The 247,085-nt window shown below is 39.9% G+C and overlaps 3 protein-coding genes and 1 long non-coding RNA gene across 9 annotated transcripts; 1 reads left to right on the top strand and 3 right to left on the bottom strand.

Annotated features, from left to right (window-relative positions):
• Window positions 1-3,736: 3,736 nt before the first annotated feature.
• Window positions 3,737-23,978, bottom strand: LMO4 (LIM domain only 4). Its single transcript, XM_068141209.1, has 5 exons — window positions 23,896-23,978; window positions 21,379-21,617; window positions 14,405-14,501; window positions 13,890-14,045; window positions 3,737-9,820 (listed from the first exon to the last, which is right to left on the bottom strand). Exons 2-5 carry the CDS (start codon window positions 21,612-21,614, stop codon window positions 9,812-9,814), a joined length of 498 nt encoding a protein of 165 aa, XP_067997310.1. The 5' UTR covers window positions 21,615-21,617; window positions 23,896-23,978; the 3' UTR covers window positions 3,737-9,811.
• Window positions 23,979-45,936: 21,958 nt separating this feature from the next.
• Window positions 45,937-120,354, bottom strand: LOC137442438 (uncharacterized). 6 transcript variants are annotated; one of them, XR_010987680.1, is made up of 10 exons: window positions 118,867-120,353; window positions 116,461-116,583; window positions 109,841-109,942; window positions 93,989-94,119; window positions 74,157-74,171; window positions 70,882-71,082; window positions 53,208-53,326; window positions 52,839-52,969; window positions 51,982-52,098; window positions 45,937-47,918 (listed from the first exon to the last, which is right to left on the bottom strand). It is a non-coding gene; the product is annotated as an uncharacterized lncRNA (long non-coding RNA). The 6 variants fall into 6 exon arrangements; XR_010987682.1 differs by lacking the exon at window positions 74,157-74,171 and having other exon boundaries at window positions 45,937-46,644; window positions 47,505-47,918; window positions 118,867-120,352; XR_010987681.1 differs by lacking the exon at window positions 74,157-74,171 and having other exon boundaries at window positions 45,937-47,628; window positions 47,808-47,918; window positions 118,867-120,352.
• A 7,823-nt stretch (window positions 120,355-128,177) lies between these two features.
• On the bottom strand, window positions 128,178-201,765 carry HS2ST1 (heparan sulfate 2-O-sulfotransferase 1). The gene is made up of 7 exons (XM_068141202.1): window positions 201,408-201,765; window positions 147,628-147,866; window positions 139,129-139,214; window positions 135,506-135,644; window positions 132,128-132,225; window positions 130,888-131,045; window positions 128,178-129,006 (listed from the first exon to the last, which is right to left on the bottom strand). Exons 1-7 carry the CDS (start codon window positions 201,529-201,531, stop codon window positions 128,780-128,782), a joined length of 1,071 nt encoding a protein of 356 aa, XP_067997303.1. The 5' UTR covers window positions 201,532-201,765; the 3' UTR covers window positions 128,178-128,779.
• A 483-nt stretch (window positions 201,766-202,248) lies between these two features.
• SELENOF (selenoprotein F) lies at window positions 202,249-229,803 on the top strand. Its single transcript, XM_068141201.1, has 5 exons — window positions 202,249-202,533; window positions 205,461-205,628; window positions 217,322-217,385; window positions 226,473-226,522; window positions 228,849-229,803. The coding sequence occupies exons 1-5, from the start codon at window positions 202,465-202,467 to the stop codon at window positions 228,978-228,980; spliced, it is 483 nt and encodes a 160-aa protein (XP_067997302.1). The 5' UTR covers window positions 202,249-202,464; the 3' UTR covers window positions 228,981-229,803.
• The last annotated feature ends 17,282 nt before the right edge of the window (window positions 229,804-247,085 follow it).

The raw sequence follows: 247,085 nt of genomic DNA, 5'->3' as shown, positions 1-247,085 counted from the left end.
GCTGATGAAGATTTGGACTTGCACTCCAGAAAAGATGTCCATGAAAGAACACTCTTCCATCTAAAGAGCTCTCAGGTCTGACAACCTTGCCTTCTAACATGGATGTTTTTCAGCCTGTGTCAGTCATAGAATCATAGAATCAGTCAGGGTTGGAAAGGACCACAAGGATCATCTAGTTCCAACCCCCCTGCCATTGGCAGGGACACCCCACACTAGATCAGGCTGGGTCATCCATATGACATGGATTCACATGTTGTTTTCTCAACAAAGGGGTGAGGTTCATATAGAAATACTGACTGTCAGTGTTCCTACCTGTGCCTGTGATGGGTAGTCTTTCTCATGTGAACTGATTACATGCACTCCCATACTGCTGGTGAGCCATCACAGTGCACCAGTTTGGACAGCCCTGTGTTCTCACTGAGTTCTGTTGTATTGTGCAGTAATTAAAAAGTCATGAGTCCTATTTAAATATAGGGCATTCTGTCCTAAACCTCTGAGTGCCTGTGGGTGTGAGTAAGCTCACTCTCTGAGGATGTTCCCTGGTCTGTGCATGTGCACCAGCTTCATCAAAAGGATGTAGGAAATGCCAGATCCAGATATATGAATTTCACTTGTTTGGTTAGTTGTTTGCTTTTTGTTTGTTTGTTTGTTTTTTAATACATCACTGATCAGTCCAGGGATGGCAAAAATTAATAGTAATGAGCTAATTACTATACCAGCTGCCTACAAAGACAGGTCCTGTAGGCAGTCTCCTTCTGCCCATTTGCCTGCTGGTTAAGCCACCACTGTAGGAATTATAAAACAAAACTTTTTCCCCATTATAAACATCTATCAGCATCACCTTTATATGGCCCATAGCACCAACACTGACTAGCTTTTAAGTTCTCAAAATCCAGCCAGAATCTCCCCTAGCACATTCTAACACATTTTACTAGCTTCAGCAGGGTAAAACACATCCCTCTCCTCAAATGGATGGCTGCTGAGCTCCAGCAGCCTCTGCGTGAGGACGAGCACACCATCTGCGTGCCTCCCAACGTCCGAAGCCTGTTCACAACTGCCAGCCCTTTGAAAAGCCAGCCTGCTTCTCTGATTGATTCACTTTTTAATGAACTGGGAAAGCCTGTGAACTTAAACCCCGAGACCTCCATCTCCCTCCCTTCATAGCCATCCCCGCAGCAATGTACTGATTATATTTCAAGTTATTATGGGATTAATACAGCTGCCCCCAGTGCCTCTTTCCCCTGAACTTCATCAATAAAAGTTGTGTACTACACTTATTCCAGCTAGTTCAGTTTCTCCCTGAATCTCTCCTTGTAACCTGTGACGTGTCAGCAAGGCTGTATCGTATCAGCCCTTCAAAGCTGCCAGCACTGCCAGCGTTTAAAGCCTACTTGTGTCATGGCCTTGCATAAGCTTTGTGCTTTAAGAGGACATCTTGAGCTTTTCTATGCATTGCATCAGCTCTCTAAGTGGGTAGCACATACTTAGCACTATTGAAAAAAATTAAATAAGATAATCCACACAAAAAAAATTTAAATAGATTGTGCCAGTGTCATCTGTCTTTGTATTCACAGTAGAGCTAAAAAAAACCCAACAATACTGTACGTAAGGAAGTTCAGCAGAAGGGAAAAAAAATGGAGATGGGAGCAAAAGACCTGGGCCCAGCACAATATGGCATTTCTTTATACCATCAAAGCTTTAGGTTTACTCTTTTTTTGTTGCTGTTATAGGGGGTTTTCCCCCCCAAGAATCCTATTTTCTAAAAACATCATTAAAAATGTAATTAACTGGATTATTCTTTGGAAAGTCTGCAACTGTTTACAAAAGACTTGCACACAAGCTGCCACCTTCAACTGTGGTGAAGCAGGAAGTTATGCTCTTGTTTACAACTGTGCATCAATCCCACAATATATTTAGTTTTGGTACCAGTTACATATAAAATTCTTACTGAGCTTAATGTTGCAGCAAATATCACATATAGTAAGCTAGTAGGATTTATCACTGGCTGTAATGTCGTAGCACATAGTCTAAACATACAGGGTGAATGATATATACACATGCACATGCAAACAAAATGGGAATTTATTTAGCTTAAGAAGTGATGAATTGTGTTTGCTTTCATTATTCTCATTGTGCATGTAGGAGAATGGAGATCAAATATATCCATGAGAAAGGCAGCTGGTCGGGATCACGTCCGTGAAGCAATGCGTTCACCGATGAGCAGGTTAGAGAAGAAACAGCACTTTGCCTACCCACAGCAGGAGATGGGGCTTCTCTCAGGAGTGAGGTTGGTAGGATACAAACAAATCCCATGGCATCCCAGGATGCTCCCAGAAAGCATAAAATATCTATCCAGCTAAAACATTTCCCTCGAGATGTTTTATTCAAACTTCTATCTTAAAGAAGAAAGTGACAAATTTCCCCTTTAAATTACTTTTTCTTTTCATTTTCCCCTTTTGGTCTGTCTCATAAACACAGAGGCCAGAAGGCTATGCTTAAATAATTCATCTACAAATTTGCAATATCTTTTTGAACTATAGCAATTAAATGGAAAATAGAAAAATCAGCTCAGCATCCTGTTTGGATGTAATTAAAGGTATAATCTGTTCCATTTGAATACTTCAGTGCTTACCCTTCTTAAAACAACGAGTAAGAATAGTAGCTCATTTGCAATGTGGGGTTTTTTTCAAGCCAGCTAAAAAGACTAACTGATGAAGCAAGAATAATAATTTTTAAATGTGGCATAAGCACAAAAATACCAACTACAGCTTTTGAATGATTGCTGCAGATCCCAAGTCTGATGAGAGCTCACTAACATGGGGTATAAGCTTCACAGCAAAACACTGCAGTCTTCCACTATTTGGTATCAGCATCTGGATGTGGCTGATATAATTACCTATCAAGTACATCAGCGGAACGAATATCAGAGGATACCCAAAAATATGTAAGAGGGATGCCTATCAGCTTAGTCTTCTAGGGAGTATTTGATCTTAAGGTTTTTTCCTAAGAATAAAAGACAAATACTGCATTCATTGCCCCTTTGTTTTCTGTAAGCAGCTGAAGATTTTACAGCACAATAAAATTAGCCTATTAATGGCTGGCTTATGAGTTTTAGCTGGATTTTTTTCCTCCTGCTGGACATTTCTCCAGTGCACAAAGAAATTGAAGTCAGGTGTAAAGTTAATATCCGCCTTGTTTATTTATTCTCTGTAAGCAATCAAGATTCCCCAAATCACAGGGCAATCTCTTGCCTTTCAAGAATTAACATAGGCCCTGTTCTCTCAATTTAGTTTAACAGAACTGGCATAAGTTCAATGGAACCGATGATTATTCTGAGAGGTTACGGCAAACCACAGAAATTGTTAGCAAAAAGCTTGCTTCTAAGATCTCCTAAGAGGAAAAGTATATGGAAATTTCAAAATATAATTAACAGTATTCCAGCAGTGTGAGAAAGAACCATAAGCTGGTTTAGCTGCACACAGAGAACTTTAGCTCACCCAATCGCTACCACTTCCTTAAGGGTGAAGGACACAATGAGCATTTCTCAACACTGCCAAGGAAGGGTCTGCAAGAGCTCCTTTCATGCCACCAAGCTCACTGTGCCTGACAGCAAGGCTCCTGCCCTCATGGCAATGTTCACTAGGCCTGGGACCCAGTTATTTTCTCCCCATTACAGCTCTCTCTCTCAAAACAAACAAACAAACAAACAAAAACAACTCTTTGGTACAACAATATCTCAAGCTTAGTTTGGTGTTTAATGTTATGGTTTATCAGACTGTTTCATCAAAATTGTTAAAGTAGTAGTGAATACAAAAATCCTAACAAGCAAAACTAAAAAGAAACCCAACAATTTTCATCATTAAAAAAACCAACATGCATTTCTTCAAGCTCAGCCTCTTTAAGCTGAGATGATGCAGCAGTGACCAGATTTAAACAGATGAAATGATGACACAAATAAAAGAGTGCTATTACACATGGGAACAAAATGGCACAATGGTCTTTAGAACAGGGAATACGAGAGAGGTTTAAGCTCAAATTTTTCAAAACTTGCTCAGCACCTGTTAAGCTTCCCAGCCTTCCTGGGGGTGTGTGCTTTGCTGTTTGAAAGCCCAGGACCTTTTCAGGACCAGTCCACCAAGGGCTTGAGGCCCACATAATACTCTTCAAGCATCACCCCATTACAGGGACAGCTCTTAAGTCACTGGACCTTTCTTCCTTCTTTTTTTTGTCTGACCTGGCTGAACACATGGTGTGCTCTGCCCACGGCTTTCCAGTCACTGTAATTCTCCAATTTCTTGCTTTTAATACAGAAGCGCTGAGAGCTCATTACAAAAAAAGGCACAACAGAAACTCCAGCCCTTGTGTGCCAAGCCCTTTTTTGTCCTGCAACAGACAAGCTACAGGTGGGCAGGCACAAAAAAGCAACGTAAGCCACCAGGCAGGACTAAGGCTTACATCTCCAGCTACCATCTTAGGGCCTCCTACCTCCCCCTTGAACTGTGCAGCCTCCTGCATGTGAAAAACATTTCTGTGAACTAAATGATAGAACTACTCTTTAAAAAAGCCAAACTTGTTAAAAGATACCCACAGAGGAGGGAGGGGGAAACAAATAAAATCCTCAATCCAGCCACATCTGTCTCCAGTAAACAGGATTTTTTTTCAGGCCTTGGGCTCAGACACATGACCAATCTACTGCAGGTGTATGAATTACTGACCGTCAGCTGAGTCATTTTCACTGAGGTTTAAGCGCAGGCATTTTACCTGCCATTTGCCAGGGGCTAAGAGCCTGCACAGCTGGGAGCATCCTGCTGCTCAGCTCAGCCAGCACGCAGGTGCTGGTGTTACCCATTTACCACCTGATGATGCAGTTTGTTCAGTGGCACTCATCTGCGCCAATGGGTTACACTTCAAGACTAGGACCCAAGCTGTTTCCCGCACCAAGGACCATCTCTGAGAAACACAAACCTGTTTCTAAATGAAGTATCACTTATCTCATGCATGCCACAGGTGTGATGTCATCCCCTCTGGCAAAGGAACGAGGATGTCTACAGCCTCCACTGTGCAAAAATGCAGGAACTAAAGTTAACATGTCTCAGACTTTGTTAAAATATGGTGATAATTAAGAAGTATAATTACCACTACAAAGTTAATTCCTCTTGGAGTTCTTACAAACAAGTTTTTAATTTGCACCAAAAATTTACATTTCAGATTTCCAGTCAACCACGGATGGCTACGAACTTGGCAGGGGCCTCAAGGTGGTGGCTGGCAGGTTCTGCCAGGCTTGGGGGCAGGAGCACTGTGGCTTCCCAGGAATGTCACAAGCTAACAGTCACCAGCAAACCCCAGATGCGCACAGGTAAGCTGATCGGATCACTTTAAACTGTTTCATCTGTTGTACAAGTGTGAAAATCATACTCGTGTCAGATAAACTGCTTTTTATTAAAAAAAAAAACCCAACAACCCACAACTTATAAGGTAATTGATTGCTTTCTTCTAGCCTTTTATTAGTTGTGATTAAGGAGATATAGTAGCTCTGTTTACACAGCTCTAACAAGTCAGGACCTGCAGTACGTTATTGGCTTGCGGCCCACAACTTGCAGTCCATTCTCAACAGAATCAATCTGAAGTTGAAAACATCCCCTGTAGGAAGCATACACATCCCTGCTTATACAGGAACAGAAAACAGTAATAACTTCAGGTCCTGTAAGTTGCAAGTTCAACTTACAGAGATCAGCCCTGACTTGTCATTGCTCTCAGCATGTTCATGATGAGATCAGAGTGCTTCATAGAGGACTCATACTTTCAACTTGACAAGGGACATAGGTGAGCATGTTACACTTCACTGTTACTCGCAGCTTTGACTGCAGAAATAAACTGAGAGCTCCTCTCTGTTTAACATGCAGCCAAAGCACTGCCAATCTAAAATGGCTGATCAGTAATACTTTAATTGCAGTTTCATAGAAACAAATTGCTATTTAATTGCAATAAGCTCTTCTGTGGCTTAGCTGGACTGACAATAGGTGTACACCTGGTACTAAAAGTAAAAAGCAGCGACAATGGTTTTCTGGTACTTCATGTTCAGGAGACTCAGGCAATGAAATCAGACCTGGAACCCAATTTCACAATGAAGAAACATAACATTAAAAAAAAAAAAAGAAAAAGAAGAAAAATCATATACACACAAATGTTCCAATCTCATTTGTATTTGTTGTTTTAACAGAGCTGTTCAGAACGTAGATCCTTGCAAAGAGCCTCACCCTTGACATACAACTACCTGACAAAGAATTTAATAAAAAAATTAAATTGAGCTTCTGCAATGCCTGATGGTAGTTGATAGCGAGTCACACTATGCCAGTATCTCATTTTATTTTAACAGTATTTAACCTAAAATTAGACGATGCAAATTTTATCAGTGTTAACTAACAGGAAGAAAGGGAGAGAAACTCAGTATGGTTAATATTCTAAAGATGCGACTTAATTGCATAGGCTTCATTTTGGTGAGACATTCTCATTTGCTAGAAGATACTGCATAACCTGTTAAAATATTTAAAGATAAATCATATAGGACTGAAAAGACAGTATCTTGTTGCAAACAGAATTTGGTTTGGAAAGGCTTAATGTCCCACTGCCTGCCAGGATGAGTAAATCTCATAACTAGACAGCTGGATAGGTAAAAACATTAAACCCATTTAGAGGGCAATCTTTTTACAAAATTGTTTCATTAATAAGAGTGACAATTTATATGATTGAGACGTTTAGATGCAGCATAGACAAGACCATTTTATCCAGGTTCATGATGATTTCAGATTAGTAATATTTCCTTTTTTTTTTCCATCAGCGTTTATTTTTGAAAGTCAGGGAAGCTCTTACCAAATGATTATTTGTATGACTTTTCAGCAGCAGCACTAAACGCAGAGGGTGTATTTCAGGCTCTGTGTAGCAAACGTGCATGATAAAAGGTGAACAAGTATGTGGGTTTTCCTATGGATCTCCTAAAAAAGTGATGCTTCGTGTAGGGACAAAGCTAAGTCTTTCCAGTAGCCTTGTATCCACACCTAGCGTCCCCGTTGGAGCCTGTTTTATTGTCTGAAATGCCTCTGGTTTCAAGAAACTGTTTTACCTAAAGCAAGAATACTACTTAAATATGTTCTATTGTATATTCATAGCTCCATTAGTCCTCCTCCAATTTAGCACATCAAAGCAAAGGCTTCATCACTTGCCTGTGGATTATGCTAACATGAGTGACATTTGTAATCTTATAGGTCTGCAACTTAAGAAATGCTTTTAAAGTACGCTATTAAAAAGGTAGCTGTGCTTTACAAACGAGTCATATAATAGTTTATTTAAAGCCGTTAATGAACTTCAACCTCTACATCACTAAATGCTATACTACATTACTTACTAGAAGTTATTAGCTATCTTCTTAGCACTTCTGGGTTATATTGGACAACCAAAAATCTGTACATGTTAGATTTAGACGCTGTACCTTGAGTGCTTATGCTGAAAGAGTATGAAAAGATGCCTACAGTCTCACTAATACTTGAATTCTATATTCATACGACTTCAAGGGTCTTTTCAAAGATATTGAAGCAGCACAAGTTGCAGGACTCTGCTGAAAGACACTAATGCTAGATCAAAAAGCTTAGGAACTTATTTAAAAACTATCTGAGTGCATTTAATTAAATGCACACATAGCTTTATTTCATACATTAGCTTCTGTCATTTTATTGCTTGGTAAGTTATGCAAGTATTCTTTTGTCTTTACAGTTTGATACTGTACATTATAACATCTTTTCTCTGAGACAGTCTTATTTTTCCTCAAGCACTCAAGTATTGAAAGAAGAAATTCAGCAGACTTCCAATACACCAGAGGTCAAGAAGTAGTATCTAAAAAAATTAATTTGCTGGTGGTTGTTTAGACAGCCAAATCTATAAATCATCATTTTGTGTATCGGCATCACAGTAAGACAAGCTCATTCCGTAACCATGCACGCTGGGCAGCGAACACCACCTCAAAAAGAGAATTAAAAAAGAAAACATAATCCTGATGCATTTCAAATCTACTGGTATCCTATAAAAGCCAAGTAGCTGTTAATACTGTTGTGTTACTAATTGCAGCAGAGGTTGCAGTTTCTGTGCCTGCAGTTTCCTGACTGAAGGCATACAATGCACAGCCATAGATCCACGTTACCGTTCTTCCTACCAACATGAAAAGTCAGAGTTTTCACAAGATTATTCTGCACAGCTCTACCACCAGCAGCTGATGGGGAAAAGAGGAAAAAAAAAAAAAACAACAAAACACTAAACGAAGTTGCTCCTTCTCTAAGCTTAGGAAAGGCTTTGTTGCTTTAGGGGAAGGGGGAAAGAGGGCTTGTATTTGTTTCCTTCAGAGAACAGAGCATAGTTGAGATCAGTTAGTGCACAGAAATTGCCCAGGAAATGTATTTTTCTTAAGATTATCAGTATTGAAAAGTTCGTCTTTCACCACAGCAAATGCAACTTTATGTAGTTCACATCAGAATAGCTATTGTATTCCTTTTTATGAATACTCAATTCTAGTGCTCAGCATGAGGTACAGACCTTTTGTGGGTTTTGTATTTTATTATTTTTTGACCTCTTATGGTATATACACACACTCCCCTGCTTGCACGCTCAAGAGACACATGCACATCCTTACTACAGATGATTCTGCGGAAAGGAACTGCATAGAAAGAGCCCACAATACCTATATGTGTACCATAATCCACTGCAATACGAATTGTAACATACTTGCTGTTAGGAGAATTAAGAATCTCAATAGAAATAAAGATCATTTTGAAGTAGTGCTCTGTATCATTGCCAGAAGTAACACGGGTAAGTAGTTGAACAGATTCATTGCTGGCATATAACAAAAAAAAAAACCAACAACCAACCAACCCATCCAAACAAAAAAAGCAACTTATAAATTATAATTGACCAGTAAGGTAATGACTACCTAAGATACATTCTCAGAATACTGAATTGAATGATGTATTAAAAAAGACCCAAACAAAACAAAGCTTCTAAAACCCATACTCAATTCAGTTTTGTTTTACTTTTTTATTATTTAAATACACCATACTAGAGCAAATGTCTCTGAAAATATCACAAATAAAAGATTTTTCTTCATTCAGCAAATTAGAAGTAGGTGAAAATTTCTACACAGTAGCTGCTATGAGCCTGACTTTTTTTTCTTTTTTTTTCTTTCTTTTTTTTTTTTTTTTGCCATGGGAAGTAGCAACATCAGGACAAAAACACTTACATGCATACATACATTGTATTTTACAGAGATACAATAAAAGTGTTTGTGATAGAATATCACAAAAGCCACATCTTTACCTCATGTTCGGTTTGATTGAAACACATTTCCTTACAACACTTAAATATACAAAGAGCAAATAGAATGTTGTTAAGGTAAAACACAGGGTACAAACTGGCCAGTGCCCTGCTAATTGTTAATGAGGGTAGAAAGCAGATTTCAATGCTTCTTTTAATTAGCTTCATTAGTCATCTTCCCCACCCACCCGCCCCAAGATGTCCTCCGGTGGATCTTTTTTCATTTTCTCTACAGTCTCCCATTAGCCCAGGTTCATGGAGTCCTTAATGTTCATATTCAGTCATTTTAATACACCAATAAATGTGGGAAGGGCAATCAAGAATAAAGAAGGTGCAATGGCATGGAGCTGGCATTGATGCTAGCTACAAAGGTGACTTGTCTACTTGGAGACATGGGATCCATCTGTGATGAACAAAATTTGAGATGAAGGCACGCATTCTGCATTACTCTGACCTTTTAGCAGACCTGCAAGAAATAAAAATGGGTATCTTAGCTAGAATACTAAATTTGAGATAGGAAACTACAACATGACTGCTTTTGTCTTTTCCTTATTCACTAATCTCTTTTTTATTACATTACTTTCCAACTGTGACTTGATTAAGGCTTTCTACGCTATCCATTCATACTGCTAATGTTTCAACTTCAGCTAGCAAAAAGCAAACATTTCCTGCAGTTTCACTACTGAAAAGAGCAGAGAGGGAGGGGGGGGATAAAAAAAAAAAAAAAAAAGACAACAAATAAGTGTACTTTCTGGAAACACATTGTACAGACAATCAGGTGGCTTTTCTGGGCCCCTTTTACAAGGGAAGAAACATTATGCCATGCCTTTGAAGAAGGTAGCAATATGATCTTATAATTGGAAGAAATAGTGTGTAACACAAATAAGAAGTACAGCCAATATCTTCCCAAGGCAACTTCAGTCAATGTGCTGCATTGCACAAAAGCTAAATATAGATATTTCAGGATTTCCTCCCCCCGTTTAAAATTCCTCATCTGGTGTGTTAGTTAATGTTACATAAACATTTTAGTATATGAAGTCAAACATGTGCTTTCACACTGGTGTTAATGAATTGTGATAATTAAAAGTGTCTAACTCAATAAAAATCTAAACTTTTGTGGATAAAATAGAAATTATCATCCATACTCTTCAAATACAATCTGTTTGCAATTACCAAAATGAAATAATATATATTAGATTTTTATGGGTTTTAAATGACATTTTGCACTTCCCAGGAAGTTCTTTTTTCACCCTTTCTCTAAGTTACTAAAAGCCTGAGGTCTATTAGTAACTGCAACCCCCCACTTTCAAGCTAATTAAAGTAGTAGAGGCTTGGAGGTTTAATTCCCCAGAGCTGAAGCTCAGTATGAGAAAGGTAATTTGTCTGTCCAGAACAAAGATTAGGGAGCAGCCAGCAAGCATATTTAATAAATGAGCATCAAATATCTTCTACTATGGACACAGACAACACCAATTATGTAACTACAAGGGAATTGTTGAGTGATATGTAAACCAGAAGATTTCTAAGATCTTCTCCAAGAGACATAATCTAACTCATACTTTATTTAAAAGTATAGAAGCTGAAGACAAGCATTTGCTACAAACTGCCAACTGGTGGAGAATTTACACTTTTTGGTGGTAATATTTTTGCAAACCAGAAATAGTACAGGAATACTACCATTACCAAAAAAGCATAGAGGATTCTTGACAACAGAGTCCCCTCAAATGAAGCGGCACACAGGACATCACCAACTCAGAGCCTGTGTTCTGCAGGCAAGCAGCACTGAGTTCAGAGAAAACGTGGTGTTCTCAAACCAGACAGCAAGTGATGGAAGTTAAAACTCACATGTGCACATCACCTCAGGGAGGCAAAAGGCCAGAACAGCCAACATCACTGCATCTGCCTCCTCAAAAGGAAAAGCAAGTTTTGAAACATAGCCCATGCAACTCTTCCTGCCTGCACCAATCACCAATAGGTATATTAACCTGTAAACTATGCTAAGACAACAGCAAGTTCACATATGGAACAAAAAGGTAGGTTAGTGCTGGGAGCATGCCTCAGACTCTTCAGCTTAGTAAAAAAAGCTGTGAATATTCTGCTACATCAGTAATTTCTAGTAGTAGAATAACCTGGAAACTGATTGATCTTTAACATTTAGTAAAAACTATCTGTTAAAACCAACTCTGTCACAGCAGCAGAACATGTTCAATTAGTGGCCCTAAGAAACACACTTTTTAGAAAATACAGCACAGAAAACATGACTTTTTTGGCACCTGCTCTTGTATCTTCCAAAACTCTAGAAACTTGACAAATCAATGAATTAGCAGCTTGTCTCCTCAACTATATTTCAATTTCCTGGAGTTCGGGTGCTTCACAATTCCCTTCTGAAAACTGGTAGGAGAACTTACACTATTTTCTAGAGAGATTATAATATAAACAACAACACACCCCCCCCCCCAATATTCTCCCCAATCTGCCTCATCATTGACTCTTGCAATGCAGTTAATAGTCAGTGACAGGAACTAATAAAAACCTGTTCTCACTATTTTCTCTGCATTTAGCATCTACCAGGTGTCTCGAGTCAGTTCTGCAAGCTCAGACCAATTTTACATCTCTTTTCCATGTTCCACGTTCTTCATCGTGTCTACTGCTTTGATTGCAACTAAATCATTTTTATGTTTTGCTAAGGCATAGTAAGAAACTGGTAAAACTAAATGACAATTTAGACACCTATTTGAAGTTACATTAAACTTTACATTCATAGAAGACAGGTGGATAAAGCACTCTCTCAGAATGGCAAGCCTTTTACTGCAGTGTATAAAGATGAATGGTTTTACCTATATTTTGAAATGGGACACTTACAAATATTAATTTAACAGCGTCACTGCTAGATAGTCTGTATAACAGATTTGTTTCATTAAAATTCACAACAGTATAAATCTATGAATCTTTAACTGTATTTGTACTTCCTTGAGAAGAGGCTGCACATTCCCCTCCAATCCTAATTATCTTTGTTCTGCCTAACTATACAGGACTTCTGCATTCAACTCTCTCCTCACCTCAACTGACAAATTAAGTAAATAAAAAAAGTTCATGTTTTATTTTGATGTAATTACATTCACTGTATAAGACTTGAAAGAATACTTAGAGTTAATCAGTAAATTTATGCACAGAAAAAAAAAGGCAAACATATTGAAATGTACTAACAACAAAAATATCATGGAAATTAAAAACCAGTTTGTGTTTTCTTGGACATATCTCTCAGCTAACTGAAGAACTAAAAGTATTCTGCACTTTAGAGAATAAATCAGTCTAACATTTGTCCCAGGTTTTTTTAATCTTCCAAATTCCTATTTGCAGATAAATGTTATTTTTTGTGATCCTTACGACATTAATGAAGTTCCTATTGTAAATCTATAAAGAATTACCAACTGAAGTGTGCACTTTTTGTTTCATTGCAATAACTCAGTGCTGTGTGATTGCCTGGGTTAATGATGAAAAAGTCAAATATACTATCAGAGCTGATGGAAAAATCTATCACCAATCTGAAATTAAAATTCATCTGTGGTCAATAAGATTTAATATCCATGCAAGTGGCGCTGTAAAGAGTAAATGAATCAATGTCATCAATACATAATCAGTATGAAATATGATGTGAATAAAATTATGTGCAAGAGTCATACATTCACTCTTTTCTGGACCAGGGTGGAATGAACAGTCTTTTAACTCAAGGTTGACAGTAATTGTTACAAATTAGCCACAGCAGTTATCAAAATGCACTCACTTGCATAGCTTTAGGACTTATTAAGGAGATTAAAATAGATCTAAAACTATCTAGTTTCAGAGTTACGGGATAACTGTTGATCAGATTTTTTACTACAACTTCTCTATATAATTTGTACAGTCATTATTCACTCATTTAGCTACAAACCAAGAGCTATCCACCACAGAGATAAACAATCTCTCTACTTGAGCTATTAGTGTTATGGAGTGATAAGAAAATAGCACTTTGTTTTTTTTAAATCTGAGTTATGACATACAAAACAGACAAGAAAATACTTCTGAAGCAGTACCCCAGAATGCTTTCTCAGCTAAAACCTTAATATTAAAGTGAAATACATTCGTTTAGTTCAGGAACCTTCCCTTCACAAGACATTTATTTCCACATTAAAGGATCTCATTTTCCTCCCGCAGAAACTTCCTCTCTTGCAGCCCTTAATTTCCAGAATATAAAATAAAATACTTCTCTTTGTTAAGAGTTTATATTAATGTAAGCTCTCCGTTTTGCCTTGTACACAAGGACTTCAATAGCTGTACAGATGAACATGCCCAAATCAAAATAAACTGACTTACTCTATATGTCATATTTCAAAGATCAGTGTTTTCCCCCCATACCCCATGCCTAAGTTTTTTAAGATAAGTTCAGTTACTTAAAGGTCTCCTTGCAGGGGTGGGGAATGTCCACTACTAGAATGAAAAGAAATTGATCTTCATTTAGCTCTAATAAAGCTTATTAGTAATTGTTGAGTATTCACCTTCTGGTCTGGCAGTAGTGGATTACTCTGAAGTGAATTCAAATGGCCATTGATGAGAGCTGTAGGTCTATCATGTTCACAAAATAAACTGCCATTGATGTAGTGAAACCGATCTCCAGGGACCAGGCGATTCCGGCAGGTAGAGCATGTAAAACACTGCCAAAGGAAAAGAGACAGCAAGTGAAACTACAGCACAAATTAAGTATGCTGCAGGTTTGAAAATTACACTTCAGAGACTGCAAGTACAGCTGAGATATGGAGCTGCTTGGTTCCTAGTTTCTCCAAATATGGCATTAGTCTTACCTGTTGGGACTATGCAGTACATAACTCAAGTTTAGTTTTACCGATTATGAGGGAACAAAGCTACACACTAAGGGAAGCTCTATAATGCATACTCACATTTCCAGTTATTATATTGCTTTTCATTCATAAGGAGATGCAGATTTTATACTAAAGAAATATAGCAGTACTAATTAGCTACTAAAAATAAAGATATATAGAAAGAAACCCCTCACCTTAAGATGATAGACATTGCCCTGTGCCCTCATGACCAGCTCACTAGCAGGAATGGACTGTCCACAGGCACTACAAGCACCACTATTTCCAAATAACCTGAAACAGAGGTGATGATCATGAATAATTTAATACACAAGAGGCTCTAAGCGTTTTTGCGCATCGCTGCAATGGTTTATTACACAACTGTTTTAGACTTCTGACCCCTGTCTTCCAACTTGCTTACGTGTCATAATATGAAAAAGTATATGTTTGTGTAACAACTGGTAGCTTCACCCTACCCTCGATGTGGTTACACAGGATTTAATCAGAAATATTGACTTACACCTCTAGAAACACAAACAATTCTGTACTACACACATTTTATCAGATTACTGGGTTCATCATAAAAAAAAAAGATACAATTCATGACTGGAGTTTAAATGCATTGTGTCCTTGAAATTATATGAAGAACTCTTTTGTACTTTAATCATATCTTGAGATATGAGTCATCAAAAGGGTTAAGAGGATTTGATTGTATATCTAAGAAGACATCATGCTCAGTGTATTGAAACTCCAGTAAACCTCCATCAGTGCAGAGTTTCCATTAGAAACTCTCTGCTATCCAGGTTGATATATAATGTGTATGGGTTAACCTTTTCAATCATGGTGTCAACACTTTAGATTTGCCTCTGCTCATCTCTTTCATCCTAACCTTCTCTCTCTCTTGATAATGAAATGCTTGCTCCAACTTCCCTCTATCTGCTCCTGAGTCCACAATTTAGATTACTTCATCTCTGCTAGCAACAAACTGAATGAAATTTCGATTTGAGCAGAAAGTAATTTACCGGGATCTGGACCCATTTGTCATCATATCTCTCTGGGTGTTTGCTGTATCACTGCAGTTTTCCTATGCAATCAAATGAGACCACAACATCTGCCATTGGGGGGGGGCACACAGAGTAGGGGGAGGGGGGAAAATAGGCAGAAGAGTGGTGAAGAAAAATATATACATAATTCTTCAAATCCATTTAAAGGCACAATGCATCAATTCAAAATATAATACAATAATGATTATTGAGTTCTACTTCCACAGCCTGCGTTAGCTAGAATTAGGAAAGCCTTATTTGCTTTTGCATGCGTCCCTAATATACACAAATATTTATTAGAACTACCACAATCATTTTGCAGTGGAAAGAAGGGAAACTGAACTAGCTGGCAGGGTCAGCAGACCCGCTTTCCTGCACGATGTAAAACATAGTAATAGGATTTACAAATTAGCGTATTGGTGTCATAATAAATATTAATATTTGCATCTCCTTCCTGTCCAAATAAAGTCATAAAATTCTGTTTGTGTCAACCTAGGAGACGCATTACAACAGAATACCCGTAATCTGAATGATTGCAGTGTGCCTCTGTATAAAAATAATTGCTTTGAATTTTCAGAATCCGAGCTTGCAGAGGAGGCTTGTCATGTTCAAACTACTAATTTGCTGTCGCCACTTTATTGAAAATAGCCTGTAAGTTGTTATTAAATGTATCGACTGAACGACAGAGAGAGTAGTAAAACTGCCCCTTAAGATGGCTTTTAATAGGAAGCTGAGAAACAAATTTTGCAGCAGCATCGATTTGAAGAGTTCAATCAAAACTCCATTTCAAAACTAATTAGTCTGAGATCCACGACACATTGACACGTTCTTGCAGAATCACAGTGGTTACAAAGGGAAAGCTGAACTAATACATTGTCAGGACCTCCAGCCAAAGGGACTAAACTGTCTGGAAACTAAGGGTCCATTATTAGGGCATTTTCTAAATCAGGGCCAGTTCCGAGTAGATGATGAATTGGGGTTGCTTCCAAAGCGTTACGATACACATTTTTCTTCCTCCATTGTTACTAGTCATGAAGATGGCACGGAGAAAGGGTGCACAGGAAGCACTGCAAAAGGAGGCGGCAAGGCACTACTGTTACACTTGTAGAGCAAAGTTCCGAAAATCTAGGGTAAGGGGGTGGTGACAAGGGCATTGCTGGGTAGGGCAGAGGAAGAAAGGCAAAGATGTACTGACAAGGTTAATTGTCTGGGAGAATCTGAACCTGGTGAGTGGTCTCTCACAACCCCTAGTACAACTACACCACCCAACTCAAAACACAGCTTTTGGAATGCTGATCTCATTGCACTAGTCTTCGTTAAGCATTCATTTGTTATACAGTTCTCTCTGAATAGAAGTGGTTGTACACCTTGAATATCTGTGAATTCTAATAAATGGAGTCATCCTAATCCAGAGGCTTTCCACACACCTTAGGTTTTCCCTAGGCATATTCCCAGACCATTTCTGATTTGGAAAGTCACTTCAGCTGAATCTTCTGCTAAAATTCCTAAAAATTACTTGCAAAGTCAGAACAGCTTTCTGCTCCTTTGCATTATTTACCAGGAAAATTAAGCTACTGTTATGAATGGTTTTGTAATATCATTAACAGGAGGGGGGAAAAAAAAAAACAAGTTGTTCCTCCTTACCAGTAAAGGAAGTCTTCCACAGTAACTACTTTTACTGAAAAAGTTGTTTCACATGGTTTCTGAGGCTGGAGAGCTAATTATCTAACCAGGGGGACTGTCCAGGACAGTATTTGATTTAAAAGGCTTGAGGCTTTAGGTGCTCAATTAAGTAGCTATCGGTCTCAGACTGGACTTTAATGGGCTCTTTTCTCTTTAACTGCAGCAATGGGTAGAGATACCCCAGGTCAGGCTAATTAAAGCCAGGGGACTCTTTAATTGTGATGACAGAATTGGTTTCAGTTTCCTCTTTGGGTCCTCAGTCCAAGAAGGTCATTAATATTTCAACATTTGGGCAATGCAATCAATCACAAACATCAAGAGGTTCCCTATGCAGACAATGCAGCTCTTCTACACTTAGCAGCATTTTACTGAGCCACCTTAAATTAACTACTGTATGGTTCCAACACAGCATTTCCCACACCCCCAAACACAGAAACACTCCCAGGGTTGTTTTTTTCTGGTTGTTATTTTGTATGGCTTTTTCCTTTTTCTTGTTTTTTTTTTTCCTCAGAACTTTCACAAGAGTGTGAATGAAGGGAGCAAGAAATCTTTTCAGCCTGGTTTCCTTTCCTGCTGCTCAAAATTCACTATCAGCAGAAACACATCTCTAGCAACTTACACTACTAGGGTTCCATTTTTTCCCAAAATTGTGGAGACAGATTCAAGTGTTCCGATTCTTGCACAACACGGCACACTTTCGTGCCCACAAATACATATCCAAGCCCCAGCAAAGTGAAATGCACATCCAGACCTACTGATCCAGAAGCGATTGGCGCTTCTCTGCATTCCCTATATTTAATCTAAATTCTGCACCAGCTATATTAAATGTAACAAAGAAAGGCAACACAGAAATTATGCCTGGAGCCAAGTCCATTAAAGGTACTTCACAATAACTAGAGACCATGCACCTTAAAAGCACCAGAAGCTATTGATACTTAAAAGGGGGGCTGTGCATAATGGCAAGCACTGCATTAGAGAAGGGGAAGGGAAAGGAAAAAAAAAAAAAAGGAAGAAAAAAACCAGCCAAATTACGCTTGGTTAATTCAGAGTAACAGATCTGCCCCCAAGTGAATTGGAGGCCTTGAATTAATTCTGTTATGACAAATCAAGATAAACGTTCCCCCTAAATTGCATGCGATTTAATTAATTTTTGAGATCCTGGGCTTTTTTTTTTTTCCTAGCTAATAGTTCACATGCTCCTGCGCTGTCATTGTGCTTGAGTGGGCAGACTTCAAAGTGATATTAAATAACCAACTATTAGATTTACCTAGCACGTCCTATTGGAAAAGTGCCATTTAATTACCTAGCCTGTTCAATTAAAGGGACAGCATTCCCTGAATATAGCAGCTTGCCGCTGATTACCAGGGAAATGAACTCGCTGTCTGTCGGCCCCCTCCCCTCCACAGTGCACACTGCGGCTGCGGGCGGCCGGCCGGCCGAGGGCCCCGGACCCGGCGGGGTCCGGCCAGCCCCGCACACTCCCCGCCGGAGAGGCCAGTGGGGCTGTGCCCGCACCGTGCCGCCCGGGAGGGGAGGGGCCGCGGGCTCTGCCCCTTTAAGCCGCGCCCGGGCAGCCCCCCTTCTCCCCCCTTCCCCTTCCCCACCACTCCCTGCTCGCTCTTAGCGGCCAATTTCGTTAATTAAATGTTTTGTTTGCGACGCGGCTCTCATTCATTTCGGACACGTCATTCCGAGCAGATCTAAGCCAGGGACCAGATCTCATTAGATAAAACCTATCAGAACTAAGAGAAAATGGAGGAGACACTAATTAAAGCTTTTAATTGTGCGGATTCGCTGCCACGCTGCTGCTTTATCTGGCATCTTAAGGTTGGGAGGGCTGCGCTCCTCTCTCCTCCCTGCAAACACGCTGCTCGCAGTGGGGAGGGAGGGGAAGGGACAGGGATTTTAGCCTCCCTCTCCCTTCTCAGGAACCTTGGCTTTCAATGAAAGCTGCCGCTGTAGCTCTACGGCTAATTTGTTGTCGGGTTTTGGGAGGGGAGGAAGGGAAAGGGGAGTGCTGTGTTGTTTAAACAACAACAACAAAAAACCCACATAAAACCTCAGACGGTTAAAAAGCTCATTAATAAATGGCCCCGTGGTCTTGGCCCAGAGAAGTCAAGTCCCCTTCACCTGGCGCCTTCTGGGCCAATCAATCCTCTTTCCCGTTTTTTTCAGTCGTGCCTAGCATGTCCCACGTCTCCAGCCAAGAACTATGCCTGTGGCTCTTCACTGGGTAAGGGAATGTACCACCACAAACACCCTACATAAAATTTAGAGGTGAGGATGGCAGAGGAACTAGAGGGACCCCGCTGCCAAATGAGTGGCATTGCCTCCACAACCAAATGAGGCCATTCGAAACAAGAGGGTGAGGGCCTTGCCCATGCCCATAGGACCCACACGGAAGCCTGTAAGATCCACTTCCAGCAGGAAAGCTCCAAGTTAACTCAGCCCTAGAAAGACCAGGCCATCCCACCCCACCTCAAGTGTACAGTGTCCAGTTCAAGTTTCAGCAAGCATCTGTCAGAGTTATTTTTACAAGTCAAATTACACAGATCTAAAGACAAGTCAGGCAACAGAACAAGGAGATCAATTCAAAATCCTCATCTGATAAAGCATCCTATCCATAATCGCCTACATTAAAATAAATGAGTATTAATTTTTGGCAACACAGAACCAGAGGACTGTGATAAGCTTGCCTGAACTTGCCTCTGGGATGCAGTGGACGCATCCTCTCTTTTTAATTAGTAGTAATCAGACATGAGGGTTTGTTTGATGGTGTTGGTCGAGTGATGAATCTGTACTATTCAGTGCATCTTAACAGTAGGGTCAAATTTTCCACTTCAAACAAGACTCTTTTCCTAACACTGTTCTGCTCTATTTAATTACAATTCTGCCAGGCTTAGGCTTGTTGCTTAGGATGAGGACCAAAATGCTCCATGTGCTGATTTCCCAGCATTTCTCTCTAAAAATACTCCACCAAAACTAGCAGAGTTAAGGCTCTGACTCCCCCAAATACCCAAGAGCTACTTTTAATCACTGAAATGACCAAAGATGCAGAGGCTGCACTCCCAAGTCTTAACTCCATCCTTTTAGAGTAAGGAAGTCTCCATGCACACGCACACATTCAGCACAGACCTAATCTGCTCAAACAGAAGTCAAGGTTTACACCATAAGCAAACTTGTAACATTGGGTGGCTCTTTCTTTTTTTTCCTTAACTTTTCTTGTTTTTTTTTCAGAAAGGAAGAAAGTAGAACCCTCTGGTCATCGGAGAGAAGGAAAAAACCTGGGTTAACTCCTGATATTTACTGTCAATGTGGCGCCAGCAGCATTTAAACAAAACACAGTTTAAGTAAGCAGTTCCATTATGGTGCTTTTTTGTTGTTTTTTTAATTACTGAATGTTGAAATAGAACACCTCCTTGAAGCATTCATGTGCATCAGTCTATCAAACCATTTACTCAAATTAAATGTGTAATCCTTCAAAATGCCTCCTTTTAAATTAATGAGTTTAAGTAGCTTGAGTTCACCTGAAAAGATCGTATGGACACCTGACCTCATGAATTTTTTCTATTAATTATATTGGAACTCGTTGGGATACTCCACATAATCTTACTGTACCCCAACAGATGCAAGATTAGTAAGGCTTAGTTCCCCCTACCCAAATCTGTGGCACTTAAAGAGAACAGCTTCCAAAAAAAGAAAGCAAGAGATAAGAAATAAAGGGCAAGAGCATACCCCTCCACTCCTATTCCCTGCATTTTCTATCCTGGGAGTTAAGAAAAACGTCGGCTCAAAGCTTCTTTACAACAATGCAAAGACAAACATCATACCACTGGTTTGGGCTGTAAGTAGAATCGGTGGCCCTCCAACTGACGGTTAATCAGCTCTTTCACAAGGAGAACAGAGAATGAGTCATTCTGTTTCCACTCAAAGGAGTTTAAAGGTGCTTATGTAAATATCATAATTAATCAGATACTAAAGGCAGGCATTTCATTATTTAGCACCTCTGCCACAGCCTTATTTAAGCCCTACGATTTTAACATTTACCGTTCAGATATGCACACTTCTCCTTCAACACTACAACAAAGCAGATTAATTTAGCCTCTCTGATTGCTGTTTATTTTTAGTTAGGACTTGTTTTGTGCTGACAAACCACTTTAAAGTCGTCGTTCCACCCCCCCAACTCTTCCCTCCATTTGGCAGTAGCAACTGCGCCCTGGGCTAGGCGCTAACATCCGCACCCGCACGTCTCTCCGCGTCTGAGGAAGAAGCGATCCCGAGCCAACCCATCCCTCCGCCCCGCGGGCACCCACTCCACCGCGGAAAATAAAAGGGCAAAACAGGGCGGAGGGGGAGGGGGTAAAAAAGGCAGGAAAAGGGAAAGCTGTCCCAGCCAGCCCGACCGTGGCCGTCGAGGCCGGCCGCTGCGTGCCGCCACGCCTCACCTGATATAGTCGTTCCTGCAGAGGATCATGCCACTCTTGGTGTAGCAGGAGGTGCCGATGTCCCCCAGCTGGGCCTGGCAGCAGGAGCACTTGAGGCAGCGGCTGTGCCAGTAGCTGTCCATGGCGTAGAGCAGGAAGCGGTCGGCGATCTTCCCCCCGCAGCCGGCGCACCTCTTCCACGAGAGGGAGCCCGCCGTCACCGGGGGCGGCTGCGAGCTGCCGCCGGGGTTCACCATGGCCTGTGCAGAAAGAGAGCCAGGGACGGGTTAGTGGCGGCTCGGCAACGCCGTGCACCCCTCCCGCCTCTGAGCCAGAGCCGCTGCCGGGCCCCGCCGGACCGGTGCGGGGTGGGGTGGGGGAAGGGGCACCGGGCGGGCCCGCGGCCGCGCAGCTGGCGGGGGAGACTCAGAGCGAGTGCGCCCCGCCGCCCCCCGGCCCCAGGCTTGTGCAGCTGCAGCTCACAAGTCAGGAACAGTCCCGGGGCTTGTTTTGCTTATGAAGGGGGAAAAAAAAAGAAAGTGTGTGAAGAGTGGAAAAAAAAAAAAAAGTTGTGAAACTGGTTTTTCAGTCTAGGAGAGGCTGTGCGGGCTCGAGGCGGTACAGGGGGCTCGGGACCCACCGTCCAGACCTCTGCATTTGGGATTTTTTTTTTTATTTTGGAGACATAAAAACACCCAGAGAAAACACTCCAGACTGAGGACATTGGCCCGAATAATAGATCATTGAACTTTAGGACGCCTGTTAACTTCCTACACAAACATACTCAACTTTTGTCTCGTTAATCTGCCCTTGATCAGCAGTTTAAATGCTAAAGCTTTGTTACTCAAAAAAAAAAAAAAGTTCACTGACCATAGGAAAACATCAGAATAGTGAAGAGAACCACTCTGGCTGGGGTTACTCTGGTTGCCCCCAAAACCGCTACTAAGGGCATTTTTCACTTTCTAATAAATGCTTTCTGCAAGCAGGACAACCGAGAGATAATATAGGAATCGATTCATAAAGCTTACTCTAAACCGATTAATTTTTTGCCTTCCAATCCAGAGCCCAATAAACTCCTGGTGTTCCTCTAGTCACTTATACTATAAAAAGATCAAGTTATTTACTGCCAATTAAGCAGCATGTTTTGTCTTTGTCCTTTGTAAGCCGTATGTGCTCATGCCGAGGCATCTGGCTATCAGCTAAGGACCTTCGGACTGATACCTCCAGAGCAGCGAGGACGAACTTTTCCTGCCACTGGCCCAACTCAGCTGCAGGAGGAGAATCGAGGCCGATTTTTAAACACATGCTTCCTCAGAAAGAGTACCTGGAGGTATGTCCAGTGACCGCACAATAAACCAGAAGAACTGCACCAATTAAGCTGTAACAAAAACCCCGAGACTTTGGAGAGAAAACCACTCTAAAAGCCATTAGCATTGCATTTATCCGAACGCATCATATACCTTTATGTAAATTGATTTCTGATGCATTTGTTCAAGGAATTGCCTTTTGTTACAGTTTCCAGCTACAGCCTAAATGAATCTGCATTTCCTGCTCCGTGTCTTTAAACTGTTTCCCTATGCTCTAAATCACTTCAGATTTCTTAAAAGAAAGAAAAAGACTCCATGCCACCACCTTAGCCCGTCTTTGTCGAAGGCAAATATATATAAATTCAAAATGGGAAACGTTACACGGAGAAAACCATCCAGTAACCCCATTAAGCTAAAGCTCTTAAGGACAAGCAATACCTTAATGCTGATTAAATCTAAAAAGATGAATCAAGAGGACTGACCAGAAAGTGACTCCCTTGATAACTAAGGACGGGCCCTCATCAAGTTTCATTTAGAGTTGGGGGGGAGGGAAGCTTTTAACTTAAATAGGCTTACTCTAGTAATTACACAGCCAAGCAATTTAGGTCCTGGGATAGGAGTCAGTGAAATAGAAAGCAGAGCTGTAAGCTAGAGGTAAAATAACAGGCACACACCCCCCACCTCTGTCTCTGGTGTTTTTTTTAATGGAGACCAAGGGAGGGACAAGCGGAGAGCTGGCAATTTGTAGTACAAAAATGGATGCTTAATTCATGTCTTGGTTTTAATTAGGTGATTCACCGGATTTCTCCTGGATTGAAACAAAAGACTGTGTAGGGGGGCAGGAAGGGAACTGGAGAGGAGAGAAATAGCGAGCTCACTTTGATCCTTTCTGCCACTGTTTCAGAACACTGTTTACTACGGAGGAAGCGGGTGCCCCAGCCGCGGTCCCCCACCCTCGTCCCCTCCATTCACCGCCGAGGCAGGCAGTGCCCTTTCCTGGCGGCAGCTGGAAGGGGGGAAAGGAAAGGCGCTGGAGCAGCGGCCGCCGTCAGGCTTTGTACGCGGGGGCCGCCACAATGCCCGGGCCCGCGGCTCCCCCCGTGTCCGGGCGACCCGCTCCGCGCTCCTCCACCGCGGCGGGCAGCGCGGGACGGCAGCGGGGCAGGGGGCGCGGGCATGCAACCACAACACGTACGCTGGAATATAAGGGGTAATTACTGGCACTTCTTACCTGCTTGCCCTCTATATTGCAAAAGGCCGGGGAGCAACGTCGGTCGGGGTGCCTGAGGAGGTCTCCTTTCAAAGAAACAAACAGAGCGCTCGCCCGCTCTCTGGCTTTCGGTAGCGCTGGAGGGAGCCCCCCGCCCAGGTAAGGGGCAGCCCAGGCTGGAAAAATACAGATATTTCTATGAGAGGCGTCTGCCTGGGTCCTTCCTCCAGCTCTCGCTTCCCGGGAGGGGAGCTGCAGAGCTCAGTCCCTGCCGCTGAGCTGCACACGCAGGGCGCCGCCGCCGCTCGCTGCTGCAATCGCCGGGTAAGTTTGGCAATGTGGCTTCACTTTGTACCGCTTCCCCTCCCGCCCCCCCACCTCCGCCCCCTTCTCTGTGCTGTGGCGGCTCCCGAGCCTCCCGCGGCGCGGAGCTGGCCGGCCGCGGCCCGCCGAAGCGCCTCAGAGGAGAGGGCGAGCGCCGGGGAGTTTGAGAGGGGCCGAGCACGGAGCTGCTGCCGGGAATCCTGCGGCGGTGGCTGCGGTGGCAGGACGCGGGAGGAGGCCCCTCTGCTGTGTGAGCGTGTGAGTGAGTGCGTGTGCCCCTGCGTGTCCGTGTGCGTGTGCTCCCCGCTCCCCCTCACACATGTGTTACTGACAGAGCAGAATCCCAACTACACTCCGGCTCGGCTCCGCCGTCAGCCCGCCGCAGCCAATCCGCCCCCGGCTTGTTCAGGCGGAATAATAAAACCTGCCAATCCCCGAGAAGACAAAGGAATGAGTGAAAGGGGAGGAAAAAAGGGGGGGGGGGGGAGAAAAAAAAAAAAAAAAAAAAAAAAAGAGCGAGAGAGAAAGGGAGGGGGCGAGGAGGAGGAGGAGGAGAATGGAGAGGAAGGAGGGAGTCAGGTGGGCAGCACTGGCCGCGTCGCCTGTCCGGCAGCTGAGGGGAGGCGCGCGCAGCCGTTAGGGCGCCGCCCGCCCCACTCGCTCTCGGCCACCAGTTGAGAAACTTGGTGACGAAGGGACGTCCCGGTTGAAACCTGGACGGCCGCGCCGAGGGCAGGCCCCGTCCCGCAGAACCGTTCCCTGGCACTGGGCGCTGCTCATGCCCCCGCCACCGCGGTCCCGCCGGACCGGGGCGGAGGCGCTGAGGTGAGGTGCCGCCCCGCCACCGCGGGAGCAGGTCCTCGCTGCCCTCCTGGCGCCCCCCACCCAGTGACTGCGTCCTTCCCCGGGGCCGAGCACTCTCGTCCTTGGGGCGGGTGGGTACTCGGCTCCCGGGCTGGGGCGGGAAGGAGGACCTGAGGGACGCACCCGGGTCGCCGCTCGCGTGGACGGGCCGAGTTTTAAAAATTCTCCCGGTGACACCGTCGGGGAGCTGTGCTTTGGACTCCATGTCCGGATACGGCCCGCTGGTACCCTGTAAAGCACCCTGTAAAGGTTTTAAAGGGTTAAACTGCCGCGGTCGGCTGGCACATAGCAGTACAGCTTGTCATTTGAGAAGACGACTGCATTTCGGAGGAAGTAGCCCGAGGATGGTAGCAAATCAGAAGTAATATTCAGAAGGGATACTTAAAATTAGAAGGAAAAAACCCCATGTAATAACAGCGCTTTTCTGAGGCCTAAGTGTAGCACACAGGACAAGCAAATGTATAGCACCATCTGTAGCTTAAAAAGACCCTCGAAATAATAAAAAGCATCTGTAAGTGATCCATAGTCAGTGGGTGTTATCTCTGTGAACAGTTATTCCTGCAAGTGTCAGGGGATTTGCCCAACTGCTGTAACAGGTATGTACAGGGCACACACACCTCTGTCGTACTCATTGAGCAAACCACGGCGAAAGAGTCAGATAAATTACACGTTTCCAGGAGCTGTGGAAGAACAGAAAAACTTAATAACAGGAGTTTCTCGATTCCACGCTGCTGACATAAAGAGCAGCCAATGCAGTGAGGACGGTGGGACCTGCCGGTTGGCGGCCACTGCAGCAAGGCACAGCCGTGGCCCTGTGCACAGCCGTGGCCCTGTGCGCACCCGAGCTGACAGTGACCCATGCCACAAGAGAGGGCCCGACGGGTCCTGCACTGCACAGGAGGGATGGTTAATTGCGTTTATCAAATAAATATTTACTGAGGGCAGTTGTGACTGAATTAAGAGTTTGTGTGCATCTCTCACTGTTGTCCAAGGCAATGTAGTATTTTAAACCTGTTTAGCTGGCGGCTAACGCAGAAGGGACATAACCGCACAGGCATAGGAAACTTTAGCCAGGAGTACTAATTTACGAGTAAGTGCATCGCTAGGAAAATGCAGACCGACTTCCCTCTGACAGGCCGGCTGGTAAATCTGGTCTCGAAGTCACAGCCCAGGTGTACTTTAACCACATCGCCACCTGTGGGCCTTCTTCATGTCTGCATCTCTGGCCATAGCTGGACCACGAAGACGTCTGCCAGTAGCCATCTACAATAAAAGAAAAAAGTGCCTAGCTAGGAATAATATACTTAGAAAAACATAGGCTATCGAGATATGTTTTGTTTCTAATTATACAGTAAATAAAATGCTGAAATGTTAATGGCACCGCAGGTATTGTTTTTTAAATCACAGGAGAGCGTCAGGAGACAGGGATATGTTCAGAATCTGCATAAAGTGGACTGGGAGCTCGCAGAAAGCTTACATGGGAAAACTGGGGGAAGGACCAGTGTTGTGGTTAAAGGTAATAGAATTTTTTTTTAGCATAGGTCTATGAAATACATCATCTGGATGTAATCTCCATGTACATACTACATTTGAGCGCACTCAGCAGTTTCATATTTGTTATTTAGGATATGGTACGATTTAAAATATATAAAGTAACAAGGCATGCTACAGATAATCAACAGTCAATGTTATTCTAGCTCTCTTACAGCTAAGAGCACAAGAATAGAGCAAATGCCAAGCTAAAATAAAAAAAAATCTAAGTTGTCTAATTATCTAAGCCTGTAATGGCTGGAAGCTACCAAATTCAGACTCTGGAAGACCCATCAGTTCCTCTCCTGATTAGAAAAGATATTCTACCAACAAACTCTGCCATAGGCACTAAAATGTTTACTAGTCTTAAAAGTGATAGTGATACAAAAAAAATATGAATTACCTTCTCAAGGAACAGAGTTTTATAAGGCTTAATGACATCTTCCAAATACCATTACAATGTTGATATCTTTTTCTGGAATCTGATCTTCACTAATTTTTGTGATTAATTTTAACAGAGGAAACCTTAACCGAGAGCATTTTGCAGAGCAATATTTTTCTAATTTTTCTTTTGTGCAGCATCTGCCGTTGCTGTGCTGTCATCTTCGTTATGTTTTTCATTGTCTATGTGCCATAATGTAATTAGTTAGTTCAACATCATCTGTGCTATTAGATGAGATGTTTCTATGGTAAGTTAACATAGTTCTGTGTAATTGGTAGATTGCAGCAGTAGGCATGAATGTATCCATCAACTTTAGGTCGATTTGAGTCCGCAAGATTTAAATTCACTTGGCATATGTTATTCTCGAAGACTGTTAATTTTGGCTGAATGGATAAAAAACACAATGCAGAAGAAAATCTGGCTGCTTATATTGCAGTACTGTTGGAGTCAGGGAAAAGAAAGCATAAAATTGCTGGCTTAGTAGCTTCAATCTGAATGTCTGGAAAAATGTTACAGCCTGTGATCCAAATCATTCTAAAACTTAGATGTGCCCCCAAGATAGCAGGTAGTCCAGAATTCCTCAGGGTTTTCTCTCCATTCATGAAAGGAACCTTGCTTCTCTCCCTAAATACAGCCTTCCTATGAAACCTTGATTATCTTTTCTCTTTTCCCTTACTGAGAAACATTGAGGCTGCTGCTTTTATCTTGAGATCTTCCATGCTGAAGTTTGCTAGTTCTTCTGTCTTGCAAGCTGCACCTTTTGAACAATCAAGACTTTTAAAACAAACTTTCTGACCACCAGTCTCTTTGAAAACAGTGATGAAAAATCAACAGCCATTTGTTATTTCAAAGTAATGCATCCTTTTACTCACATAGGACCTTCTCTTTTAAGGCCTCAATTTAAAAATGTGACTGGATTAAGTATTTTAAGTTAGATATCCAATGATATGGGAGAGTACCCATCCTGGCAGCAGCTGGGAAGAATCCTGGATGGCTTTACTCTCAGTGTTCTTTTCAAGCAGTAGACTACTGTTTGACCCCAAGAGCAAGATAGAAATATGAGCACTTCTAGAAATAAGTGCGTAGATTTTGACTTGTTTGTAAATACACGAGGAACTTTATTTCCAGGAACTCAGAACCATGGAAGGTAATTAGTAAGCATGGTTCACTTAGGGTCTTGCAAGTCCCATTTATCATCACTGTATCCGTAACCTGGGACAAGAACCAAATAATATAAAGTCAGTAATTATAGATATATATTTATATTAACAATGAAGTCTTCTTCAGGAAGAGCTAATGATATATTTCTAATGACCTCATATGGCTAAAATTATATTCACTAATTTTTCCTGCGTACATTCCTGTTGGGAGAGTTGAGGTATTACCACAAGCCATCAGCAGCAGAAAGTCCTGGATATGAGTTCTGTGATGAAAGTCAAAGACATCAGAGTTTGAGATTCTATGTAATTTATGTTTTAAATTACAAGTCTCTAGAGGCCACTAGAATATGCAGATGTAATAATAAGTTCATTACATAAAACAACCTTACAATTTGAAATACTATATGAATTTTGAAAGAGATCTTTACATTCCACAGTCTAATAAAACAAATTCATTTTTAAACATACTGATCATTGTTGTTTGTGATGTTGTATCTATAAATTTTTGCCACAAATATAAACACAATCGCATGTTTTTATAATTCAGATGTCACCAACTTTAACAAGAAAAAAAAAAAGTTACCCTTTCAAGCAAAACAATGTTTTCTTCAGCTTGCATTAACACCCTGCCTCTATTCACCAGTCACCAGAACAAACGGTCAGAATAGAGGTTGGGACAGCACAATTTGGTGGTGTTTGGAGGCCCAGATTATAGATGAAAGTAGCCAGTGATCTACCTTAAATTTACAGGTGAAAAAACAACAACAACAACAACAACAGCAACAACAACAGCAACAGCAACAACCCACACTTGAATGGAATTAAAAGAAAAAAAATTACACAAAATATCTGTCAAGTGACCAAAATGCTGCTGCCTAATGCAGAGGTGCATGTTTATAGCACCACCGTCTTTGCTTCTGAATATGCATTGTAACAGTATGTTTTTGTTAAATCACTGCCACTTCCTTTTAGTTAGAATGCACTTCAAAAAACATTTCAGCACAGAAAGTAAACTAGTCTTCTTTTCCTTCTGAGATAAGAAATCATTGGAACATTACATGGTTTCTGCTGTGAGCTGATTATTTGTTTGTTGTAGCCCTTTTTTAACATTTCCTTTGTCCAAGGAACACTTTTTGAAGAATGTGGCTTCACTTTGGTATGATTTCTGAGAACAGCCCTGTGCAGAATTTAGTAAAAACAATGTTCTGGTATAATGTGTTACAGTGAGAAATGAAAACTTAATTCTAGCCTGTATTACTTAATTAATTAGCCAAGTAAGTTTAAATATGCAGAAGAAATTACTATTATGCTCGAGTGAATAAACAGCATGTTTAATATTTTTTGATGGTGTTGTCCACACATAATACCTTTATAATTGCACAGAAATTATTTTCAAAGAATGTGTGTCCAGTAGCAAATCCCATGTCATTAGAATATCTGCCTGTTAAGAGTGTATCCAGGAAATGAGTTATTTACTGTAACTCATTGCCATGGAGGAGTATGTCTGATGTCCTTGTGAAATTCCCATAACCTCTGAACGATGCTGTAATTTACAGAAAAGCCCATGACCAATCTTTTTCACCTATTTTGCACCTATCCACATGAAGCCCCTTGTGATAGCTGGCTTGGGCTATAGTAAACCAATGGAGTAGCATTTGCTCAAGCAGTTTTCTCTGTAGGTCTTTATGGGAAGTCCACAACCCAGAGTTTCAGGGGATTTTGTTGTCTGTTACCTCATCGATAGGAAGGCATAGTTTTAGCTTATCTATCTAGATGTTTATGGTGTCTTTCTGATAGAAATTTGACAGTGCCCATTGTTTCAAAGGTCTGAGAGGCAGCAAGGTAAGGACTGAGAACTGAAACACACACATTACAGATATCTCCTGTTGAAGTTGTCTTTTTAATTTAAGGGCTAGCAGCACAGCATGAGAAAATGGAGGGTTACAAAAATAAAGAGGAAGAGCAGCCTGGCAACTTGTGTCTGGCAGAAATGCCTCTATCCTATTTGATTTGAAATTTACATAGATGCTAGTAGTTATGACACGACTGTCACTCTAAGTTCACTTAACTGGACATGAAACAATAATGACAAACAATCAGAATGACAGTTCTCCTTCTTTTCTACAGTGAGGTTCTTCATATCTGAATTTGCAACATTCCTTCTGTTCACTCCACCAGACAAATGTGCTTCTGTTATTATGATTTCTCTGTTTGACTCGGCGCAGCCTTGCTTTCAGAAGGAGTTTCTAAGCTTTCTATTCAGTTTTTCAGTCATACCATTTATCAAAGCAAGAATTTCTTAGTAACAGTTTTTAACATTAACTCTTTAATAGTTGCTTTGCTGATGTAATCCATTATTTAAAAACGTTTTCTCATATAAGAATATTACATTATTTTTCATATAAAAATATAGCCCTCTACTTTTCTTAAGTTGTTTTTCAGAACTGGAGCGACTACTATACTCCATGACCATAACTCTTTTTATCATTCTACTATGATTCAGTAGCTTTTGCTGTCTTATAAACAATCTTACAATTAAGAGCTAATGTTAATGGAATAGATTGTTGTCATGGGATAATGGTTTCCTGCTGCTAGATAAATGCTGTGGCAATTCAAGGACATTTATTGAAAGTAATAGTGAAGACAAAGCTAAGAGATTTATTTTTAAAGCAGGTGCCATGGATCCAGTGACACCATTCTGTTACAATTGTTTTATTTCTATTTCACTAAAAGACTGATGAAGATGGAAGCATTTTGCCTGATGTATGCAAGTGCAGCAAAGTGACAGTGGCTCATTTCACTGTTACTGAGTAAGCTGCATTGCACTTGGCTCATGAAGAGATTTATTGTGTGGCTCATCCAATCAGAAAACAGTTTATCCATTAACTACAGCTTTAAAATATGTTGTATTTCTATGAACAAGATAGGGCTTGAATGCTTTCTTTCACAGAAGCAGTTAGGCATAGTTCACAGAAAAGGAAGAAAGCAACACCTTACAGTGTTTGCACCTCCAGTCCATCCAGAAGCACCCCCTCTCCTCTGTGCCACAGGGACAGCAGGCTGGGGACTGTGACCCTGCCCATAACATACTCCCCTCCACCCAAATCAATGGGTGGCTCTTTTGGCTCTGTTCTTCTGCACAGGAGAGAGTTGCCTCACCATTAGCAAAACAGAAATGGTGGCCTTGTTCTTACCATCACTGCTCTGAAGAGGGTGAAGAGGAGTATTTTTGACAAGTTTAGTGTTTCCTCTGTCCTTGAGTTCACAAAATATTGAAGTTTTGGAAAGTATGCCTTCTTCCTTTTCCATGGCTGTTGAAATTGCTCACCCCTGAACCCATCAACAGAGAACTGTGGAAAACAGAGCTCATAAAGCTTCTTTGATTCCCTACCTGCTCTGGTGGAATGGCAGTAAAACACCTTGATTACCCCAAGTATTCAGCTCCTACAAAATTGCATGGGACTGTCAGGAAGGGCACAGGATCCATTCACTTCAACAAGCTTTCTCCAGACAGATATGCCCCAGGTGTGTGACCTAGGCCTCAACAAATCTTTTGTCTTGTCTTTTGAACTGTAGAGCAGCTATTACAAATAGCAATGTTGTAGGTACAGCAGCTTAAGGATATCCCACAAATAATAAAAAATATGATCCCTTCCCACAAACTCTGATCATTCCAAAGCATCTTTGAAGTTTTGTTGTAAAACAGTACAATGACTTTATATGACCATAAAGTCTCCGCTAGGATTTCCTTAAGAAACAAACTAGTTTTATTATTAAGGCCAAAGGACCTTGATATCAAACCAGCAATTCATTGCTCCAAAGACTTACTCTCTGTAGCTGCTCACAGCAGAGCTCTGAATTAATTTTTAAGACCAGAGCTTGAAGGCAGTAAACAACTTTAACCTTTTCTTGACCCCAGACACATCTCACAAAGAGAAGTTCAGTATATGCACGAATTTCACTTTAACCCATGTGCAGACATTCAAAGAACTAATCCTCATTTTCTGAGTTTTAAAAAAATTCTTGTAAGTGGGCAAGTGTTACAGCACTTGTGCCAAGGAGCCATCAGATAAGCTGAGTCTAGCTCTCTATGAAAGGCAGGCGACAGAGAGAACATCATGGAGAAAAGCAGAAATGGAAGAGACCTGTAAACCTGACAGAATGAATCTTGGCAGCTATAAGGTCCATCAGGTTACCTGAAGAGCACACAGGCTACAGAGCGCCAGCAAGTACACAGTCTTCCAACTACTTCTCCGTAGCAGCAGAGCATCAGACTGAACTTCTAATGATTGTGCCTTCCAGCATCAGTCTCCTGTCTGAAGTTTTAAGATTCAGAGGAAAGTTCTAGGAGATAGAGAATCTTCCCACCTTTAAAACATTAGAGTCACTTGCCTATGTACCTTTAAGGACGCAGCTTGAATATTATGAAGTCCTATTATTTTATCAAAGTATTTGGTGTATCTATCTAAAGTCCCAACTCTGTAATCACAGTCTTGATACAAATCTGCTTTCAACATTTCTAATAGGAATGTTGAGTGTCCTGGATAGGCAAAAACATTAAAGATCAGCCAGAAACAAATAAAAATAATTTCTTCCTATTTAGTATTCTATTTTAAATTTACTTTTTTTTTTCATTTGATTTAATAGTCAGGAGTCATGACTTCTGAGGTTTTGGGATTGCCAGTATGGTAATGAAATGTCCTACCACCACATACTGAATCTGCTCAAGGAATCCTCCTCCTCAATTCAAGGAGTTATTAAACCAATTTTGTCAATAGTCTTCTCTGTATCACACAGTACTGCACACAATCAATCAATATTTGACTTCTGTACTGTCTATAGCTCCCACAAAAGGCCAGAATGCCCCATGTCCATTATCCTGTCTTAAAGCGAATCCCCAGCTTCTTGCAGCAATTTTGACTAAGGCAAGCTGTGTATATCCTGCCTGGATCTGGCCCAGATGCTTTATTTCTATTGCATGAGATGATTAATTATGTGGTTTCTTTCTGTTTGTCTGATAGACGCTGAGGTAACAGAGTGATGGTTGCTTAGTGCACTATTATTAAAAAGCTGCTTTTGATAGCCCTGAACAGGCTTGAGTTGTGTGCTACAACTGAAAGGAAAGCTGCTTACTTGGAAATGTAATGCTTGTTAATACTATACTGTACTTTTATAAGTAAACTCATATTTGATTGGCTAGAGTTTAACTAATCAGTAATTAAGGGTCAGCCATCCAGTAAACTCATTAGTTTACACCAATTACATTTGGTATAGTAACTAATGATTTCAAGGATCAAGCCATTTGTTTCTAAGCTTTCAAAGTATAATTATTGTGTAAATCAGATAGAGTGTAAATCTTTTCCATACGTTTTGGTTGGTAATTGAGAAATAAAATGGTTTCCAAATGTATTCTCTGTCCAGTTTTTGTTCTGCAGTAGATCTCCCTGGGGACTCTTTAAAGTATGTGGAAAAGGTGATGTCAACAGAAGTGTACGCTGGGCAAACTGAGACAGGATTAATTAATAGAGATGAAAGAGAAAAGCCAGCCCACTGCAAATTGTGGTCCAGGCCTCAGCTTGGACATCACACCTTAAATGACAGTTTACAATACTAAGCATGAGTCACACAGATTGACAAGTATTCAAAACAGAAGAGAATTAAAAATCCTTTATGTTTAATGTATAAAGACCTTCCAATATGCAGTCTTTAAGATGGTGTAATCTCTGGAGCATTTTGCTTTGAAGTTTAATATGTAGTTCCTCACATCCACATAACATTTTCAACACGTTAAACAAATTAGTCTCTGGTTACAGAAGATTTTAGACATTTACAAGTTGCCGTTTAACTGAATTTAATATGTGCCAGCGAAGTTGCTCATGCACTTGTTCATTTAGAAAAATGCACTTTTGGAATGATTAATAAATAAACCAGCCTTTCCTATCCCTTCAACTTTGGTGTTTATTTGAAAGCAATCTACTTTAAAAAGACATTAATATCCCTAGAATTATTATTAGAATAATTGCTTTTACTCTTCTTGGAACACACATTTTTTCTCATTTCCCTTCAGCACAGACAGCTTTCGACTCAGATATAAACTTCCTATTATTATTCCCCACTCCCCACCCCAAAAATGAAGAATTGGAATTATACACTTTTCACTAAGGAATAATTAATTTGTCTCAAGTATTAGAACAGAGAATTGTAGAATGACTTTGAATGCTGGTCTCTGAGGAGTAGCATTGTTTGTTCTCTTCGGTCTTTAATGAGCTTTAGTAAATGGCCAGGAAAAATTACCTTCTTTTTGTAATATGAGAGAAGCGAAGAATGAAGGAAGCTGCACAATCCCTAGGAGAAAAGGGAGCACACACACACATACAGACACAGAGGCACACACAGCCCCCTCTGCCACATTGCATCCAATGGGTACCATTCTCCTTTGGAACTGAGCACTAGAGCTCTACTTTTTTCCATTACAGCTAAAACATATAACAATCCTAATATTTTTGTAGGAGAGAAAATTCCTGGATGTCTCCTACATACAGACAGTGTCTGGCTTATGTGGGGGGACAACTGCCTATAGCTGAACTCTGGAAGTCATTCTGGCTTCCTCTCCTTTGGCATTGATTTTGTCTTTTAAGATTCTTCAGTCATTTTTGTTGTATTTCCACCCTTAAAAGCAATTTCCTTTTTAGTACCCCAGCCTGCCTCCCTAACAGACTTTTTTCCCTTCCACTGCACTTGCACTGTCACTCCTGTCCAGGATGGCAACTAAGGCAGCAGTGGCAGGTGCTTGTTTCAGCTGCAGATACAGATCTGTCGCCATGGATGACAGCATGTGTTCAGGAACACCTTTTCATAGAATCACAACATCATAGAATTAAAGAATGCTTTGGGTTGGAAGGGATCTTTAAATGTCACCTAGTCCAACCTCCCTGCAAAAATCAGGGACATCTTCAACTAGATCAGGTTGCTCAGAGTCCTATCTAGCCTGACCTTGAATTTTTCCAAGGATGGGGCTTCTACCACTTCTTTGGGCAACCTGTGCCAGTGTTTCAGTACCCTCATTCTAAAAAATATCTTCCTTACATTTATTTTAAGTTTACTCTCCTTTAGTTTAAAACCACTACCTCTCATCCTGTCCCGTCTCCTTCCCTTCCCACCAGCCTCCACGTATGTCCTAACTATCTAGTCCTACAATGTGTTAGTGGCCTTGAGGCAGCTGCCATTGGTGCTCTGGCATATGACAGGAGATGACCCACAGCAGCCAAGTGAGAACAGCACAGTTTGAAAGGACCTGCGGGAACAGTAGCTCTTTCCATTTAATCTCACTGGAGTTGTCCCAGTTTGTAGGGAACAATTAAATATTAACTGGATTGCCATGTGTGCTTGCTCTCAAAGCATTTCTGAGAACAAGAAACCTGGGTTCTGTTACCTCTTCCAAGGAATACTTCCATACTTTACATTGTGTATTTCTTGGGGCAGGCCCTGGCAGATGTGGCTTCCCTCCCACCCAGGTGAGCGTCTCCACTTTAAGGCTGACAAGTCAAGTGCAAGCTTTCCCACTTGAAAAGAGGACTTGGGTTGCACTCTTTACAGAACAGTTGATAATCTTTTGGGCAGGGTGCTAATTCAAGGGGCAAGAGCTTCAAGTTTAAATTGCCTCAGGCAGAGGCTGAATACATCTTCCCTGTCTTGGCTAAATTGCACCAGCCAGGAGACTGAACCATAAAAGCTCAGGAAAGGAAGAAAGGCACAGGAGCAAAGAGGAGACGTGCAGAGGGCGGCAGCACTGTCATTATTCTGTGAGAAACACCTGGTGCAGGTGTCCAGCTCCTAGAAAGCAGCAGAGCAAGCATGGTAAGTCAGTCAGGTAACACACAGTGTTACAACACCTTGGTCTGATTGTGGCTCTGGATCATGGGAGGTGCTCTCATGACAGACATCAGATTGCTGACTAGAGTTCAGGGTCATAAGAGATGTGAAGAGAGGTGATGAAAGTGGGAAGATCTGCCTGGACCCATCCCAGACATTTAGAGGAAAGATAAAAGTAAAAAGCTGCTGCCAGAGTAAAAATCATTTCTCTCTATCATGGGCCCTCTTCAGTGCAGTTGTTAGAGACAAATAAATGGAGAAAGATGGTCTAAAGACAGATAGGAGACAGTGAGAACAAGAGTAGTAAGCAAGGCAGAAGTATTGGAAAGAAGACAAAGAGGAAGAAACGTAAGAGAACAACAGAAGTACTGGACAAAGCAAGAGAAAAAGGAAAACCTCTGAGTGACCAAGACACCTCACCTTTCATTGTCTCAGGCTTCTGGCAATAAAATAATAACAGTGAGAGAATCACAAAGCATTTCAGTGACTTTGAAATCCATAAATATTTAGGAGACATTTAAATGCCCTGCTGATTAGAACTGTGTTAAAAAGAAAGCAGGAAAATTTAAGAGAATGTTCTGACAGGTCTGAAACACTGCTATTAGGAGGAAAAAAAGGAACAGGACTTGACTTCATGTGTGTAACTACATATTAAAATCTACACCCAAGCACATTTATGCTTTTAATAGAAAAGATTGGGCCTGTTTCAGACCAGTAAGAACACATGGTTTAAGGCATACAGCCACTCTTTCTTCAGTAACAACCTACTGTGACTCCTGTAATTTATTCCTCCCAAGATTCATTTGAACATCTGCAGTATCATTATTTGAGTTTGTTATACTATTAGCTTTAAAATTTTATAAGCCATACAGTAGGATACGTGACAAGTTGAAAAGTTAAGGAGGGTTAATTTAGAAGTTTAAAAGCAAAGCTATTTTTGAGTTATACAAGTGCAAAAAAGCATCTGAATCCAAACCTCCATGGTTACATTTAAACAACTCAGAAACTGCTGAAAGGATTTTCTTCAAACTTCACTCAAGACAAATCCCTCTGGGCTAAGACCAAGCATGAGAATTTCACTCAAAAGGTGATTGTTGTCTGAAGGGAGTTTTCTTTTTCTCAATCTCTCCCCACTCCCTGCTCCCCTACCACCACCTCCTTTGCTTATTTTGTTTTCAGTGTTCTGAAGAAAATAAAATAGCACTGAAAAATAAGGGTCTGGAGTGTAACTGCTTCATATCCATTTTATCATTATAACAAGAAAAATACTGTTTGTAAACTACCTTTTTATTAAAACCAGAACCCCTGCTTTGCCTTTAGCCAGTACCAGCAGTCTTAGTATCCACCTCTCACAGGCATTTGATAATGCTGTAACTGGGTGGCTCAGCTGAGAAGTAGAAGTATCAAGCTGTACTCAGTCCCATCTGCAGCTTCTTTGCATGCCTCAGCAGCCCACTGCAGCTATAATACTACCCTAAATGGACAGCTGAGGATTCCCTTTAACAGGCAGCCTTTGCAGCCCTGCAGCACCCTTTCCTTTGCTTCCTATCCCCAGCTCACAGTGGGTGAAGTATGTAGGATGACCTAAACTATGTTTTGATATCTCATTGGCCCAGGACTTGGAAGTAGCTTGTAGTCATGCTTTTCTCAGCTCACTGATGGTTAACTCAGTGCATCTGGCAACCTTATTCATTCTTCTGCTTTATAGTTGAGACAAGACTCATCTTCTAGTCATGGAGCTGTAAGAACCCCTTTAAAGGAAGAACCTAAATGACAAAGGCAGGAATTTCTATTTTCTTTCTCAAAGTCCTCTTTAATAGCAGAGTCTTGGGTACTGGCAGCCTGATTATCTGGATTTAAAAAAAAAAAAAAAGAAGAAGAAGAAAAAAACAGAATGTGGAAATTTTTTTTTCTGCTGTTCATTTCAACTCTCTCCCACATTTTGTTTTCGACAAATTGTCCCAGGCAGACAAGAGCTCTTCCCTCCCACTTCTATCAAGGCTTGTTGCTGATTCTCTGGCAGCACCTCCCACAGTTACTCACTCATTTATTTGTTTGTTTTTCCATTTGCAACTTTTGCCCCTCCAAAGAGCTGCCTTGCCCAGGGAAATTACAGTAACTTATTTAATTCCAAATGCATTCAGAAGTACATTTTAATTGTTCTTTTTCATTTAGAGCAGCATCCAAATTTGGAACTTGTGAAAAACTGAGAGAGAAGATTTGGAATATATTTGCTGATATAATCCACTACATTTAGGCCAGACAACTCAGATATGTGCAGAAACAGTTTCCCTTGCCTATCTTCCATATACATGACCTGGATTAAAAGCTGCTTTGGTCAAGGGCTGACTCATTGTTCATGTCCCTAACACAATGCAGCTTGCAAGCTGTGGCAACACTGTAATACCTAGGGATTTGTTTCAGGAGACCCTGATTTTGGAAACAAAATACACATTTCCTGATGTCTGCTAACACTGAACAGTGAAAAGTATAACTGAAATGAACAGTGCACCAGGAATCCAATGTCTTGGGGTGGGTTCTTATTTGTTTTAATGTTGGGGAAGTCTGCTGTGGCAAAACAGAGATGCCTTAAAGTTCGTATCAAGGTGTGGTAGCTTAGAGAGGCATAACAGGTCCTGGAAGCTCTCTGCTGTACCACCCTACAGAAGCAGGCAAATTGTGGCAAATCTTGGGGGGGGGAAATCACAATATTTACATAATGAGAAAGCTTTTTCCATTCATAAATGTCCCATCTGCTCTCCACCACCAAACTTCTGGGGTATCATTTTTCAGTGAGTAGTTGGCACTCAGCACTTTAAGCTGTCTGCTGCTATCTCATTCATACAGCTTTTTCATTACAGGTCAATATTATCTGACTAGGCTCAGATTAAATCTTAATACAACGTTCATCTGGAAAACCCCAACTCCAAGCACACTGAAAAACTGCAATCATAAACACTGCAGTTTCCCTGCAGTTTTCATATTAACACATATCCCAAAGGGAAGAGTAGTAGGAAAAAGAAGAATGTGAAGTTATGACTGCAGAAGAGAATACACTTATTTTTTTCAGAAGAGAATACACTTCTTTTTTTCAGAAGAGATTGTATTTAAGACTGAGAAGGAATGAAGGAATGTGGCAGAGAAGAAAGGTCTGTCTCCTCATTGCTGCTTCTGTAGGAAAGAAGATTTCCACATCAGCCATGGTAAAATTAGGTAGAGAAAGAGCAGATCTGAATACAGGAAGATGTGAAACGAGGAATAGTTCAGTGCAGTCCAAGGATGGCAAAGTATAATGAAGGCAAATGGAAAGTAAGCACTGAAAATGGAAGAAATGAGCTGAAGGAACATAATATGAAGATACAAGTTCAATCAATTAAAAAAAAATAAAAAAGGTAGGGCAAGCTGAACAGATAGAATTAATTTTAAAAAGTCAAAATACATCTTTCTCATTGGCCACTAAGGTAAAAACAAGGGCAAGGTATGTAGAAAAAGCATGAAAGTTGACAGGTGGAAGATTGGGTTCAAACATGAGTGCTGAGAAACCCTGAAACTGCAGAGAAGCTCTTTTAAGAGATGACAGTACTGTCTTTATTGTGTTTTGCTGCCTTCCAAGTACCTAACATTACCAAAAAGGATCACAAATTACCCCCTGATGTCTTTAAGCTAATTCAGACAGAGTCGTTTCACCTGGTGATGAGCTAACCAGTCTGGCTTTACTGGTAATGCATTAGGGAATGCTTACTTGGCCTCTTCTGATGGCAGACCTATGGGGAGGCACTAGGAGCAAGCGGCAAGATGTGGTATAGTTTGCAGACAGTAAATGGTGGCTAGGCACCGGGAAGGAAATTTGTTCGGTCTGGGAGAACACACAAACATTTAAGACTGGAACCAATTCAGACATGAAAGGATGTACATTTCTTAAAGCTGAATACGACTAGAAGAAAAAGTTATCATCTGCAAGAAAATTTCATATCTATCTCTCTCTCACTGATATAAGTAAGGAACACTTTAAATACCTTTGCTACTGGTGCAAGGATGATCTCTGCAGAGGTGTATCTATGCGCTTGGGAGAAACAACAGTTATTGTGTTGGTTAGTAACTGAGAGGAACCACACCAGAAGATATTAATGATTTTACTGTCTCTGGTCCAATAGAAAACTGTAGTCTATGTTATTTAAGCGTCATATACTCAGCATTTACAAATGCCAAACAATCAAAATTTTTACCAACATAAAAGTGAGCAAAGGTGAAGAAAAACTGCACATACAGGATCACTAGGACAACATACAGTGGCTTTCACTTCAGGGTAATAGCTTAATACCCCTGTTCCTTTAGGGACTGGCATCAAGGGAATTGGTACAGTTAGGAAGCACATAAAAACTGAGCTTGCATACCACTAATTTACTTCTATTATCCAGAGTGGTTCTGTTTTCCAAGGTAGGTAGATCATGGGAAGCTTGTTTTGCTTCAGCTATTGTTCTAACAATTCAAAGAGAGGGAACAAGAATTTTGGTTCTAAAAGTGGATACATTTTAGAAACATTAAAATAATGCTTTAAACTGAAACATGGAAATACTGTTGGTTGCCCCCTCTGTAGTGCTTCTTGTAATTATAGCTGAGAATAATCAAATATCAACATCTTGTAAGAGGTCAGTCCTTCTGCATTTTTAGAAGGATTGCAGCTCTAAAACCTTTGTGATTACTTTTACATCTATCTTCTATGTTATAATTTAGATTGAGGCTTTTTAGTATCTGATTCAGTAGGCCTTGTGTTGTTTACTTCTTCACCATTTATGTCCTTATTTTGGGTGCCTATTATTGATGTTTCTGAAAAGTTCAGCTGAAACCAGTAGTGCCCTGTTCACATTACTGTACTTTGCATTGAAAATATTAAGTAGAATTTGCAAGCCAAGTTGTTCATAGAACATTCTTATATAGAACATAATTTGCCAACAGCTAAATTAATCTTGCTTCACAATGTGAAGCTGTGTACATGTGGTTTTTGATACAAAAGACTCCAGTGAAGTCAATGGAATAGGCATCATATTAACTCAGACCCAGCCTTTTCAGGTCCATGAAGCTTAAGTCACATGCCTGCTAATTTAGAACTCAAATGTAAGGCAGAATCTCAGCTCTCCTTTTTAAACAGTGTGAAGTTTCAATCCAATTTACCTTGCATAGATGAAAACATAAATCAGTAGCTGCTCTCCACTGCACATACTAGTTTAATGAGCTGGGGATTTGACCACACATATAGATATATCCTGGCAACCTGAAGACTTTTCCCTCTATACTGCATTGCTTTTGGATGCATGCCAAAGAACTATCTACAAGCTAAAAGGAGGAGGGAAAGGCAGTTTGTCCCACCAGTTAGCACCAGGGTCTACAGCAAGGGTGTGAGCCACAGCTCAGGGGTCAGGCACCATCCATACCCTACAACTGATGGATCAGTTGAAGAAATGCATGTGCTGCTGCAAGCAGAACCACAGCCTGGACAGCAGCCCCAGACATGTCTCAGGACAATGTCTGCAGTCTCCACTGCTTAGCTGGAAAGGGCTTTTCTACTGCTTCCCTTAGTTAGGAGGGAATCCAGTACAGCACTGATGATCTGGGAAAAAGCACCAAGAAGAGGATGCTGATACAAAAGCTTCCTCAGGCCTGTGTTTTGGCTCATTGCCCAATGTACTACAAAACAAGGCACATTCAGGGGTTTTGTCTAGTAGATCTGCAAAGGTGTGTCATGTCAAGTCTGTCAGAACGCAAAATGAAGTTGATGATAAAAAGACAGAGGATAAATACTCATGCACAACCATCAAGTGTGCTTTGGCACCATTCACATTATATGACTTTTGTTGGCCTGACAAGACTGAGACCTGAAATACAGACTCAAAAAACACAGTGTCTCCCCAACTTTGTTTCCTCTTTTCCTTGTCCCAAAGACCATCATCAGAGTGATGAAACCTTGCACTTGTTCTCAAACCTCCATATATCCGAGCTCATTCATAAACAGCTCCCTTCCACCAAAGCAGTTGAAACCAATCCTCTTCATACACTTGTCCAAGCAACAGCACATTGAATCCCAAGTTTTTAAGTCATGTGAAAACAGACTTTCAGTAGGTAAACTCAAAAACATGAATATCAATGTCAGTTGTCTTTGGCTTCACAGAGGAGGTACAGGTAAAGCTGGGAAGAAGCAGAATAAAGCTAAAGAATATGAGTAAGGCAGAGAAAACCAAAATGCTGCTGAAACAGAAGTTCATCGTTCACTACAAAAGCATAGATTGTAAGACAGGTTCAGATAGCACTGGTCACCTCTGGTTAGACTTCTCCCTGTCTCTTACTAGAGATTTAAATCTAGGCCAGACTTTGTTTAAGTGTCAAAGGAAAAATGCAGTTATATTAACCATCTCTGTAAATCTTAGCAACAGCATTTGTAATGAACTTTATATATTAATTTTATTTTTAAAGTGAGTTTAACTCATCAGATCAAACTTCTTAAAAACACCCCACAACAATAAAACAAAACACAAAAATCAGAAGTCCTGTGATGTTGAGAACCAGGTACACTGAAAGTGAAAATCAGCACATCCCTAGCTTGTAGGATGGGAGGGCTATCTACTATCAACATTTAGGCAACATGCTTTAGGTGGAAAAATTGCTTGCAGCCTTCATTATAGTAACTGGGTTTAGCTCTTAAATTCATGTTCTATCTGTATCTCTAGTTCAGAGCACCTCAAATCAAGGCTTTGCTGAGGGTCTTAGTGTACTATCCTCTGAAATGGGTGGTCCTCTGTGCTGGGGTCTCTTGGTGGAGTCATGAAGAACTTTGCATAGCCACAGGAATCTCTGCTGTCAGGTCCTAGATCGTAGTATAAATAACTTGTCCAGAAGAAACACATAGAGGTTTTCTTCTTTGAAGACAAGCTATCAGGAACAATTTGATTGTATTTCTTTCTCCCTCTCTTAGCTATAGAGTGCCACTTATTTTTGCCAGTTTTCATTATGTAATGTCAGATTGGACTAAACAGTGCAAGTATCCCCTTCATTCTGCTGTTGTTTGGCTTCCTATTTGAAATGTTATCAGAAGGTAAACACAATGCACAGGAAGGTTTGCTGCGGAATAATGAGCTTTTAATACTATATGATGCCATGCTGACAACAGACAAATGTTTTTACAGGTTAAAACCATTTTTGGTAATTACAAAGAAGCTGAAAATACTTTTTAAAGATATGACCCCTCGAGCTGACAACATATATTTTATTCAGAAAGAGACATGATATGAGACCATGAAAATTACACAGACACAAATATTTGAGATGTAACTGAGAGGCAGAAAAATATATTAAAATGTTCATTAATTGAGCAACATGGAAAGAATCCTCTGCACAGAAAAAAAACAACCAGATTTTTACAGCACAACTAACCCCATTTTGGTGAAAATACTTAACATTTCCACATGAAATTTTAAAGTTACTTTTCACTATTGGGGTTGTGGGTTGTTTTTTATATATATATATATATATATAATTGCCTTTATTTTTGATTTTTACAGATAGAGAAATCAGATTTCCAGAATGACTTAGAGACTTACCTAAGGTTAAATGATAAGTCAGGGATAAGACAGAAACAGTCTATATTTCCCCAATCTACCCCACTAACAGATTGCACAGCTATTAAAAAAAAACCCCAACCTCTTCCCTATGAAAAGTTAGGTTCTGCAAGGAAAATACCAAGTTCCACCTGTCTCTCTAGCTGATATTAGCAATAGTGAAAATTTCATTCTGCAGAAAAACTGCCGATGCAGCACTTGTAAAAAACCTCCAAATTCATGTGCAGATCAGAAACTGCTGGTGCGCTTTCAACAGCTGCAACTACCACACACTTTTAGAGACTCATTTAAACTCATCAGATCTGACTCTGGGATAGACAGCAAAGCCCAGATGGCTTGGATGCACATAAATTCCTCATGAGGGGTGAGGCAACATGAGGTTGGGGCCCTGCGGATTTGTGTAGGCCCTGGGTTAAAATGGGGCACACCAGTGTGCAGCCCCATCAGCATTCCCAGAGTGCTGGTAAATGGAGGACATTGCCAGGACATACTCAAATGCAAGCATTTAAATATTTTACAGAATCACAGAGACATTCAGGTTGGAAAAGAAGCTCAGGATCACCAAGTCCAACTGATAACCCTACTCTACAAAGTTCACCCCTAAACCATATCCCCAAGCACCACATCCAAACAACCTTTAAACACATCCAGGGCTAGTGACTCAACCACCTCCCTGGGCAGCACATTCCAATGCCTGACCACTCTTTCTGTGAAAGTTTTATTCCTAATGTCCAGTCAAAGCTTACCCAGTCATAGCTTGAGGCCATTGCCTCTTGTTCTATGACTCTTTACCTGTGAGAAGAGGTTGTTGTTGAGGACTACAGGAAAGCTTTCAATAGACATTTCACCTTGGGATGTTTATTGCAAAAAAAAAACACCAATAAAAATATGCACTACTCCAAAGCTCTTCCTCTGCTTAACCAGCTGCTTTATTATTATCCAGCTTCTCTCAGAGTATTTCCTTTCTCCCAACAAGGGTAAAGCTCAGGTCTCAGGATGGATTTGCAGGTGCCCATCCACAAGCCTACACAAAGCTTACCCCTTCAGCTGGGTCAGATAAATCCTGTGCACAGACTGGATGCACATTATGGAAGCTACACCATCCTGTTAAGTAGCCCTGCTGCCCAGCCTAAGGTACTGGAAGCATGTGAGGCAAAAAAGTTCAGGAGTGCTGGCTGTCCATGTCCCCACCAGAAACCAGCTGGAGGGAGCTTGGAAAGCCCAGCCTTTTTATTCTCCAGAATTAAGACTTTGATTAGCTGCTGGCACCAGACCAAAACTCCATCTGAAATGCTTTAGACAACCCATCTGTGCTCAATTTGGGAGTCTGAGGAGTGCACGCTGTGGCCCGCTGCTCACCGGTGCCAGGGAAATCAAAGGGGAAAGAATGGGGTGAGGAGCTGGGTGGGGAAGGAGCACTGCCTGGCCCCCATGCTCCTGGGAGGAGTACGTTCACCTCCATGCCCACACCTGCATGCAAACATCTCACACGGGGTCCTCCAGGCTGCTCCAGGCCCTCACATCTGCCGGCCCAGCCTGGCACGGGGGCTCCTTGGCCGGATCTTGGCAGTTTCTGTGTTCAGGGTGGAACCTGGCTTCCTCTTGTCCTGCACCGGCTGGGGCAGGGCTGTGACTGGCCATAGCTATGGTGCCCTTCCCTCCTGTCCCTCCTCAAGCCCCTGTGGCCCATCAAGAGTCCCTGCACTTCGTGATAAATTTCATAATTATTCAGCCCTTACTACCAACACCGAAATTCATCACTCAAAGCAAATTAGCCGAGATTCATTAGAATAAGACATCTAGTAGGCACATGTACTTTATTAGCCTCTTACACCAATAGTTTTAATTAGGTACATATTTCACAGCTCTAGAGCTACTCGAGTGAAGGGCTGCTTTTATCTCTTTTATTTACAGTAACAAGCTATCAAACAAATACCACCATAATTAAACTCAGATGTTAAAAAAAAAAAAAAAAGTAAAATTTTTATTAACAGTGACCTACTCAAACCTCAGGTTTGGAAAACTTGGAATATTTAATTAATGAATACAATACCCTGCAGCCAGGCAGGACACCTGGGCAGGGCAGCACCCACCCTTTCCCCTGCCCCTGGTCCTCCCATGTCACCTTCAGGTAGGGGAGGAGAGCTCTCCCGCGGACAGATACCGTCGTGATGAGAAAAGTGATTAAAATCCAGAACATTCCTAAATTATTAATGAGGAATTTAAATGATGTTATAAAAGAGAGAAATACAGGCGAAAATGTTACACATTCATGGAATTTTTACTCATGCATAATAATAAGTTGAAAACACTTTAGTTATAATACTTCCTAAATTAAAGGGCAGGGGGGACACGATGTGTTTCTCGGGCCCGTCCGCACCGCCAGCCACTCGCCGATCAAGGGCGCCACCTGCCGGGCGCCGCTGCGCACCGCGCCCGTCGCCGCCTGGCGCAGAGCTGCTGGTTGGCGTGGCCGCTGCCGGCCGGCCGCGGTCATGGATGCTGTCTGGACGGTAGCCTCTGCTCGAGCCCGGGGGCGGGAATCCCCGCCCGAGCCCGAGGGGCTACGGGCCGCCGTCGCGATGGGCAGCGGACATGCCTGTCACAGTCCCAGTGACAAGGCAGGCCGCGGGACTACGGTGTTATATTCTGTGTCGCTTGCGTTCTCCAGTACAGCATAAAGACAGGTCTGCAGCTTTGCAGGTGTTAACAAAGCCTGCTTGCTTGGAGAGAGCACCTTCTCTGCATACATTTAACCGCCTTGTCAGGCTAGTGCTTCTCTATGCCGTAAATTTGTTAAAATAGTATCACAGGGAACAATCCTGTGAGAAGAGCTCCTGTCTACCCAGGGGAGTACATCGAGTCTGACCTGCTCCCTGCGATGTCGAATGGGCTGCCACTGCTGGTTGGGTCCACCAGCTCCACAGGTCTGAAACTCCACTCAGCTGCCTTCTTGTATTTTGGTATCCTTGTGAGTAACAGCAGCAGTTGGTACCAAGATAACAGAAGTTTTCATTAGGTCAAAGCTGCAAGTGTCACATAACCACACATTGCTATATTTTTGTTTAAATGTCTGTGCAGTCTTGCCACACTATCTCTCCAGCCACCCCATACCTAAGCACTGTTTGTGCAATCCATACAGTCACATAACACTCGAGGTCATTTGTATCATCAGCCACAAATTCCAGGCATCAGTTTCCTCTCCCGTGGTGTAGGGAGAAACCTCCAAGCCTTGTAGCAGTGACTGAGCACAACCTTACCCACAAAGTCCCTTGGACCTGTGCATCCCTGTGGCTCAATTCCTTGGGGACATCATGTACTTCCATTTGCCTTTCAGTCTGATAAAGCTGCATTTGGTAGCTCTGCAAAGCAGAGCCACTGTCAGATTATAGCAGCAGCAAATAAGGCAAGAACAATCCCAGGCCATTCTGGACTGTAAGGTCTATGCAAATGCTGCAAGTCCTGCTGAATGCTAACTGGCAGCTTGCACCAATTACTGAGTAATAGGCTCTCCACATGCCCCTTTACTTAATAAGTAGACACAATCTGCACTCACTTTTGGAGCTTGGTTGTCTCTGGTTTGTAACACCAACTGAATGCTTTGCAGTGGGCCAGCCTCACAGTGACTAAAGCTCAGATCGTTATAGCGAAATCTCAACCAAAAGAAACTGACACACTCTTCTCAATTGGAGCAGATGAAATAAAGGCTCTTGGACACAGTTCCTACCTAGGAGCCTGCCAGAGACTAATAATTGCAACATGCTGTGATTCTAAACCAAATGTGTCATGGAGAGATACCCAGGCTAATTCTGAGGGAGGTAAACTTGCCTGGATAAAACTCTTCAATAGCACACTGTTACTTCTTCCACTGCTTCAGCCACTTCTGGTCCATTTTAGGCACTGCACTGAGCATATTCGCTACCATAAGCCATGGATGACAGCTGTGGTCCCTCTGGACAAAACAGTGACATTCAGATAGGAAACAAAAATTTGTGCTTTCTTTTCTCCTTTGCTTGCACTAGTCATATTCTCATTATTCTTTTTCCTGGACAAAGTAAAGCACTACCTAAAACTTTTGCTGAATTTTGGGCACCATTGTTCCTCTACATTTTCTGACACAGGAGAACTTACACCTTGTCTGGGGGAAGTGCAAACAAGGTTTCACTAAATGCTCTTGAGTTCCACATGTTCTTCCTAGATCTTCAAAGGAGTATGCTGAACAGAAGACAACAGAGAAGATCCCTGTGAAATCAGAGTGCAAAAAGAAGTTACTGCAAAATAATCCCAAAGCATCTGAGATAGTTTCCACAAAGAAAGCACAGCAGGGACTCCTAACAGTTGCTGTACATCCTTATTAGGAATGTGACACCATTACTTTCACAGCTATCACTATCACAGGCTGCTGAAATGTTCAGAGGATCTTTGGTAGGTTTGTTTTTCTCTTTGGAAAACAAAAGTTATTGCTAAAGGCCTTATAAAAAGTAAGAAAATTCCACAGCTTGGAGTATCGACAGCCAGAAATGACATACAAAATGTGGAGCCCAATTTATGTCCTTCACTTGTTTTACATTTTTGATACTTGGAGGAGGGCATTTGTAGCAGGTAGTTAGCATCAGATTATTATTATTTAATGCAACCAGCTATATGAATGCAGTGCTGTAGCAGACTTTCAGATACAGGCAACTCAGTGAATCCAAACCCATGGTTTCTGCAGCAGCCATGATTTGCATCCCATGCGTTATGGACTATCTGACAGTATTATAGACAAGAAATCATCTCCATGTGTAGCGGAAGAGAGAAATCAGTCACTGTACTGGAGGCCAATTAAAGTTTTAGGTGCCTCAAAAGGCACAATAAATTCCAACTTCACAGGTTTATGATCATACTCTAAACTGTTGTGGCCATCTTTATCTGAAATCAGATTCTTCCACATTTTGAATATGCAGTGAAGTAATGGTGGCTGTTCCATACTTTCCCCCCCTCCCTGCATTTCTGTGCCTTGACATCCTGTTAAATGCAGTTCCCAGGACAGAGTTTTGTTCAGTGTTACTTTCAAAGTGCATGTGGGAGGTGGAAAGAGAACCCACTGACTGCACTACTTCACTGTGTGAACCAGGCAGTAAATACAGATGTGAAACTCAATATTCATGTCTCAGCACGGGTATCTCTTCAGTTTCACACCTGCAGGTATTTATATGATCACACACTGAAATAAGTGCAGCATGTGTGGGTGTGTAGAGCTGCACCTGTAGTTATAATGAGACATTCAAAAAAATCCACTAAGTTTTGTTGCAATCCCACTTGACAACATTCTTGTACATTTTGTCCTGCATGCTCAGGAGCCTTATATCTGCTGCTGAATTTTTCTATGGGCTGGGCTGGACTGCTCTATGTAGCCATATTCCCCCCTCCTCCCATCCCAGGGAAAAACAAAACAAAACAAAAAGGTTACAAAAAATTATGTTGCCACTTTGTCAGTGCTTTCATTCTAAGGATCAGATTCTGTGAACCGTCTGCCTGCACAACTTCTGGTGAGCTTAAAGTTACTGGAACTGAAACTGAGCATAGAAGGCAACTTGCACATCCTTTTGGCCTGCTTACTTGCCAGTATGTGGGCTTTCCCTATAAGGCAGCTACTGACTGGCAAGTCCTGCTCTGACACGGAAATAATATACATCCTGGGATTACTTTTGAGAGACCTCTTTCAGCCAGTGAAAGGGCACAAACCTAAAACCTCATGATTTATGAGCAGTGTAGATCCTAGTACTTAATATATTAAAAATACTATTACATAGGTCAAAAAGCACAAAGAACACAGACACTGTTTTTTCAGAGGAGGAAAGTGAGCCAAGGTATCCAAGTAAATTGTCCAAGTGAGCATCAAGCATGCTAAATTTTCAAACATCCCTATTTACCTGAAATTTCAAGCTGTGAAATAATTTAAAGCTCCTTAAGACTGGGTAGGCATTTCATCATTGCTGGTAACTTAGAGTACAAGAGAAAACATTGAGAAAATTAAACCATTATTGCTATGCAAAAGTGCTGTAACCACTGGATGTTGACTTAAAACATATAGACTTTGTGTTGTAGTTCAACCTCACCATAGGGACATGAAGTCTGCTTATCTGTTCACATTTTAAGGAATAGAGATAATAAGGAATATATATTACTCTCACACACTTTACAACCAGACTCAGCATTTCCTAATGGTGACTGTAGAAGGAGAAAGTACTGCCTAGTCTTTAGACCAAGGGATTGTGAATAGAGGAACAAATTCCATTCTGACTTTCTTCTCAGAACTGGCTATTTCAGTCAGTCATTCCATGCCTTATTTGACACACCTGTATCACAGATATTATAATCTCAAAATGTTTTCTTTTACCAAAAAAGAGGTCCCCTCTTTGCCCAGCCACAGATTCTATTTCCTCTTCCCTTCTGACAGATGCTTCGGCAAAAGAGAGATTTGGTTTACGACATTTGTTGTGTTGATATCACAGAGTCAATGAGAACAAGTATTTATACTTCTATTATGCCTTCACTGAACTGAACAAGGTGTTCAACAGGACATTTTAATTATAATCCCACTTCTAACAGCATGAGTAAAGGTGTTTAAAAAACACAATCAAGCATGAAATAGAACAGTAAACATGCCATTTCAATTACAAAATTATGTATGAGCACATCCTTGCACAGCACAACATTTGAAGACTGTAAGAAATGCTAACATCCTATCTGAAACCCTGGGATAGTTTGTGCACAGGGATGAAGAAGCCAAAATACTCTCTTCTCACACTCTTTTGTGCACTCACACTGATTCCTTAACTCACAAATTCCCAACTGGACAATTTTAATGCAAACCTCCATGGAGGAAAAAGCCGCCTTTTGTTGTTTTTTTTTTTTTTCACTGCAGTGTCATATCAGACACTCATACTGTTTGGGGACTTCTTTTTACTTCCCAGGCCAATGGTGCTGAAATTGAAAAGCAAATGCACTGGCAGGTCCTTGTGTTGTCATCGACCACCCTTTACCAGTACAAAGTGCTCTTCACCAGGAATGCAGCAGAGCAAATATGGTATCATGTTTATGTGACCCACCAGAAACTCCTGGACATGTATCTCTGGGCACTGCAGGATGATGGGCTGCCCTGCAAAGTGCTGTAAATGCCCTGGGCTGCCAGGAGGGAGGATTTCATCCTTCACTCAACACCACTGTAATATGGACTTCACTAAGTCCCTCATTCAGGGAACTGATAGAATCCTAGAATGTTTTGGGTTGGAAAGGACCTTTAAAGGTCATCTAGTCCAACACCCACACAGTAAGCAGGGACATCTTGAACTAGATCAGATTGCTCAGAGCCCTGTCCAAGTTGACCTTGAATGTTTCCAGGGATGGGGCTTCTGCCACCTGTCTAGGCAACCTGTTCCAGTATTTCACTACCTTTATTGTACAAAAAAAATATCTTCCTTTTATCTAGTCTAAGTCTACCCTCTTTTAGTTTAAAACCATTACCCCTTGTCCATTGCAACAGTTCTTGCTAAAAAGATTGTCACTGTCTTTCTTATAGGCTCCCTTTAAGTACCAAAAAGGCCACAGTCCCCTCTGCAGCCTTCTCTTCTCCAGGCTGAACAATCTCTAACTCTCTCAGCCTGTCCTCATAGAAGAGATGCTCCATCTCTTGCATTACTTTTGTGACCCTCCTCTGGACCCACTCCAACAGATTAGTGTCCTTCTTGTGCTGAAGAGTTCCAGAGCTGGACACAGTACTCCAGGTGAGGTGTCACCAAAGAAGAGTGAGAGAGTCACCTCTTTTGATCTGCTGGCCACACTTTTTATTCAGCCCACAATGCTATTTGCCTTCTGGGCTGCCAAAGCACACTGTTTGCTCATACTCAGTTTTTCATCCACAGCACATGCCATACATTCTTATACCGCAAACACTCAGGGGAACACACCAAATTCTGAAGTTGTACCTTGGAAACAGCAGAGGAGCTGCTTTTCCATTTCAGAGGCATTCACTCCAGGAGCTTCTGAGCAAGTAAATGATGCTTCAGTTTGGCAAAGTCTGCTCTTTCTTTAACAAATCAACAGACATTGCTTAGAATAATACAAGGCTGTCAAAGAAGTTTGACTATTGCGACAGCCCTGTAACTCAGGGCTTTTTGACTTTGTAAGCAAAAGGGAATGTTGGCCCTTGTAGCAATTAGGGCTGGGGACAGGACAGGGAAGCTTGTTCCATCCATGTGGAGGCAAGTGTGCAGGGATAGGACAGCTGAGATAGGAAGCTGACAGTCAGGAGAAGACTCACCAGCTTTCTGCAGCCGGAAGGGAACATGGACACTGCTAGGTGGGATATTCCCTTGTCCTTCAGGCAAACTCCTCTCTCCAAAGCAGCAGCGCAATGCCTGCCTGCTTTTTCAGCACACTGGAAGCACAGTTGAAGCAGGCAGTGAGGTTACAAATCACTTTGCTGGCCATAAATAGTTGCCTGCATGGCCAATGTATAAAGCTAGATCTGATGGGCACATATCAGTACAATCTGGACACAGTGCTCTCCCAGTAAGCAAAGATGGACTCTTCTGCATGTGATACCACTGGGTGCTTCAGAAGCAGCTGGCAGTGCAGTGAATATTCTTACTAAAGCACGGCCAAACTAGAACAGCCTGTCCTTTGCAACCCTTGGGGAGAGAGTTTCTCCACACAGTCCCAGAGAGAAGAAAGTTGGAGCAACTTGCATTTCTGCCATGCAGTTTAGACTTTAAATAACGCTGCATATATTAAGTTCTCAAAGACAGCTGAGCTGAAGATCATAATGTAAAATTTGGTGCTATCTGGTGATCTGGACTATTATCTTTTCCTCAAACCCTATTGCTGGCATCTGTAGGTATGTAATAGCACAGACAGCATTAAAAGTTTGTCTGTACCCCATTTTTGAAATACAATTTGTTATTCTCTCACTAGCCTTTCAGAGCTGAGGGGAAAACTCCATGTATTTGTTTTCCATTTCTGGAAGAACCTGTCTTTTTCAAAATGCCAGAGCACCTCATTAGTGGAAGCCTTGGTTAGCTTATAGATAGCTGGCAGAGGTGTTTTGTTGTGCTTGTTTCCACTTCGTTTTTCCCTGCTATTATGAGTAAGTAGAAGTAAAAGCATAGTTTTCATTACCTTTAATGGGAGCAGAATCTGCTTTTACTTCACAGCTATTTTCCATTCTACTCCTGGCACTACACAGAAATGCATGCGAGGTGAGACACAGCAGTGAGGTGACTTGGCGGTGAGGGTTCCAAAAGCCAATGCTAAATGCAGACAACATATTTTTGACTAGTTAGGCACATTTACAGGCCCTGACAGAACTTTAAGAGATGCACTATATGGAGAAGTCATTAACTGAGATTTAAATTTGGGAAATACAGGAAATATGGGTAAACCTACAATTTAAGGCCCATATTTAACATTTCTCTACTTCAAGAAAATCAGGAAATGGAACAAGGCTGTGAAGTCCATTTATACTAGAAGAAATAACACAAAACCTACCTGATTCCTATTTTCTCCTTGAGGGTACCAGTTCTGTTAGAGGAAAGCTGTACCTTTTCTGCTGTCTTTTAGAACTGCCAGAACTGGGTCAGGTCCTCACCAAATTCCAACCTCTAGAACTGAACAGAAAGTTCTCCATTGGTTTCTCAGAACTAGATATAGCCCAGGACATAATTAGAAATCAGGATCATAACTAGTTAGTTCTGAATAGTTATGAGAGGTAATCATGCATGGGAAGGAAACCATCTTATCTGATGAAAACAACATAATTTTCAGAGTCAAGTTTAGAATGCCATATGTTTTTATCTGTACATTCAACAGAAGCAAACATGGAGCTTGGCATTTGAAAGGTCAGATTTTAAATTGAAGCCATTGGTCAAACATCTTCCTTTCCGATGAGAAAGAAAAATAACTCAGGCAAAGACAATCTTCGTGTGACTCTCAGCTCCCTGCCTGGCCTCCCTGTGCAATTCAGGAGCAGTTTCAGGGCTGATCTGCTTGTGATTTCCTCCAGTAGGCACTTGTTTCTCTTTTCTGGGCACAGGCATGCTCAGGGGATGAAGCCTGTGCAGGCAGGCTTCTGAACCACAGCTCCTAGGCATTGCTGAGCCCATGAGCCACAGCTGTGGCCTCTGCAGCCATGAGCCAGGACACCATGCACCGCTTCATAGCTGCACACATGAAACACCAGCCAAGCTCAGAGTTGGAGAAGGAGCAGAAAGTGGTGACATGCTCTCATCAGCAGGCCCAAGGCCTTGCAGGCATGAAGACAAAGGATAGTGAAAAGAAAGTATCTGAGAGATGAAACAACTGCTTTACAGAGTACAACAACAACAGGAACTGAACTCATAGAGAAAACAGTGTCTGTATGGAACATTATTTCTGCTTTATTTTGTAAATAGAGAAACTATGACTTCATGTCTTAAATTTCAAGAGACATACTCTTAGGCTTGCTTTCTTCCATATCAGAGCTTTCAGAAATCCAAAATGTGTCTCTCTATTTCAGTTCTGGCTCAAGGTTAATATCTAGAAACAAGTAATGTAACATTTCCATCTATCTTTTCTACTCTTTTGGCGTTTTTAATTATACTAAATGCTATGACAATTTAAACAAGACACATATCAGCTTCTGGCCTCTTCTGCAATGGTTCAGCTGCTACATGTGCTCCAGTGTATTTTGCTCAGACAGGCTGCTGCTGGAGGCAGGGGGGAGGCAGAATAGTGCCTTTCTGTCATGAGAGATTTCACTGCACTGATCATTGTATATTTGATAGATTCTTTGTCAATGTCAAGTGTCTTTTGTGGTTAAGCCCAGTAAAGCTAAAACAAAAGGTCTCCTAGATATTAGATATATAGTGACATTACTGAATTCACTTGGAGGCAGTAATTTTTTGTCAGCCTATGAAAAGAAAAATGGAGCTAATGGGAAAACAAAAGGAAGATGCTGGCGTGCCTTTTTAGCTATTTTTGTTTATGTCAGACATTGTGATTGACATCTGGCCCAGAACACCCCTTCAACCATTGAGGATGGTGTCATGAAACAGAACAAAGAGAAGCTGCCAGCCAAGAAAACACCACTGGCTCAGAGAGCACTGCTTTTTGTTTATTTTCTTTTAAGTGTTTCATTTTTAGTAATCAGTATCATTACACAAAAGTAGTTCACTCACATGCACTCCCCACTTACTAATTGGACTTTTAAGTTTCCTTTGCGTTTGCTTTTTTCCTGCCTGTTTGAATGGCACCAGAGTACTGGTTTGGTTGGATGACAGTCTGTCATAACAGTGATGTTTGAGGTTAGTGAAAACTGACGTGAAAAATACAATTCACTGGCCTTTAACTAAAATAGCAGCTCTGTTTTTTGTGAAGTTGGCAGGCAGCATTTTTAAACCCCTTTTATGGTGAAGGCAGTTACAACATGTTTTTCTCTAGATCAAGCAGTTTCATCATGAAGTACATTGTCTACATCTGTTGTCATATCAGGACATTGCCTTTGAAGAGGAGTTTGCTGTTTCTTGTGTCTCTTGTTGAAGTGCCCTAAAAGGGTTAAGGGAGTTTCATGGTAAATGTCCAGGGCCAGGCCAATTACAAGGCTTTAAAATTTGTTTAGGAGTGATCAATGACCAGAATAGGTCCTACAGGTCCCAAATACCAAGGAGTCTTTGTCACCCGTGTTCTGCAGGTGCTGTAGCATTTCAGTGTCTTGGCCAAAATTATGTATCAGCAGGAGGAAATTATTCCAGATGCTGAATGTTATATCAAAAGACTTTTCACAGGATGAGAGCTAGAAACTCCAGCAGCCACTTCCCTCAGTTATATACTGAACTTCTAACTTCCCTCAGTTATATACTGAAATGGCATCAGAACTCTTACCTTACAAAAAAACCCAAACAACTACCAACAACAAAACAAACAAACAAACAAAAAAAAACCCTCCACTTAATCACTTCAAAAGATTCTAAGGAAGTTGGCCTTTGAATGCATGTGCTGGAGCTAAACATGCTTGCACCTTTTCAGTAAGGTACCTTTCAGTACTGAACACTGGGGTATATTCTATAGAAGCACACACTTAACTCCCCTCAGCATTAATAGCAGACATTCTTGCACATTGAGTGGAGAATTTCTGTCTCTCTGCACTGTGCTCTAAAAAGAACTTTGAAGAAATTGAGAAAAACAGAGAGTGAAGTATATTAATTTTAAGGAGATGAAAGCAGTACATGTCATTCCTAAATTTCATGGAAAATGCACCGTTAGTAACAAAGATCAGTAGAAAATTTCAAAATCATTTTGAGCAGCATTAAAATCAGTCTTCCCTGATTTTCTGTTTTCCCCTTATTTTCAAAGCACATACATTAAACTCATTTTATGCTTATAATGTATATAATGATTCTAGACAACATAAGAAGGACACTGGGATTCTTCCTATTTCAACATATAAAGCGGCAAGCCAATTTATGCAGCTTAAACCATTGCTAAAGAAGATGTATCAAAAATTGCCTGTGATCATTACAAATAACACCCTGAAATGTTCACAAGAAGCTGTTTGCTTATCATATTTTCATTAAAACATCTTTTCACCTGCTTTGCTTTTCCCATGCCTGTAACCTGCATTGTAATCAGTCTTATTAACTGAGAACATAAATATGATTTATTATGGTCTGATAATGGAAGTTGCATGGACCAAGAGAAGGGATATATTGTCCTTTGATAAAATGGCTCTTTTCTCTCAAATAGAGCTCTATCATGAGAGCATGCAGAATGTAGTGAGTGATTATTTCCTCAGGGTGAATGATGGCAGAACCCTACAGAAAATCTTCTTGTTGGCCATGACAGCCTCCGAGTGTCCCCAAATCTCACCGAGTTTGACAACCTGCAGACACTTTTGATGAACTGTATTCTTCTGTCAGAGACAGCCTGTCTGGGAGGAGAAAAGGGAACCTTTATCGTCTGATCTGCTATTATTGTCTTGATCTTTTATAAGCAATCTCTAATGCACATGAATATAATATCCTTTCACACAAGTGCCAAACATAATAGAAACGTAGTTAAAGGACCCTTTTCCCGGTTATGTAAATGTCCTAATACCATAATTAGAAAAGATGGCCTGTGAATGATAGTGGTAAGGAAAGGGTAATCAAAATATTTTAACATTATCTTTTTTTTTTTTTTTTTAAAGACCAAAATCTGTGATAAACAGCATTTATGGTAGATATGGGGAACTAGTTTGTGCTGAAGCTTTTACCTAAAAGAGAATAGTTTTGAGAGTAAAACTGGTGTTATGTTTTCATAAAACACATAAATGGCAGCTGGTCTTAAGCCAGGAATGATTACTGGCAGATATGACTTAAAGCAAATGAGTATTCCGCTCAAAATCCCTCCACGGCTGTGTAGAAAGAACAAAGCGTTATTATTAAGTAGAGTATTTGGACAAAGGGGTGTTCAAGACTAACTAAAGTTTGCCAACAAATCTCTTTTTCATCTACTCCCAGAAGAATAAGCATAACAAAATCTTTTTCAATTAACAGCTGTACACATCAGCAAAACACGCGTCTTCCCCAGCTCAAGCAGTCTGGCTTATTTATCACCAAAAAATGAAATGTTTGGGGAGAAGGTCTCTGAATTGCCCAGTAAAAGCAGGATGCTTGATTTTTCATTAACCTTTTGACATCTGGAGCTGGGATGTCCCAGTATTAACTACTAATGGTCTTTTGCATTACTAGTTGGTGTTGAGAGAAATCCAAATTGTCAGAGTCTAAAGGTTAATCACCAATTTCACACCGGTGATGTGGTCAGAGTTCACATGTTATGGCCAGAACAGGAGGAATAAAAAAATGAAGTCATTAACAAAAAACCACACCCCAATAGTATTAAATCCCTCTTGGTTTTGGTGGGTTTTTTTGTTTATTTGCTGTTGTTGTTTTGTTTGTTTGGGGTTTGATAGAAATTATTTGATGATCTATTTTAGTAAGTATTTTTTACTTTTTAGAGGACATGGCAAAATTTTGCTGAAAAGCCCAGGTCCAAGTATGTGTCCAACTTGTTTGGTATATTGTACTTTTTATAAGGAAAAAACAACAACATAATCTTTGCTTTCTCAACAGCCCAGGCCAGTGCAAGGCAAAGTCTTCCAGGTCTGTTACCCAGGTAGATGTTAAAAACACTATTCAGCTGGGGCTAATTCAGCCTGAGAATTCTGTACTATCCCTTAAGGTGAAGACGCACGAATGCCCATAGTGCAGAGGCCATGTCAGGGATGAATTATGTACAACAGCAAAAACCTGAGTGTAGACTTTTCCCTTCTGCTCCCTTCCATGTTGAGTGTAGAAAATAAGTCAACCACAGCATTCCCTTAAAAAAACATTCACAGCAATATTATTTTATGTGAAAGTACTCACATAAGCGGCCATGTCAGTACCTCAGCTGGTATCATTTGACCAGAAATAGTCATATCACACTTTGACTTGTGGCCCAAGAGCTCTCCTAGCCATAGCAAAACCAGATTGATTTTCCAAAAGACAATATAAAATATTTCTAAAAACATCACAGCTTGGCATTTCCTACCAATAACAATATCCACACAAAATGACTTCTCATTTGCTCTGGCAGTATCTGAAATTGTTAGCCCTTGTTAATCTTGTGTTTAGCCCTGATCAAAGTCTTCTGATGTCACCATATGGATCAAGCCAGTTGTTCTATGTTTTTGAGACCTTCTATCTTTTTCCAGTGGCTAAGACAAGTAAGTAGTGAATCTTGCCCAAAACAACACCCTTCATCCTGGATATTTTCTGCATCACATAGTTTCTCTCATCTCTTTCTCCAATTCCAGCAAAATCTATGGCAAAAATCTATCCTCTCTTGATTGCTTCAGTTTTAATGGGGACAGGATTTTATCCTGAAATGTTCTGAAAAAAAATAATCAATCTTTCCAAGTGCCCTATTACTTATTCCACCAATTAGCTGACTGTGGAGCCTGAGTGTCCTTGTACGTCTTCCCAGTCCCCATCTGTATACTTGGCTGCATATGTTTATGCAATTAGAAATGGTGAAAATCTAATAAAATTAGGACAAACCTGAGTAAGACATAATTCTGTTTAATCTCTCAAACTGGATTGCTGAAAGCTTGCTGAATTCCCCAAACCTCTCTCAGGTGCCAATGAATGAGTCAATATCATACCAAAGATCTCACAGCATAGCAGACATAAATTTTGCTTCCAGAATCTCATACACACCCTCAAATAATGAATCTAATGTCTCTAAAGTAATGTCAAGGTGAAAGAAAAAAAAAAAAAAGAAAGAAAGAAAAAAAGAAAATAAATAAAAAGGTAGCTTCCTTCATGTACCAGCATCATGTTTGGTGACCCAGAGTGGAACAAAGAAGACACAGAAGAATGTCTTGGGAAGGAGTGGTCATTTTAAAGGCCTGTGCCTTCCTATGGCAGTACTAGAGCATTCCAAGCCTCCTACCTTTAGGGGAGGACCACTGACATTATCACACTGGGCTTTGCTAGGTCCCTTTGGCAAGCCCTAAAAAAATCGACAAGGTGGAAGAATGAAGCTCTCAGTGGGATGCCTCTCCATATTTTTCTTTTCAAAGTCTGGTTTACACTTTGTTTTGTTCTGCAGTGGTAACTGGTGGTTTGCACAGAAGTAATCATCAGTCCGGAATAATCCCAGACAACTCTATACCTGTGTCCTCTCATCACCCAGCATTCAAGAGAAGCCAGGAAAGCAAGTGAAGAATGATTTTGGGTGACCTTAGGGGGAATTTTCTTTGAAAGAGAGAATAGAATTATTTAGAGTTGAAGAGCAGAGCAATTAATAAATCTGTTCTTAGAAGAAAGAACCCAGAATCTTTTATCTCAAGTTGTGAGGGCTTTGGGTTTATATCTAAGCCAAACTATTTGTTGCAGATTGGGGCCCTTCGGTGTGAGGAGGAAAATACAAGGGTTGTGGCATTAGGTCCATAGCTGAAAAGAAAATGTTGCTGACAGGTTTTTTTCTCCCTGTATCTTCATCTTTCTCAAAGACTTCATCTCCAACTAGTATCTTGTGTACTCTGTGAGATCTTACAGAATTTCAAATGAAGTGACTGATCCAGAAAGAGGTTTCCCATAACCATGCAACTGAGGTGCTGCTCCCACTCATACAGTTTGGGATGCTGAGATTGTAGAAAATAGAGCTAGAAGAGATTGGCCAATACCTGACAGTATTCTTCAGATTTTTGACTACTCTGTCATTGAATTCCTCCAGTGATGGAGATTTCATCACTGCTCCAGTTAATTATCTCAACAAGTTTCCTACGTGCCAAATACAGCCTGTGAGAGAGACTGATTACTTTCTTTGTCATTATATGTTTTGCTCAAACACAAACCTATCTATGACTTTCACCTTGATGCTTCTGCATTTATTTGTGCCTCTGTTACCTCACCTTTACCCTTTTTTTTCCCTACTTCATCTTTCCCCCCTACTACTTTACCATTTATTTGTTAAGCCACTCCCTTTCTTTTTTATGTTTTGAACCACGTGCTCCCTGGTACCCTTGTATTTCTTTTCTTTTTTTGTGTCTTTCCAAACACAAGCAAAATAGACTCACATGTGCCTTGCTACAGAAACTTGTCTCTTGTCATCTCCCCAGACAGGAGCTAAAATGCCACATTTTCATTCACTGCACCAAAACCACTTTTCTAAAAATACAAGAAACTATACAGATGTATTGAAATTCTGATCTAAAGGTGATGTTCTTGAGGTGTGACTGAAACACACTGTAGCTAGTTATGGGAAGCACACGATCTGCTCTGGACATGCACATGCAGGGGTAGGCATTACATAGACTCAGAAAAAGAAAAAAGGAAATCAGAACTCCTGCCAGTCATACTAAAGATGTCTGCTTCCTGCTGACTGTTAGCGCATTTCATGTACAAAATTAGTTACAACACAGGTCTGTGTTGTAACACAGATTCAAGAACATCAGATTAAATGACCTTATCTCTAATTTGTGCCAGCAAAAGTACCGTCAAAATGAGTTAGGGTGGAACATCGCTATAGGCATAGAAATGTTTTAGTTTTGTCCCCCCAAGTCAAGTCCATTGCATTATTGTCACATGCCACATAAGTATGGCATGGTACTACAGGCTGCTTGGCATAACAGGTAGTTGGGGATGTCGAGATAATCTCCAAAATTCCATGCAGCTCAAACATTAGTGCTGCTTTTTGAAAAAACCCAACTGTTTCAGTTTTTTTCTTTCCCTTTTTGACATAAATTTATCAAAGAGGTGACTACTGTCATGGCAGGAAGCAGTATGATAAATAAAAGGGAGGACTAAGGAAAGCTTACTCTACTCTTAAGAGTATGAAACAAGTTTGTTTTCCAGCATAACTATTTCATAGTGCATTGCTGCTCCAATATAAATGTTTTGAACTGCAGTATTTTCCTGCCCACACAGACCAGGACCTGTGCTTGAAAGGGCTGAGTGCAGTGGTCTGAAGCAAGACTACTGTGGGCATCTGATAAAGGAGATATTTGCAATAGCACTGAGGAGCCACAGCAATGAGGTCTCAGACTATGCCTTTCCGTAGAAGGTCTGAACATAAAGCAGAGAAACTAAACCTGCTCTTGGGAGGCAGAGGTGCTTTGTCCCCTGCATGATCTCAGAAAACATATTTCCCCTCTCCAAGCCTCAGTTTTTCCCTGAAATAGTGACTGACAGCTTCCTGTCTCCCCTCTCTGGATTCATGTCTTTTTTGGCTAGTGGCTGCTCCTGATCAAGGGTAGGTCTGATGACTGTTAGTCTAACCTCCAGGAGGCCTCTGGACACTTCTATATTATATTTGATAATGAAGCCTCTTGTCTTATCCAATCAAGGAAAAAAAATAAAAAGTAAGACCAGAGGAAACTGGCTCAGCACAAAATGGCAGCCTCAGTGGAGCAAAGTCAGAACCATTAGCTATTGACTGCTATAGAAATACTGAAACTGCATCAGGGATTTCTCTTTTTTTTTAATTGCTATATAGGGATTTAAATGAGATTTTTAAAAAGAAAGAAAGACAGAATGTTTAGTCTACAATCACTCTCTGCTGCCAATACAGGCTATCATATAAATTACTTAGACACTTTTAAAAATACATTATTTACTCAATAACCCATAATGGGTCCAGAGCTCCTTTTACATGCTATTATAGAAGTACATAATTGCTGAATTTTCAAATGGATATTTCTTCTAGGCAATAGTCTGTAATGGCTCCTTCAAAGCTCTTACGCTTTTATCATATGAAGGCCTAAGTAGAAAATGTTTAGTTCACTGATCATTGACCTAATAGAGAGCAACAGCTTCTCTGGAACAACTATTGTCTGCTAGGGCAGATGATGTATGAATGACATTTAAAAAAATTCTTGGAAGTATGTGCTAGGGGAAAATTACTGTTCATGTGCAAAGCAAACACTGCTGCTGAGAGCCTCAGAGTTCTTTTGTTTGGTTCTGCTTGGTTTAATTTTTTTGTTTCTGTGTGAGCCCAAGAACCAAAGAAAACAGTTGGTTTTCTGCAGGAAACAAGAACTCAGTCAAGGATCCATTTGGATCAATGAGAGGCATTTCCATGTTCTCAGAGGCTATTCAGCTCAATTAAAAATTGTCTCCAATGATAATGCAGGTATTTGGGACTTGTTACAATGTAAAGAGCTGAATTCTGAAATTAGAGAAATAAGGGATGCTGCAATGGGGCAAATCACATTTCTTAAACTCATACTGGACACAGAAAAACCCACAGGCCTATCCTGAGTTTCATCCAGAAAGGAAATAGTCAGCCTGACACATTTTCAGCACTGTTGCTATGAATCTTACAGTTATTGAGCTACTGTTCTCTGCTTCCATTTATCTTTGAAGTCTGTTGCTTCCATTTCAAGACACAAACAAAGGTTCAGGTTCCTAAAAGCTTGGAGTAAGAAAACACATTTTCTCTCCCTGCCCACTTTGGGCAGTAAAGCCCAAGGAGTCACTAGTGCCAAATAGATGTCAACTGGGTCTAAGTGAGGACAGATGTGAACTGGAGGCAGTCAAGCAAAGACCCTCAGAAATGATGAAAGGTATTTCCAGCTCTGAGCCTGATGGGCCAGGTTCCTTGCTCAGTAGCACAGCTCCCTCATGGGCTAAGGGCTGATGGCAATGGGAAGTGCAGCTCACCAAAGGAGGCTCTGAAACAGCCAGCTCAAGAGCTGTATTTGATCTTAACACCTTGTGCCACCAAACCAGACCAATTATCCCTAGTTTGGTGCTGGTTTATATGTGACCTGACATGAGCAGCTCTCCCATGCCTTTTATTGGTGGATTTATTCAGCCTAGTAAGGCTGCCTGAAACTCCTGTTGTTCTGGCATGATTAACAGAAAAAAAGACAGTTGCTGGAAATTCTAATATTTCCTTCTGTTTGATTCATCTGATCGAAGAGAAGCTGAAATCACAAACCAATATGCAACCAGGCTGCACCAGTAGCCTCATCATGCAAATGAGGCACACTTGCAGGTGAACTTATTAGAGATCAAATAGTTTTAGGCATGGTGGATAATGAAGGCAGAGTGCTTATGTTGCAACAGTCAGAGCTGGAATTTAATCATGTTGTTGATACCTACAGCAGCAGTGAACAAACACAGTAGCAGCCACAAAAAATCAAACCTTTAGAATAAAAGGAAATTAAAAACTAGACAAATAATAGTTGTTTTAAAAGACCCCAACCAAGAAACAAAGTGTTTCCATGAACAATCTTGCAAGTTAGATTTTGAAAACCTTTGAGCTCTGTCTCCATGCATCTGGAAAAGTGGGGGTTACAAGAAGCTGATGTAGTGTCACTGCCTGTTCCAAGAGATAAATGGCTCCTATGAACCTTTGGGCATGGCTCTGCAAGGGGAGAGGTGAGTGCCCTGCAGAATTATGCTTGGAAATGAACCACAAGGTGAAACACAGATCACACTGTGAAGGAGCATCCCCTAGGAAAGAATTCAGAGAGAAACAGAAACAGCCTCCTGGGTTGGAAGTTGTAACAGGAGTTACACAACTGACAGGCTGGATTAGCAATCTGGTAGACATTATTAATAAATAAATTCTGGAGAGGCATAAGCCCCTTCTGTCTTAATAAACCTCTCACATGCTTTCACCATCCTTTATGCAGACACCTGGGGAGACCCTGAGCAGGCCCACCCAGTTTTGCTTGGTTTTAGAAGCAAAGATGAAATTCAGCAGGTGAAAATTGCAAAATGGAAATATTTGGATTCCTGTTGGCTGACAGAAGTGGCTAAAAATGCCATTTGGCATTTCTTGTCATACCAGTTGGTAGTAGAAGAGCTGTGAAGATGTCAACACGAAGCCCTAGAGGTTAGAGGGAATGATGTAACCACATGGGACATAATGCTTGGTGTAGAGATTTCCAGGAATTGATTAGTGCCATTCATGATGACAGCAACCAGCAAGAGTATGAGGACTGGGTGAAGGACAGCATTCAGGCATTGGGTATTTTCCTCTTTTGATGTAAATATCTGGTCTCATTGCTTCAGATGCATAATACAATAACTGCATGGTATTCCTATACAGCTTTTTCTGGGAAGAATTAAAAGCAGCACACTCACCAGCAACACACAGCTACTCCCACACAAAGGGTCACAGAGAGACATCTACAGAGGTTGAAGGGTAAGGAAGACTCCAGGTCCTCTTTCCTCGAGATACCCTCCTTTCCGTTCCTTTTATATTCTGTGAAGTATAAGGTGCAGTCAGGTCGTCCTCATCAGTACATTGCTTTATGCCTGGACTACACAGAAAGCTATGAAGTGCCATCTATATTTAACGGGAGGCCTCTGATCTACACGAGTGGGTGGAAATTGATAGTGAGTGACATGGGTGCTGACAATGGCACACAAACTCCACAGCACTCTTAAAACTTTTAATTGCATTTTAAAGCAATGTAACATAGCAACGTTTAATGAGTACTTTGTTTAAGAAATTTTGACTTTATAAGCTAATTAAAGAGAAGGAAGGGTTACTGCACCAGGGCAACAAATCCAGGCTGCTGAATGCCTATAATACAGTAACTTGTAGTTCAGATTCAGTTGGCAGCCTTGCAAACCTCCAGCCAGCCAGCATGAATGATGTTGGTTTTTTTTTCACTGGCAAATAAATTATTATTATCATCATGATTATGTTAATAAAAAAAAAGTAAAGGATAAGAAAGTATGTTTTTTTTTGCCAGGGTTGGTAAGTTTTCATGGCATTTTTTGCAAAGCTGTCATATGGCTGTGTTAGATGAAACTGGAAGGCTTTATATGAGTAGCATTTAACTTTAAACATTCTTCATGGAAACTTACATGGCACATAATTTACATATTCAATACCAGTGACAATTTACTTCTCCCATCTGAGCAGGGCTTTCAACTATGCCACTTGAACTAAATTAATAAACAGTAATTAGAGAATGTTGTGCGAGCGAGCTGTTGATGTTGAGAAGATTCTAATCAACACCTTCTTTTAAGGGCCAATTAAAGCTGAATGTATGCAATATAAACATCTTCTTGTATTTAGACATGAACCGGTGAACAAGGCAAAAAATAAAAATCAGAACAATTACAGCAGGTTAGAGATGGAATGATTAATCATTAATCATGAAAGCAGCAATAATTTCTAAAAACCACTGGCCACCTTCCATGGCGAAGCACTAATGACTTGTGCAAGTCAATCCTGACTAAGATAAACCTCCATGCTTTCACAGAGAGGCTTTTCTCTGAAAGCACCTCTGCATCTGCCTCCAATTTCCACTGCGGTATTTACCTGCCTATAAGACAGCCCTGCATCTAAAGTGAGTCCAGAGATTCAGTAGAAAGAAGGCTTCCCTAGAAGTGAGGCAGTAAAGGCAGATGTACCCATCCCATTATCACTGTCTTGTAGCAGAGTGAGAGCCTCCCCAGCAGGTGATCTGGAGGAGGATTTGCATGGCACAGCCCTCACCAGCACCACTATTGGGAATGCAAACACAAGAACGACTCTGAGTGAGAGGTAAAACTTCCCCAAACTGCCTCACATCTACTACTGGAGAAGAGCAGCACAGGGGCAACTACACCAGAACAGCTAATGACCTTGGTGCTTGTCTGTGTTACTTCACCCCACTGAAAACATAAGGTGGCTTATTCCTGAAAGGTGAATTTAAGACAGTGCCCTTGTTTCCAAAATTCCTGAAGGACAGAGGGAAAGCCATCTTTGATTTAGACAAAGATGATCCTTAGTATACCAAAGAGAGCCTGCAGTAGTAACATAGACTTGCATATCATCATTATGAATTGTCAGTAAGCTAAAAGTAAGTGTAACTTCACACAAACCACAGCTCATTGCATCTTAAAACCCATCTTAAAAACAAAATGTAAAAAAATTATTTAAGCTGGTGCATGAAGCACATGCAGAATTTGTCCTCCAAGTTAGGAGATAAAACAGGCTAATAAAGGTAAGGCAAACATATGTTCCAATACTGCATCAGTATCATTTGGGAAAAATGGCTGCATCACTTATGGCCATTTGGCATCCAGAAATACTATCACAGTAATAGGATGTTGTCACCTCAGGTGTCACTGAAATCTGCAGGAATTTTACTTAAGAATTATAGGATTAGGCACATAATCAGTGTTTCTTCCCTTTGAAAATAAACATTTTCACTTACCATTTCTATAGTGGTGTGAGATCATTATCTTGTGACAGTATTTGGTTCTGCTGGCATTATCTCCTAATTAGCTATTTTAAAATATATGTAAGAGGGTGGAGGTGACGAGTGGACTTGTAAATCTGACAGGTCTGATAAATTCTTACAAGTTCTACTAATCCCAGCCATTGAAAATATATTAGTAAGGCCAAGCTAGCACTTTAAAGAACAACACAGCAAAAGCCTCATGTCTTGAACTCTGGGAGTTCAGCACACAAGAGAAGGATTCTGGCACCTGGAGCAGAGCCCCTGCACCGGAGCAAGAGCAGGGAGCAGTGGGAAGTGGCATGCCAAATGGGAAACCAGCTGTGGGAAGAAGACGCTATTGAAAGGCTGACAACCTCTACATTGTGGTCAGCCCTATATTACAGCAGTATCATCATCAAAGGTGTTTGGTGTAGAACTTTAGGGGACTTCTGAAAATCCAAACAAAGAGAAGTTTACCAGAGATGAAAAGATGCAAGTAATACAAAGGGAAAAGATCTAACAGACTGTGTTTGATATCCTCTGCACTGTCTCTATATCCTGAGAGATCACTGCATTTATAGGCTCAAAATCACACAAGCTTTCTCCAAGATACTTCATAATGTATAAGCAGGTCTGGGATTTCAGTCAGTGGCACGGTAGAGAATTAGAAAGATAGGTATTCTGGTATGCTGGACTTGTATTTTCTTGCAAGAGGTTGGTTTATTTTTCATGGTAAAAAAAGAAAGTAGGACACATGTATAGATGACAGGTCATTTTGGAAGAATTCAGATGCATGCAGGAAGCATTCCCTCAGCAACAGTACTCTTCTAACAGAGCTAGGAACTATGATGTGTTTCTCTTTCTGAGTTGCTTTTAAGCTTCAATTCAGTAAGCGTGTTGGTGATTTTCAGATTGTTCTGAACAGTGGAAGGCAGTAGGGTAAATGTCTGGAGAGTACTGATAGTATGAAACAGGTTCTGAACTGACATTTACTCCAGTATTTGCAATTCGATTCAACGTGCCAGCGTGCAATATGATTTTCATTCTGATCGGATAGAATTTCCAAGGCCTGAATCTGCTTGCAATAACCATGGTCCATCAGTAACTTTACAGTAAACATGGAGGGGCAGGGGAAAAGAAGGATGTAAGCAGGAAGAGGAGGAGTCTACATTAATATTCTCTATAGATTTTTGTTTCCCATTGAAACTTTTCTCTTGCTTAAAGTCCTTTTTTCACACCTTTTCAGGTCCACTTGGTGAATAAATTAAATTAAACTCCACGCTTGCTCTTAACACTTTTTAAATGCAAGCCAATCCTCTTGGCTTTTCAGACCTGGACATGTACATTTTTTAAAAATGCTATTGGATAATTTCTCTCTCTTTCATAGGCTGGTGCTTTGGCCTGTATGCACCCTATGTGCTCACTAAGGCTCATGCATAACTGCAATGGACGATTAGTCCAATTAAGTCTCCATCAATTTCAATGGCTTATGCAAGAGGAGATGGGGCACAATATGTAATTTCAGGGTTTTTTTTTGTGAGAGTTTTCAACCCTTCCATGAACTATATCATTTTATCAGTTCCCCTCTTTCCTTTTTCTTTTTTTTTTTTTTAATTTTGTTCCATTAAACTACAGAACTGGAACATACTCATGAATAGTTTCTTTCTGCTTTAACTCAAGGAGTTCCTGACATAACAAAAACTGGTAATTAACTGTCTCGAAGACTTTTACAAAAGCCTTTTAAAGTCAGTCCTAGTACACGGCACTTGCAGCAGTGACTTCACAGTGCTGATACTGCAATGCATCCTCTATTAAACAAGGTTTGCACGCTATCTCTAGATCAATTCTCGGCTGTTTTCTCCACTGCTCTCCTACTTGGAAATTCCAAAGTTCTACGTTTCTTTGTGTGGTAAAGGCTCCGTGATGCGTTCCTGCTCTGAGTTCACTTGGCTTTGTACTGCTTCCTTAAACATCTCAGTATCAGAGGGCCACTTGCCACCAGCATAAAGACCAAGCAGCAGGTCTCCAGTGGCTAGGCACGGTTCAGCTTCCCCTTCCAAGTAGTGTCTGCACTTTTGGTGCAGATGCATTTGGGCACGATTTGGGAGTGCCCACTACCTGATGTGTGCTCTGCACCTACTCAAAGCAGTGAGGAGCTCTCCCTGGTAAAACACCAGGCTTTGATTTTTCAGCTTTCACCAGCAGCATGTGATTTGTAGCTGCTGCTGCAGGTTGGCTTTAAGCATGGCCAGTTTTGCCTACTCTTGCTTATCTCACCTGGTTATAATACATTCCTTTTCTGATAAAAATAGTACTCTGATGAGTGTTTCTCTGGTTCCACCATACTTTTACACTTCCTGCTAACCAGTGCAAGCCTTATTGCTGCAATTGCAAATATTTTGCATCATTGTAGATCTAGCAAGATAGCTTGTAAATAGCACAAAAGAAACCATTAATGTATGTCTTCCTGTAATGCTCCAGACAAATTAGTTCACTGTGGAACAAGTACATACATATGTGCTAGCCTGTATTTCTTGTAAAATCAAATCATGTAAGGATGCCTCAGCCAGAATAAGCCATAAAGCTAGACAAGGCATGGAAAAAACACCATCCCCAAATATGTACTGCTTAAGTTACAAAACTGTAAAAAAAAAAACCAAAAAGGCAAAATTGAAACAGGCAAAGGAGAGAAAACATAAACACAAGCTTTTATACACTCTGTGTAATACAGAGTGAATGTAACTTTGACATGCTGGTATCATGAGCTGCCAATGTAGTTCAGAAGAGAAAGGGATATCTCCAGAATTATGGCAATGCTGCCTTCCCTCATCAAAACTAGTTGCAAGATCTGTGTCTGTGGTTGCCAAGTCTAACTGCCTGATTGGAAACTAAACCAGGAGAAATAATTTCCTAAGTGATTGTACTTAAGGTGTCCAGAAAGATCACAACTTTTCAGATCCTTCTTTGGAAAAGCAGTCCTTTTAGGGGCAGCTCACAACCACCCCCCTCAGTGCAATGAGTGCACTGCTGCTGAAAGCCCCCCCTCCAAACATGCTGTATTCAGGACATCAATGAGGTAATTGTACTGAGCCACTACGTTGATTTTGTGCCTTTGAAAAATCTCCACCTTAACACAAATACTCCATCACTGTCGGCTGAACACATTTAACTTTTGAATTAGTGTTATTTTCAAGAGGTCAGACATGTGACAGTAACAACAGTCTTTTGCCAAGCCATGTATTTCAGGTCTGCATCTGAATTTCCCCAGAGCCTGGTATTGTTTAAATACAAGTAACTGACTCTGGCTCATCGTTAATGCAAAACTTCTGTTCTCTGGACTCCTTCAGGGCTCCACTAGTGGCCTCCTTCCCCATGTGGGCATAGGGAGGCAGATCCACATGGTTCCCTCTTCCACAGTACACACTGCTTAGCAGGTCAGAAGGACCTAAGAGCCAGTACCTGAAAGTAATGGCAGTCATTTTCCTTCCAATTTTGTCCACATCCCAAAGACTGCCACATGATTCATTGGAGGTTTAGATGATAGCCACTTGTTTTATGAAAACTCATACATCCACCAAGGGCCACAACACTAACGTGGCTGCTGGACAGCCTCGTGCTTGCAGAGAGGTGGAGAGGAGTGGAAGCCTTTGTGAGGAGGGGCAGTGGCTGCCTGCACTCACATCTGTACTTTCACAGAGGAAGAAGAAGCTGGTATCCATTCTAAGGATAGTCTATTTTATATTACATTGCAATTGTATGGAATACCATATCAGTGCTCTGTGGTCTTGTGGTGGTTATACAGATCTAGGGTGCTCAGAAATATTTCAGGAAGCACAACTTGTGGAAGCACATGCAGCTGGAATTGGCCGGGACTCTGGTTTTGGTGGAAACAAGTAACATGTCTGCCCCACTGCATCAATCTCTGTGACTCTGGCAGCTATCAGTTAGTTAGAATCATAGAATTGTCAGGGTTGGAAGGGACCTCAAGGATCATCCAGTCCCCTGGCCATGGTCAGGGACACCTCACACTATATCAGGCTGCTCAGAGACCCATCCAGCCTGGCCTTAAAAACTTATAGGGATGGGGCTTCTACCACCGCCCTGGACAACCTGTTCCAGCATCTCACCACCCTCATGGTGAAGAACTTCTTCCTGATATCCAATCTGAATCTACCTACTTCTAGTTTTGTTCCAACCCACTTCTAGTTTTACTCCAATCCACCTCTAGTTTTGCTCCAGTTGCAGTGGGCTTTGGGATAGGTCTGGTCGTGTGTGATGCCACAGCCCAGTCCTCATGATAAGCAAAGCTGAAGATATCTGCAGTTCTGAATGAGCATGTTCTTACCAAATTAGCTTCCAGTAATACCAACTAATATTGCACAAATATTGACATTAGTTCTCTCCATGTAGTAATGCTATAAATCCCACTCTGCTGCTGTGAACTGCTGAGGGGATTTTGGGGTGCACAGTCTCCATCTCCAGACATACCTCCAGAGTCATGGCCTGGGACTCATGTTCTCTCTGCCTCTCAGCACAGGTGTGATCCAGATCTTCTGTCAGTTAAATCTTGTTTTCCAGCTTGCTTTGTAATTCAGATAGTGTTTCAGTTCACTTGGCTGGCATGGAATACTTTCACCACACCCTTGTCTCTTCAGACAACCTATTTTCTAACCTCTGGCAGAGTTAAACCTGGTGAGTAAGAAGAAACAGTAGTTAAGGCATAATAAATAAAGCTACCCTGAAGAAATATGTACACAAAGCAAGATGAATGGGCATCATCTACCTGTATAGTGTGGCTGCTAAACATGGGAGAAATAAATCAGACATGTCAGGTGTGCTGAGACACCTGACAAACAGTAAATGACATTTCTTAAAACTGTAGTTTTATCTCTGCTCATTTGGATCAAACACTTGTAATAGTTGTGGATTAATTTCCTCCCCATAGTCAAAACAATAAAACCAAGGCACCATTTTATTAATTTCCAAACTAATGTCAGATAAGCAGAATTGCATTTTAAAAAGTAAATACCCTGCCATAGAATTGGAGGATATGTAAGCATTTGGGGCTTTTTTTTCCTGTGTCAATAAAAGCAGGAGGTTTTTAGCATTATGAATAGATTTCATTCTGTAAGTTGTGCTACAAAGCACTGATAAGGCAATGGGAAAGCAGCACATATTGAGGCAGAGTAGGAAGAAATACCACCCATATTAGGAGACAGCCACTTACTTAGTGGCTCCCATTTGAATAAAGATGCCATTGTTCAGCCAGAAGAATGCACATATTCACAGACCCAGCACAGAATAGCTCAGTGTATCTAGAACTCCAGAAGTGTCCAAATTACAGCCTCAGGGCCAAAACTGCCCTTAAGTCTTTCTGAAGAATGACCCTCTGCTTAATTAATCAGCGCTTTAACTGTGAGCGATCCCAGGACACACTTTTCTCAGGCCTTTTTCTTAGCTCTGCTTGTTCAGAACAAACCTTTAAATGTTCTCTGGCTGATTTTTGACCATTTTTTCCCCTTTCAAGATTATTATTTCCTGCTTTACTGTGAAAGCTCATAGAAATGAAGAACAGCATCTAGATGATCTCAGTTAAGTTTGCTTGGATAACAAATTACTGACTCGGGATGGAGAGACACTGGCACCCTTTCAAGGCCTACCAAAAAGGATTAAGTCTACAGACTTCCAGAATACTGCTACTGCAATTTTCTTTCCATATAGTAAGACAGAATTATAGCAGTGCTGATGAATTTGTGCATGCCATTCTGTTAGTCATATTTGATCCCACTGCCGTAAGTCCAGCTGTTGTGCATAGAATCCTTACCAAGATCTCTTTCCCATTTACTCTGCACAAGAACATTTGAATTTACAGTACTGAGACTCCTTCTTGTCACATGCTGTCTGGATTTTCACAAAGCTTTTTTTTTTCCCCCTTCTGGACAGAAGTGAGATTTGTGGCAACTAGAAATGCATGAACACAATGAAAAACATTGTCCAAAATGTCTTTCCAAATTGGGCTTGACCTCATCTACCTAGCTTTGATGATAAAATCCATCCTATTTTAATTGAAGCTGAAGTTTAACAGGGAAAATCAGAAGTTTTGCTTGAAATTAAAACAGCTGATCTTTACAGAGAAAATCAAATTAATTTTGACTCTCTTCACAAACTTGTAACAAAATATATCAAGGTTTTTAAAAAGTCAGCATGAATGTCTTGAAAAGCTATAATGATAATATAATCTGCAGCTAGGGAAGCTGGAGCCATACTGTTTGATAGGCCCTATCTTATGATATCCAATAGTAAGCTAAGTGAAATGATATGACCGGATGGCCTAACTAAATTTAGTAGTCTGGTGAATTGCCACTCTACTAAATTTAGTCAGCTCATAATGGGCATTTGATATCTACAGGCCAAATGATAAAATCTGTCTTGCTTTTTTAGGTTCCCAGCAACTGCACAGTATACTACATTGCACTATTAAGAAGCAAGCAAATCTGCAAGGGAAATCAGGGGAAGGGGGAAACTAGGACCCTAAAGAATGCAGAAGGAATCATGGTATGCAAATCTGCATCCTCATGCTCAGTATTACCCTGACAACAGGCAAAAGTGCCTGGGTGCTCCCCAAATATGTGACCTGAAGGAAGGAAATGAGGGCTCTGTAGGTGTAATAATCCTCCCCACTGTAAAGCCACTACTCCCAACACAATTTGTGCTGGACCCATGAGAAACAGGTGGGAGCTGAGCTCTCTAAGCTTTACTGCTTTTACAAAACATATGCTGGCTGCATTTTCTTACCATTCCTTCTACATTTTCCATTCTGGGCTTTGCAGTACTGATGGTAAATAGGGCCATGAATTTCTACACAGGTTTCCCTGCATCTCTGAGACAACTTTACAGCTATGAAAACTGCTAAGTCACTTTTCTCAAAACCATATTTGAGGTGTTACTTACACAGTTCCTGCTGTTTAAGGGGATTTCTGCTTCTCAGTTCATGTGTTCTGTGACCTCTCTACTGGTGTGAAACCAAGTAGGACAGTTGTTTTTATTAATAAAAAAAAGAAAGTGAAATCTAAGAGTGTTAGAAGTTTCTAAATTTTTTCGTTTTAATGAGCAGAGGAGAACACTATTTGGACATGAAAAAGAAGCACCATAACATTATTCCTATGCCCTTAAAAAGAGCTGCATCTTTCTGTCTTCATGTAAGACACTGCTGAATGCCCCATGTAAACTCACTGATATTTCTTGAAAACAGAGAAGAAATAATGTCCTTGTCTTCACTTCATCCACCAGTATAGCAATGGAGACATAGCCCTGGTATTCAGCAGGTTCTGCAGATCTAGATTTATACTGAAGGTTGAATATCATGAACTATGTTAGCTTTGACCCCCTCCCTACAGTAGACAAATTTGACCAGTTGGAAGTTCCATATGCATCATTCTCTGCAGGAAGAAGTTTTATTGATCATAGTTGGTGCCATGGTCTAGTCATGAGGTCTGTGGTGACAGGTTGGACTCAATGATCTTTGAGGTCTCTTCCAACCTTAGTGACACTGATACTGTGATAGTTGTGTGTACTCAGAACAGTGGTTTTAGAAAAGAATGTATCTTTAAAAAAAAAAAAATCATCCTAGAAACTCCTAATTTCCTAAACCAAAAGGGAAGAAAGTGGTCCTTGGAAAAACACTTTGTCCTTTTGGCAGAAGAGGAGCTTCTAAAACAGGAGCTAAGGAGCGGGTCTGAAAAGAAGTTCATTACAGTTCCTACCTGCCCGCAGTCCATCTGTGTAGACAGAGAGTTTTGGGAAAAAAAGAAAGGACAGAGGCTTAAAATTCAGAGCATTCCATGCATTTGTGACACAACAATTTTCACTCAGAATGTACCCTTTTGCAAGATTTTAAAATCTAAGTTCACAATAAATGGATGTGGGAAATGTGATCACCCTCTCTAAGTCCCCTCCTTGTAACTTTTGGAAATTTACCCATTTTGACCCCAACTGCATCTGGAGGTTGTGTAGGTCTCAAACACACATGGCTATCACAGGCACCATAAAGTGCACCCGCTACCAATGGCCCCATCAAGATGCCAGCCCACCCCCACCTCAGAGATTCTGTCACAGGGGAAACCTATTAGACACCAGAGAATCTAACCACAGCGTCTAAATGCACCAGGAACCAGGGTGCCCTAGTTCTGCTGCTCACACAGTAACTTGTTTTTCTTTTTATAATTATGTCTTAATCATTCTTTATGCTGAAATAATCATAGCATATTTACAACCAGACTCTATTTTGTCTTCAGATCACTTTCTATGTGGCCTCATACTGCCATTTCCAGCCCAAATGACACTCTTCCTATCAAAGCCAATTTGGATTTCTTTTCTCAGAGACAAGTTAGTAAGGTATTTTTGTCAAATGATTTACTCAAGTTCAGATGTTACAAATAGAGCTGCCGGTGTAAAGAGGTAGCGCAGCAATTCTGGATCTGACCCAACACATATTGGTTTTCCCCTCGCTGTATTTTCTAACTCTGTAACAAAACCTCACTTGTGTAGCACGGCTTCATAACCCAACAGTCGTGATGCCTGCCTGCTCACTCCAGTTGTGCTTCTCACTTTTAGTACAGATGAATACCTACTGGCCAAGAACCACAAGCATCATTTTTCCAAACATCATTAGCCTTTTTTTTTTTTTTTCCCTGGTTGTTATTGCTTCTTCTTTTCTGATACCACTTTCCCCCTCTCTGCCACAGTTATAGCAAGCTACTTGTAAATATTTGGAAAAATGCACTAGTTTCACATTGCTCTTAAGATGAGTTTCATCTAGACTTGCTCATTTACATACATTCATGTTTTACAGGTTTTCTCTCCCCTCACTTTTTAATCAAACACCTGTTTTCACAAAGCCTTCATTTCTTCCTAATTGTCAGTCCTTATTATTTTTGACAAAGACTGACTCTTAGTTGTGTTTCTGTTGTTGGGGTTTTTTTTTAAGTGGTTCTATTGCTCATCCATTTTAAAATAATAATTAACTTCACCTCCTTCCTCATTTGCTAATGGGTCTATTTTCTCTCCAGTATTTCCTTTTCCCCTGATACATTCATAAAGTCTCTCTTGTTTCTCTTAGCCGCTTTGGCTAACTTTAACTCATTCTGCTTTAAGCTGGGGAAAGGGAGTCCTTCACAATACAGTGCTTGGAACCTCTACACCATTTTATACTTTCACAATCTTGTGCAGACATCAACTCATTGACTTTCATAACATGCCAGAGAGGTAGAAAAGTACTACTAACAGCTTTGTTTTGATGAGGAAAGTGAAAGGGAGTGCTGAGTCCAGAGGGGCTCCTCCAAGAGCCAAAACCTCCATCCAGGCAAGCAGACAACTAAGCCTGCTAGTGAGCATAACATCTTCATCAGAGTTAGAAAGCTGAGCTCAGGCAACAGAGTGAAAAAAGTATCTCTTTTAGCTACCTTTATTTCAGTTTATTTTTTAGGTGATAACTCCATGGAGGTTACCCACCTAGGTTTCTGTTCAGTTCTGCAGGTCAGGTGTTCCTATACAACATTAGTACATCTGGTTAAAAATGCTGCAGGAGAAAGCAGTGCAATTGTTTGCCTGATATTTTTTATTTTTTAAAGATATTTATTTTATAAGATTTTTTTTTTTAACTTCTTGTTGCTTTTTACATGTGCCTGAGAAACATCTTTACTCTCTGATAGCCAGTACTTTTAGAAAAACAATTTCAAACCCATACACTCCAGGTGCTTGAATTAAGATTTAACTAGACGTGGTTACACAAGGGCATATCAAGGATATTCTCATGCAAAGATCCCAGCCTGGGCTTCCTGCAACTTTCTTTAGTTTCTTTATACCCACACAGCACTACACAGGATTCTCATAGTGTTCCTTAGCTTGTGGTCCATGGACCACTGGTGGGCTACAAGACATCAGCAAGTATTAGATGAAAAAACTGCACATTGTCCAAGGAAGAGCAAAAGCCTAAGTCTAGCAAACAAACAATCAACGCCTCTCTTAATTTTTAGTTGGTTTGCAAATGAAAAGCATTGTGGTTAGACATGCAACACAGCCTGAGGACATCTTTTTCATGATCCTAAACAGTGGTTAAACTCTGGTTTGTGTGTCTGGAAATCTAAAAGTTAAATTATTTTTGTGATCTTTTTTTTTTTTCCCCCTAAGCTGGTGTCAGGCACATTGTATCACCCTCACTTGAACTGTGGTGCATCACCACACTGCTCCCCAGCAGGAACAGGCTAGAGCTTACTGTAGTCCTGCCTCTTACACTGGCTGAACAAGAGGATCTTTACTGAGTCCTCTGAGGACTCCTCTCCCCTTCCCCTTTTGTCCAAGCTCCACTCCATGCTCACCATGCCTGTCTCCCACAGGTACATGGAGGATATGCTACTTTGCAGCCAGAGACGTGCCATGCTGCAATTGATGGGCCAGTAGCCAGAGGAGGTACAGAGCTGCAATCTTTTTCTCTCATAAGGGACTTCCCAGGGGTGGGAAGTGAAATGTAATGGTTTAGTTCCTCCACCTCCAGTGCCTTTTCCAGAAAGAGGTCCAAGTTAGTTCCTGGATCTCCATTTGTGTTAGTGTACAAAGGCAAAAACAAGGGAAGTATCCAGCCCTAAAAAATGACTTGGTTAAGTTCTGCTGAGAGGCTCAGCACACAGCCTGCTTAGCACTCCCAAACTGTGCTGGCCAAGTACCCAGTTCAGATATTTATGGACATTACTTCCTAAGGGCTGAAGGCTTGCATCTGTGCTTCCAGTTCAAGTTCTCTCACAAATTTCAACAAAAAGCTTGTAAAGTTCAGCATCTTCCAAATTGCCCCATATAAGTCACTACTGAAACCATATCCAAATACACACACCCCCTCCCCCGCCCCCCATACCTTCCACAGAAATGACCTAAACTTTGTCAGGTTCACATGTCCCTAGAGATGATCTCATTTCACTGCTTCAAAAGAGCTTTGGTCTGCACAGCCTGTAGCAGCAAATTTACACTTCAAAAAGCAGACAGCTTTTTCCACATCTTATTCACTTAATGGGTGAGAATGTAAAATTAGTTCCGTTGCTGATGAGGACCTTGAGCCAAATGAAAAGTGTTCATTTGTCAGCACAGACTTACAGCCTGAAACATGATTATATAGCTAATCCAATAATGGGTTTTGATGCTGAGCATTTATTTATATACAGTATGTCTTGTTATCTGTTGATAATCAGGCTCAACAATTTACTCTCTTTTGTGTCATTAGACATAGCAACATATTCCAGACATAGTATATTTGTGTGTCAACATACAAACACATACAAAATCTTTCTGACCAAAATACTTTCTTTGCTTATTTGCCTTGAAACAGCATTTGAATTTGAGCTTTTTGTAGTTTAAAGTATTAGTAGCAAATTAATCATTTTAGACTGAGAACCTCTCTACAGCTTAGAAGTCTTAATAGATCAAAATTTCAAACATAAATTTTGTTTCCTTATCTATAACGTCACATGAACTGATTTATTCTCTTTTGCCTGATGTGAATACCAATATCTAATTATCTCAGGTATAAATGTGTATACATTAAATCGTTTCTATCCCAAAGTATTCCATGTAATAACATCAGACAGTATCTTAGACTTTTCTAACTATGCAAACATCACTATTTGATGGCTGAACAGATTAATCTTTTATTGAACAGAAAGTAAGTATAACTTGTTAATGTTAGTATCAGGTACTTCCTACACCAAGTGCATTAAAATCACACAAAATCAGAAAGTTATTTGCCTTTTTTTTTTTCCCCTGGCTTTTTGACTAATTTCTGTTGTTGCCTAAGACTCCTGCAGTTGTGTGGATGACTGTAAATCTCTAACACTGCATTACTGGGACAGTTAATTCCTCATTTAAATATAGAACACAAAAAAAAATCCAATATTTTAAATGGTGAGGTACTCAAATAGCTATTCTATAGCACAATTCATTGTAACATTCACCAGATATTTAAAAAAAAAATCTATGGGAAAGTAAAATCACTTCAATATTAAACTGGGAGCTAATTGCAAATGTGGGGCACACCTGCAAACCCTGCAAACAATCCTGCAACACTACACAAGGCAATTTCTGTGCTAAAGGATACCTCTGTATGCAGAAACCTAGGAACCCCTCTGAAGGTTGGATGAAGCCTCCTCTAAATTTGGCAGTCACAAACCTTTTAGAAGTAAAGCTATTAAGCAAAATTTACCTCAAAGGATAGTGCAAATCAAAGGTGCAGGTGAGATGCAAATAATGTGTGAGCCAAACTTGAGCTTTGCTACTGCCTCTCCCATGAGCAGGATCAGGCCTCCCTGTGTGCTTTTGTTTAGCTGAAATTTACTCTACAATAAATACTTATATATTACTGCAGCATGAGGTTTTATTGGGCTGTGCTAGTTTACTAAAAACAGCAGGCTGGTAATAGCAGTGCTTGTGGTTTTGCCTGTAATTCATTTGTGCATGGTAATGCACAGGGAGAGATGATACAAGATAATAAGGCAAATTAAAAAAAACCCAACTAAACTCAGTACTTGATATTAAGGCCATGTTCAGACAGGCTGATTCTTTGGATATTTTTTTTTGTTGTTGTTGCTATACCTCAGCAAGGTAATTCATTAGGTATTCGCTTGGGTAAAGAATAAATGAATATAGCATACATTACATCCTCACTCTAGTGCAGAAACAAATCTTTCCTGTACCCGCCAATGTAATCTTCAGAGTTTTCGTTATATAAAACACCTCAAGAAAAATGCACCTCGGTAAGATTTACACTTTATTACTCTAATGATTCTACAAACAGTGCCACAATGTGATGAAAGGCAAAGCAGTCCTGATCTGATTGAGAGCTAATAAAAATCAGTACTGAAAACTGAAAATAGCACCCTTATCATCTTTCTTTCATTTAGACCTGATTACTAGGGGATTATAATGCAATCACAGCTATGTGTGAGAGGTAGCTATGGGAACCAGTTTTAACTGTTTATCTAGCCAAAGATCTTAATTTAAGTTTGAACACTCTGATTCATTTATATGTAAGACACCAAGGAGACAAAATGCAGAAGAAACAGATGCTCACTTGTTCTTTCCATTTAACTTCATAAGCTACCAGCCAATTTGTCTTTCAGGGACAAAATTAATTTTTGATGACAATGTGAGCAAGTAATAAACTAGAAGTTCCTGTCCTGGGAAACTTGTTAAGGCTATGTAACATTCTGGAGTTATTTAGAAAAAAATAATTTGCTCATAGACTTGCAGGGACATCTGTAACAGAGTTTTCTTTGTCCCTCTGCTGTTACTCATTTCTGGGGGGCTTTATGACACCTTTTCCAGAGGTTGATTTGAAAAAGTTCAAAGGGAAACATATTGCCCATTATTTCTTTCCTGTGAGGTTTTTTTTTTCCTTCAACCCACTTGCTTTGCTACTTCCACAGAGCCAGAGAAAGTAACCACTAGTAAGGAGGCCTAACAAAATGAATCAAAAATTATCTGAGGATAACAGTTTGTCAGACATTTCAAGGCAAGTACACACCTGAAAACATCTGACAGAACACCGTGAAGCAGTCTGTTGCAGATTTAGACGGAAGGAGCTTTGCCCATTAATGCTGTTAACCCTGTTAAGATACCATCATTAGCAGGGGAAAAATGCCAAAATGAGAGGAGGAGAGAGAAAAAGAAAAATCCACCCTAAGAGCTTGCATTTTCTATACAGGCTATGTGTACCTACCCCTGCATCAGTTACTTAACCAAAATTATCTTTGCTGGTGCTATTTTGTCCTTATTTCACATGTACAGCTCTTTACACTGGTAACATTTTTCTATCATTTGGCTCATTCATTGGGGTTCTGTCCCCCACCTGGCAGTCCCTCCACATCTGAGGTTTTCTCAGGTAAATTCCTACAGCCTAATGTCTGTCCATTAGCACATTTAAAATCACACCGTCTGCTGTGCTTAACATTCGTTTACAGCTTATGTGCTTCACATAAATGTTCCTTTTCCAGCAGTTCTTTTGAAGAAAGTTTAAAGTAAGTTGCAAAATGTTTCTTTTTCATCTAAACAGGGAAATGAATTTAAGAAAGGAAAAGAAGAGCCTGAAGGTTTAGCTCTTTCAAATTTTAAACAGAATTCAAAACACTGTTGGAACACATCTGTCAAAGAAAGCAGGAGAGCACCTGCATTTTAAGAGAGAATCTCTTCCCTAACTCCTTCCTTGATAATGGCTTGCACGAACAGCACCTTTAAACCACATCGATCCCAGGCGCTTTCCATCCATCCAGTTATTATTTCCTTCAGCACTGAAGTGCAACTACCTCTAGACTGAAGCTTCTCAGCAATGTGCAGCCCCCTGTACAGCACCCTGTCTCACAACAAAACCTGATTATACGTATTCAGCTGAAATTATAAAACAAGGGGAATTTTAAACAGGCAGTTCAAACCAGAGCATGGCCCGGATACTACATGGAGCAATACCAACTCTTGATTTAAAGGCCAGATAGTTTCAAATATAAGAATAAAGTTTGGAGAGGAAAAACTGAGAGTTCAATGAAAATTATTAACTTCACCATGGTTCCATCTCTGTGTAGCAGAACCTCACCAGCACATCACCCAAGTGCATGGTACATGGCCTGACTGTCTGTAGGGAAGGCTACATGATTCACTATTTCCTACTGCTCTCCTTTACCTTCAGCTAGTCCCCAGTGATAAAGTCAGTGCTTCAAGACATGTCCACTCAGGTGTGGTGGCCTGGCCATTAGCTGAGCACCAATAAGGATGGAACTGGCAAGAACTGCTACAAACATCTCATCAGTGGGAGTCACAGAAAATTTAAGTTAACTGCTTTAATGGTGATTGTTTTTCATAATATCCTTGATGCACAGCTTTGCAGCAAGGGTACATACTGAGGCCACACAGATGAAAACAGAGCATTAATTCATGTTTCAAGAACAAAAAGTAAAGGGAAGTTCACACACTAGAAAAAAAATCCACAACTCTCTGCAAATTAAATCAGTGCTTGGGAGAGATGAGATGAGCCAGTGCTCTGACATCTCTTGCACAGGCAAGTGAGAGCTGCATCATGACAGCAGTGTTCCTCTAAGGTGATGCTGATGAAATTTCCCACCTAAGAGACTCCACAGATTTGGGATACATTGACTATTGAGGCAAATCTAATAAAAAGAATGCAAGGATATAGGGTATATACTATATATGTCAGGAAGGTTTGTGTAGGACAAGTTTGACTGATTATTTGTGGAGTTCTGCAGCAAGTCTGAAAATCAGTGTGGCCTTCTGGGAAGAAAAACCACCACCTTGGGAAAAAAACAACATTTTCTGGGCTGCAGGCATAGGAGAGAAGTGGCTGGTATGGGGCTACAGTATATATAATATTAATCCTTCAAAATGCAACATTTTAATTAGCTTACAATTAAGGTGGAAATATCCTTATTTAGATTTAAAAAATCTTAAACCAATAATATATCTTAAAGTACAAACATTGGGAAAGGGGAGCATTTCAATCCATCTAACCAGTCATTCTGAGCCCCTGGTAAACTGGCTCAGTAAGAGCAGTTGAGGTTAAGCATAAAGGAGAGGAGGTGAAGAGATGGGCTGATGCAATTTTGGGAAACATGTTCCACAGAGTCACAGCTGCCACTTTGTTTCCTATGAAGGTCTGAGGCCTGACTGAACACTACGGTACCAAGTTTTGCTACCATATAATGACTGACTTGTAAATCAGGAAGACATTAGTAGAACAATGAAAAACTTGGCTCTAAATAACTCTGTAATGTGTTTCTAAAACCAAATAGCTATTTTCCACTCTTTCATAAAACTTAGTATAATAAAATACATTACACATTTCTGTGCCAAATGTCATATATATCCTGTGCACATTTCAACAAAACTGTAAATTTGGGGGCTGGATATCTGAAATGCAATTTTGATTATGTAGAGAAGTGGGAATACCACAGCTGGCCTGCAGTCAGGTGAGTCTGAGAAAAGAGGAGTCCACCGGCCTCTCCTAAAAGCCCTCAATGCAAAATGAACCTGTAACTTTGCCTTTATAGTATGAAGCCCACAAACCCAGAGCACCACAAACTTAATTAGGGCGAAAATTGTTGAAGCAGGATGCCTGTGTCCTGGTCCAATGTAACACTTTACAGACTGCAACCACCATATTCCTGCTACAAAAGAAGCAACATGAACTCCCTTGGTAGCACAGTAGGGTGCAAACTGACAACAAACAAGGAAACATTCTTTTTAGCTTCAAAAATCAGTGCAAAAACTGTATGTGAGCTATACGAGAGCTGTGTCATGAATACCTCAATGCTAAGTGTGATAACCCCAAACTGGGTCACCTCTGGTCTTAGAGGGCACCAATCTTTAGAAGACTAACAAGGCAGCAGATGTTCATCCTTTCTGCAATGCCTCAGTAGAGACCAGATCTTTGTTTCATGGTGCACACAGGCTGTGAAATCTATGGAGCTCAGAAATCTCAATGACTACAAAATAAATCCACTCCTGTGCAGTGCTAATACAGGAAATTCCACTGTGAGGGAATGCAGCCTCTGTCCAACATACCACAGCCAGCAGAAGAATGTGACTTCAGAGGAAAAACCTCTTAACCAGTTACTAATGGACACATCCATAAGTTGACTTTGTATTACACTAACAAGCCTATTGATCCATTTGGTCTGTGATGTATTTCTGCTGTCCTTGCTGTGAGTGCAGCAGAGATGTGATGGGCAGGACACCTTTCATATGTGAGACCAGGCACATGTGAAACATGGAAAGGGTGATTTTCTTTTCTTGATGAGCTCAAGGGGAGTCAGGCTGCCCTGTGGAAGTCTCACTTTTAGACAAATCAGTAAAAATTACCCTGAACATAGATGCATAGAATGGTTTAGGTTGGAAGGGACCTTAAAGATCATCTAGTTCCACCCCCACCTGTCACGGGCAGGAACATCTTCCATTAGACCAGGTTGCTCAAGGCTTCATCCAACCTGGCCTTGAAGACCCCTAGGGAGGGGGCATCCACAACTTCCCTGGGTAATCTGTTCCAGTGCTTCACCACCCTCACTGGAAAGAATTTCTGACTTAACTGTTGACATGGAAGGAAGCAGCAGGAGTGACTTACCGGCGTAAATGTCTATTCTAGTGTCATCTGCATCTCTGGCATTATCTACAAGCTCAGTGAGGGCACCAACCAAGAACTCCTGGGTGGTTGAGTTCATCATACTCACCTCCCTGGCTCCTTGTGATGTCAATAAAAACCATCAATACCAAACATAATAGCTAAACAGCAAATATAAACTGAAGCTTAGCATGAATCATGATAAATGCTTTTCAGTGACTCCTGTGGCTGGCAAGACTAGCAGTCAGCACACATGATATTGTCAGTATGTAATAGGAATCTTACTACTGAGACCTGAGGCTCAAACCATACAGACCATATGCAGCCTTCAGAGATAGCCATTCTGGAAATGTTGGGGGGAAAGCAGCTGAGAATTAGTCCCTGAACCTGGCAAATCTCTAATAACACCATTTTACAGCCTGCCACTATCATCTTTCCTCTGATAAAAAGGTGGCAACAGAAAGCAGTCTAAGAACCCCTGTAAAGGGCTCTGAGCACAGAAGCACTGGTGCCCAAAGGCATTACAAGGGTGGTGGCAGAGCACGCAACTGGGTGCAGATCACAGCATCTGCCCTTTCCTTCTATTCCAGCTCTCACTGCCTCTGTGACACAAGGCAGGAAAAGACTGGACATCTTGTGCTTTGAATTTCTGACCCAGGACTGTCGCTTGCACTGATGTGTCAACTCATCTGTCAGAAGTCTAGTCGAGCTTTTTTAGGTTATATTATAAATGTTACATAGCAATCAGAAAAGCAAAGTCCCCCCTCTTTTTACAGATGAGCTTCCTCCATTACCCAGGTGAAAAATAACAACCTGAGAGTGGCTGTTTGTGACACATGAAAACCTGGTTGCTCTGTCTGGATGAACGGCACCAAACCCAAGACAAATACTTTGTCAACCCTCATGGGGAACCTTGTAAAGCCATCTCCCATCCTGTAACCGTTCTGTGGTTAAATAGTAGCCTCAGTTCTCTGATGTTGCAATCCAGCACCTTTCACAGGGACTAAACTCCCTCCAAATTAATTCTACGGAAAAACCATGCATTCTGCTAAGAGTTATTTCCATTGCCCAGATATTTTATATGAATCTGATAACTAGTTCCCAGCTACAGAGATTACATCTTGAATACTTAATGCCAATTTGGAGATTCTTTAGACAAAACAAAAATAGATCTAAAATATAACACACACAGTTTAGCTAAGTGTAGAACATTAATGCAGGGCATGATTGGAAAAACAGCAAGAAAATTAGAGGAGGAGAGCAGATTCAGTGGATATCTCTCAGTACACGCTGTAACTGGTCATTCAGGCATTTCTGGTTCTTAAAGTACATTTTCCTTCACATAAATATCTTGGAGTTCAATGATTAAAAAAAAGTTAGAGCGAGGAACAGAGTGCAGCCAAAGGATAGCCTTTAACAACCATTTCAAAACAAAATCTAAATATGCTTACATGTTAGATAAATGTTGGCTTCCAGAGAATCTTGAAAACACTTTATTCCATTCTGGACTGGGATATACGGAAATGTTTTGAATTTCCATAAGCATCCAGAGCTCTCTGCTAAGATAACAGGCTGATATTTTTATTCACATAATAGAAGCTATTTTTTCCCTGAAGTAACTCACCAGACTCTCTTTAGTGACTTCTCTTTCTTTTTCCTTTTGAGCTGTAGCACAGTTTCATTAATAGGACTATATAATAATTATTCTTCACATATTCTCATCAGCTACTGATAACTCAACTGCCCTACTTTTTGCCACATCAATTCCAGGATCTACATTTTAAAACAAATATCAGAGGGTTTTCCCTGTCTCATTTCTTACAACTTGGCAAAGCTAGTGGGTTGCATATAGGTAGAACATCTCACTGGCAGCTCTCACTCCCTTCTTCCACCCATAGAACATTGAAGTTCTTTGGCAATTTTTCTTAAAGCTATGGTCCTGCATACACACATGTATGCATCTCCTGGAGAAAAGACAAATTAAGATTTACCTTAACTTTTGTCACCCACAGATATTGTAACATGAGCAGGAATCGAAAACATCAGCCCCAGCTGAGATTTCCAGACACCTCATATGAGCAGACTGGTACCTATTCCCAAGCCACACTAGGCATTCCTCCATCTGCATTTTGTCCTTGTTCACAAGCAAAAAATAATCCCATAACTGGTAAATCAATCAATGATTCTTAACAAGAAACAATATTTCAAGAAATGACTCTTGACACTGTACCTTCAGGCTGGCACAGGCGGCCTTTTTCTTACTGCTTGCTCCACTGATGCTGTGGTTGGCTCCAGCTCATGCCCACCACTGGAGCAGCTCTCATGTAGCAGTTGACTGTGGCCTGTCCTCCCATGTTGTCCCAGATGCCCTTGGAGACTTGAAAACACAGTAGCAATAGCTCCTTCCCAGGCAGGACTGCTCAGCCACTGCTTTTATGGATAGAGCACCAGCAGCTTAACACAAAAATCCCTCTCAAAGAAAGTACAAATGTAGGCTTGTGGGTGCAGCCTGCAGCGACCATGGGCACTGGTGATGACAACCTATTTACCCTCATAGACTAACAGTATTAATTTGCAAGGAACAGACAGAAGCAGGGCTGTCAGCCAACCAGTAGGGCTGATGCCATGTGTCATATTAAAGGTCTTACTTCGGCAAAGCACATGGTTTAATGCTAAGCCTAAGGGTGTTCCAGTGAAGGCAGTTGCCCCTTTCATGGTTTTCAAGATAGATACCTGAAGAGCTGCATAAAAGGCATTTTAGTTATTTTACTATAGCATTTTTCTTTATATTAGCTTTCTTTCTTCGGTCTTTGTGCTTAAAGTTGAAGGAAATTACATGAAAAAGCAGAATATAATTAAAAGTCAGATTCACAGAAAAGAAAGCAGGTACTGCGATTTTATCAGCACCTAAAATTATGGCAGAACTTGAAGGCCTCAACAATTTTTGTAACTTGCCATTGTGCATGATGCTTTTAAGCAAGTATACTCTTGTCCCTAAACTTTAAACCCTATACAACTTTTTTTGTCTGGTCTAGCTTCCCATGGCTAGTGAATCTTAAGACAGAAGGGAGATCTTATTAAAAGAGAAGATTAGGAACAGAAAGCAAACCTCCTTAGATGCAAGCCTGAGGAGATACTCTTTCTCACAAAAGCAGAGCCTACAGATGTGGCTTTAAAATGGGCAAGCTGACTATTTCATAAAGATGAAAAAACGTTTGGTTTCTGCTGAATGAAAGATGATTCCACACTAACTGCTCATGGGGAAAGGGCACACACAAACCCTTCAATATGGCTGCCCAAGCAGTAGCCCAGGAAGAGCAGCTTTCACAATTTGGCAGCTGGATGTGGAGATAATCATGTGGATATGAGCACTGACCTCTCTGCTAGAACAGATAATAGAACAAAAAAAGAGGAAGATGCCAAAGAGATACTTGAATTCTTTGGGTTATTGTGACTTGCAGTTTGTTATCACACTCAAGTGGAACATCAACTGGTTTTGGGTTTTGCGAATTTTTAGGGAGAATTGATAGCATCAGTAGTCAACTATCTCCTGTTGCCACTGTCTAGGTTCCTAACACAAATAATAATTTAGTCCTGATGGGCTTCTTAAGATCATTTTGGGTCAAGGTCTAGGGTTACAGAAAACAAACCCAAGAGAAGAAAAATGAACGGAGGCTGTCCTAGGCCATGGCACTGCTCTTTTGTACAACTGAAAACTTGCGCTACAGATACAGTGTGGCCCATCCATTCCCACTGCTGCTGAGGACAATGTTTACCATAGCCAGGTGGCCTGTTTCCTGGATGCAGGAACCAGCTCACATCAGCCCTTGCTTTTTCCGCACCACCAGGGAGAGGCTCCTCTGCCTTTGAGAGACTGAAGTAGATACCTCATTAGGCTGTGATTATCCTCAAGCAATTGCTTAGATTTCTGCCCTATTACTGATTTGCCTTTTTTAGCAGAGGTCGTGGAATGGGCAGTGGCTGTCTTGTCTTCGTTATAATGCATCATTTGAAACTTTTCAATTAAGCTTCAGATCAGGCCACAGTACTGAGACCGCTTTAACGAGGGTGAGTAATGACCTTGTGCTGCACGTGATTTCTGGCACACCATCAGTTATAATTCTTCTTGATCTTACTGTAACCCTTTGATACTTTGGATCAAGGGTTCTCTTGAAATGCTTTAAGCACATCGTAGGACTTTCAGGGACTGTTCTGACATGGTTTCTATCCTACTTGTCTCAACATAGCCAGACTGTCACCTGTAAGTTTTCCATATAAATTCAAATTGCCAAAGATTAAAAGGGAACTGAAAATCCAGCTGGTGTGCAGAACGGGGGAAATCTGGTGTGGGTCCCCAGAGTGAGTGAACCTAAGGAGGATTCTGCTGCGAGAGTAAGGTAACCCCTTTGATGTGCCATGCCCAAGTACAGCAATGCTATAATTAGAACAGAAAGCTACATTATGCTGGAGTAGTGAATTTACTAAGAACTACTGAAAGAGAGACTTCCAGAAATTTTGATGTCCCAGTTAATACCCATCTTTACATTACACACAGGTCAAACTAAAACTCTGTAGTTTAAAACATAGTGCAGACCCTAATCCAGTTAAAATGGCATTGACATCAGCAGGATAATGACCTCTCCTTTAAATTAAAGGATATTTGGACACAGATCCAAACCCAAGCCTTGTAGCTAGAACCAATTTTTAAACATGCTATGTGTGGGTGAAGCAGATGAACCTCAACATTTTCAAGGTGCTTTCCCAGGTCTTGGAAATTCATGAACCTGGATTTCCTTCTATAGTGAGGAGCAACAGCTTCTAACTATAACATTCATCTCAGTAAGAGTTCCCAGAACCCTTTGAATTCTCTAAGTTTTGGCTCCCAACAGCTGACACCAGACTTCCATGAGCATGAGGCAATGAAACAGATAGATATAGTCATAAAAACTCATATAACACTTCTGTAAATTTTAGGTATGAATGTTTCATAATGTCTAGATGAACAAATCATCAAAACACAGAGTCATTTTCAACAGGAGCTATTGATTCCTATTAACAGCACAAGACAAAGTATCAGATGCATGGAGGGCCCAGACCCATAAGGGAGACGAGCAGCTACAAGCCCATCCCAAACATGTGCAGTGCTAGCAACTTAGTTGTTGTTGAAATAGGCAGTGTGAATAGAACTGCAGCCTGTGCCTTGCAAGCAGGTATTTGGGAGCCATCAACATTTGGTCCATGGCTCTGGTCTGCCCAGCCAATACAGGGACTATGTCTCCTGAGCTTGCAGATGGATGTGAAATTTTAGGTAGCTGTTCTCATCTGAAATCTCCCCTCCAGGCCTCCCAAAAGCTCCTCTCCTGTCTCACAGGACATGTCTTGGACTGTTACCCCTGATCAGGCTGATTTACATCAGGCTGCTGACAATGCCTCAGAGGCTGCTACCAACAGAGTTAAAGCAATGATATGATTAACAGTTCCCCTCTTGTTATAGTTTAGATAGTCAACCTCAAAAATAATGGACTGAGTTCATAAAAGTAATAACTCCCTGTACCTCTTTTTTGAATTTTATTTTTGAAGCTCTTCATATATGTAGCATGAGGGAAGTTTATCTAGAAGGGTAGCGGGGTGTTTTATTGCAGTTGGACGGCACCAACAGGGAAATGAAAAAGCTTTCAAACTCACTATCAATCATTTGATATATGCAGGACATGATCTTTATTGATATGCCTCTAGTCACCAAGTGAAATGGTTTGTCTTTCATTTTACCCTTTATAGAAGGCCTCCTCCAATGCACTTGCTAGTGGTTTCTTATCCTGGTTTTGCTGGGACAGAATCACAGGCCACGGGCTGCAGGCCATTAGCAGTTTCAAGTCAGCCAGGGCAGCTGACCTGAGCTGGCTCACATGGGTATCCCAGATTATGAATGTTACACTCATTATAAAGGGGAGGATGGGATGGGCAGGCAAGGGTGCCTTCTGCTTGGCCTCCTCCTGATCCTTCTCTTCCTGCTCCTGAAGACTGCCTTCCCATTTATTGTGACCACTGCACATTCACTGGGCTAAGTGTACCTTTGCATACTTTATACTGGTATTAGTTTTGCTGTTTCATTAAATCTGTTTATCATTTCAAACCGGAGGTCTCCTCTTCTTTTACTGATCACTCTTTGCTGGGGAGTGGATCACTGGGTTATAGAGCAACTGCTATAGCCCTAGATACAAGCTAAATGTACACACTTCTGCAAACCCAGTAACAGTGAACAAAGCTCATTTCCCAAACCAAGCTTATTGAATTGAATATATGTTTTTCCTGGGATGGAGCAATAAGAAAACACTCTCATCTGACACCTCCTCCTCTACAAGGAGAGCAGATCAGTGGTTCCATTAGTGTTCTACAATAGCAGGCACAGAAAAGAGGTGAGGGAACTCAATGGATTTCACTCTGGACAAAATTATCATTGCTACATCAGGATTGACTTCTTTGTTAACCCGGCACTGTCACACCTATTAGCATGAAAAAAGGCACTGGTCATTTAGCACAGTCCTATTTACTGCACACTGGAAACACACCTTCCAGCTCCTGTGAGTCTTGACAGCTACAAAGAGCAAATCGCAGCATTGTGCTGTATCCCCATCTCAGGTCCTCTAGGCAGCAATTATAAAAAACAGTTGTGTTATCACCACGTTTCAGTGTTAGAATATGGCCACACTGATGTGTGGCTCTAAATACAGCAGTGCCTGATCTATTAAACACATAAAGGGGTCTGTGTGTCAAAGGAGCCTGGCCTAATCATGAGACAGAAACCACAAACTCCCAAATTTGAGACCCAGATTTCTTCAGCTATTTGACCAACACTTCAGAGTACATCCGTACATTTTAAATTTCAGACTCTAATAGGAATACAGAGCAATGCTCTTTTCAGAGGTGTTGAATTGATTAATAAGCTTGTCACTGAGGATGGAAATTGCTACATAACTGTTAAGCGCTGTTAACTAACAAAAGACAATTCCATACATTCTGGTAGAATCCAGAGAACTTCAGCAAAATTTATTAGCTCCATTTGCACATATACTGTCTGACAACAGTGATCAAGTGGTGAAAGTTATTTCAAATGTTTGTTATGCTCCATGACTGCAGGAAAAAATAGACTGAAAATTCTGGCTCACAAGGCAGAATTGTGCCTGCTGAAATTTTTTTAATTTCTGAAATACATAGAGAGCACTAACAAATATTTCTCTCATCAAATTTGCACATGCCTCAGTGATATTGAGCTTAATAACTGTGCAAAGAAGGAACAGTATTGATGAAGTTGAGGTACAGAAGAACATTCTGCAGGAAAGCTGCTAATGCTTTCTGTTTCCGTCACATGTCCTCATTAAGGACTCGGGCCTCCTGGCAAACTACAGAACATCTGGTTTAGGCACTTCCAGCTCAGTTTTTCTGTGATTCACCTTCAGTGCCACATCACCAATGCGAAACACTACGGACCACCTCAGACTTGTCCTCCTTGTAGCCACAAGCTGCCCAGGGCAAAAGGACAGAAAGTATTGTACCCCCAAGGGAGTAAAGTGAAAACACTCACACAGAATTGAAGGTTAAATATGAATGCTATTTACAAATATATACAGAAATACAAAAGGTACTCAGGGGAAAAAGAAATAAACACACAAACACAGTCAGTTCAGGCCTAGCTTCCCAGATGAGCCCAACCCTGCCTCACTGCTAGGCCAAAAGCTTCCCAAACCTTCCCCCTGGCAGGACAGGCCCTTCAGGCTCCAATGCACCCCCCAGGCCTCACTGCTGCCCCACGCTAGCCCAAAAGGGCACAGCAAGAAATTGGCTTGCCAAGAAGGCTGCAGAACCCCACAAACCAAAAGAGGCAACAGCCACCACACTGGGAGCAGAGAGGAGGGAGAAAGAGAGAGAACTGGCAGTGAACTCCACGTATATAGGGAGATGCAGGATGGATGGAATAACAAAGATCACACTTTCCTGTGTCCAACCCCTGGGGGCAGTCTGGCCCCTTGTACTCTGGTGCTTCTGGAGGACTTTCTCTATGATGGGGCATTTAGTCCTCAACCTGTAACACCAGCCCAGGGCTATCAGCACCGATTTTGAATTCTCAGAGGTCAGACTCTGACTTTCCTTAAGTAAAACCTGTATTTCTAGTATGCATTATCCTTTCCATGAAGACTTCCTGCAGCAGCTTGGGATTAGAAACTAGGTCCTTACAGTTCTATGTCTTCGGTTTCTCTTGGTCAGCTTTGCAAAACAATTAAAAACAAACAGACAAACAAACAGTTGAGCAAGCCTGGAGCTTCTGTCTTGAGGAATTCCAGAGAAGCAGCCCACTGAGCTTGCAAACTAGCAGATGGGAGGCTGCAAGAGTCTCATGAACAGGATGCTTCTCTGACACTGGCCTACTCTGTGATAAAGCAGGTTGCAGGCTGGACTACAGTTTGACTCAATGATGTCAGAAGTCTTTTTCAACCTAATCAATTCTATGATTCTATGATTTCACCCTTTTCATTTTTCTGGGCCAAGGCTGACTCTGTGTGGGTGCTGCATCCCCAAGAACAACAGGATTTGGATGGCTCCATGTGTTGCTGGACTATAGATTTTTTCTCTGTCTCCTTTGTTCCAATCAAGCATTTTGATGTGGAGAGAGATCTATATCTCTTTCCATTACATTGCTACGGGAATAATAATTTTAAAAAAAAGGGCATTTTTTCCCTGACACACCCATTTTGCCAAGGGATGTGCTGTGCATGTACTGTGAATTACTGAAAATGTAAAGTAGCTATGAAGCAGTGTTCTTGTATTTACCAAGATCCACCAGCCCTTTGCCTTTAACAGAAGATCTGCAGCCTAAATAGCAGCTTTAAGAGCTCTCCTGACTCAGTTGCAATCAAGATACTATCTACTTAAATAAGCATTTGTACTCCCAGTGATTTTAGGAGATGAATTACTGATCTTATTACCATAGTGAATACCCCTGAGGCAATGCGCAGGCCAAAAGAATATTGCTTTCTGCTGGTACAGTACCCATTTCCAGGAGAACTCTAGGAGTATTTCTAGCCATATGGTAATAATAAAAGATTTGCTTAGTCTATATTTGCCAGAAAGTCCTATTTGCAGAAGTGGCTTTTAAATCTTTGACATTGTTCATGGGAAACAGTTTGTCAGCTATGAAAATATTTCTACCAGCTTCTGTATATCAGCCTTACCAGTAGGGTAAAGAGATTTGCAGGTGGCATAGCTCAGTAGCAAGCAGAGAAAGTTTTTAGCTGACATAGTGACTGGCAGAGTAACTTTACCTGGGTAGACAAAAGTGGTTCTTGCCTGCCAGCAGTGGTGCAGCCTGCAGTGCCCTTTGAGAACAGACACCCCTTTCCCTGACACTGCTCAGTGGGAGCTGGAGAGAGACAAGGAGCAACGGTGTGTGGGAGGCCTCCAGTTCAAGCACACTCCATTTATTTATCACTGAACCATCATTTGGTCAACAGGAAAAGCTGATAAAACTGTTGCCTCCAGGGCTCCGTTCTCCTTGGGAATAGTGAAAAGGTGAAGCTGGTTAAGGTCAGTGCACAGGAGGCCCTATTGAAGGTAGGAGCAGGTTGGCCATGAATTACTGAGCATCATCTGGTGTCACAGATAAGCAAAATGGGTAAGAGACTAGGCAGGCTCTACAATAAGGGATGGATTTAATTAACAATTACACAGAGGGAGCAGACCATAGCATTTTGGCACGAGGACATCCTGCATTTGACAGTTGCTTAAAGAGACAGGGAGCACCCTATTATAAAAATAAATAAAAAATAAATAGAGATAGATATATATATATAGAGAGAGAGAGAGAGAGCGCGCTTTTTCATGTATTCTAAAAATTACACAAGAAACAATAACATATTGTATTACCCATTCTCTCCAGAGCTGACTGGTTTACCAGCACTGAGCAGCACAGGCTCTCAGCAAATACTCTGTACCAGGGTCTATTTAAAAACATCAGTCCAAACTTGATTCCAAAAGTACAACTCTGATGAAGTCAGGGGGTTGTGCAGATGTAACTAAAGGCAGATGTTGATCCATATTAACTAAACTATTAAGTACATCAATCTTACTCAACCATCTGACGCCTTATCCCATTTCCCAATATTTTGTTTCCCAAAAGTTTATTTAAATTCAGACAGCTGACAATTGCAAGCTTCTGGGTAACCCTTTTTTCATAATTTCTTGTCTGAGCTGTTTTGCTATTTTTCTTTTAGCTCTCTCTTTCTTTTAAAGTTGTTATTTTAATATTAAGTGAATCTTTTAATTGTTTTGAAAGTTAAAGATGATCTCTTCAGTGAGTAAAACCAACAAAACACCCAAGGAAAAAAGCTTATTCTTACTTCTTTTCATGTGTGTTAGCAAAACAATTCACCAGCTCCTTACCTCACAGGTCTGCATTCAAAGAGCCAACAAGTGACTTTGATGATCCCAGCAAATGTTCAGCCAGACCAGATCAGTGCAGCTTCAGCAGATGGACTCTCTTCTCAAAGAGCCAAGCATGGGACACACCATTGCTAAAATGGGTATATATAGAAAATAGAAAAGTACATCCCTGAACATGCATTCTTGAGTAAATAACCTCTGTGTTCACATGAATAAAGCACTGCCCCATCCTACAAACAATCAATGAGGAGGAGGAATTATGTACTCAGTCTATAGGAAAAAAGCTTTACAGAGTTCAGAGATTCTCTACCAGTAATATAACTGATTTTTAAATGTTATTATACCAACTTTGAGACCATACAATGACTTACTCTGGGCCCTTTCACTGATGACAAGCAAGACCCACCATTGTATCTTTGTCCTTTTCTAAACACATCCATTTACTAGAGCTCATTCTGTATAATTAGATTGCTTTTTCTGAATCATATTTAAAAATCAGTGCTGTAAACTGTACTCTTAAAAAAGAAAGGCCACAGAAAAGGTGTGACCTGAATACATAAGAATTTTTTTTGAATGAATAGAGCCCTTAATATTTAATTTTGCTTAATGAAGTAAGGCATGAATGTAAAAGGATTACTATTCCCGTAATGTTCGATTCACACACACAAAGTGTAATTCATGGAACCTGGCTTTAATTTTTTTCATATAAATAATTAATGCTGCATTTAAAGCACGTTAAAATGTTTTATTTCTTAATCAGCTAATTTGAGTGAGAAACAAAGATGCCTTTATTTTCATTTTCCTTGACTAGAGTTACTGTAGTAAAAGGTCCCCCCTAGCTTTCACCTTCACTCTCAAGTTTGCTGCTGCCAATTAGTTTTCTAAAGTCACTATTTTACAAAATGTTTCTCACTTTTTAAAAAATGTAGTTGAATGTCTGTACATCACAGAGTTTCTTGTGTTCAGGCAGGGGGTGTTAAATATTCTTTGGGTTGACTTGGGTCAGCTTTAGAAAGCTTCAGACGCTGAAACTTGAGAAGCAGTCGTGTGCTATAGTGATTTCTCCACATCCTGTTAAGTATTAAGTGGTTATTTAAAATAGAGTTGTTATGCTCAGCAACTGACTTAAAGTGCTTGATATAGTTTACAAGACGATTAATTAAATGAGAGCATTGCATGTGATGCACATGTATTTCCATAATCATTCACATTGGCCTATAGTTGCCCTTTAATTTTCATACTAATTAAAGTAACACATTGAACTGCAAATTGTAAATGGCTGCATTTCTCAGTAGATGTTAACACTGATGTAAGCTGAATGGTGAATTAAAAAACCCAAGAATTAAGCAGAGTGTTTTTTGACTCTGATCCATTCAAGTTTCCTTACTCATTCCATTACTGGACCCTGTCCATATTTAAACAAGGCTGCATTTTTTTCTGTGTTTTCAGCCTCAGGAAAATCTGAAGCACAATGCACTTATTTTTTTGTATTGTGGTCTCTGGTTAGTTGGTTTCCATCTGATACAATAGAGCAGTTATACAGGGTTTGCAGTTACAGATTAGGTTTTTAAAGTGGTGGTGGGACTGAGGTTTGTAATCTGATGGGCAGAAAGAAAGAAAACCAAAATGTACAGCTATTCCACCAGTAGTTTTACCTCTTAATTACATCTGACCCATTATCCTCTTTGATTCTTGTTCAAATCTTGACACGGCTGACTTGGAACCCGAAATGCAAACCAGAGGGCTGTACTTTCAGGTCACATCAAGTAAGGGGGAAGTTACTCCCTAGAACATTTACTGGGACTTGGAAAAGAGAAGAAGCAGATAGGAACAATTATCCCATGGCTCATACAGCTGCCGGCATTTTGACTTGGCACATGTTCTGATGGGGATGACTGCATCCACCTTAAGCAGCCTCTAGAATGTAGTGGACATACAGGAATTGATATTGAATGAGAAGAAACATTGTACTGTAGGCATATAAAAGACACCTCTAAAAAAAGAAATTAAAAAAAAAAATCCTTGACAAAAAAACCTTCTGTCAAGGCCAACAGCTCAAAAATTAACAACTAATCACTCCTTTCAATGTGTCCTCCATCTAATTGCTTCCATGATGAGGTAAGGTTTTGTTGTGGGTTTTCAGTTTTATTTTTTTTTACTTTCAGAAATGAGCATCATAAAAGATTTGGTTTTAATTTAAAATGAAAAATTCCTCCACTCCCAGGTGACCTATCCAAGAGAAATAATAATAAGCACTCGATTGCTCAGAGAGCATCAGCTCTTACACATATTATGAGGCTGAGCGTTCATGCTCTTTTACATCCCCCCCTTCACTGCTCTCTTCCCGCAGTGTGTCCTATCTCCAGATCCTAACTTGGCTCAGTCCAAGACATTATATGTTAAAATTAACTCTCAGATCAGGCTGGAGTCAGTGTACTTGGCAAGGAGGAGAAGAACCAAGACTGCAAGGGAGGGAACAGCTTTGACAGGCTAAGAGGGAAGCTGCAGCCCAGAGCAAGGGTTTTAGGGGGAGAGGTGCAAGCCACAGCAGTCCTGCAGCAGGACACAGCAGACGAGCCAGGTTTGCTCCCAGCTGCTTTAAGCACTGTGCTGTTCCCAAGCTGCTTCTTGCAGGCCAGGCAAAGGCTTCCCCTACATTTGCCCTCAGCCTCCTGAGGCTGCAGGCTCTGCTCCTGCATTGATGGGTGCACCCCAATGTTCCCGTGATATGCTTTATTCTAGCAAAAGTCTTCTGAATTTCAGTCATGGCAATGCTGAACAGCCATGCAGTGCAAAATTAATGGAGTCACGCTGAGGGAAGACCGATAGACTATGGTAATAATGCAAGGCCTTTTTTCCCCCTCATAAACCAAATTTTCCATACATTTCTGAGAGATTAATTTAGATTTAGGGAGGTTTTGAGTGAGGTACTGGAAAAAGGACTCTCAATGTAAGGCTGATTTCTACCTGACCTTAACTACTACATCAGCTACCACTGCTCCAATACATTTATATATGGCAACGTACATGTGCTTCAGCTTAATTACATAGGAACTCTACAAAAAAAACAAGCCTTTAAAATGTTTTGATTGCAAATTTAGTTTTTCCAAGAGCTACACAACAGTGGTACCATCCATCGACTAATTAACCATGTATGTGAGTTTAAAAAAAAGGACAATAACTCTCGGTTACATGGACACAGTCCTGCTTGCCTTAAATAGACAGGCATACACAGAATTAAGTAGTAATTTGAGTTTGTTGGATTTCATTTTTCCTTTGAGACTGGTTGCTGTAAATGTAACGTTAGATTTACTTTCAAGTTTACCCTCAAACTCTGCTGTAAGGAGGAGTTATAAAGGGAAGAAAAAAAATTCTAAAATGAAAAACTCTTGAAGCTTTCTGCCTCCCATGACACAAAAGGACTTGGTGCCTGCTACGTGGGAGGTCCAGCTGATTCTTACACTTGGACAGAAATCTCTCCCTCTCTTTTGGTCCCCTAGCTTTTCTTTGCACTCACTAAATATAGCATGGAATTTCTTTTCCTCTATTGTCGCCTGCAGAGATTGTCTCAGATGGGATATGGCTGGTGAGGCACAGTAGGGCAATTTTACTGACTGGCAGGGCAGTTTGCTTTGCAGACCATGGTGTAATCTGGTATGAAAGCAGGGTGCTGGGCACCTGGGAAGGGCACTTACAGGAAAGCCAGTGGCCTAGGAAGCCTTTCATGTTTTCAAAACCAAACTCTTTTTACACAGACTTATGACAGATGATTACAATGAGCAAATTAAACCTAATTTCAAAGTTACTCCTGGGTACAATTGTCAGGTTTTCATTCAGGAAACTCTCTAAACAAGCACTTGACTTTAAGCAGGTGCCTAAATCCCAGTGAGCACAGTAGGACTGATACACCTGTTGTAGTGCTTTCCTGGGCAGGGATGGTCCTCAGCAAGTGGTATGCCACATCCCAGGAGTCCCAAAATCCAGGTGGCTTATTGTCTTCCAAGTTTAATTGCCAGTGCTCCCCAGCACTGGGATCACACCACTACTAACCAGATTTTTATCTTAGTGCACATTACACCATAGTGCAACCTGCTGCAGCTCTTCAGGCATCTCTCCTGCTAACAATCTATGGAAAGGAAATCTGAGCATGAAAGCCATCTAAGAAGGTTCACAGACAGAAATTGTGGATATGCTACTGTGGATAGCAATGCTGCTCTTTCAAGCCATGAACAGCACATTAGGACCATTCCTTGAAGTTGGAGCTGGGGCTTTTTTCCCTTTTTTATTCTCCTGAAGATCATCATGATGGTACTGGCACAGCCACAACAGCGCCAGGAACCCCAGCAGCAGAAATCCTCTCCTACCACAGTAGCAGAGTGTAGACAGTGTGCATAGTCATGGTATTATCTCTTTTAGAAGTTACAGATGAGCCTGCTCAATGGCAAAATTAGCATGCTGAGAAAAGGTCTTCTTACCCTAGAGTAGGAAGCTGCAGAGCTGGTGGGGAGAGAAGGAAAAGGAGAGATTTGCACTATAACAAGTAGTGGGAATACTTTTTTGAGCAATAACACTGATGCAGGCAAGACACAAGACCTGAAAAGTAGCAACCATTTTCAATGAAAACCCCTCCATATTTCATAAACTTCCAGTTATTTAATTGCAAAGAAAACCCAGAGTTTTCATTTCTCTTCCTATTTCCCTGCTAGCAAGAGGAGGATGGGAAAGGAAACAGAGAAAGGGTCATCACTCAGCTGTTTAAGGTCTTTTCTTTTGCTAGTGTGACTTGCTTTGGTTATTTTTTTCATTGCTTATTTTCACTCAAATAAAAGGTCTACAGCAAAGCACTTGTTTTGGTTAAAACCAAAATTAAATCTGATCTACCGCTGAGGGAAGAAAACAGCTGGCTCTAAGGAAGACAACCTCTGTATCAGTGTGCTTACATATTAAAGAGGGCAAACATGCACTGACAGACCAGCATAGGTCAGATCTGTGGGAAAAAAAAAAGAAAGAAAAAAAATATTTTTAACAATCTTTCAGCCCTTACTTTATTAGACCTTAATTAAATCAATGGGTCACAGCAACAGAAGGGGAAAAAATGGTTCAGCCAGGGGACACTAACCAACCCCTTTCAGTAGACTGAAAGATACCTCTTAAGCAAGAACTCAGCAATAAACCAAGATGTGCCTCATACAATACACAAATACAGACATAACTTCTGAAGAAAAAAGTAATTGTAAAGCTATCCTTTCTTGAAAATAAAAAAACTGATTACAAGATATTGCTAATAAAGTACATGAGTGAGCATGTTTGAACAAGGACAACCAGGCAAATCTTTGGGGTTTTGGGTGAATTTTAGGGACCCCAGTGCTGAAATGAGCACCAGCTCTGGAGTCTGTGGGTTTCAGATGATGACACAATTGACTTGACCATCAGACCTGTGAGCAGCGATTGAACCATTTAACTAGATTAATTGAAAAGCCTGTATTTGCCTTTTTTTTGTCCCCACAAACTTTGGCTAGAAAGCTGAACCCTCCCTAAATTCTCACCCTTATGCATGACAAAAAGGACAAATTCAGTCACATTAATACAACCTCAGTAGAGTCAGGAAAGATGAAAAGCTTCATTCCTGGGACAGAGGGTGGCACTTGACCTACAGTGGCCAACATGACTGACAGAGTGAATGCTGGCAATATTCAGCAACAGAGTCTGGCCCCCCAAACCAGCATGTACCCACTCTGAAAGAGCTGTATTTCAAACACAGACAACACAGAGAGAACCTATGGGAACAAAACAGTTATGGTGAGCATCCTGCTTTGAAGATATAAATTATTATTGCGAGGCTATTCAAGCACAAAAATACCTTCCTTGTTCTTCACAGCATACATACAGTGTTCTTGCCCTGCAGGATCCAAGCCAAGAAGCAAGGCTGAGCTGGCACGCAGCACAGCCACATCCCTCTGTCCCAGCACAAGCCCAGCGGAAGGAAACATGACTCAGAACTGGAGTTTTCTCTCCTTCTCAGTCCTAGCTCTGAGGAAAGTTGACTTCCCCTCATACCTAGGTCATGACTGTGGACAAGGAACATCTCCCCAGTTCTTGCCTCTCTTCTGGATTTTGTGCAAATCAGGGTCATCTTGAATACGTTAGTCTGATTCTTACCCTAAACACAGACCCAGGATCAAGGAAGTGCCTGTTATAGCCCTACAAAAGAAAAGATATATTTATTGCCTCCTTGATATATGTCCCATTAGGAGACATTTTTACATCCTAAAGAAGAAATAGTAGAATTTAACTGAAGTGTAGCAATCAGCATTCAACGAAGTCCAATTCTCAATAGTTATCTATTGAATAACATCCAATACTTTGATTAGCTTACAATTGCTGGTTCAGTTACTTTTGGTTGTGGTTCATTCTGTAACATTACTCCAGGAGCATTTGGAGCATTACATGTGCCATTTAGCCAGGGACAGGGTGGTCTCTCCAAACCCCCAAACAGCTCTGTGCAGCTTTCCTGACAGGATGCATCCTGGAAATATCACCAAGTTGTCATAAAATACCTTGCCTTATTATAATAATAATTATTTGTCTCTACTCCTTAATACACTGTTGCACAAGTAAGTTAATATTTCCAAGGCACTGGGGTGGGATACCTTTTCCTGGAAAACATGCTCTCAACAGGAAACTCAAACATAGTTATCTTAAGTAGATTTAAATAATTAAATCCAAAATTCTCAAACCACTTGCTGTTTCAAATTTATTTCTTTAATAACAAGCTTGTTTCAGCAACACACTGGATTAGAGTTTCATTTATTCAAAATTTAAGGGCTGTCCCACTCTGAGTGTTATTTTAAGTATTTAGGGGAATGCTTGTGAAAATGAAGAGCTTGTTGCATTATAAATTAATTTCCTCTGTTTTGCACAGGCCATGCACAGTGCAGCTGTGAAAGCGCTGTAAGAGCCCTGGCAGTGTCCTCAAGCTCAACCTAGATGGGCAAGTCTTTGTTTTCACACTGAGGAGCTGGCCCTTTCTTAGGTCTTCAGCTGCAAGTACTTCCTGAACAGGGATGCTGACACAGCCTGGTCAGGGCAGACAAAGAGGGAGCGTTTAACGACAGCAGTGACTGTTCACTGGGGAGGCAGCCCAGGCACAGACGGTTTTGTGCAGAGGGGTCAAGCCCGGCGCCCACAGCACCGCACCAAGTGGTGTAAGCAGCTCCTCCAGCAGGTGTTACCTCATAAGGAAGGGCTCAGCAACGCTTGCCATCCACACAAGCAATTTTACAAACAAGCGAGTTTCTTATACATTCTTCATCACCTCCAGGCATTCATATTCTTTTTAAGTACAGGAACATTAATTAGATTTTGACCACAGACCCCAGATTTGACTTACCCTGACAGGGTTTCCATTAGTGTAATCTGTGGGGGAATTCACTGTTTTAACATCTGTGCGCCTAAGGCCTATCTCACATTTACTGCCGTAGTCTGAAAAGCCTCCCTTGTACGGCTGTGTGTTTCTTCATGCTCCCAATTTCACAGAAGTCATTTCAGCACCAAACGGTAATTAGCAAAGGGATGGGCCTCGGCTGACATGAATGCAATTTATTGTTTTCCACAAGGCCCTGAACCGAGCAAACAAAGAACACAGTCTTGCTGTCTGGCATTTTATTAACTTGTATTGTGCAACGTACCTTACTGAAGGGAGATCTCTGAGTAAATGCAGCAGCTACTAGGCAGTAACGTGTGTGCTTTTCAAGAATATTAATTTCAGTTCAATTAGGCAAGTTTTGTGGGACCTCAGCTTCTAAAATAGGACAGCCACTTTTATAATTATCTTCTGTATTAACTTTATCACCACCCGACTTTTTACATAAATGCAACCTTTCATCTTTAAAATGCCAACACTTCTTCAATTTTGGCAACCGTACAGCATTGCTAATTATTTGCTCATTATGTGTGGTTAACTGATGAATCATTAATAAATGAATGAATGGCTAATATATTTTTATGGTAATTGGAGATATAACTGATTGCAGACTTCCTTTGCTTTTCAAAACTGCCTTGAATGAGCAGTAGCTGCTTAATTGTTTACAGATGATATTTATGCCACTGACAAGCTCTTCCCATCACTGTGGTTTATCAGAGGTGAGTCCTCCCTGTGCCAGCCACCGACAGCATGGAGGGCATGGAACATGATGCTCTCCTTTCCCTGCAGCCTTGCAGTAGATAGGCATAAGCACACAGTTTGGATGGGTTTCCCACCAGCTCCCTACAATGGCTGGGAGCAGGAGTACTGACACCATCACATTTGTAGTTGGCATTACTCGGAAATGATACCCTTCTGTAAGTGTTTGCCTGCAGTCTGGGTATCTGCAGTGAGTACCACAGACAGAGCAGAGAAATCAAGCCCCAGTGACATTTTGTTTTAACTGCATACCATGAATTACAGTGGATGGCTTACACAACCTCTCACTGCCAGTGCACAGTTAATGAATTCAGAGCTAATTGCTGGGTTGATTTCTTTCTTCTTTTTTTTTTTTTTTTTTTTTAATAACCTACCTTTCCATAAATCATTCTTGGGGTATACTCTTCCAAAACAGAGCATTGAAATCTGTTTGACAATTCAAATCAAAAAGAAAAGATAGTAAGATCGCCAAACAAGGCTCCTTCAGCTATGCACACACATCCTGAAGATCAAGTTAAAAATGCAAAGGAGATTACCAATTCTTAATTATAATTATTTAACCAGGTGGGTAGTTTCTCTAATGAACAGTTCTATGAAAACAGAATAACTAATGATGGTCTTAAAGAAGTCTTTGTCTTCCCATGTACTAATGATCACATTTATAAATATGCAGGAAGGCCCCCATGTACATTGCTAATGATAAGTAATTAAGCACCAGGCGTCAAAAGCTATAGAAAAGGGTCAGGGTAATGCAAAAGAAAATTAAAAATGCAATAAAATAAGTTGTGGAGCAAGATTAAATTCCTGGCTTCTGCAGGCCTGGCTATAAAGAAATCTTTTCCCCCTTCAGTATGAACCAGGGCTGCTGTGGGGTATCAAAACAAAACCTTCTAAGCACTTCCATTAGATTTTACTTGCCTCTATGCTTGTACTCATATTAAAACCAAGTGAACTACCAACCATTTAAAACAGACGCTATATTCAGTAAAGCCACAGTTTTTCTCAGTGTTTATGAGAAACCACCATGCCTGAGATTATTACCAACCTCCTCAGAAGCACTTCAAAACTTCTGATGAAAGAAAATAGGGACATACTAAAATTGGAATCTGATTTCCTTGTGTTGGGGTGGGCTGGGTTTTTTTGTTTTGTTATTGATGTTGAGGGGTTTGTATGGGGTTTTTTGTTGTTGTTGTTTGTTGGGGGTTTTAGTTTGTTTGGTTGTTTTTTTTTAACTTGGAGGTTGCTGCATGAAAGGCCTACGATTCAATCTGTAGCTGAGTCCCCACCATGGAGTCTCAGACCCATGACACGCAGAGAATGAGCTAGCTCAAGCCCAAACCTTCCGTTCAGCCACTAAAGCCAGACCACAGACCACTGTGAAGCATTAAAGACAGTTTACAAATTTAAATTTAAAAAAAAGAAAAGGGGGTTATCTTTGGTAGCAAAGACTTGCTTGTTTCTCTGAATGAAAAGCTGTTAAATGCAGGTAATGCTGACACTCTTCCCTGGGATCTCGGCATGGCTCCTAATGGCAGCTGCAGCACCCAGCACTGGCCTCCCTCTGGCACCCTGCATCCACAGATCATCACCACAGCCAATCTCCTAGCACCAAACCCCAGTTTTCTGCTGTTGTAGTTTCGGATTCAAAAAGATGACAGTCTGGATCTAAGGGAAGTAATGTATTGTTACTACTTCTCTTAATGAAAGGAGAATTAAGACTGGTTTTTAAATCACGGTGAGGAAATAGTAAAGGGAAGGACAGGCAGAGTAAGTGGGACAGAAACAAGTGCTGTCCCTTTGCCATCTACCTCACGAAATGGCATTTCTGTAGCTGCTGCAGCCTTGCCATGTCACAGGGCCACAGCCTTCCCTAACATGCTACCCCATGGGCAGCAGCTCCACAAGGTTTCTTGGCCTGATCTCAAATTTGACCAACAAGTTATATTAAAACACACAGTGCTCATATTTAGAGCTTGTGGCATTAATTGCAAATAACACTGTGGCATTTCTGTCAGGTAATACCAGTGACTCTCCCGCATTTCTAGCCTTCCAGTACTTCTTTTTGAGAATAACCTCAGTATTTGACTTCCAAACTGACTGCTTGTTGTCTCACATGGGGTATTTCTAGCACCTCCTTCAGCCCCACCTCAGTTCAGGCTCTCCCACGAAGCACCACAATCAGAAGAGTCTTCAAGGCCTTGCTGGGCAGCATGACATGAACTGACAAGTCAGCTCAGTTTTCTCTTTTATAGGGCCATGCAGGCCAGCCTGCCTGTTCAAGCTGTTTCATTTTGTCTACAGATGAAAATCAAATAACCTGAAATAAAGCCTTGACAGTGAGCTGCTGTGGTACAAGAGAGCACACTTGGCTCTGAGAGCAGAGCACGTGCTTCAGTGGGGCTGAGGTCCAAATGGGGCTCCACCTGGGGCTGAGGTCCAAATCTTCCTTCTGGAGGTAACTGTACCCTGCAAAGCATCACACGGGGCATCTTTGGCAGTTCACGATCTCCTGACGTTGTCACTTAATTCCCTTAGGGTTCTGAGCCCATGCATGGGGCTGCACTTGCTCTGCTTGAATGCTGTGCAGCCCCATGGAGCCCCACACCTCTAGGACTGTCCATGAGGGACAGCTTGCACTGCCACAGTGCTGCTGCCATGGGCAGGGTCTGCAGGAATGAGTGCCTGTGCTGCCGCTTGCAACTGCTAAAACATGAGAGGGATAGGAAAAGCAGGTATTGAGTTATCTTCAATTAAAAAAACCCAATGTTTATCTTCAATTTAAAAAAAATGTTTATCTTTGAAAATACATATCTGTTACTGAGAAGCTCTGAAAGCCACTGCTCCAAGCCTGTCAGTAAAACCAAATGTTAAATGGAAAATATTTGCCAGGATTTAAAATTAGACCTACACATTACTTACAGATGTTTCAATGAAAAACACTTGAAACTCAACCACACAGAGTAATAAACCCCACAATAGTGTATTTTTTTATGCTTCAAGTTAATTTTTATTATATAAGTAGCCATACGAAGAAGCCATTGCATACTGCTTAAATTAAATGTGGAGGAATGAAATCAGCAGTATCCCTTTACAGCATATGGTCCAGCAAATCAAATTATAAAGCTTTCCACATCTCATTAACTGCAATGAGTACAGTGAGATTTCTAATAAGTCACTTCTTTTTCATGTGAGAGGTGAGCAGTGACTTATTGTAAGTATTCTCACAGGATGACCCTTGTGCTGAAATTAAGAACTAATCTAAAATGGGAAAGGTCATCTGGTCAAGTCTGATCATAACATTTCCTCGTTATTGTTTTAGTTGGCATTGAAGCACATGCTTTCCTGGTGCACCAGCTGAAAAATGCCTTTGATAATTTCACTGACAGCGAGTAACCCACACAGTGCCATTTAATGAGTTTGGGCTGGATTAGCTGACAATAAAGAATACAATATAAATGCTTTTATAGAAAGAATTTTTCAGCAGGAAAATTTCATACAGGCGTACTTAACTAATTTATTTGCATTTACCATTAAGATGTCAGTCCAAGTACTGCTCTGGTGAAAACTCCTGGTGTCCAGTTAGATTGCAGACTCCCAAATCTCAGCCTCCCCTTGGAGGGAACCTGCTCCCAGTGCCCTGCTCACAGCCCACCTGTAGCCGTGGCTTTGGTTGCAGCGAGCGCACTGGGGAGAGAGCTACATTCAAACACTCACTTCCTCCTCTGCACAGAAAAATCAAATCATCGTACAATTGCTCATCATGTGGCTTGGCTTTATGTGGATTCCTGATTTAGTGGCAGATCTGATTCAGGAACTGAGGCATTCCTGGCTCCCTGTCTTGGGCTCAAATCTCTAACCTGAGTCCAATCTCCCTTCCGCCATCGGTCTGAAATTGTTTGCTCTAGGATATGTTGACCATAAAAATAGAGCATAGTGCACAATGAGAGAATCATCTCAACACGGTGGAAAAGAGAAAGATCAGCCAGGACAGCTGAAACACTTGGGAGGAAAATCAACAGGCTGTTTTTAGTAATTACAAAGTTGTTGGCTGATCTAATGTAGCTGGGCAGGAAATTCCATAGTTTTTGGAAACCATTGACAAAAATGTTCTGGCACTTGTATTCTCCTTTTTGTACTTCAAGAAGAGCTAATGCACTGTGCCCAAGAAGTTCAGCACGCAAAAGAAAATGGCAGACAGCTTTTCAAATAAAACATGGAGACGGATCGTCTTCCACGGTAGAAGAAAAACACTGCAACTTACTCAAAACCTCCTGACACACCACTCTATTGACTAGGCAGTAGAGGGAATGTGATCGTTCCTGCCAGGACGTTACACTTGGTTATTAAGCTCGTGGAAAATTCTGTAGGACTGTAAACCAATCCTCAAAGGATGGATTTCTTTCTTGGTCTAAAAACACTCCTTACTTTTGTGCAGCCACCACTAAGAAGTCTGAAATCAAGCTACTGTTTAGATTAACTTAATTCCCCCTTAATGTTCATTAAACACTAAACTGTTATTTCAGGGCACTTCAAGAAGAGTTGCTAGAGCTAATTTTTGGAGAAAGCAGTGTTTGAGTGCAAACTCCAGACTTATGTCCACGTCATTTCCTTTGGGTTATTTTAAGCATCTAGCATCAAATGTAACCAGGAGCCTTGAGGTCCTCAGGCCCATAGTGGGGACTAGCATGAACCTGCACCTGCCATAGGTCCCTGGAAAAGGGGAACACGGGCTGAGAGCATCTTCACCAGACAATACATAGCCATGTGCTCATCCTGAGCAGAGACTAAGCCCCAAATCAGCAGCAGCAAGAAGAACATAAAGAGACAGAGGATGGGCACTGTGGGGCTGTCCAGTCCCACTGGCTCATGGCCACGTGTGGCACACAAGCTTCACTGTCAGCTTGTGCTTCCCATGTCCTCTATACATCAGCCAAGCTTGCTCTCACCCTGCTTTCCAAAACATTTGTTGGATTGGGTGGTGCTTTTTAAGTGCAATGGAAAATTCAGGGAGTGGGGAAATCTTAAAAACACAAGTTGGAGTGGTGACGCTCAGACTGCAGAATGCCTGAAAAAAACACAGGAATTTTTGGCAGACAACTCTTACATCTCACTAGAATTAACTTTTGACCTCCAGACCTCAGAGAGTCAGAGTTTCAAAAAAATGCAGTTTTGTACTATGTGCATGGAATTACTGCAGTTCTCATGTGCATACAATCAGGCAATTATATATGCAAAAGTATAAATTAATTAGTGTTAGCAATTTAAAGCTACCTACTTTGCTGCAGTGAATTAAGCTGAATACAACAAAGAATTTACCAAACAAAAGCTCTGCCTCTTTCCTCTGTACAATGATTACAGTCCTTTGGCACCTCCAGTTATTTATATGCCACTGCCTTTAGCATCTGCTGGAGATCCACTGCAGAAGGACAGTGTATGATGGCACAGTTGCAGAGCCTTCAATGAAAAAGGAGCTCATTTAAGAAGGCATTTGCCCCTCTCCACTGAATTCATCTGATGCATTTGATTGTGCCTAGTTAGTACATTTATCTAACTACATATTGACATTCTGGGCATACTGGGGAAAAAAAATAAAACTGATGACACACTTGAACACAGCACCCTGCAGCTGTTCTGGAGGGGATTAATTTCCAAAACATGGTGAGCTGTTAGTGAATTTGTAGCTCCCACTTTGAGAGCTTGGCCAGGCTGGTCTGCATGAGGGTTCAGGGAGTGTGGGCATGAGGTCACCCTTCCAGGATCATCAGAGCCACAACTGAAGGAAAGCTATTGCTTTCCAAACACCAAATGTAGGCAATTGCTATTAGCATTTCCATGCATGTTTTACTTTAAATAGTTGCTGGTTGCTCATCCTTCCCGTAGCTGAAAATTACCTACATACCTAAATGCATACACTTGTTATGTGCCTGCATATATTTATTTTAAAATAGATATGCATATATAACACAAAAGTTCTCCAAAGCTTGTTCCTGGAAGGGTAATAACACAGAAATATTTAAGATGATTCAACAGTGGACGGCTCAGCAGATGTCTCCAGCATGGTGCAAGACATTAACATCTGCTGACTCATCATCAGAGTTAATTCCTGCCTGGCTCATGTTCCCGTCATCTCAGCAGCAATTTAGTACTTGGTAAATTTTCTCTCATCAGGAGTAAATGTTATCACAGACTTGTGATTATGTGCTATTTGAAACTCATAGAGCTAAAGCCATGTGTGATAATAAAAGGTAATTGTTTACCTTTGAAGTCCATATCTAGGGCCTTCACTGCACTCTGCCGGAAACTGGGCCAGTCCACGACCACTCAGGCACCCACACTGCCATCTGACACCCGTCACCAGGGCGTGGAAATGAGGTGGGTGCACATGCAAGAGTTGAAACAAGCTAGTGGCACTTTTATAGACTTGTTTTCCTCTACTGTAAAGTAAAACTGAACGCATGAATTCAGTAAGGAAAAGTTCCCCTTTGATTAAATATAATGACATTTCTGGCTAGTGTAGTGTAATCAAAGTTTCAGCTGCTGGAAGGATGAGCAATGCAGTACTATCTACCGACCCATAAGCATACTTAAGCATAGATGTATATATCAGTCATGATGGCAGGTACAGGAGCATGTCAGCATGGGAGTGCCCTAAGCCAGCAATGCTGCCATGTTCTTGGGGTTCTGCCATACTTTGGCTGAATGGTACTTGAACACCTGAGGCTATGGTTTCCTGTGTGTACAGCCACCATGTACTGGAGACTGCAGCTATCATCACCTCCATGTTTGAGACAGGCCATGTCAGCATGCCCATAGCTGATGGACACCCTGCATGAGACAGCATTTTGGGTACTCCAAGGGCAATTTTTCCTTCACCAGGCAGAAGCTGGGGTGTGATTCCACATGAGCCTTAGGAAGAGGAATCCCCAGTCCCCAAACCTGGCTCTCCAGCAACTGGCGGGGCCACAGAGAGCCATAAGCTCCAGCTGCCACAAATCCCCTGATCTAAGAAATAGGGAAAGGCGTAAATCTGATACCAGTTGAAAGGATTTAGTGTTTGTAACATATGCTATTAACATGCTGTTAGCTTTCATAACTCATTTTTAGCAGATTATAACTATTCCTAACAGAAATGGCCAGGGAAATGAGAGGTCTCAACGTTTTTGCCTGCTTTTCCTTATTTTGCCTTATCGTCCTGAACAATCCACGCTGGAATGCATAAATAAAGACATATGCACATTTGGAGCATGTTCAGATCAATTATCCCACATCATCTTTTTTTTTTTTTTTGGAGCTGGGAAGAAGGTATATTGCCTAAACGCTAATGCCCATGGATCTTTAATATTAATGTGATGCTCAAGAGATAATTACTTCTCATGAACTGGAATGAGTCTGGCCAAAAGGCCTGAACACATCCAAAATTCAGCTGATTTCAGTGCAGCTAATTCTGGTTGAGGGTTTTTTCTCCCTCACTGGACACACTGCCAGATGTAATAGAAATAAACCCCATTGAAACTGGCTGAGGATACGTATCATGTTCTGATTGGTAACAGATTTGCAGATTATTGGACGGGGGAGTCAGTTAAAACACCATTATAGCTCAGGCATAACCCCCCCACCCCCCTCCTGCAATAAGAGTCTTTCCCAAAGAGAATCCTCAGATGGAAACATACCTCCTGCCCTGGCACAGGATCCCAGAAGGAAGCAAGCAAGAGGAAACAACTGCAACTCTGCCCATGGCTGAATGCAAGAAAATGCTGGCGCCAATGGGACTTCTGGAAAAAGAAGAAAAGATTAGGTTTGGATTGAGCTAAAGCTCAGGAGCAGCAGACCTGTGACAGTATGCTTTGTGGGTAACCTATAGGGGACACCAAGGTTTAAAGACAGAGTGAATAAAAGCTGCCTCTATCACTTTACAGAGAGAGAAGCATCTCAGTCTCTTGTATCAGGGCACAGGAAGACGATAGCCCTCACATGCTTGCCCAGAAAAGCAACACTGAGCCCAGCTACCATATGTATGGTGAATTAATTTCTGCAGCCTGGCGAATGGCTCCTCACTGTGAGACTGCCTTCCAGAAAGCTGCCCTAAACAGGGCTAGGAAGTGAGGAAAGGAGCTCCCAAGCAGCCCAAATCTGCCCTGGCTCCTCTGTCCTGCTGTGGATGAGTCATGTATGGAGCCGGAAAGGAAATAAATGCAAACACATGGCAGACAAAATGGCTTTCACAGAAAAGAAAACACTGGACTGGAGCTGCTGTAGGTGTGCAGCACAGAGTCAGTCCCATGCAGGACAGGCACCTCTTATGCTTTGCACAGTGTTTGCCATGGTGCAGGAAGTTACAAACATTTCTTGAATTGCTAAAGCTGTTTGCCAAGGTGAGGCTAAACACCTCATTTTTTCATGGCTGGGTTTTAAATTTACATGGCCTTTTTGACATGAGAAAGGCTGGAAGAAGGAAAATAAGGGGAAGCAAGAGGAAAGGGAAAAGAGACCAATCTCGGATATAACAGGAATGGAAGGAGGTCAAAGGAAAACTCTAGCTGGAAAGAATACATGAGTCTATTTCTAGTACTAAATGCAAATATACACTTAAACATAGAGGTTACAAATTCATGCTGGTGCTAAAACTTCCTAAAAAGTTGTAATGTTTTTTCCTCTAATCATGGTCAATATAATAATCTTTACCAGACTCCTCCACCAATGTAGTCTGGGCCTTGCTATGTGTTCGTGCACCTCAAAGAAAATACTCATAATTAAAGCTACTCACAGAGTAGGGCAATGAATTTCTAAATGCCTGAGTGAGAAAATATTTCAACCCATTGATATTAGCATTTCAAAACAGAGAGGAATTCTGTAGTTCTTCCATAAATACTTTTCATACATACAGCACAGACCTCAGGTTCTTATTCTAAGACAAATACACAGATATATTTCAGGTATAAAGGTATAAGAGTCAGCTGTGGTGTGTTCTGCTGGCATGAGGCAAGACATTCTGCTCAGCTTTTGCATAATGATTCAGCCATGATTTTAAGTATTCAATTCTACTTGTATGACTCCTTAAAATTCCCTGCAATATAATTATACTGATGGGAATGCAGAAAGATAATTGCTTTTAGAGAAAAGTTTCTCTTTGTTTCACATTCATCTGGCTTCCATAAATAGGAGACCTTGAAAAGCAGCAATATGCATCCATGTGTCTCTGGCTATTTATTTACAAAGCTAGACCTTAATAAATGTATTTTTTCAATAAAATTAAAAAGGATGCACAATAATTCATTTAGACAAAAAGGCATGAAAGGGAACGTCACCAGGAGCGTGCCTCATCACTGGAAGTGATCAGCTGATTCCTGAAGAACTGGCAGGTGCTCTCTTTTTGGAAAGCAACAGTGAGGTAGTACTGAGGAGAAGAAAAAAGTAAGCTAGGAATCAGAGCAATTCTTTATTCAGGCAATAATTATACAAATTAGATCCATGAAAGCCAGAGAATGACTGTGCCTTGAACCCTATCTGTCTGCATAGAACAATGGAGAAATTAATAATTAAATCTATTACATATGCTCGTAACTCAGCACAAAAGATACTTCACTAGCTCAAACAATTCTGCATTTTCATTTGAATAAAGCTTTCACAGACTTTTTTCTCATTATATATGTATTATATTTTAAATTTAACAGCTTATTTTGTTGCCTTTATGTCTTGAATTAATAAGGCCACACTTTAATGCACTAATGTTGTAATAGCATTAGCATGCTTTACAGTCATTACTTGGGGGGGGGGGGGGAAATCCCTAGTTTCCCAGTGGTGAAATCAATTTGCCCATAACTTCCTGTCTCTCATAACCTCTGCTAGCATAACTTGAAACTCTGTGCTGCTTTTCTTACCAAAAGACTTGTTTATACATTCTAGCTGTGGACGGGGCAGGATCTGAAGGTAACACTATTCTGTTAAGTTTACACAAACAGTTCAAGAACAGACCAAAAATCTTTTCAGCCAGTTAAAGCAATTAGCAGGCCAGATATACCAACCTAATGCTACTTCCCATGTAAGAAATAATTTAGCCTCAGAAACACAGATGGCTCAGTGGGTTTTGACCCAGAATTATTTTCCTTTGGTTGGGTGGGGGGATGCAGACACCCGTAGGGCTGGCAGGGTGGAGGACTAGCCCCCTTTCCCCTTCCCAGCTGGGATGAAGGACTGGTTGCAGCATCCAAATGTCAAGGGTATCGGGAAGAGGAGGTGGAGAAGAAAAAACACTGAGAAGCTTCAGATGTAAAAATTACTGAGAGTTCCTCCCAAGTCCTGCTTCTTAGATGGCGGCTGACTCCAGGCCCTCGCAGCCTGCAGCCCACGCAGGCCCTGCAAAAGCTGCCAAGTCAAATAACACTAATTGCATTACAGATTGCTAGCAGAATTTGCTGTTCTTTTCAACTAAGCCGAAGACTTTCCACTTCCATTTTGTTTGGGGAATTTAAGTGGTGTGCATATTCCTACCACCGGCCAGCACAAGGGGTTAGGAAAGGGGTGGCAATCACTCACTCACTCAGACCAAAAGCAGATCTGTAAACTTGGGAAAACAGTGAGAGGAAGTGAAGGAGCACGCTAGAGAATGACAGCTGTGGAAATGGCTGCCCTGGTGGAGGCTCACTGCCCCTCACATGCACTGAGCAGTGCAGCACTGATGGGGTAGCTGGACCCTGGCCCAGTGTGGGGAGTGGAGACTGCTGTGGCTTGCCTACAGCAGGTGCTTGCAAACCTCCTGTTACCTAACATGGGAAACCCATACCACCTAGCCCACCATAGGAGGCACCAGTGGGGTCAGCCTGTGTGGGACGCTAGAGCCACAGCACAGCCCTCACTCACCCTCCACAAATGGGAACTTGGGATAAGCAGTGCTGAGACTGCTTCCTGAGCACAGATAGTGGTGCTTTCTTGTAGCAGTACCCAGAGGGGTGATTTTCACATGTTAGCATCATGGCACAAAATTCCTATTTCCCAATACCTTGTGGAGAAAATTTTGTAAGATTTAAAATACTTCAGCAGGAAAAGCAGATGACCATACTAACTCAAAAATTTTACATCATCCTATTTCCTCAGAAATCAGAATACAGGCAGACATGTGTCTTGTATCTCTTTGCTTAGTTGCACACCAGTCAAAATCCCTAACACTACCCAGTCTTGAAGTACTTTGCAATTATTAGGATGGCTCCCATTATCTGGCAGCTCCAAGGAGCAATGAAGTCCAATTTTTCTGAGTGAACAGAAATTCTGACAAACCGCCCATCATTCATTTAATATGGGAAGACTCTAGTCTTCTTGAAAACCTCTTCAGGATTGCTAACCTCACTCCAGCTACAATGTAATATGCATTTTGCACTGCAGCACCTCTTTCACTGGTGTTTCAGCTGAACAGAGATGTTATACTGTCATGCTTATTTAAGCAGAAGGGTTATCACTGTTCCTTCACACAATACTATATAGCTCAAAGGTGCAATAAGTAGCCGAGAAATATGCCAAAGAGGTCTGGGAAAATAAACAACGTCAATTTGTTCCTTTAAGTATCATCATGACAAATTTACCGGGCGGCTGGTGAGATAAAATGCAGCACTTTAAATACCTAAACTAATCAATAGAGAGAACCAAGTGTGCAATCCATTTTCCGAGGACAAGCTTTTAAGGTTAATTCTTCATTCATATAAACACAATGCAAGGGTCATTGTTTAACCTAAAGCAGCCCTTCATTATATTATAATAATTAGGCTCAATTTAGCACTAAAATTAGCCATCTTACTTAAAATACAGGCTAAGATCAGAAAGGAAAACTAACGGCCGTGTTGATCCCTGCGGGAGCTCAGCGCCTGGCCCTCGCTGCAAGAAGTACCACGGCTGCCGAAGGTCGCTCGCAGGCGGTAGCCGGGGGGACGGCCGCAAGCCCCCCGCCACTTCCAGGCGTCACGACGGGTGACGCCGGGGCCCGGGCGGTGGCGGCCCCACCGCGCCGTTCCTTGTGTGCCACCTAGTGGCGGTTCGGTGGACCCGCAGCGGCCTCGCACCCGTCTGCTGTCCCCAGCCCCACAGTCGCTACCCCACGAGGCCTTTTCTTCCCTCCACGCCCAGGGGTCTGTGCAGTTTCTGCTGTACAGAAGCCTCCAAAGAAAAGGGCGCGATTATGAGTAGATCGTTCATGTCCTTTATCGCTTCGGCCTGCTCTCAGAAGTGAAGGGAAGAATGGTCAAGCAGTGAGTTTGTCCCTGCTGAGCTCTCCAGGTTCCTGAGCTTGCTGCTTCGAATAAACTGCCTCCCGCGAATTGCTCAGAGCCTGATAAAGACTGAGCTTAACAGCTAACGGTTTATCTGTCCCCGGGTTCAGCTCTGAACGCCATCAGATTAAAGACTAGGCCCTTTGGCAACAGTTAAGTGATAAAAAGCACAAATGATCTTTCTGATTACCCATCATGTCACTGTAACTGCACAATTGCCACTTCCTAAAAAGGGGAGGGGGACCAGCAAGCAGGCTGCACACAACCCCAAGAGCAGGCAGCACTCCAGGTACCACACCCTCTCCCTCCCCACATCACCACCCAGACCCTCTGGCAGGGTCAGAGGCTCTGCCGCCCCCCCTGAACTTGGGCAGTTGTAGGCAGAGCAGGGTCCTGGTGAAGAGTGGGTGAGGACACGGCCTTGGCCTGCTCAGACAGCATGTTCCCAGGGTTCCCCAGCAGCGGAGAACTTCAGTTACTTGTTGGCCAGATCATGGGCTATGTCAGCACCAAGAGCAAGAATTTCCTGCATGCCATTAGAGAAGCCACTGGGTCTTGCTATGCCTCAATTTTCCCCTTCATAAAACAGAGTACTTATTTTTACAGTGTAATAGCACCCTAAAAATTCAGTGCTATCTCCAGTATCCTCCTTTCTGAACATCCCCCCTTTTCTATCACACTCTAAGATTTCTGTCCACTGAGGGCTCAACTGCTGTTGCATCACCTCCTAAGTTGCTTAGAGAAACAAACCAAAATGTTTGCAATCAAACAAAGAAGCTTTTCCCAAACCTTTCCTTGGAACATTCCAAAGTGATACTATGTCCAAAGTAACACTGGGAAGCACCAGCCTCACCATTTTCTGAGGTACAGCACCCACATGGGGACAAATACAAACCATCTGCACAGTCCCAGGACAGAGAGTTCTCACAGCTGCCAGTTTGCCACACCAATGCTATTCATACACTTTCAGCTTCACAAGAAGGAAGAGGATTAGCAGCACTTCTGGTCAAAGCAAAGGAGATAGCATGAGTTTAAAATGGCTTTCCTGTGGCTGCCCAGGAAAACTGCAGCAAGAGGTATGACTGGAGGCTTGTGACCGTGGTTCATGCTGGGAGCCACCCCTTCAGCAGCAGCGGAAGGGCATATGCACACCCTTCCACAGTACAAACATGCAGCGGACTTCATGTCTTTCCTCAGCATAACTAGACAGCAACACAGCTGAAATTAGTCCAAAGGGTGAATTAGAAGTGAAAAAGTGAACTCCCTCTTAGTATTTGAATTGAATTTCTTTGCTTTTGACTGAGTTTCTCATGAGCAGAGCATTACTTATATCTAACTGAAATTAAAGAGAAAATAAATTCTTATACCTGTATATTTTTTAACAATCGCCAAACAGATCTTTTGCCTTCCATGAGAGTCACCTACCACACACAGCCATGGTGTGCTCAGTGTCCTGAGCACTGGCAGCAGCCTGCAGCCGTTCCATGCAGGAACCGATTTCACTGATTTTTTTGAAGGTAAGGGTATTAGCAGAGATTCCTGCCTGAGAAGACTATGAAGTCAGAGTGAACACGGGAGACACACACTATCTCCCACAAGGAGGCCAAAGGAGGTGGCAGAGCTGGGGGAAGCTGCTGGGATGGTGGGGAGGGGATTGCTTGGAAGCGGGGGCCAACAGCAACATGCTCCAGATGTCATGTGCCCTGGATGGAAAGATCTTTGTATCCTCATAAAAATGGAAAATCTTGTTTTGAATAGGGGGCAAAGAGATGTGAAAACACCAAAGTTCAAACTAAGTTTTATGAGGAGAGTTAGAGTGCACTCAGCCTGTAAAACAACCTAGCAGTAGTGGCAGGCCACCACCTGAAGCACTGTCTGGACAGAGGTTTCTCATGGTAGTACATAATCAGAACACGCTGCAAGTTTTATGGGAGGAATACCACTGTCAACAGGTGATTGAATTGCTTTTCACATAAGGTGCAAAAGACAGACCTTGCCAGGGATCAGCAAGGGGAAAGACAGAGACAGCTGCTTACCTTGACATGTTTCTTCCACATGAGCCAAACTAATTGCACACGTCAAAAGGAAAAGTTAACACATGGCTTTTCTCCACTCCCGATAATGATCAGATAGGGCTCTTCCTGTCTTCTCCAGCAGCCCTTCCTCCAGCATAGCATGCAAAGGAGGAAGAAAATACAGCTTTGAAGGTCAGGTAATGGCCTAATTAAAGAAAAATTCCAACTCCAATGCTGGGGGCCCTGCCCTTTTAAAGCACAATGCTGGGTCAGGCTGTCAGTTGTGGTTTAGTGCACCGGTGCTGTTAGAAGATCCCTAGTCTTTGGTTTAACATGGGTCATTTGACATGCAGGTTTCTAAATAATTGCAGCAAGTGCAAAGAGATGTGTGTTAATTTTAAAGTAGCTATTGCCCTGTGAAGGCCACCTGTGCCCAGCTCTTCTGGAGACAGGGAGAGCCTGCAGAGGTTGTGAGAGCAGGTCTCCCCTTTAAAAACTGAACCACAGAATGGATGATCAGGCAAATGGCCTTGAAGCAAGTGGTTGGGCAGAGTTTAAATCTCTTGCTTGCTCAGAGACCCAAAAAGACTACAGTGATCCCGTGGGCCTGGAGAGCCCTGGGAGCATCACTCTCTGTGGCAGCGGAGATCTGCAGCACTTAGCTTGCACATTTATGGTACAACAGTACTTCTTTGCAATATTTCTTTTGACAGTGTTATTGCACAGCAAGGGCACAGGTGCTCTTGGACATGGTTTTAGCTGAACATATAGCAAAAAAATTAAAGCTTTTTTTTTTGCATGATCTCAGTCTGATATCCTTGTGGTTTCATTTTGTATGGCTGGTCCTTGATGGGGTAGGGAAGATGCTTGTGGTTTTTTTTTAATGATGCAAAAATAACCTGTTTTTATTCTGTTAAACATTAGCAGAGTTTGGGCAAGAGGGATGTTGGTCTGAGAATATAAGTGGGAAGGTTCTATGTAATACATGTCCCCAGTTCTTCCCACCAGATGTGTATTTCACCACAAGGCTATCTGAAACACTAGACAAGACTCTGAAACACACCAGCGTTCCAAATGGCTACAGATGACTGAAAGGAATGTATCATCTTCTCTGATCTTTTCTCCTTGGTTTTTAAAGTGGTTAATATAGCAGGCAAACAAAAAAAGGTAATAATGGTATTTCTTTTCTCTAATCACACAAAGCCTTAGAAGCAAGAATCAGACTTAGGGGGGAGAAAAGCAGGTGCAATTACTGCACTCTAATCACCTAATGCTGCCAGCACAGACAGCTGTTCCTGTTCTGACTCTTTTCCAAATGAGTCAAAGGAGTTAGTTCCAACTTTCAGAAAGCTGTTGTGTGTTGCTTTATTTCCCACATCATAGGCTTGGATTCATTTTGGAACCTCAGAGAACAACATCCTGTACCCTGATTTGGCTTCAGCCAGCAACACAAGTTCATGAGGGTTTAGAACTCGTGTCCAAAGCTGCAAATACAGAGCTCCTCAGATGTTCACACCTGTTCTTTGACCCTTCCTGGTGCCTGGAACATGACAGGCAAGTACAAAAATTAAATTCCATATAAAGAAATAAATTATTATTTTATTAAAATGATAGGGTTTGGTACACATTAATTTGCACCATTATTCATGCCAAAGTAGAAAGTTATATGAGAAAACGATTAGCAAAGAGACATAGGAGGAGCCCTCACAGGGCACAAAGGGTCGTGGCTGAACTCCTGGCTCCTCCACAATGCTCTTGCATAGCTGTGGGCAATTCACCTATAACAACAGCCCTGCTATATTTACAGGCACCACACTCCTGGCTTAGGAGTGCAATAAAAGCCCAATCTTGCTTTTATCTCAGCATGAATCAGTATCAAAATACCTCATCAGGCATACCCATCAGGTCAGGGCCCTGTTCCTCAAAATTCTTTTTGCTTGCTGTACCTGATGGCTGGCAGCAACATTCTCACTGCTGGCAGAAATGGGGATCCGCCTAGGCCATTCACCTTCCCCCCGCACGGAGCATCCCTGCTGAAGCACTTTTGGGCCCACACTGTAGCTAGGCAAGGGATGAGCCTGAACAAAGGCAGCAGGAAGGGTCAGAAGATGCATTTTCTCAAAACAGATAAATCCTACCTATGTTTCAGTGCCTCTGATAAAGGATGACAGTAATAGGTTTTCTAACAAAAACATTGCAAAGGATAGGAGAATTCTATTCAATACTATCTGATAATCATCAGATATTTATGGCAGCCACATGCCAATACCACTTACCCAAACAGGCTTCCTTTTGATCTGCAGCAGTATTGGTTTATGTGCCAATAAAAATATTTATGTGCAATAATACTAACACAGCTCTTACACCAAGTTATGTACAAAGAACAAGCATCTATATTGCTCCCAAGTAGGAAAAGAAAGCTCTTACCTGAGGGAGAGACTTTTCTCTGCTGGATAGACAACGATGATGACAGATGCCCAGAGATGACTAGAAAAACAAGAAGTGCAAGATACAAGAATTTACCCTCCATCTATGTTAGTCTACTTGCTTCACACATGCAGGATGAAACATCTGTCTCTGATGAGTAACTGTGGGGAAGTTACTTAAACTTCTCAGCTATGCTCTAGGTCATCTGACAGACTGGAAAATCATCATTCCTAAAAACATACACCAATATTCTACAACTAATATTCCTCCTGCCTTTCAATAGGCAAGTCTTCACCAAACAGCCTGTTTTGCCCATCACATGCATATTCCTTACAGAAATTTGAGGTATGAATCTTATTATCTGATGCATTAATAGCTGCTGCATTAACAGATGAAGCCTAGAAAACAATATGCAGAAGACTAAGAAATACTTGTAAACTGAAATGACATTCAGAGAGCAGAATCCTATCAGTTTCTGAAGTGATGGGAGTGGACTTTCACCTCAGCTTTGGGGAGGTGAGAATTTGGCTTTGTTTCTCATTTAGTTTCTTAAACATTGTTTCTCAAAAATCTTGTAAGATTTTGTTGCTGGCCCCTTTTTTACAGTGGCAACCTCACATGAGAAACAGCTATTTATTGCTTGAGGGTCCTCCCTCCCCCCACCTGATTTGGGAAGAACAGCAGTATGGGGATTTTTTGATTTATATGGAAAGAGGAAACCACCCTGGGCAAAAAGTCTACAGTCAGCAGAAGCAGCACTTTGTCTTCAAAGACTTAGACACAAGGCTCCCAAATGATTAATGTTCCTCACTCACATTTTTCTTAAAGATGTGATTACAGAAAAGAGCATGAAGAGGAAATTGTTTTTAAAAGAATGGTTAGAAATATGTTTCCATAACAAGGAACAACAACAACAGTTCTGGGTGGTTTTAAAAGAATAAAGTCAACAATTAGAAATTCAGATGCTAAACTGCTGATGTATGTTAGTATCCTGGCACCAAACTTAGATATTCATCTTTCCTAGAAAATTATTGGTAACTACTCAACCTGAAAAAAACCCACAAACAAACAAACAAACAGAAAACCCCACCCCACAAAAACCGTGAAAGATTTATTAGCTAACTGCATATCAACACAAATACCTAAATTCAGTCTCTACATTGAAAAAAACTGACAAATGGTATTATCACAACACTTAATTTGCATCGCTGTTAGCTATGGAGTATCACAGACCACAAGAAATTTTAGAATATCCTGTATGGCTGTGATACTCAGGTCCTTATTTCCTAGTCTTCTGCAGTATCTTTGCAAATAGATGGTTAAGACTTCCAGCTGTCAATCATTATTTGAATTTGGATTAACCAAATGAGACTGGCATGTGGGAGTCTACCAATGCAGCTACAGGGACGTGCACACTCTTTTAGACTTTGAACAGACCTTTTCTCGTGCATATGAGAAAACACAAGAATGAGTTTAAATCAACACATATAAGCAGAGCATAAAATGATTCTAAAAGGTTGAACAACCATCTCAATGTCTATAATAAACCATTGCATGAGGGTTTTCCCTTCCTCAGTCACAAGGTAGATGATTGTATTGGAAAATACAGTTGTTAAAGGAACCATAAACTTTGGTATCAGGATCTTTCATTAGCGAAAGCTCTTTTGAATGTGTTTCCTAGGTACTAGAAATGAGCAAAGCCCAAACTGGACTGTTCAGCAGAGGCTCAGAAGCCATTTGAGATGCACAAAACTGCATTTTGAAAGAGCATTGAAGTGTCTGCCTGGGTATGCTTTGTTCCCTCTGACAGTATATTGACAAGGTTTTCAAACCTGGCTTCCAAAACTGTCTTTGAATCTTTTTGGCTCTGTAATTCACTCTCCATTTATCTCATTAGGATCAAGTTATGAGAACTGCAACTATGTATGTTTAGACACACATGCACACAAGTATACATAAGAGGACTTTCCTGGATAGGTGAGGTGATGAGGAACCAAAGTTACATGAGCCAGTTGCAAAGCTTTAGTTAATAAAACCTGTTGATTGCATCCTGATTCTCATCTTGTCCTGCACAAAGATTTAAAAGAAAACAAAACATGAGTTAAATATCCTTGCTAGATAAAGTGACTGTCAGATATATGGGGTACATTGATCTGAACTGTTGTACAGTCACTAGTGTGTGCAAGATAATTCAGGACAATATGTGATCACTACCTCTGACACACAGGACAGGGACCTCTGTTGCCACCACTCTCAAAGGTGGTCCTGAGTAAACACCAAGTGTGATAAACTCCGTATTGGAGCATGATCTCATATCCTACAACAATACCTGCAAGATAAGGCTTGTCCTTTGGAACACTTGTGAAGCATTGAGACCTATTATGCTATCTCACAGAGCCAGCTGAGAAAAGGGAGAGGCTGAACACAGATGTCATACACTCTCACATGTTTTTCCATACACTTGGGAAAAAAAATAAGGGCACTGACAAAGAATGTTTGTGGTGGTGGTGAGAGAACTGATGTTTTCCTGTTTTGCTCCGTTTTTAAGAGAAAAAAAAAAATCCACTTTAATCTTAAGAAAAAACCCAAAACCAAACAAACAAAAAACCCACCCCAAAAGCACAACACACCAAAACCCTTGTTGAAAAGTTTTGTGGAAAAGCAATGTTTACAACAACTTTTTTTTCCTTTCTCCTACAAGTAAGTCTCAGGTTTCCAACCATCTCTCCAAAGAAACCTTTAGTATTAACAGATGTTTGATTGGAATCTGCCCGAGTCAGTGAACTCATTCTGAATGGATACAAACCCAAAAACCAACAAGATTTTTGTTTCACACCATCTGAGCATAAGATCCATTCCCCTGGACTTCATGGACTTAACTTCTATCTTTTGATTACAGACTGTTTTATTTTGAAGAAGCAAGGACCTCAAATGAAGAGTGAACGAGCCTCCCAGTCAATGTAATCTGTTTTACCAGATCTATAGCTTAGCTGTAAGTAGAACTGAAGCAGAGGGTGGGGGTTATAAATAGGAGACCTTTCATTTGTTGGTGTACAGGACTTGCTTATTATAGCCGCAGCATTGATGGTTGCAACTTGGAATTCATTATTTCAGTCAAGGGAAGGCACTGAAGATCCAAAGCAGATAATTAGACTGAAGATAGCCATCATAGCTGTTAACTTCAGGAATTACTGCAGTCCCCAATAGTGGCTTGTATTTCCGCCTGCACTGTGCCTTCTTCACACACTCTCTTCAAAGATGCATATAGACCCTTTCTTACAGCATCTGCTGTTTCATGCTGTATCTGCCCATGTATTCACTCACCCTTACACACTGCATTGAAGCAGCCTTTACAAAGCCAGGCTGTAACTGCAGAAGTCTCTAGCAGTTAAGCATTTCTTTCCCCCTTGCCAATTCTCCAAGTCACGCAACATTTTTAAAGTTATTAAATCCTAATAAAGTAGATTAGGGATGCCAAATTCAATTCTGCGCTAAAAATGACTATCAGTATTTGTCAAGACAATAATGCCTTCACAGCCAGAAGACCATTATTCTCTAGAATAATCCTTTTTTCTTTTTTTTTTCCCCTGGTAAAGACAATTCATATTTTCCAGTAACTATTGCATCAAAACCAGAGTTCTGCTTGAGTTACAGCATTTAAATTATCATACCAAATAAGGTATATTTCTCTCTCAAAATACAACAGCATTTTTCCTTATTAACACTGCATTCATTTTTGAAACACATTGCTTTTTAGATGAAAAACCCACAGATGGGATCCTATCAGTAGCAGGCTGAAACAGCACACGCATGAATACAGCAAGTTAGTGAACCATTTCTTAAAGCACCTGACGAACATGATACCTGTATACTTATAGTCACAATGCCCATGAATCACCATTTTAATCTAGTATGTTCCAAGATATATTTCCCCCATCCCCCAGCCCCAACAGGAAGATGGGTAATTGTTCTTTGTGCAATTATTTTGACAGTCATGTTTATGATGAGAGGTTATACAGCAAATTTGAGAGTGGATTCAGGACCAGTCTTATAAACATGTAGAAAGTGGGCAGAGAATGTTTATCACAGTATTTTCCACTTTTATGAGGATGCAGTTGATTATTATGACAAGGTGAAAGGTCTCAAAGCATTCATTTTTAGGCCACAGGTGTTCTTTGTAAAGTGTTTTTTTTCCTTTTTTTTTAATAAAGAGTATTATTAGTCCTCTAAATTAGCTCTTATTGAAAGTTACCACATCTGCGTTATGTGGTAATGAAGCCAGGGGGAGGTCATAGCAGGGGACTTGTGCTTGAAGAAAACATCTGGACATTGCTTTGACATTCGCTAGCAACTTCTTGTATTTTATTAAAAAGTAAGTAAATTATGCTGGAATCAGATGCAAGATTCTAACAAATAAAATGAAAAAGCAGGACCTAAAAAAACAACATAAATAAATGTGGCCTTGAAGAGAAAACCTCTTTCCCTTCTTTCACTCCCTTCCCAGGAATTCCAATTGATTAATTACCTGTACAAATGGCAGCATCAATTAAAATAAAAAAGAAAAAAATTCAACCAGTCTTTGAGACATGTCTCTAACATTAGTTATTGTGTTTTTCATAGGAGAAGCTACTGTCATTTTACAGAAAGCATTTTTTGTGGTGTAGTTTGGGTTTTTTTTTCCTGTCATTTTGTTTGCTACATGATTTCAGAAATAGGTGCAACGACCTTAGAAAGTTCTGTACCTTCATATAAGCAACTTTTTCCTTTACTTCCCCCTGGCTGATTTAAGTAAAGACCTTTATTTCCCATGCACAATTACACCTATCACTTCCACTGACAGAAGTTCAGAAAAGTCTACTTGCAATGAAAGAGGTGTTGAAAAGCCAGCAAAATCCTCATGTGGAAGTTGCTGAGTAACTGCATGATAGTTCTTGATCATCAAGGCTGAAAACTAAACATTTAGGAACTATCACATTAAGAAACTTGGCTGGACCAGATGCCTGCTCAGCTCCATAGTGCATGCAGCTAGGAATGTTTATAGGGCAGTGGCTACAGTACAGGTTAAGAAAACCAAAACAGTTGCTTACCCATGCTCACTGTACTTTTCTTGTTCTAAGTGCTTGCTTACAAATGCAAATGACATGTCTATGCTATTCAAGTTCTTACACCCTAGTCATCACTGCAGTTACTGAGCAGTCAGGTCTTTTTTCCCCTCAGGCAGGGAAACATACATGTATCAGCGCATTGTTTTAATGTCAGTCTTCTATTCTACAAATACCAGGTTTACTATTAAGAGCTTTTCCTCGACACTTTCATCACAGTGTCAAATTTTATTTCATTTCTGGCTAGAAAGGCCAATGCAAATTTTAAAGGCCTGTAAATATATTTGGTTATAGCTGTATGAAATTGTTACAGATGAACTACACTCCAGCTCAGGCCTCCTCTTCAAAATCACAATAGCTGCACATGGAGTTCACACTACTGCACAACAACATCTTCTAGAAAAAAGGAAAAGGCATTGAATGTGAATGTGACATGCAAATATTAAGACAGGACACAAGGCTTCTTTTCTTTCCCCTTCCCAATGGGTGTTTTATTTTATAGCATTTGCATTAGGTAATCAACTGAAACACTTCAACAACAGAAAGCTGGCAGCACAGTAAGGAAAAATGGAGATTATTTCTCAAACAGCTGTGACAAAATGTTTTCAAGTTGGAATAGTATTGCACAAATGAATCAGTTTATGATGCTTGAGTGGGAGTGAGCATCTTCAACATGGATTGTGAGGAAAAAAGGCACTATTTAGCTGTGTGTGTTTTTAAAAAACAAAAAAAGTCATGAAGCACAATCCATGTTTTTGAAAATTACATTCAGTACTGCTTTAGAAATGCTCACAAACCTGTCTCTTTTTACAGAAGCTACAGAAAGCTGCTGATGTAAATATCAGACAGTAGAAGTGTATGAACATTTATAGTTATGCTCCAGAAAAGTCTCAGGAAGAGGGCTCTTTCTATAAATACTGCTGCAAAGGTTACATAGCTGCATAGGCTCACACTAAAGGAGGCATCCATGCAACTAAGCAACCTTACAGTTTCCTTAATTTCTAGTAGTCATAAAATATGCTCTAATTTTGAAGAGCTAAATTGGCAGTGCACTTGAATCAGGCTTTTCCACTGACTGCTCAAGCAGTACAGTTCAGAGTGTGTCATCCATACACTTTTTTGTCATATACAAGTCTAGTAATGTCAGGTAAGTTTAATGGAAAAATGTAACAGAAAAAACCCTGAATTTTCCCTGATATAAAACAGAACTGCTCTGAGACCATAAATAAGCAAATGTTTATTCTTGGAAAGTAAAAGTAGCTAAGGATCTCAGAAAAACTAAGTACCCAGAAAAGGCATTTCAAATGACCAGGATGGGCTGCTTCTTCCTCTCCTAGATTATATAGCCATAAATTTTCACATCTGTTTGAAAAGGGAGCAGACATTGTACATCTTAGATTTGAGCCTGTGGATGCACTAACAAAACTAGAGTGAAATGGCTGCAGAATTATTATGGGGGAGGAGCTAAAATCACTGTTGTTCTCCTGCCAACACTGCCCAGTGTATCACAGGTGCTCCAGGCATGCTGTGCTATGGCTATCTAGTTACCAGCGCAGCTGGACCTACCACCTTTATGATGACATGAAGAATTTCAACAGGGCTGCAGTTTTGCAAAAAATCTGGGCTTCAATTTTGTACAAAAAGTAGAGAACACTGTAACAAAACTTACTCTCAACTATATGTGTATGTGAGCATTTCAGCACCTGTCAAATGAACTTAGCCCTGCAAAAAGCCTATCTAATTCCTGTGCACACTACAGTGACTTCAGTTAAAAGATCTATGTTAAGGAGGCTGCATAGTATGACTTCATCACACAACCTGCAGGGAAAAAAAATAATTAAAAATCCATGTATTGCTGCTTTTCACTACAAGTCATTATGGGAAAATACACAGGATTCATTCTGAATTTATATTGTATAGTAATTTGAATCTCAACAATTTGGACTGCTTCCATTTCTGAAGATATGATGAACAGAGCAGGTTATTAAAAATCCATAAAGCTCCTTTTCCTAAACTGTCTTTTAGGAAATCCGAGTTTGCTAGTTTTGAATTCAAAGTATTCTAAAAAGTTCACAGTTGACTGAATGGTTGCACTAGATATAAAAGTAGACAGTCTTGATTCTGTCTGTGTTCCACAGACAGTAAGATCTTCTTCAGGGTACACCTGGAGTGAATAACTCTCCAACTGTACTAGCAATTTCAAAAAAATATATTCCTAGGATTGTTTGTCTCAAACCTGAAGGTTCACAGCAAAGAACAGGAAGTGCTATCAAATGGAATAAAATGTTTTCTTGTATGAACTATGAAATATATATTGCTCTTTCAAAAATGAACAAAACATTGCATTGTTCTATTATTTTGGTAACCGAAAACTTGTAATTAAGAAATTCTAAATCCTGGAAGGAAGAAAAAGCAAACCCAACTTTTAAAATGGCATACAGAATACAAGAGGTTTCTGGAGATTCTATTAAAATCAGTAGAAGTCTTGCTTCTTTTTTTCGTATCTACACATCCATTTCATTACTTAGATGAGTATTTTGTTTTCACTGAGTAAACTCTTCTGCTCTAATAGAGGTGTTCTTAAAATTCTGAAGGACAGCCAGGAAGCTAAACTGATCCAAATTATTCTGAAGGGAAAAAAAAACCAGCATCAAAAATAGTATCTACCATAAAACTATCTCTGAATGGATAGTATTTCCTGGGATTATAAAGATTCCTTTTATCTCAAAAAAAAAAAATCACTGCTTTGTTATGGAAATTTTTCAGATATTCATTAGCTACTTCTTGTGTATGACTCCTCAGTTCCTTTCTTTAGCCACAAAACATGTCTTTATGTATGACCTAACACATTCTATTCCTAAACATGTTGCCATTAATGACATCAATAGACAAGAACTAGAACAGGAAATCTTACACATGGTTCATGCTATATAAATGGTTAAGTTATCAGAAGGAACTTCCCTGATTATTTGGGAAGAACAAAGAAAGACCTATTTTTAAGATTCAAAGGGAAAAATCCAAGAAAACAAGAAAATGCAAGATGTGTTTGATAGTCTCTCATTATCCTCTCTGTAATTGGGCTGTTGCTTTTGGCTGCAGACATCCAGTTCACAGACCATTTTCCATTTCCTTTGTTTTCATTACAAGAACAGGCTGGTTAAAGAAACCCCACTTGGTAATTTTAAACTAAGCTTTCAGCATCATCCCTTGGGAATTTAAAGCTTTACCACCATTCCTTACTTTGTCTCCTCAGTGCCTTCCCCCATTAAACTCCGTGAAAAGCACTTTAAGAAAAGGCAGGTGTAAGATGTGTAAATACTCAGATCTTTAAGAAAATTCAATAGGAAATAAATTCCTGTAGTTTTCCACTGCCATTTGCTACAGTGCAGTGGCCCCAGACATCTGTTCTCAAATTTCAATTTACTTCATGTACCAGGTGTTTCACATTGTTAATAATGGCAACTCACAAATTTACAATAGTCACATAAGGCAGTTACATAAATACAATTATGTCAATCAAGTTCACTGCATCTTTCTCAACCAGACTACATATGACATCTTTCTTCTTTTCCTCTTACCAAAATAAAAGGATGAAGACTACATCTCTATAAAGAGAATCCCTGGACAACATTCTGGTATTGAAGTCAGAGAGGTTACTGAAGTGCATTTCAGCAATGTCTGACAGTTAACTCAACCAGGAAGTAGATGTGCTGTTTTTCACTTCACATATAACAGAATTGGTGCAAAAAACCCCACTTTGAACTACTTACTTTAAACCTTTTGGTCCAAATACATAAAATAAGCAGTATTTACAGCATTTTACTCCTTTTTGTAAATGCAATGCTTTAAAACACGTTATAAAGCACCTTAGTAAAAATATTCTACAGATAAAAGTATCGAAGTAGTAGGAAAACCCTAACCATACCACAGCTCACTAATGGAGTCATAATATGGATTCACCAATACCTCAGTTTACAATTAGTACAAAGAAACCATGGAGAAACTTAATACTGAATTTACCATTTTTATACCACTGTGTAAGGATCAACCAGAACTGCAGACAATACCAACTTCCTTTGTAGTTTTCCCAACCTGTCAGTAGTGATGGTGGTGATAAAAAACAGAACAAGAAAACCCCACTGCTCTGATTCTGTAGCTTTTGGTTTTTTTTGACAATATTGATGTGGAAATGATGTTTTAACACTAATGATGAGTTGCAAGTTTTTAATAAAACCACATATATAAATATGGAAATTCCAGCAGCAGCAGCAGCATTTCTCAGCAGAACATGATTAACCATCCCAATTAATATCATGTGACTCACTAAAACAAAGCACAGATGTCAACCAGTTATTAACACCACTCATACTGTATACAACCAAAATGTTAATGGTGAAAGCTGGGGGAAAAAAAAAAAAACACCAACCAAAACCAACTGTTTTGTCTTCAAGTATAAATGAAAATAAATTGCTCTGAAAATTAAGAAGAGCATCAACAGTAGCATTTTTCCTTTGTTTACACTTTCAGCTAGAACTGCTGTGTATTAATTGCTCCAAATTAAAGGGTAGATTTCTTCAGGTAAAGGATATGAACTCCCAGTATTAGATAAAAGAAATGAAGACTTTGCTTCTGGATTACCAACATAGTTAGCCAGTATCCAATGCTCTGGAGGTGATCCACAGCCCACTTTTCTCAGATCTATAAAGAAACGTTTTGGAGGTCTACAAGCAATCTAGTTTCCATGGCTGAGGGCTAAGATGATGATGTGACCAAAGATTTATGTCCACAAATCTAATGGTGTAGTTAGAATCTTAGTTTGATTTAGGGTAAATCTTTTCATAGAAAAAGTTTTGAGCCAGAATATATAATTCTCCATCTTTTTCCCGAACTGCATGTGCTCTGACAAACTGAAATTGCTCCAGTGCAAATTCATAGAACTCATTCTCCATTTTCCAGATTTCAGACTGCTGTAGCTTGGCAATAGTTTCTTTTGTGGGAAGTTTTTTCTCAGTTGTTTTCCTAAGATGAGACTTCTTTCCTAAATGCAAAATGAAAGCAATAACTTCACTTTAAAGATCATGTGATTAAAAAAAAATGTTTACAGTCCTTTCATTTACAGCGTTCTATACTCTTAGCACATTGATAAACTGCATTAGAAGTGACAGGATTTACTCCAGAATTTATTAACATAACAGGCGGGGTTGGAAAAATTGCAGCCCTCCTCACTAAATGTTAATGAATTTTGCATCGGTTCTTTCAATTCTTCCCTCTAATAAACCCAGGGAATGAACACTTCATTTAAGGAACAAGATTATACAATGTATTTGGAGCAAGAATGGTCTTTCAAAATGAATTATTTAGATATTAATCTGGTGTCAAATATTAAGACATTTTAAAACTGCAGAGCCAGAGACATCTTTCATTAGACAAAGAATACCAAAATGGGAATCTTGACATGCTTCAGAGGTGAGCCTGTGAAAATCTCATGAAGTTCAATGGCCTAGTGCAAGTCCTACACTTGGATTGAGGCAATCCCGAGCACAATCCCCCAAGCTGGGTGACAAGCAGATTGAGAGCAGCCCTCTAGAAAAGGACTTGGGGTGCTGAGAAGCTCAACGTGACCTGGCAATGTGCGTTTGCAGACCAGAAGGCCAACTGTATCCTGGGCTACATCAAATGAAGTGTGACCTACAGACTGAGGGAGGTAGCTTGCACCTTGCACTTCTCTCTCATGAAACCCCACTTGGAGTATTGTCTTCATCTCTGGGGCCCCCAACATAAAGAAGAGTATGGATCTGTTGGAGTAAGTCCAGAGGAGGTCCATGAAGATGATCATAGTGCTGGAGCATTTCTTGTATGAAGACAGGCTGAGAAAGTTGAGGTTGTTCAGCCTGGAGAGGGACCTGAGGATACTGACAGCGGCCCTCCAGTACATAACAGTGGCCTACCAGAAAGCTGGAGAAGGATATTTGTAAGGGCAGGTAAAATATAATGACTTTAAATTGAAAGAGGGTAGATTTAGATCAGATGTAAGGAAGAAGTTCTTCGCAGTGAGGGTGGTGCAGTACTGGTACAGGTTGCCCAAGAGGCTGTGGATACCCCATCCCTGGAAGTGTTCAAAGCCAGCTTAGATGGGGCTTTCAGTAACTTGGTCTATTGGAAAGTGTCCCTGCCCATGGCACAGGGGGTGGAACTAGATCTTTAAGGTCCCATCCAACCCAAACCATTCTATATTCTATGAAAATGATGACAGCATTTTCCCAAAGAAGTATTATCTGCTTTGTTAGAAACTTGTTAATACTACACATCTAGGCTCTAGATATCAGACCCTTTTCTCCCTCTATTGTCAGACAGAAGCCCCGCTAAAATGGACATTTTCTCCATCATAAGTTGCATGGCCAGATCCTAGAAACTGAGCCACTAGCTACATAACAAATGTCTTATGATGATCCTAGGAAGATAAAGATGTACTTGGACCTCTGTATCCCTTGGGCCTTTTTGCACAGCTAAATGGGTTGCATCAAGCATTGATCATTTCAACAGGACTTCTGAGGAAATGAGAGTCTGTCACTACCAGCAAGTTTAGAAAACTGAATCCTCTGAAAGATCTTTCAAAAATATTCTGGTAACAATTTGTCACACTGTTTTAAGTGTGATATAGCTACACAACTGCCTTTACCCCAATCTGAAATATTTAGTTTGTGTAAGAGAGGAAGATATTCAGGCTACTCTCAAAAATTTGTACTCAGGCTTTTAAATAAGAATTTGTCTTTTCTGCAGGAAGATCAGCCAGCTGATCTGGACAAGCCTGGCAGAGATTCAAAACTATTCATCTAGGTCTAAAGAATCCATATTAAAAAAAAGAGTGGTAAGAAGATGAAAAATCCATGGAAGCCATGAAAATCAACCATTTAAATACCTGTCCGGTACAGTTCTGTGGCACCCCTGAAGAACCGGGGCAAAGCTGCCTCCAATAACATGATAAAGTCTTCAAGCTCTTCAGTAACTCCCACTAGGAAGTATTCATTAATCAGATTGTATTTGGCTTGTTCCAAAGCCCATCTGCTTCCCACATTCCTAAAATGACAGAGAACAATTACAACAAGTTCTGATGTCAACCAACAATCCTTGGACCCAGGATATTTGTGTAGGAAAGGCAAGACTTATTTAAAATCATAACCACTCCTGACGTAATTTCCTTTTCCAGTTTCTTTTATCTGTGTTCTTATCCAAAATTTAAACTTCTTGAGTTATTTTTATTAATAACTCATCCACAAAACCCCCATGTATGTATATGGTTACTCTCTCTACTAATGTAATTTTTGGAGGATTTACATTTTCTCAGTGTCAATACCTGACCTCCACTTTCACAACAGATACCAGAAATGGTTCTGGTAGGAACACACCTTCCCTTTTCCATCCTACAAACAACTCTGAACTAGAAAGTCACTGCTCCTAATGGGAGGACTTCCCTAGGTTTAGATAGGTCTGACCAAAAGACACTGAAAGAGGAGTTCCCAAATGGCCATTTACTTTGTTTATGTCTGGATGAACAGTAATTTTGACAAATAATTGCCCTTGTCTTAACTTAGAATCTTGAAAATCATTTATGTCTCTTATTTTTAAAGTTTGCTAAACAGATTTGTAAGTCTGTGCTGCTATTACAAAACATGTTCTATGGACAGATGGGCACTATTTGCTTTTGCTTTAGTTTCTAATAAGTAGCATTGACTACTGGATGTCTGGTAGAGGTTTAAGTAGATAAATTTATCCTAATCTCCATTTTTTCATTCTCTTCAGAAACTCTTGAGAGCTTGAAGAAAAGATCTCTATTCAGAAAGATAGATATTGTAACCTGACATAAGAGAAAAACATCAAGACTTCAAATACACAAGAACTATATTTAAAATTGAAAACATCTGCTTCCCCTCAAAGCACTGCTGATAAAATATCCTAACATATTGCTTGTTTGAAGGACTGCAAGTCTGTTTCCCTAGAGTGTATCTTCAAAAGAAAACACATTACAACAGTACCTGCTGTTTCACTCTGTCCAGTCCTGCACACTTTCCCCAACTGTGCTAGATATTCAGATTTCCTCAGTTTAGATTTCTGCACAGACACAGTTGACTAACAACTTGAACTACATTTTATCTCCCTACCAGCATTCGGAGCTGTGGCCACAGAAGAATGGAATTTGAAGCCAAAGTTTCTCTGGAGCACAGTCTGAACCTCCAGCTGCCACACATTCATCAAAGGTCTGAAACAAAGACAAAATTTAACTGAACTTGGACAGTCTTTTACAATTAGAACTAATGAACAGTTTGATCTTACCTGATATATTTGATATAACCTCAACAAAGGCTATATGTCAAAACAAGCAAAACCAGTCAGTAAGTGGTGATATCACTATTTGTCCCTTACAAAAGAGGTCACTACAGATACAGCATCAAATACCACCAGGACTTGTGCAATATTGAAACAGGTGGATCACTATATCATAGAACACTGTGTACTTTGTGTTTTAGATTAAACAATGTTCTATTACATTTTAAACATCATGACAAATAACTGCTACCTCAGAAGCTGATTTGGTTTTTGCAACTAGAAGAAATGAAAGCAAGTTGTTTACTGCCTAACTGAATATTCCATACAGCATCACTCTGTGTGGATATATAGCTGCAACAACACAGTTTCAGCTGCAGTAACACAATTACAATAAGAACCTCATAAGCATTGGAAAAAATTTTAAAGTATTTTATCCAGTCACGATAAAGGAAGTTTTTGTATCTGTAATCAAGATGTAAGGCCTGTTCCTAGGGCAGATGGAAAAAAAGAAAAAGAGAAATTTAATAACAACTGATCATACAACAACTTTACTAGACTGTTTCTTCTATATAACCACAAGTTTCCATTCAAAACAACTATGCAAAAAATATGTTTGCTTAATTATTCAGTATTGAAATAAGGACAATGTCCTTTGCTTCTATTTTGAGGTGAAGCTCCTGAGATAATCTGAACAATTCAGTGATACCAGGCCAAAGCAGCAATTAGTCTGTGCTGTCTTAGTCCACATTGCACTCTGAGTTTAGAATAACTCATGCATGTCACATATCACACAAAAATACAGCTTAACTAGCAAAACAAGACATTGGTATGCTTTCTTCAGCAATGTTCTCTGGGGAAATTCTGCACTGATGAGTACTTTATGTATATCTGAGTACACAAGTACTTTATAACATCAATATCACTTCAAAACTAAATTGTTAAAATGCACCTCCTAACTTGAGGATGTACATGCTAAACATGAGTCAGCATCTGTCAAAAGAAAGACTTCTTTCCTTATACTATATTTTATAGTTAATACACAAAAGCAAGCAAGTGATTTTCTAAGTGAAACAGGAAAAGTCTCCTTCCCCACTTCCTCTTATATACCTACCTTGACTACTCCATCCAGAGATTTTTATTAAAAGAAACAATTGTCTTTACAGACTCTGTTCTTGGAGCCAAGTTACCTGTAACTTTGAAAGCACAGGGACTTAGAAAGAAAATTATTAACTTCTCCATACAAATGCTGTGGTATGGACTAGGAGGGGGTAAGTGTAAAGTAAGTTAAAATTCCTTTCCACTTAATAAAGGAAGAATTGACTTCCATTAGAAAGACTGAATTTTTGCTCTTCCCCCATTTTTCTTTCAAGAACTCTTAGTGACTCTACTACAACACAAATTAGAAGAGATCTCAAGTGTTCTGCACACTGAGATTATGTCAATAACTGACACCATCTATATATGTACAGTTTTCTTGGAAATGATGGAAAAACTATTACTTGATTTAAATTAAAGAAACACTAAAACTTAGCACAGCGTACCAATTTCACTTCAAATTAACTCAAGATGCTTACAGGACAAGTTAGATCTGTATGGCAAAAACTGTATCTCAGATCTAAATCAAGTGTTGTGATAGTGACAAAATGAGGGGAAAAAAAGGCAAAAAAAAGTGCATCCTTAATGGAAAAATATAACTTATTGATGCAATGCATTACAAACAAAAACAGGAAAGCATTTCAACTTCTAGAAAATCAGAGCTTGCACAGTACAGTTTACCAAGCAGTAGCATCAGGGATTTTTACTTAATGTTCCCCAGTGACTACCTAAAAAGGCTGTTCAGATTATAATTAAAAACTTAACCAACACTGTTAAATTTTACTTCTTAGATAATTATTAACTCCTATAAACAGATTGGACTTGGTAGCACATTTGGCTTCCCAACTCACTGACGCCCAACCGGAAGGAATTCCACTAGCCAAACCATGCTTCTCAAGAAAAGAGTCTTTATGATACTATCTCACCAAATCTCTCTATCTCTCTGTAGCCAGTTCTAGGAAGATACATTTTTCAAGCTTAATTTAAGTTTGTTCTGCATGAAGCTTTCCTCTACGTATGCTGTAGAGGTTGCTTGGACAAATTGAAATGCAGTAGATGGCGCCAAAACCTAAGTAATGGAGCAGTTTGTTATGAAGGCGAAAGGAAAGAGGAATGGTCTGTTCCAGTACTCAAAACACTAGAGTTTGGATGGTGGGGAGCACACAGATTTATCAGACACATTTATGAGTTGTTAGCACGTTTGTAGACTAGGGTGAATTCGGTGTTATTTTTGCTTAGTTATTTTTTCAGTATCTCTTGGTATTGGGAGAGTGCTACACTAAATTGTCAACATTACAGAAAAACTTTGTCAGTTTAAGAAAATATTGCTGCTGAAATTTTGAAAAGTGTTTGGCTCTGTAAAGTACAACCCACCCCCACGTTTTATAAAAGCTTCCACACTGATCTATCTATAGTTTTACAAACTATATTCATATACTTAAAACCCTACTTTTCTTCCTGGTTTAAGTCCAAAGCAACATGTTTTAACAGGTGTCTTACTGCAAACCATGACAGCAGATGTATACATTCTTTCTGGAATAAATCTCTTATGGAGCCTAAGTAATGTCATTCTGAAATTATGCTAGTAATCAAGGTTTGGATATGCTAACCTGAACTCCTAAAGCCACCTAAGATAGACAGAGGAAGTACAGAAACGTATGGATTTGTGCCCTGTAGTTTTCAAACAGACACTATACAATTAGATTGCAACATTTACATTACAAAAAAAGAAAAACAAAAAAAGTGTTGCTAATTATGAAAAAGTACACTTCAAAGGCAATGCATCAGCAGTTCTACAGCTTTTGGTGAAACATGCATTTTTCAGTCTTCAACAAGAAGAGATGTAGCTTAAATTAACACAACTACAGATACCTGAAAATGTATGTTTGTTTGGTTTATTAATTGCAAGAAAAAATTAATGTATAAGGTCACCGAGAACATACTTAGTGTTACAATCTGTTCCAGTACAGACACAAAGGAGAGACTATAACTTAAAAAAGCCACCATCATCACCAAGGCTGTTAGGAGAACTGTTCAGCTTTTATCAGGACACATTTTAAACACTGTTTTCACCTTGACTTCAGAAAGAACAACAGATACAATAAAGTGTACTTTACCTTTTTATCTCCCTGTTTTCGCCTCCGTAGCCCTGGTCTGTAATCATCTCCAAAGCGCAGAAAGTAATAATAAGAAACTAGTCGTTCTATAGGATCTCTTATGACATTTATGTAAATTGGTTTCTTTTTAACACCAAATCTAAAGTAAAAGAGGAGAAAATGTATTTTGAAAGTGAAATCAAAACTTCTCATATAATATTTAAAAGCCTGTCTCTATTTGTACAACTGAAATCTATATGTAGAGATGATGGTGGTGAGAGGAAGGTAAATGATCACTTCCTCTCATCCTCATACCCAGTGTGTTATGTGGATGTGCAAGTCAGTTAACTTTCTGTTTTCTAGGACTGTGATTTTAGTTTACTTTAATTAGAGAAACAATCAAAACTAAAATATTCTCATGAGAGATACTAAAAATGATTATACAACCTTCCTGACTCTAGAAATGCCTTAATCAGCCTAGCAGCCGTGTATGTGTTTATAATAAGCACAAGGAAGTTCGATATTGAGTTCCTGCCCTCCTGAACTGTGCTATGCAATGCTGCAAGTAGCATTGTTGGCAGGTCTCCAGTTGTCGGAGACATGAGCTCTAACAGAAGGAAGACAGAGCAGCTCAGAGCCCATCCATTATTTATGTTGAATCCGTATGGCTACACTTATTAAATATAAGCCTAAGACAGTATCTGTAACTATACTAACTTCTCTATCTAAAGATGTACAGGTTTTCCTTAGGCATTTACCCTAAGTAAATTTTGAATCACTGCAGTACAAACAAGAAGCCTGATGAAATGAGGTGGTAAGCTTGGAGGACACGAAATTTAAGCCACAAACACTTTTGTGCAAATGCTACCTTTCAATGATCTACATTCCAGCCAGGTTTACTATACATTTCCCAGTTTTATTGCCTTTTCCATTTGACACATTACTGTGGCAAATAAATATGGTATATGAACATTAAAGAGGTTGTACCACAATGGAAATTTCAAGTGTGTCAAGTGCCTGGAAATAAAGCTAGGAGCTGGGGGGAAAAAAAAAAAAAAAAAAAAAAAGAAGAAAGAAAAAAAAAGGTCTTTTCTGTTCCCATGCAAACTGGAAAAGTACTCTGCACTGCCAGAGGGCCATTCAAGCCTCCTAGCTTGGCTAAAAGAGAGAGCACTCACAGTTTTAAGATGTTTTTAAAGTGGTATTCCGTAAATTACAATACCAGATACTGCTCATGAGGACTCTTAAGTTGAAAAGTTGAAGAACAGAAACTTAGAATACTAAGAAGCAGAAAAGTGGAAGTTAGGAAACCCCCAGACATTAAAAGGCATTACTTTGGCAAAGCCTGGCGCTACAGACACAGAAATTGTTAAAGGCTACAGAAAGAGCAACAGATGTCACCAGCGGAGTACCAATGAATCAGACTGTAGCAGTTAAAGTGACATCTGTCTGTACCCCAGCTCTTACTCCCCAAAATTCACAAAATAGGAGTATATCAATCTTTCAGTCATTTTGATGCAAAGTCCAGACTTTGAACTGCACCCTCTTTCAGTTCCACTGGCGTGCTTGAGACAGGCATATGTGTTCCCTTCTAAAGACACTACTGCTAGCACTGTAAAAGGCTGTAACATACAATTATGATATAGAAGCAGCTTCAACCAATAATATGTATCTGTGGGTTACATTATGGTGTCCAAGTCCTTGAAAATGTCTGTGTCAGATTTGCACAAAACTAACTTTAGTTGCAGCAACATAAGTCACTCATTACTGTAACTTTATTAATAATGATAACTATTTGCCAATTGCTGTAAAAATAAAAAACAGGGAATAAAGGTGGATCAGAAACTAAAGAGAAATGTAAGACCCCACTTTTACTACTGTAATTTCTGCATAGATAGGTTATGATTATCCTGTAAGTCATCAATTGAATCCAATACTTCAAGCTTCAGCATAATTTAAGAGACACTTCTGGTATCTGACAGCAGACCTAAGTCTGATGTCTGCATATAAGCAGGTATAGGCTTTTCCAAAGTATTTCACACTTAATGACTACAAGAATATCTCTCAACTTTGAAAGCATGGGGCTTGCTGAGCACAACCAGAGTATTCAAGGTATTATTTTAATGTGGAAAACACAAAGTATGAGAAAGCAAGCTGTTATGGGGAAGAAGTATTAAGGAAAGGATAACAAACAACAAAGACAATGATAACACAGTCCTGGGGGGAAGACACAGATTAAATTAATATGTGAAGTTGCTTGGATGCTTTCTAGATATAAAAAAAAAAAATACTTTAGTGTAAAAATTTCCAGTATCAAAAAGCATTTTCACCTCTATGAAGTTGTAATGTACAAAACCACTTTCACCTTTGCTGTTCCAGAAATCTGTTAATCAGTTCAAGTATTTATCACTGTTGCAGCATTTTAACTTTAAAAAGGCACAAAGGAAGTTAATGAGATTGGCTACAGTTTATTTTGTTTATTGATTTGCAATTAAGACCTCATGTCTGTTACTTTTTGTAAACTTCAAGCTTTTATTTGATGCAATTGGCAATTTTCAGCTACTAGCTTTTAGCATTTCCTATTTTATAATATATTTTACTGGGAATCTAAAAAGCTCTAACTTCTCTTTCTCATTCTTTGTAATAAAAGGCCAGAATTAAAAATCAGTGTATGTAACCAAATGAATACTTAAAAGCAATGGCTGAACAAAGAAGAATTCTTACATACAAAAACTTATTTTCACTAAATGTTTTAATCCACAGAAACATAACATTACTGAGGACTGACCACCAGCAAGAGGTAGAAGTAGTGGCTTCTATTGTTTATGAAGTTGCATATACTGAAAATTCCACTTTTAATTTTAAACCATTTTCTGCATGCTGCATGTGCAAGATGAAGCACTGCCTAGCAAGCACCTTAAGCAAAACTGACTTTCCAGTTCATGGGGAGGTTTCACATGACTGAGCTACTGAGGATCACGGCTTTCGATCCAGAAGCAACAATAACACAAGAAAAGAAACCCATGGAAGTGGGAAAACAGACATGATCCTGAAGCTTTGTTGTAATTGGGAGAATTTTGACATAATTTTGTTTTAAATTAATTTTGTAAGTAGCAGAATTTAACTCCACAAGAATTATTTCAATGCTTTTTACAGCATTTACTACAGGTCAGAAAATGGCTTTAAAATTTAAATAGTTAATATTTTGATAAACTGTAAAGGGATAGTCTGATGGAGAAGAATGATATAACTTGAGAGCAGGTGGTATTACTTGTTATGTGAAACATATTTGAGAATGGACATCTTAAACCCCCCCGAATGTGAAGCCAATCCAGCTTCTCTGCAACTGCCAGTATTCCAGAGAAAAGCCAGGATTTGCAGTAAACCACCAGCTTGTAATTCAGAAAAGGAATACAAAACCTAGAATAAAAATAGTTTTGAAACGAGACTGCATTGTATCATAGAAAAAGACAAAAAACGGAAAAGCAAACCGAGATACTGATCGGCATAGGAATTTCAGCGTGCAAATTTGTCAAAAAAAGCAGTTACCAGGCTCCCACCACTAGAGGGCACTAATAGCCCAGCTGGGGCCAAGCAACTTTAACTACCAGGCTGCTCAACAGATAAATCCAAGGGTAACATACTTTGCAAAGTCCAAATAAGATATATGTCCATGGTAAAATCCTGGTTTCATTTCCTTCCAAGAAGTCACATTCTTCACAAATCGGACCTGCAAAAGTACATAGCAGAAAGTGTTTCTGTACAGTTGGAACATAGTAAGTTTCTCCACACACGGCGTTTCCTGGTTTGTAAGTAAAATTTCATAATGCATTAGGGAAAAAAGTCCATTTTGAATATTACCAAAGATTTTGTGCCAGCTAACATAGACTTTTCTGCAAGCATACAGATGACTCACTTTAGATCATTGCTATTTAATGATCAAACTAAATCAAAGCAGAATATAGCAATCAGAAGGGCAAGTCAAAGAAAGCTACCACAAAAACATTAGCAAGACAAACATTTACATTTTGTGAGTCGATTTTATTTGCAGTTTGAAAGAAATGCAGAATTCCCTCAGCAAAAAGTAGGAATACCAGTACACTTTTCATGCAATTGTTTGAGCTGTATTTAGTCCCTCAAACAAAAGCATACCAGATTTTCAAGCACGTTCTTAGACCAACTTTGCTGGGATGTAAGAAAGAAATCTGATGGTTCAATTTTCTCCCCCATCCCAAAATGCAATGCATGAGTAATCCAGAAATTTCATAAAAGTGTACAATGTAAATTAGATCTACAGATTACCATTTAGAAGTTACATTAAACCTAACATATCAGTGAAATTCACATGTTAAAACATGAAGTGGCCCTTATACAAGGGCTGATAAAACAGTTACCAGGAAACTTCACTAAAATAGGAATAGCTTTACATTTCAAAGAACAAAATAAGATACATGCCCCAAACCAGAAAGCAGGATCAAATTAAGTGGGACATGCAAATCCTGATATGGCTTGGCTTTACTAAATGAGCAGAATATTTTAACATCAAAGCATTTAACTCTGCAAGTTATTTCAAACGTAGTGAATTGGATAACAAAGAAAAGATGATAAATTTGTACTGCCTGAGCTGTCTGACAATGATATGCCATTTCTGAAGCCAAGAACTACAAGATAGCATTCCCTGCACATCTACAGTATCCTTTCTGTTATAGAGTGACATAGATAACCATGGAGATGCTGAGGCAAGACAAGAGGCAAAAAAGGGAAGTTTGAGAGCTCATGACAACACACTAACATTCTCTAAGGTCTAATGGATTGAGAGTGACCTAAAACATTATACTTTTAAATTTATTATACCAAATCAGTTGAGGATTTTAAGAGGCAAGACCGTCCTGCTGTCAGTTCTTCAAATGTGCAAAACTCACAGTTCAGGATTTAAGAGGCTGATAACATTTACTTTGCTTTTAAATGCTGGATCTTGGTCTCTTGGGTAAAATAAATGTATATTACATTTTAGTAATAGGCAGCATTCCCTTTTTCAATGTACAAGTTACATGGTGTGTGGCATTTCACCATTCAAACCACGTACTGCACATGGAAATGGTGGCCAGTGCAGCTGGAAAGCACTGCACAACATTATACAATGATATCTGATAAACTGCACTACCTTTCTGTCTGCTTTTGTCCACAGCACAAACTGGTAATAGATCTGTGAGACTTTGAATCCAGTTGAACTACCTTTGCTGCTACTGAAGAAAATCACACTTTCACTGACCATACCTTTCAAAGATTAATGACAAGGTATTGTGGGTGGAGAGCCTCAGCTATAAATATTTTTATACCTGGGAAAGCAGTTTCCTAAATGCAGATTGCATATTATCTTCTATTCCCTCACTCCCATACCCCAAAATGTCACAGTTGGTTGATACAACTCTGCAAATATACCAGTTACACTACCTATTATGTGTAGTGCATTTTCAAGCATACTGATTTCAGTTACCTTTTCATGAACAAGCTTTCTGAAATTTAGCACCAGATAGATTTCATTTTCTAACAGACTAGGACTAGACACAGGGAAACATTCAAATGCAAAATCCTAAGGATCATTTGTGGTTTAGATCCCCATGCCCCCACACAGCATCAAACCTTAGATGTTCCAGTAATAAGTTAAAAAACAACCTTTATTGTCTTTATCTTACAGCACTGCCTGGTAAAGAAATAATTTTTATGAACATAGGATGGATGTTCTAGCCTTTTATTAACTTTAACACTAGGCAAGCTAAAATAAAGCCTGCAAGGTTTTATAAGAACTGTGACATTTACATCAACCTTAAGATGGACCAGCACCATACTTTGCCCCTGAGAACTTAAGCTTTTACACCTACAACTAACCTTCAGGCAAATGAATTTCTTCTTTTTTTCTCCCCCAGTTTGCAGCATTCCAAAAAATCAGAATTGTTCCAGGTCACTGACAGCCTAGTAAGTCTGGATTCACACATTTTAGGGCAGAGATGAATATTTCTTTCTGCTTCATACTATTAAATATGATCAATTTTTACCTTTCTTTTCATGGCTTAGCAGATACTGCAGCTTTCAAGAGACCGAGCAAGCTTCTCCATCTGCACCCAACTGAAAAAGTTTGAGGTTACTTTAAAAGTTTGGATAGATGTGAATGGAATTCCTGTGAAGCTGTTTCACCAGGCTTTTACAGCATCAGCTACAAAGTTGCTTCACAGCCCTTAGTAACTGAGAAATCAGCTGAGCTTCACTGAATTAAAAAGCCAGATCAAACAGACTTTGGGGGCGTAAGATGTCCTGAACGGTAAGTTAAATACATTCAGTTTCTAGGATGGTTAAGAGTTTAAATCAAGTCCCAGTGAAACAGAAAGGTAAAAAAAACCAACCAAAACAAACAAAACACACGCCACAAAAAACACAACCTAACCAAAAAACCCCAGCATACTTGGTCTGAGCAAAAAGCCCTAAGAAATCTGTGTGTACAAACAAAAGCCATGTTGTAAGCCGTCATCTCTGTTCACTAACTGCTTCCATCAATCAGTGCTCTCTACAGTCTGAAAACATACACACACACACACACAAAGGCCCAGCCTGGTGTGGCCACTTGAGGATTTTCCATTTGAACTACCTCGCCCCACCCCACCCCCCCCAAAAAAAAGGGCACACCAACCAAACAAAAAAAACCACACAACACACAAAATCCCCAAAAAAAAAACCAACCCACAACTCTCAAGTGACTCTCCATTAAAGGAAATCTCACATTCAGATTTGAAGACCAGGCATGATGGGATGACTAAATCAGAATCTCTGCAGGAAGGCACTTGTAGCTTAGCTATCTGAACTGTCATTCAAGCTAATAACATAGTTAAGCTCTAATCAGAGGGTCAGGAATGCTGCAAACAGGCCAGAAGCACATCTTTGCCTGCATGCCACAAGAAACCACAAGCAAGTTCAAGGCAAGGGCAGCTGAGAAGCAGCTTGTAGGACGGTGAAAAGACAGAGTTCACCAGCTCAGGCACAGGACAGCCAGGACAGCCACCTTGCATGTACAGTTCTTTCTTGGAAGGAAAAAATGCAATTGGCACATGTGCAGCAGTGGGCACGAGTACTCACTACACCATCTAACTCCAAAAGACTAATTCTTAAATTTCCAGGGCCATGATGGTATTTCCATTTCTAACCAGAGTCACTGCAGCCTTTTTCACTTGTTCTGCTTCTGATAGCCAGTGAAGCTTTCATCAGCAGAGGAAAGAAATTCTAAAGTCAATAGATTGTACTAACCCCCAAGAGGCCACTGTTTTAGAATACATAAGGAGAAAGATTATGCATTTTCAGGTTGCTCTTTTGAGAAAAGTGGAGAGAGAAACTGTGGGAGAAAAAAAGAACAAGGAACAGTAAAACAAGCAGCTGAGGGAATTAAATGCTGGATAACTGTACCATGGCTTTTCTATGTTCTCAACAGTACAGAGAATGTGTTCCCATACTCCCCTTCCTAATAACGTATCAAGAACATGCTGCAAGACAGAACAGTAATTTCAGCTTACATGTTTTAGATGACAATTTCACCATACAACAGAAAAAGGTAAGGTTTGTGTGGCTGGTATGCCATCCAACTAGCCATAACACAGGCATGGTTGTATGGACTAAAAGCATCAGCACTGAAACATGCAAGCAATAAATAAAACAACCAAACAACTACTCTGATTTAATGAAAGCAAGAGTTTTTGTTACAGACCAGCAGGTCACAAGGCAACATGGGCAACACAGCACTCAGCTTGCTGCAAAGAAAACATCCAACCTGTGGAAAGAGGAGCAGCTCCCAGGGTCCTGCTGTCTGAGAAACTGCAAAAGAAAGGAGGGCTGCTGGGAAAAGTTTAATCTGAAACTAAAATGGATGTGTTAGGGACTCTTACCAGATTATCTCAGATCAGGTACAGATTATATGTGGAGTGGATTTAAAATAGTGTGAGTTTTGGTGCTTGCTATTTTGCTTTGGGGTGGGTATTTTTTTCCCCCCTCCAGACTGTATTTAAGAAGCAAAGGTTTCATATGTGGGCAGAGAACTTAACATTTGTTACAGATTTGCAGTAGTTTGGAAAAGGAACAAGAGAAGTAATACATAATAGAGAGCTCACTGTTTTACAAATTTGTGTCAGGCCTAAGACAATCTTCACCTTGCTTAGGGAGATTTTCTTCAACAAACAGTATCACTGATAAAACAGTTTTGTCTCCATGATGTGTTAATGGACCTTATTTCTACTGCATATACACCTAACACACTGAAGTGAGCTATTGTGATGAAGGTGGTATGTGAATATTTGATGCAAATCCAAGCCCATAAAGAGAAAACATCATTAGGTTCTACTGAGTGCCCTTGCCATTTCCAGAATTATGTTATGACTTACAACAGCAAGTTGCTATATTGATACACTAAAGACAAATAATTATTTCTATTTCTTTGAACACCTAGACAATATGTAAGGTTTAATTGTCAGCATCTCCCAGTTAGCAGCCACTGAAGAAGAGGAGCATCGATAGTCTAAATAACAATTTACCACCTTGGAAAATAGCATAGTATCAAATGAAAGGAGGACTGCCAGTACTGTAAACATGCCCAGCACTGATGGATTTTAATTTTTCAGTAGGTAATTATTAGAGAGAATATGAGGAGGAGAGCTTCTCTTCGACAAAACTACACCAGTTAAAACCACAAATTTGATTTTATTTAAGTAAATACATTTTTAAAAGTAGAAATCTAAGGCAAGGCTTACTATTAACAAGTCTTATGCCTTTCATACCATCAATGATTAGCTCTCCTATCCTTGAGAACTGACTGGTACAATTCAAAGAGACACCTTGACAGAAAGACAATTTGTAGCTGGAGACACAGCACTAAGTATGACTGACTTGAGCATGATTTTTAATTAAGATACAAGCTTGTTAAATCTTTTGAAGTCACTCTGCTGTTCGTGCACAGGTCTTCAGTACAGAAGTATAGGGATGGCTACCAGATTTAGTAATCCCAGTATTCATTTGTGACAGTTATCACCAACTTGTGATACATTTAAGGATGTTGTTAGATCATGTCAGAGAAAAATTAGAGAGGCAAAGGCCCCATTAGAAGTCAAGCTGGCCACTACTGTGAAAGACAATAAAAAGCATTTTTATAACTGTATTAATGCTAAAAAGAGGGGCAAGAAGAACCTCCACTCTTTATTGGACCTGGAGGGGAACACTGTAACTAAAGTTGAGGAAAAGGCTGAGGTACTAAATGCCTTCTTTGCCTCCATTTTCAACAGTAAGGCAGGAGGACTCCAGGATAACTGGCCTCCTGAACTGGTTGATGGGGTCAGGGAGCAGTGTAGTACCCCTGAAATCCATGAGGAAGTAGAGGGACTTGCTGAGCCACTTGGATACTCACAAGTCCATGGGACCAGATGGGATCCATCCTAGGGTGCTGAGAGAGCTGGCAGATGAGCTGGCCAAGCCACTCTCCATCATTTTCCTCCAGTCCTGGCTCACTGGAGAGGTCCCAGATGACTGGAAGCTGGCCAACGTGATGCCCATCCACAAGAAGGGTCAGATGGAGGAACCTGGAAACTCCAGGCCTGTCAGCCTGACCTCAGTGCCAGGGAAAATTATGGAGCAGATCATCTTGGGGGCAATCACTGCACACCTGAAGGAGGGACAAGGGAACAGGCCCAGCCAACAAGGATTTAGGAAGGGCAGATCCTGCCTCTCCAACCTGATCTCCTTCTATGATCAGGAGACCTGCCTGGTGGATGTTGGGAAGGCTGTGGATGTAGTCTACCTGGACTTCAGCAAGGCCTTTGACACCAGCCCCCACAGCAAACTCCTGGCTAAGCTGTCAGCTCGTGGCTTGGACAGCAGCACTCTGTGCTGGGTTAGGAACTGGCTGAAGAGCTGAGCCCAGAGAGTGGTGGTGAATGGTGCCACATCCAGCTGGCAGCCCTAGTGGCATCCCCCAGGGATCAGTGCTGGGCCCCATCCTGTTCAATATCTTTACTGATGATCTGGACAAGGTGGCCAAGAAGGCCAATGGCATCCTGGCCTGCATCAAGAATAGTGTGGCCAGCAGGAGCAGGGAAGTCATTGTGCCCCTGTACTCTGCAGTGGTTAAGCTGCCGCTTGAGTACTGTGTCCAGTTCTGGGCCCCTCAATTTAAGAAGGGCATTGAGACACTTGACTGTGTCCAGAGGAGGGCAACAAGGCTGGTGAGAGGCCTCAAGCACAAGCACTACAAGGAGAGGCTAAGGGAGCTGGGATTGTTTAGCCTAGAGAAGAGGAGGCTCAGTGGAGACCTTACTGCTCTCTACAACTAGCTGAAAGGAGGTTGTAGACAGGTGGGGGTTGGTCTCTTCTCCCAGGCAACCAGCACCAGAGGACACAGTCTCAACTGATGCCAGGGGAAGTTTAGGATCGAGGTGAGGAGAAAGTTCTTCACAGAAAGATTTATTTGCCTTGGAATGGGCTGCCCAGGGAGGTGGTGGAGTCACTGTCCCTGGAGGTGTTCAAAAGAGGACTGGACGTGGCACTTGAAGCCATGGTTTAGTTAGTCATGAGGTGTTGGGTGATAGGTTGGATTGGATGATCTCTGATGTCTTTTCCAACCTTATTGATTCTATGATTCATATTTAAGAAAAGATTTTGCAACAGCAAAGTCCCAACAGAAACAAAATCCCACTATCACAGAACAGGTTCCTTTTGGGGACTGTGATGAATCTGTGGAACCATTGAAAGCATCACTGAGAATCTAGAAAGTCCCTGGACTGAATGTTTGAGGATGAGAAACCACAAGATGAGATAGCGAGGCCACCTGGGCTAGCTTAACAAATAACCATAGTAATGCTAACACTAACCAGTCAGACTCTTGAGAAAAGTTTATTAATCAATCACATGCAGCCACACTAATGATATACATACAAATATGTGTTGCTTTGCTGGAATAAACGGAGTCTTTTGTCTCTATACTCCGCTTGTCATGAGTGTGTATTTTTGTCGCTTTGGCCGTCACCATATACATATACAGCGACAGGTTCCCAGTCTCACTCAAAGCACACTCTGTATCCCCTGCACTGAGATACCACCTTCAGTCTTTCTCTCACACACAGAACTGAAACTGAAGGGCCTGTTACCATCTGCTTCCCCTTACCCCACTCCAGCATCTGTGCTGAGCTGCAGCCTGTAGGCATGCACTTAAAGGTGCGGGAAGCCTCAGTACTGACATGCTGCAATGCAGAACAGCTCCTGCCTCTGCTGCACATCAGCCTAACATGATCTGCATACAATCAGTAGTACATACCCAAGAGTTTGGAAACATGTTTTACAGACAGGGATGATGACACAGTGATGTTTCACACCTCTGGCCTGGGTTCTCTGCATGTGCATTCATAACAAGCAGAGAAATATTACTTAAGAAAAAGAAAAAAGGCAAACAAAAAGAAAATCTACTCCCTTACCACACCATACTCCAAGAAAAACAGAGCACTGATCATTACTCATCATCTGGTGCAATGGTAGCCAGGACCATTCCTAGCCTAGGGCTAAAATGACTTTGAGAGCTTTAAGTAGATGCAACGTGACCTATCCTTTAGAGTCCAAGTTATTTATAGCCAGTTCTTTCTACCTGTTTTTTATCACCTGTAACACACCTCACCAGACTTAGTACCACAGTGTAACCCTGACAGCATGGCACAGTGCCTGCCCTACAGATTTCCTCACAGAGGAAATCACAGAAGACTGCATTCACTGCAGATGGAGAAAACAGGCAAATAGTATTACACAATCAAAAGACTGACAGCTAACAATACAGTACACTTTAACAGTTTAAACAACAAAGGTCATTTCTGCCCTGTGTCCCTTTTTAGTTTTGTTTTGACTCAAACCAGATACTTACCACCTCCAGCAATCCAGCAAAAACCTAGACCTATTACTTAAGAAATAATATTAGTTCCCTACAGAGAAAGTATAAACACATTAGAATTCATTTATATTGGAAAACCTGACATAAAAGCCAATGCTATCAGAAACGTCAGTTTGCCACCACACGAGTTGTTCCTATACTTTCCCCTTGTTTAATACAGTCATCCCAAATGTGGCAGCATTACCTGGTCTTGCAGAGACATCACGGGGTTATTTTTGGTTGTATTGATATGTAGAACATGGTATCTGTTCTTCGCACAAAGGTCATAGGCAATATTTGTGAAGGACGTGCTGGCAGTCTTAGGTACTCTGTTGTAAATAATCACAACATCATCTTCTTCATCCAGTGTCCCATCTTGCCGGGGGCCATCTACTGTATGACGTTGCTCTATTTCTCGGACTTCATGTCTTGCAATAGCCCTTTCTGTTAGGGATGACAAACACAAAATGTTGACGGCAGTACTACCAGCTCTGAACTACAAAGCATAAAATGCAAATAACCTGGTGCAAAGCTGTTAACTCATCAGCAGTAAGCACTTGCTGTCATATATACTTCTGACATGTCTGAAGCAAAACTTTAGCATCCATACATTTTATAACTAAAAGGTGAGTTAGTCTGACACAACACTAAGACTCTGTCTGGAGAAGAGAAGGCTCCAAGGAGACCTAATTGTAGCCTTCCAGTATCTTAAGGGGGCCTACAAGAAAGCTGGGGAGGGACTTTTTAGGGTGTCAGGTAATGATAGGACTAGGGGGAAGGGGAAAAAAACTAGAAATGGGTAGATTCAGGTTGGATGTTAGGAAGGAGTTTTTCCACTATGAGGGTGGTGAGACACTGGAACAGGTTACCCAGGGAGGTGGTAGAAGCCCCATCCCTGGAGGTTTTTAAGGCCAGGCTGAATGAGGCTCTGAGCAACCTGATCTTGTGTGAGGTGTCCCTGCCCATGGCAGGGGGGTTGGAACTAGATGATCCTTTAGGTCCCTTCCAACCCTGACAATTCTGTGATTCTATGAAAACTGCTTAGGGAACACATACTGTATTCTGTGACACACTAATGCTACTGAAAGACATCATCTCTAAAGAAAAATATCTATGCTGGACTATCAAAATGGTGACAACTCCCAAATATCCCCAAAAATTTCTGTAAAACATCTATTTAAAAATTATAATGGAAAGAGTAATTCAACCATTTGGAGAATACGAATTTTCTGGAAACAGTAGAAACACTAACACTAGATGTAGTTAATTGTGTGGAGCAGAGAGGGGTACTGGATTTCAAATTACACCACTGTTTCATTTCAACTGATACAAGCCTCAAGTGCAAAGTTTTACAATAAATAGGTCTGCAAAAATTCAATCAGATGTATTATTTTAAAGTTTGAGAAGAATAGAAGCAAGAGGTGCTTACAAAATAGTTAACATTAAGGTGAAGAGTGTTCTCCGAGTACGGAAATACATCAAATACATAAAAAAGAAAGGAACATGGAAAATCAGGCTATGAACAAGACATTTTGGCAAGGTGAGTACATTGCAAATAAACTGTTTTCCCTTTCATACAAAGGGCAATATTCTGAGTAATGGAACTCTGCTTCAAGTGCTAAAAGCCTGTTTGGAAAATAAACTCCACAGTATTACAGCATTTTTATTTCTTTTTTTACTGCTGCTGAATGTCAATTATTTTGTGCTGATTCAGACACTGCTTTGTTCTGTTCCAGATAAATACATACTTTAATACAATTTGTAATACAGATGTCAAAGAATCTTTTCTGATTCATTTACTATGATATTTAATAACATATTCAAAGAAACCTGCATTGGCCAACAGTGCAAGCTGAAGTCAGTAACGCAAGAATAATCTGCAGTTCTCTGTATGTTTGTAGATAGGGTATAGCTCTTTCTGGATGACACACTTGCAACAGCAGCAGCTCTTGGCCTTTGCCTCCCTTGCTTCTTGTAACCCAGCTCCTTCTATTCTCTTTCATCACATCTCTTTAATTATAACATAAAATCACTTTTAAAGTAAAATCATTAAGCTGTGAACACCACTAGCCTGTAATTCCACATAAGTTGTCTTCAACCACAAGCTTCCATCTGTCTGAAATACTTCAAAGCTTAAACGCACTCACTCTCTCATATGCTTGTATCTCACACCCCATAACTAAGTTACATCAGTATGAAAATGTTTGTAGAAAATGCTTATTGAGTATATCTCAATTTTCCACATGACATCTGTTGCTCCCCACTACATCAGTCACAGTTTTTGCTCCTTTCTTTCTCATTTGCTACTTCTCCCATCACTGCTGGCAAACATCCAATTGTGGGAAGAGATGAGGCAACAGACTCAGATCTCATCTAAGTGAAGAGGGCTGCAACAAAAAGGGACTGGCAACTCATCCCTTCCTGCCATTAACACATTAGGAGAAGCATTTAGTAGGGGACATAGTTAACCGCATGGCTGACCAAGGCTACATGGATAACAAATACCACCTAGAGAGTCTGAAATTAAACAAATTTAATTAATATTTCCACACCAGAGTAGACATGTATACCAGAGGGAGATGTGCCTGCTGCTGGCAGGGTATAGCCAAGAACACAATTTGCTTTGCCAATTTGAGATTAGGATCCGGTGAACAGGTCATACAAGGAGCAGCTGAAGGAACTGGGATTGTTTAGACTGGAGAAGAGAAGGCTGAAGGGAGACCTTCTCACTCTCCACAACTCCTTTTGGTTAACAAGGATACCATTCAGGGAACCACACTTGAGGAAATCACTGCTAATGCCATATGCAATAGCCACAATTTATTCTAGTTAAAAAGAGTAACTCAGACATTTAGCTCTCTTCTTAGATATTTATCTGAGCAGATCAGAATAACTCATGTAATTAAAAATATCCTTCCTCCTAAGATATTTTAGCTATTTGCATCGTCCCATGAGTGATCTTTTTCCTTTTTTTTTTTTTTAAGCCATTTTCTTGTAGCAGTAAGCTAGGAAACACCACAGCTAGCAACAGGTTTTATTTGCCAATCACATGCTCCCAGAAAATAACATATAATGGGCAAATGAAGTCTCCTCCTTCAGCAGAAGCACTGCTAGCAACATTCAGTCTGTATGTTACCACTTACTATGAAAAAAATCAGAATTATTTGTCTTCAAGATTGCTGCCCTTTCAAGTCAAAGCAGTTTCCAGTAAGTTTAAAAGTTATTAACATGAAAAGTAACACTTGGGGAGAAATGGACAGGTGAAGTTTCATTGCTTAGCTCCATTTTGTTAGGATTTCAATGAATAAAATAACGTGTGAAAATGCATCAGACCCATATACACTTATAAAAATATTTGAAAATCCATCTGAACAATATCCAAGTAATTATAGAAACAAATCACTCTGATCATAAGCAGTTATTTGTCTCCATTCCTTGCACATTCAAACAGATTAATGTCTTAGGTGAAACAAGTTTATTAGCATTTACTTCAAATCCAGGTGTTAACTGCATGCAAAATATTATCCTCTCAAATAAAATAGAGTGGCATGGGTTTTAACAACTTAGAGCTTAACAAAACCAAACATTTCAAATTCCTCATATATTTTCACAAAAGCACAAGAACCTTGTGGGATTTCTTAACATGAAAATCTATTCAGACCAGAAACTCTTCTATCCTCTACAGCTTAACACTTTTGATGTAGGACACATTTCAAGCCTCCCTGGCAGTCAAAGTCAAGTTAAGCAAGTCATCTGGAAGAATAATTCAGATCATACCATGCTACTGCTCCAAACTATGCTCTTTGTACTCTATGTCTATTCTCCTCCATATGTATCTATGTATATTATTTAGGCTCTCTCTTCAATGTGTCTTATGCGCCTGACACTTCCTTGTGAAGCCTCCCACTCAGAAGAGGAAAGACTCAGTCTTAAAATACATTTTAGCACAGCAGCCCTCAAGTGTTGCCCAACAGAAGAAAAAGATGTGGACTCAAACTTCTCTTGCACTGATTTGATGTAAAAGAACTGGACAGCTAGTATTGATAGCACTATTGCTGAGCAAACAGTTGCTGTCTATCTGTGACACTGGATACCACTTCAAACCAATAAGCAGGTTTCTCCCAGCTGGGAACAATATTGAAGCCAGCTGACTTGGTGTCTCAGCTTTCTTTCCACTGTGCTCTCAGGCCAATTAGACAAGCAGCTGGTAGCCTGAGGCACTGAGCAGCTCACAAGCTGTTTCCTTGCCCAAAAGCTGCATTAAACACATGATTTGCCTAAATACTGAACCCAAACAGGACCAAAAACCTACTCACTATTGATTCCATTCTCCTCTGATGAAGAATGAAAACTGAACAGCAGCTTAAAAATGAACTATAATTATGTAGCAAAGTTAATGTCCTGATTCATTTTCATATTATACACACCCAGCACATACACAAAGCCTTCATCCTTCACTGAAATGCAGCATCCTCTGGGAGCTGTTTAGCAGCATCCTACTTATAAACCAGGGCAGTGCTGCTGCATGTGGATAACAGTAGTTTGGGGATGGAGAGGAGGAGAGAAAGAGTCAGCAGCGCTATGACAATTTATGGCCATGAAGGATTTGTGTCATTATACCAAATTAAAACTGCAGGAAAAAATAAGGCTGAATTAAGAAAAAATGCCCAGCATTAAATTTGTTGAGGTATTGCTATTAACATACCAACTCTTTCATAGACCTTTAAGAATAACAACTCTATCCTGCTCTAGTTTTAACTCTTCATTTTAACTCATCACTAACTATTCTGTTTTTTCATTAGCATATGTAAATGCATATTCAGAAGGAAAAAATAGCCCAGGCAGATAAGAATTGTTTTCAAATCCCAAACTTCCAAGTCCAACAAATGCACTTTGGAACCAGTTGAATGCAAAACCAACCCACTAAAAAGCCCAACACAGACCAGCAAGGAGGTACCTCCAGCTAGACACTGAAATCCTTAACTAAATTCTAATGCAGAAGCTGTCTGGAAATAAGTAGTGATGCTGAAAAACCTGTTATAGTTTCATTAGCATGTGATACACATCTTTTAATTTCAAGAAAGATTTTTGCTACAGCATTATTTTGAACACATAAGTAGAAGAATATTGATTAGCCTGCAATATTGTGAAGGGTTTGATATTAAGCTAAAAATACAAAGCACAAAACTATTTACCCAACAATGAAACCACTATCCCACAAATAGGTCCAAACAGGTTTTAACATTAGAGCCTGCAATGCTCATTTCTCTGCAATATTTTTTTTAGTTTATGAACTACAATTATAAGGAAGTCAGTATTTAAAGATTAATTTCTGACCAAGTATTTTCATTTTTTTTTTTGTTTTACTACAGTTAACTCGCAGCCCCATACATTTTTCTTCTAGCATTCTGTTTCAATGGTGGCTGTAGCCAGGAACGGGTTGGTCTCTTCTCCCAGGCAATCAGCACCAGAACAAGGGGACACAGTCTCAAGCTGCACCAGGGGAGGTTTAGACTCGAGGTGAGGAGAAAGTTCTTCACCGAGCAAGTCATTCGTCATTGGAACGGGCTGCCCAGGGAGATGGTTGAGTCATCGACCCTGGAGGCGTTCAAGAGGGGATTGGACGTAGCACTTGGTGCCATGGTCTAGTCATGGGGTCTGTGTTGATAGGTTGGACTCGATGATCCTCGAGGTCCTTTCCAACCTAAGTTATACTGTGATACTGTAATGAACGACTATGTTGTGACCCTTTTTTGATAAAAGACCAGGCATTCCATGCATAAACTTAAAAAGTCAATGCACAACATAAGACAGGAAAGGGCCCATATCTCAAGGAAGAGCAAAACTAAACAAAACCCCAATAGAAGTCACTGATCAGATGAACTCCATTTATAGATCAAAGCTTGGCTACTCCAACAAGCATGGCTACTCCCAGAAAAAGCATGGCTACTCCCAGAAAAAGCACGGCATACAGGACAAGTTTTCATGTAATAACACACAGTAAAAGGAAAAAAGTTTCATTTGACCAAATATGGAATTTCAAATAACTTTTAAATGTTTGAAAATAAAGTTGTGTACCAAAAAACACATCTTCAGCTGTGACTATAGCATCATGACTATGCCTTCTGAATATTGCAAATAATACTAACTACAAAGTTATGCAAAAATGTACAGGAACATTTTAAGCAACATGGTGTAGTACTGAGATTTAAAAATTAGCATACGTCAGACAGCTCCATAAATTAATTAGCACGAGAGCAAACACAACAGACACCATTCATCATCTTTTCCTTGCAATCACTTGCCATTTCAGGTTTCTTTAGGACAAGGAAATTTGAATAACACCTGTAAAGAGAATGATGTCATCACAAAAAGCTTGTGGCTTTTCTGAGCCCCAGAACTGTCAGTAACTTCTGTGAAGCACGACAACTGTGATAACAGCAGTGAAAAATACTTGCAAATCAGGAATCTATTCTCGAAATAATAAACCACATCTGAGTACCTAACAGCACAGCTTGCTTTACTTAGTGCCTTAGTATCATAATGCAGTTCTTCAGTGTTAGCAAGAAAAGTTAATGGAATTGTTTTACACATGGATACAGTTGTCACAAGCATTCCACTATACAAACATGCATGTCACTCCTTGAAGCAAAATCCAATTCAAATAATGAAAGAAAGCAAGACCAGTATAGATGACCTGACTCCATTTAGCAAGGGAGCCTGGAGACTGTTTTGTAAGAGTGTTTTGTTATTTTATATAAGCTTTCTCCAGACATACAGTCATTTACTTTTTCTAAAAGGGTACTGGAAAGCATAAAAGCAAGAAGGATCGGTAAACTTTCCATTAACATCACTGAAAGGCCTATATGTATGGACAATGCTGGCTTACACTAAGTCATCACGACATTTAATTAAACTAATTGGTAAGATATACTGTTATTTCCAACACAATACACTTACACCTCTGATTGCCTTCACACTTCTTGGCTAAAGTAACCTAATCTGGAAACCAAATTATTGCCAGCTGGTCTGGCAGCCAAAAAAAGGAAACCAGCAAACAGTATTGCCTTCTGATCAGAATGGCAACTGATATGGTTAAGGTAGAAGATCTAGATATTTTATTAGCAATTTTATTATTATTTAATTTTATTAGCAATCTTAGGATTGCTAATATCCCAAGAATAAGCTTATGATAACTCTATGTAATACCAACAGATACTGTATTAGTTGCTTAATTAACAATGGCTGTGTAAAGACTAAGCATTTACACTGATCAACATGATTCCTAACCTTAATGTATTTATAGGAGTTTGTGTAAAGCCCTTTGAAACAGGAATGAGTGCATGCTGAATGGGCCCTACTATTGTTGTCATAACAGAATTAACTTAAATTACAATTTAGAAGTACTGACTAGATAAACTCTGGATGTTTTTCTTTTCTTTGTGAAAACCCTTTATCTTACTCTTATACTTTTGATTTGCATATAAAGCAACCAGGGTATATAATTGAACCAAAGTTCTTAAAATGAGTCTGTCTTATTTTTCCACCAAACCTGCAAATTATTAATTGAGAGATGTGGTAGCTGAAGTATCAACACTATTTAAAAAGAAAAAATCACTTTAGTTTTTATTCCAGCCTTAGGCTTGCAGCCTAAATACCTATGAGATGGAGGTGAAAAGGTAACCATAATAAAGATAAATTCTAGTAGCACACAGGTCACTAAAAAGTTATGTTTCAGGAACCTCAAAGGCATTTTAAGTAAATGCAAGTACAAGAAAAACTGTTTTAAAATTAAATGCTAGAACTATAATGGCCATTCAATTAAATAAATTTTTAACAACCTCTGGAAAACTCTTTTTGCTATATCCTACACCTCTTCACACCTGGGATCCCAGGTATGCTTAGGAAAAACTAGGAAAACATATTAGCCCCATTCCTAATAAAATAGCCACCTGCTTTAAAGGTAGAACTTCCCAACTGTTTTATCTAGCTTCCTATCAGCGTGATATGGAGCACCTCGTCCTTGGTAAAAATAGAGACAGTCCAGGACTGGTGAAGTGTGCAGTAAGGTGGTTTTGTACAAAAAACTTCTCACCAGTAGGAGAACCAGCTGCTCATTGAGATTCTCTGGGTGCTAATCCTGATTTAGCATGGATTAAGCTTTTTAATTAAAAAGATTCTTTTCCTACATGCATGAGAAGTATTTTGGTCTTCCCCCAAATTAGCTCTCAACAAGAAGCACTCTTCAATGAAAATGTGACTAGAACAAAAGGGTAAGCAATCCCCTCACTGCATTTTAGGAAGCTGTTGCAAAGAGGTACAAGTAACTCTAGCCCCTTGCTCAGACCTTTGGTACCACAGCAGTAAGAAATACAATAGATTCATATTCATCAATCTCTAATAATGTTTCCTGACTAAAATACTTCATTAACTTACTATTGGCAGAACATTATGCTGGATAATTCAATGTCACTGAAATAAAAGTCAAAAAGGATTCCTAGAGAGCCCCCAGTAAGGCCAGAGGGGAAAGGAGGAAAAAAAAAAAGGGGGGGGGGGGGAGGGGGGGGGCAACCAAGACTCTCTTTTCAGTATTTCTAATTCAGCAAAACATTACTTTTATGAACGTCCCTGGGATGAGAAAGTTAATTTGGCTTTATGTATCATTTTGTTGGCAGTTGATGCAGAGAATGCACCATACGTGAAGAGCTGACTGGTCTTGAAAAAAACAACCCCCAAAACCAACCACCAGAAACACTCACATATTTGGTCAGATCATCTTTTACAGACATTAAGACTTTAAATTGTCAGATTTTATTTTATACAAGTAAGTAATCTGCTTCCAACAATAGTCAATAGCCTAAAATCTAGCATTAACCCATTTCTAATATGGCTGAAACCTGTAGAGCTCTGTAAGGGAATAATCCTTTTGCTGTCATTCAGGCAGAAAGCATTTTTAATTATCAATACCAAGCCACTTTTACAGTATTTTACCTTGATTTTAAGGAACATATTACACGGTCAACACAGATATAAGTAGCAATCTTAAAACTATGTTTTGAAGCAAAGATTTGTTGAAACTGCATGACCCCATGTTCCCAAAGAGAGGTGTGTGACACTGAGAACTATGCACTCATGACAGATATGCAGGCATTGGTCTTATCTCAGCTGTCCCCAGAGAAGCTGTACAGCTGTACCTTTCTGTCCCAGTATTAAAGCAGCTGGAGTATTCTAACACAAGCTTTTACTCTCTGTTCTTCACATCCCCATACATGAACCCCAAATTTCCTGAGCTGCTTTTGGTTTAAGTCTCCAGTGACCACAAATGGTTTCCATATATCTAATTTAAAATTGCCTTGCCATTCCATTAAGCCACCATCCTCAAACTCCACTAGTCTCAATTACTACTTTTGCATATATGAACAGTAAGGTTGAAAAGTTCACTTTCATGTGAACAAGCTGCAACCACGTAAGGAATATTTTTTTAGTATCTGTCGATAATGCAAATAAAACATGTATGGAAGAACAGCCAAGCTATCCTTTTGGCTACATGAAGTGGAAGCTAGTTCAGAGTGTTAAATCACAAAGATATTTTTACCCAAGCCATTACTCTGGGGTGGGTTAGGACTATAATAAACTTCTGTGGGAGTATATACCAATTGATACATTATTTTGTAAGAAATAGCTTATTTATCCAGGATACTTCAACGCAAAAAACCACAACTGGTGAGTTCTGTTTCCAAGGAGATGACATATTACCTTCTAGAAACGTGTCACACACTAAAGATTTTCTTCACATAGAGTGAGCAGAGGAAAAAATGAAAAAGACTTCTTTGTCATGACACAGACTTTCTGGAAACATTCTTACATAAGGAATAGAGTAAAATAAATAAAATAAAGTAAAATCTTTGACCCAGGACTCTCAACAAATCAGCTGCAGTGGTTATAGAGAGAACTACTCATGTATCAACGTATCTTTAAAAAACATATCACGGTAGGAACAGTTCAGAGACAAGTTTGGGCAGAAAAGATGTAGGAAAAGCCAAGAGGCAGTAGTCCTTCATAGTAGGACGTGATTCAAGGGAAGCTCCAGGATTATCACGTAACAATGGCTGCACATTACCAGCCTTCATCTCCTCAGCTACCACACCAGGTCCAGCCCATCAGCAAAATGCATCACATGGAGTTTTAAGGTTATCCTCATCTCCTCATGCCCTTTTCTCTTCACTGGACTTTTTATAAAATAAGCAACATGATCATCCTTTCTGAAAATGCAATACAAAGGAACCAAGCAGCTCCCACACAAGAAGTTCAGTAAATTGGTACTTAGAAATAAATAACAGACAAACTTATACTGTTTGGTAACAAATAATTCAGCAGTACAGTATGCCCATTACAGAAAAACATCTGCATACCAGTCTCCTTCAATTACATTCTTATGCCTTCTTCTTTTTTTGCCACATTTTCTTCCTCTGATCCTTTGAGATAGCTATAGCCTCTCCTTGTAACACTCCTGGCACCCTGCTAATAACCATGTACTTCTGCTCACGATTTCCCATGAATCATTTACACTTATAACAGCCTCTTAGGATACATCAAGGATCACATTTCTACTGTCTCCTTGGAAGGCAAGTGTTAATACACTTCTCCCAAATCCTGACATCTACAAACACGTTCTAAAGGCATACACAAAAACCACATTGCTACTACACATTTTTCAAGTGCAAAGTCACTTGGTTTTTTGATTCAAGCACTTCTGGTTCTGGAGGGGTATTTTTGGCAACAGACAATTTATCTTTCAAAAGAAAGAAATAGGTTGTCTGCATGCAAGTTTTAAACATATACTTCCCTCGCTACTGCAAAATAAATTCTGAAGTTTTATCACTTTTATATTCCCACATAAAAGTAACTTCCCTTTCTGAATAGCCTCCTCAAAGTATTTTCACACCTAGTTCATGCCATAATGTTTTCTTTTCTGGAAGGAGAAGATACCATGGGCTGACAGGATTAAAATCGACTCAAGATAAAAATTCTCACTATGTCTCAAGCATCAACTTATCAATGAGAAAATGGGTCACTTCTCATTTAAAAAAAATAATTGTTATAGATAGGACTTCACATCTCTGCATGCTACTAGCCTATAGCTAACTGAGAACACAAGAGACCCACAAGAAAGATAGAGAGTAGTACTTCAGTACATATGTGTATGTCTGTATTTTTCTGCAAAATTCTGTTAAATTTAGAAGAGGTTATTCTGTCCAAAATGTGAGCAACTTATCCCAATGATAATTTGATTAAAGCAGTAGTCACTTCTTGCAGAGACTACAGAAAAAGCCACCCTCTGCAGTCAATATTACAAGCCTGCAAATTCAATTGGTAGTAGAAATTTCACTTGACTTCACATGTGCCACTTAAAAAAATACCTGAAACTTCAGTATTTTTGCATGCTCCATAAGCCATTTTTAACCTGTTCTTCAGCCAAACTACAATTTCTGCAATAGTATTCTGGCCAAGCCGCTCTCTATCATTTTCCTCCAGTCCTGGCTCACCGGAGAGGTCCCAGATGACTGGAAACTGGCCAATGTGGTCCACATCCATAAGAAGGGTCAGATGGAGGAACCTGGAAACTACAGGCCAGTCAGCCTGACCTCAGTGCCAGGGAAAATGATGGAGCAAATTATCCTGGTGGCAATAACTGCACACCTGAAGGATGGCCAAGGGCTCGGGTCCAGCCAACATGGATTTAGGAGGGGCAGGTCCTGCCTCTCCGACCTGCTTGCCTTCTGTGATCAGGTGACCCGTCTGGTGGACGTGGGGAGGCCTGTGGATGTGGTCTACTTGGACTTCAGCAAGGTCTTTGATACCATCCCCCATAGCAAATTGCTGGCTAAGCTGTCAGCTCGTGGCTTGGACTGCAACACTCTGTGCTGGGTTAGGAACTGGCTGGATGGCCTAGCCCAGAGAGTGGTGGTGAATGGTGCCACATCCAGCTGGCAGCCAGTCACCAGTGGCATCCCCCAGGGATCAGTGCTGGGCCCCATCCTCTTTAATATCTTCATTGATGATCTGGATGAGGGGGTTGAATCAGTCATCAGCAAATTTGCAGATGACACCAAGTTATGAGCAGATGTTGGTCAGTTAGAGGGTGGAAGGGCTCTGCAAAGGGACCTTGACTGACTGGACAGATGGGCAGAGTCCAATGGGATGGCATTTAACAAGTCCAAGTGCCGGGTGCTGCATTTTGGCCACGGCAACCCCATGCAGAGCTACAGGCTGGGGTCAGGCTGGAGAGCTGCCAAGCAGAGAGGGACCTGGGGGTGCTGATCCACAGCCACCTAAACATGAGCCAGCACTGTGCCCAGGTGGCTGAGAGGGCCAACGGCATCCTGGCCTGCATTAGGAATAGTGTGGCCAGCAGGAGCAGGGAAGTCATTGTGCCCCTGTACTCTGCAGTGGTTAAGCTGCCCCTTGAGTACTGTGTCCAGTTCTGAGCCCCTCAGTTTAAGAAGGACATCGAGACACTTGAATGCTTCCAGAGAAGGGCAACAAGGCTGGGGAGAGGCCTTGAGCACAAGCCCTATGAGGAGAGGCTGAGGGAGCTGGGATTGTTTAGCCTGGAGAAGAGGGGGCTCAGGGGTGCCCTCTGCAACTACCTGAAAGGTGGTTGTAGCCAGGAAGGGGTTGGTCTCTTGTCCCAGGCAACCAGCACCAGAACAAGGGGACACAGTCTCAAGCTGCACCAGGGTAAGTTTAGGCTCAAGGTGAGGAGAAAGTTCTTCACTGAGAGAGTCATTAGTCATTGGAATGGGCTGCCAGGGGCGGTGGTGGAGTCACCATCCCTGGAGGTATTCAAGAGGAGATTGGACGTGGCACTTGGTGCCATGGTCTTGAGGTCTGTGGCTACAGGTTGGACTCGATGATCCTTGAGGTCTCTTCCAATCTTGGCAATACTGTGATGCTGTTAAATTAACTTCTACAAACTGTGCATATGTCCAAAGTAAAGTTTATTTCAAAATATATGTTTCTAAACAGCAGGTTTCTGTTGAACAAAAAAAACAAGCTGAGCTGCCACATTTCTGTTCTGCTTTTCTGTCTTCCAACTGCTCAGAGGGGGAAAATAGTTGTTGTAAGTGTGGGGGATTTTTGTTTGGTTTTGTTTTGTGGTGGGTTTGTTGGTTTGGTTTTTTTTTGTAAATCACAGCTCTCAACATCTTTGAAGCAAAGGAGTTTCATGCTGCTTTTCTCCAAGAAAGAAAACATGAGTCTGCATCAGAACACAACAGACGTCTCTCCCGACATCAGAGGAAGGCTGTCGCAAGCCGCTGTGATGTGACTGGCAATGGGGTAATTGACAGAAGTTTAATGGCACTGTCTAGCCCAACAGAGCTGTGGGAGTCAGACTAGCTGTCTCTGCACATCTGTTGTGGATATGAGCAGTTGAGAACAATCCCTGCTTTCATCCCAGATACTAAGTCCTTCAGTATATTCATCAAAAAAGCAGTCGAATCCAATGGTTTTCATTTTACAAAATGAAAGATCCATACTCCCTCATGACTACATGGAGAAATAGTTCCAACTTCTGAACTTCAGATGGATTACTACCTCCCTCCTCCTCTGCAGAGGGTGACCCTGTGTAAAGCATACAGCCGCAGGAAACAAATCATAGGAAATTAGCTTATCTATAGAGAACATTTTTGAATTGACAACAACTAAGCTGCAAACCCCACAAAAAAATCATGTTCATGCCATTAAAACATCTGCAACAAACTGTCATAGTGAAAGGAAATCCAACATGGGTACAAAACACATTTCTTTTTAGGAAGTGAGAGCTCTGTACAATTATTCAGGCTATTATAAAGCTAATCCACAGTAGTGGGAGTACAGCTCTCCCTCTCAGAGGCACTTTCAGACCAATTTGGAAGTTACAGACAGCATCCTGGCTTATTAAACACACAACACAGTTGTCCCTAAGTTAGTCCCAGACTGATAAATATTAAAACTATTAGTTTCATGATGATTTTCATTCAGATTATCATTAACTGTGAAAAATGGAAATTCCCAGACAGTTGGGACGTAAAGGCAACCTGATTGCAAAGTTTATAAAGAACAGCACCAGTAGTTTACCATTTATGATAGAATCAAAAAATAGTTTGGGTTGGAAGGGGCCTTTAAAGGGGGTCTAGTCAAATCCCCATTCAATGATTTGCAGTGAGTTGTACGAAAATCAAGACCGATGGGCTGAAGAGCATGAATAACACAGGGAAGGTATTGGGGGTTTGTTTGATTGGTTTGTTTTCCCAGTACACAGATACACCTGGTTCCATCACCAAGGCTACCTCCCTGGCCATGACAGATGGAAACTTTCATTTTAAAACCTATGCTGACATACACCTTAAAGAGCTGGTGTTTTATTAGTTACACTTAATACTTGGGGAAATCACCCGTGCTGTCAAAATTAAAGTTATAGCTGTTACTGCAAATACTCTTTAATCTAGTCCTCACTAGCTGAGAAACACACCACAGCGATCACAAAAGTTAGCTAAGAAACATTTCAGCAACAGTTCTGTTTCCACTGCCTACTTTGTCTTCCCCTCTGAATCTAAGACTGCATTTTCTTATTCCACCATGGTACTGCAACTATTCAAACCTTTATTTAAATAACACTGGCACTAGAAAAATGAGGGACTATCTTATTTAGGGGAAAGCTGTCTTTAAAATTCACCATTTTTCTTCAAAATTAACTGATGCAGTCATTAATAAAATAATTAATATGTACAACAATCACTAGGAAGCTTATCTCGTTGCTATAGGACATTTCTACTGAACAACAATCTGGATTGCAATATACAACACTATTATACATGAACAGATGGAAATCAGAAAATGATATTTAGCTAGATTTCCTGTCAGAAACTTATATAAAAGGGGGTGGGGTGGGGGGGAATATGCTTAACATTTTCCATTAGCCAACATTAAATCACTAAGAAAAAATAAATGGAGGAATCCATGAAATGCCTATGACACAGCAATCTATTTTGAATGCATATTTTTTAAAGTCCCTTGTACATAAAAGAGACATAAATAAGATTGTGGTTTTACCTTTAGGCACACAATATAGGCTCAAACACAAAAAATGACCCACCAAAGAACACACAGGAAATGCATTTCAGTTATAGTTCAAAATTAAGATTTCTCAGCTTTCAAATCTTGCTTTTGGATGAGCTTCACAGATTTGTCAGAAGAGCTGATTATAGGATCATGGCCCAGAAAGACATTAAACTTTCCTGTTACAAGCTGTAATGAAATCTCTTGCCTAGAACTACAAATGCATTGTTAATTTCAAATATGAAAGTTACTGCTACAATGATCAAGATGCACAACAAACATTAACTTAGTATGCAAATAAACTGTTCTCTTAGTTTAAGGGCAAAGTATTATCAGCTGACACAAACAATACAGCTATTTTGAAATGAAGTCTTGACCTGGACTACACTTACTCAGAACTTTTTGTTTCATTGTCAGAACTTAAAAAAAAAATTAATATATATAATTAATCCTATTAAAACACCACACAGAGCTCATTATAGAAAGGTTATTGTAAAAATCCAATGTCAGAATAACAGTTGCTGAACATACCATGCAGGAGTGTAGGGATAAGGGAGGTAAGAGATAGGTGTGAAGAGAGAGAGGCACTCCTTGAAATACTTAACATACCTTATTGAGAGAGTGTGTTTGGTTTATTGTTCAATGTAAATCATAGTTGTATTTCACAACAGATCAAATGATAAAAGTAAAGCTACCTGAAAACTAGTAAAATTTTGAAACATTATTTCATCAAGACTTCAGAACACAGTAATACACAAATGTTTTCTTTAGTAACTAAGTCAAAGGTAGCATAAATTTTTATGTACAACTGAATCTGCTATTTTCTTCCCAGTCCCACTAATCAAAGCTTTCAATGTTATTTTTCCACACATTCAGATTCCTTTGTAAATTTCACTTTTACTTGTGTTGCTTTGGTGCAGAAAAAGTTTCAATGGTCTTAAAGGCAAACTGACCATCAAGATCACTGACAGCTTCCAGAAGGATCTGAGTAACAGAGGACCTTACTATTAATTACTTTAAGCTAACAACACTTTGAACTTCAAGAACACCCAGGACATAATTCTTAATTCCCCAATCAAGTGGTGAATTCAGGAGGTCCAAGTACATTAAACATGAGGAGGAACAAAAGGAATTGTAAAGAAAAATTCATGTACAAGTTGGCTATCAACTAGAATAGCTGTATTGTTCCACACTCCCTGGAAGAGCAAACTTTGTATCCAGAATTTCTTATGTGTACAAACAGATACAGATGCATAAAAGTTAAAATAACTCTTAGGTTATTTTGGTGAGAGCAGGGAACAGGGTCTATATAGAAAGTAAACCTGGCAGTTCACAGCTGTCTCAACCTTACCCTTGGGGAGGGCATCAGAATTCTGCAATATATGTCTGGACACAGTTAATAAGGCTAGTCATTTATAATTAACAATGTTCTCCTTTTATTTTATATCATGCATCTGAATAACAACTGTCCTCTTAGCCCAAAGCAGAGAAGAGGCTTTGGCTTTACTGAAAACCACCTTTAAAACACAACCACAGGCCTATCAAGTGAAGTTAAAGAACAAAACAGCCAGAAAACCACTAAAAAAGGGTGGGAAACCATCTCAAAGAGCAGAAAAATATACCTCTATACAGTACAATAAAAGTTAGACCCTTGAGGTCTAACTAGGTGCACGGGAGGTAAACAAATAGTACTAGTTCCATACAAAACAAGAAAAATCCCAGCAGTTCCAGAAGCTTTTAAAGTTTCTTTCAGAAGCTTTTAAGGGACTCAAATGAGAACACACAGAGGCCAGGAAGCAGCGAGAGGCCTGAAGATCCCATCTTCCAACCATGAGGCTTATGCAACCCACTGCCTTACCCTTTTTCTGTGCTTGCTTTATCAAAGAATGAACACAAACGCTTGCTTATAAAGCCTCAGGAATTTGAGCAGGAATGGACATTTGACTTTCTCTATACAGAAGAACGATAGTCTTCATCTATTTTTTTATATGTAAGGCAGTTGAGGTAACATTAGGTCTTGTCTTAATGGATTTTGTTTTACCATCTCCAAACTCAGAGGTAATATAACATGACATACAAAAGGCTTGTAAAGCAGGCTGAAAAGACTGGGGACATCACTTCAGTTCCCTTTAAACTCTCCCCAAGCACAAACTTCTGCTCTACAGAATGTACCTATTTCTATAAAAATAATGAAGACATTTCTTACCCCATTTATTAGAGACTGAAAAAAGAACCACTTATACAGAGCCACTGATCTATGCAGAGAAAAGCATACTAGTATTCAGCAGTATATCAAAGTGAGGAACCAGAGGATCTTTCAATGCACTTGGTATTTGTGCTGGCAGACCAGAGGAAACAAGGGGTTTCTGACTGCAGACCCATAAACTAGAAGAAGGAATATATCATTCCACTCTTCTTCTCAAACCTCTGCCACCAGGAAAACACAATTGCTACCTCTAAACATGCTGATGACTAATATATAGATTAGATGCTTGAAACTGGTATTTCAATCATAATTTCTCTATTTAACTATTCCATAAAATGAAACTAACCCTTAAATTACAAAAAGTACAAAAACGTTGAATTAGAAGAATTTTTCAAGTTCCAGGCATGCAATATTCTGCTGCTCATACTGGTGGTCTATAATTATGCAGCACAGATATAGCATACTTATGCAAATGAAATTTATGCTAAGGGATCAATTTCCCCATGCTGCACTTCAGCAGGGAACCAGTGGAATATCTAATGATGGCAAAATCAGAATTTCTTCTGAGTGGAAAAAAAATTGCCAATATAAAAATTAAATAGTGCTCATATATATTTGAAAGAATGAGTTAAAGACACTAGACTTCTGATTTCAAAGTGAAAATACTCAATCACACTCCCTTCTCTCACAAGGAGAGTCCATTGTCAATATCTATTTTGGAAGCAGCTATTATGCATCAGCTTGCAATGTTCTTCCCAGTACTGAATGAATCTAAAGATTACTCAGACCTTTCAAAAGTTCACAACAGTAAATTGCTAATTCATTTCCTCTCAGAAGGAACCTGGACTACCAAAAAAAATTGCAGTTCCTCCTCAAAACAAAATCTTCGCATTACACAAAATCATATTCTCATTATACAGCTTCAGCTGCTGAACACTTTGTAAATGTGTCTGACTGTAAAAATCAAACCCAGTAACTTTTTATAAGGCTGGTCATGAAACTTGTGCTTTACTAGCAGAGTGGCTGCTTCGATCCCAGTATTTGTAGTAAAGGTGATGGCAGACATCATGGGCTTTTGTTTGGCTTTCCTAAAATTCCAGATGTCAGCTCCTTTCGACCCTCAGTTATTATCGCACAGAAGAACTAAGATGCAGTAGAGGCTAATAAGTACTATTCCATATCAGGAATGAGGAATGGGCCATGTGCCATCTCCTGCTCAGCCCCATCAGAGACTCTTAGCACAAACCTACACCCATCAGTGGTTTAAGCCAGTATGACAAACCATAAACAAGTGGAGTAACTTTCAATGAAGACACAGCACAGAGCTGAGGGAAATTGAGGACTGATGCACTTTTTCCAACAGCTGCAGCAAAACACAGCTAAATTCACCTACTGGTACCAAAGCATTATTCTCAGTTTGAGCCACTTATGATTTTTCCCTCATCTGGGAAACACTAGAGGTAAAGAAGTTGTTCTGATATAAAGGGATTTTGTCAAAAACTGCCTAGCACTAAGGAAATGTCATAACCATTTGGACTAAAACTCCAAAGCTTGGGATCACAAAATCCAGATTACTATTTGTTTTGCATAAATGTAGTCAAGAGAAAAATTTAAGTTCTTGGTAAATCTATGGGCCCTAATCAAACAATTCACAAGAATAAAGTAAATTGTCTTTGTTTTGCTATTACCAGTATCAGCTCCTCCTTTTTCCCTTGTCATTGTCCTACAGCTGTAAACACAGAAATGCTATTTTTCCAAAAGAGAACACTGTGTGAGCTTACCTCAGGTAAGTGCTGTAGCCTGAATCCCTATGTTTTAACACTGACAATGGATGATTTATCTCTGTGAGAAGCAGTGGTTTCTACCTGCATGAACCAAAATCAGGGACAGACTTGCTTCATATGATTTTTATGACAATTAAACATTAGGAGACAGTTGGACTACTACATTAACTGCTAACTGATTCTAGTCATACTGGAATTGCACTGACATTTCAAAGCAGGTCCAAGAGAACCATTACAAGCACAATTAGCATTAACAGATGGAAGATGCTGTCACAGAAGAACTAACAACAAAAACCTGCGTTTCAAATTACTTGCTAAACACCATTCAGGAATCCAACAGATTACACAGTGCATTTGTACTGCTGATCATTTCTTGCATAATCTGATTCTTACAATGTGCCAGCAGGTACACAAGTCTCTGCAGTCTTGCTCTGTTTGTCACTGAAGAATGAGAAGTGAATTTTAGATGTTTCTAAAAGATGAGGGTGGGGGAAAACAGAGGCAGTTCTGAGGAGGGCAAAATAGTAAAGTGGTGGGGGAGGGTCTTGGTTCTTCTTCCTATATTCTCATCCTTCACATTTTTTCACCTATTTTACACTCCCCTGTGCACTGCAACATTATCTTTTGGCCAAAAGATTCCATTTGCACAATAGGATTCATCACACACTTCTCTTACAGACATTTCTCTTACCTTAAAATCTTCAGCTTTTATAGAAAATACTATTATCAGGAACAGAAGAAGAAAACAAATGAGAATAGGCATACTTCCTTCAGGCTCCAAGATGAAAATCTGTTTACAACCAACCACTTGCTATTCTCTGATTCCAAAGACAGAGGTACCAAACCAGCAGAAAAGAATTATCACTTCATGAGGAGGTAAAAATGGATCATCAAGTGATCATCTACATTAAAAAGGACAAGAAAAATCAGGGAAAGTTCAGATATTTATGTCTAGAGAGTAAGCAACTGGAATGAGTTATAAAGCAGCAATTCATAAAACATCTTAAAACAACATTTAATACAGAGCTTGTAGAAGGCATAGTTAATATGAGTTTTCACTGTAACAGCTACTTTTAGTTTAAACTAGTTAAGTTTGTGTTAGACATGCACACACTAAAAATTAAAGTCCTGCCCTTTCCAAATGCTACGAACAAGTGCTTGATTAACATTATGTAAATGGATTCATATTTTGATCATGACCAAGCAGAAAATGTTCATTAAGATGCAAACACAATATGCTGAGAAAGTGCCAGTCCACTACTTTTGCAAATTATTCATTAGGAGTCAAGCACTACATTAACACAATTAAATTTCTACAACAATAAATCCACACAGATCTGAAGCTTAATGCAGGATAAATGATGGAACACTTGCATTTTGAGACCAACTTTAAAATACCACTACATAAAGTTTCACAACTGGTGATGGTCTGATTTATGCCTTGTGAATCAGTACTATTAGATAGACATTTTTGGCTCTTCCCCTAGAGTACTATTAATGTAGTCAAAAGACTGTAAATCGTATTTTGATAAAAGTGCTGCACATTTACAACTTTAATACAACTGTCCCGGTGTTAAGTGTGCTCTCACAAGCAGGCCCCACCCTCAAAGACCAGGGGGGAAAGTAACATGAAAAACCTGAGATAAGGAGTTTAAATTATTACAATGCACCTTGGCATATTTTTCAGGAAAGCACAGCTAAAGCAAAAGCAGCAGCAGAAGTGAAGGATAAAACAACTCCCGTCACCATCCAAGTCCACAGCCAGCCCAGCAGAAAAGACAGACTTCCCCAACACCCCAAACTCAGCGTACATAATTCAATGACATCATTGCATGAAGTGTAATATCAAAATCAGTTAAGTCATTGGTATCCTTTGAGGATGACAACAGACATCATACAACTACCAGAAAAAAACAAAACCCTCCATCATCAAGTTTACCTTTCCCTACTCATTTCTCTGGTGCACTTCAAATTACACACCTGAGGAAAAAGAATCTAACAGGCAAGCAAGAGTTCAACTCCTGAAGTGTCAGATCTGATGAGAAGTGACAATTTCCAGACTCATTACAGTTTTAAAGAACTGTTCTTAGTTAAACTTTACTATACTAATTAGGCCCCTTGAGAGAAAAAGGATAGCTGGCTTTCAGAGAGTTTATTAGCATGGGACCGAAATACTGCATAAAGAGACAGAAGGATTGCTGTGTATCTGTTAGTGAAGGGTTAGCAGGAGGGGAAAAACGAGCTCAAGATCAGTGTATCTATCAAGTGCAAGGTTTATTCAACTAAATTTTAAATTTTAGTTCTCAGATTTACCTCACTTCAACATCTTCCAGTTTTCCCTGACAACAAAGCCCGAGATACAAGTGATGCAGTACTACATTGCAATTAGATGTTCATTCATTAATTATTGGAGAATTTATGCTTGTATTTTAGCTCTCCTAAGACAGTTTTCGCATGGACAGAGTATTAGACAAAAAAAAAAACAACCACCACCACCAAAAAACCCCACAACCAAACAACAAACCCACAGCTGTGGCTGTACACACTAAAATCATGTATTTCAATGTATTTTTCTGAGTATCCCTTGAGACTCACAAGCCTTACAGTTACAGCTCTAGCAAGATCTGACACCATGCGATGTGATGTCCATTGCTCTTTATCAGTAATGATTTAGCAGAGTGGTCAAACTGTTTGAAAGCTAGGTCAAAGAATTTCTAGCAGGAATCTGCCAGATACATGTCCAAGATACATGTTCCCTCTTCCTCTCAACCCAACTGTAAATGATTTTTAAAAGAAATTATTAATTAGGGAATATGTGATTATCAGGGATGAATACTTTGGGAAAGAGCATATTTTTCTTTGATGGTAAATTTGTGCATATTTATTTAGCTTGTTTCCAGCTTTAACAGTCACTTCAATGCCTGAAGAGCTGTGTAACTCTTACAGCTCACTTAAACAACTATTGATCTAAGAACTTGATAACCTGATTTTTTATTTTTTTTTTTAAGCTAAGTGTCCCAAAAGAGAATTTTCTTCCATATATCCTAATAATTAGAGGAATGGAGAAATTTATGACAGGTTTTCCCATTTTCATTTTTTTCTACAATCCTGGTAAGAAACATTTACAAATAGGTATCAATGGTCCCACAACACACCCAGTCAATGAGATCAAGCACTATAATTTATCTACCTGAGAATTACCTTCTGTATCTGGTAGTCTGCAATTACTTCTTATTTAAGACAACTGCAGCCTTGCTGTAATGGATGACATCAATCAGCACACTGACTCTGTCTATGCAAATCAGCCTCAGCTGAATTCTAAATATTACAGACAGGTTATTTACCTTTTTAAAAACTATTTTATTAAATATTTAATGATATAATGTACTACATTAACAAACCAGCACAACTAATGTAGTTGGAAATAATGCTATAAGCAGCACTGATTTTTTTCTGGCAGGAAAAGGAAGCTGAACTGGTAACGTCAATGGGAAAAACAGGCCTTAATTCACCACTGTTCTCACGAGAAAATATTATTGTGACTAGTTTGCTGTACATTTTGAAGTAACAGAAGATATCCCAAGGAAAACAGCAAACATTTTAGTGCAGCCCTATTGATGCACTGAAGAGCCTATCAATGTATTCTGGAATTCCATTAAAATTTATAGTAAAACAAAGGTTTCTCTTCTCATCTCATTTTGTGCAAGATAGATAGACACCTAATTTAACTTTATAATCCAACCTCTATTAAGAATTTAAGTGTTACTGTGTATCACAGAATCTGAATATTCTTATTCACCCCTTCTCTCACGTGAATAGAAATGAGAGCAAATATTTCCATTTATATTCTACAATACATTTTCAAAAGAACTTTATTATTTTGAACTTTTCCTGGGAAAATCCATTGTGACTGTATCAGCAGGAACAACTGACATTCTAAGGAAAAGCTGGTATACTAACTCTTAAAAGTAATTCTTGATTATTCTTTTTTATGTCACAGAAAACAATGAAAGTTGTAATAGAAGTCAGAGGTAATAGGCTACTCATCTATTTGCAGCAAATATTCTGAGCATCTGTTTCATAAACACATTCAAACCCAAGCACTTAATCACTGACCAAGCAGTTTCCTACCATGGATTTCCTGCTCACCACTGCAAGAAAATGCAATTTATAGCCATAAACTGGAGTTATTTCTCTCTTCCTTATTTTCCTTTTGTTGTTGTTGTTGTTTGTTTCTGTGGGTTTTGCCTATTTGTTTGGGTTTTGTTTGCTTTCTTTCCCTTGTGTCATATTGGTTTTTATCAATAGACACATCAGAGGTGCTCCTGTGATACAAAATGGGATGAAGCACTTCATTCAAAATAAGTTCCCTGGAGACTGAGAGAATCAGTTCATATGATACTAAACCCAATAGTCAGTAACATGATATCTAAAGGAAATGCAGAGAAATAATTAAAGTATACCAAGCTTCCCCCAAGGGAGGTGAAGTGTTTTGAGGTCAGGGACACTCCCATTGCTAACATATTAAAGGTCAAGATCAAAACAAAAACACTGTCCTACAAATGCAGACACTATTTGCATCTGGCTATTTCCAGAATGTTTCTATCTTTATTTGTGTAACCAAATGTTTAGGGCTATTTTTTGCTATCATTAGACTAAGTCAGATGAAAACCGAGCAATGTTTGACTACAGAAGAAAACCTGAGTTAAGTAAAGTGCATTAGAACATCTTCAGGATCACTAGCGTCAGTAATGAATAACAAAATACATTCACTATCCAGATGAGCATACAGCACTCAGCAGCATACTTTTACAGGTCAATGGGTTTTCTATAGAGCTAGTGCTGAGAAATATTTCTAAAGCACCTTCTCAAACACGCTTGTCTGAGTCTGTATGTCTAACTGCACAAGTAAGCTGTCAGGCCATAAATAAAGCAGACTATTTGGCAAGCTATTTATTTATTTGCTCAGACACTGTTTATACTGTTGCATTTCCTTTTAAAGTACTCTCTCTAAAGGTATTTCAGGTTATGTGTGTAAGGAAGCACTATTCAAAGTATTAACATTTAAATTGGCTGGTCTCTCCTAATGGCAATCACAGTATTCCTAGACCTTACAAAGTTTTAAAGCCCGAAAAAAGACTGATACTTGCTTTAAGGGTCTTGGGGGGGTGTGTGTGTAGGGGGTGATACGAAGTATGAATAAAGAATCCATTAATACCATTTTCAGTAGCTGCAAATTCCAGATACAATCCCAATATCCTTCTATTTTTACTGCTGTAAAATTCAGGCCTTACTTATTAATAAGTACAGTATCACAGTATCACTAAGGTTGGAAGAGACCTCGAGGATCGAGTCCAGGACATCAAATATTTTCAGAGACTTAAAAATAGTACAATTCTCATCATAAGTAACTGCAGGAGACACTACCAGTTGCACAATGTAAAAAAAAAAATATATAAAAAGAAAAACAACTAAGGAAAACCCGTTCAAGCTAGAAAAATGGAAGGGCTCTCAGTAAGCAAGGAAGCTAAAATATTGCTAATGCACACAGACAGCTCAGATTAATGTATCAAGACCTGGAAATAGTGAGATTCAGGCTCTCATGAAAAACAGAATGGTCTTAATTGAGCAGGCTGCTAGTGTGGCCAGATATATTTCAATATCTGCCCCATAAAGTCAGTCCTTGGGTACATGTAATGTCAGATAATCAAATACTAAGCAATTTCAAGAGTAAACGTGTAAATAATGCAAAATACAGAGCATGTTAGGCTGGCAAGCCCAATTACAAGCTGTTTCACTTGGAACTGCTGATTAGTGCAAAATGTCAGGCATAAAGTACATAAAGAAAATGTGGGCTACAGTAATCAAGTCCAAAGATGGCAAAGATGGATGCCTGCAGTTTTTTTCAAATCCTCAAAGAAAAGCTGCAATCACTTGGCCAGCTGGAGACAAATATATTTTCCTGGCTACCCAGGCTGTCAAAAGAACAAGCAGTAAATCTTTCCCAGCTCAAGCTGCAGTTTATCTTCACAACTTAAGGCCTTATACCTTCAAATCAAATTGCACGTACCAATCCAGTTAATTTCCAAAAACACTGCACCTTCTGCCCAAAACCACCATTGTCTTTAGTAAAACTAAATTGTATGAAGAGATTTCTTGCTCCCTATCTTTTTTTTTTTACATATTGTGAAGATGACACATTTTAAACGAATAGAGAATACAGTATTAGAGTATCTCTACCGGCTTCACAAGGATCAATTACCATGGGAGATGTAGATGTCTGTGATAAGACAGAGAAATGTATTAAACTCTTCCATAAACAATGAAACAGGGACTACAAAATATCATACATCTAATGGGGAAGAGAAAATGTAAAAGAACAATTAGAACTGTAATCTTCCATCTTTTATGAAGTCCTGATGCTAGTGACTTTCAACATATTGACTTAAGACAAAGGAAAACTAGAAACAAACATCAATCCTCATTAATTTTCTGTCCTCTCTACCTAACCTTTCATACTCTTGATTAAAGCTCCTGTACAATGGGATAAAATACACCTTCAACCATGCTGTCATTAATATTTTAATTGTACACAGTGGTTTAATCTTACAGAGCATGCATACTTAAACTATATTTACTTTCAAGGTATTTTTTTAATCATCTCCCTGCTACTCAACTTGTAATTTCCTGTTCCACTGTCCACCAGGAATACTTCAAAAGCCAGCTTCTCTCTATGTCAAAGTATGTTTTTCAAGAAATAAAGGAGAGAAACCAGGAAAAAAAAATAATAATCAAACATCGAGATAGAGATATTTAAGCAATATCCAACTTCTCCACTGCTCTTTATATCTTTATGCCTCCCAGTACCATTTTTGCTATACGATAAACCCTGTCTCCAATTCAGTTTACTTTTCTATCCCACAAAGTCTATATAGAATTTAGAACAAGCAGCACTAGAAGGAGGAGTGGGATATGCTTAAGTCAGCGTTGCTGCCAGAAATAATGCGTGTCAAAGTATATCCCTAAGACATCCAGAACACTGAGGAATGAATAAATAATGTGTCTGGATTCTAGACTGCCTTTCAGGAAGGCAACATTCTTCTCAAAACCTCATCACTCTTAGTATAGTATGAAATTTAACTTATGGCATACCTGAAAGCAGAACAAGAATCAAGCTGTATTTCAAAGGTTAAACTAAAAAAAACAACAAAAAAAACCAAAAAAACCCACAAGCAAACAACCCCCCCCAAAACCAAACCAAATAACCAGCACAAGACAAAAACAAAGAAAAAAAGCCCACAACACCAAAACCACACAAAACAAAATCACACAATTTTGCAACACAATCTTCTACATTTCAGTGTAATATGACTCAGCTTTGAGGAAAAAGCATTAACAATTCTTAGACCTCTGCATGTGAGATAAACATCTAAGCCCATACTCGTGGAAAATGCCCACAATAGCTTAGTTTCCAGTTCAACAGTGTATAGAATAGAATAGACCAGACCAGGTTGGAAGAGACCTTCAAGATCATCGCGTCCAACCTATTACCCAACCCACCTAATCAACTAAACCATGCAACCAAGCACCCTATCAAGTCTCCTCCTGATGGTGATGGTGACTCCACCACCTCCCCAGACAGCACATTCCAATGGGCAATCACTCTTTCTATGTAGAACTTCCTAACCTCCAGCCTAAACCTCCCCCAGCACAGCTTGAGACTGTGTCCTCTTGTTCTGGTGCTGGTTGCCTGGGAGAAGAGACCACCCTCCGCCTGTCTACAACCTCTCCTCATAGGGCTTGTGCTCCAAACCCCAAGTGTAGTTACCTATAGGAGTATTTCCACTCACTTGTACAGGTCCAGTCGCATTTAAAATTATTTATTAAAAAACTTAGTTTTAGGGGGCTTGGTTTTTTTTTTTTTCATTTGTTTAGGGGGCAATGTTTTTAATTCTGTGATTATCACCTATCCTGTGCATCAAAGAAGTGTTCAGAATAACATCAAAAACATTTTAAGACATCCCTATGGACACATTGCATAATAAATGCTTTGCTTGTAAAATCCATGTAATTCTGTCCATTGCTACCAAATCAGACAGATGCTTGGTGTGTTTGTTCAAAAACCAAACCCACCCTGCACTGTCATAAATAATGCTTATATGAAGAACAAGGCCATAATTTACAAACATAAACCTCAGAATTGCAATGCTTTTTCCTGTTAAACATGTAGGCCAGCACCACTGACTCACTGAAGTGAAAACAATTCCAGAACTTGAAAAACAATGCAACTTAAATGCCTTAACTAGATAGGAGCTATCTGCACAATCCTAACATGCAAGTACTTATCGCTACAGAAATTTCTTAGGGTTGTTTTCCTCAGGTCATAAACTAACGTTGATCTGAAAAAGACAACCCTGTACTTTACAATTCTTGATGGGTATGTCTCCAGCTCCTGCAGAGGAATGTTACAAATGGTCAATAATCAAACTAATACTAATAGAAAAAAAAATAGTTTATGCTAAGGAACTATTTTCCATATTAGTCTGGTTTAAAACTAGACTATACAGAATACAGGCATTTAAGCTGTGAGAAACAGATCCAACCTCTGTGAAATCATTTGCACAATCTGAAATTGTCAGTAGGGAAATACATTCTGAACTAAGTTTAAAAGATACATCTTACTATATTTAAAGCAAAGAAGCCACCCAAAACCAGCTGAACAAATCACAGCAAGCAAGAAACTCTGCTTCATATTCACCCAAACTCCTATTTACTAAATTGCATCAAGGGAGAAAATATAATCATAGTGAATTGATTATGCAATTACGATATGATTATGTTGCGTTTTCCCTCTTGGTACAATTTGGTAAATGCATGTTTATGCAAATGTTAAGCAATATTCCACAGGTAATGCAAGTTACACTTTTTTTTTTTATCTCTGTATTGGAAGCATCAAGAGAAAACCCAGGCATCACAAGTGCACATTTAATGCCTTGCTATAGCAGATCATTTCAAATATATATGTCTGTGGAAAGGATAAACTGTCTAGATCATTAGTATCCCATCTGACTAAACTTATGCTTGTTTTAATTTATGTGCGTGGTACAGATTTTAAAAAGCTGACATTCACAAGTCTGCTGTAAGTTTGACTCAAACCAGTAGTTTGAATATTTGCATAGAAAGTTGTAAGCTTCATTCAATGTCTTCCACCAGGATATAAGCTTAGCTGGGCCAAGGGTACAGTCAAGTCAGCTCATTAGTTAGAAGGTGATCACCATTATAAAACAAGTCACAAAGCATAAAGTTGATCTTGATCACTATTAGAAACCTCACAACTTGTCACTGCATCAAATATTTCATTATTCAAGCTTAGCTAGAGGAAGGCCCAGGCTGAACTTGCCAAAATGAAATTGCTATTTAAAATCACCATTAGATCAGCATAAGTATTCTAAGATATTTCAAAGTATCTGTCCCATGCAGACTTCCAAATTCCAAAAATACAAGCAAGCTTTTATTGATAATCCTGGACAATAACAAAGCAGTCAACCTATGTTTATACTAAGACTTATATTTAGCAAAAAGCCAAAGATTACATCCATTTATTTTTTCCCACCAACTTGCCTCAACACATAGCACTGAGGCAAGTCTGCATTGTGATTTAGTTTTCAGTGATTCACCTGAACTTTACTTCTTTAAAAGTAACAAATCCCATATCACCACATTTCTGCTCAAGACTGAAGCTTGATGGACAATATTGAAAGAATGCTTGTACATATAAAGCCCTACACCATACAAAACATTTGTTCCTAGTAGTAAACCATCATGTACCATGATTCCACTGTACAATGTGCTGGTCAGCAGAACTATGTCAATACCAGCAACTTACTGTGTAAGTATCAGTTCTAAATAAAATTTTAAGTTGCAACTACTTAGCTAATTAACAGATATGTTTGCATTAAAATTCAAAACTATGGAAGAGAAAGCTTTTGTATGCTACTCATCTGTCAGTTTCAGACAAGCCTGGAATCCAAACATCATGTGAAAACCTCTACAACTAAAACTATAGCTTGATTTAAAATACTTTGGCCAGACTTCACTAATGCTGACATGGATACTGAAATGTAAAATGATTCCTCATGTATTTAGTTATACCCCAAATGATGATAGACATGGTTTAAGAACCATTTTCATTTATATTCTTACTCTGTCAAGAATCAGCCTTTAGGAAATGCCTGAAATTGAACACTAGAGTTTAGTTAAACAGTCATATTTCCATAATTAAAAAAAAAAACAAACAACAGCAACAAAACAACAAAACCCACCCCAAAACTACCCAAACAAATAAAACACAAAACCAACCAAAACAACACCCAGATATAATGAGAGAATACAGAAGTCTTAAAGGCAAAAAGAGGCATGGGATACATAACAGACAATTTTCTCGGGGGAGAAAATCCAATATGCCAGAGTAGCATTTGTTAAGAAAGACCTCAGAAAAGGAAAATTGCTACATGTACAGAAAATTGGAGCTAGAAGATTCAATTCAACACAGTAACCCAAGCCCACCTATGCTTTCCTAGCAGTCTTGTCAATGGCAACTACATCTTTCTTATCAACCCTCTTCACTTGTGAATTAAGCTGTGTAAGGGACGATTTATCTCTCACTAATCAATGTTTAACAATTTTGCAGAGACACTTGAATTTTGAGTCAACAATGTGCACTTGCAGCCCAGACAACCAATTGCATCCTGGGCTGCATTAAAAAAAAACAAAAAAAAAGTGTAGCCAGTGTCAAAAGAGGAGATTCTACTACTCTGCTCTGGTGAGACCTCACTTGGACTACTCTGTCCAGCTATAGGACCCCCAACACAAGAGAGATATAGACCTGTTGGAGCAGGTCCAGAAGAAGCCCACAGAGACAATCAGAGGGTTGGAGCACCTATCCTGTGAAGGCAGGCTGAAAGAATTAGGACTGTTCAGCCTGGAGAATAGAAGGCTCCAAGAAGACCTTAACTACATTTCAATATCTGAAGGGGACACACAGGAAGGCTGGGAACAGACATTTCAGAAGGGCTTGTAGTGATAGGACAAGGGGCAATGGTTTTAAACTGGAGCAGAGTAGATTTATGCTGTACATAAGGAGGACATTCTTTACAGTGGGAGTAGTAAAATATTCGAGGAAGTTGTCCAGGGGGTGTGTTTGAAGCCCCATCCCTGGAGACATTCAAGATCAGACTTGATGTGGCCCTGTGCAGCCTTATCTAATTGGAGGTGTCCCTGCTCATTGCAGGGAGTTGGAAAAGATGACCTTTGAGGGTCCCTTCCAAACTGATGCAACCTGTGAATTCTACATTTAAAGACTACTTTCAAAGTAATTTTATCAATCATATATACTTTGCTAAAACAAAAGATCTTAAGGTACTCTCACAAGACTTTTCATCTATAAAAGGAAGCCTGGGAAGCCAGTCATGAAAAGTCCATTTTGAAATCTAGCAAAATGAAATTATTTTTTGCCATTAAATAAAAACAACAGAAAAAAAATTATCTGCAGAATCATGACAGATGATGGAACCTGAGTAATCTACAACACCATGTTGCTCAGAAACCCTGCAACTTTGCTGTGATGTAGTCTCAAAATACTTTAAGAGAAATTGAGGAGTATCACCTAGACTTAGAAGTAAAGAAAAATTTAAGTAAAAGGTCATATATTCTGAAGTAAAACGTCATAAGTTCTGAAAATAGTATTTTAAGACTTTGGTTTCAGTGACGTCCATGTTGAGTCTGTGATACATCTGCAGTGCTTAAGGAACCACAAGATGAATGTTTCATTTAGGTAGTACTTTTTCCAAGAATGTCATCTACAAATTCAATTTCAAAACCTGATGCATGAGCCAAGACTTCAATGACTGAAGTTAGAGCATGTTCAATTATTTCAAGTAATAACAAACAACTTAACTGTTAAACCATTTGCCAGGAAATACAGCTCCCTTTCTAAATATGTCCTCCCAAAATCAATGTCACTTAAAAGCCAATTTAAAACTTCTATTGCAATCTTCATTTATAACATAAAATCAAGAGGGTGCCCTCAATTGTAATAAAACCCACTGACTGAAGGAGAATGGGGTAAGTGGTACTGTCCACAAACATTTTACAATTTATGGAAAGCAGGAAAGAATCTGTTGCTAAGCATTTGCTAATATTTTTAATGTTTTTTCCTTGTTATTTATTAATGGCACTTTATTCATTAATTCATATTGTATTTGGAAATTTCTGACCATGGATCTTGTCAGATACGTCAAATGCCCATACCTTGACCACGACACCTACCCCATCCTGAATCACATCAAATGAGCAGTTAGTGATAGAACTGCCTGAGTGTATCTGAGCATCCAATCCAGAGTCCAATAAGAACGTACCATGCCCTTCCTTCAGTCAAGAGACTTTGCTTCTGGTTTAGCCTAGCATTCTAGCCAAACCTTGAGGAGGTGTCAGTGTAAATGGGTCCGTAAATTGGTGCAAAGCCCCTTCTACAATTTCTGCCAAGAAGCACCACCTTGGGGAGATGGGAAGGTGAGGGCCATGAGGCAGAGAATCATTTAAACCAAGATAGCAAAATTCATCTGGGAGCGTGAATCAGAGCTCTTTTATAAAGAGGAGGCACGGATTTCTAAACACTTAGCTTCTACTGTGCTAATATTGATTGCCAACCACCACCAGCTCAGTTCTCACATGGATTTATCACAGTGCATTTGGAAAGGCTAACTTGTATCACCAGGGGATTAAATTTTCTTGAATTAGCATTCCAGAAATATGATGATCAAACTTGATAACTGCCACTGAGATACATTAATACAGAGAATCCAGAGCAGAAAGAGGAAACAATTCTACTATTATACAGTCTGTCCCAGTAGAAGAGGTTTGAACTCTTCAAATCAAAGTAACATCAACCAGTTACAGTAATGGGGTTACTGAAAGTTCAATTAAATTTAAGAGTTTTCAAGAATTAAATGTTACTCCTTAATTGGGAAAAATATATTATTACTATTGTTATTTCACCCTTTTAAGGAATATGGCTTTTGTTCAGCAAAATTATGATGTCTAAATTACTCATTTTAGACTCTTAAACTAAAGATGTTTAGATGAAGTTGGAAAGTAGCCCAAAAAAATGACTTGAAATATTTGCCTCCGCTGAGTAAAATAAAGCTTCTATGCTGGGTAGCCTGAGTGAAGGAGAATGACTTGCAGACAGATTTGGTTAATCCACCCTTGATTTATCTCTCTGTCTGGGCACTCAAAGGGTAAATAGCAACTAATCTCATAAAATTTGTGTTCTAATAGCAACCTAAAATCCGAATTAAACTGGAGTTAAGCATGATAAATACAGCAATGCAACTGTATGGTTACAGAGAACTAGCAGTACTTAGGGTATTGATTCATTCATTTCACTGTCTTGACTAAATGTAGCCAAGACTCACTTTTTCTATTTTGTGAAGACATGAACAATTAGTATCAAAGAAAAATTAAATTTCCACCTGACATGACTGAAATATAGTGGCACTACAGCAGAAAAGTTGAATAGCTTAAATTTTCCTGTAATCAAAATCAGAAAGCCTTTGCACAGAAAATCTGGTTAAAGGTATTCATATAAACAATTCAGATAATCAAAAGCTGCCAATCAAAGCCCTCATCATCATCCTCCACCACCAAGATAGAAATGCTCCTATTTTCCCTTTAAAACTCCTTTTGCCAAGGTGGTATTACTTCGCTATTTCCACATGCAACATGTCAGATGCATCAATTAGATATCATAAACACACTACTCCCATGAGTGTTTTGCAGGCAGTAGATGGGAACAAGTGATACTAAGTTACAAATGGATACAAACAGAAATAGCACCTCCCTGGAGATCTATATGTGGACCCTAAAGCATCCTCGGAACCTGGTTCCCAGACTCTGAACTTCAGCTGTGCATGGCTGCTGTCTTTATGAAAAGAACTCTTTGGCTCAGCTACAGTTGTCATGGAAACACCAACTTTGATTTTCAGATCTTTAGTATACGTGATATTTCAGCCATATGTTGTGTGCATTTAAGTTCTCTACACATTCATCCTCTTTAAAACTGAGAGGTAAGAGAAACTGAATGATTCAAATACTGAAGTAAATGCACACAATATCCTTCTTAAAGTGGAAAAATATGCTTGCAGTCCAGAATAATCATAAATTTAATCTACTATGAGTACACCTGATCTGTGTTTCTTCCTTTAAAGAAAAAAAAAAAAAAACACACAAAACCAAAAAACAAACACCCACCAAAAAAACACCAGCCACCAAAACCCCAGAATTATTATAACTATTCTTTCAATAGTTGGATCTGGATAGGCAACCTTCTATCACTCAGGGTGCTCGATACAAAGTACCAACCTCAGCCCAAGCAATGAGCACTCTTAACAATGTGTCTTCAAAAACAGAGGTCACTTTATAACAGTGGTCATCATTTCCTCAGATACATTCAAACTCTTCACTTCAGAAGCCACAAATAGAGATACCTGACAAGTAGTTCTAAAAGCTTACATCTGAAAAAACAAAACAAACCAAAACAAAAAACACATAATATTCCATTTAGGAAACTTAAGAACCAGGGAAGTGCTAAGGGTCAGCATGAGTAAGACCCTATGCAGCGGTTAACTGGAACACTGCTGCAGCTAACTCACAGCTTCCTGGATTAAACAAAAATTCCGCTCTCACAATGTATATATTTGAGCCTTAAAGAGATGCTCTTGCTTTATTTTGTACATTTTCATTAATGAGGCTCAGTTCTAATTAAAACTATAAATAAACCAGACCCAGAGGACCCTGGTCTTTTGAACTCAAATGCTATTAGGAAGCATTCAGCACGCTCCTAAAGAGGCTTTTTCACTCTAGATTTCTTCCTCCCCACTCCTGGGGATAAATAAGCAAATGGATTAATCAATGGTGAAGAAAACAACAAGACAGGAAGTCACTTTGCCATGGGAACAACCCTTAAAATTCAAAATAGATCACTTTCTCCTATTTAAATATAAATGCAGAGTAAAGCAGCTGCTACAATGAATGACATGTTCTCTATGTAGAGCTACTACCAAAAGGGTTCCCAACCTCTACTGTGTGACAATATCAGCTACAGCTACAAAGCACTTATCTCCAGCTTAAAGGTGTCACAAACAGAAAACAGAACGCTGGGGCAAGAAAGTAACTGTTGCTTTCTTGTGAAGCAGGCAAAATAAGCTTTCAAATATTTAAGGCAGTCAAACAGCACCAGTATCACCTGTCAATCATGAAACCCAAAAAGCCTTACTACTTTCTCAAGGAAGAAAAAGGCAAACAGTTTTCCTTTAGGAAATGCAAACAACAAAAAAAAACACCAACCAAAAAAACACCTAGGAGATAAAAGTGTAAGTGAGCTGTTTTGTCTTTCACTATACTATTTATTACAAGTAATAAAGAAGCAGCATGTTATCTTAAGATCTGTTATTTATTCCACCAACACACTCAGAATGTAATCCATCACTCATCCTTAAATGTGTTCTATCACATTTAAGCTGCTGTAACACTGAAAATTATGCAGTGTTTGAAATAAATGCTAAATTCACAAACATTCAAATACTGAAAATGTTACTTAGATCTTTAAATTTAAGGTCTGAGGTTTTCTTCCTGATTTGCTATCTATAAAGAAATCCTGCTTAATTCCTCACTTCCATGTGAACAAACCTGAAACTCACCCAAAAAATGGGCACAATGCACAAATAATACTGCATGTAAGCTCAATTATCGTGGGGTTTGGACCAGAACTAGAAACTTCACATTACATATAGCCACAGCATTTCATAAAGGGTAGACAACAGATTTTTCTATCAGCAAAGTAAATCAGTAAATACTGCAAGTTCCAATTCTTCAGAGGAGTTTGGGGAAGTTTTAACTATACTTTCATCTTCATACTATTAAAGTTCTTTGATTTACAAACAAAGTTATAGTACCTAGCAAATAAACTGAAACTGAGTTTTTGTTGGCAATTTTATTTTGGAGATAGTATGATTGCCCTGCTTTCAGTTTCATACAATGCTACTGTTACCCAAGCTCTATCTACTATCTGATTTCAGCAAAAATGGAGAATGGTGGAACATGGCATCTGGTCAACTCAACCAGACACTTCGGCCATATCTGCAGCTGTGCAATGCCGGACATCAACCACACAGACAAATGGTATCCACAGATAGGCCAGGAGGGCAGAACAGAGGGAAATAGCAGAGTGCATGGCAGGGAGAAGGCTGCTACTGAAACATTTAATAGTATTTTTGTCCACATTTGTAAGTGTTTGGTAGAAAACTAGAGAGATGCCATTAAAATGACTCAAGGATCAGAAAGCTAGCTTACAATGAGAGTCTTAGGGAATTCAGTGTGTTTAGTTCTTCAGAGAGACTGAGAAGTGAGATGATTACAGGTTCCAAAGGTCATTCAAAGGGATATTTACCATTGTCCATCTTCTTTCAGCTTAGTAGACTAATGAATTTTTAGATTAATGATTTTTTCCATACCTAGTTTGTCTGAGCATTTCAATAATCATTATATTCTGTGGCATTGTTTGACAGTTCACCACCTTGTTTCAGTATTTTTTAAGCTATTAACCAACAGTTGATTTTTGTTCACTTCCTAGACTTGTACAATAAGCATTCCTTGTTCAGCTTTTGCATACTCTTCATGGTTTTACAGACTCCTGCTCATGCTTTCCCCAAGTCTGAAGAGCTTTGGTCTACTTAATCATTCCCTAGGTGGGAGACATGCTGTTCCTTTGATTATCCTCACGTGTCATGTATCTTTTGCAAACTCTGCTATAACCTTTTCCAAGATGAAAGGCAAGAAAAGACAACACAGTGGAACTGCTGTATCCAATGTGAAACAACTTTCATGTGGTTCTTCAATTGTTTTTAACAGCTTCCAGCATATTATGTGCATTTTTGACCACTTCTGAGAACTGATCTGAAGTCTTCATAGAGTTAACTTCTGTAACTCCAGGAACTCCTTCACCAGTACAGACAGCCAATTCAGAATCTAACATGTACATCTGGGATTGATTTTCACAGAATCACAGAAACGTTCAAGTTGGAAAAGGCCCTTGGAATCACCAAGTTCAACTGATAACCCTACTCTACAAGGTTCATCACTAAACCATATCCCCAAGCACCACATCCAAACCACCTTTAAACACATCCAGGGCAGGTGACTCAACCACCTCCCTGGGCAGCACATTCCAATGCCTGACCACTCTTTCCATGAAATTTTTTTTCCCTAACGTCCAGTCTAAACCTACCCAGTCGCAGCTTGAGGCCATGCCCTCTTGTCCTATCACTTATTAACTGTGAGAAGAGACAAGCACCAGCCTCTCCACAATGTCCTTTCAAATACTTGTAGTGAGCAATGAGGTCTCTCCTTGCTTTTCATAAGCAAGATTGATGATCTGGATGAGGGCATTGAGTCCATCATCAGTAAATTTGCTGACGACACCAAGCTGGGGGCAAGAGTTGATCTGCTGGAGGGTAGAGAGGCTCTGCAGAGGGACCTCGACAGGCTGGACAGATGGGCAGAGTCCAACGGCATGAGATTTAACACATCCAAGTGCCGGGTTCTGCACATCGGCCACAACAACCCCATGCAGTGCTACAGGCTGGGGTCAGAGTGGCTAGAGAGCAGCCAGGCAGAGAGGGACCTGGGGGTGCTGGTTGATGGTAGGCTTAACATGAGCCTGCAGTGTGCCCAGGCAGCCAAGAGGGCCAATGGCATCCTGGCCTGCATCAAGAACAGTGTGGCCAGCAGGAGCAGGGAGGTCATTCTGCCCCTGTACACTGCACTGGTTAGGCCACACCTCGAGTACTGTGTCCAGTTCTGGGCCCCTCAGTTTAGGAAGGATGTTGACTTGCTGGAACGAGTCCAGAGAAGAGCAACAAAGTTGGTGAGGGGCTTGGAACACAAGCCCTATGAGGAGAGGCTGAGGGAGCTGGGGCTGCTTAGCCTGGAGAAGAGGAGACTCAGGGGTGACCTTATCACTCTCTACAACTACCTGAAGGGAGGTTGTAGACAGGCTGATGATGGTCTCGTCTCCCAGGCAGCCAGTACCAGAACAAGAGGACACAGTCTCAGGCTGCGCCAGGGGAGGTTCAGGTTGGATGTTAGGAAGAAGTTCTATACAGAAAGAGTGATTGCGCTATGGAATGGGTTGCCCGGGGAGGTGGTGGAGTCGCCGTCATTGAAGGTGTTCAGAAGGAGACTTGATGGGGTGCTTGGTGCCATGGGTTAGCTGTTTGGGTGGGTTGGATTGGTTGATGGGTTGGACACGATGATCTTGAAGGTCTCTTCCAACCTGGTTTGGTTTATTCTAATAATGGTTTATTCTAATTTATTCTCAAGGCCCTTCACCAGCTTCATTGCCCTCCTCTGCACTCACTCCAGCACCTCCACATCTCTCTTGTACTGAGGTCCCCAAAACTGGACACAATACTTGAGGTATGGCCTTACCGGAGCTGAGTACAAGGGGACAATCACCTCCCTACTCCCACTGGAAACAGCATTTCCAATACAAGCCAGGATGCCACTGGCTTTCTCACCATCTGGGCACACTGCTTGCTCATATTCAGCTGCTTGTTGATTAGAACCCCCAGGTCCCTTTTTTATCCAAATAAATTTTAATATGACAACACTGAGTTTCACAGTCACCCACTATTAGGAGATTCTTCCTCTGAATAGTTTGGTGTCATCAAACCATCATCTGACAATGCAGAGTAATCTCTAAAACACACAGAGAGCTGCATATCACAACTTCAAACCATGAATTAATACTCAGTAAAAATACAAGCAACAATTCTAATCACAATCCTCAAAAGATTCAGATTTTTTCCCAGCTAATTAACAGGACAAAAAGGCTTTTGAGAAACATTGCAAATCTCATTCAGCTACCATTCAGTCCTCTCCCCAAGGCATTAGAAGGAGCAGGAATCAGATGTAACAGAGGAGATGCCAGCAGAGGCCACACTGTGTGGTTATTTTTTAAAAGGCCACACAGGCCCTAACATTCAGCGACTTAAACTTCACTATTCCAAAATATATTAGAGCTGTTCCCAAGTAACAGTGGTTTCATTTCCCACCCCTCCCCAAAAGTCTTCTCCAGAATTTGTTTCAATATGCATACTCACAGACAAAATGCATAGGTATTATTTGGGTACTACTGTATCCAGTGTGGTTATATTAGAAACTTAAAAAGGAGATGCCAGAGCAATCAACTTTACTAGTAACAACTGTCTACTACTCACAAGACCTCAAACCCCCCCAGCTTTAAACCAACAGTACCATGTAGCTTTAATAAAGACTGGAAGGGCAATTTTATTCTTTTTTTTAATTGCTGAAACTTCAGCTTCAGAAACTTTTACAATTTAACATGCAAAGTAATGCTTCAATGCTGAGACGATACAGTTTCAGTTAGTGTCCAGTGAAAGTGGACGCTAACCCTCAGTGAAAGTGCTGTGAAACCATAAAATAAGAATTTCCCATGTGATGAGCATGAGGATAGCCTAATGGCATTAGGGAAAGGGAGAAATGCAAAATTTACTATCTAGCTCCTATCTCATTTCATGTGTCTAATATGCCTTCATAATTTTTGTGCATCCACATATCTGCTTAGTGTTTTTTGCTCTCCTGATAACAGCACTTTCTACAAGAGTTTATACTACACAAGAGTGCTGAACTCATTTTGTTTCTAACCATTTGTGACATTATCAACCAACTGGTTTTCCTGAGCATTGGATAACAGCAACCAGGTTGGACAGCTGAAGTTTTCAAAACTCTAAATTGTGTTTTATAATGCTCTTGTTTAGTTTGTTTGTTTCATTTGAGGCCCATTTTCCTGGCATAAATGTCACTACAGTAGTATTTCAAAACTGAGTTCATGCAAACATGTCTACAGCTAAATTACTCATAGATTTGATTTATATTGTGTGGTTCACAAAACAGACAAATCTGTTTAGAGACTGTAAACAGGATCACTTTAAGTTATTTAGACCTCCTATTTTCCTAGAGCCAAGCTTGCAGAGACTTTTGACATCATTCAGTTTTCTATCCTCACTCTGCAGACTGTTATGTCTGAAAACACACTAATTCTATTATTGCATACACAGTACTGTAAGCTTGAATGGCCAGCCTAAATTAGCTTAAGATGCCATTTGTTACTCTCAAACTTACATAACTCATCTTTAGTTCCACTGAGAGATTACAAACACATTGCCATGTTCTGAAGCAACAGGCTTACGACACTGGAGGTAAAAACACCTGAGGCTGGAAAGCAGCAAGAATTCTACCCTGTTATTCTGACTTGCTCTACTTCCTTTGTTTCCAGAACCAGACTTCAAAAACATCACCACAAGCTTTGTGTATGCTTGCTTACAAATTCCACCCCCTTCCTTTTTTTTTGGTTGTTGTTTGTTGGTTTTGTTTGGGGGGGGAGGGGTTGTTTGGGTTTTTTTGTTTCACTTTTTTTGTTGTCACAGAATGGTAGGGCTTGCATAGCAAGTCCTACACATTTTTCATATTACCACAGCTTTAGAGCAATAGCGAGGGCTTGCAAAAACAGCTAACATCATTATTGTGGGGAAAAATTAAAACATAGAAGTTTTTAATTTAATCTTCTGGCAAATGGAGTAGAAGAGAAGCTCTTGTCCATTGTTTTGAAGGAGATGACAAGTTTTCTTGTCGTTAGAACTAATTAAGGAACCTAAAGCCGCACTAACAAAAAGTGTGTTGATTAGTTGGTCTTGGATAAATCAAGCACTAGGCCAAAAAGAAAACACAGAAATCTGTAATTGTGCAGGGGTTACTCAACATGTCTTCATTCTTGTTCATTTATTCTGGAGGAAGATGGTGGTATGCTTCCATGAAACACAGCTAAGGAATCACGTCTGCAGAGGTCTGCTACCCATTCACACAGATGTTAGTGAAGTATTCCATTTGCAGTATCTCATAATGGATTTTTAGAGAAGTCTCTCACTGACTGTTCTACAAATTCCAGTAACGGAAATAAGGCAGCAAGTTTTCCACTTAAACAGTAGAGCCATATAGTGTCATTAGAGAAGGAACATCATTAAAATATGACCAATTTCAGCTCTGTGGTTTCAGATCAATATAGCAAGTCTTTAAGGAAGGGATAAGACTCCTTGAAAGACTACATTTTATCTTTGCAGATGGGACAAGGGGGATAAAAAAATAAGAAAAAAATTAAAATCAATACACGAGAGATTGTTTTCCAGCATGTTAGGAAATGTTATCATCTTACAAGCAATTCTGCATGTCTTTTCTGTTACCAGCACCATTTACAGTATGCTATTCTCCTTATCTGATTTTATTTAACTTACTGCTGAGTAAGTAGTATTCAAGCCGCTCACAGAAAAAAGCCATGGAAGTGTCAAAACAAGTTAAATTCTTGATATAGCCAGAAAGCTCCCAAGGCTGACAGACTGCTGTTTATTTAAGGAACAGAATAATAACAAATTCACCCATATACATATTAAATACAAGAAAGTCTTTAATAATATGATTTTATTATGAGGTATTGTGTGAAAATTATATACACTCTCCCTGAGACAATCATCAGTCTTGTAAATACACACTCTCTCCTTTGAAATGCTAGTATAATGATACTAATTCCAATTCATCTAAAAAATAACCAACTCTGTAAGGTTTTATTTCAATACCTACTGAACACAGTTATTTAAACAATTAACAATTCACATAGACTAACAATTAAAAGTTAAAAGGATTTCAGTAAATCCTTTCACCCCAACTATAAATGTTCTCTCAGTACTACCATGGGTGCAGGACTCCAACTGCTCTATACTCTGTGTGATGTACAATGCAACAACTAGCATAGAAAAGTCTCATAGATGTGTGTGGTAGTAACTTCAGGGCAACAAACATCATGAAAAGACTGTTGCTTAAATCCACATCATAAATGCAGCACTTCAGAAACATGCAAGTCAGCTGTGGAAAAAGTACCTGAGCAAAGCCATGCTTAGTCAAATTCATAGAGAGGCTTAGTCAAACTCAAGAGAGGCTGCAGTAGCCTGCAGTGCTCATGAAAACTTGCACCATGTACCTTTAAACAGGGTAAGGGAGACCAAGGTGACACAAAGATATCAATATGACCTTCTATCCATAGACAAATTTCTCAAATTTGCATTAAGAAATTCCAAGTTTAAAATGAGTTATACATACAGACAGTGGAATCTTGTAAATATACAAGTTTGTAATGTCACATACCTGCAATATATCTGTGGAGGTATCAAATGGTATCATTTCTGTATTAGAGTGGTCCCTAAAGACATTTTTTTAAATTACTTTCCATCTGAAATACAAAAACTTTAGAATTCATTTTTCCCCCACGTATAAGCCACATAGTTATATCCTTGGAAGTCCACAGACAGGGAGAGCAAAGGCAGAAGCATTACTACCAATTGCATGCTTGATGGCCTACAGCAGCCCACACTAACCTCCCACCCTGTCATCTCCTGTATTTCTATGAATCATCATAAGACCCTACAGACTCAACCTTCTCCCTGCTTCAAGTATGGACTCTTCAAAGGATGTGGGAAAATTACTTTCCCCAACAGACTGTTTTATATGATTGTTACTCCATGTTACAAGTCTGCCCTTTATAAGTCTGTAAAAGTTGTGCTGTTCAGTCAGTGGTTCACAAATTAACCTGTAAAATGGCAAAAAACTCAATAAAAAGTGTTCTTGATTCTAACATCACAGCCAAGGCTCACAAAGCATAACATGGAAAACTTCAGATCAAAAAGGAAGCAGCGATAAACCTAAGAAAACAATTGTCCTCAAATAATTAAGTTGTTTTTTTTTCTCCCCACAAATTGCTTAAACCACAAATTATTTGCTCTGAAACCAAACCAAACCCTCAAAATCTGTGTAAGCGTCTCCCTGGGACCAGACAAGGACACATATACAAGACATTAGCATACATTACATTCCCGTATTCCATCTTGTACAGCATGCAGTTGCTTAAAATCTTGATACCACAAAACGCTCTATATTCAGTAACACAGGAAAATTATGAAAGGTGCTACTGAGATTACATAAGACAAGAAGTTTAGTCAAGTTTAAAATCAATGCATTTCTGATCCCTAAATATCACAGGGGTTTTAGCTCCACAAATTAAAAGAATAAACCCTTTTTATGGTTTTGTATCTCTATGTGGTTAACCCTTATCAGTTGGTAAAGCTTTAAGCTACTTGCCTGATATGTATTTTTGAGGTCTAGACACTTTTCTATAGAGAAGTTAAATACTGTTGCCAATTTAGGTCAGTCTTCAGTTGTGGAACCCGATTTAGTAAATGTTGAAGGGCTAACAGAAATTGTGAAGAGTCTGTTGATACATAATTCCATCAAGGGCAGAAAACTCAGCCAAATCCATTTCTGGCTATCAAAGAAAAATTTTTCTCTCTTGCATACCAGTTATATCTAGACTGCCTTAAGATGTAGGAACAAACACTATTTCACATTGCTCCTGCTATATGAATACTTGACAGATTTTGTCGTTTAAGTGTCAAGTTGTCAGATATTTAGTAGTTTTGTTCGTACTTACAAAGCACATGATGTAAGTGTGATTTGTATTTCTGTATTGTTTTAAATTGGCACAACAATAAGGAGCCTGAAGAAAGTTTACCATTTTCCAACATTCATTTTTGAAAACCAGTATTTCAATCTCAGTTAACATTTTTCTCATTATCTCCGGTAAAACAAATATTTTGTATGTAAATTTTATAGCATCAGTTGAAGTAATTTAAGTTTATTACGTCCCATTACTTTTAACTGCAACCTTGGCACAAGCTTCCACAAGTCAAAAACTGTACATATTTAAAACTTACATATAATCATCCCTAGTGATCCTGGAAAACACAGAAATGGTCATCTAGTTTCTAAGGCATTTATTCCATGGCTTAGAACAACAAAAAACAAAACAAAACCAAAACAGTATCTTCATTTCTCCTTCATACTTTTTTTTTTTCTTTAAACAGGGTATGCGAGTAAGTTATCATCTATTTTTCCTTCCTAATTCTCATAGTATGACTGCCTTGCATTCTGAACTATGCAATTACACATAAGCAGGCAATAAAAATCACTAGAAACAGTGCTTTGGGTTGCTCCATGACCACAAATGTTTAGAAAAATGCTCCCACAAACATGTTTGCAAGACCATGTTTTTCAGAGTATGGTTTGGAAAGCTCAGACAGGAAAACCAGAAGAGGATATATATAAGCATTTTACTATTTATTGTTTCTTTCTGTTAAACCACTACCTCAGTTTTATGTTGCCTTTTCACATCAGAAAGAAGGGTTGAACAGTATTGTAGAAGGTAAATGACAAAGGAATCAGAAGTAGATACATTTTCAGACTGTAAAGCTTGAGAAAAGCCAGCCTTGAAAATAAGCATATTCCCCAATACTCTCTTCACTTTTATTAATACCAACCACACTGTTAGTTCACAAAAGTTGCACTGATCCTCACATACACATCTCTTTTACTGCTCATTTCCCCTCTTCAAAAGTTCATCTTTGATAGTCTCATCTAAGGTTGACCACGTGCTTACAAGATAAATTTGCCTTTAGGCCAAATTCATTTAACATGTCTCATGAACAACTAAGAAGTCTGAGAAATATCCTCTACTGATTTTTTTCTGGGTTGGATAAAGGGGTGGCTGTCCTTTGCTGTCCAGAAGCAAACATATGCCATCTCTGTAGTTCAATGCCCAAAGCAATAAACTAACCAAAAACCAAGAGTGGTTTAACTTCATGCTCCATGCTCTAATCTCTGCTGGCAGAGGAGCTGCGTGCACCTCTGGTTACCACCCTGGCTACCAATGGAGAAATACTCTCCCCCACAAGAGTACTGGGCACATTGTTGGAGAAACAAAATTTTATGTGCCCACAGCCAGCTTTGACTGCTCATCTGTTGGGTCTTGTGACTCCTCAAGTCCTCGTGCACCTTTCATAGCTGACAGCAGTTTTACCTCATTAAGCACTGCAAAAATCTCTCCTCAAAATTCAAAACTTTGGAATAAAAGCTGCTCCAACTGAATTCCATGGAAAAGCTTTTACACAAGTGTAACTGCTTTGCCCACTGAACAATTTCAAAGATAAATTTCAAGTTTGCACCAGCCATGACAGACTATGAACAGTGCTACATTAAAATGTAAGCTTACACAGGTATTTCTAGTCAGCCTTTGCTTTTGGCTCACAAAGCTGTTTGCAAGGCAGTTTACAGACCAGCCTAAATACTACTAGCCTACTAGAAAGTAAGATGTTCTGGTACTTCTCCTAGCAGAAAACACAGACTACTGCATATACATTAAACACACTCTACATCCCTAATTTGAAAGTATAAGTTAAGCAGTAAGCCAGAAATTTTCTATTTTTTTTTAACCACATGATAAAGAAAGAAAACAATGAACACTCCTGCTGAAGACAACATGTCCTGCTAGAACAGTGGTGCTACTGCAAGTTAAAACCCAGTTTAAACAGATTGAATTATTCTTAAAGGGTCAAACTATAGACATCCAATATTCCCAAAGGCACTAACTTGATTAACAGAAAGTGTTTCAGTGCTATGGTCATCTGAGCACAGCTCATAGAACAATGTATAGAATATTTCACCAGGAAAATACCTTCTGGTCACTTTGAAGAGTACACGCTCCTGAAGATTTATTGACAAATGCTGAAATGTTGAAAAATCTTTCCTCCAAAGTTGTCAGTGGGAGTGAAGCTGAAACAGGACTCTATGAAGCACTTAATTCAACACCAGGATACAAAATTTCTGACATAACTACTTTGTTTACAAAACCACAGATCCTCACACAAGGTATTTTGTGTACCAAGTACAAAACCACAACTTCAGAACGTGATCATACAGTTGTACTCAAGAGCATTTTGGTCAGTATACAAGGTATAGTGTTTTTGTCTCCAGCATGAGGACACAGACAGCAAAAGGACATGGCGGGACTCAGCTTCTGTAAAAATAATTCTTGATTTTTTGAAAGAATCTAAAATTTGAAATTGGATCTCCCAAGAAGTTATTTCCTCATTTCACATCTGTCAATAGTAAAGCAGACAATATCTGAGGCTGCTATGGTTAGTTCTAGAGGCACATTTTAGTCTATTTAATGGGTTTGAATAAGATCCATTGATTTTCACGTGCTACTTTTGGACTTCATTCCCTTTTACTCTAAATTTGTAAATCCTTCTCAGAACTTGAGAAATCCTTTGTTCAGAATCAAAGTTCACTCTGATATCACACAATAAATTGCTGATTGGTGTTTTGAATATTAAAATCCATTGCAAATGCCACATTTTGCAAAAAGAGACTTCCACTGCTGCAAAATCTCCTCCAAAGCCCCCCAATCAATACAAAGAAATGCAAATACTTCAAAGAAAACACCGTTATGCTACACAAGCAAGCTCTCTGAATATGTCCAACAATAACATATCCAGAAAGGAAGGGAACAGAAATATTGAAAATAGGCAGGGAAAAGACTCAGGGGATGAAAAAAAATAAATAAAAAATAGAGTTAGCTGAATTTCCCTCTCCACTCTGCAGAATGTGACAGGAACAAACATAATCTCTATTCACTTTCCCCTTCATGTTCTCAACAACCTTTTTGCACCTTTTTCAAAGTGAAATTAAATGTTACTGCCACTCAATCTGGTGCTGAAGAAAGACCAGTCCTGTACTACGACATTGGAAAATACAGACAATGAGGATGAGGAATACATACATGCATTATATTTATACTTATTATAGTCATAAACATTATGAATTTATATATTCCTTACTCTACCATGTGTATTTTTATTCATTTTTTAAAATGTAAAACAGAAGAATAAAAAATATATTCTGAGAAAGAAATGGGGAAGAAGTGGGGAAGATCTGCATTTTGATTTAAGGAATTTAGGATCCCATCCCCACACTCTTTACAGTTTTAAAGCAATTATGCACAAGGTTTGCATAAACACTTCAAAATCATCAAAAGGTGTTTTATCAAAACAGCACTTAAGTTTTACATATGTTTCAACACAAATCAGTATTCAGAATTAAACAGCAAGTTGATTAAAAAAAAAACCCACAACTTTGTCAGCTATCATTTTAAACTCTACTCAGACGTACAGAGAGGATGGACCTAAAGGAAGGTAGGCAGGCAAAGACTGGGCTGAAGTGATAGATAGCTTCCTTCCAAATACTTTTTGTAATTTAATTATCTTATTAATTCTCTCACTGCCCTAGATTCCCAGCTACTCATGATAAATTTTATCACTACTGGAAAGCCTGAATAATAATTACTACAGCAGTGATGTTATTGGAACCACAGTGATCAAGGATATTCCAAAGTAAGGCAAACAATAATACACTGAACACTAGAAAATAAAAATATGTGGATGTAGCTGGGCTTCCTGCAGACACATTTGCAACCAATACCTCTATGTTAAAGATATGCTCTTAATTTATAGCCATAAAAAGCTAAACTACAGCAATGAAAAAATTACTTTGAAACAAACAGACACTCAGTATGAAGCCAGACCATGACACTCAAGGGCACATCCTGTAATAACACAGATGTTCCAATAGTCAGCATATTCCTGACACAAAAATATACACATACGCAACATGAATGCTTCCACAAGTACTGAGAATTTATGCCTTTAGTGAAGTGCCTAGGCATGCCAACTGTAATCAGCACTGGCAGCAATTTTAGTATAGGCTGATAGGAATGCCAAACAGAGAGACTTCGCTCTCCAAAATCTTCAAGTGGAGAAGAGTTGGGAAGTGAATGAAGAACCAACCAACTTAATTCCAGGAAGGAAAAAGGTTGGCTTTTCTCCTCCAAGCAACTGAAGACTACTGTGAATGTCACCTTCAAGACACTGGACTTTGAACACAACTCCATGGGGCCAAAAGTTTTTAGGGAATGGGCAAATCTATTGACAGGCTTGAGCATCACACAAAGATAGAGGTTTGGATAGGATACTGCCTGTTCCTCATCTAGATAGCAACTAGGCCAGATTGCGGGTAAGGGTCTGTACGTATTTACAAAAGGCTGCAGCCAGCTGGACAAATTTCAGATGCTTCTCTCAACGCTGAACTCCCTGCACTCAGTCTTTTACCTTTTAGCAGTTCATTTAGGTTTCTACAGCTTGCTGGGCTAGTATTTCAGATCTCTAAATAGATAGAGAGCACCAAATTTCAGGCAAAGAACTTACCACTATTTTAGTACTACTTTGACAAGGTTAAAAACCACCTCAGATAAGTAACCAAAATGACAAATTTGAGAAGATTACATAAAGAGACTATTTTGAGCCAATCAAGTGCTAATATGTGGAGGATTCCATATGCAAAAGCCATCTATTTTCTAAAGAGGAGCAAGAATTTGAGGGAATTTATTCATCTTAGAAGACAAGTCTGGCCAGAATAAGTCTAACAGTGAGTGATTCATGGTTGCCAGTCAGTAGATATGGAAATAGCTTGTTCATGAACTTTTCAAATGTCCCCAACTTCAACTGCCAGAGGCAATACAAAGCTGTGCAAAAAAAAAAAGGATCCAGCTGCAAATATCTCAGTTTTCTGAAATACGGAAGGAAAAAGACTCCTAAGATTTATTTCACTTCAGATGTACATAATAAAGTGGAAGGTAATAGTTTACATGTTATGCTAACTTCCAAGTTTAACTAGTTTAGCAAGAACTGGTTTGGGCTCTTTCAAAAGTAAATAAATAAATATACACAATTTTTCTCTGTGATTATACACATACACGTATATGAAATGCACAACCAGTCAATTTTAACTTAATGGAACATTTGCAGGTCTCTATTTTTGTTACCGTTTTGAACCAGTTCCTTTGATAATAAATTCCAGTGATAACTAAAACAACCAACCAAACACACACCAACACCAAACAAAAAAGGGTCATGATTTCCAATCATTCAGTTTCAAAGGCATATTGCAGACATGCACATGCTAGTTACTTTCACCATGACTAGAAGCAGAAAATACACAACAAAAACAAAGGTAGCACTGGCATGGCATTATGCCATGTCATTGTTCCAGTTCCTTTATCACAGAGTAAATAAAGGCATTGAAAGCATCTTTTTCTGATTTCCAGTAGTGCTACCACTTTTTCTTTTTCAGTACCAAGCACATTACTGAAACCTGCCAGGTATTTCATTATTGAAACAACCCAATCTCCCTTCCTATATAGAAAAAAACAAAACAACATGGAAGAAGAGAACCTTGAACTCCCTTAAAGGCTCTCAGCCTTGAATTAATTCCCTACCTCAGAGCAACCATTATCAACTATGTTCTATTGCATTAATTCACACAAAAAAAAAGAATAAATCATACCACTTGCATTTTTTGGCTACTCAACAGGCCTTTTCTATCTTAACTGCTGATTGTAATTGTGGCTCTTTTCCAGGATTTCCCTGGAGTATGATATTCTAAGTCTTTGTACCCTTCAACTTAAATGTGTGTTAAAAACTGACATATAGATATGTACTGGCCCAAACCTGACCTTTTCCGATGGAGAATCCAGAAAGATGCAGTACCTTACCAGATGATTACCTCATCCACTACACTCCATGGCTGGCAGGACTGGAGGCATATGCTTTATCTCATTTCCAAAGTCCATTTAATCTTTCAGAGCTACTCTCCAAATATCTCTAACAAAAATATGCCCATGCTATGTAACTCTTCAGAACAGCATCTGCTATTAGAAGTGAAGGCTCATCACTAATTCTCAAACCTATTTCACTAAAAGCATGAGGCCTGCAAACTGGGTTACAGCAACACTAAAGTTTCTCATGTGCAGCCTTACAGAAAAGGAAAGAAATTTTAAACAGTTGTGCCTCATATTTCCACTGTTAAAAACAGTGTTGGAGTGCCAGCAATAAGGGGTGAAGCCAAGCCTTAGACCCATTAGCAAGTCTGAACTGCCTTCATATGCACTTGGGAACATGCAAAGTTCAGTACCAACCAAAATACAGATATTAACAATTTCATAGAAAATGCAACAACAGCAGCTGCAACATTTATTCCCCAAATGCCATAAATATAAAAGTCCCAAACAGTAACATTATAAACAAAGAAAATTTGACAGGATTGTTCTATATCACACTTCAATGGGAAGTACAAGCATAGTATGGGAGGGATTTTAAAATGTATCGAGAAAGTATATGAACAGTTGCAGGCATGGTGAAGGGAAATGGCAAGGGGGAACTAAAGAAAAGAGTATGATAAAATCAGCAAGGTAAAGTGGAATAATGTCTAACTAGCAGGAGATATACTGAAGAAGTAGCATTAAAACTCTTATTTCATGAAACCTGCCACATAAGAAAACAGCTTCTGAAAAAATGCCTCAGGCTACTCAGCAGAAAATAATATCTACTGGGCAACAGCACTGTATTTAAAAGAAATGCTAGTAAATGATTTGCATAGCTGCATGCAGCCTAAACGGCCAACAATCACAAGCTACTCTTTTAAAATGAATTTCAGGTATAAATAATATACTAAGGAACCAAGCATGTTATATTATGAGGGACAATTTAAGAAGTTTTCTGAGGGATTTTCAAAATGAAGGAAATATAAAATGTCTATTATTTAGACATCCAGAGGGAAAGAAAAAAAAAAAAAGAGTCTTACATTTCTAGAATGCATAAGATTTAATCATTGGATAGTGAAACCACTTATCTTCAAAGGAACAGTGCCTTCTTAGGTACCTGCACAGTGCTTTGAAAGATACCTGTCCAGCAAGGACCACAGATGCTGGGAAACTACCTTAAAAAAAATAATAATTTAATCTGCTAATCAATCATCAATTAACTTTTCCTCCTTGGCCTTAGGAAAAGAACCTTAGCCTTCCAAATTATTTACATCTTTTTTAGGAAATAATTTTAAAATCTAACAGTTCTATATGCTGAATTAACAGAATTAACCAGGAACTTTATCACTAAACAAAAGAAACACACCCTCAGTACAGCTAATCAGCGTTTCTACATGATCTGAAGTAATCATCTGAAACAGTAAAAAAGTTGTTCAGTCCTTGGTCTCAGTATATTATGTTACTCAGACATGAACTACATTCAAAATCTAATATATGACTATCACTAATCAGTTAGAAAGTAGCAGTATTACTTCACTTTCACCCCACCGGAGTAATCCTTGCCCATCTACTATCCTCACCTTCTCAAATCAATCCTATAATCTCTTTCTTGAATGAGGTACTGTCTTCCCCCAACCTTGAAGTGCTTCTAGTAGTTGCTGTTGTAAAATAAACAGAAGAAGCAGAACTCATATAAACTTCCCCCTTGCCTTCCTTCTCTTCACCAGTGCACTCCAAAATGTTGAGGAGGGAAGAGATGGATGGATTACTTTCAGCTGAATCAATTCTTTCATCCAGCTCACCATTAACACTAATGGCAATGCAGGAGATAGCACAGTACACATGTAATGCTAGGTCAGTTTAAACCAGATGTAGAGCTGCATCCATCTGACTTCCAAAAAGCAAAGAGAGTGATCAGACATTATTTCTGTTCCAGGAATGATATCACAATCTCAACATTTGCCTTTCATATGCAATATTCTCTATTAGGCTGTGCATTACTAGAGCTAATGGGTAAGTACCTACACCAGGCTTAAATAAAACATAATATTAAGCTACTCACTGGCAACTAGGGACAAATTAGTCTGGAAAGAATGCCAATTTAGCTGCCTTTGCATGTAAACTTGAAAATATGAAAGATTAATAGCTCTATACACAAATCTTAACGAAAAAGTACTTTAAACTGGATTCCAACTTGGTTCTGCTTGTGACTACACCATTACAAACTATTTGTGAAGCACTGAAGAAGTCCAACAGTGGCAGAGAAGTTACAATGAATATTTTGGTTTTCTTTGGTTGGTTTTGGTTTGCGTTGTTGTTGGGCCTTTTAATTAAGGAGTTATCTTTCATATGATAAAGGAACCACCAGTTTACAAATGTCTTTTTAAATTGTATCAGGGCCACAATAATCTCATTGCAGGAGGAAAAAAGAAAAACAAAACAAACAACCACAACAAAATAAAAAAGGCATTAGCATTTGTGATGGTCATTTACTTCTATTTCAGGTACTACTCAACTTAGAAAAGTTTCCCAGAGTGACTGGGTTTTTACCTATGTCAAGTGTTACAGAAAGACAGACATTTCCATTCCTTTTTGTTCCCCAGTAACATGATCCAATTTCATGTCATAAGATGCTGAACTGACATTAACACCCCCCACCCAACTGTTCAGTACAGAATCAGGAGTTGCTCATATGTGAAGAAACTAGATAAAGCCCGTTCTATCAAAAAGCATGGCTGAGTATTATTAGAACTACTGATAAGAATGCAAAATTTTTTTATTTGCTATCAAATCCAAAGTAATTTGGTTTTCCTAGGCAGAGCCTAATTCTTGCAATCACATTCCAAGATGACAGTTTATGATACATATCGATGCAAACACATAGCACAGTTCAAATCCAAGCACCCAAACAACATGCAATGCTACTTCTAACATAAAGTGCCCACTGAAACAGAACTGAAAGACCAAAATAACTACTTCATTGTTATCATCAAATCATTGCCTCTTCACAGACACACTCCCATGAACCTCACACTTTTGAAGGACAAGAAGAATGACTGGAATTCAAATGCATTAGGCTAATTAATTACTTTGATTTGGAGAAAACTGTTCTCCATATTATAGCTCAGCAGACATATCACCAATCATGACGGTAAAAACATTTCTGTCATGAAACCTTAACATTTGCTAGTCATAAAATACATACCAAACACATAAAATGGGAGAGATTCAGAGAGCTGGCAGCTTTTTAACAAAGCTACTCTCACGTTAAAAAAAAAAAAAACACGTGTTCAAAGTTTTTGCAGAAAGCCCTTTTGCCCCTCCTCAAACAGGTTTTAGAGAATCACTACTCAATTCCCCACAAAGCACATCTTTCCATCACACTTTTAATAAACTTAACAATAGGTTTCCCTCAAGAAATACAATCATCAGAACAATGATTATATTCGTGTCCCAGAGCAGTACGAGTTGTGTATTTTAATCCTATAAATATGTAACTTGACAATGTCTACTGCATATACATTAAGAAGGAAGAGAAAGTTTTACCAGCAAAACTCTTACTTCTCACATACATTATGTTAATCTTTTCCTGGCAGGAGGTGGATTTCCCTGAAGTAACATACATTGTCAGCAACAGAGAGACTGAAGCCACAAATATCAACCAGTTTAAAACAGACGGATACAAAGTTCCATTGAACCTTGCATGCTATCTTAACATCTGCTTGAATTATACTCCAGTAATTCCTTTTCTTCTTCAAATTTTTCTGTAGTTATTGAGACCCTGCAAAATTATGCCTCCCTTATAATTAGCACAAACTTTCAGTTGAAAAATATGCGGAAGAGGAGCATTCTGTAACTCAAGCTATCAACAACTATCATTTCCAGGGTTCTAATCTCTAACATCCAGCTCAGAACGCACAAAATGGAAAAGAAACGCTGAGAAGTAAAATTCCAGTGGCATTTATACAGCTCAACGTTAAGTTTATGCTGACTGGCTCTGTTAGAAGCTCACTGTTAAACTTTTCACATCACTCAAAGTCCAATTCAAGTTATAAAATCAGTAGGATCATGACATGTGCATGTTGCTTTCTATAAAGTTGAAGTATTCAGTCTAAATATCTTAGCACAGCCAAATAAGAAAACAAATCAACGTTTGTAAACTAGCTTCTGCACTTGTATATGCCAGAAGTCTCAGTGCTCTGTTTTCAGACTTCTATCCACGACAATGTTCAGAATGGTGTTTTGTCACATCCCTGGAGCTCTTAAGTGATGTAAAATCTACACGTCTGCAGCCTTAAATATAACAGAAAGTGTTGCCTACCAGGCAGCTATTACTTCAGGGGAGATCTCTTAAGGCACAAAACCCAAATCTTACCGTTTTCAACTTCATAATTTTTGCAACTACAGATCTGTAACAGTCTAGGGGATAACCACACTCAGTAAACTGCAGAAAGTAACACCTTGCATTCAATGACAGTAAAACAGATTACCCATTTATCACCAAGAACAGTGTCTTTCCTTTTTTTTTTTCCCCCACACTGCGCTCACTTTTACAATGCCAAGCGTTAGTAAAACATCTGAAGTCGCAGTGAAATGTGAAGACGATGACAGATAACTCGTTGCAGCAGCAGGCAGCTGAACTAGACTCGCCTTCGGCACCGCTGCTGCTTCTCTTCTTCCCTCCTTGGTGCCCGTCAGAAGGTACATGCAGGCCAGCCGCTGCTTCTGAGAGCTTTGAACACCGCTGCTCTTTTAAGAGAACCCATTCAGACACACTATAGAAATATTGATCTTTCCAACTCCGATCTCTCCCAGGTCTCATGATCTCGCAAAGCATACATACAAACGAACTCAAAGGCCAGGGTTGCTGCCCCTGACGCTGACAGTCCATTCTGCTGGCCCCAGACTGGATTGATCGAGTCCTTTATCACTTCGGGCATGTAAACAGAAGGAGCTATACGCGGAAAGCAGCCAGCCCCGGCGGGGCAGCACGCCGAGGCGGCTGAGCTAGGCTGTCGACCCCTTGCTCTCCCGCCGCCGTTCCGCATGTCCGCGCCGCCGCCTCCTCTGCCTCCCAGCACCCTGCTCCGGCCCGCCACCCACTAGACCCCAGCCCGGCCCGTTCCGCCTCAGGCCCCCGGCCGCGCCCCGCCGCCGCTCACCCAGCTTGCCGCGGGACTCCTCCAGCTTCTGGATCTGGCTCTCCAGGAAGAGCACGGCCACCCCGAACACCAGCACCGCCAGCAGCTGCAACTTGGGCGGCAGCATAATCCTGAGCAGCCCCATGAGCAGCAGCAGAAGCGCCGCCCGCCCTGGATCACGACATAACGCGGGGCCCGGCCGCGGAGGCCGGCGGGAGCCGCCGCCGCCGCCGCAGGGACGGCGTGAGCGAGGGCTGGCGAAGGAAGCGCCGCTGGGGCACGAGACAGGGGTCGCCGCCGCTCTCACATCGCCCCGCAGACTGCCCGCCCGGCCTCGCCGCCCCCTGTACCCGTCACCAACCGCCGAGCAGCGGCTACCAGCGCGCCCCTCCCCCGCCTGCGTGCGGTGCTCAGCAACCGAACGCCCAACCGCGTGCCCGCCCCCCGCCGCCAATTCCAGGCGGCGGGACCCACCCCCGCGCCTTCCACCATTGGGTGGTACTATCGCAACCTCGCCTCCCCCACAACTTCATTGGCTCTCATGAGGCAACGCCCCGCCTACATGGCATTGACTCCTCCTTCTCCCTCAACTCTGAGTTGCCGGACTGAGGTTATGTCCCGCCTACATGCGACCCTTCGTGATTGGCAGGCCTTTTTCTGAAGTCCCGCCTACCTCGCTCACTCTAATTGGGCACAGGCACCTCGCGCTTGAGAAAGACACTATCGTATTGCTCAGACCGGCTGTCAATTGTTGGAGCTAGAGGCCTGTAGACCGGTTGCCGCGACTCACCGGAAGCAAGAGGCCCTTTTTTTTTTTAGGGTTGTTCCGTAATGCCTGAGTAAGGGTGGGGAACGCCATCTACTCTAGTCTTGCTCTGAAGAGCTCCTCTAAATAGACCAAAATAGTTTTGCTTTAATCTTCCTGCAGAGGTTTTAGGTTACCTATTTCTGCTCGTGGTGGCGGGGATTGATAACAAGTCTACGTTCTTTCTCATCAGGCAGTATGTCCGACATCCATAGTGGGTGAGGTCCTTCAGCTACCTCCCGGCAACGCTGGCAGGAGTGTTGTGGCACCAAGATGGCGGTGGCCGTCGAACTAACGGCTTTGGGGCGTTGCTGGCTGTGGTTGCTAGTGGGGCTGCAGGCGGTGAGAGGCTATTCTGATTTGTTCGCTCTCGGGGCTGAGTGCGGCTGGATTTCCTGGGCGAAACAAGGGGTGTAAGGACGAATGGGGCAGGAGTGAGACGTGTCCCACAGCGGGAGGCGGAGGCGGCGAGCCTTGCACTGCCCATCCCATCCCCGAGGCGTCGTTTAATGCTTCGTCCTACGCCTGTCTGGATGACTGCCTATTTTATTCTTTGTCGGAGGCTGTCCTCTGTTTCTCCCCTCTTCTCTTTAGCTGTCACTGCATCTGCTTCTCCAGACTGCTAGAGTCGCGTTTTGAAGCCTTACCATCCTCCACTTTGTCTCTCCCCTCGGCCCCGGTTTGCCGTGTTAGCTCCCAATGTGCGGCGATCGCTGCGGGTATTGCAGTGACTCCTGAAATAAATTTGCAAACTTCCTCGCTCATTTTTAATGGGATTTGTGCTATTATAAACCTTCTGACGTGCGTTATCCTGTTTGCTAAAGCTTAGAATGTTTTTGGAAAGTGAAGGTGGGTAACTTTTGATTTCGAACTGAAAGTAGTCCCAAGAAGGCAGCCCTCCGAGATTTTGCAGGCAGGTCAGCTTTCTCTATTTTAGTGCACCTGATTCCCTTAAAGTTCCAACCCGCCTGAGCTGCAGAGTCATAAAAATGTACAAAAGGCCTGTTAAAATGTTTCATTCTAACTATTCGGTACTTCTAAAGCAATTTGTATCAGTGATGAATTTACTTTAGTGTATGAAATTATTTTAACGTGAAAAGTGAAGCAGTCATATGGTGTATTTGTAGCCAGAGCTGTAAAGGAGAGCATGCTGCTGAAATAAGCCCATCACTGAAGTAGCTGAAATGTTCAACTTCTGGAGGGTTCTTTTCTAATCCTAACCAGCAGCATTAATTAGTATACTGAGTATTTCAGTATAGTGCAATGTCTACAGTACTAAAGCTGGTTTTACCTTGCTGTGCAACTGGAACTACTTCAGTGAAGAATTCTCTTGTAATGAAGTTTTTACTTACTGTCAAACAGTATTACTTTTCTTGGTTCCCCCCTAAAAATAAGATGCTATTTGCCTTATGCACGCAGATGCTCTAGAGCTCTGGTGGCAAAAAATGTTGCTAGTGGAGGCAAAATGACAATGACAGCAATACTTTTTCTCTCCCTGGCAAACAGATTCACAGGAGAGGAAATGATGACACTAACGCATAAAAATGGTGGATAGCAAGCAGCAAGGTGCAGGAAAACTGTTCTAGCTACTGTTGTCATTAATAAGTGAACAGTAATTAAGATGTTGCTTTGGTAGTATTTGGCATGCTCCTTGGATTTTCTATACTGTTGTTGTGGTGGTGTATTTTTCACTATCCCTCAGAAAGAATTGAGAATTAACCAGGTTGGAAAAGACCTTCAAGATCATCAAGTCCAACCTATCATCCAGCATCATCTAATCACCTAAACCGTGGCACCAAGTGCCCCATCCAGTCTCTTAAACACCTCCAGTGGTGGTGACTCCACCACCTCCCTGGGCAGCCCATTCCAATGGCCAGTCACTCTCTCTATGAAGAACTTCTTCCTAACATCTAGCCTAAATCTCCCCTGGCACAGCTTGAGACTGAGGATAAATAATAGATTATTCCAGTAGGGTCCCATTTTTGCTTGCTAGCTGTCATACACAGAAATTACTGTAGCAATGTCCTGTAGGAAGAACAAAAGTAGCATTCTGCCTGACAATAATAATTTCAAAATATTTTTCTATGTATTAACTATTTTATCAGGTACAGAGAGACTAATGAAGCACGTAATATTTTCTACCCATTCCCAATCCATAGCATTTCCAATCTTGCACGTCAGTGATGTGGTTTTCCCTTGCTTGGTCCTTTCAGGGGTGTAAATGGGTTTTATCTCTATCTTGCTTGTGTGTGCTATGTACATTAAATGGTGGGTAACTGGTAAGAGAAGGACCAACTTAGTTTTTCTTCTGTATTTTTACGTTTGATCCAGCATAATTCTTATGCCTCTTGCCTGTTACCATGCAGTCCATCTGCTGGTATCATCTTACTTTTCTCAGAACACAGAGATGCTTTTTGATTATTTATTTGGTGTTTGAGATGCTTTTGCCCAAGGTCTTTTCATCAAGGCTGAGAAACATTTGGAAAAACTGTCTCCTTTCATAATTTCCTCTCTTGCTACCCTTGCTCCCTTCTTTCCTCCTAGCTGTATGCTGGGGTAGGTTTTAAGCTGGGATGTGAGAAACCCCCATGTAGGGAAGTGAGATTGTGAAAACAAACCCAAATATCATTTAAGTGCTGGGACAATTGGTAAAATTGTTTTGGCTGCTCATTAAAAATGGAACTGGTGTTATCCATTGAAGTCATGCAATTGAATTGCTTGTTTTAATGTATTACTAGTAAACCATAGTTGCAGGGTTTTTCCTAGACTTCCCCTTCTAGTATGCAGTTTTCAAGTGAAATCAATGCAAACATAAAACTTAAATCCTACTTTTATGTCTTCTTCACTCCCTGGTTGTGCTTTTCCCAAGCTTACCTGTTGTATTTATTTTCTAAGTGTGTTTTTGGTGACACAAAGTTTACTGAGATTGGTTTGCATGAGCAGGCTTTAGAGCCTGTGGCTGTGTGCATTTCAGCTGATTCAGTTTTTTCCTCGTTTGGAGCTAGCAATAGGGAAAGAGTGGAGTTGACAGAATGTATAGGAAAGTGAATTTTGGCAGATCTGATACCCTGAAATGTGCAGATTATGAGTGTCTAGAATTCACTCTTTTACACCATTCCCAGTGTGCAATTAACAGGCAAACCATTAGGAGCTACTGTAAAGTGGTCACAAAAAACTTGGTTTTTCTTTCTAATCATTAAAGCATTTTAAATCTTCCTTTTAAAAACCACTAGTATAATACTAAAGAATAACATTGTATTGCCTTTCAGATAAGTGTATACGGAGCACAGTTGTCATCAGAAGCTTGCAGAGAGCTGGGCTTCTCCAGTAACTTGCTATGCAGTTCTTGCAACCTTCTTGGACAGTTCAATCTGAATCAGTTGGATCCATTCTGCAGGCAGTGCTGCCAAGAAGAAGCTCAGTTGGAAACCAGAAAGGTGAGTTTTGGACCAAATTCTTTGTGGATTAATTTAATATATGATATGTTTATGTAACTTTTAAAAATATATGAGTATCTGGATTATAGTCTCAAGAGGAAAATACAGTGTTGCTTGAGAATCAAGTATGCACACAGGGTCTACATGCACAGACTTGCCATATTGCTCCAAAATAACATCCCTGTATGAACCTTTGGTTCTGTGACAGCTCTTCTCTGACCTGAAGTGACTAATAGGGGGGTTATGTTTGGGTTCTTTTAATTGAAAGAAGTGTGAGATTTGTAAAAAGCAAAGAAAAAAATTACTAGGAGAGTGATATTCTTGAACTGTACAGCTATAGTTGTACAGATTTTTGTCAATGTGCATAAGATGTGGCAGAAGAACTTACAGATCGGGGTAATTTGTGTTGTCATTGGGAAAATAAACTAGAGGAGGTATGTTGCAATTCTGTCAGTGTGACTTCTGGGGAAAATACTCTGTCTTTGTGACTTCCTAACAATCTTATGTGTTGCTGAGTTCTAGAGTGGTGCTCTGGGTTTTGCTAATGCTGTGGCTATGTGCATGGACATCCTCAGCATACATGAATCTTGATTTCCTGAACAGTATTCCTTTCAATTACATGCCCTAGCTTGTTTGTTATGTGAGCAGGTACTTGTTCCCTATCATGTGACACAGCATCTTGGTAGTCTGTGCTAACTGTTGAAATTCCTGTACATAATTCAAGATTTTCAGTTAATTCTCCTTAGAAGTATGTGACAAATGTTAGAAATGGAGAAAGCAAGAATTCATTAACATTACTTGTGCCTGAGTTCTAGATTAGTTTAAAATGAAAGGTAAAGGTATGGCATATATAGCTGAACATTTCTGTCATTGCTGCTTTTCACAAATGCTCTGTAAAGCATGCCTAGTCCTAAGAATACTTTGTGCTGTACATCAATGCAACCTCAGATGAGATGTTTACAGATTTCAAGTGTTTCATGTCCTTGATAGATGTTTATCAATCTTGGTCTTGTTACCGGTCCAGTATTCTGTGAATGGACATGCTGGAAAACAGCCATGAGGTGCTCCTGTTGCCCAGTATTTGTCTTGTTCTTCACTTCCACTGACACCTGTCCAGTGAAACAGTTTAATTACTTCATAATTGTACTGTGGGTAAAAATTAAAAAATTTCATGTTTGAGCTCAGACTAATTCAGAAGCTAGCAATATTGCTTTAGACAGCTGCAAGTTTTAAGCCTCAGTCTGTCAGATGAAGAGTACTGCTGGTGTGTAAAACGGAGAAGGATGAAATGGAGGTGAAGCTAACTGTGCGTGAAATTGTAGTAGCAGGAGAGATTGTCCATATTTCGCAGTAGCTGAAAATAGCTGCACTCCATCTGCAGCTTCACTTATGCTGTGTGATCATTTCAGACGTAGCTATAAGCATATTAATTCTCTATTACAGTCTTGAAGTTATCTCAGCAATATATTTGTGTCAAAATCAAATTGATTTTAAGAATCAGCTCTGAAATCTGCAATACGTTAAATTTCACAGTTGCACTATGCAGGATCACTACAACCCTTGAAAGTCATCGATATTTCTAAACAGAGTTTTGAAATTCCTTGCTCACCAGGTTGTGTTGAGCTTCAGCATTTTGAATTTCTCATGACAAGTGTTTGTCATACTGTAGTGCGATGAAGTTTGATTTAGAAAACATGGCATCAGGTATAAGCAAAAGTTAGCCAGGAGGTTTGTGACATGGAAATGGATGGTAGGGATAGCAGAATGTCATTGGTAACATCACACATGTTTATTGTGCACTACCTCTAAATAATTATTCCTTTTCTAAGTAGTTTATTATTCTACCGTAAAACCAGGCAAACCTAATGATACAGAAGTCTGCATATACTTTTATATGGAGATGAGTGATTATTGCTCTTCTGTATTTTTTGCCAATCCATCTAAAATAATTGAGATTTTTTTAGTAACCTCCTTGTGCAGGTATCATAGTATCAGTCAGGGTTGGAAGGGACCACAAGGATCATCTAGTTCCAACCCCCCTGCCATGGGCAGGGACACCCCACACTAGATCAGGCTGGCCAGAGCCTCGTCCAGCCTGGTCTTAAACACCCCCAGGGATGGGGCCTCGACCACCTCCCTGGGCAACCCATTCCAGGGCTTCACCACTCTCATGGTGAAGAACCTCCTCCTCACATCTAGCCTGAATCTCCCCACCTCCAGCTTCATTCCATTCCCCCTAGTCCTACCACTACCTGAGATCCTGACAAGTCCTTCCCCAGCCTTCTTGTAGGCCCCCTTCAGATACTGGAAGGCCACAATTAGGTCACCTCGGAGCCTTCTCTTCTGCAGACTGAACAGCCCCAACTCCTTCAGTCTGTCCTCATAGGAGAGGTGCTCCAGCCCTCTGATCATCCTTGTGGCCCTTCTCTGGACACGTTCCAGCACCTCCACATCCCTCTTGTAATAGGGGCTCCAGAACTGGACTTCAGAAACTTGTAATGGTTTATTACATTGTAAGAGGACAGGTCTCCAACTTGATGTTCTTCCTGCACCAGTAAATAGTTTCTTTTTATTTTGACATGAAAGTACTAAGCAACACTGATGTGGAGTAAATGTAGGCACTTTAAACTTTGGAGTTGGGTTTTTTTTCCTTAAAAAAAAAAGTAAATCTTAAAGCCTGTCACAAGGTTGCTTTACATTCAGATCTCCATCCCACATCCTACCTCAACCTCATACGATTTTTCAGTATTTATGCCTGCTGTTTGAAAGTTAATGCAGGTCTATGGACATAAGCTGTAGACAAACAGAATGGATGAGATTTAGACAATAGTGGCCTTTAAGTGTTGAGTATTCTCAGCATTTTGAAAAACGCTGAAAACAGAGAACCACTGGAGAGAAAAACCTAGGAATGCATACTAGAAAATCCTGTAAAATGGGAAGAAAAATCAAAGCACAGTAGAGGAACCTGCTGTGGTTTTATTATGGATTTTCACTGGCTGGTCAGGTAAGTTAGTCTTCATTGTGGATAGATTGGTCAAAATATGTGGCAGCTGGGCGTGTTGCAAAGCTGTTCCTTCCCTAGTTGTTGCATTGTAACTGGTGCTATGCTTAACTGGGTATTCATGGTTTCTAGAGGAAGATCCTAAAGTGTTTTTACTGCATCAAGCTGACATTCTTTTCTGTACTAGTCCTTGGTACTTGAAATTGTAGGTAGTCACTTTACAACATGAATGATGTAGCCTGTTTAAACATGGCAAAACCACAAGAACTTCTGGTCTGTTGGAAGTGAAGCCTAGGCTCTGGCCATTTCTTCCACATCAGCCACCTGTTTCTGCATGGTATCATGCATTTGAGAGGGTTTTGTGGGTGAAAAACACAGAGATGAGGTACAATATACAAAAGAATGAATTATACCCACTTATCCCATGTAATAAGTAGCTGCTAATGTTCAGATTGGTCTATTCTGAAGAAAATTATCTCTTAATTTCACTGAAAGGTAAAAAGTGTATCTACATAAATTCAGTTTTCTGTAATGTCCTATACCTGTCACTACAAAACTGTCACTCAGGCCTTTAAAGATTATTGGGTAGGAGATGAGCATGTATACAGAAACTGTTCCTCAGAATGGGCCATTTTAATCCTTATGAATAATACTTACAAAGTAGTTTGACTATAAATTTTCTTTTGTGGAGTTAGTGTTAGACTTGTCCTGGAAATTAAGTAAATTTTTAATGTAATATTAGGAATAAACTTGTCCACTGTAATTATGGCTGTGTGCTACTTTTAATTATAAAAAAAAAAAATGATCAAATTGAAAGCTTTCTTAAAACTCCACCTTTTTATATGTTCAGACCTTTCAAATGTGCTGTTGTGAATTACAGGCAGGAGTAAGATAACATTCGTGTTCAGACTCTTTAAAAAACTTACTGTAATTGTTGAAACTAGAATAATGAAATGCTTTTAATGCTTTAGGCTGTTCTTGTGTGACCCAATTTTGTTTCATTTTTCAGGATTTATTTTTCCTTCCCTTTCACTAAAGTACTACTCTCAAAAATTACTCTTGGCTCCCTGCTTGTTGTGCCAGAGGCTCTTGATATGAATAGTTCCAGTCAAGCAGTCTCTTCTCTTGGTTTTTAGCTTGATGGGTAAAATTGAGAACTACTTAGAATTCATTGACATCTCAGTGGTGTGACATAACTGTAAGTTGTATCAATTCTAGATTCTAGTTTACTCACAGCTATTTCTCAAAACATTTTGATGTGTTCTGCAAAATCCTTTGTAAAAATTAAATTGTGCTTTTACATAGCCATGCTTGTTACTTCTAATATGCTTCATGAAAATGGTTCATGTTTATTGTGTTTACTCAGTGTGACTTTTAGAAATAGCATGATTCAATGACAGCATATTTTATTTAACACTCAAGTAATCAGAACTCTGTAATGAAGGCTAATATATGTCAAATGATCTCCCCCCCAAGTTTGCTATTAACTAAGAAGTGTCCCATACAGTTGACAGAAGAATATTTTTATGGGGAGTATTGACAGAGAAGTTGGGTAGTTGAGATGGTTGTGTTTTCTCTAGTTGAGAAAGTCTCTTTTCAGAGTATCAGATTATCACAGTATCACTAAGGTCGGAAGAGACCTCCAGGATCATCGAGTCCAACCTGTCACCACAGACCTCATGACTAGACCATGGCACCAAGTGCCACGTCCAGTCTCCTCTTGAACACCTCCAGGGATGGTAACTCCACCACCTCCCCAGGCAGCCCATTCCAATGTCCAATGACTCTCTCTCTGAAGAACTTTCTCCTCACCTCGAGCCTAAACTTCCCCTGGCACAGCTTGAGACTGTGTCCCCTTGTTCTGGTACTGTCACTTCAGAATATTATGTACGGCCATTCAATGTAGTAAAAATGTGCTGAAGTGGATGTTCTTCTCAAGAACTTTACCAGGTACACTCTTACCCTCCTTTCTGTACATGATTTGTCAGCAGTGAAAATTGATGTTGACAAACAGTTCTAGATAAGGAAAGTGTAGCTAGCTAGTCAATGCTTAAGATGGATATTTACCATCTATTATTTGGATTGGATTCACCAAAAGTTCATCTCTGTCAGATAAACTAATGTAAAATACATTATCTGTCTATAGACCTGTTTCTGGCTTTATCAGTAAAAAAGGAAAGGTTAGGGAAACTATAAATTTGCTAAATGTGAGTTAAAGCTGATGTGCATCGGTCCTGGTGAATCATAATAGCATTAGCTAATTAAGTCTAACCTCCTTCATCTGGAGACACATGGATAAAATACTGACATTTGACTCTGCGTTCATTGAAATGACTTCCAAAAGTGCCAAGTCAAATAAATAGTTGATGAGTCCATTCTCAATAATTTTTAATGCAACTCTTTTGAGATACTTTCTTTTTTCATAAAAGTAGATTCAGGAGAGTAGAGATGCACAAATTCTAAAGGTAAGTAGATGGTTAGATAGTGAAGTTAATTGGACAGTCCCTTCCAAAATTAGAACTTAAGCTATTAATTTTCTCCACTTTTTACCTTACTGAATTCTGTTCGCTAGGTCCAAGTGTGGGCTTGTACATAGGAGTCTTTTCTCCATCACTCTTCTCTGTTCCACACTGCCCCCACCCCCACTCAGATAAATTAGGCATTCACACCACTTGATCCATGCTGCTGCTCCAGAAGTCTGTAGTTGATTGTTGCTCAGCTTCTACCTTTTTTTTCTCTCACTCTTGTACCATGTGGCTTGTTCCCATGGCCTTAAACCAAACCATTTCAGAGGGCATAGTTAATAAAGTCTGTCAGAAGGGGAAGTTGTTTTGGAGCTTTTTGGTAATTAGGGTTTAAAGAGCAAAAATGTTTGTGATCCTGCAAGGAGGAGATTATTTTTTAACACCAAAAATAAGGCAGACAAATGCCAGCATTTTCTGTCTGTGGAAGGTTCATAATGGTAATGCACAATTATCCTATGTACGTAATGAATGAAAAAGTTGACTATTACTCAAAGCAGACCTCAAAGTTCTGAAAATCTCTAAGGATACAGATTCTATAACTGTTCTTAGTAAATTACTCTAGTGCTTTACCTCACTGTGATTCCCCCCCCCCCCCCCCCCCCCTTATATTCAGTTGGAATCCCTTCCCTGCAAGGAAATGAGAGCTTAGATTCTGCTTCAGCTTTGTTCAGAGGATTTTTCCTGTACTACATACTGCTAATCACAGGAATGGCACTAATTCAGATAACTGGGTTTTGGCTGTTTGGCTCTTTGTTTCCAAACTCATGTTTAGAGTTAGGCATCTCCCTTCAGAGGATAATGAGTTGTGAATGGGAGTAGTTTCTTTGTTGCTAAATTTACTGATTACATCAGGTCTGAATGATGTGAATGTGTAGCAATGACTTTATTGGCTTTCTTCATTACAGAACAGTAATTCATAATATTTCTGGCAGTGAGATTTTTCTGACAGCTCTCTGTTAACCCACAGATTCTTGCTCGTTATCTGCCTCCAGGGAAGGGGAAGAGTAAAGTGATTTTGAAAACTTCTCTCCATACAAATATCCTGCATTCTTTTACCCACAGAAAATATTTTATAGTTTATATATCAATGTATATTCCTTTATTTTAATCTAGTTGTCCAGTAAAAGAAATAAATTAATTGGTGCTTACAAGACTTTACAAAAGAGCATAGGAAACTTGCACCAAAATGTCTTTTGTGACTTCACTTCTCAGAAGAACAAATATAAATTTTCAGTTTGCTGTTTTGCTTCATGAATGAGTGGGACACTAAAAATTACTTTGCATACCTCTGACAAAACACATCATGCTCCTATTTTAAAGCAGTATCAGTTTGTATATGCCAAGCAACTTTGTCCAATAATAATATCTATATTTCTGCTGACCGTGAAGTAAAACTGTAGTATGCATTGATAGAGGATAGAAGTCATAGAGTCATAGAATTGTTTCTCATTTGGAAAAGACCTCTAAGATCATTGAGTTGAATTGTTGACTTAATACCACCATGGTCATTCAACCATGTGCCATAGTGCCACGTCTTCACATTTTTTGGACACCTCCAGCGACTTCACCACCTCCCTGGGCAGTCTGTTCCAATGCCTGACCACTCTTTCAGTGAAGAAATTGTTCTTTATATTCAATCCAAACCTCCCTTGGTACAGTTTGAAGCCATTTCCTCTCTTTCTATCACTAGTTACTACAGAAGAGAGACCAACGCTCACCTCGCTGCAACCTCCTTTTGGGTAGTTGTAGAGCAGTAAGATCTCCCCTCAGCCTCCACTCCTCCAGACTAAACAATCCCAGATCCTCCAGCTGCTCCTCATAGGACTTGTTCTCACAGAACTTGAACAGCTTTGTTGCCCTACTCAATGGGATGATCGGGTTTCTTTGGTAGAGCTGCTTATGTAGTTAAATAGAAATTGCATTCAGTTTCATTGGAAGAAATTGCTTGCATTGGAAAGAGATTAGTCGTAGGTAATCATTCGGTGGAAGACTGTCTTTAACCTGAGGCAAGTGAAAAATCAAGACTTCTAACTCATTTTACTGCTTGTTCTCAGAGCTACTTTTAAAAATATTTAAACTGTTTCATATTAGGAAAGGAAAATAGGCAAATATTGGATGGATTCCAGATACTGTAAGATAGCTATTCATCATGTGGCTTTATCTTAACAGCCTGTGTCATTGCGTATTTCAAGAAATTATGGTACTTTTTTTTTTTAAGCTGATTGCAAACAGCTATGCAAATCCAGTTTGAGTGACACTCTGTAACCTGTGCAGGGTCAGGCTTAGTCACTAGTCAGAAGAAACTAGTGTGCAAAATGTAGGTGCTATCAACGTGGAAAAACAAACTGTATTTTTCAAAGCCTTTATGGCATGTTTTCTTGTGATCAGGGTACAATCTTTAAGCACTATTTGTTTCAGTTCAGTTTGATCTGAGTTCCCGTTCGGTGGTAGACACTAACCAGTTACACAGCAGCTTCTTAGCAGGAATGAAATTCTTCTTCTAGAGTTTTGCCATGGGTAGTTGCAATAACAATACTGTATCATAGTATCATAGTATCATTCAGGGTTGGAAAGGACCACAAGGATCATCTAGTTCCAACCCCCCTGCCATAGGCAGGGACACCCCACACTAGATCAGGCTGGACAGAGCCTCATCCAGCCTGCTCTTAAACACCCGCAGGGACAGGGCCTTGACCACCTCCCTGGACAACCCATTCCAGGGTTTCACCATTCTCATGGTGAAGAACCTCCTCCTCACATCTAGCCTGAATCTCCCCACCTCTAGCTTCATTCCATTCCCCCTAGTCCTGTCACTACCTGAGATCCTGAGAAGTCCTTCCCCAGCCTTCCTGTAGGCCCCCTTCAGATACTGGAAGGCCACAATTAGGTCACCTCGGAGCCTTCTCTTCTGCAGACTGAACAGCCCCAACTCCTTCAGTCTGTCCTCACAGGAGAGGTGCTGCAGCCCTCTGATCATCCTTGTGGCCCTTCTCTGGACATGTTCCAGCACCTCCACGTCCCTCTTGTAATAGGGGCTCCAGAACTGGACACAGTACTCCAGGTGGGGTCTCACCAGGGCTGAGTAGAGGGGGAGGATCACCTCCCTCGACCTGCTGGCCACACTTCTCCTGATGCAGCCCAGGATCTGATTGGCTTTCCAGGCTGCAAGTGCACATTGAGAGCTCATGTTGAGCTTTTTGTCCACCAGCACCCCCAAGTCTCTCTCCTCAGGGCTACCCTCCAGCCAGTCACTGCCCAGCCTGTATTTGTGCCTGGGATTGCCTCGACCCAGATGCAGGACCCTGCACTTGCTCTTATTGAACTTCATGAGGTTGGCTTGTGCCCACCTCTCCAGCCTGTCAAGGTCCCTCTGGATGGCCTCCCTTCCCTCCAGCGTGTCTGCTGCACCACACAGCTTGGTGTCATCAGCAAACTTGCTGAGAGCGCACTCAGTGCCACTGTCCATGTCACCCACAAAGATGTTGAACAAGACAGGTCCCAGGACTGATCCCTGAGGGACTCCGCTTGTCACTGGTCTCCACTGGGACATGGACCCATTGACAGCCACTCTTTGGGTGTGGCCATTATAAATTAAGCACCACTGAAACTTTGTCTTGCAGAAATTGCTCCAATTCCTTCCTAGTAACAGGTGAAACATTTTCTTTCAACTAAGCTAAGGTCCCTTGTTTTTAATTGTTGGAATACTTTGCTTTTACAATATGTATCCATGTCTAATGCTACTCTGATATAAATGGTAGTTTACTTGCTTGTAATCACCACTTTCAGCATTAAGGCAGGCATGACTGATAGCATGGTTTTCTTCCTCTTGGTCATGAAAAGCCATGTTCACTACATCAGAGGTAATGAGGTACGTACTTACAAGATTCTTTTAATTAAATTTAGCCCAAGTCAATGGTTTGTAAAAGATGAAAGAAAAGTTCATTCCTTTTTTGTCACAAAAGCCTTAGAAACCCTACTAGTGGAATCTTGAGAAACATTGTAGGTTATTTTTATAAATGCAGACATGAATCAGCCTGGAAATCATAACAGCACTTGTTGTGGATGTTAAAATGGACACCAATAAATAGTTAAGAGTATTTTATTGCCATTACTAATCTCACTTATGCACTCAAACAAGTGATGCATTGTTGTAAAATAAACTAAGTCATGAGCTGAGCATTGTGTAATGAACTGTCTCATCATGTTTGTATGCCTCCACATTGAGTGCAGTGCATGTCATGCTTAGTAATACTTCATCAACACAGTAAATGCCTTCACAAGGGAGTATGGAGGGCATCTGCTCTAGACATGATGAGATGGTAACAGCAGTAGATATTAACAAGTATGCTTTTGTTGTGGGCTAAGTGATGTGAATAAACCTGGGTTTCTTGCAAAAGACACTTTTGTTTGGAGTGATGAATGAAGCCAGCTGATTTTTCTTTTTTTCCCTTGTCTAGCCACTTAGAGAGCAGCTATTTGTCCCAGCATGAATATGAACTTTTTTGTACCAGCACAGTTGGCCTTCAGTTGCAGCAGTTATAAATTCAAAATACAGACATCAGTGATTGGAGTAATTTGCTTTGTTAATTCTTTTGCTAGTAGATATTGGATAGGGGCTACAAACTGGAAGTAGTTTATAGTGTCAAGATGTCTTACATAGTTTAGATTCCTACAGTAGTCTTGTTCCATTGAAATCATTGTAAGCATTATTTGCAGTAATAAGAGCTGGAAAATGCTCATTTTACCATTCTCCTAATTCTTGGTATACTTAGTTCTCTATGCATTTTAATAGGAAAAAAATGCAGGTATGTGTCAGTATCAGAGAGTCAGTATAAATGTTCAGTGTGTGAGTGTGTAAGATGCTATCTACATCTAGGATTGCTGATTAAATTGGGTTTGAATGCTTTTAAAAGAATAATGAATAGGGACAAGATGACGTTTATAACCTCACTATTCTGTGTTTCCTCCGTCTTTGTAATTATCTCGTGTTTTAAGTTCAGAGGAGCTTTAATTATGCAAGCTAGTATCCGAGCTGTTTATCAGTGTCTTTTTATAATTAAAATTTCTATTTGGACACTAAGAAGAACATGAAAAAAAAATCTGGTATTCCTGATCTCTCAAGTATTGTTTCTGGGCAGATAGAGATTTTAACAGTCAAATCTTAGTGCTACAATCTATTGTTTCGTCGAAAATATCTGTGTAGTTTAAGCAGATCTCTGTGATGCTCTTTGTAACAGATAATACACTGTAGTATCTTTAGTTCTGTTTTCTTTGGAAGTAATGAGTAAATAGTTAATAAAATTATCTTTGATATTTCTGCGGCAGTGTGTGGCTTCCCTTTATGACTTTCCCCCCCCCTTTTACAGAGGGCTTAGCACTCTTAAATTTCATAGTGAAAGCTTATTTTTAATTACATATATCCAGAGTTTATATTTTAAGTGAAATGAGAATTTACTTCATTTCAGCAAGGTTCTATTTTTCATTCTCTTGACTTGAAAATGAAAGCAGAGCTCTTAGTTGTTTATAGAAGGCAATGTGTTGAATTAAAACTTTGTAACTGAGGTTTATTGTGTCAGCTTCTCTGTACATAGTGAGGTTTCAGGGCTGGAAGGATGTGATATGATAATATAGTATTGACAAATATGTATAAGATTAAAATGCTGAAATCTACTGTATCAAGTTCTATTTTAGTAGCCAGAAAAATCTGTTGTAATTTATATTTGAGATTCAGCAAACTATAGGATCATTTATGTCATCAAAAAACCCCAAAGTTTAAAAACATGACTGTATACAAGATCAATAGACTTTATTTAGATAGTACCAAAAAATTGAACTTAGACTTTGCTTTAAGATCATTGAACCTCAGTACCTTGCACAGCTGATAAAATGATGGACATCTAAAGAATAAGCATCAAAGTTAGCCCAGTCTGTGTAAATTACTTCAGCTAAGGCCTATTAATGTGATCTGTACTATTTCTGCAATCACAACTAAATCCAATAGAATACTAATAGTCCAAATTCACTGCCTTATCTTTATTACGAACAGTAGTTCACTCTCAAAGCTGTGTTTAAAATGGAGACTAAAATTTCATTTAATGAAACTTTACCGTAAGCAAACTAGTAATTTAGATTTTTAGGTCATTAACAACTTATTTTTATTACTGCAGCTTTATGCAGGAGCTGTCCTAGAGGTATGTGGATGAAAACTGGGACGGTTCCCTCAAGTCCAGGGTAAGTAAAGCCATTACTGTTCTTTCAGATCCAAAATACTGTCACAGCTGAATGACAAAATGTGCTTTTAAGTACTACTGTAAGTAGTCATAAATTTTGTATATTATATCAGGAACGTTGCATTGACCTGAGACTCATGGAACTGTCTCCAATAATTGACAGATGAAATTATATTCTGCACTTACAGAACTACTTTCTTTTCACAGATCCTGCATATAATTGTTTTGTCAGTGGATAATGACAGTCAACTACAGTGAATGGAACATAGTAGTGTAAAAAGCAAATCAGTACCATCAGTGTGTGGTGGGTGGAAGCTGCAGGAAAAACATCTGTGAGCAATTTTGAACCGGAATTTTCTTATAAATGGGGGAAGAGCTTAGGTGATAACAGTACTTTTATTTGATGTTCCCCCTGCCCCCATCATAAAGATCCTAATGCTGTACTTTGGACACAGAGGAAAAGAACAAATCTAGTTTTAGAAATACAGTTGCACAAAGAGCATGTCTCTATCTGCCTTGGCTAGTATTAATAGGTATTAATTTGAAGGCTGACGGACAAACAAGTAAGAGAAAAACCCAAACTGATTTTAAACCAGCTTACAATTAATATGTTCTGCTGCTTTAGACCCTTTTCTGCCTCTTCTGCCCATGGACAGTTCAGTTCATTGACTCCAAGACCAGAACAAAGCTATTTTCTCTTTTCTACTGTTTAAAATGCCAAAGTTGCTTAAATGACTTGTCCTACTTTGTTAGTATAGGAGTCCATGTTATGTCCTTCACCATTCAAATTTAGCAAATGTTAAACCAGTCCCAGCTGATGTTGCCCATTCACTCAGCTGCTTTTTTTATTTTTTTTGGTTGTAACAGTGAAGTGCTCTTTTGAGCTACAGGCTTGAAGGAAAAGGGCTGCCTGTTGGCGTGCCTCAAGCCTGCATCGTCTTCATGTGTAGGTCCTAAAAAAGGAATGGCCCTCAGTTGCTGCTGTGTGCACACCATGAAACAGAAGCTTACAGTACAAAGAGAAAACCTGAAAACTTAATACTTTTTTTCCCCCTTTGAATTCTTGGTTATCTAAGCCTACTCTTAAGATTTACATGACATTTACCATGTAGCTTGCTTTTTTTAAATGACTGAATAAATTTCAGTGTTTTTTCAGGAGGTTCTGTTTTGACTACCAGTTCTTCTTCGGTACACTAAGGATCAAAAAAGGGCTGACTAACACTACCCTTGATCTTTTTCCTTTTTACACCAATTTCTGTAGTTACCCAATCCAAAATTCATCTTTATTTGAACAGGTTGGAAGATGGGATAAATTTTAAGAGCACGTTTAGTGGTTTTTTTTTAAAGCAGTGTTTCTGGGTGGTATTTGTCCTCACATTAGTATTAATGTTAGAGTACTTTTGCACAGAATTTAAAAATCAAGTGGAAAATCCACAAGTGTCTCCATCTTACGATACTGATGCTCAATAAGTGTTTTTATTTTAGGTTTTCACTTGGATGTTTGCTGTGGAAGTTAGGTTGCCTGAACGTAATGCTGCTGCTTTTGAAGCACTGTCTTTGTAGGCTTCATTGAACTGTGTAGCCTGTTATTGACAGTGCCTTACTGCAGATAACTCCTGATTCCTTTCCTATACCTTCTGCTACAATTTTAGAATCATAGAACCATAGAATGCATTTGGTTTGAAGGGAACTTGAAATGCCATCTAGTCCAACGCTGCTGCAGTAAGCAGGGACATCCCCAACTAAGATCAGGTTGCTCAGAGACCCATCAAGCCAGACCTTGAATGTCTCCAGGGATGGGGCCTCCACCTGTGCAACCTGTTCCAGTGTTCCACCACCTTCATAGTAAAGAACTTCCTCCTCATGTCCAATATAAATCTCTCCTTCTCTAGTTTAAAACCATTGCTCCTTGTCCTATTGCTACAGGCCCTTGTAAACAGTCCCTCCCCACATATCTTATAGGCCCCCTTCAACTCTAAGGTCTCATCAGAGCCTTCTCTTCTTCAGGCTGAAAAACCCCAAGTCTCTCAGCCTGTCAACATAGGAGAGATGCTGTTGTTCTTTTGCAGAATATACACAAAATGGCATCACTAATTGGAGGACTCTGTATGGATTAGTTTGTGTTACCTCTGTATCTGACTGTGAAGTCTTTACCTGTAAATACCTGTGTAAATTGTTCTGCCACTTGGCTTACTCCTGTAGACTTCCACTTTGTCACAGAATGAAGAGTGTTGCTTCATGTCTTAAAATTGTTAAGGATTAATATCTGCTGAATTAATAAATGCTTGTAGATGTTACAGACTAAGAAAGATAGACAGGAAAAACCTGTGTGCTGGTGATAACTGAATGCAATATTTCATGGCCCCTCTGTATCAAAATTGCTGGTTATATTTTTAGCTACAAATAGTTGCTGAATACACCTGCGTGTCTGAAATGTAAGAATCTTTACCTGTGGAACATATTTGTAGATAATGGGAAAGCAGAGAAGTGACAAGTGGTAAAATAATTTGGTCCTCAGCAAGATTATCTTGTGCGTTATATTTTATAATATGACAGATTATTAAAAGCTTTTGTGAGTATGGATGAGGATGTCTACTAAATTTTTCAACTATGACTTCTGGTGACAAGTCAAGTAACAGTTCACATTTCTGCAAGTCGTTTTCTGGAAGTCTTTTGAAGTTCAGTACAGAAATATTTTTCCAGCTAAATTTCCCTTAGCAATAAATTGCTCCATTATAAATGCCGTGCTGTAAAATGAATTCCTAAATTACCTGTATTTTGAAATGGTTGAATGTAACAACTGTTCTGAAATATTTTTAATTTAGAAACACCCTAAAGTAAAACATTGAAAACATAAGTGACAAGATTGATAGATGAGGCAGTATCTTCTTATACCAGGTGACACAGAAAATCTGACTGGTTTTGGTTGACATCTATAAAACAAAGGCTATGAAATACAAAAAGCTGTTTGGGTCAGTGATTAGCATATTACTTTCAAGTTGACTTTTCAGTAGCAGTCATGTTCTGGTTGTGGCAAGACAGGACATCACAGTGCCTAGACTCCTATGTTCTTTCCAGTTTAACAAAAAATGAATTGGGCTGGGTTTTTCACTGAACGTTTCTTTCATGTTTCTCTGCATTCTTTTTGCTCATCAATAGAGCAACTCTCACCTCTCTCTGTGTGACACTTAGTTAGGAAATGGACCTGCTCCCAGCAAATCTGTTACAGAAACAAGGTCCTTAATCCTTGAACTCGTGCAGTATGCATTTACAATAGATCTCTGACTTCAGAGTCAGTTAGCACTCTGTTGCCCAGGGTGTGAAAGCACGGGGAGGGATTCTTTTAGCTACTAAAATGTAATTTGTTGTAGGAGCTCATTTCAGATACAAAATGGTCAAGTACAGTTTTTGTATGGATCTCTGACATTCTGCACAAACTTTTGTTTCTAGTAATTAATTTTTTGAACTTTCAAAGTGCTTGTGTCTGATAATTGAGGGCCAAGTTAAGCAAACTATTCTTTATTCACTGTCTCGTACTAAGTAGTATTACATTTGCTTCCTATTTATTGAAATTAACTCAGGCCAACTATTTATAATCTGTACTTTAATCATCCTCTTGTATATTAGTATTAGATCACTTCCTGTAGCACATTTAGTCTTTCCTACTTCTGAGCTGTAAAAATCAATTGTGTATGTTGAATTGAGTGGCTTGAAGTACCATGCTACATTTTGATAAAATACTTTTTGAAACACAATGTAATAACTCATGTGCTTCCTATTGCTAATTTAACGTGCAAAAAATGTAAATGCATCACAAAAAGACTTTAAATATTTCTTTAAAAATGGAAAATTGATCATACTTTATACTAATTTGGAAACATTCCTCCTTACTCCAGAATGATGATGGAAGCATTTCTTTCAGATGCTGCTCTTGGACTGCTAATAATTCTTTGCCCTGATTGCATAGTTAACTCTTTCGGTGTAAAACTGAGGGAACAGGAGCAATAGTCACCTTCATCACAGAAGTGTGCTGCTGCTTTTCATTGCATAATCAGCATTTATAATGACAGTTACCTGTAACATGAAGCTGTGTGTCTGTACACAATATCCAAGAGTTTAGAAGAAAGATTCTCTTTAGTATAAACTGAGAAAGGTATGTCCAATTAAAAACGTTGGATGAATCCATGTGGGCATAAGTCTTACATGTCCTTCTAAGCATTACAACAGTAAGCAATGGAATAAACCTAATTTAAAAACCAAAAACATTAGAAGTTTTGAGTAGGTGAACTTTTCCATTAATGTTATTAAGTATCTGCCAGTAGAATCTTGCTAGAAGATGTGCTGTATCTTACCAGGAGGGAAAAATGAGCAGTAAATATTTATTGCTGACCTCGTGCTGAAGATTTGACTGGTTCTAACTTGTGTTTTTTCTGGCATCAAAATCTGAAACATATAATGGAGGCAGTAAGTTTTTTAATCTTCTCCAGGCCTTTCTTGTTTGAGACTATTACAATCCTTCTGATGCATGTAGGGACAGCCCAGGTTAAAAACGCTTGTCTGTATGCATAGCTGTTTGAAAACCAGTGTGAAATTTTGTTGCCATTGTATGTTGTCTCTCAGAGAGTAGGTTAATTTTTTTCAACACTTTGTATTTTTCCAGTTACAGATTAAGCAGTAGGTCCTTGCCCCTAAAGCAGGAACAGAAATAATATGAGTATAGGTGAATTTGCTATGGAATTCTCTATAGAACTATGTAAAATTATTATACAAGTACTGCTTATAATCTATGACATTAGTGTAGAGCACTAAATAATGAGCAGCTGCTCACATACTGCAGTTCAGTTCTGATTTAAGCTCTCAGACATACTTTTCAGTTTCAGTGTTTCCGTGTCCTTGTGACCCGCTGTCACAAGCCTAATTGTCATGCCTCTCATCAACACTATTATGCAAAGATATTCTTTAACTATTGCATGAGGAATTTTTTTCCATTTTTTTTTTCCAGTTTATATCCAACACCAAAATCAGTCTCTAGGGTTTTCTATGAAAAGGAGGTTGTAAGAAGCAGTCAGTACAGTAGGTAACTTCAATTGCAAAACAGTAAGAGAGTGTAGTAAAATGGATAAAGTTTCAGAAACAAAATTGAACTGTGGAACTCAGTTGCATTGAAGAATAGCCTTTGGGGGTTAACTCAGGTTACAGCACTTTAAGCTTGTAACAGGTGTGAGGATTTGTTACTTGAGTGACAGATGAAAGCTCATTTGGATATGAGTGGCTGTTCTCTGGCTGCTGTGTTAGACTGAACAAGCTCACATAAAATGGGAACAGAATTAGATGGAAGAAAAAAGTATTCTATAGGCAGTATTATATTTTGTCACTTTAAAAGTAGCTATTACACACTTGTATCAATGTCAAATGTCTAAATCTTCTGAAAGCTGAAGCACTACAGAACATTTTTCCTGAAATTTAAGACAGCTGGAACAAATTTGGTTTCTGTTAATGGGATATTTATTTCTAATGCTGATCATAGTGACTTTCTGCATTAGTCACATTTGCAGTGCAGCAAAGAAAAACACTGACTGTACCAATTACTTATTCTCAATTTTGGAAGCTAAAGTGAGAGACTAATATACTGACATGCATTAAAAAATACAGATTATGCCCTCAAACCCTTTATTTTTTTTCTTTCCACAAAATCAAGCCCTAAGTTGAATAAACACTCTTAGCATTACATCAACACAGTTATAAAGCCAGATACCACTACAGTGCACATTTTGGGACATGTGGCTGCTTGCTTATCATGTGATGTGGTGCACCTGCTCTACCTTCAGTAGTGCCCCAACAGTTTCCCCCCCATAGCCTGACATCAACAGTTTTGCTTCCTCTGATACTCTTTGTGAAAGCTATTTGCACATTTTTACACCGTTATTTAACACTTAGATGTTTAATACTAAAAGCCTAGATCTCTCCCCATTTTCTTCTCCCTGTAGCAGCCTTAGAAATTACACACTGCAGAGAAACAAGCATTTATGTAATCCATCCGTGAGTGACCAGGGAAGGCATTTTGCACTTTGACTTCCATTAGATGAACTGTGAACTTGGTGCTGTGAAACTGTGTTCCAGTGAATTAAACATCAGACTAGAAGTCAGAACCATTCTGCTGCCAGCTTTGCAACTGTCTTTTCACACAACGTTAAAAAAATAGTTTCACCTTGTGCTGTTGTAAAACATGTGCAATACCAAAGCATATGCCTTCTGTTTGAAGGCAGTCCTGAGGTGAGCCTAGGGAGCAGACTTGACTGCTGTGCAATCAACTACAACTAAAAGGTCAGAGAAAAGGATCAGGTGTGTATGGACATTTTAAATCCTGCCCAGCACCAAACTATTTTGCAAAAAGAGATAATACTGAACAGAGCTGTCCTGGGTTAACCCAGCCTGCTCTCACAAGCCCCCTGCCCCCTACACAGACAGGAGGGAAAGTAACACAAAAAGACCCTGGATTGACATAACAAATTTTACTGAGATCATACATTGGAATGGGCTGCCCAGGGAGGTGGTGGAGTCACCATCGCTGGAGGTGTTCAAGAGGAGATTGGACATGGCAGTTGGTGCCATGGTCTAGTCATGAGGTCTGTGGTGACAGGTTGGACTTGATGATCCTCGAGGTCTCTTCCAACCTTAGTGATACTGTGATACAGTGCACAATTACCATAGCCTGTGTGCAGGAAATGCACAGCAAAATGCAAAAGCAGCAACAGAAGCTAGCGATAAAAATGGTTTCCCCCCACCCAAGCACACAGCAACCAGCCCAGCGGAAAAAACAACCACCCAAACCCCAGAAACTGGAAGCAGCAACCGGAACAGGAAGCCTCTCATGTTACAGTCTGAACTTCAAGCCCAATAATACTTTGCTCCAGTCAGCACATTCATTTTGAACCTGGCATGATGGCAGCATGGTATTGAATATCATCATCAGACTCAACCCATGACAAGTGCCTCTATAGAGCCAGGACCAGCCTTTGCCTCTGCACATAGCAGAACAGAGAAATTCACTACTACTGTTATCATGTATCTTTCCTTGTATATAGAACACCTCTTTGTTTGAAAAAGCATGTTGGAATTCAAGTCTAGGGTCTTAAGTGGAGATTACTAAGGAATGTAAGAATTACTCAGGCCTAAATGGCAAGCCAGGTGTTTATGCATGCACATACCTGAGCAGTTCTCTGAGGTATGATAGGATATACTGTAGGAAAACTTCCTGACCCAAAATGGGCATGATGCTACATCTCTCCATGTAGAGGTGCAGATCTATATTCTAGGCATAACCTCATGGTAAATAGTTCGACCACCTACTGCTATATATTAAGGGCATGAAAGAGGGTAGATTTAGACTAGATATTAGGAAGAAATTCTTTCAAGTGAAGGTGGTGAGACACCAGAACAGGTTACCCAGGGAGCTTGTGAATCCCCACTCTCTGGAGGTATTTTAAGGCCAGGTAGGATGAGACCTTGAGCAACCTGGTCTAGTGGAAGGTGTTCCTGCCTGTGGCAGAGGTGTTGGAACTAGATGATCTTTAAAGTCCCTTCCCACTTAAACCATTCTATGAATCTATGAATGAAAAAAACAATGTTGTTGGGTTGGGTTTTTTTCAAGATTTTAATATAACTGGCAGCTCACTGGGCCATGGGGGGGTTCAACTCATTTATATTGTGTAGTGGTTTGGTGCAGCAGACAGAGTGTACAATCTTGATCTGTACAAGGAGCATAGTGGAAGAGGGAAGAACATAAATGCCACTCAGTGTATACATACTGAGAAGTGTTAAGGCAGCTATGCAGTAACATAAATACAGGTATAAAGATGCCAGGGGATATCTCTACAATTACTGTGGAAAGCACTACACTTTGTGAGGCAGTAGGAAGTATCAGTCTTGAGGTTGCACTCATCTACATGCACCAGCTGGATGCATTGCAATTTGTGAGAAGAGATACATTGTTGTCGAACCTTGGAAAAGCAGCTTTAACATGCAGCTAGTACCTTTGTAAGAGTCAATCCCTACTGACAGGGTTCATCCTTGGGGAAATGCTACCAACACACTGCAGGCGTGTCCAGAATCCACTTAATGTCAGTAGAGATTCTAAATCCAGCCTTTGGCATAACCTGAATGTAAAAAGGAGGGATGAAGACTGTGCTGTTTTCTAAATGAAAATGAAATGCTTCCAGAATTCAGACATTCATTAGACTAAAACATTTGGAAGTAGGGGATTATACTCATGTTTTTCCCTGAAATAATTCATATTGTCTTTTCTTTCTAAAGTTAATGTAAACACAAGGCATGTGTTGTGCTGTGTGGTGCAGGGACTGTTAATACTTGCTGTTTGCTGACTGGCACTTCCAGCAAGGAATTGTTCAGCAGCAGCCCACCTGAGCCCTGAACTTATCTCCATGAAGCTACATGACAAGCCATACAAGTCAAACTTAAAGATGATTGCCTTCAGGAGTGTCAAGAGAAAAGCAGACACTGGCCTCTTTTCTTGTTTTTTGTTCTTGTTTTGCCAGTTTCCAACTTGTAATCTCTCAGATCTCCGCAGGAAAAGATTGTCCATCTTGTTTGCAAGAATAATGCCTCTCTACAGTTTACTCTGTGCCATTTCACCTGCACTGCTGCAGCTTGTGTGGGGTGTGCTGGTGAGATGTGTGTTGTATTTAGCCTCACAAAGCTTGTCTTCAGCCAGACAGCAATTGCTCTTCTACTTTTCCTCACATTTACATGTGACAGAGGTGTATGGCCCAGTCTGCTGAAGACTGTCAGTTGTACATAGAGATAAAATAATGTAGACAGTGACACTAGTGTTCAAGGAAAATAAAAGCAGACATGAAGCTTGTTTGGAATACTAGCTATTGTAGGGTTGCTTAGGCATAATAGGTGTAGTAATATTAATTTTATGAGGACTTTAAGAATTTTTAAACATTAAAATACCTTTTAAAGCGTCACTTCAAAATAATTCAGGGAATAGTAGCTTGAATGTAAATTTACTTTATCCAAGTGGAGAAGAGTTTGATTGTCTTTCTTTCTTTTCTCCAAAACATAGCTTTTGTCAGGAGCGATAAGCCAAAGCTCTTCAGGGGACTGCAAATCAAGGTGAGTGCCAACCTAATGTTTTTTATTTGACATGTTAGGAATAATTAAACTTGGTGGAGACACTCCTTCTGTGAATTGTTCCTTACTTGATGATCAAGTAGTCCTTTAGCAGTGGACATGTGTTTGCATTGCCAATCTTCATCAGTTCCTGCTGCAAATATCACCTGGTTTATTGCTCAGTGACTGTTTGATACCAAATCTTTGCTGTCTTTGAGGGTTTGGGGTTCTTTGTTTGGTTCTAATCCAAGAAAAAACATACTGGAACCCATAAATAACAGTAAATGGCAAAAGAATGTGAGGAATGCCTGCATTTTGTCCTTACTTTGTGGGTATCCTGGATTTACTTAAGTTTATTCTGCCAGTTATCTTTTCTCCTGTTCTCTTCTCATTTTTCTGATGGAGCTGTCATTTCCATACATTCAGTGACTCTTAGGTTTTTCTCCTCAGAATTGCCTTGCTGTGTTCTATGGTTCTCTTTGTTCTTTATAGTCTTCAAACATCCAGCTTGCTAGAAATGGAGATACTGAATGGCATTTCTTATGACTTGCCTATGTGCAAAGCTGCAGTGCCCAAAGCTCAAACAATTTTTGGTTTTGTGCTCTAGTGTAAGACTTCATCTTCCTCTTAAAATCCTGTGTGAACTTCTAGTGTATTTCACAGATGCACATCTTGATTCTAACACCTTGTGCTCCCATCTCTATTCACCAAATGGCACCATCTGGAATCGCTTCATAGCTATGCATGGCTACAATAAGTGATTTGTCTTCTCAGCAGCAGATTCAATCTAGAACTGATTTCCTCTGTTTCATGCATTTGTTTCTCTGTCCTTCAGTTTCTTTCAAAAGCTTTCTCTCTTTCTGCATGTCTGTTTCATTTTTACTTTAAACTTTGTAGCTGTATTGAACATCAAAGTGCTCTAGACTACAATTGGTATAGAGCACTGCCAGAAAAAAAACTATTGCAAATGAATCTGTATTTTACAAGACTTTTGGAAAACAGGCGAGAGATGCCACTAGCTTCATTAAGTAAAACCAGCTAGGTTAGCTCAGTAGGATAAAGTAAAATACTCCCTGGGGAGGTCTTTCTATAAACTGAAATGGTTAGAGCCTTCTAATACTGTTAAAAGCTTTTATTTGCCTTACATATTTTGTGCCTTAGAGAGTCTTCAGAAGCATTAAAGTCTTATGTTACTAGCAAAGCCCAGTAGGTAGAGATACAACACAGCAGGAAAGAATGGGATTACATTAGAAATTGATAGTAGAATTTTGAGCTGTTAAAGTGACCAGAAATTTCTAAAATGGTAAAAGGCTTTTGATTATATGAGAAAAATCATTCAGCTGCTTGGTTCAAAAATCCAGCCTCGGTAACTTAAAAGAGGTGAAGTAGAATACCGTCTTTCAAAGCCAGGCTTATGGCATTACCTCTCTGACACCCAGCCCAACCTCCCTTGACTTGGTCTTCCACTTTCCTCTCTTTGACATGAAATTTAAGTCAGAAATGTGAACTGAAGCTGTTGCCTACCTATTTTATTTGAGGCAAGTAACTCTGTTCTGGATCTCGAGACAAACATTTCCTGCTCTTAAACGAATGTGTTTTAATTTCCTGTGAAGTGAAACCTCTTTGTCCCTTGTATGTCTGTCTTCTCTTCCACCTTCACTCCTTAGGACTAGGCAAGAAAATATCTAATCCTGAGCTACAAATACTGGCCAGGTGCTGCTACTAGTGTGCAGCCTACAGCATCTCTGTGTCTTTAAAGCTTCAGTATGGTCTCCCCTGTTACTGGTTCTTCCTTTGCATATACACATGGACACAAACTGTAGCTTTGAACTTCTACCTCTCCTACGAATCTGCAAAGTAGGGGAAAATATAACTGGGAGAGAAGAGGTCTCAGCCTAGGAGAAAACACACTCAAAGACTGAAGTTATAAGCTTAGTTTGATCTTCATAGAGCTGTTTTCTTCAGGAAAAGCAAATACATGGTTGTTAAACACTGTAGCAATGAAAACCATAAAATCAGAACAAAATGTGTGTCACTGGAATATCTACAGCATTCTCAGCAGCAACCAAGGTTTTCTCTTCGGGTTTTAAGAATTCTAAGCTTGAAGAAGCTAAAAGCTAGGTTGATTTCCTAGTACAGATTGTATTGCCAAAGTTTGCCCAGAAGAGACTGATGTTAACGCTTGAAGCATCCTTCATGGTGCCACTCTTTGGACTGTTTACAATTCTTCCTTTCACATCTTTTGAACTGATTTAAATCAGGTGTGGGAAGTATTAATATGGAGAATGCATTTCCAGCCCAAGGTAACTGACTTGTTTTTTTCCTGCAGTATGTGCGTGGTTCTGACCCTGTACTAAAGCTGCTGGATGACAGTGGGAACATCGCAGAAGAACTGAGCATCCTCAAGTGGAATACAGATAGTGTAGAAGAATTCCTAAGTGAAAAATTAGAACGCCTATAAATCACTGCTTTCAGTCCTCTTTCCTTTTCATGTTTTGTCATGGTAATCTTCTTAGACATGTGCTACAATCAAAAAACAAAATTTCACCTTCTATATTCATTTTAAAATATCTGTTATGCTGTAGTAAACATTGTGTCATTGGAAGGGAAAGCTTCATGCATATTGGCTACATTAACAAACAGAATTGCTTGTCTTAACATATTTCAGCTCTTAATGCATTTATCACTTAGAAAATGCTTTGTTTCAAAGTTAAGTATGCAAATATCAGTTTGCTATAATGGGACTAGTGCATAGCAACATTCTAAAAACTGAAGAGCTGCAAATAATTGAAATGATTCCCATGCTGTTTGTCTGCCCACTGTTTGTGAGAAAGTCAGAACCAAATGTGTCCCAATGAAACTGCTAATGCCTTCTCCTCTTTTGTATTGGAACTGTCCTTTTTACAGAAGCATTGTTTACAAGCTGACGGAGGAACTCATGCTCTGGGGCTGTAAAACATTTAGCAAGTGCACTGTAGTGAAGACTACATAGAAAACCTCCAAGGTATATGGAAGTCAGATGTCAGGTGTGCTTTACGTTAAAGTGTTTTACTCCAGAAAGCATGAGCTGTTAAGTCTTGAAAAACACGTTCCTTTGACAAGTTTAGTGGAAGTCTGTTTATCAAATGAATTTATACTGTTCTTCTAAAATGTGTATCTTTCTTTCTCAGTTGAAATTGATGTAAACAGGGAGTATACACAATGTGTGTGCTAATGAGTCGAATCCACCATGACTTGTCAGGGTTTTTCCACTTCGAGTGAATAAATACAGTAAGCAAGAGCAATGTGGGTTTTTTTTCCTGGAGTCTAATTAGCAAATACTTCTTCCCTTTAACTACTTCATCTGCACCACTTTTTAGATGGATGGGTGTTACTTTATGGCCTGAATGTGTTGTTAGTTTTTATCTTCATCTATAATTTTGTATCTCAAGAAATTTCTCTACACTTCAGAAATTTTACTCCCAACTTTTGAGAAGAGATTATCAGCTTCATCGCAGAACAAAAAAACTTGGAACTCAGACCACAGTAAATTATCAGAATACACTAAAATGATTCTGTAGGCAGTCTTCTAAGTTTTGTTCTTGAAATATTCTTATAAACTCTTGGAAGGTCCATACAGCTAGGTCAGGTGATGACATCCTTATTATTCTCACTCTTCTTTGATGCCTTTCCCTCCTATTTTTACTCATGCTGCTCATCTTCCAGATAACTCAATGTGGGTCAGCTACAATACTGGCCATCAGTGCCATAGAGAAATGTGGACTGTACACAAAACGCCCGGGTCCCTGCAGCTCATGCTAACTTGTCAGACATGGATTTGTTCTTGGGGCATGATGTTTTAGTCAGATTATGCGTTACAGCCCAAACCTGGCATAACAACTCCTAATGTTGGTAGTAAAAAAAAGCTGCCATCCACTGGTCTTCTGATATATGGACTGCATCACATGCTTCTCATTCCTAACACAGGATTTCAGTTTCTATGTGGATGATTTATCTGCTGTTTGAACAAAGTATTTTAACCTTGTCCTTCTCTCCAACCTAAGGACATCTATACCCCTCAAAGGAGAGATTGGTTGCTTCATTCATTATTTACCAAACGTTTCTCTCAGTATTTCCTTTCTCCTCCTTAATATGATGGCCGGTGGGCCCAGTGGCTTTCTGACCTTCCATTTCCCTTTTCTTTACATGCTTTCCTACTGCCACCCCACTGCTTCCCTACACAAACTTCTTGTGCCCACACCAGACCCGTCATTCCTGCTTTTGTTTGTCCTTCACTGAGGCAAGGAACTTACTTTTCTGGGGGGAGGTAACCATCCCCAGAGGAGTATAGGAGGATGACAAGCCAAAGAATTTCTCCTTTAACATGACTGGGGCTTATGACTGCAGGCCCAGTACAGTTTCTGCAGCCTCTTCTCTTTCCCAGTGCTGGTTGTCACATTTTCATCTGGGAGATGGGAAATTATATTTTCTCCCACTTTTCCTCCTAGGTTGCTGATTCCTATCATAATCTTCCCTTCTAATACAGATATGTATTCTCTTAGCTTAAAAGCATCCACAAGGTATGTCTGTTATTTCCCTACAGATAGAAAAATGTTGAGTGTCCCATGATTAGCTTGCTGAGCCCTGAACCTAGTCAATCTGTTAGCTTTTAGCCAAAGCTTAAGTACCCAGTAATTACCTGTGCTCCTTGACCTATTGACTCTTCTCCATGCTGTTTCTTAAGTGTCAAATTCATACTGTCCTTGCATTAGTCTCTCTCGTTCTGTCTTTTAGATGATAACTTGACTTCTTGGCTCTACAGACACGTGCTAGGAACATTTAACATTCTGGTAAAAATGAGCTGGGCTTTATGCTAAAAGAGGCAGTTGGAGTGGGAAATAATTTCTTTTGGAAAGTCTTAAGTTTCTATTTATCAGTAGGGAGTTTGGCTTTTTTTCTTTTTTTTTCCCTCCCTCCCGTCTGCAGCTGTGAAAATTCATAGACCTCAAAAGGTTATTTTGGCTTGTGGCAATTAGCTACACAAAATGCAAGGTTTAAAGCTCTCCTTTAAAATGGAAGTGATTCATTTTTACTTATAGCCATGATAAGTACCCAGTGCTTCATGAAAGGCATTCACTCAGATTTATGTAAGAATTATTTAGTTTTATATAATGCTGCTGTTGTGCCAAATCTTGAGAGAGTTAATGAAAGGAAGAATAAAAGCAGCAAGCATGCATGACTAAGTTGAAACATGAAGTGTCCATCTACCCTTCCTCTCTCTCTGGAAGAGAAAAAAAAAGCAATTCAGCTTGCAGGAGAGAGCATCAGTGCTTTTAAAATGAAAGAAAAAAAAAAAAAAGCTTGTATATTCCATTATGGAAGTTGAAGCATAGTGTATAAGCTACCTGGAAGGAGTTCCCGGACACCTGCTTAGTCATAGATACCTGCAGTGTGAACCAGAATGAAATAATTTCAGCTGGCAAGAATCTTGTGCAGAGCTAAGGAAAACCTTCCAGCACACATTAAAATCAGGGAAAGAAAGTATTCAACTCAGTCTTTGTTTTATTGTTTCACCACATAGTACAAGAACAGATTGCCAACTTCATGAAGAGCGCACACAAAAAAATGGGTGTTCAGAAGCTTGGGCTCCTCTTGAGAATGTCACCTTCTAGAAAAAAATGGTCTTTTTAGAAGCAAAGTAAATCTTCTGATGTTTCTTTTCAGCCAGGGAGATTAGACCCCCATTCTTCTTCACTGGCATGGAAGCTAGATTTTTGAGAAGCATTAAAGCTTCTCTATGTTCTACCCATAAAGGCAAACAGGCTCAAATCTAACTTGAGCTGGTTTCAAGAATGCAGTGCCAGGAACTTTTTTTGCTGACTGTTGCAGCGCATAATCTAAGCACAACATTTTCTTTGCTAGGGGTGCTTTGATCACTTCAAGTCAATGATCTTTGCAATTTGTCAAGTGTGTCTGAGAAGTTTCCATCTAATGCTTGAATGCAGAATATTTCTATCAAAAGCAGATAAAAGAAACACCCATCTTCTGAATCTCTCTTTTTCCTTAAGTTGTTAAGTGTTAAGGCCCAACCCAATTACATTGAAATAAATCTCCTGTCACATCTAATGGAAGAGCCTAAGGGACAAGATAACCAAGGAGACAAAGAACAGGCAGCCCATCAAGACATTATTGAACACCTGTGGTCCAGCTTCCCTCTCAAATGCACTCTCATGAAAAGTCTAACCAGAGAGGAGCTGGTAATTATTTTCAGTGGTTTTTATTTTTCTCATCACTTGTCATAAAGGGTGGACAGAACAAAATCCATTATGAAATTACTTGTCTCCTGTCTGAGCTCACTAACTACAGAGGCAGGCAGAGTACTCTTGCATTTATTCATTTAAGTAGGTCTGTATTCACCTGTTGCCATGGTTCCATCTCAAAGGTACCTCATTATCTGTTAGGCTTTGAAATGGATTCCTGATGCTGAATGAGGCCTATCAGCTTTGTTGCTGTCCAGGAAGCAAGGTATCCAACTACCTGGTTCTGCTGCAACTTCAGACACTGAAAGCATTACATACAGCAGCATTTGTGTCCACTGACATACAAGTTAGACAAAGCTTCTGAAACTGAGAAATTGAATGCATCTCTGAACACTTCCCACTACTATGCCAACCAAGATCAAAAGAGTTGAGAATGATTCACCCTTGAGATGAGCAAGCACTTCTTTTGACTCATAGTCCATGCTGGCTGCTCTAGCTGTGCTGTCAAGCATGTTCATTTCAAAGCATCTGCAGCAATGCAGTGGTCCTAGACAGCCTAATTCATAAGCTTCACATACAAAGTGGTGTCATGCATACTCTCATCCAGGTATTCCTACTAGTAATTGCCTTCCTTGAAAATACACACCACATCTGTATTCAACAGAGGACCAGTACCAAGCTGTGCTAATGACATTAATTGTGCATCTTTTGGAGGTTTCTGGCACTACCAATGTTTCATCCTGACAGCTTTCAGAGGCCAGGTATGCCTAATACAGTTTCAACATTTTGTAGAAAGGGAATCAGCCCTAGCACACAGGAGTTCAGTTAGAGTTGCAGATACTTTCTAGGGTGAGCACTTTGGTGGTCATGGTAAATTTGCTTAAATCTGTACCAGATGAAAGATTAGGGCAAGAAAACAGGTTGTGCCTTGAGAAGTTATAGTCTGACTTGTTAAAAAAAAGACAGTTGTATGAGTACCATTACAAGCTGTGAGGGGGATCTTAAAGAGTATATACCACAGCTGACAAGCCCATATAAGCCGAGTTCAAACCACATCTTGGCTACAGCATGGGGCTGTTGTGCCTTCAGTGCTGCTGCTGTCTCCCTGAGGGTTACCTTTTCACTGCTTTCAGACTAAAATTAAGGTCAGATAGCTTTGACTAGACAAAGTTATGTCCTTACCCATTTCTGGAATACAAAGATACTCTGCTCTGAACATCTCTCAGAAACGGCAGCAAGTAAAAGGGCACATTAGAAATGGTGTGGAGAGCAAAGCAATTTCACATATTCATAGGAACACTTAACAGTGTTTTAGATTTAGTATAAATGAACACAAACTGAAGGCAGAGGACAGTACAGTTAAGCAGTGATTTGAAGAATAATGAAGTTGTTCAGTAAAAATCAGTGGATAAAAAGCTATGAACATAAATTTCTTATAAATAACTCAGGGGGTTGATCTCAAAACAATAAATACTTGTACACAAAATAGAACACCTTAATTTCTTTAGTTTAAAAGTCATGCTTAGTTTACTGTATCAATTACATAGGCTTTCAACAAGTTCTCAAGAAAAGTAGTTCTGTGTTTGTGTGCCATACAAAATACCACAAAAGAGTTAACAATCAAGTTAGCAGAATTAAAACCCAGAGACTGGGACACTTCTGCTTTGTCTTAGTTTTAAGAGTCTGATTTACACATCAGCAGTGAGTCAACATAGAGCACAGTATGAGAGTGTCTTAGCTATCAGTATTCTTCCCAAGATTTTGCTGTGGTGAAATCCTGCTGTAAGTCATACTGGATGGAATGGGAAGGAGTAAATCAGTCTTACTATAAATCCACAAATTCATCTAAGAATATATTTCCTACTTTCTGTATGATGGAAATCCTCAGAGGAGGCTGTATGGCATGTGATTTATAGCAATAACTAGACAATGGATTTACAGTGTAGAAGTCTTTTAACATTTCCCAAATTATCCACTAGAACAGTTCCATGCTCTGACTTCCTCAGCCAACGTCCCACACTGCAAAACAGTACATGTCATGGAGCCGGGAATACATCTCTTTGGGGCTGAATGCATTGAGCACAAAATAAACCACTTCTGAAATTGACAGCAAAGACTGTGTACGTGAGTGAGAACAGAGGGAAGAGACATCCCACCCAGGTACGTGAGGTCCAAGCAGATGCCTGGTTAGAAAGCATGTAAAAGAACACATCATGTCTTTTAGAAAGATGTGCGTAGGAAGGTAATCTGTATGCTTTGTGAATTAAAGCAGCATGATGATCATCTTGCCAGGTAACCTCAATCAGTCTCCAAGAAACAAAGGGTCAGGAATACAGATGGGTAAAACTAACCAGAGGCCAGTCTCAATGGTACCTGAAAGCAGGAGATTCCTGGCCTCTGTTTTCTAGGATATAACCCTGAAAATCAGCTCAAGTTTTTTTCTTTAAAATTACTTCTGCATGTGTTCTTTGATAATTGTAGTATTGTTATTTCTATGTTTTCTGCCCTGAGAAGGTACTGAAAGATGTTTTCTTGACAGTGATCTCCTGAGGCTGGATTTAATTTGCTTAACTAGAGCCTGACTCCTGTGCTAAGATTAAAGCAAGACTGGTAGGAAAAGTACATGATTCAGTATTTGCTCCTGTGTGCCTGGGCCAAGCTATGATCAGAAGGGCAATTCATATTTTGTTGGTCTGATTATTTTCTACCTAATGTTACTTTCATCTACTTATTTCAGTGGCTCAAACCACAGGCTGAAGCTTAAAATGGGCAGATAAAAACCTACTGTTTTCTCTGTTACAGGGTATATGTAATTTTAAAGGTAGGATGTCTTTCAAACCCATCTGTAGTCTAGAGATCCTGACTAGGCTCAAAATTCCATAGGCAAAAGGATTTTTGGTGCAGGAGAATAAGCAAGATAGTTAGGATAATTTTTACTCTGCCTTCTCAATGACTTGGGTTTCTCCAGTGTCGCTCTATATTTTAAGGCCATCTGACCCAGTTTCTGAAAAGCACTGATCTTTGATAAGGAGAGGCCTTGAGAACAGACAGAAACATCTTTAACTAGCAGGTATACATAGCTCATGGTAAAACACCTCTGCAAGTAGGCTGCAATCTGCAGTTTCCCGTCAGACTTTATGACTCTTAATGCTGCCAGTTTGATTTTCCCCTGCTGGGTCTGACAGAGCAGAGCTGTGATAAGGTGACAAACCACAGCTTCCCTCCACTCAGAGCAGTGAGGAAACACCCACGTTCACACTCTAGCTTTAGCCAGCCATGCATGCCCCAAGTGCAGCAGTTGTCTCTCCAGGGTGGAGTCTTGCTAATGCTTTTACTAGATTATCTGCATCAGTCAACGAGTACCTCGGTTTACGATTTCACTTCTGACCTCTGCTACCCCCCTGCACCACACGTGCTCCTGGGAGCCTGGCTGTGCACCCACATGCAGGGTGCACAGACTCCCTGTGATGGGTCACCCCGCACAGCAAGACATGAGGGGAACAGCAGCCTTCAACCTTGCCTTTGACTAAAGACCACTGAAGGGACTGTGACAAAAGAGATCCATAACTGGATTTTCCCCTTTGAGTGGAACAGGCAGAGGTGAGTCACTGGCTGTGGGGCAGCCTTCCCGTGACCTCCTGACTCTGCTTGAAACCCTTCTGTCCATAGCAGCTCCTCTGGAGCCTGCACAGACACAGGTTCTGTCATAGCAGAAGCCACAGTTCATCAGAACAGGAAATCAAGACAAACTAAAAGCAGAGTTTTTACTTCCTAAGAGATCCTGGCTGCAAAGATTCCAGGTTTCCAAAAGAAAAGCATGGCAGCTATCATTGGCACCTCAAACAGATGCAGCAGGCCAAGAGACAGGCCTCACGGATCACTTCTGCATCACTGGAACAAAAGGCAAATCAGGCAAAGCACATATTACATGAAACAGTAGAAGACATTTGGCACCCACCCAAAGAGGTGTGTGTGTATATATATATATATATATATATATAAAGGGAGAAAGTGACTTTCATCCACACTCCTTAGTAGTGAGTATGGCTCTACTGCAGGCTGCCTAGCACTATCTTGTCTGCCCTCATCCTGCTGGCAGCACTGACCACCACAGAGAATAGTCTCCACAGCAGCTGAGGACAGGGATTGATGGCAGGCTGACATCAACACATTTTCCTAAGGCTATTCTGTCTCTTTTGTGAGTACATTAAGGTGATCTCAGAGACAGAATCAGGTAAGGAAGCAGGTGTACAAGTAGGCTTGTCTTAATTTATCTCTTTTAAACAAAACAGGTAAGCCCAAAGCTACATTGGTTGCTTGGCCTAAGCTGCAGAGCTGGGCACAGCCTCAGCTCTCACCAGCTGCACCCTCCCCAGCTCACCCTTTCCCTTGTTTACTGACAGATTCTTCACTGTGAAATTATTTTATTTATCATCATTTATCATTGTAACAGCTGGGGCTTGCTGTAAATTATTGCTGTGTAAAGTGAAACTCACCCCTTAGCCTAACATGAGCACTGCTGCTGTTCACCGTTCATGCATGTACCAGCATGGGGAAACCACAGCATTTAATACTACCAGAAGCATTTGTTCCCACATTTCTTGCCTTTTGTGGGACTGGGTCCCAGCTGCTCAGGATGGGAGTGGTGACAAGAACCGACCCTGCTTTCAGCAAAACACAGGCTGCCATCTACTGCTGATTACACACAGCAGTGCCGTGGCTCTAATCTGCTTCTTTCAAGTTCCCTATGCCCAAGTACGTTCTAAGATACACAGAGTAATACCCCTCCATTCTTTTTAGCACATTATTATTCCTCTAAAATGTACTCATAAAGAACATAAATTACACTCTGTGACTCTGTATTGAGAGAGGAATTGTACTCCCATTTAATTTTACATCTTTGGTTACAAAGTAAGAGAGAGTCAGCATTGCCTGAGCATCGATTCAGCCCAAGTTGAGCGTCTCCAGTATAAGGCTGGGGTTGCAGAAAGGGCCATTTGGACCGTAAAGATCACACATGCATGACAAACATCCTGTCTGCATTGGAGCAGCAGATTACAGACATTTTTCACAGGTTACTTGTAGTGACAGGGTTAATATGTAAATCCTCTGTTGACACAGGCCACTGAAAAACGCTCCAGGTGAATTTCCGTGGCAGCCATCCATTTGCATGCGAGGTAAATTTTACCATCCAGGTAAGAATTGCTGTTACCAGCAGACAATTTCTATCTGTAGAAAGGCACGTATGAGTGGCCCTGCAAGTGCAGTGTCTCAGCAACAAGCTGCCTATTACTAACGTCTTGTTGAGGCAACATCCAGAAACCTCACCCCTATGGACACGGAGCCTTCTAAGAGATGGAGCCAGTCAGCATACCTCTGACCTATTTCTTCTGTTGACTTAGGAGCACAGCATGGTGATGGTAGGATTTCAAGTGGGTTTTGAAGTGCGTTAGTATGGTAATTGTCTCTGAGGAAAAAGGAAGGCTGTTTGCCTATGCACTGAATGCCAGTGCTTGAAACAAGCAAAAGCTGTGATCTTGCTTAAAGCAGTATGATTTCAAGAATGACTAAAAAACCTCAGATAAAAAACTTCCATCTAAGCTCAGAAAGCTGTGAGAATTTCTGAAAAGTTTTCACTGCTCTTTTTCTACATTAGCATGGCACAGAGTGAAAGGATTACAGAGCAAAAGGGCTGGTGCAGAGAATCCAACATTACATGATAGCACATTCCCACTTTAATTTCACATTAAAGGAATCCAGACCACATATTCTTAAGATAACAGTGACACAAACCAAAGCACACTAACTGAAGTCAGCTGGGAGGTTCCCATCAAAAGCACACTTCCATTGTGAACCAAACACTAATGCAGATAAATTAACTCTGTCCCTTCCCAGCTCCACAGTCCAAGTCTCCCTTCCTCTGAGCACAGCCATTTGACAAAAAAACATCACCTGATCCCTACAGATACACATTCCTGGATGGGCACCATTGTCATAGTTTTTCATGATCCTACTGTGAGGTTTTAAAATTATATTTAGCACATTTGATGCACTGATTTTTGCTACAGAACTGATAGGATGTCAAACAGCTATGGAAATCACCATTGAGACAGAATGGGCATTTGGCAGCAGTGCTACAGAGTGGGATAAAATAACTCTGTCCACCACGGTTTTTTTACCCAAATGGTTACCACTGCAAAGCAGCCAGCATTTAATTCTAACAACGACCTTACAGACACACATAACCTGAACATATAAACCATCCCACTTACAGAGGCACATTTGAAAGGTTTGCTGTACTCATAATGCAAAGAACAGAGGCATCAGCATTTTTTTAAATGAGAGCAAATAAAGGTTAGATTGAACATATTCAGGATTTTGTATAAGGAGAGGGCAGTTCAGTGAAGCACAAAGACAAATACCACTGCCTCTGGTTCCCTAAGGCCAAAGAAGCCTAAGGAGGCTGTTGGGACAGAAACTGTCTGGAAATGTCTTGCCATCTATACAAGCCTCATACACATAATGATGAAAGTCTCCAGGAGAATTAAATGAAACCACCTTCACACCTGCTACATATTCATCTGACACCAAAACTTAGATACCTGTCCAGTCAAACTCTACACTGCTTTAAAAACATTAGGCTACAAGTCTAGCCCATCACATTGTATCCATGAAATCACACTCAACCATACCCCACTCATCTTTAATTTTGACCAGTTTCCTTATTTATTCCATGAGCCATACATGCCTAAAAACAAATAAAATATTATCTACAGTCTCAACACAATTACTGAAAAGCTTTGTTCCCACTTTGTTCCCAAACCTCTCAGCATATAAGCAAACAAGCTACCTAATGATCCTCACTGGGATTGCAATTGGAACCACAGCATTTGCACTGCACAATGTCAAGTGGAGTTTGCATTTTGGTTTTCCAATCATTCATTTCTATCTGTAGCCCTACAACCTCTTACCTTCTTGGTCACCAATAAGGGCAGGGTTTGAGCCTGTCTGGGAAGTGGGAACGAAGAAATTGCACTTCCAAGAAGCCATCTCCTGCAGCACAAATAGTGCAGAGAAACTTCAGATGCCAGTAGTACAGCAACACAGCAGGTCAGGTGGAAGCAAGATTTGCTTTTCTGCTCACAGCCACAAACTCAAGTGCTACCAGCTGTGTGAGCTAAGTCAGGTGGGACTTGGAAAAGCCTTAGGGTAGCCATGGTAACTTGTAGATCTTCACCTGTTGCACTAGAGTCACTGTATGTTGCTTTTGAAATACACATCTCAAGAAATATCTTAGTTTTAAAATTTACAGATCTAAGAAAGCTAGAAAACTTTGAACTGAGAGAACAAAAAAAGTCTAATTAAGTTGATATTAGCAATTATTCATTGACACAGGTCAGATATATCTCTTCTGATCCAGGCTGGACCCTGTCTGCTCCTGTGCTCCATAAGTGGCTGCCAGACCTTCCAAAAATTGATGGTGAACATCCTTTTTTCTTTTCAGGGTAAGTGAGAAAGAATTCTATCTAAAGTATCTTTTCCATCTTGCTATTAATACAGAATGTGAGCACAGCCCTTAAGAAGACATCTCTGAGCCATCCTTTACAGGAGGATATGACTGAGGCACAAGACATCAGGAAACAGGAGGGTCACTCACCATATAACAAAGACAACACAGACGTATCATCCCAGCTTCTCCTAGGTAAACAGCGACACTCGCCTTTGTAAAGGAAGTTTATGATCTGCAGTATGGAGGCATTACACTGAAAATAGTGAATAGTTTCTGTACAGGAGGAACACTAAAAAGGACACTAAAAACTCTCTTAGATAGAGACCAATGATGTTTCCACTGGATGATGCCTCAAGGCTGATGTAGCAAATGTGAGATTAAGCCTCAGCGGCATTAGTCTTTGCCTCTTCTAAAGATGCATAAAGCATTAAATGCCTAAAATCTCCAAAAATGGAATTTCAACAATTCAGAAGCTTCTAACATAGAAACACAAACACTGCATTTGCGAGACTCCTGATGTTTATCAACATCACTGTTTATTATGTAGAATTAAAAGCAATTTAACTTGGAGAAGTAAAATTGGAAGATTATTTCTGGTTTCAAATGTTTCTCCTTTCAAAAGAAAAAGCTCATTATTTCCTAGCTCATTATTCTAATTCTAGTACTTTTGCTTCTGCCTATAAGTGTGTAAAGACATTTTAAAGCTGTAAGTCATTCCACTATTCTAAATAGTTTCCCTTAGTCGCTCATGTCAAACACCTATTTTACCTTTTTTAATAATTTATAAAACAATTGCGTAAGTCAGGAGGAAAAAAAAACCAAACTTAGCTAATGTGCTTTCTATTGTTCACTTCTGGCAGGAAACTATTTATAACAAGCATAACTTTCATACAGCAATTTAGTGTTTGCATTTCTGGCAATTCTTGCCATTCCCTCAGCTAAGGTACAGAATTCATCAAGCTGCCCAATTTGTTTGGAGGGGTTTCTCACTGCCAGATGCCATGCTGAATGCTGGATGTCACTGAACAATGGCAAGGGCAGTAACATGGAAGACAACTGAGGCTGTCTGTCAGCTTGACTGATGTCTTCGCATTTTCACCAAACACAGCCTCCCGGGGCTAAGTGAAACTAACAAGCTTGCAATGTACTGCCTTGTACTTTCATTAATAGCTGTGTGATTAATTGGTTACAGCACATTATATTAGAACATACCCGGTTAGGGATTCTACTTAAAGAAAAAGGAAAAGGATCAGGATTGGGCTGCAGGCCAAGTTTAGCAAGGATTTTCAGTAGTTTGCAAATTCTTAAGGTGAATTAAATGGATCAAAAAAATTGAAATGGTTTCAAGTAAGTCTGAGATGTAGGGATTCCACTGCAGTCTTACAGGACTCAGGAGACCTTGACTCTAAATAAATACATGCGTTTAGCAATCCATAGAAAATAAGACAGCCTAATTCTGCAGTCCTTGTTTAGACAGCACTTGTAACCATAGTGCCTGAAAGGCAATGACTGACTTCCTCTCACCTCACATAGGGACAAACATAATTTACTAACTCTCGTGGGATTACTGACTAAACAGGATTCCAGGGTTTCGTTTATTTATGGCTGACAAAGTTTTGATAACGTTATTCCCTTCCACAGAAGTATTTATATCAGACCAGATGACAACCCAACCCCCTGAAAGATTAGCTTTGAATTGGGATAAGGGAAGCCACAAACATATCAGCAACTCATTAGACATTTAAACATTATGTCCTTCTGCTGTTGAGTTTAATGCAGAGGTGAGTGGCTAAGTGGAGACATTGTACAAGTATTAAAAATGGATTAAAGCTACTGGCTTGCACTGCACCATTTCAGAGTTTCATTACCTTCCACTGACAATTTCAGTCTCCATTTTTAGGGAACTGAAAAAATAGGAATATTTTGGCCTGTTCCTTCCAGGTGGAAGCTTAAAAATTACTAATGGGACTCCTGCCAGAAACTAGTCAGGTAAGTACTATGATGCCTTTAGAATGGAGAATATTTGTTTCATAATAAGCCTTTCATATTTGTGGGTTGTCATCAGTACCTGTGTTCAGCAGTGAAATGGCCAATTCTTGAGGCTTTTGAATTAAAATGACAAAAGAAACAGTCTGTTGCTGCTCCCATACAATTCCATAGAACTGCAGTACCTAGTTTAAACCCTAGACCGATGATCTATTTCACGATGTCAGCTTTTAAAACCCCTCAGCTTTCAAGGTAGGAAGTGGTTCAGCCATATCAATCAATTCTGCTGATATTACATGGACAGCAGTGCTAAAATTCTTTACAGTGAATATTTTTCATTCTGAAATCCCAGACAAGGTGTTTCCACAGTACAGACAGAGCCAGCATAAGTCCTAGCAAGTTTTATATTCCTACATTTTCTGCATTGCAATGCAGTCTTGGTAGCATTCAAAAACTCACACCAGCTCCTTGTAAAATCTGGAGTACAAAACAGAGATGAGGCAAGTCCTGCCCAATTTGCTTTCCTAAGTTATCATGAATAAATCCCTGGCTATAATGCTACATATGTGGGCAAAGATCAGGCCTACCACACTTAGACTACCACTAAGCTACCAGGCCAGTTCAGCCCTCATCAAAGCTGACAGGAGTCCTTTAATGTATAGCAAAGTACACCCTAAATATAGTTTTTCTCTAGGTTTGACCTATAGATCTCTATGGATAAAGGATACTACATACTGTACTAAAAAGCTTTTTGTACTATATACCATGAGGAAGAAATTTATCATTCACAAATCTTGCTTGATTAGTGTGCATGTGTCCCCTGTCCTTTACTACTCTGTAAAAACAAATTTAAAAAGAAATCAACAGGCTGTACTCAGACTTTCTTCCAGTATTGTAATATTTAGTAATTAGCAATTCTTGCCTTCTCCTGCACCTTATTTACTTATAAATACTTGAGTTTGTTTTGTGGGTAAGTTTTCAGAAAGTCTTGATGGCCAAACTGGCCATAGGAAGAGTCAGACATAGGAGAAAGCTAAGAAAGGAAGACAAAATAGAAATTCAATGCATCTCTATATTCAGTGCAACTAAATACACAGAAAAACAGGAGAATTACTCTAGGACAGATGAGCTAGTGCGGCCAGACATTCCCAGAAACCCAGGCCTTGGACACCACAAATCTAAAAATGGACCAAACTTGGTTCTGCTTAATGTATTATGTCTTAAACATATCTTCCACTCATTAGTGGCATTATGCCACAGAAGTTCTAAAGAGAGGAGAATTCTTGTCATGCCAAACCTTAAATTTTAGCATGGACATCTTAATATTAAAAGGTATAATGACTTCTGAAGAAAGACCAAACCCATTATTGAAGCAGTCCATATCCTCGGGGCATTCTGCTGGGGTCTCCTGCATATTACCTTCTTGTGATAGTTTCAGGCTGTGTCTTTAAGAAAGATATCTGCAAATTCTCCAGCTGAATAGTTGGGTGTAAAAAGGAAAACAAGAAAGATAATTCTAAACTAATTTCATTGGTCAGATGAGTGGGATGTAGTTTTACAATCTTACATTTTTGTCTCAGTCTCACTCCGTCTCTTCCTGCTGGCATGCATGCTGTCCTGGACAGAGAAAGACTGCTTATCAGCAAAACTTGAGATAAGCATTAATGACTTTCTAAAAACACTTTTGAGCTAACTAAAAACCCCTCTAACATCTCTCTCCTTTTCTCTTTTCTTCTAATTAACCAGAGGAAAAAGGGAGGCGAGAGGTTGGGGGGGAGCAGGGTAGAATCTTCCTGCCCAAGGAGAATTTCTGTTCTCTTTTCTTATACTACATATTTCCGTACATATTCATTGCATTCCATTATTGCTTGTAAAATACAGCTTCATTTGCTTCCCCAACTGGCTTCAGCTGAGCTTTATGTGATGTGGGTGGGTTAAACCATCACACTTGTGTTTACTAGTTCTGTTGTATTTATTAGTTCTGTGTGCGCTACCTATTGGAGACAGCATATATTCCCAAATGCCTGTACTTGAAAGGGAACATCATTATAACGTCTGCATTGTTGCCAAGTCTCAAAGCCAGATGGACCAATTGCTGATGGCAGAAACTCATTGCTGGAATCAAGCAATCATGACCATAATCTTTTGGCAAAAGCAGCCACATAACTTGTACTTCTGGTGCTTATTTTGTGGCATGACTGATTGAGCCAGTAGTAAAAATCATTGTCATGGGATATTAAAATGACAATTAATGATAGAAGTGGCTCTATGGATGCATTAGTGCAACTATTAAGGATGGACAGAAAGCATTTGTCCAACTCGTGAACGAATTAATTTTAATGAAGCTGCTTGGTAGAAAGAATTCTTCTTAGAGGAGACTGAAAAGGCCAGAAGTGATACATGAAATTCCACATTCTACACAAATGCACTGAAGCTGCATATAGTGCATCAAGTTTCTGTATTTTCAATTCTTTTGAAGCACTATAAAAACTCATTAACTATTTTTCCATACATTATCACACCTAAGCTCATAGAATATACTTGAAGTATTTCTTGCACCATCTTCCAAAAAGAACTGAGAACCAAGAGGCCATTATTCAGTGCTGATAATCAAACACTCAGAAATTAATTCATTTTTGTTTAAACTCATCTAATCTATGGATGCCTTATAATTAACTTCCAGATTAAATTCTGAACATATTATTGATAGCAGAACCAAAACAGCTTTAATGTTGCCTCTTCCCTGGGCCAGATTTAGAAGTGGAACTGTCATGGAACTTTCTTCTACTGAAAACAATACAGCACATTATACATTACAGAGCCTGCATCCTGTGACCAAACTCAAGGTCAAGTGTACAGCTATCTAAATCCAAAAAACTCAGGCTACCAAATGCAATTAATCTGAATCATTGCTATCATGCAGCATGCCAATGTTTTGTCCCACAAATACACCTACACTTTTTCACTTGTTACTTACCATAAGCATTAGTAACCATAATGCTAAATGTATACATAACTCCAATTACTTGCATGGTTTTATCAAAATATCTTTAAGTTACACATCTGGGTATTTCCCATATTGTTCCTCTCTCCTCAAATCATCACAACCATATTTTGGGAGCTTCTGCTGGACATGGACGTGCTGGTCATTGCCTAAGCAGCTTGTGAGTAATTCTCCCAAGTTCTGTTTAGCAGAGCACCTAACATTGTTTTGTCTTTTTCCCCCATCTTCATACTACTGCTTTAATCTACTGCTACAGCATCTGCACTGTAACAAGACATACTCTCCTTACAGTGTTCCTTAAAGATAGGGGTTATCCTGACAACTAGAATATACTGGCTTCATTCTGTAATTTCTTGCAACTCCCTTATCGTTCAACAAATTGCACACTGCAGAGGTATCTGAACTAGTGACGCTAAGAATTGATACAGCAGCATATTAATTCCCATCCTGTAGGAGAACCAGATGCTAGCTCAGAGATGCTAGAGGCAGTAAAGAGCTGTAATAACACAGTGCTGTTTGTGGACTAAATATGCTTGCATTTCAGAAGACTAATTAGCTGAGGCAGGGCCCTGTATGAAGTCTGATATTTTTGCACAGCCATGTACTTAACAGATGTATTTCTTTCCTTCTTCCACCTTCCCACACACACATTTGCCTGAATTAGGATGCAATATACTGATGGGTTTACCTGTAGCCAAAATTTCCATATGGCAGAGAATTCTGCTCCAAAGTACAACACTACACTAGAGAAAAACAGAAGCAATTATAAAAAACCCACGTCTTGCAAAAAGTTCAAAATCAGCCTAAGAAAGTATTACAAATGGCAGCTATGGCAGAAACTATTTAAAGCTAGTATTTAGTTTTCTAAAAGCATTCATTTACTCACACTAATGATGCCACATATTATCCCATCTGCCATAAAAGCTGGTAACTTTGGATGAAAACTCACTCAAGTTTGCTGCAGAATACACATGGGATGGCTTTTCTAGTTGAAATTGTCCAAAATCTTAACCTTAATTAGAAAAAGTAAAAATATTAAAAAACTAATCAGAGCCATAATGGAAGTGTTTATGCCCCTTACGGTCACATCCTTCAATTCAGAATGCATTTATTTGTCAAACCAGTTATTAACATACAGTAATGCATCTTACACATTTTATTTTATGTTTGAAATCTGATTTCCCAAATGCTCTGAGACTTTCAAATATAGTTCCCCTCCCTTCCCTCCACCTTCTTTTTTTCCCTCTCCTTTTTCAACCAATAGTTTGTTCTAAGAAAACAGGGAATTAACCAAAACAATGAGAGACCCAGAGCCAACCTCAATTCCTTTCCTTTCTGTTGCAAAAATTGAGTCAGAAAGCAAAACCAAGCAAGTCCAGTCCATTTTTGTTTGAAAGTTCCTCACACAATGACACTAAAAAAGAATGAGTTTTGGCACAATAAATTTTTGTTCTATTTAATAACAGTGCTAAATGAGCACTTCGGTACCAGTTCCCATTCTCAGTAGTACAATAGAGAACCTCAGAATAGATGAGTTTAAAACAAAACAGTAAGACTTAAGAGGAAAATTACTTCTGGTTTGAAATGAAACAGAAGAAGAGAACTGCACATATGAGTTTGCAGTTTTGTTAGACTAAGGGGTCAGCTGCAATTTCTCTCATACAAAGCTTCAGATGCTGACATATAACAAAATGTAATTGTGACTGCTGTCAAATGTTGCCTTCACATAGGTGTCCTACTCACCTTTTGCTAAACACAACCACAACATTTTATTGCATTTAAATAGGAAGTAAATGGTTCAGCACAGCAAAGAGTTAATTACTTTCA

Source organism: Melanerpes formicivorus, unplaced genomic scaffold, assembly GCF_026170545.1.
Source record: "Melanerpes formicivorus ecotype bairdi unplaced genomic scaffold, bMelFor1.0.p_v2 SCAF_7, whole genome shotgun sequence".
NCBI lineage: Eukaryota > Metazoa > Chordata > Aves > Piciformes > Picidae > Melanerpes > Melanerpes formicivorus.
Note: the sequence above shows the minus strand (reverse complement) of the source record. Positions and strands in the feature narration are given on the sequence as shown.

Coding starts and splice junctions, on each gene's coding strand:
- LMO4 (XM_068141209.1), bottom strand. CDS start 21,614: ATGGTGAACCCCGGCGGCAGCTCGCAGCCGCCCCCGGTGACGGCGGGC. Junction 14,502..21,378: donor TGCAGGAACGACTATATCAG/GTGAGGCGTGGC, acceptor CCTCTGTTTCAG/GTTATTTGGAAATAGTGGTG. Junction 14,046..14,404: donor GCAATGTCTATCATCTTAAG/GTGAGGGGTTTC, acceptor TTCCTTTGGCAG/TGTTTTACATGCTCTACCTG.
- HS2ST1 (XM_068141202.1), bottom strand. CDS start 201,531: ATGGGGCTGCTCAGGATTATGCTGCCGCCCAAGTTGCAGCTGCTGGCG. Junction 147,867..201,407: donor GGAGTCCCGCGGCAAGCTGG/GTGAGCGGCGGC, acceptor CATCCCTAACAG/AAAGGGCTATTGCAAGACAT. Junction 129,007..130,887: donor CACAGAACTGTACCGGACAG/GTATTTAAATGG, acceptor TTTTGCATTTAG/GAAAGAAGTCTCATCTTAGG.